Genomic DNA, 246,144 nt, shown 5'->3' on the forward strand with positions numbered 1-246,144 from the left:
TCGACCCCTGGGCCACGTCCTCCCGCGGTCCTAGAACGCCCTCCCTCCTCACCTCCACCAAACTAATTCTCTTCCCCTCTTCAAAACCCTACTTAAAACTCACCTCCTCCAAGAGGCCTTCCCAGACTGAGCTCCCCTTCTCCCTCTACTCCCTCTACCCCCCCCCTTCACCTCTCCGCAGCTTAATCCTCTTTTCCCCCCATTTCCCTCTGCTCCTCCCCCTCTCCCTTCCCATCCCCTCAGCACTGCACTCGTCTGTTCAACTGTATATATTTTCATTACCCTATTTATTTTGTTAATGAAATGTACATCGCCTTGATTCTATTTAGTTGCCATTGTTTTTACGAGATGTTCTTCCCCTTGACTCTATTTATTGCCATTGTTCTTGTCTGTCCGTCTCCCCCAATTAGACTGTAAGCCCCTCAAACAGCAGGGACTGTCTCTATCTGTTGCCGACTTGTTCATTCCAAGCGCTTAGTACAGTGCTCTGCACATAGTAAGCGCTCAATAAATACTATTGAATGAATGCCATTATACTCAAATTAGGAACAGAATGCCCATACACCATTTGATAATTTGCAGGATATATTTTCACATGCTTCTTGAAAATTTGGCTTCAAAATTCTATCCAATCAAGATAAGTTCATTGTCAAATTGCGAGATTTGTTTGGAAACAGATTTACTCAACTACTTTAAAATACTGAGACAAGCATGGGAACAGTTTATGGTAACAGAGTTCCTTTGAAGCTGACGCCATTTCAGACTTCCAATGTGTTATGAAAATCAGTGTCATTCAAAACTTGTAGTGGAACTAACTAGGCCAGGCTGACTGAAACTAGGAAAGGCACACTATGCTGCAAAATCTGTGGTGAGTATACACTCCTGAGCTGGAAAGCATCACTGAGATTGATAAGGTATCCCAGTGTGGTTTACAGACTGCCTTCCCACAGAAAACCTGGAATTCCCTGGCATGTCCTTATCTTCAGTAGTCCACATTTTAGTTTTTTCTGGCACCACTCTGGATATGTGGAATACCCCTCCACATGTCTCTGTAGTGTTTTTCACTTGCCTATTAAGTGTTGAGCTTGTAGTCTTAGATATTCTGATTTATCTCCATGGATGGAGGAAAATAAATGTATATTCTCTCATCCATGGAATGCCCTTTTGCATGTTTATTTTTCAGTGAAACTTGTAGAGGCCTTATTATGTGCCTTTCTTGTATCTCACTGGATTGACTATTAGTTGGGTCAAGTTTCTGGATGGTGAATTCCACTCTACTAAAGCTGCCTCTGGAAAGGAATGATTAATGCCAAGAGACCCCTTAAACAAATTAATGGCACTGGATAACAAATTCCTCAAGTAGCATTTTGCTGACCTGAGGAAGTAGAATTTTAGGGAGTTGGAGAAGTATATTGTCATTATTTCAGCTAGTCTCTATCTAGCAAGTCCAGTAGTGCCTAACTAGACAATGATGCCTTTTGGGACATGCCTCATTGATCAATCAATGGTATTTCTTGAGCACTTACTGGGTGCAGAGCACTGTTCTAAGTGCTTGGGAGAGTACAATACAATACATTAGGTAGAAATTATCCCTGAGTCTTCTAGGAGTCTCTCATTCAGGAATTAGAAGGACCATGAGAAATGCCTCCCACAGCTTCTGAGAAAGAAGGTGAGCCCCCAGGAATGAGAGGATGAAAGCTGTGGTCTTTTCTTGTCCAGTTGGAGAACAGACATCTGGTGTGAGTTGTAACTGAGAGTATAGTAGGGGTCTTGGAGATAGGGGTCTTGGAGATAGTATTTGACCTCAGAGATCTAGGCCCCATGATTGCCTTTGTTTAACCATTGGTTTTGAGTTCTTCCTCTTCCATCTTTCATTTAACTTCTGGTTATTTCCAATGGAAAGGGCCTAGGAACAAAAGACCCACAAAATTGGTGGTGGTGGGGGGGGGGAATGCAACTCTGCCCCAGGAAAGCCAGAAAGAACAGGACACTTTTGCTACCCATTAACAACTCGGACAGAGGTTTGGGGAAGGGAGGTTGAAATTAAGTGTTAAAATAAGCATTTGAGAGAATCTGTGGATTTCTTTTCTATATACTATCCTCCTCCACCATTATAACAGGTACTTTGAAAGCTGTTTAGTATTTTTGTGCTAATCTAAGTATTTTACAATAAACTGCACCAGAAGCAAACCCTCTTTCCTCTTGCATTTGGTGAAACTTGTGCCTTAACCTCTTTGCAACTCTAGAAGAATGCAAACAATTTTATTGCCAGTGAAAATCTTCTAGGTTCAGTTCAAGCAGCTGTAATTTCTAGTGTTGCTTGGCTCATTAGTTCTTCCAGATGGTGCATGTAAACATGGCAGGAGCTGCAAATTGGGTAAAGACCCAAATGTAAATCAAGAAGTAAGGATTCATTATCATTTGTATGACAAATGGATTCTCTGTAATGGTAAGCAGTACATTGTCCTACTGATTTTACTCCAACACTATTAGAATTCTCTGGGGACTGTTTTCAGAAATCAGCTTCCACATTTTTGTCAAGGTTGTGGATAGTTCCAATTTTTAAAGGATTTCTCTGCTTTGTTGAGATATGTTTGTATCACAATAGCTGCAGAATTTCTGCTGCTGATGGTTTATAAGCTTATCTTAGTCCTTCAAGAAGTGGGAAGGAGAGAGCATAATAAATTATATCACTTAAAAATGACAAGAATTGATTTGACAAGGGACATGAGGCTAGGTGACAGGATGATGGTGTTTGTTCCAGAGATTAAATACTATCTCGAGATTTGTTTTCCCCTAACATTCAAATCATCCAATTTACATATCCTTAACCCTTCCCTCTTGCTTTTATTTATTTCACCACTCTGCCAAAAATGTACTGAATTTTCTGAAATTGGAATGACCAATTCAGTGAATTACCACCTATTTTACAGCTAGTAGGCTCAAATTGAAACATACCCACTTTTAATGGATTTAGAATCCAAGTGACAGGCACTGTATAAGTCATGAAATAGGTAGGCCTGGATGCTTACCTATGAATGCAGAGCAAAGTGCTCTGCACACAGTAAGCGCTTAATAAATATGATTGAATGAATGAATATTAAGTCTAAAAATATCTTTGGCTCATTTCATAAATTGTGAATAGATTAAATGAGTAAAATTTTCACTGGACACCACAAATATCACTTCAAATAATTCTTCTAGGACATTTTGGGCCTTAGAAAGTAAGATTACTTATCTGAAGTTCCAAATTGGCTTCTTCCTCTGGTCTCCAATGTCAGTTGACTTTTCAGTGACTAGCTAATTAGGGTCCTGGTCAAGGTGAATTAATGAAAGTTGAGTCAGGGATTTGTGAGAAGTCGTTCAGCAAAAGGAAACATCTGTAGGTTATTTTCAGGTTATGTGCAGCCTATTTTATTGAATATGACTTTTTTGCATATGCAATTTGGAGACATAGCAGACCTTAGATTCTTAAAATCAACAACTGCTTTCTCTGTGTGCATGTGCGTGCACACACACACACACACACACACACCCAAATATTTAAGGAGGCTCATATACTCAGTAATGTAATAAAATTGCATTTTTTCAAAATGTTTCTCCAATTTAGTTTCTTCACTAAATCACATAGGGCTCCCCTTTCCTCCTTTAGTTCATATTACTGAGGCTATTCTATCTTTACTTCTGTTTACATTTTCTTTCTATGTATTTATCTTACCTTGCTTAACTTCTATGGTGTCACTTTAAAGCATTTTTGGAAAAATAATATATTTTAAAGTAGGACAACTATTTGGAAAATTTAAAAAAATCTGAAACCTTTGAATAATGATTGTTACATATCTTAATTTATTATCAATCCAGTCACTGCATGTTTTATTAACCAATAAATGATTTGTTTATGTCTATGATTTAACTATGGACACCTGAGCAACCTATATGTTTAGTTCTTTCATTGCTTTCAGCTGGTGGTGACAATTTTTCCTAATCCACTCTGGGATCTCCCTCTGAAAACTATACTATTTTTAGATCAAATAGACAAATTGGCATTTTTATTGTAAAATGGCCTGGCAAATCTATCAAGGTGACCAGATTTCCTGGGGCACAAGGAAGAACAGGCCAAAAAAAAGAGGACAGGGAGCACAGAAAGAGAGGGAAGATGTCCTTGAACTGGACTGGAGAGGGGGATTGAGAGAGAAACAGGAAGCAGTAAACAGCTTAGATTAGTGGAAGGAGCACAGCATAGAGTCAAGGGACTTGGATTCTAGTCTTACCCTACCACCAACCTGCTTTGTGACCTTGGGCAAATCACTTAATCTCTCTGTACCTCAGTTTTCCTAACCTGTACAATGGGGGTAAGACACCTGCTCTTACTCCCTTCTGAGATTGTGAGCTCCTTGTGTGATCCTTGAGATCATCTTGTATCTAACTGTATCTCCCCCCTTTCAAGGCCTCATTAAACTCACATCTCCTTCAAGAGGCCTTCCCTGACTAAGCCCTCATTTACCCACTCTATCTCCCTCTGTGTCACTTACACACTTGGATTTTGTACCCTTTATTCACCCCACCTTCAGCCCCCAGCACTTATGTACCTAACCATATTTTAATGTCTGTGTCCTCCATATAGAGTGTAAGCTCCTTGTGAGTAGGGATCATGTCTATCAACTCTGTTTTAATGTGCTTCCCCAACTGCTTAGTACAGTGCTCTGCTCTGCTTGATTCATTTCTAAAGGACCTGGCACATAATAGGTGTTTACTAATTACCATTAAAGTGAATGCAGGGAGAAAATGGGGAAAAAGAAAAAAGGAGGTAAAGAAGAGAAAGAGAAAATGGAGATGGGGGTGAATTGGGGTAAGAAGGATGAGTGGAAAGGAAATTCACCAAGTTCCTTTCTAGTACTGTGTTTTATTTTCCTTCTTCTCTACTCATGCAGTCATTTTCCACTACTGTCACCCAGCTTCAATAGAGCCATCCCTTCCTGGATTGAAACAATAATGTCCTCGAAGGGCAAATTTGGCTGGGTTCAGGGAGCTGTTGGTTGCTGTTGCAGACAGCCATCAGCACAATGATGGGCATTTCTCCTGGCCCCCTGGTCAAAAGTAGAGTCCACCCTAGGCTTTTAGAGTGCCAGGACAGATCTTTTGAAAAGGTGACCATCCCACCTGATTGACATGACTTTTACAACGGTGCCTTCCTAGTTCATTTGAACTGTCCCTCAAACTTGTGATAGGCCCTGTGCTACACAATATTCCAAGTTCCCCCCGTGGCGCAGTTGTGCTCCGAAAACTTGTGTTAGTCAAGGCTGAGATGTAGGACCCCTCCCTTCATGGTATGGCCTCAAGTGTTTCTGGACCTCCATGTCCCACAACTGCTTAAGGCATAGATGGCCTCCTCATCAATTCCCCTATTTTTACCTCTTGCACAGGAAGCCATAATCTTCTGAAATGGCTCTTCTTGGAAACTATCTCTCTCAAATTCTATCCTCCTCTTTTCCATTTCCCCATTCCTTTTCCACATTTATTACCCTCATACGACGCATCTAGTTACAATGAAGAATCAGGTGGTCGAAGGAAAGATACTATACTCTGCCATATTTTCAATTATTATTAAAATGATTGCTTACTCAAAGGCTGTCATTTCAGGACTGGCCTATTCTTTTTGATCCTTAGCATTGTCCTTGGCCTAATTTGCCTAGTTGAAGTTGAATTAGCAAAAAAATACCTCCATATAACGCATTTAGAAAATTCTAAAAATACACTTGGTACAAGAAATTTGTGCTATTGCCAGAGATAATCTCATGGCCGAGCATTACAGAAATGCCTTTATTCATTTCCTCTCTTTCTACTCCCTGTAGAGAAGTTCTTACTCTGTGTGCTTTCACTTAACATCATTATTGTGAAGGTGTGTAGTTTAAGCAAACATCAAAGTGGCCAAGACTACTATAGGTTTATTTTGGAATCTAGAATTCTAGACTGCCAGTATTGTGGCTCTTAATGCTAATTTGGAAGATGAAATGTATATCTTTCAACCGCCAGCATTTCCTGTTCTTCTCTCTTAACAGCTTCCTTTGGAGTTGGTTGCTAAGATAGTTCTGTTAGAAGAGTCAACTGGTCTTTATCTAGTTGCTGTGACCCTTGTTTTTACTATAACAGTTGAAATTGTGTGTGAGAATATTTCAGTGACTGAGTTGCTAAAAGTGCTCCATTCAAGAGGGTGTCGTCTCATATTTTTTGCCATTTCCAGATTATTCTAACCCAATTCGCAGAGGTCAGAGACTATGTCTGACTAACTTGCTTTGAATAATCAACCTAGTAGCATATGGAGGAGAGTGCTTAAAGCATATTTTCAGTTAATGATGATATTTCTAAACATCAGGATAAACATGATACTCAGTGATTCATGTCTAGACTTTCATGTTTCAATTTGTTGTGGTGCAGACACTCAGTTTGTTGTATTTATAATTGACTTGTATTAGCCCATTCCAGCTGGAAATCCTTTACTTTAATGTAAATGGTCTTCAAAGGAATTGCCCCCTCTTATCTGCAAGACAATCAGATGAGAGGTTGGTGGATGGGAGAAAGGAGTTTGCTGGAATCTTAAAAAAATCTGTGCTTAGGGATGACAGAAAGATAGACTTAATCCACTTTTAACTCAGGGAAATTTTAATGTTTTCTGAATGCCGAACCCAGGCTCATGCATCTTTGATGTAGTGCAAAGAGATAGTGCAGCTGTATTGCTAGGGGAAGTTACCTCTAATTAATATGGAAACAGAAAATGAAACAAAGTTGAAGGTTTCTTTGTTTTAATTTTTTTTATTAAATCAGTAGGCAGTTGGGAAGAAATTGGGTGGAATTTTTTTAAAAAGTACAACTTTGTACACTGGAAATAAGTTAAATTTGTGTTTAAGTAGTAGTTACAGTTTCAAGCAAATCCAAGAAAACTATGAAACAAATTCCTGAAACACTGCTGAATACTTTTTCCCGAGTCAATGTTATTCAGTAAAAAGTGGCAGAATAAGTATGGTAAAATAAACTCTTGTCTAGTAAAATGGAGTTGGGTTTTCCCAATCAATCAATCAGTGGCATTTATTGAGCAAATACTGTGTGCACTGTGCTAAGCACTTGGGAGAGAACACTACAGCAGAGTTTGTAATCATGATCCTTGCCCTTGGGGACTTTACCCCCAAAAAGAGTGGCCTCAAGTTCTGAACTTTCTCTCTTTCCTTTGTGCATTCTACGGCTGCTTTAGAGTAGATCTCTTTTCTAACCATTGTACTGCAAGTTTTCTCTCAAGGACAACTGAAAGATCATGGGACAAATCCAAATCAAATGATCACCTCAGCAGAAAAATGACCTCAGTGGGAATGTAACCAGGCAGGCCCTGTCCTTTCAATAGAAAGGGTTCCTGGATCTGGGGAATTCTTCCATCTTCCTCTGCTCCCTTAGGAAGAAAACTGCATTCCTTCTCAATGTCACCAAAGTGACCCTGTTCCAAAGCCATGGCCGAGACCATTTGTTGATCACATCCCATGGATCTTGGATGTTATTTTATAGAGGAATCCTTTGTAACTAAGTCCAAATGCAATTTGTGGATGTGAAAATTGAAATCGCAGAGAGACTTTAGTGATTATTTTGTTTTGTGTTTTGAAAAAATGAGAATTACATTGAGATTAGCATCATCAAGTTTTTATTGTCTTAGCATGAAAGCACAGACCGCCCTACTTCCTAGAGGGGTCTGATCCTCCTAGTCTGATCCCCCTACTTCCACATGCATGATATTCCCAATGACTTCCACCAAAACAGGGTGGATGAAACTCTAAATGATCTTAATGGAAACCCAAGACTTCCCTGTTAATATTTTCTATTTCCTTATTGGCTTTTAGAGGGATCCCCGAGAAGCATCAACCCATATTCTATTACCACATGCTTACTGGATTAGTATTAGAGCTAAAATTTTGCTTCTAGTTTTCCTTAGTTTTGGCAAAACTAGGGATTGTGAATAACATCTTTAGAAATCTACTGAAGTTGTGGGTGCCCCTTTTCATTTCCCCATACAGCAACTGCTTGGGTATAATGCTGTTTGTTGTCCATTCTCTTCATATGTACCTTCCGGTGGATATGTGTCGCTTTGAGCATTATTTCAGTGCTGCTTTCACAACCTTGTAGTTGGTACTCTTGTCCTGCCTTTTGATGTTGAGGATGGTTCGGAGGCGGTGCTGGTGAAAAACCGTTCCAGTAGCTGGATGTGTCTACCATGTAGTCATGAAGAAATATCTTTTATGTAGTAGGTGGCTAAGCAAACTTAAATTAGCTAAAATAAATGAGTATGATAAGGGGCTATATAAGAGGAGAATGTTCTTATATATGAGAAAATACAATTTTGCACTAAATATAAAGAGTCTCAATAGATAGTTTACTTTGAATTTGGTGAGTCTGGGAACTTAGATTAAAGTTGTTTAATCTACTTAATGGATGAACTATGTCAAACAATTCTTGACAGAATAGTTTCACTTTGACATTTACACTAGATAGGAGTAATAGTATTTGTTAAGCGTGTACTATGTATAAATCCCTGTACTAAGTAGTAAGAAAAAACTTACTTCAAAGGTGACATAAATATATGGTGAACTAACTTTTCAGACACTTGCATTTTATAACATTTTGAGCCAGAGCAAAAAATGCCTGAAAGTGCTAAAATGAATCTTTTGTTATTTGTGGCATTAGAAGTAAGTCAAATGTATCTTTATTGTTTTGAGAGTTCTTAAAGGTGTCAAATTTTGCTTCCCTTAAGACAAATATCCAATTAAAGGCCACATAGTAGGTTTCATTTGTGAAAGACTCACAGTGTCAAATTGATGAAATACTTCATCTGGGGTTTTTCAAAGTTTAAAACCCAAATGGCTATTCATGTTTCTGGCAAGTCAAAAACACCTTAAAAATGGCAACAGTTTCCTAATGCAAAGCATTGTAGTACAGTAGTACATAATGTTAGAGAAATGAAAAAAGACACTGCATTTTTGTACAATTTAAGACAAGGTTGCTTTGAGATGTTTCCAGTTTCCGTTCCCTCTAAAATTTAAACATTTAAATAATCTTCAACTCATCTCTCCAGTACAAACAAGAATTCTAGAATCCCTGGGAACTTCCCATGGCATTGGACATCTTGCAGCTGTCGATAATCATGTAGAGCAAGAAAGAGCTGACACTAAAGTGCAGGCGACTCACTGCATCAAAGCAAGGGCTTTGCTCCCAAATTTGTTTCCCATGAAGGCATTTTATGAAATTTGATAGCGTGTAAACGTAAATGAAAATAGTTTCTACTAGTATAGGTGGCTAGAAGTCTATTAATCTGTGGTGGAACAGGGACAAAAATGGGTGATGCCACAGGTGGCAGAAGGAAGAGAGGAGGGGACAAAGAATCAAATGACCAGTTAGATATGGCGTTCCACCTCCTTTCTGAAATAGCAACATCTGGTGATTTTGTGGCAATTCAAGAGAAACCAACTACAAATTTGTTTCATATGGCATAATGAAAGAAGTACTTAATTAGTTCTTGTCTTTACTAGTTGTGATTCCCTTCTCAACTCCCTTCTCCCATCCCAATCCAAAGAAATGGTTCTGAATCTGAGCTCCTGTGAGATTCTCTTCCTTTTGCTTCAATTTATTCCTATTTATAAACATATGATACCCTCCACCCAGCCCCAGAGCACTAATGCACACATCCTTACACTCTGCTGCTTCCACTGTCTGCAATTTATTTTAATGTCTGTCTTCCCTTCTAGATTGTAAACTCCTTGAGGGAGTTTACCAATTCTATTGTATTGTACTCTCCTAAGCACTTAGCATAGTGCAGCAACACAGTAAGTGTTCAATAAATACTGCTCAATAAATACTATTGATGGATTGATTAATAAACAAATCTATGGTCAGTAAATACATTTGCTTTGAATGTCTCCCTTATTCAATCTACCATTTTTTCTCTGACCAAAAACTGTCCAATCTGATTATCTTGAACCCACCTCAGTGCTTAGTACAGTGCTTGGCACAAACTAAGCACCTAACAAATACCACAATTATTATTATTGCTGAATTTTATTTTTCAACATTTCTGTGCATACCTACCCAAAAACTGATTTCTAATTTCAGCCCTTCTACATTCCTAAAACAGAGATGAACATGCAGCAGAGGAAGGAGAAGGAAAAGAATTATGTAAGTTGAATGGGAGAGGGAAGATAATAGGCCAATGTTTTTCTTTCAAAATAGCTGCACTTTTGACTAATGTAATTTTTTTCTTCCTCTTTCCTGGACTAGTTCAACCACCCTTAACATTTATTAATAAACTTGGAAGGTTCTTGGCTAGGTTGCAAAATTCTTGGACTACTTAGCTTTGATCTGGGGAGTCAGTGAACTTCCTAAATGTTTCCAGGGCACACATGAAAGATACTGTGGAAACAATTGCCACACATTTAACCATCAAACCCTCAGTCAGGATGTGATGTTCGGAGGTCATCTAGAGAATTCCCCTGACTGAGGGTAGGATCCAATTTAAACTATGGCAATCTTCCTTTCCAAATTCAGTTTCCCTAGCAGAGTCCCTTTTCCTTCTCGGCAGTATCGTGCCAGCCCTGCCCCACTTTGAGTGATGCTCTGTATTTGCTGAAGTTTGATAAGTGAATTTCACTCTACTTCCAAATTCAACAATGATCATCATTATTCTTTCAGATTTTCCAGATATCGTCGTCATCAGTGGTATTGATTGAATGCTTGCTTACTCTGTGCAGAGCACTGTACTAAGCACTTGGGAAAGTACAATGTAACAGAGTTGGTAGATACATTCCCTGCCCACAATGAGCTTACAGTCTAGAGAAGGAGACAGTCATTCATATAAATAAATTTTCAATATATAATTTATAGATATGTACATCAGTGCTGTGGGGTTGAGGGTGGGACAAATATCAAATGCCCAAAGACCACAGGTACTATTGGATTCATTCATTCATTCAATAGTATTTATTGAGAGCTTCCTATGTGCAGAGCACTATACTAAGCACTTGGAATATACAATTCGGCAACAGATAGAGACAATCCCTGCCCATTGACAGGCTTACAGTCTAATCGGGGGAGACAGATAGACGAAAATAATAGCAATAAATAGAATCAAGGGGATGTACATTTCATTAACAAAAGAAATAGGGTAATGAAAATATATACAAATGAGCAGATGAGCACAGTGCTGAGGGGAGGGGAAGGAAGAGGGGGAGGAGCAGAGGGAAACGGGGGGGAAGGGGGCTTAGCTGAGGGGAGGTGAAGAGGGGGGCAGAGAGGCAGCAGAGGGAGCAGAGGGAAAAGGGGAAGCTCAGTCTGGGAAGGCCTCTTGGAGGAGGTGAGCTCTCATTAGGGCTTTGAAGAGGGGAAGAGAGTTAGTTTGGCAGAGGTGAGGAGGGAAGGCATTCCAGGACAGCGGGAGGATGTGGCCCAGGGGTCGACGGCGGGATAGGTGAGAACCAGGGACGGTGAGGAGGTGGGCAGCAGAGGAGCGGAGCCTATGGGGTGGGCAGTAGAAAGAGAGAAGGGAGGAGAGGTAGGAGGGGGCAAGGTGATGGAGAGCCTTGAAGCCTAGAGTGAGAAGTCTTTGTTTCATGTGGAGGTTGATAGGCAACCACTGGAGGTTTTTAAGAAGGGGAGTGACACACCCAGAGCGTTTCTGCAGAAGATGAGCCGGGCAGCAGAATGAAGAAATAGACTGGAGTGGGGAGAGACAGGAGGAAGGGATATCAGAGAGAAGGCTGACATAATAATCCAGTTGGGATATTATGAGAGCCTGTACCAGTAAGATAGCCGTTTGGGTGGAGAGGAAAGGATGTAAAAGTCTGTTTTGTTTTTTCTAAGAGACTGTAAGCTCGTTGTGTGGAGAGACTGTGTCTACCAATTCTGTTGTATTGTTTTCTCCCAAGTGCTTAGTACAGTGCTCTGCACATAGTAAGTGCTCAATAAATACCATTGATTGATTGATACCTTATCACATTTGCCTTCCATTGGTGGCTGGGTCATCAAGTTGTCCCCACAGCTGGTCAATGGTTGCTACCAAAAGAGCCTGCTCCTCCTGGTGTGGCACACGGTGACTCACCATCCTGGGTTGGCTGCAGTCGTGTGGCTGGGGTACAGAAGTTGAGTGCTGGGTGGAAGTGAGGAGCACAGCCTGGGTCCCTACCACTGTGGGGCTGAGTGCAGTTAAGCAGGAAGGAGAAGGAGGAACCTGGGGAGAGTCAGGCTGAGCTTCATTCATCGCTTGACTCCAGAACACATGTGGAGGGGGATAAGTGGGTGAAGAGAACCTAGAACCAGGAGTTTGATCTTGTCTACATCCCAGGACCTTACAGAAAGCAAGCCCTCTCTCTTTCCTCTCCTGACACCCATATTACAGGAAAGCTGGAACTTACTGATCCTCCCCCTTGCCTCCGCCATTGCGGACATGTTCCCAGCTGGGATCCTGGGCTCCACCTGGCAATGCAACACACGGAGCTCATGCAGGTGACCACCACTACCCTCAACACTAGGCAGGGTGTAACCCAGCCAGAAACCAGATACTTGAGTAACAAATAACATTTATCAAATGCCTGTTTTATGCAGAGCCCTCAAATGCCTGTTTTATGCAGAGCACCATATTAATTGCTAGGGGGAGTATATGATCGCTGCCCTCAAGCAATTTACAATCTACTGTACATAACTGTACCTGCTATAGGTACTTGTAAGTACTTAAATGCTTAGGTCGCAGGGCTAAAGTAACAGTTGAGGGGATATAAAGTGGGGAGATTAATTAGGGAAAATCTCTTGAAAGAGATTTGATGGGCTCCCTGAGGGTAGGGATGGTGCCTACTAACTCTATTGTATTCTTCCAGTGGCTTAGTGCAGTGTTCTGCAAATGGTAAACACTCAATAAATACCATTTCAGAAGACCTCTGAAGATGAGAAAAGCAGTAGTTTGTCAAATGTGAAGAGGAAGGGAGTTGCAGAGAGAGGGGAAGGTGTGAATGTGAGATTGGTGGTGAGAGGAATAAGAACTAGGAACAGGATAGGTTGAGAGCACTGAAGAGCTGGGGTGTTGTGAGAAAAGAACAAGGCTAAGAAAGGGGGAGAGAACTGATTATATGCTTTGAAATCAATAGGGAGAAGTTTCTGTTTGATGCGGAGAGGAATGGACAACCATTGGAGCTTTTAAAGAATGTGGAGACGTGAAGAATGACAGTTTAGAAAAATTATGTGGGCAGAAGAGAGAAGCAGAGTGGCCTAGTGGAATGAGCATGAGTTTGGGAGTCAGAGGACCCTGGTTCCAATCCCAGCTCTGCCACTTGCCTGACATGTGACCCTGGGAAAGTCACTTCACTTCTCTGTGATTCCATTTCCTCATCTGTAAAATGGGGATTCAATACCCGCTCTCCCTCTTTCTTAGGCTTTGAACCCCACATGAACCAGGGACTGTGTCCAACCTAATTCACTTGTTTCTACCCCAGTGCTTAGAACAGTGTTTGACAGTGGTAAGCTCTCACCAAATACCACAAAAAGAAACTGAGTCTCCAGGGTCACCCACAGTTGGGGAGTGGGAGGCAGAGAAATAGCTGGCCCAAAAAGATTGAGCAAAATCAGTCAGAGATGAAAGAGAGAGACAGAAAGGAACTGAATCAGAAAAACCAAGGTTAGATAGTGTTTCCAGGAAAAGGGAGAAGTCCACCGAATGGATTCCCAGTGACAGAGCCTGACCTTCACGTCTCAGTGGCTGGGATTCCTGAGGGTAGCTTGAGAAGAATCAAGGTCAAAGAAGTTGTTGAACTTTTCAAACCTTAATTTGTACTGTACACAGAGAAAGTAAGTGCACTCATTCCACACCAAAGGCAGCCACTGCTAGTATTCTTAGTTTAGAGAAGCAGCATGGCTCAGTTGAAAGAGGCCGAGCTTGGGAGGCAGAGGTCATGGGTTCTAATCCCGGCTCCGCCGCTTGCCAGCTGTGTGACTTTGGGCAAGTCACTTCACTTCTCTGTGCCTCAGTGACCTCATCTGGAAAATGGGGATTAAAACTGTGAGCCCCACGTGGGACAACCTGATCACCTTGTATCCCCCCAGCGCTTAGAGCGGTGCTTTGCACATAGTAAGCGCTTAACAAATACCACCATTATTATTATTTGAAGGCGTTGAATGGAAAAATGCAAGTCTTCACATAAGTGAAAGAATGAAAAATCTTTTTCTTTGTGAATTTCCTGTTCCCTCAGGAGGGGAGGGAGCTTTAGCTGACGGTTATGGAACCAGTTGTTTTGAGGGTTCCAGTTATCAGCCATTCAAGATCCTAGTTCATCTGTACATCATTCCCAACTAAACTTTAATGATTTGGAAACAAATGGGGTGCTTGAAGCATTTCAGGGCACAAGGTAAAACCAAAGACTGAGAGGAACATTTAAAGGAGAAGCAGCATGGCCTAGTGGAAAGAGCACAGGCTGGGAGTCAGAGGACCTGGGTTCTAATGAGCACAGGCTGGGAGTCAGAGGACCTGGGTTCTAATCCCAGCTCCACCACTTGCCGGCTGTGTGACCTTGGGCAAACCACTTAACTTTTCTGTGCCTCAGTTTTCTCATCTGTAAAATGGGGATTCAATGTCTGTTTTCCCTTGGACTTAGATTACAAGTCCCAAATGGGTCAGGGACTCTGTCTGACCTGATTATCCTGTCTTTCCCACAGTCGTTGTCACCAATGTCACCTAGTAAGCACTTAACAAATACCACAATTATGATTATTTTTATTAAACGGAAAGGTGGGCTTTAATCTGGAAAGAACACTGGAAGCCAGTGGTTTGATTTGAAACTACCACTTGTTGAGCCTTAAAACAGCATGTTTGGTGGGGTCTGAAATTTTGATAAATATTGATTTGGTGATCTAGCATTTTCTAACCATACCCTATTAAAATCCTGTCCCCTTTGATGTTTGCTGAGTAGCTTATCTGTTCATGAGCCAATGGTTAAACTACCAGAATTAATTTGAATGAATGTTTTTAGTACATATCAGGGTCTCCCTGATTTAGTGCTCCCCCTCAAAGTTTCATAATTAACAACCATTCGTTGAGCGTGTGCAGAGGCATAGCATTGTGTCAGGTACTATTATCTTTATGATCTCCTCTAGCCATCAATCAATCATTTATTGGACACTCTGCGTGTGCAGAATGTTGTCCTATGCACTTGGGAGAGTACAATATAACAGAGTTGGTAGGCGCATTCCCTGCCCACAGCGAGTTTACAGTCTAGAGGGGGAGGCAGACATTAATGTAAATAAATAGATTTTGGATATGCACATAAGTGCTGTGGAGCTGAGGGTGGGATGGATAAAGGATACAAGTATAAGAACAATGCAGAAAGGAGTGGGAGAAGAGGAGATAAGGACTGGGGAAAGGCTTCTTGGAGTGAATGTGCCTTCAATAAGGCTCTGAAGACTCCAAGCAAACTTTGTTGCTACTGATCAACAGAATACTGAATCTAATCCAGGAAGGCCTCTATTTTTAGGTTCTAGTCAACAGTATTAATTCAGACCTTCCAATGTGTAAAGCAATGAACTATGGGATTTAAAGAGTTTTGTTCATGAGTAGATCCTGTTCCAAATGTGAATAAACATGAATTTATCGTATCACAAATATAAACTGATGTGACTGTAAATCCACCCCAACATTTTGGTCCGATTTTGTGGAATGGAAAGCACAATATAATATAGTTATTCTTCTAATCATAGAGAAGGGTGACTTCAACATTTTATCCAGGGTTAAAAAACAGAGTAAAAACTCCAAAATACTAATACTTCTTCAGTCATGCACATAATTTCTCCTTAAACTTCACCGAAACAAGGTTCTCGCTACATTTAGACATTTAGGTTAAGATTGAACAATCATTAGAGAGGAATGTAGCTCTGTGGTTGTGCTGATTTTTTCTTTAGGAGTTGTGCTTTTTCTTTTTCCTGTCTGTGGATGCTTTTATCTTACATTATTCAAGACATCAGAGCCACAAGAATATTACTTTGGGTGAAATATAGCTTTTTTGAGAGTAGAAAGAAAGTTAAAAGGAACGAAAGGTCAGTATATATGAGCACATTTATAATCCACACCCGAAACAGCTAAACCACATGGCAAAACTTGCATGATAAATGAGGGTATTGTCCTGGAATTTATATAGTACTGTATACTGGCAGTCTTTCTTTTGCTTACTAACTAACTTGCCAACTACTAGTTTAAAGATTACAAAGTAGGACTAAGCATACTGTAATTTGCTTAATTATATGTTGTATTTGAAAAGAGCCATGTGCTCTGAGTAGCTTAAGGAGGAACTATAGAAAATCAACATTAAAGTTAATGAAAATGGATCATTTTAGACTGTTATGCTTAAAATCTTATGGAGTCTGGGAAAGTCCATTCCCTTTGACCACATTCTGTTCCATAGTCAGGTCTAATCAAAGCACATGATGAAGCTGAAATACATGCTTTCCAAGTGAGAGACCACGGCACCAAGTAAATAGTCAGGTACAAGTCATTATTTCCCTTCTAACAAATGACAAGAATAATTATGATAGCTGCTACAGTTTTAGGTGTTTTTATGCCAGGGGAGATGGACAGTATTATGGGTTTGGTATTTGAACAATTCTACACTTGAACTGTTTATAAGATTTTTTTCTTAGTAGTTGGGTAAAAGCCTTATTGCCATTGTTCTTGTCTGTCCATCTCCCCCGATTAGACTGTAAGCCCGTCAAACGGCAGGGACTGTCTCTATCTGTTGCCGACTTGTTCATCCCAAGCGCTTAGTACAGTGCTCTGCACATAGTAAGCGCTCAATAAATACTATTGAATGAATGAATGAATGAATGAATATATGCATTTTGGGTAAAATGGTATGCATTTATATGGTCCCTAAAGGGATATTAAAAATAAAAATGATAATAATAATAATAATAGTATTTAAGTGCTTACTCTGTGTCAAGCACTGTTCTAAGTACTGGGGCAGGTATAAGTTAATCAGGTCAGACACAGTCCTTGTCCCACATGGGGCTCAGAGTTTAAGAAGGACAAGAACAAGTACTGAATTCCCATTTCAGAGGAGGAAACTGAGGAAGTTGAATTAAGTGACTTGTCCAAGGTCACACAGCAGGCAAATGACGGAGTCAGAATGAGAACCCAGAACCTCTGACCTCCAGGCCTGTGTTCTTTCCGCTAGGCCACACTGCTTCCCATCGTACATTCAGGCCGTCGCATTACTCTCCTATTTTTCTTCCTATCTCTTTGACTATTCTTTCTCTTTCTCCTCTGCCCTCTCCTCTTCCACCTCTCATCTCCTTACCATGGGTGTGCTTCAGCGAGAGAAGCAGCGTGGCTCAGTGGAAAGAGCACGGGCTAAGGAGTCAGAGATCGTGGGTTCTAATCCCAGTTCCGCCACCTGTCAGCTCTGTGACTTTGGGCAAGTCACTTGACTTCTTGGTGCCTCAGTTACCTCATCTGTAAAATGGGGATTAAGACTGTGAGCCTCATGTGGGACAACCTGATTACCCTGTATCTACCCCAGTGCTTAGAACAGTGCTCGGCACATAGTAAGCGCTTAACAAATACCAACATTATTATTATTATTACTGTCTCTAGGAGGATGACTCACAAATTTACCTTTCAAACCCTGAGCTCTCTCCATCTATCCAATCCCACATCTCCCCTTGCCTTTAAGACATGTCCATTTGGAAGGCCCACTGCTACATGTTCAAAACTAAACTTCTCACTTTCATTCCTTGCCCTCCCATCCTCCCCACTTCCCCTTCTCCGTTGACATCACCGTCCTCCCTTTGACTACAGACTACAACTTTAAAGCACCCTTGACTCCTCACTATCACGTTTCTTTCATATCCAATCTACTGTGCCCACGCTTGGAACAGTGCCTGGCACAAACAGTGCCTGAAACATAGTAAATGCTTAACAAATACCATAATTATTATCATTATTACTGCTGAAACCTGCCATCTTTTCTGGAAAATCATTTTGCTTAACTACCCCTTCCACTCCACCTATACAGCTAATACCCTAGTCCTAGTGCTCATCATATCACAATAGGACTATTATATAGGCTTTCTCTCTGTTCTCCCTATCAATTTATTAATTGTACTTATTTAGTACTGACTGTGTGCAGAGCACTGTATTCATTCACTCAGTCATATTTATTGAGCACTTACTGCGTGCAAAGCACTGTACTAAGTAATTGGGAAAGTACTATACAATAAGAATGGTTATGGTATTTGTTAAGCATTTACTATGTACCAAGCACTATACTAAGCATTGGGATAGATACAAGATAATCAGGCCCCACATAAGACTTACATTTTAAGTGGGTGGGAACACAGGTATTGAATCCCTATTAACTGACTTAAGATAAGTTGAATGTTTTGCTCAAGGTCACAGCAGGTAAGTGGCAGAGCTGGGATTAGAACCTATATTGTCCAACTCCCAGGCTTGTGCTCTTTTCACTAGACTACTCTGCTTCCCTGAGCTACCAATAGTTGGTAGACATGACCCTCTGCCCTGAAAGAGCTTCCAATTTAGTCATGGAGACAGACATTAAAATAAATTACAGGTAGGGGAAGGAACAGAGTATAAGGATATATTCCTTTAGTCTACTATACTAATTCTATTGTATTGTACTCTCCCAAGCACTTAGTAAGTGTTCTGCACATAGTAAGTGCTCAATAAATACGATTGACTGATTGATTGATTCTTCTAGGATTACCTTGCTAAAATATCACTTGCCCAGCACACATCTCTCTTCTCTTCAAAAATCTCCGATGGGTGTTCATCTCCCCCTGCATTAAGCAACACACTTTACTGTTGGCCTAGAGGCTCAGGCTCTCTCTCTCTCTCTCTCTTTATTTCTCTCTCTCTCTCTCTCTCTCACACACACACACACACCCTCTCCCCCACCCCCCACCATACATATGAGATCTCAGCTCACACTCTTCGCTTTTCCCAAGATCACCTCCTTGATATATCTACTCCTGCTTACAGCTGCTCCTCCTACCCTCCTTCACCACCCCCCACAAAAAAATCCACCAACAATCCTCCCTAATTTCAGAGACCCCCCACCCCTAAAACCCCACCTCCTCCAATAAGCCTGCTGCAACTAATGATCAAAGTCATGAATCTATCTCATTATTTAGTATAGTGTCTGGCACACAGTACAGCACTTAACAAATACCACAAGAAGAAAACAGCCCAAGTTGGAGACAGTGGGGCTTGGAAGGGAGTGTGCACATAGATTATAAACTATTTGACGGCAGGAACCTCATCACTTATTTTTATTGTATGTTCTCCAAGGGCATGGTACAGTGCTCTGCCCACCACAGGCACTCAATCAGTATTAATGAGGATAGTGATGATGGGAAGAGGATCCTGGCTGTGATTGGAAGTGGTATTTCTATACTTAACTGCTCATGTTCTGATTCCTGCTGTGTTCCCTTTGAAAGTGAAAAGTCCACAGGAATTGGAAGAGCAGCAGTGAAAGTGAGCATTTCCAGTGAAGGTGAGAACCCTGGGAAGCCTAGAAGGAAGTAGAGCAGAAGTGGCAGGAACAGGTAAGATTAGTTGCTTTGGCATGGCCTCAGCATGATTTCTATTCTTTCCAATTCCTGCCGTAATTCCTTGTCTCCATATTGAGGATATCATCTTAGGTAGGTGTCTGTTGTTTCCATCCCCCGTCCCCACCTCGCCCTGTTCTGTTGCTTCCCCTGGATTTAAGATGTCCCTATTTTTAGGAATTCAAAGTAAAGCAAGAAGAAAAGGAAGAAAAATGGAAAGCTAGAGATCCTGAGAATGACAGAGAAGGAAATGAATAGAAAGACTTAGAATGAAGGAGGGAAGAAAGAGAAGGGGGTTGGGAGGTTAGAGAAGGGAGGATAGAGGTTAGAGAAGGGAGGAGACGGGGGGGGACAATTGAGGAGGAACGGGTAAGGCAAAGAGAAATATGGTCACCTTAGGAGAGATTAAAAAGGCATAGAAAAGGATAAGGTAAAAGGACAAATGGAAGAGAGGAGATCAGGGGCAGAAGGGAGAGAGAAGACCAAGGCTGCCCCCTTCTGAGGGAGACCAGGTGCCCACTCTGGTGGCTGGGAGAGGTATTTGCCTAGCCTCTTGAGGGCCTCTAAATCTTATTCTTCCTGACTGCTTCTCCTGCAGGCTTCCAGACTCCTCCATCGCTGTGGAAAAAAGCACCATGGTAAGTGCCACCTTCCCTCCAGCTACCAAGGTTCCCCCCTCCTGGCATGCTCCTGCATGCTCTCAAACTCCTCAGTTGCCGCCGAAACTCTGAACCTATTTTGTCTGTGGTGAGTTCTAATGTTTCATGACTCCTGATATGTGTGTCTCAAATCCTTTCTCTTGAATTAAAGCTTTAGATTGCGATCCCCACTAGGGACAGGAACCATGTTTAATTCCCACCTATATACTCTCTCCCAGTGCTTAATAATGCTCTGCACACACTAAATGCTTAATAAATACTATTAGTCAGGCAGTCAGTTGTACTTATTGAGTATTTACTGTGTGCAGAGCAGTGTACTAAGTTCTTGGTATATAACAACGAACAGACACATTCCCTGTCCACAACCTGCTTACAGTATAGAGGGGGAGACAGACATTAATATAAATAATAATAATAATAATAATAATAATAATGTTGGTATTTGTTAAGCGCTTACTATGTGCAGAGCACTCTTCTAAGCGCTGGGGTAGATACAGGGTAATCAGGTTGTCCCACATGAGGCTCACAGTTAATCCCCATTTTACAGATGAGGTAACTGAGGCACAGAGAAGTTAAGTGACTTGCCCACAGTCACACAGCTGAGTCATGACCTCTGACTCCGAAGCCCAGTCTCTTTCCACTGAGCCACGCTGCTTCCCCTGCTTAATAATACATTTATTTAATGTATAAATAAATACATTAAAGATATGTACATAAGTGCTGTGGGGCTGGGAGGGGGGGATGAATACAGGGAGCAAGTCGGGGCGCAGCAAAGGAAGTGGAAGAAGAGGAAAGGAGGGTTAGGCCTCTTGGAGATGTGCCTTCACTAAGACTTTGAAGTTCGGGAGAGTAATTGTCAGTTGGCTATGAGGAAGAAGGGTGTACCAAGCCAGAGGCAGGAAGTCCCGCCGTCCCCCTGTTGACCCTTCGCCCATGTCCTATCTCTGGCCTGGAATGCCCTCCCTCCTCACATCCACCAACCAACTCTCTTCCCCTCTTCAAAGCCCTACTGAGAGCTCACCTCCTCCAGGAGGCCTTCCCAGACTGAGCCCCCTTTTCCTCTGCTCCTCCTCCCCTCCCCATTACCCCTACTCCTTCCCTCTGCTCTATCCCCTTCCCTGCCCCACAGCACTTGTGTATATTTGTACATATTTATTACTCTATTTTATTAGTGATGTGTATATATCTATAATTCTATTTATCTATTTTGATGCTATTCATGCCTGTCTACTTGTTTTGTTTTGTTGTCTGTCTCACTCTTCTAGACTGTGAGCCCATTGTTGGGTAGGGATTGTTTCTATCTGTTGCTGAATTGTACTTTCCAAGCGCTTGGTACAGTGCTCTGCACACAGTAAGTGCTCAATAAATAGGATTGAATGAATGAACGAAAGTAGATGAGAGATCGGCAGTGAGTCAGACAAGATAGAGGTACAGTGAGAAGGTTATCATTACAGGAGTGAAGTGTGTTGGCTAGGTTCTCACAATCTCAATCCCCATTTTACACATGAGATAATTGAGCTACAGGGAAGTTAAGTGACTTGCCCAAGGTCATACAGCAGACGAGTGGCAGAGTTGGGACTAGAACCCAGGTCCTTCTGACTCCTAGGCTCATTCTCTATTCATTAGGCCATGCTCCTTCCTTTGAATTCTCTCAGCCTTCTGATGTAGTATTAGAATATAGCTGTGAGATACTTTAAATTTCATATACACACATATTTCCTTTGGAAGCAGTCAATAAATACATAGTGTCTGGCACATAGTACAGCACTTAACAAATACCATAAAAGGAAAATGGCCCGAGTTGCAGACAGTGGGGCTTGGAAGGGAGTGGGCACATAGATTATAAACTATTTGATGGCAGGAACCTCATCATTTATTTTTATTGTATGTTCTCCAAGGGCCTGGTACAGTGCTGTGCCTACCACAGGCACTGGCAGGGTATGGGGGTGGAGTTGATAAGACCAAAAGGCAACTGACAATCCTTTCTCCGTTATACATTTGTAGAATTTGCTCTTTGTTTTTGTACTTCTTCCCACAGTTTCTTTCCTTCCTCTTCTGGAAGGCCCAGTACTAAGACAGTTACTCATTTTGGATAACTACTCATCTGAGACTGCCTCCCCACTGTCCATTTCTAGGCCACATCTTTGAAATTTTGTTCCCCAAATATTTCTTTAAATACTCTGAAATTCACCATACAAAAGACTAGAAATATGAAGCATTGCTGTCATACTAATGTTACTCTTCTTTTCCTTTGCCTTCTTATCATTCTTCTATCTGTTCAGTACTTACTGTGTCATGCATTGTTCTAAGCACTGAGGTAGATACAGTTTAATCCCCGTCCCACTTGGGACTCACAGTCTAAAAAGGAGGGAATAGAATATAATTCCCATTTTCCAGTAGAGGAAACTGAGGCACAGGGAAGTTAAGTGACTTGCCCAAGGTCATACTGCAAGCAATTGGCAGAGCTGGGATTCGAATCTAGGTCCTCTGACTCCCAGCCCATGTTCAGCACTAGGACATGCTACTTCTAATTGTTTTCATTCTTTAATTTATTTTTAATTTTCAGAAAAGAGCATGGAGCCACCAGCAAACGAACTTGCACAAAATTAAATCTCCTGTCATGAGTGGAGTTGGGAACAAACAGATAATATTTCCTGCCTTTTTCATTTCCTTCCCACAGACTTGATTTAGAAGGATCAGACCTGGGGAAGAAGGCAGATGACTTTCTTAAATGATTTTAGCAAAGGGAAGTTGTGATTTGCCTTCCTCAGGCTAGATGTAAAGAAACCAAACACAATAAGATCTGAGGAGAGGGGAAGGCCATACAATTTGTGCAGGGCTATCCTGAAATCAATTATCTAAGAATTTAGGGGTGAATCAGTTATTAACATTTACTGAGGGCCTACTAGGTGCATACCTTTGCTGAGTGCTTGGGAGAGTACAGTAGAATTATTAGACATGATCCATGCAGTCAGAGTTCACAGTATAGTGGGGGAAACATACATTTAAATAAGGTACAAATCTGAGGACACAGTGGAGTATAAAAACATGTGCCTAAGCCCTAGAGAGCCAAGAGAGAAAGGATTGTGAAGATTTAAGTACTTGTGGTGTGAAAGGACTGGAGTGGCAATGTAGGGATATGAGATGGAGATATTAGAGATTAATTAATTAGAGATATGGAGTGGGGAAGATGGCCTATAGGAGATTTGATTTCAGAAGGCTTTTGAAGATGGGGAGAGCAGTGATTTGTGAATCTGAAGGGGAAAAGAGTTCAGGCAGTTTGCTAACTGGGGGATAATGGTAAAAGAGTGAGGATAAGGAGCGGAGAGAGGGCTGATTGAGTGCCTTAAAGCCAATGATCAGAATTCTTACTTTATGTGGAGTGGAATGGACAACGATCAGAGGTTTTTGAGAATTTGGGAGATTCATTCAATAGTATTTATTGAGCGCTTACTATGTGCAGAGCACTGTACTAAGCGCTTGGAATGAACAAGTCGGCAACAGATAGAGACAGTCCCTGCCGTTTGACGGGCTTACAGTCTAATCGGGGGAGACAGACAGACAAGAACAATGGCAATAGATAGAGTCAAGGGGAAGAACATCTCGTAAAAACAATGGCAACTAAATAGAATCAAGGCGATGTACAATTCATTAAGAAAATAAATAGGGTAATGAAAATATATACAGTTGAGCAGACGAGTGCAGTGCTGAGGGGATGGGAAGGGAGAGGGGGAGGAGCAGAGGGAAATGGGGGGAAAAGAGGGTTAAGCTGCGGAGAGGTGGGGGGGGTGGTAGAGGGAGTAGAGGGAGAAGGGGAGCTCAGTCTGGGAAGGCCTCTTGGAGGAGGTGAGTTTTAAGTAGGGTTTTGAAGAGGGGAAGAGATTTAGTTTGGTTGAGGTGAGGAGGGAGGGCGTTCTAGGACCGCGGGAGGACGTGGCCCAGGGGTCGACGGCGGGATAGGCGAGACCGAGGGACGGTGAGGAGGTGGGCGGCAGAGGAGCGGAGCGTGCGGGGTGGGCAGTAGAAAAAGAGAAGGGAGGAGAGGTAGGAAGGGGTAAGGTGATGTAGAGCCTTGATGCCTAGAGTGAGGAGGTTTTGTTTGGAGCGGAGGTTGATAGGCAACCACTGGAGGTGTTTAAGAAGGTGAGTGACATGCCCAGATCGTTTCTGCAGGAAGATGAGCCGGGCAGCGGAGTGAAGAATAGACTGGAATGGGGCGAGAGAGGAGGAAGGGAGATCAGAGAGAAGGCTGACACAGTAGTCTGGCCGGGATATAACGAGAGCCCGTAGCAATAAGGTAGCCGTTTGGGTGGAGAGGAAAGGGCGGATCTTGGCGATATTGTAAAGGTGAAATCGGCAGGTCTTGGTAACAGATAGGATGTGTGGGGTGAACGAGAGAGACGAGTCAAGGATGACACCAAGATTGCGGGCCTGAGAGATGGGAAGGATGGTTGTGCCATCCACGGTGATAGGGAAGTCTGGGAGAGGACCGGGTTTGGGAGGGAAGATGAGGAGCTCAGTCTTGCTCATGTTGAGTTTTAGGTGGCGGGCCGTCATCCAGGTGGAGACATCCTGGAGGTAGGAGGAGATGCGAGCCTGAAGGGAGGGGGAGAGGACAGGGGCGGAGATGAAGATCTGCGTGTCATCTGCGTAGAGATGGTAGTCAAAGCCGTGAGAGCGAATTAGTTCACCAAGGGAGTGAGTGTAAATGGAGAACAGAAGAGGGCCAAGAACTGACCCTTGAGGAACTCCAACAGTTAAAGGATGGGAGGGGGAGGAGGCGCCAGCGAAGGAGACCGAGAATGACCGGCCAGAGAGATAAGAGGAGAACCAGGAGAGGACGGAGTCCGTGAAGCCAAGGTGAGATAAAGTGTGGAGGAGGAGGGGATGGTCAACAGTGTCAAAGGCAGCAGAGAGGTCAAGGAGGATTAGAATGGAGTAGGAGCCATTGGATTTGGCAAGAAAGAGGCCATGGGTGACCTTAGAGAAAGCAGTCTCGGTAGAGTGGAGGGGACAGAAGCCAGATTGGAGGGGGTCCAGGAGAGAATGGGAGTTAAGGAATTCTAAGCAGCGATTGTAGATGACTCGTTCTAGGATTTTGGAAAGGAAGGGTAGTAGGGAGATTGGGCGATAACTGGAGGGGGAAGTGGGCTCAAGAGCGAGTTTTTTTAGGATTGGGGAGACGTGGGCATATTTGAAGGCAGAGGGGAAGGAGCCATTGGAGATTGAGTGGTTAAAAATAGAAGTTAAGGAAGGGAGGAGGGCAGGGGCGATGGTTTTAATAAAGTGAGAGGGAATGGGGTCCGAGGCGCAGGTGGAGGGGGTGGCACTTGCGAGGAGGGAGGAGATCTCCTCTGAGGATACTGCAGGGAAGGATGGAAAAGTAGGGGAGAGGATTGGTGGGGGGGAGGGGAGAGGCGGAGGGGTGACTTTGGGGAGCTCAGACCTGATTGTGTTGATTTTTGTGATGAAGTAGGTGGCCAGATCACTGGGGGTGAGAGATGGGGGAGGGGGAGGAACATGGGGCCTAAGGAGAGAGTTAAAGGTCTGGAACAATTGGCGGGGGTGACGGGCATGGGTGTCGATGAGGGAGGAGAAGAAGTTTTGCCTGGAGGAGGAGAAGGCAGAGTTAAGGCAGGAAAGGATAAATTTGAAGTGTGTGAGGTCGGCTTGGTGCTTGGACTTTCGCCAGCAGCGCTCAGCAGCTCGAGCATACGAGCATAGGAGGCGGACAGAGGAGGTGATCCGGGGCTGTGGGTTAGTGGAGCGAGAGCGGTGGAGGGAAAGGGGGGCGAGAGAGTTGAGATGAGTAGAGAGGGTGGAGTTGAGAGCGGAGACCTGATCATCGAGAGTGGGAAGTGAGGACAGGGCGGCAAGGTGAGGAGAGATGCTTTTGGAAAGACAGATGGGATTGAGAGAGCGGAGGTCTCTGTGGGGCAGTAGCGAAGATTTGCAGGGGGAGGGAGTGTGAGAGATGAGGCAGGTGAGAAGGTTATGGTCAGAGAGAGGGATTTCAGAGTCGGTGAGGGAGGAGATAGTGCAGCGGTAGGAGATGACGAGATCGAGGGTGTGACCGAGTCAGTGAGTGGGCGCGGTATGGTGGAGGAGGAGGTCGGCAGAGTCGAGGAGGGATAGCAGGCGGGCGGCAGAGGAGTCATCGGGTACATCCATATGGATGTTGAAGTCTCCGAGGATCAGAGTGGGCAGAGAGAAGGAGAGAAGGAAGGTGAGAAAGGGGTCTAGGTGGTTGAAGAGGTCGGAGGTGGGACCAGGAGGGTGGTAGATGACAGCGACAAGTCTCTGGAGGGGGTGGTAGAGGCGAATGATATGGGCTTCCAAGGAGGGGAAGGAGAGGGAGGGGGGAGGAGGGATAGTGCGGAAGCGGCAACGGGGTGAGAGGAGGAAGCCGACTCCTCCTCCCTTACCGGTGAGTCTGGGGGAGTGGGAGAAGGAGAAGCCTCCGCTGGAGAGAGCAGTGGCGGAGACCGTGTCTTCGGGAGTGAGCCACGTTTCCGAAAGGGCGAGGAGGAGGAGAGAGCGGGAGAGGAAAAGGTCATGGACGAAAGGTAGCTTACCTGTAATAGAGCGGGGGTTCCAGAGGCCACACTTGAAAGTGGCTGTGGGTGCAAGGAGGGGAGGGAGGAAAGGGCGGGGGGAGGGGAGGGTTTGGATGGGAAGGAGGTGGTGGGGCCCTGGACGGGGAGAGGAGGATGAGGGGTAGCGGTGGGACAGGAGGACTGGGATGGGGCATGGGTGGGGAAGAGAGAAGTGGGGAGGGGGTGAGGAGGTGGTTTGGTGGGGGGGAGAGTAGGGGGAGGGGGAAGAGGGGTAGCGCTGATAAAGTGGGGTTCTAGGGTGAGGGAGGGGAGCGGGGGAGGAGGCAGAGGAGAGAGCGGGAAAGAGCTGGGCGAGAGAGGGGAAGGGGAAGGGGAGGATAGAAAGGGGCGGGAGGGAGGAGCGGGGGAGGAGGGACATGGTGAGGCCAGAGAGGTGGGTGGCAGCACTGACAGCGATAAACAGTAACAAACGAAATCGGTAATATAGCAACATGATACCATGTGTGCCAAATGATATGTGTGCCAAGTGATGTTTTAGAGAAATACTCTATACAGCAGAGTGGGCTGCAGAGGGGAAAGACTGGGCTCTTGAAGATTAGCATGGAGGCTGATGTAGAAGTCAGCTAGGATATCACAAATGGGAAGCACTGTGACCTAGGGGATGCAGCACATGCCTGGAAGTCGGAAGGAGCTGGGTTCTAATCCCGGCTCTGCCACTTGTCTGCTGTGTGAGCTTGGGCAAGTCACTTCACTTCTCTGGGCCTCAGTTATCTCATCTGTAAAACAGGGATTAAGACTCTAAATCCCATGTGGGACATGGACTGTGTCCAACCTGATTAGCTTGTATCTATCTACCCCAGTGCAGTGCCTGGCACATAGTAAGCGCTTAACAAATGCCACAAAAAAAGAAAAAGAAAAAGATGTTCTGAAGGCAGGAAGAAATGTGAGATTGAAGAGAAAGAAAGAGGTCAAGGATAGATCTAGATATAATTAGTAGCCATCCACATAGATGTGGTAGTTGAAGCCTGGGGTGGATGAAGGTAAATTGAGAAATTAAGGAGTTTGGGAATAGAGCTATGAAAGATACCCACGGTTAGTGGGTAGGAGACAGAGGGAGAACTGACAGGCTGGCAAGAAGATTGAGAAGGATCGGTGAGAGAGTTTAAGAGAATTAATTGGAGCTTATGGATGCCCACCCATTCTTTGTGGAAAGGGCTGTCAACATGGTGTGTTCCTGCCAGAGTAAATCGTGCCTGTAGGTCACTTGGAGTTGTTTTGCCGGATTCTCTCTGGTTGCTTAGGAGTAAAAAAAACCCACAAAAGTAACCCCCCTGACTCCTGTTTAAGGAACTTCTAGTTCTTAGAGGACATTTAATCTGAAGCTTCTGATTGGTCTAGAGAAAAATAGTGAAATATAACCTAATTCTTAAAAACTTCAGATAAATGAACAGAGAGCAAAACTTCACAGACTAGGAAAGCCATGATGTTATCTTCATTTTAATTTGATTAATTGATCTGACAGAGGTTCATTTAAACAAAATTGCTCATTCTGACATCTGGAGAGTATTAAACTACCCTCTTAAATGTTAAAATGAGTCCCTTCTGTTTTATCTCCTCCGGTTGCTGGTCAGGTGAAAGTTAAAGATCACACAGTCAGGATGCAAAGATTAGTCCCATTTTCGTTGTAAAATTGGCCAGCAATCTCTTTTTAAGTAAAATAGACTTTAATATATTTTGGAGGGACTTAAGTGAACTATTGCAACATGTGTGCATAATGGCTGCTATATTTCTTGAGATTCTCACCCTTGTCAGTGGTCTGTAAAGCTCTCTGCATTTGGTACTTGGTCATGAAAGGAATTTTAGAAAATCAGTCCCTTAAATTTATATGTATGGAACAGTTGTCATGAGCTGTGAATGCAAAAAAGGCATTTGGCTCATCCTCAACATAAAAGCATAAATAGTGCCATAACTTTCATGGAATTGCAGTCGTGTTTGTCTGAAGAAGAGTTGATTCTTGTATTCCCTTAGCTAAAAGCAACTGAAACCTTCTGAAAGGGGATCTAGCTGGGTATATCGTTTGTTTAAAATGAATTGTTTTCACGTGATCCAGGAGGAGTCATTTGCTATGAGAACACAGAAAAATAAGATTTAAGAGTTTTGAATGTTTGGTGGGTTTTAAAAAAATTTTTATTCTGAACTATGAACAAAACAATCTCTCTTTCTAAGCTTAGAATCCAAGTTTAGTCCTTGACCCCCTTTTCTCCACCTTTGCCCCCAAGTTCTAAATTTCAAACTGAAATCTAACTTTCTGGCATCGATGCCCATTTATCATAGGTAAAAGCCTCTTTGCTGTTGCTCTCATGTAAGTCTTTTGGATATAAACAGCTCAGAAAGCCATATTTTGATTTGAGGAAGAGAGAGAGAGAGAGAGAGAGAGAGGGAGGGAAACATATGGATTAAATTTCCTTTGAAATAAATATGGGATTAAGGAGAAAAAAGTGTTGAGGAAGCGGGAAAATACATTTTAGGCTTTTCCAAGCCTAAAGCATTTGGAAAATAGTTTAAGGCATTCAGTAAGCCAAAATCGCAGATGCATTCACTCATTTCTTGAACAGCCCCTCCATGCAATTCAAGTCCTAAATTGGTCATTTTCCTGCAGATACAGGAACATTGCTCTTTTTCTAAGAAAAGATAAAAAGGCAAAGTTTAGGTTGGGGGCACCCTTAATTTGTCTCTGTTAGTTGTAGCTCTATGTGTTAGAGGAGAGGTATTACCTAGTGGAAAGAGCCAGGATTTGGGAGTCAGAGGACCTGGGTTCTAATCCCTGCTCCGCCTCAGGCCTGCTATGTGACCTTAGGCAAGTCACTTAGCTTATTTGTGCCTCAGTCACCTCATCTGTAAATTGGGGATTCAGTACCTATTCTCCTTCTTACTTAGATTGTGAACCCTGTATATGGGGCAGGGACTGTGTCTGAACTGATTGTTTTCTATCTTCCCCTGTTTTTAGAACAGTGATGATGATGATGATGGTGTTTGTGAAGCTCTTACTATGTGCCAGGCACTGTACTAAGCGCTGAGGTAGATACAAAGTAATTGGGTTGTCTCACGTGGGGCTCATAGTCTTAATCCCCATTTTACAAATGAGATAACTAAGGCACAGAGAAGTGAAGTGACTTGCCCCAAGTCACATAGCTGACAAGTGGTGGAGCCAGGATTAGAACCCATGACCTCTGACTCCCAAGCCAGTGCTCTTTCCACTAAGCCATGCTGCTCCACAATACATAGTAAGCATTTAACAAATACCACAAGTTTTACGTGTTCATCTTTTGACCTTCAACGTGAAAGTATGTTTGCCCATACATAGCTTTTTTCCAATCTTAATTTGTCTTTATTACATTTATATTACATTAAGCTAAAACTCAATTTTACTAAATAGTTTTGCAAAGGATATTAGGCTTACTAGAGCTGGTCCATTCTAATTAACATGTCAATTTTTCTGAACTCAAATAAAATAAGTATTGCCATTATTAAGTAGCAAGAGCTACTAAAAAACCCCAAGTATTGAATATCTTGCTGAAAATCCCTTCAACAACCTTGAATTTAGATGAGATAATTGATGAAGTATAACCTTGCTTTTGAGCTCTCTTTAGAATCTAGATAAGTATGATGACTCAAAAAGGAATGAGAATGCAAACTGAAAAAATTTTAATGTGGAAAAAAATCCAATTCAGTGCATTTCAGTAATTATTTAAATAGTCAGTATGTGCAAACAGGTTTTTTTTTCTCTCCAACTGAGTATACTGGAAGAGGCACCTGGGAAGATATTCAAAGTCATGGAGTCCTGAAAGGATTTTGAAGGATTCAAGCAGGGTATTTGAAGTAAACATGGGTTTGGGGTGGGGAGATTAAATGGGAAAGTTTGGCGTTTGGGAAAATTGGCAAAGAAGCAAAGCCAAAATGTATAAATACATTTATATGTAGTCATTCTGTACATGAAACTTCACCTTTTGAATGAATTCCTCAAGCAGAGTCGAGAGCGACAAATTGTTAAACTTCTAAAAGTAAATTGTCAATAAATTCCAATCATTGATATTTTTAAACTTTTAAATTAATCCATTTACTATCTCAATTGGTGAAAAATTTTGGTTAACGCAAGCCAACAAAGAACTAAGGACAACTAGCTTCACATTCCTTCCGTTGTTCAATTCTGTCTTTTTTTCTTCCACAACATTTCCCAGATCTTCCCTTTCTTTTGCATCCAATTGGCCTCCACCCTAGTCCAGATGCTTAGCATATTCCAGCCAGACTGATGGATCAGCCTCCTCATGGGTCTCCCTGTCCCCTGCCTCTCCCCTCTCCAGCCTCATTTCATTCTGCTGCCCAGTTTCTTTTTAAAAAGCAATGTCATTCTGCACATATCTCCTCATTTCTCATAAAGCTCGAATGTTTACCTATTTTGCTCTGCATCAAACAGAAACTCTTGACCAGGGTCTTTAAAGTCAGCGCTCTCTCTCTCTCTCTCTCTCTCTCCTTCTCTCTCACTTTTTTGTCCCGCTACACCCAGATCACCCTCTTCATTCCTCCCAATCTAACCTTTTCACAGTGCCTTGTTCCTGCCTTTCCCACCTCCGATCCCTGGTTTACATCATTCCTCCTGCCTGGCACTCTTTCCCTCTTCAAATCAATCAATTGTATTTATTTATTTTTAATTCCAGACCATAGCTCTCCCCTGCTTCAAAGCCCTCCTGAATTCCCACCTACTCCAGGAGGCATTCCCCACTTAGTTTTCTTCTCCCCAGGTATCCTCCAACTTCCACCTCAGCACTTAAGCACTCTCAGCCACACGCAGTATTCTGTAGTAGTTGTAATAGTATTTCTCAAACAAGCTACTGTGTGCAAAGCACTATATTAAGTGCTGGGGAAAAAAATACATGAATGAGAATTCAAAATGGTCCCTCCTCCCTGGTCCCCAAGGGGCTCACAATCTAAGAATAGTGTGGGGAAAGATGTTGGTGACAGATACATAAGGAAAGATGAAAACCTAAAATATGAGACAAGGAAGACAGTAAGTATGGCGAAAGCACTAGGACTCTGTGGCTAGTAAAGTAAGGTTTCTGGCTCCTCATGGCTCAGTCCCAAAGTTACAAAAGATACAGTCTCATTCATGGTCTTGACAATTTTCTAAAAGTCAAGAAGGCCAAATGTTGCCAGTATTTGAGCCCTTCCTGGGCTGAAGCAGGGGCCAATGGGAGTCCTGGGGGTGGGGGTGGGGGCTGCCTCTCCTCCATAAGTATGTCTGGACGATCTGGGATAAGGTGATTGTCTTGATTTGACATCTTCTTGTGTCATCAGCAATGGTAACATTAAATAATTGCTATACCCTGACGCATGGTTATTTTAGAATGCTTTTCATGTGGGATTGCTTCAGCAGAGGGCACATAGAGGTTCACCTGGGCACGGGGCTTTGGAAAAATTATATTCCTCCAGATAGACCCTCTGTAAGGAAAGTTTGGTCCTGGGAGACTCTGTGGGAGGTCCACAGCCCAACATCAGTGTCCAATAGCCCCCTCCTAGCTTTGGGGCAAAAACCATGGGAAGAAGGAAGCTCATGCTCCGTACCTCAAACCTATTTGCCACCTCTTCTCCCCTTCCTCCTCTCTGGAATTTGGGCTCGGCAGACCCTCTTCCATCCAACTCAGCTGAGCCCCACATTGCCAAGATCATCTCTCCTGTAAATGTATTCTAAAGCCCCAATGGGGCTGATCCATTATCAGGTTCAATTTTGTTTTTAATACTGCGGCTAAATCAGGATATTATTTTTTCAATCCTTCCAACCTTTCAGTGGTTACAGCACTTTATTTCTGTGCTGCTGGTTTTTACAGACATTTCCATGCTGAGACTTGCCTGGTTTTCATCATGGAGAAGACAGTTACTAAAACATTTGCCAAATATGTGCAATTCAGACTAATTCCCCCCCACCCTCCCCCAACCTCCCCCACCCCCTTTCCCTCTAGAGAAGCATTTTGAGCTGGGGCCCTCAGAAACCCTGTTTGCTCTGTTTCCCTCATTTCTCCATGCTTTACAGCATTTGTTACAGTCAGAAAACTTGGGGAGTTGACTTTGGAATTTGCCAATTAGTCCATAGAAAAGACAGAGCAGAGTAAATACATCATCTTCATTTATCTGTGAATAAATGAAGCCCCATTGTGCTGCTCACTGATATGTTACACGTGCATTCTTACTGAGACATAACAAATGAATTTACTGTTGGTTCAGATAGAGAGTACAGATCACGATCTACCCTCCCACACAGTCCTAGCTTCAGATGTTTTGTGACTCTTGGGGCAAATGTATTCCCCTTCATTGGGAATGGAAAGAAAAGAGCAAAGTTATTTTGGGAAATTTATAGCTATTGGGAAGAGGACAGAATTGGGAGTCAGGGAACTTGGGTTCTAATCCCAGTTCCACCACTTGTTGGCTGTGTGGCCTTGGGCATTTCACTTTATTATGGTATTTGTTAAGTGCTTACTATGTGTCAAATACTGTTCTAAGCGGCGGGGTAGATACACATCGGGTTGTTCACGGTCCCTGTCCCACCCACATTCTCTGTGTCTCTGGGGATTGAATATCTTGCTCTCCCTCCCTCTTAGACTGTGAGCCCCATGTGGGATTAGGAATCTGATTATCTAGCATCTACCTCAGCAACAGTAACAGTGCTTGACCCATAATAAGTGCTTAGCAAATACTACAACTACTATTACCCCAGCGCTTAGAACAGTGCTCGGCACATAGTAAGCGCTTAATAAATACCAACATTATTATTATTATTATTATTATTATAATTATTATTTCTGACTTCACTGCAAAGAAAAGATAACCACCTAGAGTGAAATGAACCCATTCAAGAACTATTTTCCTGAAAGAGAAAGTGCCTATTTAATATAGCAATGTGGGACAGGATTGACAAACATCAGTTGTGTACTGCTTCTCGGGGTTAAGCAAATGGATAGTACAATATCTTGCGGTCACCTCCAGATCTGAGATACTGTAATTTTATGCACATCTTCCCCATTCTCCCTGAAGAGTCAATCCAAGAGTGGTTGTGAATATACTGAAATCCTTGTTTCTCTGAATTGTAGAAATGGAGGACATAAGGCATTCTTGGAATGTACACAGAATTCATGACCTTTTATGAAATTTCCCAGTATTTTCCACAGATGCCAAAAAATATTGTGTGATTTATGGGTTTTCCCCTTTTTCTTTTTGGGCATTGGTAGGTTCTTCTTTCCAGTAGCACTCATCAACACAGTGTCTATGACACTGTTTGCTAGAGCAGCCCCTAGAGTAAATGGATCCAACATGAACCTCACAACAGGCTCTAAAAGAGCAGCCCTTCTCTGTTTTGCTTGAACATCCCTAGAGCTGGACCCTGATTAGTGCTGTTATTGGTTCCAAGAAAATAAAGAGTTAGCCAAAAACTGCTAAATGAAGCATAGCTTCCCATTGGGAATAATGTGGAGTGCATTGATGCATTTCCAAGATCCAAGACATTGACTAAAATTGTGTAAATATATTAAAAACAGTAATGAGAAAACAATAAATCTAGTTACATGATTACATTTCAGTGCAACTATATAACAATAATAAAAGACTTTCTGTATACATATGTAAATGCTTTATTTTCAAAGTACTATCTTTCGCATCCTATTTAACAAAAAGGCACCTTGTGCTAACATGCCTGAAATTTGCCAACATCTATGCCAAATAGGCCTGCCATTCTCCACTAAATTGAAATGAGTGTTTTTTCAATGATATTCATTAAGTACTTGCTATGGGCCAAGCACTGTGCAATGCACTGGGGTAGATATAACATAACCCACACCCACATAACCCTGTCCACACGGAACTTACAATTTAAGAGGGAGGTGGAATAGGTATTTTATCCCTATTTTGCAGATGAGTCCTTCAAAGTACTTCAAATGGGAGAGGCAGGAAATGCCTAAGCCAGGGTAAACTTTGCTGCATTATCTAGACATGTGAGACTTCTGTGCAGAAAACCTGAGAGGAATACTATGTTGTAAGTTTATTGCAGGTAAAGAATGTGAATTTTGCTTCTAATGGATTTTTCCATGTACTTAGTACAGTGCTTTGAACTTTGGAGATGTTCAATAAATACCACTGATTGAATAAGATTTTCCTAAAAGGGTTTTAAAATTGAGGTTTTTCATTTTTCATTTTCACAGGGTTGCATATATGGCTTACTGGTGCTTAGGAAGAGATGCCACAGGGTTTGCATCTTACTGCCACCTACTCAGGCTACATTAGATTAACATCGAGATGTTTAAGTAAGAAGGCACTGGCCAACTCTATTGAAATGATAAAGCAGTTTGTACCTCGGTATGGACAACTTCAATATTTGTATTAGAACCAGGAAATATGGGATCAATTACATTTGCAGTATATTTGAAGAAGATTTAATAAGACTGGAGAAAATATTGAGAACAGTGCTCTGCATGCAGTAAGTGTTCAATAAGTATGATTGATTGATTGATTGGAGAACAACAACCAAGATGATTGGGGGATGATGATGCTTCCATATGATGATGGGAGTGTTCAGAGTAATGTGCCGTTTCTCACAGAGAACAACAGATAAGTCTCAGTCCTGAGACTTCAGAACTGAGAGCCTGAACGACGAATTAGATATAGTGTTAGTGGTTTGAGCAACACAAATCACACACTCGTTCCTGCCAGTCATATTCCCTTTGGGGCACAGAGTACAATTAGCAAATGGATGGGAAGGAGCATAACACAATACAAAGTGCAAAGTTTGTTTAAATGTAGGACCCTTTTATGATCAAATGGAACCCTGGTATAGAGCTGATGTTGTGCCATAGTGCCACATCTCAGCAGGCGGTTTTCTTTGCTGCCCATGTTTGCTAGCTCTTCTCAGGGTTCCTGCTGAACCTCCCCACCACATGAGACCTTTTATTTTTTCTTCAGTGAGAAACTTTCACCCTGAAGGCATAGGTCCAGCAGGCATTCCCCAATTTTTAGGACTAGAACCTAAATCTCCCGATGCCCAGAGCTACATTCTTTCCACTGGACCAACAGCAAATCTTGTTCCTGTGTAAGAATAAACTGAAATGTTTAGATCTCTTCAGTCTGAAAAGGTGCAGGCAAGAGGAGTAGTAGTAGTGGTAATATTTATTAAGTCTTCATAAAGTGCTTACTATGTGCAGAGCACTGTACTAAACGCTGGGAGAAAATGCACAAATGGGAATCAGAAGGCATAGTCCCTGTCCCACAAGGGGCTCAATCCCCCTGGATTGAGAGCAAACCTGACTGACGTTAACAAAATCATAAGGGTATGGACAAAGCAACATTCATTTGTTATACACCAATCCCACAACATCAGGACAGAGGGACACCCACTGAAGCTTGAGGGTGGTAGATTCAAAGCACAATAAAAGGAAATACTCTTCACACAGTGGGTGGTATAAGCATATGGACTTTATTACTGCAGGGTATTGTATGGGCAGAAACATCAACATGTGTTCAAGAAAGCTTTGTTGAATTCATAGATGAAAAGCTTATAACTAGAGGGCAAAATAGAGATGTGGAGGGGAAAAGATAGTGTTGCTAAATGATTCATCCATAGACCTTAGGGTTGACATTGGGGAGGGCAATCATCAAAAGCCTCCTTGCTACTGTTGAAAGCAGTTTACTAGGTTGGGATGAGCCATGTCTGTTCCTCCGATTTTTTTTTTTTATAAATGCTATTTGTTAATCACTTAGCCAAACACTGTACTTAGCACTGAGTTAGATACAAGTTAATCAGGATGGGGACAGTCCATGTCCCACATGCAGCGTGGTGCAGTGGAAAGAGCACGGGCTTTGGAGTCAGGGCTCATGAGTTCGAATCCCAGCTCTGCCACTTGTCAGCTGTGTGACTGTGGGCAAGTCACTTAACTTCTCTGTGCCTCAGTTCCCTCATCTGTAAAATGGGGATTAAGACTGTGAGCCCCACGTGGGACGACCTGATTCCCCTGTGTTTACCCCAGCGCTTAGAACAGTGCTCTGCACATAGTAAGCGCTTAACAAGTACCAACATTATTATTACATGGGGTTCACAGTCTTGATCCCCATTTTATGGATGCAGTAACTGAGGCATAAAAAAGTTAACTGACTTGCCCAAGGTCACTCAGCAGACAAGTAGCGGAGCCGGAGTTATAGCCCAAGCCCTTCTGATTCCCAGGCCCGTGCTCTATTCAGTAGGCCACGCTGCTTCTCTATTAAAAAGGTCTTTACTTGTCTCAGACCCAGCTAAAGCACAGGTCCTTCTGTTTGTCCCAACTGACTGTGGGAATGGCTGGCTATCTTAATGATCCCCTTAATTGGAAAGATTCTAGCCACACCCTTTCTTTATCATTGTTAACCACTCCCTGCAATGTGATTGATACCAAAAATACAGTCCAACAAGCAGGATCTTTATACCAAAACATACTGAAAAACCGGAAAGAGCACCAACACCTATATTTGTGGACCTTACAAACTGGTGGTCTTTGACACCACCAGTACTGCAAGGCTCTTTCAAATGTTCATCAAATTTGGCTGCCTGAGCTGTTCACCAAGATCCATAAACTATATATCATGATTCTTTGACTGGTCTGGTCATAATTGAAGTTGCTGTATCTGACCTTCTTCATATAACCAACATCATCAAGATTTGGGTGAAGCAGGGTTGTGAGGTGGTCCAGACCTTTTCGAAACTTTTTTTTAAATGGTATTTGTTAAGTACTTACTATGTGTCAGGTACTGTTTTACGTACTGGGGTAGATACAAAGTTATCAGGTTGGATACACTCCATGTTCCACATGGGGCTCACAATCTTAATCCTCATTTTACAACTGAGATAACTGAGGCCCAGAGAAGTGAAGTGACTTGCCAAAGGTCACCACCAGACAATGGCAGAGTCAGGATTAGAACCCAGATCCTCCTGACTCCCAGCCTGTGCTCTGTCCACTAGACCATGCTGCTTCTCACTAGGTCAAGCTGCTTTTTTGTACCAAAGCTTGAGGATTCAACAAGGGATCTGGAAGCTGAAGTCAGAGTGTGCTTCTAATTACTGGAAAACTCTTCCAACTCAACAGGCTACAAGTATTATGAAAAATTGTCAAGTTAGTTATCCAGAAACTACTGTATGCTATGACATTATGAAAAGATTATGGATTGCTTAGCTGATTCAACACAGCTCTATGGATTGGGATTAAGACTGAAGAAATAGTATGCATCCATCTGCATCTTGGAATCCCTACACACAATCAAATAACTTTGTTGGCAAAACAGAGTTTAATTTATTGCTGCCATCAGATTCTGTTATCTGGGTGGTACTCTCTCCAATCAATGACAGTTACTGAATGATTATTCTGTGCAGAGCACTGTATTAATTACTTGGGAGAGTGCGATTTAGGCATTCATTCATTCATATTTATTGAACTCTTACTATATGCAAAGCACTGTACTAAGCGCTTGGGAGAGTATAATGCAACCACAAACAGACACATTCCCTGCCCACAGTGAGCTCATAGTCTAGGGGGCATCCCTGCCCTCAAATAGTTTACAGTCTAGCCAGGCAGTTGTATCCTAACATAAATTACAGGTAGCAAGAAACAAGAGAGATTAAAGATATGTAAATGAGGGCTGGGGGGATGGGGGTTGGGGCTGTGTGAATATACACCGGGGTGAGTGACTTGGAAGTACTGAAGTGGTAATTGAGGGATGAGGCAGAGTAGGAATTAATCAGGGAAGGCCTCCTGGAGGAGATGTGATTTCAGAAGCACTTTGAAGCAGAGTCACCTAGTGGATAGAGCATGGCCTGGGAGTCAAAAGGATCTGGGTTCTAATCCCAGCTCTGCCACTTGTTTGCTATGTGATCTTGGCCAACTCATCTGTAAAACGGGGATTAAGACAGTGAGCCCCAGGTGGGACATGAACTGTGCCCAACCTGATTACCTTGCACCTACCCTAGAGCATAGAACAGTGCCTGGCACATAGCGCTTAACGAATATCATTTAAAAAAAAAAAAGATGAGGAGAGCAGTCCTTTGTCAAATGTGACGATGGAAGGAGTTCTGGGCAGGAGGGGAAGACCATAAGCTAGAGGTCCATGACAGGAGAAACAAAAAAAAGCCTCGGTTCAGATCACGATGAACAGATAACTGAAGAAGTAGAAAACTACATCATCAAGGGTATTTATTTAGCGCTTACTGTGTGTCGAGCATTGTACGAAGTGCTTGGGAGAGTGCAGTAAAAAATAGTTGGTAGACACGTTCCCTGCCCACAACGAGTTTACAGCCTAGGGCTTACAGTCAAGAAGACTAGCATGTCGTTATAGGAGACCAGCAGACTGAGCAGGGTGTGTGGTGAAAACAAGGTCTCAAACTTCATGCCAAATGACCACTCAGGAACCACACCAACAGCTTGATGATCTGGAGTCCTGAGCCACTTGCTTCAGGCTAACTACTCCTCTAACCACCACCTAGAGATAAGGCCCTTTTGACCCTCCTTTCCTCAAAAGAACAATGCACCTGCACTAGGTGCTGGGAAAGAACACACCATTCCAACTGACATGACTCACAATCTAAGACTAATGCCAAGAGGAGTGTGGTGACAATCTAAGAATAAAATGGAGAAGGATGTGTCAACAGAATCTAAGAATAAGGAGGGAGTGGGATAGTGACAGACAATGTGTAGTCTTCATATTTCCTTATATATGTTTGCACTCACACATATATTTATCATTAAATGTAAGCTCATTGTTGTCAGGGAACATGTCCACCAACTCTCTCCCAAGTGCTTAGTACAGTGCTCTGCACACAGGAAGCGCTTAATAAATACCATTGACTGATTGATTTGGAATTCAACAAATGAATCTGGTGGTAAAAGGGTCGTGTAGAGGACTCAGGGTGCTGCTGTCCAGGTCATCCAGAGTCCACTCACAACCAAAGATTCCCCATATTCTAACATTTGTAGAGGTCCTACGTTGCCACAGCTGAAATCCTTCATGGCCTCCCAAGCAAAAGGCATGTCGGGACCCAGGGCCCTGGTGACACAGTGGAGGTTGGCAGGGAGTCCCCGAGGTTTAAGTTGGGAGACCAGTGCTCCATTTCACCATCTGACTGCCCAAACCACCACCTGATGTCTTATTCATTGATTTATTTATTCAATCATATTTACTGAGTGCTTACTATGTGTGGAGCACTGTACTAAGCACTTGGAATGTACAATTCAGCAACAGATAGACACAATCCCTGCACAACAACGGGCTCACAGCCTAAATGGGGGAGATAGTGATGGTATTTGTTAAGCGCTTACTATGTGCCAGGCACTGTTCTAAACGCTGGGGTAGATACAAGGTAATCAGGTTGTCCCATGTGGGGCTCACAGTCTTAGTCCCCATTTTACAGGTGAGGTAACTGAGGGCCAGAGAAGTTAAGTGACTTGCCCAAAGTCACACAGCTGACAAGTGGCAGAGCAGTGATTAGAACCCACGACCTCTGGCTCCCAAGCCTGTGCTCTTTCCATTAAGCCACACTGCTTCTACTAGCCACGCTGCCTCACACTTATCCCTTGCATTCCTACTCTGGTTCTCTCCACCTTCTGCCCTTCCTGCCCATACTCCATTCCACTGTGGTCTGTGGAATCCTTGCTGCATCATGGGCAAACTCCCTTTCACTCTTGACAAGTTCAAGCAGCATGGCTCAGTGGAAAGAGCATGGGCTTGGGAATCAGAGGTCAGGGGTTCTAATCCCGGCTCCACTGCCTGTCAACTGTGTGACTTTGGACAAGTCACTTAATTTCTCTGGGCCTCAGTTACCTCATCTGTAAAATGAGGAGGAAGACTGTGAGCCCCACATGGGACAACCTGATCACCCTGCATCCCCCAGCACTTAGAACAGTGCTTTGCACATAGTAAGCGCTTAACAAATATCAGCATTATTATTATTATTATTCCTCCTCACCATCATTGAGACTTGGCTCTCACCTGACACTATCTCTTCTGCTGTTCTCTGTCCAGGAGACTTTATCTTCTTCCACTCTCCCTGTATCATAGAGAAATGAGAAGGAGCTGGCCTATTCCCCCAATGTTACCTTCACTCTACCTTGCCCCCTTCTTCTCTCCCAATCAATTAATCGATCCGTAGTATTTATTGAGCCCCTAGTGTGTGCAGAGCACTGTACTAAATATTCGAAAAGTGAAACAGAATTAGTAGATATGATCCATGCCTTCGGAGAGTTTAGTGTCTATCAGGGGAGACAGTCATTAAAATGAATTAGGAGGAAGCAGTGCAGAATACAGATCTGTATGTTGTTTTTATACTATAGACTGAGCTGCCTTATTTTTCCAGTCCCAATAGATGTGGGAGAGTAGGGGTGAGTACCCAGGTAATTGAGTGACACAGAAGTGCTGAAGTGGCAGATGAAGGGGGATATATGGTTGGGAAATTAGAGATAAATCAAGGAAGACTTCCTGGAGGAGATATGATTTCAGAAGGTCCTTGAAGATGGGGAGAACAGTGGTGTGCTATATATAATTGCCTGCTCATAGTATAGAAAAGATGGGCTTGTTGTGGTAGGTCTTTCCAGCCACACCACACCTATTGACAGACTATCACTGTCAATATTAGTATTAGTAGCATCAGCCTTGATTAAAAAGGCAGTTCTATCATTAGTATAAAAATAAGCAGTATATGTTTTACCATAAAGTCCTTTGTTATTATTATTAATAATAATAATAATAATAATGATGGTATTTGTTAAGCGACTACTATGTGTTAAGCACTGTTCTAAGCACTGGGGTGGAGAAGCAGTAGGGTTGAGAAGCAGCATGGCATAGGGAATAGACCACAGGCCTGGGAATCAGAAGGTCATGGGTTCTATTCACAGCTCTGCCACTTGTCTGCTGTGTGACCTTAGGCAAGTCACTTTACTTCTCTGAGACTCAGTTCCCTCATCTGTAAAATGGGGATTGAGACTGTGAGCCCCATGTGGGACAGGGACTGGGTCCAACCCAATTTGCTTGTATCCACCCCAACGCTTAGTACAGTGCCTGGCACATAGTAAGCACTTAAATACCATCATTATCATTATTAATATTACAAGCTAATTAGGTCGGACACGGTCCCTGTACCACATGGGGTTCACCGTCTTAACCCCCATTTTACAGGTGAGGGAAGTGAAGCACAGAGAAGTTAAATGACTTCTCCTAGGTCACACAGCAACACTAACATAAGATGAAACACTTCATTCAAGCCGCCGTTTTAAAACTGCAGTTGATAGAAAGGTTCACATTCTCTCAGATGCTTTCATTGAAAATCTCAAAGAATTTGACATGTGATGGAAGTTTAATAAGCCTCTGCAAAGCAGGATTAGGTCATTCCAGTTAAGCAACTGGTTTGTCCCTGGCTTCAAAATTATGAATTTCTGAGGTACTCACACTTGGGCAGTAGTTGGCTGGAACAACTGTTATCTCTTGATTCTAACTCCAAGTCTTCAGGCTCCAGTACTCCCAAATCTTCCTTTTTATTCATTCATTCAATAGTATTTATTGAGCGCTTACTATGTGCAGAGCACTGCACTAAGCACTTGGAATGTATAAATCGGTAACAGAGACAGTCCCTGCCCTTTGACGGGCTTACAGTCTAATCGGGGGAGACGACATGAGCACCAGCATTATTTGCAAGTAATAATAGTATAGAGAGTGTAATGATATTCAAGAGAATTGAAGGAGAGAATAAATGTTTAGGACATGGCCTAGTGGAAAGAATCCAGGACTGGGCATCGGGAGACCTGACTTCTAGTCTTACCTCCTCCACATACCTGCTGTGTGACCTCGGGCAAGTCACTTAATTTCTCTGTGTTTCAGTTTCTTAATCCCCAGATGTAAAATGGGGATTAAATACCTGTTTTCTTTCTCTCTTAGACTATGAGCCTCATGTGAGACAGGGGCTGAATCCAATCTAATTATTCTGTATCTAGCACAGTGCTTGGCATAGAGTATACACCTAATAAATCCCATAATTCGTTTTATTAGCCTATTCATATATTACAGATGTATTTACTCATTTTGGAGTTTAAGAGATGGTTATGATAGTTTTTTATTATTATAACTAACCTAAAATCTGGTTCAAAACATATTTTACATCTCAGTGGGAGTTTTCTCAGCTAAAACTCTCCCTCTAGCTGTATTAATTTTGGATTACAGATCAAGCTAATACCCACAATTTATGTCCATTTGGTAGTACAGTATGTATTTTATTAACCACTGTTGGCCTTCAATTAAACTTTATTCTTCTGTTGGAAGCCAAGCATAAATACCAAGGAGATCTCTTTAAAAATATTCCTTATTATTTAAAGCACTTAAATGCCTTCCTTGCCAAAGTGGAGCTTTAATTAAAAATGCAGAGCTCTGGAAATGATGAATATGTTCTGTGGCTTGCTCCCGCAGATTGCCCTTTCTCCAGATGGGGGAGGGGTTATCAGGCAGCAGCAAGAAAAACTAAATGTTAGTTTGTTTTGTTTTTTTTCCCCCAGTCTTCTAATCTTCAAACCCTCAATTAGCCACAGGTGGCCTATGGGGGCAAAAGAGACTTGAGGGATTCTGAAACAAACTGAGCATTTGCAACCTTTGTCTTTGTGGAGGGCAGGACTATGTTGTGTGCAGTATGAAACGGTATACAAAAATGTAAGTCTTGCTCCTTTGACCACAGAAGATACAATTTAAAATATTTATTGTTGTGAAGTCCTCACCCCCCTCATCCCTGCCAACCTCTCTCCCTAACCCCTGATGACCTTGTTAGCTATTTTGTTGTTACAATTGAAGTCATCAGGTGTGAATTTCCCAAAGTCTCCCCATCACCTTTCAAACACTATTGTTGCCTTCTTGTCTTTCTCTTGCTTCCCAATTTTTTCTCAAGAGAAGATAATAATGAAAATTCCAATACTCCTTTAACATTTACTATGTGTCAAGCATTCTACCAAGTGCTGGGGTAGATACAGGGTAATCAGTTTAGTCACAGTCTAACCCATGGCTCTGTCACATGACTGCTGTGTGACCTTGGACAAGTCACTTAACATCGCTGTGCCTCAATTATCTCACATAAAATGGGGATTATGGCTGTGAGCCTCACATGGGACAGGGACTGTACCCAACCTGATTAGCTTGTAACTATCCCAGCTCTTAGTCCGGTGTCTGTCACATAGTAAGCGCTTAACAAATACCATTAAACAAAAAAACACAGTCTGCCCCACGTGGGACTCACGGTCTAAGTAGGAGGGAGTAAGATTTAAACCCCATTTTACAGATATGGAAACCAAAACATAGAGAAATTAAGTGACTTGCTCAAGGTCACGGAGCAAAATGACAGAGCCAAGATTAGAACCCAGGTCCTCTGACTCTCAGGCTGGGGTTATTTCCATAAGGCCATGCTGCTTCCAAAGTCTCCCACCTGCTCTCTAAATCCATCCACTCTACCTGGGCTGACATGATTCCCCCCTCATTTCCTGAAATCACATGCTGTTACTTTCCTCTCATCCCTCACCATCATTTTCAACATCCCACATATCCCTGTTTTGTGTCTCTCATATTTTTTCTCTACACTCACTCTCTTGCAAGGTTCATCCGTGAACAGGGCTTCAGCTACCACCCTTATGTGGATGACTCTCAAATCTATCTCTCTAGAACTGACTTCTCATCTGACCTGAAATCCTACATCTCATCCTGCCTCCAGGACATCTTCACTTTAATGTCCAGCTAACACTTCAAACTCAGTATACCCATAATAGAATTTGCTCATCTTTCCCTCTAAACCTCTAAATTCCTCCTCCTCCTGCTGAGCCCATACCTCTCCTTTCCTCAAAACCCTCCACTGGCTCACTGTCTCCATCTGCAGCCAACAAAAACTCCTCATGCTTGACTTCAAGGCTCTCCACCAACCCTGTGCTACCTTTCTGCTTCTTCATCCACCATTCCCCAACCCAATCCCTTCTCTCTGCCAAGTCAACCTTCTTGCTGTACCTCATTCTCAACTCTCCCTCCTCTGTCCCCTCGGTCACACTGTTCCCTTGGCTTAAATTCCCTCCTTCCCTACACCTGACAAACCACAGCTCTCCCCATGTTCTAAGCTCTCCAAAATCCCATCTCCTCCAATAAGTCTTCCCTAATTAATTCCAGCACCCTAAGTTGCATAAATCCATCAGCCAACTCTAGCACTTATGAATGCAATTATACCCTGCCTCAGACCTTTTGTATATACTTTTAATCAAGTGTACACTCGATTATTTATTGTGACTACTCTATTTGTAAATATTTTCACATCTCTCTTCCCCATCAAATAATAAGTTCCTTGCAGACTGGGAACATCTCACTTCTTTTGGGGCGGCTATTCCAAATGCTTAGTATACTGTGCTGAACCAAGTGGGTACTCAATAAATACACTTACTTCTACTGTTTAGAATGCCTGGATGTTAGAAGGTGTTGAATAAAAATACCAGTTTGAGTCTCCTGAATTTTGATAGTTCATATACGTGAAAGTGTAGTAAACCTGATCATAATTTACAACATCTTTGGTCCATCTGAGCCCATGGGTCTTAAAAAAAAACACTCTCTAAAACTTGGGAGAATCAAGTTCATGTAACTAATTCTATCTATTTATGATTCCATTTTTTTTTCAGTTCTGACAAGGTAGTCCAAGAAAGAAACTCTTTTCTTGGCATCAGTTTTGGAATGGTTGAAATTTCAGAACACTAATTGATGATCCTCTACCATCTCCCTTTCTCCTAGCGGGCCCATTAGCAATCTTCAATCAAAGCACGGTTTTATCAATGCTGTCATCTTAGAGTACCCATAACATTCCTATGAGAGAGATGTCAGATTTACAACTGTATCTAGGCCTTTTTATTGGGTAATGTGTTTAAATCATGCCAACCCAACCTCACCTAGTGTCCCTCATAGACAACTTTCAGTAAAAAAGAGCTCATTTGAAGAATTCCAAGGCTCAAGCTTATTCAGGATAAAAATAAATGTTAGTGGATTGCTAAAAGAAATGCCAGAACATCAGTTTATACTTATTGGTCATAGAAATGTAGGGCTCTAGTGCTGAAGAGATAAATAAGCAGTTCACCAGAAGCCAAGACATTTTAGCAAGCTTGGGGATTACCATGTGCAGTTCTACTGAACTGTAGAAATTATTGTTTAACTCTCTTGAACTATGTAAATCTATAGACATTTAATGCTTCCGACCTTACATGGTTAAGTATAGAGAGGATGAGATTTTCATCTTTGGTTCTGTAAAACATAGTTTGTCCAGGACCTGATCAAGAAAGGTCAGTCAGGACACAGAGACTATTGTTTTGGAATAGCAAGGGCCCCACTGTGTATTCTAATAGAAGGTGCTCAGCTGCATTGAGTTGAGTGAAATAATGTGGTTAATACTGCAGAATTAAATCCAGGGGCCCTTATTAATATGAATATTCAAAATGTTGAAGCCACAGCCCCAGGGAAGGGACTTTGGAACCTTCATAAAGCCTTTGAAAAGCATTTGTTATGTGCAATTTACTTGTGGTTACATCAGATATCATCTAGAGGATGCAAAGAATGTAAACAAGCATGTTCACCCATATCACCCGGCTGTCCTAATCATTGCCATCTGTCTACTATACTGCTTTTCCTGTGACTGAGCTGTACCTCCCAAACCAGCCACCCCTTATCAGGGTCTGGTAAATAATGATTAAATCCTGGAATTTTTTTGATGGCTCACAAAAACCACAAAAAATGGTGTGAATGGTGTGTTCACAAAAAAATTAATTCCTTTTTAAGATTGGGGTGCTGAATTGTTTTCTTCATCTAATATAAAGCTATGAAAGCCTTTGTGCATGGGACTAAGGAGCTCTCGAATAATAATAATAATGGTAGAGGTATTTGTTGAGCACTTATTATGTAAGCTGCATGGCCTAGTGGAAAGAGCACATGTCTGGGAATCAGAGGTCTGGGTTCTAATCCTAGATCTGCCACTTGTCTGCTATGTGACTTTGGGTGAGTCACTTCACTTCTCTATGCCTCAGTTTCTGTAAAATGGGGATTAAATCCTACTCCCTCCTACTTATATTGTGAGTCCCATGTGGGACAGAGGTTGTGTCCAACTTGATTATCTTGCCTTGATCCCAGTGCTTAGTATAGTGCTTGGCACATAGTAAGTACTTAAGAACGACCATAATTATTATTTATGTGCCAATCATTGTACTAAGCCCTGAGGTAGATACAAAATAATCAGATCGGACACAGTCCCTCTCCCATACAAGGTTCACAGTCTCAGAAGGAGGAGAGAAGGTATTAAATCTCCACTTTACTGTTTGAGGAAATGGAGGCTCAGAGAAGTTAAGCAACTTGTCCAAGTTTACCCAGCAGGCAAGTAGATGAGCTAGGATTTGAACCCAGGTCCCCCTAACTTCAATGCCTGTGCTCTTTCTACTAGACCATGCTGCTTCCTCTTTTATGAAACATCTATCTTCTGGAGCTAACTTTTAAGGGTCTTTGATCCTATAAAACTTCCAGGACTTTCATCCTCAGCTTTTTCCTCACTCCTTTCTTATTAAATATATGTGTATGTATGTGTGTGCGTGTGTGTGTGTGTGGGGGGATATGTTTGAGTTCCTGTGTATTTCGTGAGAAGAGTATGTGATGCTTTCAATCAGACTTTTTCAATGAATGTCTATTGAGAGCACAAAGAGGGTGGTAGAGGACCCCTAAAGAATTTTCAGTCTAATACAGAGTGGATCCTAAGTCCCATTTGAGTTCATAAGGACAATTCAATGTACGCCTGGGTGCTACAGAAAGGAGAGCGGCCTCCTCCTTCCTTCTCTTTCTCTCTGGTGGCACCACTTTCCATCTGTTTCCAGTTGAGACTCACTCTTTGAGTTATGGAAAGCTATGCTATTGCCCTCAACACACTTCCTGATTGCACTTCTTTTCAGACACGGGAGAGTGAGATGACAAATGTTTCACTGGCAGAATCAACCTAAGTGATTCTTTTGTCCTGCCCCAAACAGACACCTAGCCAAGGCTGGGAACAAAAGGCCTTGTTGGGGGAGTCTGTGTTTCCAGCACAGACAGCAAGAATATGCTAGAGCATCTGGCCCTTCCTTACCTATCTGCTCACTTCATCCGCTATTCCCTAACCCGCTGCAGTCACTTCTCAACAAGCCAACCTTCCTAAATGTATCTCACTTTTGACTCTTCCACACCCTGAACCATATTATCCTTTCAGCCAACTCTAGCACTTATGGATTTATTTACTTCTTCCTTAGAATTCATGGCTGTATGTCTGCTCAACTGATTTATTTTCGACAGGGTTGTAAATATTTTTATGTTCATACTCCCCTGCTACAGTGTGAGCTCCTTGTGGACAAGGGCATATGTTACTTCATTGTTTTATATTTCCTAAGTGCTTAGTACAAGGCTCCACACCAAATGGGAGCTCAATAAATGCTACCACTTCTAGAGTAGCTTAGGTTTATTTATTTATTCTTAAGAAGACCACAAAGCTTGCTGGACAAAGCTACAGACTAGAATTTAAGAAGCTGTGAGTTTTGCGACTGACACTGGACACTGCTACCAACTTTCTGGGTGGAATTGGACAGTTTAAAGGAAATTTACAGGGGAAGCAGCTTGGCCTAGTGGATAGAGCATGGGCCTGGGAGTCAAAAGGACCAAGGATCTATTCCTGGCTCCACCACTTGTCTGCTAAGTGACCTTGGGCAAGTCACTTAACTTCTCTGCGTCTCAGTTACTTCATCTGTAAAATGGGGATTCAGACTGTGAGCCCCATATGGGACATGGACTGTGTCCAGACTGATTTGCTTGTTCTATTCCAGCACTTAGCACAGTGACTGGCACATAGTAAGCACTTAATGATGATGATAATAATAATAATAATGGTGGTATTTGTTAAGCGCTTACTATATAATAATGTTGGTATTTGTTAAGCGCTTACTATGTGCCGAGCACTGTTCTAAGCGCTGGGGTAGACATAGGGGAATCAGGTTGTCCCACGTGGGGCTCACAATCTTAATCCCCATTTTACAGATGAGGGAACTGAGGCACAGAGAAGTTAAGTGACTTGCCCACAGTCACACAGCCGACAAGTGGCAGAGCTGGGATTCGAACTCATGAGCCCTGACTCCAAAGCCCGTGCTCTTTCCACTGAGCCACGCTGCTTCTCTACTATATGTCATGTACTGTTTTAAACTCTAGAGTAGATACAAGTTAATCAGGCTAGACACTGTCCCTGTGCCACATGGGACCCACACTCTTAATCCCCATTTTAGAGATGAGGTAACCAAAGCACAGAGAAGTTAAGTGACTTGCATAAGGTCACACAGCAGGCAAGTGGCAAAGCTGGGATTAGAACCCCAGGTCCTTCCTACTCCCAGGCCCTTGCTCTTTCCACTAGGCCACTCTGCTTCCCCTAACAAATACCACAATTAGTGTTGTCATTATTAATGGTCTTTTATAATAGTCTTTTCTCTTTTGATACCAGAAATCTACTTATGAACAGGAATTTCATTTTTGATTTTCCCAACTGTGTATTATCTGGTTGAGGAGAAGGGGTGGTTCTTAGAAAAGCAACAAAAGAACTCAGAAAAAGCAACAAGAGGACTTAGAAAAGCAACAAAAGGATGGGTGACTGATTTTTGAGGACCTAGGCATGTATCCCAACCAAGCATTGCTGCATGAAGGTAATTAAATTATTATCTACTAATAACAGCTGGATGAAAATTTCAGTGAGGAAGGAGGAATTACTGAATATATTGTCTGGATTGGGTGAGTTGAAATTGTAAATAATACAACAAAGAAAGTTCTGACCAAATGTTTCATGATCATGTGACCTTTTAAATGGTAGTATGCTTCTGAGAAGTAAGCATTCTGAACAAGACCGCTAGAGACATTGAAAATCAAATTGAATAAGTACGGTACCTAGAAATATATTAAAAGACCCGAAGGGATAGTCTAGATTAAAGCAACCAGATTTTCCTGGAGTTTGAAGTGGGAAAAGAATGGAGTTTCTAGGGAATTTGGTCACTAGTCTAAGTAGTTGTGAGAGAGGAAGAGAGAAGGTAGAAAAGACAGATGGAGTCAGAGAGAAAGAGAGAAAAAAGTGGGGGGAGGAGACAGAGAAAGGCAGTCACATGCAGAGGTGAAAACGAGGCACACACTTGCTCAGAGAGGCAGCCATGTCTTCTCATAGACTCGTTTATCCAGTCACACAAGCATGCATGGCATGTGGACAAGCAGAAGCGATGGGAGAAGGTGAGCAGCAACAGCAACCAGGCCAAGCCCAGATGTGGTTATCACTACCACTGGTTCCCTAGAGCTCCTTTCTTTGGAGCTGGTCTAGTTGGGTTCAATAATCAGAGACAATTATGACTAAGAAAATGCACTAACTTTAATATTAGAAACCCAACTTGCAGGAGCTTCTGTGTTTTGTGGAGACTTGGCCTTCCTTCCAGGATTCTAACATTGCCTCAAACAGGGTCTCTAAATTTTACTTCACTGCACCGTGGAACTTCTGGTGGATGATGGAACCAGTAGGAACAATATGTGACTATCCTGCTCTATGTGGGATGAACGGTCATGTTACTCTAGATATTCTAATAAATCCCTTCGATCTTTAGATTCCACAGTATTGTGATTGACAGCACAGCAAAGAGATCATGTGAGTTTTGATTAGTTATGAGATAGGACACATGTTTTGCTTTATAATCCATCTGAATCCATTTCAAAGACCGAATATTTTGTAGGGTGAGATGGGTGGGGACGGAAGATAGGGGAGCATGTTTTAAATACTTGGAAAGATCACTAGACCTCAAGACTCAGAAGATTCAGGAACACTTTACTAAAACAGTAGTTCCATTTCTTTCTCTAGACCAAAAGAAACATCAGGAGAGATGGAATTTAGGGAACCCAACACATCTTTATCTAATTTGCTATTCATATTTTCCTTGGCAAGGTTCTCTAAGTCTTATTTAGAACCTACTTCTGTAAATGGCAGCTGTTGTATTAGCAGCTTGTGTGCCACTCTCACAGAATCTCCTTGTCAGAAGCCCTAGAGTTCAGGCAGGGTACAGGGAGGTGGGGGGAGAGTGGGGGCAGGGAATATATTTACCCAGCATCCCCTGTCAGCAGCTGATCATTGAGTGAACTCCTGGACCAATGAGAGGCCATGCAGAAGAATGCAATCACACAGCAAACCCCCTATCTGACCAACAGCAACCACCTCCAATTCAGCTGTTCCAGGCTTGATTTGGACAAGAAGTACTTGCCGCAAATCCTCTTATTGCTAACTGGTGAACGAGTCAGATGTTATTAGTGCTCTTTAGGCACAGGACAAACCTGAGAAATTTTCAACCAGCTGGAAAGTTGCACCATGTGGACATGCCAGTGGATATGCTCCAACTTCATGGAGATGAAGGGGGCTAAGGCCCCCGTGGAGTTGGCACTGAGGAGATGAAGTCATTAACTCCATTCCCATGACTCTCAGGGTAAGGTAGGTGGGCAGCTGTAGCTGCCTGCTTGGCCTCTTGGAGTTAGAAAGGGACCAGAGATGGAGCCAAGGTGTTGGCTCCACCTCTTGCCTCCTGCCATCAGAAGAAGAAGAAGGAGGAGGAGGAGTCCTCCACACCTGCTTTTCTCATTCTCAAAGGAGCTTCAGGGCTCAGGGCGAGGGGTTCCTCTCCCCTCCTGGTGCCAAAAACCTCTTAGGGTGAGCTGTCTGGCTGCCGCTCTTCCACTTGGTCTACTTCCTCCCCACCCAGTTCCTCCTCCACTGCTGCTCACATAGAGACAACAACAGACTCTGAATTGGAAAGTGGCCCAGACATGTGGCCTTGTGAGGTTTAAATGGATGCCACCATTCTGAAGCTCTGACATTCACCACATCCGCCCACGATTCCTACCTGCCTGTGAAAACAAGGTGGTGGGGAGAAGTAAGCAAACTGCTCACTCTCCCAGAACTCCAGAGCCCATGAGGGTGAGTAAAACTTCAGCGCCACGGTGAGTACAGTGACCTTCCCCTCCCTTGCCTCCGTCTTTCTCTATATTACTCTTCCCCACTGACTCCCTTTCGTCCCAACCAGCTTCCTTCTCCTGACTCGTTTCCTTTTCCCACCTCTAGTTCCCTTCCCTACTACAGCTCCCTTTCTCTCTTTCATTTCCTCCCCAACTCTTCAGCTCCCTTTTCCCCTTCCCCTCCCTTTCATTTCTCTCCAGGTACCCTCAAAGTCTTGAACCTTCAAAGCTCCACTCCTACAGCCCCACCCCTGTAATGCTTCACCCCTAATGAATTCATTCATTCATTTAATCATATTTATTGAGCGCTTACTGTGGGCAGAGCACTGTACTAAATGCTTGGAAAGTACAATTTGGCAACAGATAGAGGCAATCCCTACCCAACAACGGGCTCACAGTCTAGAATCTATCAATTGTTGGCATTTACTGAGCACTTACTGTGTGCAGAGCACTGTACTGAGCCCTGGAGAAAGTACAATGCAATAGAGTTGATAGACATGATCTCTACACACCGGGAGCTTATAGTCTAGAGGGGTAGATGGACATTAAAATAAATTTCAGATAAGGGAAATGGGAGAGTATAAGGATATGTACATAAGTGCTGTGGGGAGGGGGCTGTGAATACCAAATGCTTAAGCTGAACAGATTGAAGACCATAGGTGACACAGAAGGGAGAGTAGGGGAAATGAGGACTTCATCAGTGAAGATCTCTTGGAAATGTGATTTTAATAAGGCTGGGCTGTAGGATGCGAAGGGGGAGTGAATTCTAGGCCAGAGGGAGAATATGGGCAAGGGGTTGGAAGACAGGATAGATGAGCTCGAGCTCTTGACAAGAGAAGAATGAAATGTGCCAGTTGGGTTGTAATGGGAGATCAGGGAGGTAAGGTAGGAAGGGGAGAGCTGATTGAGTGCCTTAAAACCAGTGGTAAGGAGTTTCTGTTTCTGTCTTGGAGGTCTGTACTAAGCTGGAAGTACTTACTACTCAGTACATAGCACTATACTAAGCATGAAACACTAGTAACAGTGAAGTACGGACTGGAAAAGGGAGAGGCAGGAGACAGGGAGCTCAGCTAGGAGGCTGATCCAGGAGTTGAGGCGGGATAGGATGAGTGCTTGGATTGGTCTAGTAGCAGTTTGGTTAGAGAGGAAAGGGCAGATTTTAGCAATGTTGTGAAGGTAGAACTGACTGACAGGATTTGGTGACAGATCCAATATATGGGTTAAATGAAAGAGATTAGTTGAAGATAACTAACTGGCTTGGGAGACAGGGAGGATGGTAGTCTTCCTCTAGCTCCAGCTTGCTCAATGGGCCTCAATATTGCCCCTGACCCCTTATCCACATCCTGCCTCTGTCCTGGTACTCCCTCCCCCTCCGTATATGCCAGACCACCACTCTCCTACCTTCAAAGCCTTAATAAGGCCACATCTCCAAGAGGCCTTCCTCAGTTAACCCTCTTTTCCCTGACTTCCTCTCCCTTCTGCATTGTCCCTTGTCTATACACTTGGATCTGAACCCTTTAATCATTTGATAACCACCCTCCCCTCAGCCCCACAGCACTTCCGTACATATTCATAATTATTTATATTAATGTCCGTCTCCCCTCTAAACTGTAAGCACATCGTGGGCAGGGAATGTGTTTACCAACTCTACTGTATCATAATCACCAAGCTCTTAGTACAGTGCTCTGCACACGGTAAGCACTCAATAAATAACACTGATTGATTAGTAGTGTTGTTTACAGTGCTAGGAAAGTCAGTGTTTGGGTGGGAAGATGTGGAGTTCTGTTTGGGACATGTTTCATTTGAGGTGTTGGCAGGACATCCAGGGAAAGATGTCCTGAAGCCGGAGGAAATGCAAGATGGCAGAGAAGGGGAGAGATCAGGACCTTCAGATCAATTGGAAAACTTGGCACCTTTGTACCACTGTGCCATTACAATGGCAATAATTTTGTGTCATTCTTTCCTGTGCCTTTTTCACATTTTGTTCTCTGTCACTTTCTTAATTTTGATCTCTTTTTGGGTGAAGTTTTTTTCAGAATTTTATTCCCACAATTTACAGTAAGTGCAATAAAGGCTGCTGTCTTCCCTGATATAGGGCTCAGATGTTATCTTATTTTAAATTGCTGTTTATGTGCCTCCCTTGATTCTGTTGTTTCTCAGCTATCTCCCTTCAGGAGATCTGGCTTTCCCTCAGCTTTCCTAAAATTCCCTCTCTGCTTTTTCCTGTCTTTGGCTCATAGTTTTAGCCCTGTTTTGATCTGTAGGTTTTCTACTACCTACAAGTTCAAGGCTTGCCACTCTCTTGGATATTATGTCCCGTTTGCCACTCCCACCCCCAAATCCAACTCACATTTCACCACTGTGGGGGTAGAGGGATGAAAGAGCCAGAAGTAGGGAAACCCCAGTCATCAGGGCAGAAGATTTCTGTTTGAAGAGCCACCCACGACTTCTCACATGGTGGACAGCCTCAGCTTGGGGGGTATTTAAAAAATCTGAATAATGTGGGTGGCCAAGACCATAGTGACTACTGAGATGGGCATCCTGACAACCCTCTGCTTGTGCCAGGTCTGTGGTACAATAGGACAGCATAGATGTTATGATCACCATGGACACAAATGTACCTAAAATTATTGTGTCTATTTTGCAATGTGCTGCACACTGACTGCCTTATCACAGCAGGCAGGGAAGAGAGACCGTAAGTAGGGCTGTGCAAACCAGTTCCTTTACATAGGTCCTCAATTCCACAGTCTCTATGACTGGACAGAGACTCATCCATTGTTTATGATGGGAGACTCCGTCATCCTCATGTCCATTTTGTTCTTCCTCTCTAAGTGCTTATCAGCAGGGGAAGGCTGAGGTAATTTGGCACTTTGGGTAAATTTTTTTTAAAAGTCATCGCCGTGCAATTTGTCAACACAACAGAGACCGGAACTGGTGCCTTGGTTTGTAGAGGGCCATACTGAGTACCTCTGTGTGTATAGTGCTGTACTGAACACTCAGTAGAGTCTACAGGACCCAGTAGGCCCAGTTGAAAGAGTAAAAAGGCAGAGCAGGCAGTGGGGACCCCCAGGCAGTTGGGGATGGGCTGAGACCCTGACAGCATTAGCGCCTTTCCAGAGAGCTGTCACAGCCTTGCCCCGGCCCAGCCAGGGGTTCCTGATTGTATCTTCCCACCAAACAGGAGGACCCGGTGCCCATCTCCCTCCTAATTAGAAGTCTAATGAGGGAAAGAGAGGGAGAAATGTGGAGCAGAAGAGTGAAAAGGACGAGAAAATGAAATCAGGAGTGATTCAAGAAGGGAACAAGAGGGACACAGGAATAGAGGATCAAAGAAATTATACCTTGAAATACTTGATTAAGTCTATTTTCAGATCCTCCATCTCACACACTGATCTGATATAAAAATCGGTAACCACTATTTCCAGTGTTTTCTATTGAAAGTGTGCTGGCTTTACTTAACCTATTACTGATAGTTTGGTAGGTGAAGCAGTTTGTTAATGATAAAGGGGATGAATTGGAAGCTGTTTCTTTATTCAGCTTCGCAACTATTTTTGTCACTATATTCATGATGCCCCAGGGAGGGAGATGGGCATAGTAAATGTAATAAACCTCACTGTGCAGGTAGGGACAAATCAGCTGAGGAGACATGAAATTATGAATTCTAGTTTCTTGACTCCTCTGAGTATACCTGTCTGACCTCTAGGACTCACTGAATTTTGAAATGTCTGATATTCCATAGAAATCAAATGGTAGTCATAGGCTGGGGAGTGGGATAAATTGGTAAGACCCCGGAGACAGTTCTTCATATACTGAGGTGCCTATTCCAAGTCTGACTAAAGCCAGTTGCAGCTCTAACCTGTCTCCATTAGATGCTAGAAGTACTGAGTAATACAGGAATTACATAGACAACCAACCGGAGGAACGCCCTAGAGGGAAAAGCCAGATCTCTCTCAGGAGTGTGTAGATATAGCTTTTAATTGCAATTACAAAAGAACAAAAGAAACTGACTGATTTTTCTTCCTCCTCCAAAGGTTGAGAGCAATTAGCTGAGCAGCAGGGTCTACAAGCAGTGAAATGTGGTATGTCATAAATAGGGTTGGGAGCCAAGATCACATCCATCATCACAGGTAAGAGGTCTTTGATAGTGTCTGTGTAATTCCCTTCTGTGTAATTACATACATGACTTGAGTCTATGATTTAAAGGGATCAAACTACAGTCTTTGGCTAGACTATTAATAGGGTTTTTGTTGCTGTCTAGATCAGACAGAGTTAATAAAGTCATTGGCTTGAGGACTGAATAGTTCTGTAAATTCCACTGGTGATTCTTTTGCCTTGTTTTGTTTCAAGCTTTGAACATTATTAGAAAGCCTTGGCACTGGGCACACTGATATTTTCCTAGACACCCTCTGAAGTACAATATACAGTGCCTGTAGATGTAAATTGCTTCCTTCCCCAACCCCTCCTCACAGTATGTTGGAGAGTACTAGCTTTATATCAATTCAGTTCACTGCATTCATCTTCTTACGTTGAATGTTGAGGAGTAGTAGAGTCATCTTAGATCTTAATAAATTCTCAGGTCGGACAACCTTTTTTAGTAGTTTCCAGAGTCCAGGTCTACTGAGTATCCTGTGTATTTGTAAGGTTTATTAATTTCACGTAAAAGTCTTGCTACCCCCTTTATTTCTCCTGTATCTGACAAACTACAAAGATCATAGTCAGGGGCCTTGCTGTGATCCAAAGCCACATTGCAATTCTGAAAGTCCCTGGTCAGTGATGTTCTTCAGTAGTCAGTCCTAAAGAATTCTGATTAGAATCTTGCCAGTAATGGAGAGGAGGGAGAACCCACAATAGCTTCCACAGTCTATTTGCTCCCCTTTCTTCTTGAATTCAGCAATAATGTGGGAATTTTTTAAATTCTGGGGCATTTATTCTCACTTCCATATGTTGAGGAAGAACCTGTGCTGGAATAAAAGACAAAACATCTCTTTGCTTTCAAATCTTGAAATTGTCACCAACAAAAGCATCGTGGCGCAGTGGAAAGAGCACGGGCTTTGGAGTCAGGGTTCATGAGTTCGAATCCCAGCTCTGCCACTTGTCGGCTGTGTGACTGTGGGCAAGTCACTTAACTTCTCTGTGCCTCAGTTCCCTCATCTGTAAAATGGGGATTAAGACTGTGAGCCCCACGTGGGACAACCTGATTCCCCTGTGTCTACCCCAGCGCTTAGAACAGTGCTCTGCACATAGTAAGCGCTTAACAAATACCAACATTATTAAAAGCATCCATGGTAACTTCTGCCTTCCCTCCCAACACTGAGGATCCCTGCTCTTGGCATGCTCTGTTGCCTGCCAGGCTGGGGATAAAAGCTACTGCTGTGTGCAGCCACAGCAAGAGAAACCTCCACAGAAAGACTGAACCCCTCAGAAAGACTGATGGCTGTGGGTGTGCCCTGAACCCTGAGCCCCGAGGAGCCTGAAATTCTGCTCCTTTACCCACAGCACCCTTCTGATTTGGGTTTTATTTTGTGTGTTTGTCTCTATTATGTTTTAATGTTTTGTCATTCCTGATGTGTCTATCTCCAATCCCTTCTCCTCACTTATACTTTGAGAGCAGCGTGGCCTAGTGGAAAAAGCACCAGCCTGGGAGTCAGAGGACCTGGGTTCTAATCCCAGCATTCTAATCCCAGCTCTGCCAGGTGCCTGCTGTGTGACCCTGGGCAAGTTACTTAACTTCTCTGTGCTTCAGTTTCTTTAGCTGTAAAATGGGGGTTCAAAACCTGTTCTTCCTCTTACTTCGACTGTGAGGCTCATGTAGGGCAGGGCCTCAGTTGGACCTGATTAGCCTGTGTCTACCCCAGTGCTTAGAATAGTGCTTGACACATAGTAAGCACTTAACAAATGTTACTGTGATTATTATTCCTCCCAAGGGACAGGGACCATGTCTAATTCTCACCTGAGTATTCTCTCCCAGTACAGTGCTCTGCACACAGTAAGTCCTTAATAAATACAAGTTCTACTACTACTGATCCTTTCCCAGTCTTTTCAACCTATTCCAGGCAGCCACATTGAGGGCACAACAAGGAATCTGGAAGGCAGTTACAGAATGTCATCCCAATCATCAATGATTGGGAAGCATCATCAGAATTTCTTGAATCACTCATGCAGAAGCTCCTATAGTCTGATGACTGTGCTCTGGAAGCACAAACACAAGAAGATTACGCAGATGATTATGAACAACTTCTCAGAATCAGCAAAGCACTACAGACTGACCATTAGTCTGAAAAAGACCAAGGTCTTTTTATCAGCCTGCACATATGAAGTCCTATGCATAGCCAAAGATCTCTGTCAGTGACCCTTAGTTAAAAACTGCCTTTGAATTCTACAACTTGGGCAGCACATTGTTCAATTGTTCAAGAACAGGAAAAGAGAGAGAAAACTGAATTGTGAAGATCACTATGTTGTTTGGGAGACTGAGTGTGAGGGTGAGGTGAAGAGATGGGAGGGGCCAATGAGTATATTATAATTACCAGCACATTCTCTTTTTTTGGGTCTTTGTTAAGCGGTTTACTATGTGCCAGGCACTGTTCTAAGTGCTAGCGTAGATACAAGATAATCAGGTTGGACACAGTCCCTGTCTCACAGGGGCTCACAGTCTTAATCCCCATTTTACAGATGAGATAACTGAGTCACAGAGAAGTTAAGTGACATGCCCAGGGTCACACAGCAGACAAGGTGGCAGAGCTGGGATTAGAACCCTAGTCCTTCTGACTCCCAAATCCGTGCTCTATCCACTAGGCCATACTGCTTTTTAAAACCACTTTTTAAGAATATTTTACAAAGAATAATAGAACAAATGATTGAATAATGATGTCTTCTGACCATAGGCCAGGGGTGTCCAGAAGCTACAGAAGTCCCAAGTGGTTCTGCTATTACAATAACAAAAAGTATCTTTGGCTGGACTTTAATGTGAAGATGGATTTCTTTCTCATGTACAATTTCTGGAGTTTCTCTGTGGGAATGATTAATCTTAAAAATAAACTGAAGGGACTAAGGTTTTTTTCAAGTGAGGAAGTTTCACTTCGTATTGGTACAGAACTGTTCTTTAAAACAACCTGTGCATTTACCAGGGCTTATTCAACTAGGCCAAGCCCCACAAGAATTCCAGTCCATTCTTAAGCAATTGGGATAGGGAGGATAATGAAAGGGATGGGGAATGACCACCTTTCTCCGAAGGGAAAAGAAAGCAGTTATTTTAACCATAAGAACAGGGTGGATAGAGTGGTGAGGAGATGCAAGTTGTATCTGTGTATGCAAGAGAAGAATGGGACCTTTCCCCTCTAACTACCTCAACAAGGATTTCGGAGCACACAGAGTGGAGTGGAGTGGAAGTGGAGGCCCATGTAATTGTCAGTGATCCACTTACCTGTTTGCTGCCTGGCACTGAGACTTTCATACACTATTTCAAGACTGCATTCATCATAGATCAGTGTGTAGACATATAAAAGGTATAAAGCAAGTATATAGCATATACAGTTTGTTCATCTATACAGAAACAGAAGTTCTAGTACATGTCAGTGAGAGGTGAAAATTACATAGAGGGCACTCAATAAATGTTGATAAAGGGGGCAAATACCTAGGAAAGGGTAAGCAGATAGAAGAGTTAAACACCTCCCTTCCTGGGCACCCTAAATCAGTTATTCAGAGTTTCTCCCCAGTTCTCTCTCCCAAGCCAAAAGTGAACCAATGAGCCAAGGAACAATAATGACATTCCTCTGCCTCTCTTAGTCAGATTGGGACCAGAGTCAATCCATCAATCAGTGATATTTATTGAGCACTTATACTGTGTGCAGGGCACTGTGCTGAGCTCTTGGGAGAGTACCATACAACAGACTGATACACACATTTCCTGTCCACAAGAACCTTATAGTCTAGGGTGTAAGCTTATCTCCTGTCAATTAATCAATCAGTGGTATTTATTGAGCACTTTCTGTACTAAGCCCTTACTACTACTTAGTACTAAACCCTAGCTCTCACAGCCAGGCTTAGATGCAGAGTTCATAGTTCATGAACTTGTGGCAGAAAAAGCACTATCTATAAGTACGAAACCCTTCAGTGTATACTATTTTTCATCCAGGCCCCTGCAAATACAATCTGGAAACTGGTAGGAGGAGCTGACCTCTGCTGTTAGAAACTTTTGTATGGAGTGAGGGAAAGAGAGAGAGAATAGATTGCAGAAGTTGTCTGAACTTAAACCATGAAGGGCTCTGTCTATTGAAGGGCTTGATTCTATTTATTGCCATTGTTCTTGTCTGTCTGTCTCCCCCGATTAGACTGTAAGCCCGTCAAACGGCAGGGACTGTCTCTATCTGTTGTCGACTTGTTCATCCCAAGCGCTTAGTACAGTGCTCTGCACATAGTAATCGCTCAATAAATACTATTGAATGAATGAATGAATCTGTCAGTTTTTGTCAGCACTGTCAAATGGCCTGATTCTAAGGTAGCCATGACCATGTGAATCTGACCTATTGTCTGTCTTCTCTGACACCTCTACTATCAATCACCACTTCTGGAATTGCCTGTGGTTTTGAGATACGAGGGCAGAAAAACATTCATGATCTTCATGGCGTAGCTACAAGAGAAGCACTGAGAATTCATTCATTCATTCAGTAGTATTTATTGAGCGCTTACTATGTGCCGAGCACTGTACTAAGCACTTGGAATGTACAAATTGGTAACAGGTAGAGACAGTCCCTGTCCTATATAATTTTACAGAGATGTTTGATGCCATCAATAGGTTCATCCTCTTGAAGTTACTAGTTACAAGTGGGTGCTTCTGGTAGAGATTTGTAATGGAGTTGTCTCCATCCCATGCTGAAAACTCATGACGTCAAGATGGATAGCCCAAAGTCATTTTGGAAAATTCAAGAAATCATTCAGGATTGTAAGTTTGTTTCTTTCAGTCAACTTGCTGCCACTGATTCCAGGCAGGTCTGAGGTGCTACAGAATATATCGGCATTTTCAAGGGGTGTCTTGGTTAGTCAACTGAAATGTCGCCTTTGAAGTATTTATTTCTTACTTCCCCTCTGTTGTTACTTTTTCATTTGAACCCCAAATTCCCCAACCTCTAGCAGCTGGCAGCAGGCCTTATTACCTTTGTGGTGCAGATTGTACTAGCAGACTGTTGAAAGTTGTTGTGACTTAAGGAGCAGCTGGTTTTCAGGGAAGGGTCCAAATATTTTTTTTCTATTTCCTTCTCAAGTTTTAAAGATCATTAATACTCAGTTCAGCTAAGGCTATTAGCTTAATTTAGCTGCTTATTTCAAGATAATCTGTGACCTGTTCTGGTAAAATCTCCAAATCCAAGTCGTTGTCAGCTTTCTGCTGCCAGCTGGCAATAACAGATATGAGAAAGATTTAGGTCAAGTGAGACAAGGACGTGCTTACGGTATTTATAGTTTCTTTCTTCCATTTGTTCCATCTACGAAAACCCGATCCAGAAGTAGGAAATTCCTCACAACCCCAGTACACAGAAGAAGGCTGGTTCTGGGTAGCCAGAAATAGAGAGGACACTTCTCTGAAAATCCCCACATCTTCCCTCACTTTAAAAGAATAGGAGGTCCACTGGGGTCAGTTCAAGACATGAGCACATGATTTTCTTCTGTAGCGAATGGACCTTTTCTTTTTCGTTCACTCAGGTGAGTGACAGAACATGGGAGTGGCTCTCATGGCTGTCCTGTAGCAAACTCTGGGAAGCAGCATGGTCTACTGGAAAGAAAAAGGGCTCGGAGTCATAGGACCTGGGTTCCTATCCTGGCTCTGCCACTTGTCTGCTGGGTATCCTTGGGCAATTTGTTTAGCTTCTCTGTGCCTCAGTTTCCCCCAACTTAAACTGTGAGCCCCAAAGGGGACAGGGATTGTGTCTGACTTGATTATCTTTTCTACCCCAAAACATAGTACAGTGCCTGGCACATAGTAAGCACTGAACAAGTGCCATTAATAAAACAAAAATGAAAACAAAAAACAAAACCAAAAAAAGTTTGGCTCTGGTAAGCCATAAGAGGACAAGGACTTGAAAAATTATGCCTGAAGTTCAAAACTATGGATCCTGAACAAACTGTGGCAAGCTTTATTTCTGGTGAACTTATCTGGAGAGAGAGTTGATTGCTATAGTAACCATGTACTGACCAAACTAAGAGTTTGTTGATTAATTTTGGGCATCTGCTCACACCGGAGCCCTGAATCAATCAATCAATGTTTTTTTATTGCACACTTACGGACTGTGTTCAGAGGACTACACTAAGCACTTGGGAGAAAGCAGCTTGACCTAGTGGAAAGAGAGTGGGCCTGGGAGTGAGAGTGTATTAGAAACCAGGTCCTTCCGACACAGAGGTCCATGTTCTATCCTCTAGGCCATGGTGCTTCTCTAACTTAGACATGTGTGATAAGACCTAAATGTTGCCTTTCAAAAATTTATCTTTCTAGCCACTTTTGCCCTTGAAGATAAATGAAAATAATTATATTCCTTCCTTAAAACCTCCTAACAAGAATGAGGACTACTTCAAAGTGCTATAGTGCTATGATGCTAGAATGCTTCTCCATCTCTCGAGTCACATTATAAAACAGGGTAATAAGTTGTAAAAGTGCTGCTAATATGAGGTTAAAAAGAATGTCACGTTGAAAAATGGAGATTCTTTATATCTCTTCTGGAAACCGTTACCATAAAAATCTTCCTTGATCCTTGATAATAACCAGATACAGATATCTGATACAGATACAGATACAGATACAGATACACAGAAAATTCCCATCAATTTCTCTTCCCATCCCCTAGCCTATAGGGCAGAATCTGTCATGAGTGTCTGTGTATGTTTGCTTGACCATGATGGTTTCTACTACACTTGAAATAAATCTCATCTAGTCAACTTAGAAAGAAAAATTTCCTTTAACAAATATTTAGGTATAATTTGAAATTGTTGCAAAATGTGTTTGTCATCTGCAAACCTTGGGATCAAAATCAATGCAAAACAAAAAGGGCAGGGATTAATTAGGCCCCCTAGAAGTGGTAGGGAAAGATTTGTCATTTTGCTGTTCATAGACACTCCAAAGAAAGAAAAGTATTCTCTTCTTCTACACCACTCACTTCTGGACTGCCATGGTCAAATAAAGAACCCAACCACATTGGTTACTGAATTAATAATAATAATAATGTTGGTATTTGCTAAGCGCTTACTAAGTGCCAAGCACTGTTCTAAGCACTGGGGTAGATACAAGGTAGATACAAGGTAATCAGGTTGTCCCACGTAGGGCTCACAGTCTTCATCCCCAGTTACAGACAAGGTAAGTGAGACACAGAGAAGTTAAGCGACTCAGCCAAGGCCACACAGCTGACAAGCGGCGGAGCTGGGATTAGAACCCACGACCTCTGACTCCCAAGGTCGGGCTCTTGTGTTGGGAATGTGCAAACTGTAATTGAAAAAATATGTGATGGTACTGTGTATTCATCACATAACCAATTTTCATTTTTTGCTTTTTTTTCTGAAAAATTGCTACTCTCCCCCATCCCAAATTTGCTGTTCTAGTATACGGCCCATTGGAGAATTAGCCACTGAGTTTAATCTCAAAATATGTTTGGCTACCATGTTCGGAGTGAACTGGGCCCAGGGAAATAAACCGCTCCGCCTGCCGACCCCCGCCCCATCTAATGAGGAAAAAAGACAGCCAAATAAGCTAGTGGATTTTCATTTAAAATTCCTTCTATTATGATTTCCTTTCAATATTGGAAGGAACAGGGTAACTAACAATTCTTTTCATAGTGACTCATTCATTCACATTCCCACCTAGTCCAGGTAAAATAGCAAGTTTGAAAGGGTCAGAGGGGAAAGCCCCCATTGCCAGCACCTGCATTCACAGGAAGTGTTGAAGAATTTCATTGCATTTTTGTTGGAAACAGCCATTCTGCTCCTGTGTATTTTAGGCCAGCAACAGCCTGGAAAGACAGGTGTGCAGTAAGATTCAGGAGCACGCTTCAGTGCATTTTCAATTTTAGATGATCTGCAATAATTGTAGGATCCAGATGTGGCCCCGCAGAAAGTCATACTGGCCCCTTAGCAATTGCATTGATACCTAAGCTTAATGTGCATTTTTGGATTGTATTTTCATACCTTTGTTTCTTTGCACCTTGTATTTCCATTTTGTGCACCGTTTTTGAAGTTGGACATTTTCATTTGTCTGCCCATTAGATTGTAAGCTCCATTTGGGACAAGAATCCTATCTACTACTTCCTTTGTAGCACTCCTAGCACCATGCTCCCGGTCAAGGGTGGTAGCGCAGTAAATATTGTTGGCTAACTGACTGACCTCGTCTGCATGAGATGAAACCCATGCTCATGAAAAAAAAAAAAGCATCCAATCCCAGAAGTGTCATTATACGAATAGCATGACCTAATGGAAAGAGCAGGGGCCAGGGAGTCAGTGGACCTGGGTTCTAATCCCGGCTCCACCATTTGTCTCCTGCATGGCCTTGGGCAAGTCACCTCTCTGAGACTCAGGTTCCTCATCTGTAAAATAGAGATTCAATCCCTGTTCTCTCTCCAACTTAGACTGTGAGCCCCTTGTGGGACAGGGACTGTGTCTAATCTGATTATCTTATATCTACCTCAGTGCTTAGTAGAGTGCTTGGCACAGAGTAAGTACTTAACAAGTATTGTCATTATTATTGTTGTTATTATTATTATTATTATTAGACAATGGACCTTGCTGCCTTTTCAGGTAATGCTATTAATTGAGGATCTACTGAATGTAAACCAGAGTTTGGGAAAGTGATGATGGAGTCATCCCTCTCGTTCACCCCACACATCCTATCCGTTACCAAGACCTGCCGGTTTCACCTCTACAATATCGCCAAGATCCGCCCTTTCCTCTCCACCCAAACGGCTACCTTACTATTACGGGCTCTCGTTATATCCCGGCTAGACTACTGTGTCAGCCTTCTCTCTGACCTCCCTTCCTCCTCTCTCTCCCCGCTCCGGTCTATTCTTCACTCCGCTGCCCGGCTCATCTTCCTGCAGAAACGATCTGGGCATGTCACTCCCCTTCTTAAACAACTCCAGTGGTTGCCTATCGACTTCCGCTCCAAACAAAAACTCCTCACTCTAGGCTTCAAGGCTCTCCATCACCTTGCCCCTTCCTACCTCTCCTCCCTTCTCTCTTTCTACCGCCCACCCCGCACACTCCGCTCCTCTGCCGCCCACCTCCTCGCCGTCCCTCGGTCTCGCCTATCCCGCCGTCGACCCCTGGGTCACGTCCTCCCGCGGTCCTGGAACGCCCTCCCTCCTCACCTCCGCCAAACTGATTCTCTTTCCCTCTTCAAAACCTTACTTAAAAATCACCTCCTCCAAGAGGCCTTCCCAGACTGAGCTCCTCTTCCCCCTCTACTCCCTCTGCCATCCCCCCTTTACCTCTCCGCAGCTAAAGCCTCATTTTCCCCTTTTCCCTCTGCTCCTCCACCTCTCCCTTCCCATCCCCACAGCACTGTACCCGTCCGCTCAACTGTATATATTTTCGTTACCCTATTTATTTTGTTAATGAATTGTACATCGCCTTGATTCTATTTAGTTGCCATTGTTTTTACGAGATGTTCTTCCCCTTGACGCTGTTTAGTGCCATTGTTCTTGTCTGTCCGTCTCCCCCGATTAGACTGTAAGCCCGTCAAACGGCAGGGACTGTCTCTATCTGTTGCCGACTTGTTCATCCCAAGCGCTTAGTACAGTGCTCTGCACATAGTAAGCGCTCAATAAATACTATTGAATGAATGAATGAATGAGTCTTCTATCAGAATGGACAGATGAGCCTCAGTCCTGAGACCGAACACCTACACAGAGCAATAATGCTAGTAGGATTATTGGTTGCCGCAGCAGTACTTAGTAAGTGCCCGTTTGATGCGGTATCCTATACTAGGTTCTTGGGAAGAACAGAATAAAGAAGCGAAACGCTCCCTGCCACAAGGAGTTTACACTCTAATACATGTAATAGTGTTAGTGCTAGTGGTCTGCACATCATCCCTCACACTCTCTCATCCCCGCCAGTCATGTTCCTACTGGGGCACAGAGTGCACCGAGTGAGTAGCTGGCAGGGATGTAGCACATTGGGAAATGCATCTGTGGTCTTCACTCACGTGTGCTACAGACAGAATGGGGATTGGAACGAAGGTCTCTTCATTCCCTGAGCAGTGCTCTTATCGCTAGAACACTGCTCCGGGAATGAAGAGATCTTGGTTTGCACTGGAACCATGCTGAACGTAAGCCAGAATGTGCCAGAACTCAGTTCTGGTGAAAGAAAAAGTGTTGGAATGACCATTCTGGTATGAAACTGTTTTTGTTGTAATGGTGGCGACAAGAATGACGTCCCTTTTGACTGGTGGGAGGGCAGCGCCCCTACCCATGGTTAACCCAGGTTGGGAGGGGCTCCGGCACATGACCCTCCCCCATCCCCTGTCATCTCTTGGTTGACAGTGGCCACAGTCCTGCCTCTCCCATTTATGCTGTCCCAAGGCCCTTGGATTCAGAAGTGGCCAGGTGTTGGCAGTGGAGCCAAGGTATGGTCTCCTTACCTCACCTTCTTCTGGCAGGATGCCACCCTTAACCCAGTCCAGGAATCCGTGGGGGTGAACCAGGTCCTTCCCCTGGAAGTGGGCTGAAACCTGCCCACTTCTCGCCCCTTCCACCTGTGCAATGTCCGCTTGTCACCAACTTCCCCCCATCCCTCACAAATACCCCCTTGCTTCTGTCATCATTAGCTGAGACAGCTGCAGCATTCCGGGAAGAAAATTCTTTTATTTTTACCACTGCATTAGAACAAGAGCAAGACTGCTTGGTATAGCAGAACAGCAGTAAGAAACACAGTCCCTGACTTCACACAATTCATTTCCTTTTCACTCAAGTTAATTTTGCCTTGATGATTATTATGACATCTAGTAATTACTTACTATGTGTCAAACACTGTTCTAAGAACTGGGTTAGATCCAACTTAATCAAGTTGGACACAGTTCCTGTTCCACACGGGGTTCACAGTCTAAGTAGGATGGCGAACAGGCATTTAATATCCATTTTACAGATAAGGAAACTAAGGCCTAGAGCAATGAAGTGACTTGTCCAGGGTAATAGCAGGCACCTGCCAGAGTCAGGATTAAAACCCAGATCCTCTGACTCCCTGGCCTGTGCTCTTTCCACTAGGCCATGCTGCTTCTCGTTTAGTTTGAGAGTGGGCTAATGTCTTGCAGACATAGCTTTTGGCCTTACAGTTGTGTCCCATTGAAGCCTTCTCCAATTGGCTCAGGGATCTACTCGGTGGACAGCTTTGTCTCAGGAGCATGGCTGGGGAAGAGTTGGAACGTGAGACTGATAGTCACTCAGAGAAGGAAGCATTTCATTATGTTGTAAAGAAAGTAGGTGATCTCAGCAGGACAGAGAGATGGAGGAATCCACAGTTTTTTGCTGTTTGTTTCTAAATTTATATTTAAACCCCCAGGTTCCTCCTGGGGATTTTCCCAGGGCAGTGCACCAACCCTTGTATTCTTTCTCCCAACACTTAGTACAGTGCTCTGATCACAGTAAATACTTGATATATTTTACTACTACTACTAACTTCTATGACTCATTTGCCACTACGTGAAATACCTTGCCATATGTGAACATGCAGATCACCACTCACTGATTGGTCAGAGTTGTCATGTAGGGACTTTGTATTCCTCCTTGTGCCTGTTGTCAAGATGTGTGGACTCTGGGAAGTACCCTGAGGGACTCAAAGGTAACACCAGGGTGTAGATGCAGAGCTGGGACATAAAAATACCCTAAATGCTATCTCTCTATCAGATAGATGAGCTGAATTCTGGGGCAAATTTAGTGGTCCCTGGATCCCCAAAGTTCACCCTATCTCCAAGGCCTCTACCTGGACATTGCTTGAAGGATTTAATTTACCCTTGAAGATTCTATCCAGGAAGAATTTCCCACAAGTAAAGTCCTTCACCTCGTCCAAGGAAGATCAAGTCACTGAGTCCATTTTCTCCTTAATCTGACTACACAGTTCTCATTTTTACAATGGAATAATGTTGCATATTTTTAAAATTGAAATTTATGAAGAACTTCAAATGCCTAAGAGAAGCAGCGTGGCTTAGTGGCAAGAGCATGGGCTTGGGAGTCACAGTCAGAGACTGTGGGTTCTAATCCTGGCTCTGCCACTTATCACCTGTGTGACTTTGGGCAAGGCACTTAACTTCTTTGTGCTTCAGTTACCTCATCTGTGAAATGGGGATTAAGACTGTGAGCCCCACGTGGCACAACCTGATTACCTTGTCTCTACCCCAGTGCTTAGAACAGTGCTTGGCACATGGTAAGCTCTTAACAAATACCACCATTTTATTATTATATGACTATCATAAAAAATTCTTGCATTAAGCCAAGGCATAAAAATATATTGAATAATCAGTGTGCATTGAAGTGTTTACATATTCAGAACTAAATGTATACTTTTCCTGCTTAAAGATGTTTCTGACTTTAAGATACCCCGTTTGGTCATTTCAAGCTATTAATAACGAGGAATTGCATTAAAGGTATAGAAGGCCACTCTCCTATATGACCCTGACCCTAACCCTAACCTTTCACATAACCCTAACTATTCACACAACAACCTTGGTTCAAAGCTCTAGACCTTGTATAATTCATTCATTCATTCAATAGTATTTATTGAGCGCTTACTATGTGCAGAGCACTGTACTAAGCGCTTGGAATGAACAAGTCGGCAACAGATAGAGACAGTCCCTGCCATTTGACGGGCTTACAGTCTAATCGGGGGAGACAGACAGACAAGAACAATGGCAATAAAGAGAGTCAAGGGGAAGAACATCTCGTAAAAACAATGGCAACTAAATAGAATCAAGGCGATGTACATTTCATTAACAAAATAAATAGGGTAATGAAAATATATACAGTTGAGCAGACGAGTACAGTGCTGAGGGGAGGGCAGGGGAGAGGGGGAGGAGCAGAGGGAAATGGGGGGAAAAGAGGGTTAAGCTGCGGAGAGGTGAAGGGGGGGCGGTAGAGGGAGTAGAGGGAGGGGGGAGCTCAGTCTGGGAAGGTATCTTGGAGGAGGTGAGTTTTAAGTAGCGTTTTGAAGAGGGGAAGAGAATTAGTTTGGCGGAGGTGAGGAGGGAGGGCATTCCAGGACTGCGGGAGGACGTGGCCCAGGGGTCGACGGCGGGATAGGCAAGACCGAGGGACGGTGAGGAGGTGGGCGGCAGAGGAGCGGAGCGTGCGGGGTGGGCAGTAGAAAGAGAGAAGGGAGGAGAGGTAGGAAGGGGCGAGGTGATGGAGAGCCTTGAAGCCTAGAGTGAGGAGTTTTTGTTTGGAGCGGAGGTTGATAGGAGCGGAGGTTGATACGCAACCACTGGAGGTGTTTAAGAAGGGGAGTGACATGCCCAGATCGTTTCTGCAGGAAGATAAGCCGGGCAGCGGAGTGAAGAATAGACTGGAGTGGGGCGAGAGAGGAGGGAGATCAGAGAGAAGGCTGACACAGTAGTCTAGCCGGGATATAACAAGAGCCTGTAGCAGTAAGGTAGCCGTTTGGGTGGAGAGGAAAGGGCGGATCTTGGTGATATAGTAAAGGTGAAACCGGCAGGTCTTGGTAACGGATAGGATGTGTGGGGTGAACGAGAGAGACAAGTCAAGGATGACACCGAGATTGCGGGCCTGAGAGACAGGAAGGATGGTTGGGCCATCCACGGTGATAGGGAAGTCTGGGAGAGGACCGGGCTTGGGAGGGAAAATGAGGAGCTCAGCCTTGCTCATCTTGAGTTTTAGGTGGCGGGCCAACATCCAGGTGAAGACATCCTGGAGGCAGGAGGAGATGCGAGCCTGAAGGGAGGGGGTGAGGACGGGGCAGAGATGTAGATTAGAGATGTAGATGTATAATTAAGACCAGAGCTGCTTAATCAGTTATCACAATTTACAGCCTTTACATTTTACTGGTCATTTTGGTTGACTGCTTTGTGTTAAAAGTAGCCATGTTATTAATCTGAAGAAAAATAAAAGTGTCGGAACATTGCTAAATCAGCAGCTTAAAAGAATCAGTTTGGGCAAAACCTCAGGCCAAAATGATATAGTTGATATATTTCAAAACCAGTTGATAAAATAAACAGCCCACTTGGAAGCAAGGCTTATTTTTTCAGTTTTTCTGAATCCTAATTAGCCAAAGTAAGATATTTAAAATCATCATTGTCATTATGGTATTTGTTAAACGCCTACTGTATGTCAAGCACCGTTCTAAGTTCTGGGGTAGATACAAGTTAATCAGGCCGGATACAGTCCCTATCCCACCTGGAGCTCACAGTCTAAATAGGAGGAAGAACAGGTATTGAACCCTCATTTTACAGATGAGGAAACTGAGGCACAGAGAATTTAAGTGACTTTCCAGGGTCATACAGCAGGTAAGGGGCAGAGCTAGGATTAGAACCCAGGTTCTCTGATTCCCAGGTCTGTGATTTTTCCACTAGGTCACGCTGCTTCTCATTTGGTTGGCTATAAAAAAGGCAGCTTCTTCCTTTTTCTAGATTAAACAAATTTACCTTTGTAGCCAATGAAGGGAATCATACTCGCATCTTCCTCTCACTGGCCCATAGACGTATCCTTTTCTTTGGGGATGCCACTGTTGCATAGCCTGTAAAGCTCATTTTGGGCAAAGGAGATGTCTACCAACTCTGTTACTTGTTACATTGTAATTAAGTGATTTGCCCAAGGTCACACAGTGGCAGAGCCAGGAGTAGAACCCAGGTCTTTCTTACTCTCAGGCCCGTGCTCATCCCACTAGGCCATGTCTCTAACCTCTCTCCTTTCTAGTTCATACTTCACTCTGCTGACTATATCATTTTTCTAAAAATTAGTCTGTGTACTTCTCCCCACTCCTCAAGTACCACCAAAGGTTGTCCATCCATCTTCTCATCAGGCAGACATGCCTCACCATTAGATTCAAGGCACTCCATCAGCTCTCTTCCCCTTACTTATCCTCACTCCTCTCCCACTAAAACCCAAGCCCACATGCTTCGCTCCTCTAATACCAACCTTTGATATATGCACCAAATTCAAAAGTCAGGCCACACAATAGGCCATCCAGCAAGGCTACTAGATAATTGATCAGAAAGGCAGAAAAGAAAAGTTTCCCTTTCTGAATTTAAATGACCCAGCTTTCTAATTCATTCACACCCGGAGGATTCTGGGAAATCTAGTTACCAGATTTTCAGAGGTCAGTGTCTAAAAGGAATTGGCTCATTCCGCCCTCCAGAAACACTTCTACTATGTTGCAAGGCAACTCTTGGTGGCTCCTCCCAGAGGTTCATTTTCAACCTCTCTTTTTCACCCTTGCCCCAGAGTATTTCACTGACACCAGAAAGGTAATTCTATCTGTCAGTAGGTAAGTAAATTGTTTTTGTTTCTTCCTTTGTGTTTTTTTCTCAGTCAACCATTAACATTTAGGTGTATCTCTATAAATCTTACATTCATATGCTTCTTTTATGTGTTTTCATGCTTCTGTCTCTGTTGTTCATATTATTTTGTATGTTTATGTATAGACGTTTGTGTTTATATGTTTACGCATTTGTCTTGCCTCATGGGAGAGTGTAGTTTACATGAGTGCAAGTACCATACCATTTCCTTCTTTTGAATTTCCTCAGAGCGCTTAGGTCCAGGGTTCTGCCTGCAGTGGAGGCTCAGCGGATGCTCTCGATTAATCAGCCGTTCAGTCACATTCATTGGATGTTCTAGTGTGAGCAGAGTGCTACAGTAAGTGCTCTCAGCTAATAGAGTCACAAATTCATATCTGGTTTTAAAACATGAGCTTGTAGAGTAGACAAAATATGGTCTTACTCTCCTTTTTCTCTCCCTGTGCATCATGTCCACCAATTGATTCTGTCAATCAACTAGAGAAGCAGCGTGGCTCAGTGGAAAGAGCCCGGGCTTGGGAGTCAGAGGTCATGGGTTTGAATCCTGGCTTTGCCACCTGTCAGCTGTGTGACTGTGGGCAAGTCACTTAACTTCTCCGTGCCTCAGTTACCTCATCTGTAAAATGGGAATTAACTGTGAGCCTCACATGGGACAACCTGATTACACTGTATCTACCCCAGCGCTTAGAACAGTGCTCTGCACATAGTAAGAGTTTAACAAATACCAACATTATTATTATTAATCAGTGAATAATCCTTATTGAGCACTTACTGTTTGCAGAGCACCTCTATTAAGTACTTGAGAGAGTACAGTTTAACAGAGGTGGTAGACATGATCCCTGCCCACATGAAGCTATCTGGCTCCCTGCTATATCCAGCTCAAGGAGAGCTTTCATATCATTCAAATACTGCCAGGTTCTTAATGCTTGCAGTGTTTGTGAGATTTTCTGCCCTCCTTGATAATCACTGGTGATAAAGGGTGGTCGATTGGTTTATTGCTTTTTAATCTTGCAGAGGCATTTGATTTCCTTTCTGGACCACCCAGTGGTTTCTACTTAGGTGGGCTGGTCCCTGGATCCCACCATGGAAGGCACCATAGAACTATGTCAGTAGATCAGCACCAAGCACAGGAGGGAAAGGTATGCTGGTTCAAGACTATCATACAGTCAGTGCACAGGATTGGATATCTCTGGGCTAGATAAGAAGCTAAAGCTTATGTCTCTGATAGCACTGGTTCTCTGTGTTTCTCTCAGATGGCTGGGAAAATCTAAACAGAGTAATGAAACCAAACTGTGCTGTTTCTACTGTGAATTTGGCTGAGTTGCTCTCTCTGAAGGAAGAGTTTCCAGATCTTCCCAGCTTATAGTTGAGGCCATGCTTGACCAATAAGGAGAAACAGCTTGCCTAGTTGGAAAGAGCATCGGTCTGGGAGTCAGAAGACCTGGGTCCTAATCTCTGCTGTGCTACTTGTCTGCTGTGTAACATTGGGGGTCACTTCACTTTTCTGTGCCTCAGTTATCTCATCTATAAAATGGTGAGTATAGCTGTGAACCTCATGTAGGATATGGACTGTGTCCAGTCTGATTGTCTTGTATCTACCCTAGCACAGTGTCTGGCACATAGTAAGTGCTTCACAAATACTATAAAAATACCGTTAAAAAATGAATACATTGTGTAGGGTCATATTTGTATTTCTGGTGAAAGCCACTGGACAAGTATTTTAATTATTAGCAAGCTTGAGGCTCATCAACACAAATGCAATTTAGTTAATGCTTATGCTAGATGATGTGGAGTGCAACAGGTAATATGAAAAATCACTTAAGAATATGCCACAGATGGTGGCATAGCTCCTTAATCCAAATGGATTTAAATACTAGTATGGTGTCCAATGCACTAAGAATTGCTATCGGTCAAATGCATCCACACATTTAACAGAATGCCAGTCACCTAGTATGCATTTAATAAATACCATTATTATTATTATTGTTCCATATGTTGAGGAAGTGCTGGAATAAGTGTTTAAACATGATATTCCCTTCATGCTAGTAGAAGCCAGCAAATATACTATGAGGTACAGTTGCTTTGCCATTTTTCATGGCTCTGCCTGCTGTGATAACGTCCTCAGTAGCTGGGACAAGTGCGTATTGCACATTGGAAGGTTTTCTATATTTTGAAGGGCCTCCTCTTCAAGGTGCGATGAGGAAAATGTTGACTTGTTAACATATTTTTTGGACTCTCTTCTCTTCTGTGATGAAGCTGGAGACATCTTCACTCTTCAGAGTTGCTACGATGACATATACACGGCCATGTGTTTTTAACAATGTGTTGAAGTTTTTTGTTTTTCCGGAAATCTGCATAACACACGACCGTGTAATAGGGAACTGTGCAGGGGTGGTCTCGTCAGGATTGTCAGTCCTGTATTGACCTTTTCAGCCATCATTTTCCCGTAGGGAAAAACTTCACCCTTCGTGACATCCTTGTCGAATATGAAGGGCAAATTAATGCATGCACACAGCCTCTTCTTTGTAAATGCAGCCCTCAATGCCCTTTATTAACTGATGTTAATATTAACTAGTGTTAATATTATCTAATGTTAACTATTCACCATCGTTAACTATTACCCAATGTTAATTAACACTGCCGGTTAAGATCCCATTTTACTGAGACCCAGAGAACTAAGGTTGCATGACCTTCAGGGACACACTCAGTGAGTCTCTGGGGCTTAATACTATGTTCTCATGGACAGGCCATCCTGCTCCCCATGCACCATTTTATTTAATTTGAGAGTTGAAACTGAGAGCACTTCTTTTGTTATGATTGTGCCTCAGGTGCATTTTTCCCTTCCCTTTAAAAGATGAGGATAAAAAAGACTCCTAATTGATTTGTCATGTTTAAAGAAAACATCTGGAAATTCTGCTAGCTGTTTATATTAATGCCAGAATTCTAAGTCATGTTGTAGCTAATTATTAATGAAAAAAATACATTGCATGTTTGATTTTCAGGCTGAGATCTGGGCAGAATGGAATGAGTCAGCCTACTTCCATTTCCTGCCTTGCCTTCTCAGGCAAATGTGGAAATGATAAGGATAACATAGTGTATTTCTTCTCAGGGGGAGCATTTTTAGTCTGCCGTTTCAGCGTCTGTGGGTAAGTGAAAGCATCTCTGTCAGCTGCCAAAACTGCCAAGGGAACTTAAACAGGAGACTGAAAAAACTTCACAAGTCAGTATGTGTCTTTGTTCACATGATTTCCTGCGCATAAGCTAACAAACATTAGGATTGTAAACGAATGCTTTGGTCACTACATTATTTTGGCCAAGGTAGTAGAACCACACCCCCTTAGGCTGAACTGGCATTTAGGTTTTGCAGATGGGATATTTTTTCCCTAGGAGATTGTGTCTTTGTTTGGGTGCCCTGATGGGTCTGACCAGTAGTCCACCTGGAGATGTTAGCAGCTCTGCACTGGGCTTCCTTGCCCTGGCCCAGCCAGCCAGACAGTCCTGAAATATGCCAGAATAGTTGGAGGAAAAGGGACAGGGCTGGGGAGATATGCCATTGGTCACCCAGTGGGATTGCCTTGATCTCAGGGCTGGCTAAGAATGTGGCTAGTGGTCCGGGCCCTGAAAATATTGGCCCTATCGGCATGGCGCAGCCTCACTATTTTGAGATCAGAATACATATGTTGGGAAAAATCATAGTCTAAATGGAAAAAAATCATAATTTTTGTCAAAGGAAATGGGCCTGTCCTGGGCTAACATAGGCAGCTACTCAGACTCTTGGCCGCAGGAAGTTTCAAAAAAAAAAAGATATTTGAAATTGAAATCTTCGAATCTTAAAATTTAGTAAGGATGATAGAAAGATTGAAAAATCACAACTATATCTTCTGGAAACAGACAGATGCATATATCCACAACTATTAGTACATTCAATTATTTATTTTGGCTACTCCTGTAAATATTTTTACGCTTGTCTTTCCATTAGAATGTCAGCTCCTTGTGGGCAGAGAATGTGTCACTTCACTATTTTGTACTTCCCAAGTACCCAGTACAATGTATTATTCCAAGTGGGTGCTTAATAAATACTAATACTTAGATAGGGAGCCCCATGTGGGACAGGGACTGTGGCTGAACTGATTATCTTGTATCTACGCTGATGCTTAGTGCCATGCGTGGCACATAGTAAGTGCTTAACAAATACTATAATTATTATTATTACTGATGAGTAATCGGGGGGATTGTAAGCATCTAGAGGGCAGGGACTATGCCTGCTGATCTTTCTGGCTTTCCTCTGTCTGGTGCAGTGCTCTGCACACAGTAGGTTCAATAAATATGGCTAGAAGACATATGTGTGGTTCAGTGAATGAAAGAGAGGTGGAAAGGTTGGATACTTCAGGATTGACAGAAGCTGTAACTTGAATTAAGCATTTACCTGGGTGTTGGCTAAAGTGCTGGACATGCAAAATGTATTGCCATCTGTAGCTCTTATTACACTAGATCTCTATCTGGACTCTGGCTTCCAGACCAGGACAAAATAAGGAGGGAGCATGGATGATGACTTTTCCTCAATGAAATGGACAGAACCTGCTGAATTTGGGAAGAAATTGTCACTGGGGCTACATCAACTCTGTCAAGAGTTTTAGAGTCCATTTGCTGAAGGGGGAATGAAGGATCCCTGAATGTAAAACGTAATGTCCTGAACCACACTGACCAAATTGAATGATAACTGCCAGTTAAACCCATGTAGCCCAAGATATTGTGAGTTCAGACTCTCTTCCTTCATAAAATCTCAGAAATGAAATGAAATACAACATCCAGCCAAGTCCTTCAAAGAATATGAGAGTTAATGATGGATTTGAGTGGCATGGGCAGGGATGATGAGAGAGAGAAAAGGAAGTGAGGGCAGCAGAATTTGATTTATCACCTCAAGGGATTCTATCCTTTACTTTATCATTAACTGTCCTTCAATCAGTCTTCTGGATGCCTAAGACAGTTTTTGTCTCTGTCCTTTTCATCTTGAGTTTCCTCTATCTCCTTTAGGAGCTGGGACCACGTTATATGACCGTTACTAATGACTGGAGAATTTTCCTTGAGCCTGCATTTGGATCTCGAAAGATTCAGAGTCCACCACACCCCAACCTCAGCTAGACACCCTCTGCTGATATATATTTAGCCCTCATGTTTGGAATCGATGGACATAGCATAGCCTGGGTCTTTCTAAAAGACTGGTAATGACTGAGCTATTGTTTGGCTCTTCTAGTATGGCGATCCATGAGGACAGAGGTTCCACCACAATCTCTTTTGGTAGCCTGTTGTTCCTCGTACCCACCCAAATTCTCTATTGCTGCAGTTTAAACCCATTTAAGCCCATTTCTCTTTTCCATTGATGACAATGGACAATAACTAGTTATATGATGAAAGACAGCTAGTAATTCATCATTTACTGTCTCTTCTTCAAGCTAAACAATCCACTCCTCCCTGCTCCCCTCTCCTCCCCCAGGGAAGGTTCGTTAATCAATCAATCATATTTACTGAGCACTTATGTGCAGAGCACTGAACTAAGCTCTCGGGAGAGTGCAAAACAGTAGAGTTGGTACCCCCGATCCCTGCTCTCGCACAGCTTGGCACACACACTTCCTTCCCTTGCCTTGCTGGGGTACGTTTTTAGCCCAGAAGTGACCTTGGTGGAGTGGAGGTGGGGGTGAGTAGAAGTTATTGTTGGAATGGCAGGGAAAGGGTCCTGGTGGGGAGTCCCCCTGACAGCCATTGATGACCTCCATTGCAATCCCCTAAGAGAACCCACCCTTTAGTATTTATATTCTTTTAGCCATTCTTAGCGTGTGTGTGCTGTACATTTAATCTATGCCCATCTTTTATTTATTCACTTAATTACTTGTCTTCCATCTTCCATTCTCTAGTCGTCTCCTTGCTCTCCTACCTGCTCCCATTGTTTGTAAATACTTTATTTCTCTGCCTGCCTCTCTCCCTCATTATAGTACTTCAAGTCAGTGCTCTGTACATAGTAGGTACTCAGTGAATGCTGCCAGTGGTGATGGGTGAGAGAGAGAGAGAGAGAGAGATTGAGAGTCTGAGGGAGGAACAAAGAGAAAGAAGAAAAGAGACCCTGTAGAGAAGGGAGGGAGAGAGAGGGTGGATGGAGGTGAGCTGGCCAACATATACCCACACATGCAAACACTCACTCAACCATGGTCCTTCTCTTGCTTCCACTTTTGCTGCTGTTTGGCTGCAACAGCAGGCACTCCAATCGGTGATCTCGCTACTGAAAGTTTCCAGCATGTCTAAATGAAAATGGCCCTATCAGAAGCCATCAGAAAATGTCCTGGATGTTCATTTGTGGCGAAAGTGGTGGCAGCTGAAGAGGAGAAGACTGGTAATAATAATAATGATGATGATGATAACTCTGGTATTTTTTAAGCACTATGTGCCAGGCACTGTACTAAGCACTGGGGTAAATACAAGATAATCAGATTGGGTACAGTCCCTGTCCCCCATGGGGCCCACAGTCTTAATCCCCATTTTACAGATGAGGAAACTGAAGCACAGAGAAGTTTGGTGACTTGTCCAAGGTCATACTGCAGACAAGTGGTAGAGCCGGTATTAAAATCCAGATGCTCTGACTCCCAGACTTGTGCTCTGTCCACTAGTCTACACTGTATAAGTCTCTCTTGTTAGATTGCAAATGCAAAACATATGGTCAGTTGACTTAATATCAGTGATAAAGCCATTTCCTGTGCTTCGACAATTAAAACCAATATGTCTATCACTTTAGCCACCTTGACTACCCTAAATTGTCCTAATAGTTGCTTTGTAACATTACTTACTCCCCTGCCCCCACTCACAAATCACAACTCCTCCAAGAGGCCTACCCAGGCTAAGCTCCCCCTCCCCCTGCATTTTTTTAATGGTTTTTGTTAAGCATTTACTATGAGCCAAGCACTATACTAAGTACTGGGATAGATACAAGATAATCAGGTTGGACACAGTCCTTGTCCCATAAGGGACTCACAGTCTTAGTAGAAGGGAGTAGTGTTTAGTCCCTATTTTACCGGTGAGGAAACTGAGGCACAGAAAGTTAAGTGCCTTGCCCAAAGTTATGCAGCAGAGAAGTGAAAGATCTGGTATTAGAATGCAGATCCTCTCTCAGGCCTGGAATCTTTCCATTAGGCCATGCTGCTTCCTCTTTATTTCCCAATCCATCCTCCCCTTCGTATCAACTATGCATCCCTTAAGCACTTTGATACTCAACCCGGGCCCATGTATGCAAATATGTAAATATTATTTTACTCTACTATTTTCCTTGTCCCTAATCTACTCTGATGTGTGTGCCCCCTGTAGATGGCAAGCTCCTTGTGGGTAGGGATCACGCCTACCAACTTTCTTGTATCGTCCTATCCTAAGAGCTTAGTACAGTGCTCTGCACATGGTAAGCACTCAATAAATAGCATTGATTGATTGATACTGTCTTGATAGACAAAGTTATTGTTTGCACTGTTCAGGATCCACTGCATTTCAGTAAAGGGCCAACTTCAAGAAGAAGCTTTGTCTTTCATCACCCCTTGAATTGGATGGAATCATTTTTCTGGTTTTGGGGCTCTGACACTGACAATTCCAGTCACCGTTCATCTGTCAGGAATTAACACTGTTCATCAGCATAGTGTTATACTCACACAATCAATCACATAAAGTGGGTGAGTGCGATTTCCTGTTGCAGAAAAACTAGAGCACAAAGAAGTCAAATGGGATGGGAATCTCAGAGAGACTGAGGCAGAACTGGAAGGTAGAAACAAGGTTTCACATTACAACTTGTGGTTTCACACTTCCAGTTTTGCTGCATCTCTAAATTTAAATATTTCTACCTTCACAGTTCCTGTAGGTCAGTGAAGTTCTTTGAGGAGTGTTTCCTGGTGGAAATAATATTAATGCCACCCAATGTCTGGAAAAGAAAAAACAGAGGTGGTGAAGCCCAGCCACCTGATCTGGTTTTTCCTGGCTGCCGAGACAAAAAGTTAAGATCTGCTCAGTTTCTCTTTTATGCAGGCTGTGAATCTTGTCCGCATCTGAATACAGCCCCTTTCAGGAGGAAATGGTGGGGAAGAGGGGAGGTTGAGGAAGGGGATGTTGCTGAAGAGAGTAAGCCTACAACTGAGAGAGGGGAAGGAGGACTGGAAAGAGAAACAGCAGACCTTATTTCCTAGAGCTCGGTTTTGTCCCTGCAGACCCAGCAAGCAGAAGGGGATGGGAGGAACAGTGGCTCACTGCCAGAGAAACAGGGCTCATTGTAAACAGTTGAAGGCATCTTTATAAATGCCCTTCTCATGGGGAGCTCTGAGGCTTATGCTCTGGAAGTTTTCAAAGCAGCAGCACTCTTGAGGAAGACCAGAAAGAGAGGTGTGTGTACACGTGTACTTTTTATGTATGTATGAATATATGTATGCATTTATTTGGGTTCATGGATTTTTAGTACAAAGAAAACTAAAACTAAGCTGACCAGAAAGACTGGAATTTCAGCTCTCTTCTCTCCCCTTCCCTAGCTTCTCCCCCCCGCCTCCCCAGTCCTTTTAAATCAGAGATTACTGGGTCACTGAGTCTCATTATCCCTCCTGGACTGGGATCTTCTTGCCTTTTAGCTCTGAAAGGAATATCACGACCTGTAAGTATCTTCTTTATGTCCTTCATCTTGTATTGACTATGAATGTTATGTTAACTGATACCTAAGAGCTTATCTTCGGGGTGTAATTAACTCTGGACTACAATGCATGAAACATGCAGTCTTTTAGGCTGAAAGTTTAAATCTTTGGTAAACTCTTGTGCTGGTAGTGAATTTAACAAAAATACATTGCAAAATTGAGTTTTTAGTTTGCCTAGTAATTCATATTTCTCCAGTGTATCTCAAATGCTACTTTAAATTTCTTAACTGAGATTTCTAACACTTCAGATTCTGTCCCTTGGCACATCAAGAAAATGTTAATTTTTAGATTCAGTTTAAGAGGTTTTAAAGCATGGGCAATTTTCTTCTCAATTAAACAACCCAAAGAGGACAATTTGTAAGTAGAACAGAAAGATAAAAATAACACTTTTGCTGTCACCAGGAAAAAAATGTAAATTTTGCCATTTGTAAATCCATTTGTATCGGTGATACATTTGTAGGCAGTGCTTTTTCCAAACATGATTGTGTCTGTGCATTTGTGCTTATGTAGCTCAGAGTTTGGGACCTTTGTGGACTGTCGAAAGATGACTCGTCTTCGTTCAAACATCACGCAAAAATGTGGATGGCATAGTTAAATACTTTTCCATTTAATTTGAACACAGAAGTAATTTTTTCTGTTTAATTTTGTGTTCCTCTCAGCAATACTACCATAAGGAATCCAAATGAGGCCCCACTGAGTTAATTATACAACTTGAAATGGCACTATTTAAAAAGTCCTTTTTGGTATTTATGGTCTCAGTAATCATTGGTGGCAAGATTAACCTATTCACGACTGCTTGACATTCCAAATGTATTGGTCTACATGCACTGTGGGTCCAGCTGCCCTAAAAATCCAGCATGTCCTAGCTGAAGTAGCATGGCTTCCATGAATGCTGCTGGCAAACTATTGTGCAGCAGTTTTCCATGCTCAGGTGTTTAGCCCTTGACAATAGTGGTTGTCCCCACTCAGTAAAAATACCATTAAAGGCAACAGTAGGCTCATGCCCATTGGCATTCTATCTCTCTCTGTCTCCTATGATTTCTGCTCTCTCCTCTGTCTCTTTTCTTTTTTGTTCCTCCCTTCTCTATAATAATAATAATAATAATGTTGGTATTTGTTAAGCGCTTACTATGTGCCGAGCACTGTTCTAAGCGCTGGGGTAGACATAGGGGAATCAGGTTGTCCCACGTGGGGCTCACAGTCTTAATCCCCATTTTACAGATGAGGGAACTGAGGCCCAGAGAAGTTAAGTGACTTGCCCACAGTCACACAGCCGACAAGTGGCAGAGCTGGGATTCGAACTCATGAGCCCTGACTCCAAAGCCCGTGCTCTTTCCACTGAGCCACGCTGCTTCTCCTGAGCCACGCTGCTTCTTCTGCTGCTCTATCCCTCGCTGCCTTGCTCTCATTTTCTCTCTTTCATCAGCCGCAGAGTCCAAGTGCTAATTTTGGCCCAGATATAAGCAATTTAGTTGCAAAACCATTTGCCAACTTTCCCATTCTTGTCCCTGTCCTTATCATACTGCTTTTCCTCCTTGGATGTGAAAATGGAAGTCGCATGTGAAAATGGAAGTCACATGTGAGGAAAACCATCTGGGCCAATTATCAAAGTGAATGCTAACTCACTCCTCCCCTGGTGGAGGCCAGTCGTGCTTAGGGCAGGACCAGGGATTCCAAATGAGATTCATGGGCCTGGCCTAGCCGATCTTGGAGCTGACCTGAATCTCCAGGTTGGCCTTTGGGGAATCCTTCAGAACAAATCAAATCCTGGGGCTGCTCCAAATGTAGTGGACTGGGTGAAAATATCTGGGGGCTGGGCCACGGAGACATTCATTTTGGTGGGGGTGAAGTTTGAGGTGAATCCCCAAGGTATTCACTTCGGCATGCTAAGCATTTGGGTGGACTGCATGAGAAGTTGGAACTCAGTCCCTTCAGGATGCTTCGGATAATGGCTTTGAGTTATTCAACTTGGACATTTGAAGGGTTGTTCTCAAGCAAAATTACAGCAGCACATCCTCTGAATTGGGCCCAGTATTTCTCTCCTGTTAGATGGTAAAGTCCTCAAAGGCAGGGATCATGTCTACTAACACTATTACACACTCCCAGGTGCTTAGTTTAATGCTCTGCATGATGCTTGGTAGATATTACTCTTTCATTGAGTCTCCTGATATTTACCTTAACTTAGTTTTGAATATGTTGCTTATAAGCTCTTACTACATGCCAAAGCATTGTGCTAAATTGAGGTTGATTTAATAATTAATAATAATAATTTGTGATATTTGTTAAGTGTCAAGCACTGTTCTAAGTGCTGAGGCAGATAGACATTAATCAGGTCAGATTTGCCCCACAGAGTGCTCCCAGCCTAAGAGGTGATCTGGTTATAGTGAAGAGTTACCATAGTTCCACTCTTCACAAATCATTAGCACCACCAACTGAAGGAGCAGTTAGATAAATGTTGACTACCTAATGGGCCACACCAGTATTCATGGCCAAGTCCTGTCTGCACAGTCAATAAATCTATCAGTCAGTGGTATTATTGAGCACTTACTATGTGCAGAGTTCCTGGCTGACCCTGGGTGGAATTGCCACTTGTGAGAGTTGGGTGGTCTGCAGCACATTTGAAGGCATCTGTGCTTTCATGGCTTGCAACCTTGCAGCTGCTCTTCTGCAGCTAAGCAAAACATTTTGAGGGTCAGTAACGCCCTCCCTAATGAAATCTCTTATTTTGTCTGAAGCTGAAGTTATTGCCCTGCCTGTTGCAGCATTTTCAAAGGTCTCTAAAAGCTGGCCATGAAGATGATAAATTAGAGCTGCGATCTGCAGATTTGCAGATAAACATGGGCTCCAGCTGTCCAAAGGTACTGTGGGTGGACAAGAAGGTAATAAGGTTGAAGGGCAGTGTGCAGACTTCCAAAAATGGGAGCTTGTTTTAAAAACATCATTTTCTTCTTTAACTGTTAAGTATACAACAGTATACACCTGCAGGTTTGATTTCCACTGAATCCCTTTCTAGTAATACATTTGGCAGGAGTTGGGTAAAATAATGATATTCACATTGAAAATAGAAGTTATGACAAACCTTATCCTTGGTTCTATTCAGTATTTTGGAGTTGGTAGCATCCATCTGGAAGGGATAAGCAGTGAGTGAGGGGAAGGAGGCACAAATCACACTGGGTCTGTCCCCTGTCACCATTACTGCCACTGTATGTGTGTGGGTGTACACCTATGCAGTCGATCCAGCGGCAATAGAATGGCTCCGGGAATCAGGAGAACTAGGTTCCAGTCTAGACTCTGCATATAGGGGATTGCCCGTTGGGGCTACACCGTCAGCAGTGATGCCTTCTAACCAAAGAAGCAGGTAAGGTGTCCCTCTAGGTGGACAGACAAAGAAGGAATCCTGAAAAATATCTGGATGATATAATTGTGGTATTTGTTAAGCAGTTTACTATGTAACAGGCACTGTACTAAGCACTGGAGTGGATACAAGCAAATCAGGGTGGACACAGTTCGCTGTCTCACATGGGGCTAACAGTCTTAATTCCCATTTTCCAGATGAGGTAACTGAGGCACAGAGAAGTTAAGTCACTTGCCCAAGGTCACACAGCAGACAAGGGTTGGAGCCGGGATTAGAACCTTTTGACTCCCAGGCCCGTGCTGTATCCAAGTGGTGATGATCACAGTGGTTTCCAAGGCAACTGCCTGCTGGGTTATAGTACTACAACCCAGCTTCAGCTGCTGACAGTTTACCATAGATGGACGCTGCTCAAAAAAAAACCCAACCCTTTGGATGCATTTTGCAACGTGCTGCACCCCTGCAAACTTACTTACTAGTTGCACTCCATACCCCAGCAGGAATACATGTGGTAGGAATGAGGGTGTGCTAGTGACACTCTGCCAACCATGTCTTAAGTAGAGTAAAAGTTCTCAGATCATTTGTAACCAGAGCAGCCTGGCTTAGTGGATACAGCACGGGTCTGAGAGTCAGAAGGTCATGGTTTCTAATCCTGGCTCTGCCACATGCTGTGTGACCTTGGGCAAGTCACTTCAGTTCTCTGGGCCTCAGTGACCTCATCTGTAAAATGGGGATTGAAACTGTGAGCCCCATGTGGGACAGGGACTGTGTCCAACCTAACTAACTTTTAGCTATCTCAGCATTTAGAAAAGTGCTTGGCAATAGTAAGTACTTAACAAGTACCATAATTATTAATAATTATCATAATTATTATGGGAGAATGATTCCGGTTAAACCCTCCCTTTTTCCCCATGTGGGATACCTGATTACCTTGTATCTATGCCAGCACTTAGAACAGTGCTTGGCACATAGTAAGCGCTTAACAAGTACCAGAATTATTATTATTATTATGATTATTTTCCTCTCCACGGGTTTATCCAAGATGGGAGAATTAGTGTTCCCTCACTCCATGTGCAGGACATCTCCTTGGGCAAGAGGCTGGGACAGGTTGCGAGCTCTCAAAACCAGAAACTCACCTGTTTAGACTGGTTCTCTCTGGTATACCTGCTTCCCTGGGCAAGCTCATCAAAGCTTCCGATTCCCTCACAGACTTGGGAGAGAAATGCTAAGGCTCTGGAGCAAGGGCATATTCAGGGTTTCCCACATAAAATGTCTTAGAAACATTCAAAATGACACTTGTAATGTCATCAGGTTTTGCTGTATGCCCGGTGTAATGAATATTTTGTCATGTGAGTCTCCTTATCCAGTATCCAGAAAGGCTGTCAGAGGACACTCTTCTTTAGAGGACTGGGAGTAGGGATAATAAGAACGTGCTCCCTGTGATTCTGTTGAGCCTAACTCCCCAGTCCTGGCACCACTTCCTTCCCTAATCCTCTATAACTCTCCAACTGCTTAATTGGTAAAATCAAAGCCATCAGGCATGAACAGAGGAGCCTGGGAGTCAGAGAACCCGAGTTCTAATCCTAGCTCCACGACTTGTCTGCTGTGTGACTTTTGGCAAGTCACTTTGCTTCTCTAGGCCTCAGTTCCCTCATCTGCAAAATGGGGAATCAATATTCATTCATTCATTCAATCATATTTATTGAGCACTTACTGTGTGCAGAGCACTGTACTAAGCGCTTGGAAAGTGCAATTCGGCAACAGATAGAGACAATCCCTACCCAACAAGGGCTCGATACCCTCGTTCCTTTTCAACCAAATATCTAGCGGTCAGATAAATGCTTTGATCGTATTGAGAATAGATGGAATCGATAGCCTAGGTGCTGCATTGTTACCTTGTCTTTGTCTACTCCCAGTGGGACAGGGGTTGGATCAGATGTGTCATGATTACATCTATCCCAGCACTTGGTACACTGCTTGTCTCCCTGCCTCCAACCTCTCTCCCTCTCCACTCTATAGTATGAGTTACTGCTTAGATCATCTTCCTGAAGCATGCTGAAGAATGGAGAATGCTTTGAGAAATGAGTTTGGGGAAAAGAGTTATGGGCAACTTGAAATTGTTAATTACAATTACAATTAAAGGCTAAATTCTGTGACAAACTTAACTATAATTCACTGCTAACAATGTACAGTTGAATGTTTCAGATTGAGCCATTTATTGTTCCATAGCGCCTGATTGTTTAGATAAAGCAGAAAAACTCTGTTTCAAATTACAGGAATAATTACCCTTTCTTTTCCTCTTTTCTTCCTTTCTCCTCTTCTGTCTTTCTTTTCTATCCTTCCTTTTTTGCCTTCTTTTCTTGTTCCTTTTCTTCTTTTTACTTTATTTTTTTAATGGTATCTGTTAAGTGCTTTCCTTGTCCTAGGCACTGTACTTAGTGCTGGGGTAGATTCAGTACAAACTAATCAGGTTGGACAAACTCCCTGTCCCACATGGGGCTCACAATCTTAATCCCTATTTTATAGATGATATAACTGAGGCACAGAGAAGTTGAGACCAAGGTCACACAGCAGACAAATGTCTGAGCCAGCATTAGAACCCATGTCCTTCTGATTCCCAGGCCTGTGCTCCATCCACTAGGCAAAGCTGCTTCTCCTTACTAGTATAAAACAGTTATCCGAACTAATCGGACAGTTTGTTCAGATGATCAAAAGTTTGAAGATCCAAACTTAATTGAGTCTGGCTATTTTGAACAGGTAGTGACCAATTTTATTTGGTGATCTGGTCCTCTTAAAAAATTCTCCAAAGTAGCCTTAGCTCAGATAACTGGTTGTTAGGATAATGGAGGTTTAGATAATTGCCTTTCCAGTCTGCTTCTCCTTTAATAAAAAACAAAAAGCAAAACAACAACAACAAAAAAATGCTTTCAAGTACATTTTATGATTGCAAAACCAAGAGGCAAAATCAAAAACAGCACTCCCAACTGCAAATTGCAAATGTAATAGAACACCAAAGGCCTGCCTCTTTACATGCACATAATGTGGAGTGGATAGCCAAAGCATCCGGAGGCAGGAGACCTGGTTTCTAATCTCAGCTCTGCCATTATCTTGCTATAGGACTATGACTAAGTATTTTAACCTTTCTGTGCTTCAATTCTCATCTGTAAAGTAGGAAGAATAATCCTTGCCTCTCCTATATCACTGGGATGTTATGAGGATGAAATGAAATAATTGATTAAAAAAACCCATCAATCATATTCATTAAGCCCTTACTTTGTGCCGAACACTAAGTGCTGGAAGAGCATAATAGAGTTAATACAGACAAACCCTTTCCTTGAGGAGCTTACAGTGTAGTGAGGGAGGAGATAGGCACTGAAGTAAATTACAGATGGGGGAAGTAAATTTAAAAATATATACATAAGAGCTGTGGGGGGAGAAGGTGGAGAGAGTACTTAAATGATTAGGGGTGAGGACTGAAGTGCATAAACAATGTGTGTGTGGGAAGAATAGGATAGGGAGATGACAGATTAGTCATGGAAAGCTTCCTGGAGGAGATGTGTTTTTAACTGGGCTTTGAAGATGGAGAAAGTAGAGGTTTCTTGGGTATGAAGAGGTAGGGAGATTGAAAACAATAAACCAGAAATTACAATTTCCAGCTGCAATTTAAAACACCTCAGGACATTTTAAAAAGATGGGTCTTTTAGAATGCCCTAGAGGTGAATTCATTGTGGTTCTGTTGGACTGGTAGAAATGAAGCAAAAATAGGGATTGTGCCATAAGAGGGAAGCAGGAGGGAGGATGTGAGCAAGAGGTCTACTGCGAGAGACAGGAACTCAAGGTATAGTGAGTAGGTTGGCATTAGAGTGAAATCTGTAAACTGGGTTGAAGTGGGAGGGAAGTGAGAATGAGTAGTGGGGAGAAAACTGACTAAGTGCCTTAAAGCTATTGGTTAGGAATTCCTGCTTGTTGCAGAGAGGGATAGATAACCACTGGAGGTTTTTTAAGAGTGTGGGATATGTACACAGGATGATGTTTATGGAAAACGATCTGAGCAGCAGAGCAAAGATAGATCAGAGAAAGGAGAGGCTGGAGGCAGGGAGGTCAGCAAGGAGGTTGATGTGATAGTCAAAATGGGATATGAAAAGTGTTTGGACGAGTGTGGTAGCAGTTGGGAGAAGAGAAGCAGCATGACCTAGTGGATAGAACACAGGCCTGGAAGTCAGAAAGACCTGGGTTCTAATTCAAGCTCTGCCACTTGTCTGCTGTGCGACCTTGGGTAAGTCACTTAACTTCTCTGTGCCTCAGTTATCTCAGCTGTAAAATGGGGATCAGAACTGTGTCTCATATAGAATATGGACTGTGTCCAACCTGATTAACTTGTATCTACCCCACAGCTTAGTATAGTGCCTGGCACATTGTAAGTGCTTCATAGATACCATAAAAGAGCATGATTCTAGAGATGTTGTGAAAGTAGAATAAGATGGGGTGATGACTGACTGACAGTGTCACACAGCAGGCACATGGCAGAGCCAGGATACTAATAATAATAATAATGATGGTATTTGAGAAGTTAAGTGAATTGCCCAAGGTCATACTGCAGACAAGCGGTGGTGCTGGGATTAGAACCCAGGTCCTCTCACTCCCAGGCCTGTGCTCTGTCCACTAGGCCATGCTGCTTCTCTAGCCTCATTTTGTATTATCCATCAATGAATGAAGCAACATGGCCTTAGTGGAAAGATCATAAAATAGGGAGTCAGGAGACTGGGGTTCTAATCCCAGCTCCACCAGTTGCCTGCTGCGTGACCTAAGGCAAGTTGATTTCTCTATGCCTCAGTTTCCTTGCCTGTAAAATAGGGATTAAATTCCAGTTCTCCCTCTCCTTAGATTGTAAAGCCCTTGGGGGACAGGGACTGTGTCTGATTTGATTATATTGTATCTACCTTAGCCTTAGCACAGTAATAATAATAATAATAATGTTGGTATTTGTTAAGCGCTTACTATGTGCAGAGCACTGTTCTAAGCACTGGGGTAAACACAGGGGAATCAGGTTGTCCCACGTGGGGCTCTCAGTCTTAATCCCCATTTTACAGATGAGGGAACTGAGGCACAGAGAAGTTAAGTGACTTGCCCACAGTCACACAGCTGACAAGTGGCAGAGCTGGGATTCGAACTCATGAGCTCTGGCTCCAAAGCCCATGCTCTTTCCACTGCGCCACGCTGCTTCCCCAAGTAGCAGGGAATATGATTGTTTATTGTTGTATTGTACTCTCCCAAGCCCTTAGTACAGTGCTCTGCACACAGTAAGCTCTCAATAAATGACTGAATGAATAAGAGCTTGATTAACAAGTACCACAGTGATGATGATGATGATGATTTGAGGCAAGAGCCACTGTCTTTTACCACATTCTAAAATCTCATTGCAATTCACTCTGACAATTAAGTTTGTTCCCTAGAAAGAAATCCACTGAGCTACTCTGAAAAATAGGATATTTTCATTTGTTGAAATGATATCTCCTATTAGTTAACACTAATGCACTTGGAGAATATAGTTTCCTCATTGAGAAAAACTGCAATGACAGGCAATGGGCCAGTGGAATTTACACAAAGCTGGTTTACAGGTATGGCATGAGGCCTGTGGGGTGCTGGGGAACAGCTGCAATAAGGAGCCATGTAGATAAATGATCATTTATGTTGCAAAATCAGTTTAGGACAGAGGTTGCTAAGTAGTAGTTCACAATCCTTCTTGGTAGCTTTCCGGTGGCTCTTTGCCCTGCTCTCACTTCCAGCTGTCTCTGTTACCTCCTCTTCCTCTAGGTGGGGCCAGTTCAGAGGTCAGAGACAAGCTGGCAGGAAGGCTGTGGCTGATGGCTTGACCCCTTTCCAAGACCCACCCACCTGTATATGAATTTTCAAGTCCCGAATATGTGCTGGGTGCTGGTTTAATAATTTTTCTGTGGTGCTGACAATTAACAAAACCCTGCATGATGTGGGTTCAGATAACTTTTGTCATCCATTCGCTCCCTCTTTCCCTCTCTCCATACATATACTTCAAAAAGTAGAGGTTAGCTCCTTCTACTAGTTTCCAGATTCAATTTTCAAGGGGCTTATATGAAAAATAGTATCCATTGAAGGAGAACAGTGCTTGTCACATAGTAAGTGCTTGACAAATACCATTATTATTATTATTTTGATACATATAGATAGTGCTTTTTCGACCAAAAGTCCCCAGAACTATCAACTTCTGCATCTAAGCCTGGCTGTGAAACTGGGTTATGGAGATAAGATCCCCCAATTAGGTTTGTCCTGGAAACTGGAGCTTGGAGACTCAGCACAGTGTTTGGTGTCACCTTGGGTGATTGTGCTCTTTAAAAAAACAAAATGGAACTTTACAAACAATCCCTCCTTCCTCCACTTATCTTTCTCTAGCCTAAGTGCTTGCTCTACTATTGTGACTGAATCCTTGTTTTCTGTTTATCAGAGGTGGGGACTCCCATTTACAGAAAAAAACCTCAAAAAACCCCAAATCCCTATTTGTGTTTCGCTTCAACCAATCCAACAGAACCAGATTGAATTGGCCTCTAGGGAATTCTAAAAGACTCATCCTTTTAAAGTGTCCTAAAGTGTTTTCAGTTGCAGCTGGAAATTGTCATTTCTGGCTTATTGTTTTCAATACTGCTACAGTTCCCTTTCTGAATGTTTAAACTGAGTCCACATTTGAAGGAGGGCATAATTTGAAAAACCTAAACAGTAAATAGAATCCTTGACTTTGTATTGCTGTGAGCCTGACACTGTATCCTTCATAGCAGAAAAATTGTTGCTGACTTCACCTTTGCCCAGGATCATTATAGTTTAGTGTAGAGCTTCCATGCTAGAAAAGACCTAGAAAAGTTGACCTTGAAAAGACAAACATCAGGATCTGCTTAGTACAGAGGCCCAGAATGATTCCCACACTCTTGGTTCTGACTCTTCTTGAGCTTTGATTTATGTATAGCTGTGCAAGCTACATGTAACTGGAAAAATCAGCTGCTGTTTAGGTATCATGCTGGGATGTACTCTAAGTCTTGACCTCCTTAATGATTGAAAGAAAACCTCAATTGAATACAGAACAAAATTTAGACACTGAGACAGTCTGACTGATGAACATCAGAAAAGAGGCGTCAGCTGACAGTAAAGCAAAGTAAAACCACAGCTGTTTTTTTTGATTCTATTGAACTTACAAATCTCTAATAAGAAAAAATGTGTATACAGAACAATTAGATTTACTTGTATGTTTTTGGTCTGATGTTTTCTTGGTTTCAAGAAATGTTAATATGCAAATATCCTGCTGGCAGAAATCCGGATATCCGGCCAACCTCGTCCCTCTCAACTTCATCCTCCAATTCTCTGCCCTCTTCTCTATTCAGAAACATTATTACTCCATCCTTATTGACTCCCATGCCTATTACCCTCAGCAGTTGTTTCAAATGTTTAACTCCCTCCTCAAAACCCCTGTTCCCTCTGCCCCCCACTATCTCTTGCCCCTAATGACCTGGCTGCATACTTTATTGAGATAATTGAAACCAACAGGCCTGATCTCTCTGAAATTTCCCCTGCTCCTCTCCAGTCCCTCCTTGCTCCTACCCTTTCTTTTACTCTCCCATCTTTCCGAGCAGTATCTCAAGAGATCTCCCATCTCCTCTCAAAATCAACCCCCTCCACCTGCGCCTCCAACCCCATCCCTTGTCAACTTATCAAAATGCTAGCCTCTTCCTTCTTCCCTCTCTGACTGTTTTCAACTGTTTTCAACTGTTTACTTTCCACTGCTTTCCAAACATGCTCGCGTATCCCCTATCCTAAAAAAACCCTCTCTTGACCCTCATGGCTCCCTCCAGTTATCATCCCATCTTCCTCCTACCAAACACCCTCTCCAAGCTCCTTGAGTGAGTTGTCTACCCCCACTGGCTCCATTTTCTCTCCTCCAACACTCTCCTTGACCCGTTCCACTGACTGACCCGTTGACCAGCTTCCTCCCCCTTTACTCTATAGAAATTGCCATCTCCAAGATCACCAATTATCTTTTTCCAGCCAAATCCAACGGTCTTTACTTCATCCTAATCCTCCTCAACCTCAAAGCTGCCTTTGACACTGTGGGACCGCCCTCTTCTCCTGGAAGCAATATCTAACCATGGTTTCACTGATACTGTCCTCTCCTGGCTGTCCTCCTCTCTCTCTGGCCTTTCCTTCTCAGTTTCTTTTGCAGGCTCCTCCTCTGCCTCCCACCTTCTGACAGTGGGGATCCCTCAAGGCTCAGTTCTCGGTCCCCTTCTATTCTCCATCTGCACCCACTCTCTTGGAGAACTCATTCGCTCCCATGACTTCAACTACCATCTAAATGTGTATGATGCACAAATCTACATCACCAGCCCCGATCTTTTTCCATCTCTGCAATATCATATTTCCTCCTGCTTTCAGAAAATCTCTATTTGCATGTCCAGCCGACAACTTAGACTTCACATATCCATAATAGAACTTCTCATCTCCGCACCAAAACCCTGTCCTCCTCCTGTCTTTCAATCACTGTAGACAGCACCACCACCCTCCCTGTCTCACAAGCCCATATCCTTGTCACTGTCCTCCACTCATCTCTCTCATTCAATCCACTCATTCATTCAATCTTTCATTAAATCCTTTTGGTTCAACTTTGACAACATTGCTAAATCCGCCCTTTCCTCTCCATCCACACTGCTACCACAGTGATTCAAGCACTTATCCTATTCTACCCTTAGTACAGTATCAGCCTCCTTGCTTATCATCCTGCCTCCTCTTTTTTCCCACTCCAGTCTTTACTTCACTCTATTTGGTTTATTGAGAAGCAGTGTGGCCTGGTGGATAGAGCATGGGCCTGTGAAGCAGAAGGACCTGAGTTCTAATCCCAGATCTGCCACTTGTCTGATGTGTGACCTTGTGCAAGTCACTAAACTTCAGTGCCTCAATTACCTCAACTGTAAAATGGGGATTAAGACTGTGAGCCCCACGTGACCCATTTTACAGTCCAATCCAATTTGCTTGTATCAACCAATTTGCTTGTATTGAAGCAGCGTGGCTTAGCGGAAAGAGCCCGGGCTTAGGAGTCAGAGGTCTTGGGTTCTAATCCCCGCTCCGCCACTTGTCTGCTGTGTGACCTTGGACAACTCATTTCACTTCTCTGTGCCTCAGTTACCTCATCTGCAAAAATGGGGATTCAAAAATGTGAGCCTCACGTGGGACAATCTGATTACCCTGTATCTACCCCAGCGCTTAGAACAGTGCTTTGCACATAGTAAGCGCTTAACAAATACCATAATTAACAAATAAATTAACATAATTAACCCCAGTGCTTCCTACAATTCCTGGCACATAGTAGTTGCTTAACAGATACCATTATCATTATTGTTATTATTTTTCTAAAACAACAGGGCAGGGATCATCCCCCAAATATTTAGTACAGTGCTCTGCACACAGATAAGCACTCAGTAAATACCATTAGTTGATTGATAATGCTCCAAAGTTTACTTTAGCTTAAATAACTCAGTTCCTCTGTTCCTCCGTCTTTGAAGTGCTTTAAATAGAATGATTAGCGCCTATTGTAATGGAAGATTAGGTAGTGGAAAGTCTACTTAGCATGGATGAGAGATCTCAAGTGCCTTAGCACAAGGTGACATTTTGCTGAATAGGATGTGAAAGGTAAAGCTTTGAAAAAGTTATTTACCTATCCACCGGTAAAATTGAATTAAAAATATTTTTATCATTGGTTCATAGTTGCATTGCTATTTGATCATGTAACTGTTTTAATCTCTTTGAAATATACTTCTATTGCTCGCGTCACATTTTTAAATTTTGAGAATGTATTAATGGAATGTGGGAAAGAAAACTTCACTTAGTGCTCTTTTGCCTAAAGCTCTGTTTTCATGGTACCAATTAAGAGCGCTAACCAGGATATAGCAGTAATTACATCACATTTACCTGGCTGTTGATGACCCTGGCATCCATATTGTATGTTTCCATTTACATTGACTGCCCTGCTGCCTTGGAAGCACAATTACAACCCAAAGGGTATATTGTAGTGTAGGCTTATACAAATGCTAACTAATTTCTCCTGCCTCTGTGGAGCAATTGAGTAGTAATTCGAATTTTAAATGAGGACAGTGAAGCTAACAGTGCAGTTTCTTGCCTCAGGCCACAGAGGGAATCAATATATATCTATTCATCTTAAAACCAGCAATAGAAACTCCTTTGGGACCACGCAATCCTGCTAAAGAGTGTTACTGAGGAAGGCAGTAAGCCATAGATACAGGCCACATAATTAATTGGCTTCACCAGCTTTCAGCTCTGTCCCCGGGTCAAGTTAGTTTATTTGTTTTTAATTTACCTGAAATTATAGGCTGGTTGAAAGATTCCTTTGTCTTTACCAATCTTTGTTTCTAGCCACTCAATACTTTTGAATCTCTCTCCCTTTCCCTCCTACCCCTTCTCCCATTTGCAGGATTAGAAAACTGAAAGCATTCTGAAGGCACATTAATCTTTCTGGCGTTGTCAGAATTGATCAGCGAGTTTTATTAAAAGCCCCAGGATTTCTTGAAAGACTTCCTTGTCCAAATTTCAATAAAAGGAGCACCTCTTATTATCAACGCACCCCAAGTCATGACCCTGGACTATGTGTTGACACTTCTGAAGGAAGAAGAGAAGACCGCTATTGTTTAGGGAGTTTTATTAGTGGAAAGGAGCTATTTTCCCTGATAGCATGACTCCTCTTGGAAGAGGTGAGCTGTTTCCTTTGCTGCTGCTGACCTGGAGCTGCCTCATCGATTCTTCCTTTATCAGCATCAACCGTGGGATGAGTGTGATGAAGGGCCAGTCTGCTTTCCTGTCAGTAGAAGACCTGCAGTTTTCCATTCCCAAAGAGAAAGATGCCTGCAAAGTGGAAGTGGTGATGGATGAGCCAATAACCCAGAGAGTTGGAAAACTCACTCCACAGGTAGGTCCCACTGGAAATTTTCTATATTGTATTATCCTTCTTCCATCCTCCACCTTCCTCCATCCCTGAGAGAGAGAGAGTGTTATGTGTGTGACATATATGTATCAATCAATCAATCAATCGGTGTATGCTGTTTTAGAATCATATCGAGGGTCAGAACTGGAAAGATAAGGGAAACTTAAATTAGCTCACCTAGTCTTAAACAGTTTTTCTGTTTGAAGCACAACTTTTCTTCTCAAATGCTTGGCTGGCAAATCTTAACTTTGGAACCAGCAGTGTTTACTCCCGACTAAAATAACACATGTAGAAGAAGATGGAGTAGAGCGGTATCTAGGTTTCCAGGCTGATGTACTGCACCAAACCAGAAAACCTTAGAAAATGCTGCCCTGTTTTTTCTAGGGAGAAAAATTCCTCCAGCTGTTTGTGGACATAGAAGAAGGGTAACAAATAACCCAAGGATAAGATATTCTGAAGCTGGGTGAAGCATTCATTTGTTAGTCATGCCATCACTATGTGGGAAACTTTTTCCTTTTCAATTACCCAAAGTAGCCCCATGCACACAGTGTTGTTGGTGCAGTGTAGTAAATGCAAACAGATGGTCATGCTATAAAAAGCCTGTTTAACATTTCTACTAAGGAGTCTCAAAATCTATTTCCCACGTTTGTTTTCTGCTACTCATTGTTCTGGTGAATACTGTCCTTTACAGAACTTCCCACCAGAGCTTCAAGGATGCATTCAGATCTATAGAAAACAATATAATTTCACTCTCAAATGGGGACAGTGTATTTGATTTGTAAAACAAGGCCCATAGCTGCACTTTGCCCTGTCATGAAATGTTCCTCCTTGCTGTTTTTGTGAGCATTATTTCTGCCTCACAGCCTGGCTAGAGTAGACGTGTGCCATAAGGGAGTTAGGTGGTGGGAATTAATGGAATGTTTGTTCAGAAAGAATAAGAATCAGTTCAGATTTTCTTCTCAAATTTAGTCGCCCCCTTCTTCACTTTTTTAATTCTATCTTCATCCTGAAACCCTCAAAATCACCACAGGAGAGAATATCCCTGTGTGTATTTCCATCCTGACTGTATTCAAGTAGTCCAAATTGCTTGAGCTCTAGATCACGATATTTTCAATCCAATTTCGTAGAATGAGTCATAGGCCAGATGTTTATAGTCCAAATGAAATGGATGATTGAGTATTATTCATTTGAACACATCTTTTCCAAGAAGCCTTCCCTAATTAAACCCTCTTTTCACCTATTCCCTCTCCCTTCTGCAGTGCCTTTGCATTTGGATCTCTACTCTTTAACCACTTGATATTCACCCCGACCTCAGCCCCACAGCATTTATGTACATATCAGTAATTTACACAGGACAGTGTACTGCCCACATTAGGGCTCAAGAACTGCTACTTACTGATAGATCGATTGATTTCATCCACATTGACAGGCCAACCAAATATAATTTAATATACACCCATCCTCAGATTGGGCATATATGTTTATTCAATTTTACATTGAATTATTTATTTGTTTGCTCTAGTTGTAACTATTTTTTGCTGTCTCCCCTGCTAGAGTATAAGTGTTAGTGCTAGTGTAAGAACTTCCAGGTTGGAGAAGTGGAGGTCTGAAGTGGAGGGAGGAGGCGTATTTTGGTGCAGGAGATGAGGCATGGGTGGAGTTCAAGGAAGTGTCACTCTAGCTCCTTTCAGAAAGTACCTCTTCTCCCCCCGCACTTGCTATGGGCTGCCCCATCTGCACTACTCCACTTAAACTACTGCTCCCTAACCAACTATCTTGCTAAAATTTCAATCTATCTGCACTACTCCACTTATACTACTACTCTTTCACCAACTCTCTTGCTAAAATTTCAATCTCTTCCCATGGAGAACAAATGGTTAATATTCAAATTAAAAACTCTTCATATTCCTGAAGACAATATTGCCACCCTTAGCCTTCTTTTCCCTGGATTAAACAATACCAATTGGTTTAATTTTCCTCATAGGATCTTTTTTCCATTCCTGCAGAATTGCTTTTTTTCTGGAATTATTCACTTTCTGGTGGCTCCATGTTAAACTGGGCACTGTTTTCTAATAAATAACTTGATTAATGCAAAATATATTACCTAGCTCTCACATGCTCTTTTGTCAGTAATGTTTTAGTACCAGACTGGCATTTAAAATATTTTTCCCAAACAAAAAACCCTAGGAGAATATCTGACATTTTGAATGAAATCAGCCTGATCTGATAAATCTGGTCCATCATCATCATCATCATCATCAATGGTATGTACTGTGTGCAGAGTACTGTACTAAGTGCTTGGGAGGGTACATTATAGCAGAGTTGGTAGACATGTTCCCTTTCCAGAAAGAGCTTACAATCTGGGGGGAAGACAGACATTAATATAAATATGGTATTGATGCCTGACTACTTGTTTTGTTATCTGTCTCTCCCTTCTAGACTGTGAGTCCGTTGCTGGGCAGGGATTGTTTCTATCTGTTGTGGAATTGTACATTCTAAGCACTTAGTACAGTGCTGTGCACACAGCAAGCACTCAACAAATACAATTGAATGAATGAACAAAACAGTTGGGAAAATGCCCCATCTGTACCTCTGTCCTGTTGGCTCTGCTTGGTTGTGGATGCCTTCAATTTGCTTGGCTTTGATTGTATTAATCAGAGAAAGAACTGCTGATCTCAATATTTACTGGAATCAGAATAAGGCTCCTTCCCCTCTGCCTTCAAACATGCCCACGTCTCCCCCATCCTAAAAAAACCCACTCTCGACCCCACTTCCCCTTCCAGTTATCGCCCTATCTCCCTACTACCCTTCCTTTCCAAAATCCTAGAACGAGTCGTCTACAATCGCTGCTTAGAATTCCTTAACTCCCATTCTCTCCTGGACCCCCTCCAATCTGGCTTCCGTCCCCTCCACTCTACCAAGACTGCTCTCTCTAAGGTCACCCATGACCTCCTTCTTGCCAAACCCAATGGCTCCTACTCCATTCTAATCCTCCTTGACCTCTCTGCTGCCTTTGACACTGTCGACCATCCCCTCCTCCTCCATACCTTATCTCACCTTGGCTTCACAGACTCCATCCTCTCCCGGTTCTCCTCTTATCTCTCTGGCCAGTCATTCTCAGTCTCCTTCGCAGGCGCCTCCTCCCCCTCCCATCCTTTGACTTTTGAAGTTCCTCAAGGGTCAGTTCTTGGCCCTCTTCTGTTCTCCATTTACACTCACTCCCTTGGTGAACTCATTCGCTCTCACGGCTTTGACTACCATCTCTACACAGATGACACGCAGATCTACATCTCTGCCCCGTCCTCTCCCCGTCCCTTCAGGCTCGCATCTCCTCCTGCCTCCGGGATGTCTCCACCTGGATGTCAACCCGCCACCTAAAACTCAACATGAGCAAGACTGAGCTCCTCATCTTCCCTCCCAAGCCCGGTCCTCTCCCAGACTTCCCTATCACCGTGGATGGCATGACCATCCTTCCTGTCTCTCAGGCCCGCAATCTCGGTGTCATCCTTGACTCGTCTCTCTCGTTCACCCCACACATCCTATCCATTACCAAGACCTGCCGGTGTCACCTTTACAATATTGCCAAGATCCGCCCTTTCCTCTCCACCCAAACGGCTACCTTACTGCTACAGGCTCTTGTTATATCCCGGCTAGACTACTGTGTCAGCCTTCTCTCTGATCTCCCTTTCTCCTCTCTCGCCCCGCTCCAGTCTATTCTTCACTCCGCTGCCCGGCTCATCTTCCTGCAGAAATGATCTGGGCATGTCACTCCCCTTCTTAAACACCTCCAGTGGTTGCCTATCAACCTCCGCTCCAAACAAAAACTCCTCACTCTAGGCTTCAAGGCTCTACATCACCTTGCCCCTTCCTACCTCTCCTCCCTTCTCTCTTTCTACTGCCCACCCCGCACGCTCCGCTCCTCTGCCGCCCACCTCCTCACCGTCCCTCGGTCTCGCCTATCCCGCCGTCGACCCCTGGGCCACGTCCTCCTGCGGTCCTGGAATGCCCTCCCTCTTCACCTCCGCCAAACTAATTCTCTTCCCCTCTTCAAAACCCAACTTAAAACTCACCTCCTCCAAGAGGCCTTCCCAGACTGAGCTCCCCTTCTCCCTCTACTCCCTCTACCGCCCCCCTTCACCTCTCCGCAGCTTAACCCTCTTTTCCCCCCATTTCCCTCTGCTCCTCCCCCTCTCCCTTCCCATCCCTTCAGCACTGTACTCGTCTGCTCAACTGTATATATTTTCATTACCCTATTTATTTTGTTAATGAAATGTACATCGCCTTGATTCTATTTAGTTGCCATTGTTTTTACGAGATGTTCTTCCCCTTGACTCTATTTATTGCCATTGTTCTTGTCTGTCTGTCTCCCCCGATTAGACTGTAAGCCCGTCAAATGGCAGGGATTGTCTTTATCTGTTGCCAACTTGTTCATTCCAAGCGCTTAGTACAGTGCTCTGCACATAGTAAGTGCTCAATAAATACTATTGAATGAATGAATGAATAAGATCAAAAGAAACAAGTAACTGATGACAGAACAAGTCGAAGCAAGGAGGCATTGCAGAAGGAAGGAAGGGTGAATTTAAACTAGTTTAAAGGATGAGTTGGGGAATGTGCAGAACAGTGATTCTGGAAAATGATTTGAGCAGCAGAGTCAAGTATGGACTGGAGAGGGCAGAGGCTGGAGGCAAGGAGGTCAGCAAGGAGGCAAATGCAGTAGTCTATGTGAGGTATATGGCGATTGCTTGAACCAGTGTAGTGACAGTTTAGTTGAGAAAGAAGGGGCAAATTCTGGAGATGTTGTGAAGATAGAACAAACAAAATTTGGTGACTAAATATGCAGCCTAGACTCACTAAGCTTGTTGAGGAGAGAATGTGTCTACTGACTCAGTGGCAATGTACTCTCCCAAGAGCTTAGTACAGTGCCCTGCGCACAGTAAGCTTCAAGAATACCACGGATTGACTGACTGATTATGCAGGTTGAAGGAGAGAGAGGAGTCAAGGATAATGCTAAGGTTGACTGCTTGTGAGGCAGGGAGGATGGTGGTGGTGTCAATAGTGAATGGAAAATCGGAGGAAGAAGATTTTGGGAGGGAACTTAACATGTCCAAATCAGAACTCCTCATCTTGGTGCCCAAACCCTCTCTTCTTCCCAATTTTCCCATCACTATTGACACCACCACCATACTTAGTTAAGGTTGTAATTCTTAAGGCCCACTTATTATTATTATTATTGTTATTATTATTAAGGCCCACCTCTGCTCCATGATTCTATGTCCTTAATACAGACATGGAAAATTTTTGCTGCCATCATAAGTAGTTTTATAATGGCAGACTATCCAAAGATTTGCAATCCTTGAGACCAAGCAATATTTGGAGTTAGATTTTGGTCATTTTTAGATCTTTTGAGATATAAATAATGATCTGACTGAACCTCTCTATGTCCATATCCTCAACAGATATCTATCTATATCAATATATATGTTATAATAATAATGTTGGTATTTGTTAAGCACTTACTATGTGCAGAGCACTGTTCTAAGCGCTGGGGTAGATATAGAGCAATCTGGTTGTCCCACATGAGGCTCATAATCTTCATCCCCATTTTACAGATGAGGTAACTGAGGCACAGAGAAGTTAAGTGACTTGCCCACAGTCACACAGCTAAGTGGCAGAGCCAGGATTCAAACCCGTGACCTCTGACTCCCAAGCCCGGGTTCTTTCCATTGAGCCACGCTGCTTCCCTGTTATGTTATGTAGGTTCTAAATGCTATCTACAAATATTAAAGGCTATATAAAATAATGATTGGGATTTTTGTTAAAATGAAGTCAGAACCTTCAGGTGGAAAAGTATATACTGGATTTTGGATTTTGTATGCTTGTGGATTTTAGATTAACTGTATTGCAAATTGTTCTGCATTTCCTTGGATGGGGTTTTGGCCCTAGGTATGCCTTACTTTGTATTTGCTCCTCTGGAATTCTGTTTGTGTTTATTCAGCCTTCCCAGAGTCTCTTTCACAGCTGTTTGGTTGTCATGCTCTCATTTTTTTATTAAATTCTTGCATTCTCATGGTTGTTCCAGGGGGAATCAAAAATTCCCCACTCAAATTTTAGACAGTGCTACCTCACACATGTCTTAGAATTCTAGGATCAATAAGCACCCTTCTGGGAGGGAATAGAGTCATCTAGACTATAAGCTCACTGTGAGCAGGGAACAAGTCTATTGACTCTGTTATATTGTACTCTCCCAAGTGCTTAGAACAGTGCTCTACACACATTAAGTGCTCAATAAATACCATTGATTGAATATATTTTTTCCTTCCATTCTGGCCCCTAATGTCTTCCCAACATAACCAGTCAAACCTGTCAAATTCCAGAAGCCCACCCTCTTCCTCACTGACATCTGTATTTTGAATTTGAAGTTTTGGTTTGTTTTCTTGGAAAGAAATGAGAATTTTTTTTCTGAAACCTCTGAAAGAAAAATAGATGAAGGTTAGTGATTAGGAACCTGTAAAATCCTGTTAAATCATGTGTAAAACCTTTGGATTTAGGATGCCTGTGAAGGTCTGGAATTGGCAGAACTGGACAATCCTTTTTTTTATTCATTCATTCATTCATTCATTCATTCATTCCATCATATTTTTTGCAAACAAACCTTTAACACTCTTTCCAAAACTACCAAGAGACTTTTCTTGCTATTTGGTTCTGCTGCTTCTGATTCTGGTCACAGCCACCTAAAGTAATAGTAGTAGTAGTAATAATGATAATAATAATAATAGTTGTTAAATGCTTACTATGTGCTAAAACACTGTACTAAGCACTGAGGTAGGTAATCATGTCAGCTACAGTCCTTGTCCCACATGGGGCTCATAATCTAAGTAGTAGGGAGAAGAGGAATTTAAAGTCCAATTTACAGATGAGACGGTTGAGGCACAGAGAAGTTAAGTGGCTTCCCCAAGGTCATACAGCATGCAGGAGGCAGATCTGGATTAGAACCCAGGTCGTCTGATTCCCAGGCCTGTGTTCTTTCCACTAGAAAACATTTTTGAACCACAGGAAAAGTATAAATTGGAATTAGTACTGGCTAATTAAAATTGCCTCATCTACCACACGGGTTGGATTATTTCCCAAATCTTGAGGCTGAGTGAGAAAGAGATGGGTTATTCTTTAATATAATATTATAATAAATTCATCTTGAAGCTTGTGTAAACCAGCTTTCTAGAAAAATAAAATTGTATAAGTAATACCCTGCAGTTTAATGAACTATTTAAAGTGGCTTGAACAGAAAATGTTTTAGCAGCTGTCCAATTTTTTGGTTTTGTTTAAATATCAAAGTTGATCTGAGGACCAACAAGTGCATTCTCTGGACAGATATTTGAAAATGGATTTAGGCTCATTCCCACCAAGTATGTGTTCTATTAAGATTACCTCTCTTGATACATTAATTTGAGTGAATTCTGTGTCTTTCCATGGGATCAGTCCTCTTTTAAAAGGAATCTTTACTGAAAAATTCATTTTTTGACCTGAATCTGAATGGAGCAGGTCTAACAGAGTCCTGCTAATTTATTCCCAGACCCACATACTTTTAGTTACTCCTCAGAGTTGTACCTCAAAAACCCTGATGATTGCATGTTCACCTGATTGACAGATGGCACTTGAGGGCTTTTCCAGCTATGGGCCCTTTCCCCACCCTGTGCCACTATGGCAGTTCTCAGAGTGGGGCCATTTCAAGCTTCTGCCAAACCTGGGCAAAAATAATCTGTGAGAGACCCTCTTGGAAGAATATTGTTTCATAGCCCAAGACCACAGAATGGCCTCAGGGTCTACACCATTTGGGAAGGGGAGGAAAGAGAGCCAGGTCTGTGCCACGTAGGATGAAGAACCTGGCTGAGATCCTGGTCTGTGGGTGTCTGAGGTAGACCACGACTCCTCACCACTAGGCTCTGATTCCAGAGTAGCACCAAGGCATAGCTCTGACCCTCTCACAACTCAGTGACTGTTCTGGGCCCGGTTCCTTTCCCTGGAACCCCAAGGCCCTTAGTCCTTACACTGGCTCCAGCTCACGGCTCCAGGTTGGCTTGGTGAGGATAAAGTATGCGGATTTTCTGGAGCTCCAAGTGGGAGAGAGGCAGGGATCTCAAGGGTTAGACTCAGTGGTCCAATCATGGGTAAGATTGGCAGAGGGAGAAGGTAAGGGATGAAGACATCGGGGTTGGGCATTGGAAGGGGGAGATAAAGGCAGGAGGGGAGGAAGCCAGAAGCAGTATGGCTTAGTGGAAATGGAACAGGCTTGGGAGTCAGAGGACATGGGTTCTAATCCCTGTTCTGCCACCTGTCTGCTGTGTGACCTTGGGCAAATCACTTAACTTCTCTGTGCTTCAGTAATCTCATCTGTAAAATGGGGATTAAGACTGTGAGCCCCAAGTGGGACAACCTGATTACCTTGTAAGTACTGCAGTGCTTAGAACAGTGCTTGGCACACAGTAAGCGCTTAACAAATACTATCATTATTATCATTATTATTATCATTACCTGCTGTGTGACCTTGGACAACTTACTTAACTTCTCTGAGTTTCAGTTCCCTCAGCTGCAAAATGGGGATTCAATACCTGCTCTCCCTCCTACTCTGGGGGACCTGATTGGCGTGTGTCTACCCCAGTGTTGCATCTACCCCAGTGCTTATTATAGTGCTTGGCATATTGTAAATGTTTAACAAATACCAGATACATATATGTATAAGCAGCATGGCTCAGTGGAAAGAGCATGGGCTTTGGAGTCAGAGGTCATGGGTTTGAATCCCTGTCCGCCACTTGTCAGCTGTGTGACTGTGGGAAAGTCACTTAACTTCTCTGTGTCTCAGTTACCTCATCTGTAAAATGGGGATTAAGATTGTGAGCCCCATGTGGGACAACCTGATTCCCTTGTGTCTACCCCAGCGTTTAGAACAGTGCTCTGCACATAGTAAGTGCTTAACAAATACCAACATTATTATTTTATATATATATAGAATCGCAGAGGCAGAAACACAAGCAGGAACAACTGAAAGTAAATCTCCCTGTTGTCGGCAACTAACAGGACAGATTTTGCTAGGGCAATGAAGAAAAATAGATATTGTGTAACATTTTATCAACCTAATGTTAGGTTTGTCCCATGTAGATTCAGATTGTCACTCCCCATTTCTTTTCATAATGAAAAAATTGCTTTTTGTCCATCAAGCATGGTCAAAAGTGAAAAATTTCCTAGATGGGCAGCACACTTGATTTATTGCTGAGGGTTCTCTTTTGAACAGGAAGTATAGCAGTGAGAAGTCTCTAGTTTGAACTGGTTTACTGTCATTAAAGTGAGTAATGTGTTAAGAATGTGTGACAATTTAATTATAAATTGTAATTGAAAAGCAGTTGAAGTGGAAAAAAACAAACCTAGCTGGTAATTAGAAAATGATTTAGCTCTCCTTTGTTTTAGTTAGTAAATTTATAGACAATTACGGTTGTCGCCTCTTATAAAAGGAAAACATATTAGGAAACATAAAACAGATGTTTCATTGAACAAAGCAGATTGAGTTTATGTTACAATCACTATCTTTAGGTGATATGGAGAAAGGTCTTTTGCTTATTTCTCTTCTTGTCAATTAAAAAGAGGAACCAATGATGTCTTTGAGAAAAGAAAATCATTGTCTTAGTAATGAATTCATTCCCTGGGTGGATTATGGTGACCACGAAAGTTTGAGACTCGAAATCTTGGCTTTCAAACTCAAAATCTTACCTCTGATTACAGCAAATCAGAAGCCAAAATTTTGATTATCCTGAGAGCTTTACCAAAGCAGCATGGCCTAGTGGAAAGAGCATTGACTTGTTAGTCAGAGGACCTGTGTTCTAATAACGGCTCTGCCACTTGCCTGCTGTTTGACCCTGAGCAAGTCACTTAACTTCTGTGAGCCTCAGTTGCCTCATCTGTAAAAAGGGGACAAAATATGCATTCTTCCTCCCTCTTACACTGTGAGCCCCATGTGTCTGATCTGCTTATATTGTATCAACCCCGGTGCTTAGTACAGTGCATGACACATAAGGAACACTTATTATTATCATTATTGCTATTATCATCATTAATAAACCAGGCTGGAATAGTAATTAAACAACCCTTTAATTACTAAATGAACTGAAATCTCAGGCTAGGTTTTCTCCATCAAATTTCATATCTGGTCCCAAAACCTCCCAGGAAGGCCTCCTGAGGGAATTTGGTATCTCAGTTTATTTGAAATTTTTAAAAATTCTTTTATGGTATTTGTTAAGTGCTTACTATGTACCAGGCACTGTTCTAAGTGCTGGACTAGATACAAGATAATCAGGTTGGACACAGTCTATGTCCCATATGGGACTCACGGTCTTAATCCCAATTTTACGGATGAGGTAACTGAGGCACAGATAAATTAAGTGACTTGCCCAAGGTCAGATAGTAGACAAGCCGTGGAGCTGGGATTAGAACCCAGGTCTGATTCCCAGGCCTGTGCTCTATCCACTAGGCAACATTGCTTCTCTTACCACACTGCTTCTCTAACCATTGACTAACCATTTCTCATTAAGAGGGAAATGGTTAGCGGGCAGGCAGCAGCAGCCTAAAGGGCAATGAAAAATTGGCCATGGCAGTGGAGTTAGCAGTGGTGGTTCAGTGTGTATATGGATAGGTGCTTCCTACCTTTGTCTTCTCTTTCTGTCCCTCTCTATGCATGTCTTTTCTTTCTGTGTCTCTGTACCTCTTTATTTTTCTGTCTTCCTTTCCTACCATTTTCATCACATTCCATGATAGCTCCATTTTGAGTTTCTGAGTTCGTTGTTATCATTATTATATTTGCTAAGCTTTTACTCTGTCAAGCACTGTTCTAAGCACTGGGGTAGATACAGGTTAATCAGGTTGGACACAGTCCTTGTCCCACATGGGGCTCAAAGTTACCTTAGATGTCCCCAGCCTGGGACTTGGTGAAAACACTGAACCAGTAAGGTCCAAACAACCTCCCCCACTAAAATGCAAGGTCCTTGAGGGCAGAAGCATGTCCAACAAGTCAATTGTATTGCACTCTCCCAAGTGCTTAGTACTGAGCTCTGCACACAGTAAGTCCTCAATAAATACCATTGATTGATTGATTGATTGATCATTAGCTCATTGAATCAGCTATAACCTATGTCACTTTTAAAGGCTTGGGAAATAGGGTGGCTATTTGTCCTGCTTTCTACTGGACTGTCCAAGTAGTGGCAGGCCTGGTCCCTACCTAGTGCTGATACAACACCAGATGTCTTTATTCTCTGTATTTTCATTCTAAATGCCCAACCCCCCTCCGCTTTGGCTCTTGCCACTCAGTACAAGGATCAGAATTAGCATACTTGTTTATAGGGGCTTGGAAGGGGAACCCAAAGGTTTTGGAGTTAGAGTTGGGGATCAGGTATCCCCCCCCCCCCCCCCCACACACCGAGAAGTGCTGTAGATTCTACAGACTTCCACAAATAGATCCATATGCTCTCACCACATTACATTATGTGACTGGCATAACATACTTATTGGAGCATATGTCTGGAACTTTTGGGTCAGCGAAGGGGCATCTGGTGTCTGTGAAACCAAAATGTACCTCCTTATCCCCCCGCATGAAAGCCCCAGCTCATTCCAGGAAGCAGAGGAGATGTTCGTGTTCAAGAGAATGGGTCAATTTGGGGGTAAGGGTATGACTCTCTCCCAGCACTTCCTCCCTTTTCCCTTCACCTTTTTCCCTGAATATGAGCATTTTTTATAGCATTTCAGGTGCCATTTTTGAACTGGGCACAGAAAACAATTAATCGATCAGTGGTATTGACTGAGCAATTACTGTGTGCAGAGTAGTGTACTAAGCACTTGGGAGAGTATGATACAGTAGAGTTGGCAGACATGGAGCTTATAGTCTAATGGGGAAGACAGACATTAAAATGAATTACAGATAGGGGAAATAGCAGAGTAAATGGATATGTACATAGGTGCTGTGGGACTGGGGGTGGGATGTGTATCAGAGTAATTAAGGGGTACACATATAAATGCATAGGTGATGCAGAAGGGAGGGGAAATGAGAGTTTAGTCAGAGAAGGTCTCTTGGAGGAGATAAAGATTTTAGTAGGGCTGAAACACTAACTCTGGGTAGAGGCCATTAGTAGTTGGGGAATCTGGAGCTGATCTGAGATTTTCCAGGTGTACAGCAACTGAAAAAGGGGCTGAGAAGCTGACAGTAACACCTTACTTCTCTTTTCCCTCTCCCCAGTTCGGGTTACAATAGTTCACAATAGTGTGGCATTCTGACTCCATAAGTTGAACTTTCCTAATATCCTGATATCCTGCCCATCCACAACACTTATGCACTTATCCTTCTTCTCTACTATTTCTCCTATCTGTAATTTATCTTAATGTCTGTTTACCCCTGTAGACCATAAGCTCCTTATGGGCACTACCAACTAATTCTATTGCATTGTATTTTCTCAATCCCTCTGCACACAGCTAGCTCTCAGTAAATACCATTGATTCATTAGACAAATGGGACCAAAACCTTTCAGTGTCAAACTTCAATTCATTTTGGCCCTAGTGTTGGAGGAGTTTACAAGGAGGTTGTGCTTGGTTATTGTAACAAGTTGTAGGATGGAAAATTGGAATGAGGGAAACAGATGAGAATTGTTATTAACAGGTATGAGTTCGTTTAGTTGATGAAGAGACAAAAGATCCAAGAGAACGAGTCAAAGAGAAAGGCAGTAACAAAGTGGCAGGCAGCCCGTTCACCCCAGTGGGGTACGAGTGACTGCTGCCCCGACCCGAGGCTGCCCTGCCAGTTTTATTGGTACAGCAGAACTCAACACTCGCGCAGGGTGCCCAATCGGAGCTACACACATGTAGGAACAGTAGCCAATCAGTAAGCACTTGCGTGGTCGCATGACACTTGACCGGTTCCTGTAACGGTTCCTGTCACACCCTACCACCCCACAAAAGTGGCGCGTGCGCGAAGTTTGAATGGGTCATGTGACAAAGGCAGCCATCTTGGAATAGTTCACGTGACACGAAGGCAGCCATCTGGAGGTTGGCTTCACCATCGCCATCTTGGGGTTGGCCTCACCATCGTTCTCAAGCGTCGGCAACAGAATGCAGCTCTGGCATCCTTAAGACTTACCTTTACGTACAGTCCCCTGAGTACTGAACGGTAACAGAATGAATCATTCACACAACCAATTGTGAGTGCCTTCATGGAATGACTGTTGCTAGGTAAAATCGATTCAATTCCATTTTTTCTTCCAGGTCTCACCATCAGTACTGTCTGTTATGGACTGATAAAACAGGGTGTAACAAAGTGTAACAAAGGCAATGTGCACAGAGGGTAACATTATGTAGACGTTCTTTTAAGATTTAGTAGCAGCAGTTTGAATATATATTTCTCTAGGTCTAGTAGTAGTAATAGTATTTGTAGTAGCAGTAGTAGTAGTAATGGTATTTATTGAGCTCCTACTATGAACAATGTACTGTACTAGATGCTTAGGAAGAACAATGGAAGCACAGGAGACATCCCTTCCCAAAAGGAATACATGCCCTAATGTAAAAGACAGAAATGTTCACAAGCAGTGGAATCAGAATAAATAGCATTGCTTACTCAGGCGAATATGCATATATACACAAGTGCAGAGGTTGCGTGGCTCAGTGGAAAGAGCCTGGGCTTCGGAGTCAGAGGTTATGGGTTCGACTCCTGGCTCTGTCACTTGTCAGCTGTGTGACTGTGGGCAAGTCACTTAACTTCTCTGTGCCTCAGTTACCTCATATGTAAAATGGGGATTAACTGTGAGCCTCACGTGGGACAACCTGATTACCCTGTATCTACCCTAGCGCTTAGAACAGTGCTCTGCACATAGTAAGCACTTAACAAATACCACCATTATTATTATTATTATTAAATAAATTCATAAATGCAAGAGGCTAAGATCATCATAACATAGCAGATAGAGTACAGGCCTGGGAGTCAGAAGGTCACGGGTTATAATCCCAACTCCACCACCTGTGTGACCTTAGGCAAGTCACTTCACTTCTTTTGGCCTCATTTACCTCATCTATAAAATGGGGATTGAGACTGTGAGCCCCATGTGGGAGAGGGACTCTGTCCAACCTGATTTGCTTGTATCCACCCCAGCGCTTAGTACAGGGTCTGGCACAAAGTAAGCATTTAACAAGTACCATGATTATTATTGTAATTACCAAGAAGTGGTTCCTGAACCACTGGGGGTGCTCTGAAAATCCCACCTCCTCCAACAAGCCTTCACTGATTATTCCTACCACTGTAAACCCAGTCATATAATCCCATCCATCATCTGAATGTATTTATTCCCATCATCAGGCATGTGTACATTGATTTATTCACTGTTTTATGCCGTCGAGTCATGTCCTACCTGTTGCGACACCATGGACACATCTCTCCCAGAACGCCCCGCTTTCCATCTGCAATCATTCTGGTGGTGTATTCATAGAGTTTTCTTGGTAAAAATACGGAAATGGTTTACCATTGCCTTCCGCGCAGTAAACTAGAGTCTCCGCCCTTGACTCTCTCCCATGCCGCTGCTGCCCAGCATGGGAGAGTTTTGACTTGTAGCAGATTGCCTTCCACTCGCTAGTCCACTGCCCAAGCTAGGAATGGAATGGGTATACTGCTGCTTGACTGTCCCTCCCATAGCCGAGACTGGTAGAGACTGGAAACTCTCCAGGTGCGACCCTGAAAGAGGGGTTTACTCACATAGATATAATTGTCTGGATATGTCAACTATTGCTGCTAAAAAAAGATCTTTTATTTCCTCCTCAAAAAATGGTTGGGGGGGTATTTGTGCGGTCAAGTCAATTATGCAAATAAATAGGTATATTTTTGTGCTAATATTCCAATGCTCTTTCTTTTTAGGTATTTGACTGCCACTTCCTCCCTAATGAAGTGAAGTACACTCATAATGGATGCCCCATCTTAGATGAAGATACAGTTAAAATTAGGCTATATAGGTAAGAAACCTGGAGTCTTGGCCATCCTTATAGGTGTTTTCACAGAGCACTTGCCTTATTTAGAAAGGTCTGAATATATGAGTGAGGAGGCAGGAAGTGATATTGAAAGCAGGCAAAGCCCTCAGGGAAGACCATTCTTTGAGACTCTAAAGATCAGCAAGGGTTTTCAAAATTATTATTGGGTTTTGTGCCTGTGTGGAGTTCAGAAATGTAAAGGAAAGAAATATGTTTTCCCCCACATATGTGAGGCAGTTGAATATTCAATCCTGAGAAAACATCAATGATACATTTAAAAAAATTGGTGAACTGAAGAGAGAATGGAAAACTTTATGATTAAATCTCAGATTTTGCAGTCCCTCTCATATAGTAGGGAACTGGAGTGCATGACTTTCCATCCAGCATGAATCAGGAGCTAAATTTTGCCACCCTGAATTTCCCTTACCCACAGGGTAAATGAGAGCTCCCCAGGTGTCCAGAGTGTCAGCAAGGGAAGGATCCCATTCAGCACACAGTAGTGGTGCTCTGCCAAGCGATTCTGTTAAGAACTGCAGCTGGAAGAACTTGGATGTACAGCTCATCAAAACCATTACAAAGTCTCTCAGCCCAAAGGGCTGCCAACGTAATCTGATCCTTCCTAACACTTACTTTTGAGCTCTTCCTGGGCTTTGCGAGGGAAGACTCAGTGATAATGGAGTAAAAAGATCTTAGCATTATTGTGGTTTCAACTCTCAAAACATTGGTCCAGTGTACCTAGTCAGCCAACCAGACTTGAAAAATGCTGGGTATCATCAGACAGGATATAGAGAACAAAGCAATAAGCATCCAACTGCCACCTTTTAAAATCACAGTACCACACATCTGGAATGCTAGTGGGAATTCTGGTGATTACATATTAACTAAGCCATAGAATGGGAGAAGTTAAAGAGTAAAGCAACTAACATTATCAGGGAAATAGGTAAGCTTCCATAAGAGAATAGATTGCAAAGATTGGGACTTTTGAGATAGGAAAGATGAAGGCTGGGAAGAGTCATAAAAGAAGTTTACAAAATCTTCAGGAGTGTAAACAAGGTGAACCCAGATTTTCACTCACCAAATTCCACAATCCCAGCACCGTGGTGCACCACTGACGATTTAAGGGAGTAGATTGAAAAAAATCTAAAAGAAAACTTTTTTCATACATATGAAATTCATTACCCAGGAAGTTGTGCAAAGAGAAAACCTCAAACGGTTCAAGAAAGCTTTGGAAAAATTAATGAGTGAGAAGTCCAGAATAGGTTACTAGAGGGAAAGTTTAAGGATGGTAAATGGGGTATTCCTAACCATGTGGTAGGATGTCAAAAAGGGCAGCTATCACTCTGACTCCTCCAAACATCTGCTAGTGCGATTGTTAAAGACTACTGACACATTATTATCATAATGGTATTATCTGAGTGCTTGGGAGAGGACAATTCAATAGAGTTGGTTGACACGTTCCCTGTCTGCAACGAGCTTACGGTCTAATGTGGAGAGTTCTGACTCAGTAATGTCACTCCATGTTTTCGTGTCAAGAAGGTGTGAGGTAGGAAGGGTGGGATGATTACTGCCTTCTCAATGTGGCATATGGAGCTGGGTTGGGCTATGGATAATTTATTATTATTTGTGGTATTAGGCACTTACTAAGTGCCAAGCACTATACTAAGCACTGGGGTAGATATAAGATCATCAGGTCAGACCCAGTCCCTGTCTCACAGTCTAAAAGGAAGGGAGATCAGGTAGAGAAGCAGCTTGTCTTAGTGGAAAGAGCACGGGCTTGGGAGTCAGAGGTCATGAGTTCTAATCCCGACTCCACCACTTATCAGCTGTGTGACTTTGGGCAAGTCACTTAACTTCTCTGTGCCTCAGTTACCTCATCTGTAAAATGGGGATTATGACTGTGAGCCCCATGTGGGACACCCTGATTACCTTGTATCTACCACAGCGCTTAAAATAGTGCTTGGCAAATAGTAAGCACTTAACAAATACCACCATTATTATTATTATTGAATTCCCATTTTACAGGTGAGAAAAGTGAGGTAGAGAGAATTTAAAGAACTTGCCCCAAATCACCCAGTAGAAACATGGTGTAGCTGGGATCAAAACCAAAGTCCTCTGACACCCAGACCCATGTTCTTTCCACTAGGCCACACAGATTCCCTGATTGTCCCTCAGCACCTCATTTATTACCTCATTATAGGTCAACTGAATAACTCCTGTTGTTTATTCTTCTTCTAGCCCTGACAGCAGCCTGACAGCCGAGGTGGTTATTTGGCCGAGGGGTTTTAGTTAGCCATGGCTTGATGTTATTCTAACCACCCCTGTCCTATCCTTTTCCATTTCATCCTTCCTCATAGATTTACAGAAACAGAAACTTTCATAGAAACCTTCATACTTCGGATTCAACTTCTGGAACCTGACTGCCACATCATTCGGATGACCTCCAGGACTCTGGAGGTCTCTAAGTTCAATGGCCTGTCTGGAGTGATCGATAAGAACGTACTTAGTTTTGAGTATGAAAGGAAAATCGGTCTGGAGTGCACCATCAGACTAGAGCCTCTTGAAACTCACCTACCAGCTCACGGGCACGTTGTCATCATGGAGCCCCAAGAGGAACCTTGGGGTGATCAGCCCCATAGTTTTTTCCCTGGATTCCGTAAGCCCTGTTTTAATTACCTTAATCCATCCCCACACACCATCTAGGACACATTTACAAAGAAACCTACAAAGATTGTTGGCACTCATCCTCCACCATGGCAGTTAACTTGGGACACAAGCGAACCTCAGAATTAAAGGCGGTGTTTGATGTGGAGATTGATGTGGATTAGCCAGGGTTCAAGTGGGATTCTCACAGGATCTTAAATGGGTCTACCAGTACAGATTCCCCTAGCCTCCTTGGCAACCCCTTTATTTTCTTGAAAAAATATATGTGTGTGGGGGGGGAGTTGGAGTGTGCCTTTGGGGGTCAAATTTGTGTTCAAAAGAATATTTTGAGTATCTTTGCATTTCAGAATACAGAATTGATCCCAAATGCTCAAGTGGGAGCTGTACTATAGGGTTGAAGAAAATTGAAAACCTCAAAGTGAGTTGTGAAGAGTTCCTGATCATGGAGTTGAGATATCAGCACCTGGTTCCTCCTTCACCCAATGTTGATTACATCTCTATCAGACTGGACCTCATTGATAGCAGGAGTAAAACCATATACAAGGTAAGATTCAGGGGTCCTTGGTTTTCATATATTTTCCAATCAATTCATAGTTGTATTTACTACCAAAATCAGCCCTCTTAGCAGCCCTCCTTGAGCATCTCATTGAAGCAGCCAGGAAACTGTTCATGGCACCTGATCATGGAGGTGGGCATTGGAGGTCTAATGAAATGGATTTCTTCACCTCATAAAAGTCATATTTGCTTTAATAATAATAATAATGTTGGCATTTGTTAAGCGCTTACTATGTGCAGAGCACTGTTCTAAGCGCTGGGGTATACAAGGTAATCAGGTTGTCCCACATGAGGCTCACAATCTTCATCCCCATTTTACAGATGAGGTAACTGAGGCACAGAGAAGTTAAGTGACTTGCCCGCAGCCACACAGCTGACAAGTGGCAGAGCTGAGATTCGAACCCATGACCTCTGGCTCCCAAGCCCATGCTCTTTCCACTGAGCCACGCTGCTTGGAGCAAGTTGCCCACTTCCTCCCAGGGAACCCCAACAAATTTGAAAAGCATCGTGGTCTGGTGGATAGAGCACTGGCCTAGGAGTAAGAAGGATATGAGTTCTAATCCCAGCTCCACCACTTGTCTGCTGTATGACTTTGGGGGCAAGTCACTTCACTTCTCTGTGCCTCAGTTATCTCATCTGTAAAATGGGAATTAAGAGTGTGAGCCCCATATGGGACATGTCCAAACTGATTAGCTTTATGTACCCTGGTGCTTAGTACAGTGCCTGGCACATAGTAAGCACTTAATGAATACTATAAAAAATTCCTGGTTGAATGGATAAATGTATCAAGGAAAAACTCAAAGATAGAGTTAGTAACTTTGTAAACTTTAAAACTGTCATGTGTTCAGAATTATTCCTCTTCAGTTCATTTTCCTCCAGACATGATCATTTCTGCCTCTTTAGCATCAATCTGTCAGCACCCTCTTTTACATTTACCCTATTTTGCAATTTGAGCCAGGGACCAAATTAAGACTAGAATTTAGATCTCCAAACTCCTCATTTTTAATCTGCAACTTGCCTTTTTTGTTATCTTGGACAGTCTTTTAACTTCTCTGTAAAATGGGGGATTCAATATCTGATCTCCCTCCTGCTTAGACTTTGAGCCCCATGTGGGATAGGGACTGTGTCCGGTACAGTTAACTTGTCTCTATCCCAGCATTTAGCACATAGTAAGCACTAAAGAAGTACTTGCTTTTATTCCTCTCACACTTTGCCTCTCTTTTTCCAGTCCGAAAATGCATGGTTGCCTATTCACATCAAGGGTGCCATTCCGAACCAGATCCCCAGAGCTGCATTCATGCCTTTGTATATTCTGGAGGTGGATCAGTTCATCTTGAGCCCCTTGTCAACCTCGACTGTGGACTGTGACGATGACGAGACACCCAAATCCTTGTTGGTGTTCAACATAACTGCACCCCCTCTCCAGGGCTATATAACTCATCTGTCTGACCACACTAAACCCATCTCCTCCTTCACTTGGGAAGATCTAAACGAGATGCAGATTGCTTATCAGCCCCCAAACAGCAGCCATACGGAGAGGAGGCATTTTGAGGTAATAAAGGGAAGGAATAAATCTTGTGTCTGTTTAGCATTTTAAAATTCTGGAGCTGTACAGGCCTTAAGAGGTTATCTAGTTCATCCCTCTGCTCTCAGGCAGTCCAACGCTTAAATTGTTTCCAGATGTTGAGCAATACCTTTACTGCTTTGGAATTTATCACTTTTATATGTTGCCTTCGTTGCTTAATAGCATCTGAGTTCATAGAATGATCATAAGAATTCTGGTGTACAGATAGACAACACTGTAATGTCTTGTTTACTTACACACATAGACACACAGACACACAGTCACACACACACACACATATATTCCCTTAATTACCCTCCAACCTAGAGACCCAAGTCTAGCACAAACTAAGAAGAAGAGTGGTGTATTTGGAAATTATCCATATTTAATTGTTCCCAGCAGAGAGTGTGCCCTTCCTGTCTGTATCTTGCCAACACATGTCTGTTTATTTAACAGGTGGAGTTTGAGGTTCATGACTTCTTTTTTGAAAGGAGTTCACCAATTACTGTCCATATCTCCATCAGAACAGCAGATACAAATGCCCCAAGAGTCTCTTGGAATATGGGTGAGACATTGGGTTCAATTTTGGTCCATGGACAAACTAAACTACTGACATTGAACTAAATAGAAATCTTGAATGGTTGTAGCACCTTATATGTTTTAGAGTTAACCTGCAAATAAAACATCACTGGGAGAGGCTCTGCTTGAGACCACTGGGGTTCCTGAGTTCCTAGGGCTGAAAAAGACCCGATGAAGTCATTAAATCCCTCCCTCTGTCCTCTTGTGGGACCACGCCTAAACCAGCCCAGATGGCTGAGAACCTAGATGGCTTTGAAAGATCGTAAGGAGCTCATTCCAACCTTCACTTCAAGAATGTTTTCCTTATGTCAAACCTAAAGCCTAATGTCACACATTAAGTCCATTATCTTTTATTCTATTCTTAGAGGAGATGGAAAACAGATGGTCACCTGCCTCTGAATGCTAAGCCTTTGTAATTTGATGACGATTATTTCAGTGGCAAGAAAATACTCTGGGTTGGTAGCTTTTAAAAGGTAGTAATAGCAAAGCTGAGATGAAGCTGTGGCAAAGGAGACTATGTAACAAAAGTAAATGTGCACAATTGGAAAATGACATGATCCTGTGAAATTGTAATTCTTAATAGAACAGGAAAACATGGACTTCAGTTATGTAAACTGTCACGATTGAATGCATTTTTGATAGTTTAGGAATGTAAGATGTGAGTGTCCCAGAAACTCAACTATGCATCTTTAGATGAGTTAAAATCCTTCTTTGGGGATAGTTTACTGTAGTTCAAAGAAAGGGGAATTTTATTTGGACTACATTAAACATAGCAAGGGAGCATAACAAGGGTCTGGGAGCAGAAAATACTATAGGTTCTCACCAGTTCCCTAAACTTTCTTCATGAATTGCCCTATTCTCATAGAGTAGGATCTCAGTCGCAGTTGCAGAAAAAGAACACAGAATGAAAAATACAAGAAATGACTATCTCAGCAGAAGCAACTGTTTTTCCTACTATAACCCAGCCCGCACACTTTGCTCCTTTAATGCCAACCTACTCAGTGTACTTTGATCTTGTCTATCTCACCTCCAACCTGTTGCCCACATTCTGCCTCTGGCCTGGAACACTTGCCCTCTTCATATCCAACAGATGATCATTCTCCCCATCTTCAAAGCCTTATTGAAGTCATATCTTCCCCAAGAGGCCTTCCCTGACTAAGGCCTCATTTTCTCTTCTCTCACTCCCTTCTGCACCACACTAGCACTTGGATTTGAATCCTTTATTCACCCCTCCCTTAGCACCACAGCATTTATATATATATAAATATGTATATTTTATATATATATTTATTTTATATTTAAAGAAATATAATTTATTTATATCAATGTCTATTTATCCCTCTAGACTGCAAGCTCTACACACAGTAAGCGCTCAGTAAATATGATTGATCAATTGATTGAGCAAGTCCTTCCAAGAGCAATTGCATAAGCAAAACAAAAGAGGAGGAGGGTTGCTAAATGGATCTGTCATCATGGAAACAAAATGAGAGAGAGGGAGAGAGAGAGAGAGAGAGAGAGAGAGAGAGAGAAAGAAAGAAAGAAAGAAAGAAAGAAAGAAAGAAAGAAAGCAAGCAAGCAAGCAAGCAAGCAAGCAAGCAAGCAAGAAAGAAAGAAAGAAAGAAAGAAAGATAGCACCAGTGAGGATCCTTGGAGCCACAGAAACCCGAGGAGCTTCTGTTTCTTAAATCCCCTTTTCCCCCTGCCCTCTCACTTTTTAACAATCCAGTCAGCCGGTGACTGACCATCCATGAGAGAGGTATTGGTTTTCAGCTCTCAGTCAATTCAGCAATCAATCGTATTTATTGAGTGCTTACTGTGTGCAGAGCACTGCACTAAGCATTTGGGAGAGTACAGTATAACAATATAACAGACACATTCCCTGTTCACAATGAGCTTACAGTCTAGAGGGGGAGAGAGACATTAATATAAATAAATTACAGCCTTTCTGCCAAATTAAGTGATCGTGAGGAAATGATTTGTTGGTGGCTCATTAGTATTTTCAGCTGCACTTGCCAAATTAGTTCTCATTGCCATCATCTTCAAAAATGAAGGGTGGCTCTACCTATAATCCTTATGTAGGAAGGGCAGTCTCATGTCATTCCTGTGAAGGAAAGATTTTAGTAATTTTATTGGACTAGTGGCTAAATCAATCAGTGGTATTTATGGACTGCTTCCTTTGTGGAGAGTAGAGTTAATATTCCTGGAATTAACATTTGGTGGATATTAAATGCTTTTAAAGAACTATTTAGATAGTTCTTTGGGTGTCATTTTATTTATATTTTCTTGTAACTTTCTCTTAAAATGGATGGAACAATCAGTTCTTCTAGAATGCAAGGATTACAGTCCTGGTGAACTTCTCATTAAGAAAAACGTGTTCCAGGGAGACTGACTTTTCTTTTTTGTCTTTGGCAGGTCTGAATCTTCTGGAAGGACAGTCTCGGCCCGTCACTTGGGAGCAGCTTCAGATAGTAGATAATGATGACATCAGCACTGTCCGTTTGGTTACAGTAGATGGCTTACAGCATGGACGACTCACTGTCAGAGGTAAGCAGTCATTCTCTGCTTGCTAAATGGAAGCATACTCTCTCAAGAGCTTAGTACAGTGTTCTGCACACTATAAGCTACTCCGTAAATATGAATGATTGATTGATGAAGCATTTGTTCTGAATTAGAATGCTTTATGAATCACTGAAGATTTTTTGCTATTTTGTGGTGTTGGCAGAGCTTCACTGTGCATTAATAATACTTTTGGTGGTGTCTGTTAAGCATTTACTATGTGCCAAGCATGTCCTAAGCCCCGGGCTAGATAGAGGGTAACTAGGTCACCCCTGTCCTACATGGGGCTCACAGTTTAAGCGGGAGGGAGAATCCCCATTTTGCAGAAGAGGAAATTGAGGCACACAGAAGTTGAGTGACTTGTCCAAGATCACACTGGTAAGTGGTTGAGATTAGAACCCAGGTCCCCTGATGTCTTTCTCAAAGCATCTCTCCTCACCTTGCCGCCCTGTCCCCACTTCCCACTCTCGATGATCAGGTCTCCGCTCTCAACTCCACCCTCTCTACTCATCTCAACTCTCTCGCCCCTCTTTCCCTCCGCCGCTCGCGCTCCACTAACCCACAGCCCTGGATCACCTCCTCTGTCCGCCTCCTACACTCCTATGCTTGAGCAGCTGAGCGCTGCTGCTGAAAGTCCAAGCACCGAGCCGACCTCACACACTTCAAATTTATCCTTTCCTGCCTTAACTCTGCCCTCTCCTCCGCCAGGCAAAACTTCTTCTCCTCCCTCATCGACACCCATGCCCGTCATCCCCGCCAATTGTTCTGGACCTTTAACTCTCTCCTTAGGCCCCCTGTTCCTCCCCCTCCCCCATCTCTCACCCCCAATGATCTGGCCACCTACTTCATCACAAAAATCAACACAATCAGGTCTGAGCACCACAAAGTCAGCCCTCTCCCTCTCCCCTCCCCCCCCACCAACCCCCTCCCCTACTTTCCCATCCTTCCCTGCAGTATTCTCAGAGGAGATTCTCCCTCCTCGCAAGTGCCACCCCCTCCACCTGCACCTCGGACCCCATTCCCGCTCACCTTATGAAAAACATCGCCCCTGCCCTCCTCCCTTCCTTAACTTTTATTTTTAACCACTCAGTCTCCAATGGCTCCTTCTCCTCTGCCTTTAAACATGCCCACGTCTCCCCCATCCTAAAAAAACCCACTCTCGACCCCACTTCCCCTTCCAGTTATCACCCTATCTCCCTACTACCCTTCCTTTCCAAAATCCTAGAACGGGTCATCTACAATCGCGGCTTAGAATTCCTTAACTCCCATTCTCTGCTGGACCCCCTCCAATCTGGCTTCCGTCCCCTCCACTCTACCGAGACTGCTCTCTCTAAGGTCACCCATGACCTCCTTCTTGCCAAATCCACTGGCTCCTACTCCATTCTAATCCTCCTTGACCTCTCTGCTGCCTTTGACACTGTTGACCATCCCCTCCTCCTTCATACCTTATCTCACCTTGGCTTCACGGACTCCATCCTCTCCTGGTTCTCCTCTTATCTCTCTGGCCGGTCATTCTCGGTCTCCTTCGCAGGCGCCTCCTCCCTCTCCCATCCTTTAACTGTTGGAGTTCCTCAAGGGTCAGTTCTTGGCCCTCTTCTGTTCTCCATTTACACTCACTCCCTCGGTGAACTCATTCGCTCTCACGGCTTTGACTACCATCTCTATGCAGATGCCACGCAGATCTACATCTCTGCCCCTGTCCTCTCCCCGTCCCTTCAGGCTCACATCTCCTCCTGCCTCCAGGATGTCTCCACCTGGATGTCTGCCCACCACCTCAAACTCAACAGGAGCAAGACTGAGCTCCTCATCTTCCCTCCCAAGCCTGGTCGTCTCCCAGACTTCCCTATCACCGTGGATGGCACGACCATCCTTCCCGTCTCTCAGGCCCGCAATCTCGGTGTCATCTTTGACTCATCTCTCTCGTTCACCCCACACATCCTATCCATTACCAAGACCTGCCGGTTTCACTTTTACAATATCGCCAAGATCCGCCCTTTCCTCTCCACCCAAATGGCTACCTTACTGCTACAGGCTCTTGTTATATCCCAGCTAGACTACTGTGTCAGCCTTCTCTCTGATCTCCCTTCCTCCTCTCTTGCCCCGCTGCGGTCTATTCTTCACTCCGCTGCCCGGCTCATCTTCCTGCAGAAACGATCTGGGCATGTCACTCCCCTTCTTAAACACCTCCAGTGGTTGCCTATCAACCTCCGTTCCAAACAAAAACTCCTCACTCTAGGCTTCAAGGCTCTCCATCACCTCGCCCCTTCCTACCTCTCCTCCCTTCTCTCTTTCTACTGCCCACCCTGCACGCTCCACTCCTCTGCCGCCCACCTCCTCACCGTCCCTCGGTCTCACCTATCCTGCCGTCAACTCCTGGGCCACTTCCTCCTGCGGTCCTGGAATGCCCTCCCTCCTCACCTCAGACAATCTAATTCTCTTCCCCTCTTCAAATCCCTACTTAAAACTCACCTCCTCCAAGAGGCCTTCCCAGACTGAGCTCCCCCCTTTTCCCCTCTGCTCCCTCTACCCCCCCTTCACCTCTCCGCAGCTAAACCCTCTTCTCCCTGCTTCTCTCTCCTCCTCCCCCTCTCCCATCCCACCCCCTCAGCACTGTACTCGTCCGCTCGACTGTATATATCTTTACCACCCTATTTATTTTGTTTATTTTGTTTAATGAGATGTACATCACCCTGATTCTATCTAGTTGCCATTGTTTTTACGAGATGTTCTTCCCCTTGACTCTATTTATTGCCATTGTTCTTGTCTGCCTGTCTCCCCGATTAGACTGTAAACCCATCAAAGGGCAGGGACTGTATCTGTTGCCGACTTGTTCAATTCCAAGCGCTTAGTACAGTGCTCTGCACATAGTAAGTGCTCAATAAATACTATTGAATGAATAAGGCTATGCTGCTTACGTGCTGTACCCTACCGATCTTTGTTTCATGTTACCGATTTTTGTTTCAATGTTTCGTCTCTCCATCTGTGTATGTCGCCAGTCTCCTTTCAACCCTTTTATTCTTAGATAAATTAGATTCTTAGATAAAGGAGAAGCAGCATGGCATAGTGGATTGAGCGTGAGCCAGGGAGTCAAAAGTTCATGGGTTCTAATGCTGACTCTGCCACTTCTCTGATGTGTGACCTTGGGCAAGTCGCCTCACTTCTCTGTCCCTCAGTTACCTCATCTGGAAAATGGGGATTGTGACTATGAGTCCCCTTGTGAGACAGGGACTGTGTCCAACTCGATTTTTGTGTATCCACCCCACCGCTTAGTACAATTAATCTTATTAATTATTATTAGATTGCAGGTTCCCAGAGAGACAGGACCATGGCTAAATTCCCACCTGCATTTTCTTTCTCAGTGCTTAGAACAGTTCTCTGCACACAGTAAGCATTTATTAAATACTATTATTACTACTAAATATTCAAGCCTTTATAGGAGGTGGAACATGAACACAGGGGATTAAAGGAATGCGAAGTCTATTCCAGTAACCTTCAACTTTCTTAGAACTCCATTTCCTTCCATATTGAGGGCCTACATTTCCCAATATTCTTTAGACACTGGAAGAGTTGGGTCTGGCCAGTAGGAGCGTAGGAGGAACTGGGAGATACAGGCAGAGTGTCTGCACCTCAAGAGAGGAGGTTGAAGCTCCACTCCCCCCTTCCCATCTCCACCAGTGTTGGGCACACTGCAGAAATCATTTGGTGTCTCTTAGTCTTCTCTGGTTTGTTTGAAGTGGGCAGAGGACCTGTATTTCTGCCAGTCACAGGATCCTCTAACTCCACAGCAGCAATTCATTTCCAAAGCTTGGTGCCAGCCTGGCTCAAGAGGGAAGCATTTAGTTCAATGTCAGTAATACTTTAAGATTATGGAGTGCCTTCTTTTGAGGAGCCCCAAGATTCCTAATAATATGCTCTCTAGATAGGGACTGATTATAATTATTCCCAGAAAAAGACACTGACAGAGAAAAAAATAGATTCACAACATACTCATCCTGAGCCTACACTGCCTCCTCTGAGTGGCTGTGAGATGCAAAGTTGTTAGGCAGTTTCCTGTCCTGTACCCTGTAGTATAATTGCAGGTGGTAAAGGGAGCCAGGCTCAAGAAAGGAAAAATTTTTGAGATTTCAAACACAGGGAAATGAGTTGTTAAGTTACAACTTCCTTAGTTTCCAGGGGTGAGAGCAGCTTTATTTGGCTGATTCTCTTTCATGACCCTCCAAGTGCAGTTCTGTAGGGGTTGCTGGTTGACTCTCTATGCCCATCTTTGACAGAGCCCATCTCTACTGTTTTTGTCAGGAGGGAAAGGCTTCATTTTCACTGTGGCAGACATTCAGGCAGGGGTGGTTCGCTATCATCATGATGACAGTGACTCCACAAAGGATTTCATGGTCTTCAGGATTTCTGATGGTCGCCACAGCATTCGCCATAAGTTTCCCATCAACATCCTGCCAAAGGATGACAGCCCCCCCTTCCTCATCACCAACATGGTCATTGAACTGCACGAGGGACAGACCATCCTAATCCAAGAATCCATGCTGCAGGCTTCTGACATGGACTCCAGTGATGACTATATTTTCTTTAACATCACCAAGCCTTCCCAAGCAGGAGAGATCATGAAGAAGCCAGGACCAGGCCTTATTGGTAAGTTTGGGGGCCTCTAAAGCGAACTGGAAATTTCCCCCTTTCTATAGTTTTCTTGAGATACATCTTCCCGCATCTGAATGTAAGCTTCCAGGAATAGGCTTCACAGTCAATCAGCCCTCAAGTCACCTAAATCTTCAAAGGGTATTACTGACCTTATACCTTCCTTCACTTTAGGAAATAATGCCACTTTCAGTTAGATCCTAACTACTCATGTGACAAGACCGATGTATAACCTGCACACCCTGCCACATTGTTTGAATGTAAAGAGAGATCTTGCGCTGATGGGTTTGTTCTGTTTCTCTTTTTGAGCCTTCTTGGCAACCCCATCTTGTGAAATCTCTGCTTGAAGCTGGTCTGTCTGCTGCAGTGGTTTTCCAGTTCCAAGACCTTATTGTTGATAATCTCATCCTGCCATTTGGTATTTGGTTTAGTTAGCAGATAATGTTGGTAAAACTGCTCAGGAAGCTGGATTAGTCTTCTGGGCTAGATCCAGGGCTCATGGACATATGGAAAGAAGGTTCGCTACCCTAATAAGCTTTATAGACCTTCCACTTGGTATGGACCATGATGCCCTGTTGTTTCCATACTCTAACTGCAGTCAGGCTATGCTGGGCCTTTGAAATTTTCTTTACTAGCTCCCTATCTATTTGTGCATTGTTAGCTAATTTACTGCCTAGGTAGAAGACCTCAGTGACACTTTAAAAATCTTTAGTTGTGTGTATGAATTTATAGATGCAGATTGGTACAAAGGTCTATGTAACTATTACCAATCTAAATACATCCAACATGCAAGATGAGAAAAAGGGTTCTATAAAGTTCTACCAGGAATTCCCAAAGTGCAGATCATGGGTAAAATGTGGCCAAGGAGGTCACTTTTTGATAGTCTATAAACATTTGTAAAAATATAATTACATATGCTAATGTAATAATAATGTGGTTCTAGACTGTGAGCCCGTTGTTGAGTAGGGATTGTCTCTGTTGCCAAATTGTACATTCCAAGCGCTTAGTACAGTGCTCTGCACACAGTAAGTGCTCAATAAATACAATTGAATGAATAATGTGCTTAAAAATGTGAAAAAGTCCTACATATATTATAAGTATGTGCACTAAGCTCACAAAAATGTGTCAGCCTTTAATGTAGAAAAATACCACATACTGCCTGATACTATAAAAGAGCACAATACATAATGAGAACATAGGCGTTTGTATCAGAAAATGTCATTCATGGTGGTATCTTTGAACCATCTATATTATAACCCATTCTATTGAATCAGTGGTTTCTGTAACCCATTTTTTTTTCACAAAGTAAAGTCCTCTAGGAACACAACTGTAGGATTTTTATAGGACTGGGTGTGCTTTCAGAAGATCAGAGAAGCAGCGTGGCTCAGTGGAAAGAGCCTGGGCTTGGGAGTCAGATGTCATGGGTTTGAATCCCAGCTCTGCCACTTGTCAGCTGTGTGACTGTGGGCAAGTCACTTAAATTCTCTGTGCCTCAGTTACCTCATCTGTAAAATGGGGGTTAAGACTGTGAGCCTCACGTGGGACAACCTGATTACCCTGTAAAACTAACCCAGCGCTTAGAACAGTGCTCTGCACATAGTAAGCGCTTAACAAATACCAACATTATTATTATTATTAAGATCGGGTCATGAAAGAAGAGGAAATGAAAGTAGAGCCAGGCAGTGTGAGTAGGAAATAAAAGGAGACTCTGCCACTTGCCTGCTGTGAGACCTTGGGCAAGATGCTTCACTTTTTTGTACCTCTATTTCCTCAACTATAAAATGGGGATCCATTACCTGTTCTCCCTCTCACTTGGTGAGCCCTATGTGGGACAGGGACTGTGTTTAACTTGTTCATTTTGTATCTAATACAGTATTTTCACATAAGTGCTTAAAATACTATTATTAGCATGACTATTATTATTGCAAGAGATACATGATGTTGAAGGGATTGTCTGTCATGCATCAATCATATCTCTCACACCGACACTCACCATCAGTACAATTAGAGTCAGTCTTGAGTCAGGAGGGCAGCACTATACAGTAGTTTTTAAAGTCATCACAAGTGCTATGGTATATTTTATTTAGTTTATGTTTAGTTAGTAAACTCTGGGTGCAGGCATTTTTCTAGGAGCCCCAGTAGGTATATCGGACAGAGCTCATTGTGGGCAGGGAATGTGTCTGTTTGTTGTTGTATTGTACTTTCCCAAGTGCTTAGTATAGTGCTATGCACACAGTAAGTGCTCAATAAATATGATTGAAAGAATGAATTTATTGGTAAAGATGGACCTGATATAATAGACCTAGATGTCATGGACAGTGTTGTAAAATACATGGCATCTGTGTCCTGGCAGGTTATCCAGTCTCTGGCTTCCTTCAGAGGGATCTCTTCCATGGTATTATTTACTATCATCACCTTGGTGGGGAAATCTTTGAGGATTCCTTTGAGTTTGTCCTGTATGACAGCCATGATCCTCCTAACTTCTCAAAGCCACAGGTAAGAGGACATTTTGGGGGCCTTTTAATAATAATAATGTTGGTATTTGTTAAGCGCTTACTATGTGCCGAGCACTGTTCTAAGCGCTGGGGTAGACACAGGGGAATCAGGCTGTCTCACGTGGGGCTCACAGTCTTAATCCCCATTTTACAGATGAGGTAACTGAGGCACCGAGAAGTTAAGTGACTTGCCCAAAGTCACACAGCTGACAAGTGGCCGAGCCGGGATTCGAACCCATGACCTCTGACTCCAAAGCCCGTGCTTTTTCCACTGAGCCACGCTGCTTCTTTTCAGATATGCAGACTCACTTCTGGCTCAGCTTCAGTCCTTTGGCATTCCATGGTTGCCTGCCAGGTTCTACCTACTGCCAGCGTGTCAAGCTGCATGCACAGCACAATGTACTCACAATCATCATGTCACACCACATGCACAGCGTAAAACCACAGTCATGCACAGCATTTTGTGGAAGAGCATTTCCCTGCCGTTGGCTCTTAAACATTCTTCCTCTGATATTGCTGCTGCCTGAGTGACCGCCCCTCATCTGAGCACCCTTGGGTAGAAGGCAACGAATGACTGCTCCACTGACAGACCACTTTAGTCCTGGCATCATCTTTGAGGAAAGACATGTAGCAGTCATCTTATTACTTCAGCGTCTCTGAACCCACAAACCAACATGAAAGTGCTTTTTGAATTCTCTCATGGCAGTGAGGAATTCATGGGTCTTATTTCTTTACTACCTCAGCGATCTAAGGCAGAAATGTTAAAGGGCCTGGGTTCTAATCCTGGCTCCGCCACTTGTCTGCTGTGTGACCTTGGCAAGTCACTTAACTTTTCTGTGCCATGGTTACCTTATCTGTAAAATGGGGATTAATCAATCAATCAATTTACTGAACGCTGTGTGCTAATTGTACTAAATGCTTAGGAGAGTACAGTATAACAAAGTTAGTAGATACGTTCCTTGCCCACAGTGAGTTAGAGGGGGATAGAGGCATTAATACAATACATTATGGGTATGTAAAAAAGTGATGTGGGGCTGAGGGAGGGTGCAAATCTAAGTGCAAGGGCGATGCAGAAGGGAGTGGGAACAGGAAATGAGGGCTTATCTGGGGAAGGCCTCTTGGAGGGAATGTACTTTTCATAATGTTTTGAAGATGGGAATAGTGATGATCTGTCGGATATGAAGAGGGAGGACTTTCCAGCCATAGTAGGGATGTGAGCGAGAGTTCAACGGTGAGATAGGTGAGATCAACGTACTACAGGGAGTAGGTTGGCATAAAAGGAGCAAAGTGTACAGGCTGGGTTGTAGTAGAAAATCAGGGAAGTAAGGTAGGAGGCAAGGTGAATAAGTGCTTAAAGTCTATGGTAAGGAGTTTCTGTTTGATGCAGAGGTGGATGGGCAACCACTGGAGGTTTTTGAGGAGTGGGAAAACATAGACTGAATGACTTTGAAGAAAAATGATCTGGACAGCCGAGTGAAGTGTGGACTGGAGTGGGAAGAGACAGGAAGCAGGAAGGTCAGCAAGGAAGCTGATGCAGTAATTAAGATTGGATAGGATAAATGCTTAGATTAACATAGTAGCAGTTTGGATGGAGAGGAAAGGGTGGATTAAGACTGTGAGCCCCATGTGGGACATGGACTGTGTCCAACCTGATAATCTTGATCCACCCCAGCACTTAGTGCAGTGCCTGGCACATAGTAGGTGCTTTACAAACACCATTAAAAAGATAGTAGTAGTATTCATATTAATTTATGAGTCTAAGAAAGAGTCTGAATGGTAGGAAGTCACAAAGCAGTTTCTTAAAACAAATATAGCATATTTTTAATGATGAGTTTAAGTTAAAGCGTCTTTTTTCCTAGGTTGGTATCATTGTCAATCGATCAATCAATGATATTGAGTGCTTATTTGGTACAGAGCACTGTACTAAGCACTTGGGAGAGTACAAAACAATAGACTTGTTAGTTACAATCCCTTCCCACAAGCAGCTTACAGTCTAGTTAAGGAGACAGACATTAAAAAAATAAGTACCTTTCCTCCCTCCCACTTAGACTGCGAATCCCATGAGAGACAGGAGTGGATCCAACTTGTTTATCTGGTCTCTACCCTAATGTTTGGTATAGTGCTTGGCACATAGTGAGTGATTAGCAAATGCTAAATTATTATTATTATAAATTAAAGATAGGGGAAATGAGAGAGTACAAAGATATAAACACAATTACTTTGGAGCTGGGGATGGGGTATCAAAGTGCTTATGTGGTACAGACCCAAGTGCCTAGGAGACACAGGACGGAGGGAGTATATGATTTAAATAGGATTTTGAAGATGGGGAAGGTGGTGATCTGTTTGATGATGGTCAGCATTGTCATCATTATCATTGACATCATCATTGCAGGCATCATCAAACCCATATAAAGGCTAAAAAACTTTACCAAACTTTCTTGACTTGGATCTTTAACCTTTAAGCACTCAATATTCACCCCACCCTCAGCCCCACAGCACTTAGGTACATTCCTGCAATTCATTTAATGTCTGTCTCCCCCTCTAGACTGTAAACTCCTTGTGGGCAGGGGACATGTCCACCAACTGTTATATTGTAGTCTCCCAAGTGCTTAGTACGGTGTTCTGCTCACAGTAAGCCCTGAATATATATGATTGATTGATTGACTAATTCCTAAAGTCTTACTCCTCCACTTCTTTCTGATGTTCGATGTAGCCTTTGCCATTCGGTTAGGAGGAAGACTCCAGTGAAAGGGCCAGAGTAGGAGGGTGAGTGGCGGAGAATCCAGAATCTAGGGAAGTGACTGCCGGGAGGAACTGAGACAGCTAGGGATGTGTGTACCCTACCAACTCTACTGACTCTGTTGTATTGTACTCTTCGTGGCTCACTGGAAAGAGCACGGGCTTTGGAGTCAGAGGTCATGGGTTCGAACCCCGGCTCTACCACTTGTCAGCTGTGTGACTTTGGGCAAGTCACTTAACTTCTCGGTGCCTCAGTTACCTCATCTGTAAAATGGGGATTAAGACTGTGAGCCCCACGTGGGACAACCTGATTCCCCTGTGTCTACCCCAGCGCTTAGAACAGTGCTCGGCACATAGTAAGCGCTTAACAAATACCAACATTATTATTATTATTATTACTCTTTAAGAACTTAGTAGAGTGTTTGGCACACAGTAAGCACTCAATAAATATCACTGATTGATGTGTGGTATAAGAACCAAAGTGGAAGACATTTGCTTGAGGAACTACTGCCGAATCCCTTCCCTCATCCTTCATTTGACCTCCTGTTGTATATCTGTCAAAATCCAGTGTGAGGATCCTGGTTTAAATTAGTGCTGAAGACCCGTCTGTACATAAGCTGGTTTGATAGATCAGATAGGTAAATATTTATAAAAGGACGACAGAGATTAGTAAGACTCACTGATACTTGCGCTGCATCTGTGCAGAGCTTTGACTTTGAGGAATACATGCTAAGCTCCTATTTCTATATAGAACATGATCATCATTTTTAAGAACATAAGAATATAAGGAAGCCATTTTTGGTTGGCCAGTGGTACTTCTAGGTCAGTACTAGGTCAGTAGAGAAGCAGCATGGCTCACTGGAAAGAGCACGGGCTTTGGAGTCAGAGGTCATGGGTTCGAACCCCGGATCTACCACTTGTCAGCTGTGTGACTTTGGGCAAGTCACTTAACTTCTTGGTGCCTCAGTTACCTCATCTGTAAAATGGGGATTAAGACTGTGAGCCCCACGTGGGACAACCTGATTCCCCTGTGTCTACCCCAGCGCTTAGAACAGTGCTCGGCACATAGTAAGCGCTTAACAAATACCAACATTACATTATTATTACTCAAACTCCAACAGTGAATCAAAGTGCACTGGCAGAATATTGTCATTGTTTAAAATAGAAAAATCTGAGCCTTGTATTCCTCTCCCATGTGGAATGTTCATTAAGTGTTAAAGAATCTCATTTTAGATCTCAAAATATGTGTTTACTGAAACCCTAATTTCCAGTGCATCACTGAAATGAGAATGAGTAGATTTTTCAGATGCCATTTCATTTCTTGAAAGAATGAAAAAGAAAACTTCAAGGAGAAATGACATGCCTTTAGGTAGAGGGAAGCTAAATTTTAAACATTCTGAAAGGAAACTCAGAAATTGTTCAATAAATACTTTTGATAATGATGATGATAAAGGACATCTGGTGGCTGAGGCATTTTAAAATATCCTCAGGTATATCTTTCCTCAAATACTATAAATGGATAATGGAAAATTGAAAAGGTTCTAGCTATGAATTTGGTGCTTCTGCTTCCATAGATATTAACTATATAAAGCATGATTGTCAGCTACACTTGGAAAAAAACACAGTCTCCCAAAAGCTGGTCCAGGTAATTAAATACAGGAAAGTTTACAAGCAACAGTTTCATTTAAAAGAGTGGGTGGTCTGACCAGGCCTTATGCTCAGCATGTAGGTTTGACATTTGTTTGTTTATTTTGGAAAATTTTCTAATTTGCTTCTGGACAGTTTCCACGTAGAGGGTCCCAGAATGGGCATGCATTCTTGAAACCCAGCATTTAAGGTCTAGCTGTTTGCTGGCAGTATTACTTGGACCTGACTCATTTATTCATTGCAAAGGGGCAAGACCTTTCTAACTCAGACAGAAAATAGCACTCTTTCTTTCCCATGATGCTTCAAGGGAAGTGGTACTTAAAACAGGTAAGAGATTGGATTCGGTACACTCTATTTGAGTATCGGCAACCCCAACTAACCTGAATGACCTATGGTAGATTGCTAAGATTTCCCCTGTCATGAACCTGCCTCCTTTCATACTTCTCCCGAAGCACAGTAATCATGGCCTGCAATGATGACATTCTCTGGGCTCCACTGATGCTGGGCCTCTTCTCCATCACTCAGATACCAGGGCTATTTTTTCCCTTGGCCCAGTTAAATTCCAAACTGTCTTTCTGGCTTTGTCTTATTTGCTGTGCATTTTCCTCTCTGTCTTCTCATTTCCATGATTCCAGACAATAGTTCCTTAGGTATGAAAGACTGGAGCTGGAAACAGTACTTGTCTTTCACAATGGAGAATGGAATCTGGTACTTCTTTATTACCTTAATGTTTGAGTAGTTTGAATTCTACCTGCAACCAAGTAGAAAGATCAGTTAGGCATATATTGATACTTTTGGCCTCATATATACTCGAGAATGATCTTTCTGTCACTGTCAACAGCATCTTGGAGTAGGAAGGGACCTCGTTATATTTATTTGTTATATGAGTATGGCTAGATATGTGTGAACATGTAAAAACACAAAAACACATCATTCAAGATAGTGATAAAGAAATGTACACTATGATTGAAAAACCTCATGCTTGAAAATTAGCTTTTGCTGCCACAAAGCAAAAAATAAAGAATAAATACAAAAATTGGAAAAGGGCTTCCTCCAAGCCACAATAACTATTGTTTTCTTATTAAATATATTTTAAACAATGGACTAAACACCAACTCATTCACACAGTGTTTACCAAGTCCTTGGAATCTGTGAACTTTTCAGGTTAGCAAGTCATTGAAGAAACCAGTCAGTAAATTTCAGGATAACATGTCACTGAAGGTAGCAATGCATTTTTTTTGGAAGGGATCACTTTATTTTTCAGCACTGTAATACTTTATAAAATGAGTAAAAATGCCATAAGTTTTTGTGGCTTTAATGAAGTCTCAGTAATGTAGGGCCATACTACAGTTTTTGCATTAAAACCTCCTCACAAATGTGAATTTATTTTCAAATTTAGGGAGGTTATAATAATGATGGTACTAGAAAGATGCTGCTCTGAATTATTGGTTTAATATAGAATGACAAGACTCAGAGACACCAATGCAAGGGTATCAATTATGTACCATATGGTGCAAAATAACCTAACCCTGAATTGGATTTGAAACAATAAACCATTGTTTGAGGAAGTGTGAGTGTTAACATAAAAAAAAATTGAGGAAACAAACTTTGATTCCCAGATTCTGGTACATCCATAGTCTTTGCAAATGTACAGCAAGGACTGATGCAGTCACTAAGAGCTTAGCAGCAGGTATGGATCTAGGGGGTGAAGGTCATCCTTATGTTAGATGAGGAGGCAGGTGGCTACCTGCCTCAGTCTTTGCCATGGAGAGAATCTCGGGTCTGAATGCCAGTGTGAGAGTGTGAGAAGCCTCTTCCACTCCTGAGCAGCCCTGCCTATTGCCTCTGGGCTGCCCTTACTCCACAAATCACTGCAGTTTGGGCTGGGATTCCTGCTGCTGCTGCCGCCGCCAGCCATTTCTTTCAGCCTCGGAGTAGCTATATGTGCTGGGGAGAAACCTCAAGTCCAGTCCAGAGTAAATAGGAGTGCAGTAGCAGCCCATCAATCAACCAATCGATCGATCAGTGGTATTTATTGAGCACTTACTGTGGGCAGAGAACTGTAATAAGTGCTTGAGAGAGTACAGTGTAACAGAGTTGGTAGGCATGTTTCCTGCCCATGACCCATGCTTTGAAGTAGCCAAAGGAGGCTCCGGGCAGTAGCACATCTAAGTGGAAAGGTGATCAAAAAGGTCTATTCTCTAGTTGGACACTCCATTAGTCAATCAGTGGAATTTATTGAGTGTTTACTGTGTGCGAAGCACTGTACAAAGGGCTTGGATTCATGTCTTTGTCCAGTGGTCTCACTCCCTTTTAGAAAATGTACATGTACGACACTGCTGTGCCATGACATTTCTATGTAATGAGGAGAATCACGGCCTAGTGGAAAGAGCATGGACCTGGGAGTCAGAGGACCTGGGTTCTAATCCCAACTTTGCCACTTGCCTGGTGTGTGACCTTGGGCAAATCACTTAACTTCTCTGTGCCTCAGTTTCCGCATCTGTAAAATGGGGAATCAATGAATGCTCTCCTTCTGACTTAGACTGTGAGTCCCAAGTGAGGAAGGGACTTTGTCCAACCTGATTATCTTCATTCAGTCATTCAGTCGTGTTTATTGAGTGCTTACTATGTGCAGTGCACTATACTAAGCACTTGGAAAGTACAATACAGCAATAAAGAGAGACAATCCCTGCCCAACAATGGGCTCACAGTCTAAAAGGGGGAGACAGACAACAAAACAAAACAAGTAGACACCAGAGGAGCGGAGTTTGCAAGCTTGAATGTAGAAGGAGAGAAGGGAGGTGAGGTAGGAGGGGGCAAGGTGATGGAGAGCTTTAAAGCCAATAGTGAGGAGTTTTTGTTTGATACAGAGGTGGATAGGCAACCACTGGAGATTTTTGAGGAGGGGGGGTGACATACCCTGAACGATTCTGTAGAAAGGATAATCTGGACAGCGGAGTGAAGTATGGACTGAAGTGGAGAGAGCCAGGAGGTTGGAAGGTCAGAAAGGAGGCTGATGCAGTAATCTAGGCGGGATAGGAGGAGTGATTGTACTGACACGGTAGCAGTTTGGATGGAGAGGAAAGGGCAGATCTTGACGATATTGTGAAGGTGAGACTGCCAGAATTTAGTGACAGATTGGATATGTGGGTTGAATGAGAGAGCGGAGTCAAGGATGACACCAAGGTTACGGGCTTGTGAGATGGGAAGGGTGGTTGTGTTGTCTACAGTGATGGGAAAGTTACCTTGTATCTATCTCAGTGCTTAGAACAGTGCTTGACACTTAGTAAGAATTTAACAACTACCATAATACTAATACTATTAATAACTCAGTAAGGCTATCTCCCCCAGCTTCCACTTAAAATGATGTTCTTTTTGCCTGATACCAAATAAAAGGCAAAAAAGGATATTTCTGCTTTGATTCACACTCATGGTAGTTTTAAGACTAAACTTATAGGAGTATACTAGGCAATTAATTTCTTAAAAATGGTTTTAGAGAAACATCTCTTGGGAATATTTTTTGTATTAATCTTGACCTTGCTTTCATTATGTTCAGTTCACATTCTTGACTTTTCACTTTAGGCGGTAATAATGCATATCATGCCAGTGGATGACCAACTTCCTAAAGAAGTTGCAGGAGTGACTCGGCATCTGGTTGTCAAGGAAACCGAGGTGGTTCATCTCACTAAGAAACATCTGCATTTTGTAGATGTGGAATCTCGTGAAAGGGAACTTCTCTACACAGTAACAACACCTCCATTTTTCTCCTTTAGTTACAGGTATGTCAGATGGTACTGGACAGAGGCAGATATCAATCACACTGCGAGTAATAATAATAATGATGACATTTGTTAAGCGCTTACTGTATGCCAAACACTGTAGAAGAGTGCTTAAAATCTGAGTGTCTACCCTAGGTAGCCAGATATTTAGCTTAGGTTGGGCCAAGCTGTAACTCTTGAACTATTTTCCAGCAGAACACACCCTTTACGATTGTCCACCTACAAGCTGATGGCTCCCACATCAATCAGTGGTATTTACTGAACACTTACTATGTGCAGAGCACTGCACTAAGCTTTGGGGAGAGCACAATAGAGTTGGTAGACTTGATCCCCACCCAAAAGGTGCTTAAATTGTGGAGGGTTTGTGTCTTCAGGCACCCAGCTATCAAAAGCTGTGAGTTTAGGTATGCTAGCATGTAGCCTGCTGACAGTACTCCCAAAAGGAGTCAGCTAAGCAAATCGCTGCCTCCGGGAAAATTATCTCCCTCTTTGCTTATGCTTTGCTTTTTAAGGTATTTGTTGAGCACTTACCATGTATCAAGCATTGTTCTAAGCACTGGAGGAGATTCAAGTCAATCAGGTGAGACATAGTCCCTCTCCCCCGTGGGGCTCACAATCCAGCCTGAGGAGGGAGGACAGATATTCAATCGCTATTTTACAGATGAGGCAACTGAAGCACTGAAAAGTTAAGTGACTTGCCCAAGGTCACCCAGCAGGTAATTGGCAAAGCTGGGATTAGAACCCAGGTCTTCTGACTCCAGGCCCATATTCTTTCCACTAAGCCGTGCTGGTTCTCTATGTTTAGTAGCCCTCAAACTACCAGAGACTTTATGTGCTACACAGGGTCTGCAGTTGAACCATTCCTAATTTAGACACGACATTTTAAAATGAGATGACATGCATTTAATAGTAATTTGTATTTCAAACAGGTCCCAAATCATCTCATCGTTTCCAGTGACTGGGGTGCTGAAAGTATTCAGATTTTTTATATGTTGTGCTCAGTATCTGCCTTTGTTCTTGGTGCACTCACTACCTAAAATCATGGAAGGGTTGGGCAGTGATGAAAGTAGGTTTAAAAATAAAATTATCAACCATGACATTTAGTAGCTATCATGAACATTACAAATAGGAATTGATGGATTTTGAAAATTTGTGTTCAATATGATTTGCTATTTCTGCCAATTTTGCAATCAGTGCTGTTATATTTCTTGTTTAGACATTCAGATGCTGGGAAATTGTTCATGGTGGATAGTGTGACAAAGCTGATGAAAGACCCTGCAGCTCCAAGCCTGAAATCATTCACTCAGGTGTGTTAGTCTGCATCAAATTAGAAGGGCATCAATTCCTAAAACCTCTATCATTCTCGGAAGGTGAGAAGAGTAGCTGGAACTCTAGAAGAGCTTGATAACTTTGCTGGCAACCTTCCTTATTTTTTAGAGAGACTAAGAAACAGTGCCTTGCACACAGTGCCCATGAAAAGATGACTGGGCACATTTTCTGAGCTTTTATCATTAGGAGAGAACATTGCAACCATAAATAGGGCTGCTCAGACATCAAGGGTACTGTCAAGTGGCACTGAGCTCTCTCCCTCAGTATGAGAGAGAATGGGGTTACCTATGTTTCATAGAACTTTAGTTTAGGATTGAGTGAAGGGGAACCAATCAATGGTATTTTTTGAGTGCTTTCTGTGTACAGAGAACTGCACTCAGCACTTGGTACAATATACCAGGATTGGTAGACATGTTCCCTGCCCACAAAGAGATTACAGTCTTGAGTGTTTATTACTCTATAGGGATGTTAATATGAGGAACAAGGTTTGGACGGTTAAAGATGCCAACAAGCAAAAAAATTTGGTTTTCAGGGATCTATATTCATTAGCTTGCACAAAGCTTTGGATGTTGTAGAACATAATTAAGCTATAGGTTGATCACTCTAAGCTACCTCTTAGAAATTATGCACATCCTAAACATGTTATTTGGGAGAATAATTTGGAAGAAAGAGCAATCAGAACTCAAAAGCAGTTGAAGTACAATCCAAAAGCTCTATAATTTTTAATTTACTAATTACACACAATCTAATTTAGTCTCCAATCTGCCAGAATACTGGCAAAATGTATCCACTGGCAGGAGAAAATGCCTGGGATTTGGTTTTGAAGTGCTGGTGATAGTTTACATTCCATGCAACCATAGGGAGACCTACACTCTTATGGTTTAGAAAATACACAGGAGGGAAGATAGATCATAAGGGAATGCTGCTCTTGTGCATCTGCTGTTGTGTCAAGAGGGGACAAATTTGTCGATTTCAGTGGAAATATGGTTATGAAATCCTGGGAGCTCTCAAAAGACACTCAACAGATAAAATGTTATCAATATCCAGAGACAAACAGCAATTACTTGTTTAGGTGATTCCTGTTCTTAACCTCCAGGGTCCATTTGGGAGAGACGAGAGAGCATCCGTGAACTGCCATAATGGTAGCAGTCGAGAATATGCTGTGTGTGCTTTCATCTTGGAATTTCAGTGTGCAAACAATTCTTAGATCTCACCTTCCCTGTATGCATCCCTCTTGCCCAATGTGTGAAAAATGCGGGTTTTTCCTGCAGATACATGAGCCCTCAGATGAAAAGAGCCCTTCCCAGTCAAAGGAGGACAATAATAATATCGACCCTTGTTAATATCTCCAAGAAGGTTATCATGAAAATAGAACCCTGAACATTTGTGACTGCCAGAACCCTAAATCTGATCCATTCTCTCAATTTTCTTTGCAGCATGCAGTCAATTTCATGAAAGTAGCCTATATGCCACCAATGCAGGACATTGGCCCTGTTCCTCAGCATGTCCAGTTTGTTTTTTCCATCAGTAATCAACATGGTGGCACACTACATGGGATCTGCTTTAACATTACTATTCTCCCAGTAGACAATCAAGCTCCAGAGGTATGTATAATGCTACAAATGGAAGAGGGGAGGAAAGTGTAGCCTAAGTAAGACCGAGACCTCATTGGAAGTAGAGATTCTCTGGCCCTCACTCTCTCTCCCCTTCCTTTTGCCCCCACTCCTTCTTCTGAGCCTTGGACTGTTGGTAGCAATGTTCTAAAGAGCCTGTTAGACTTGGGAGTACACACTTGGTGAGCTTGGTGGTATCACCTGGTTGATTTCCACAGAACAAAGATTAAAAGCTCCATGAGGATTGCTGTTCTGTCCACCTAGTCTCTTGAACTACAGTGCTCTACACAGTGTCAGCACTCAATAAATGCATTGATTTATTTATTGATTAAACATCATAATATCAAACTTCCTCTTGGAGAAGCAGCGTGGAGTAGTGGATAGAGCAGGGGCCTGGGAGTCAGAAGGTCATGGGTTATAATTCCTACTCTGCCACCTGTCTGCTGTGTGACCTTGGGCAAGTTACTTAACTTCTCTGTGCCTCAGTTCCCTCATCCGTAAAATGGGGATTAAGACTGTGAGCCCTATGTGGGACAGGGACTGTGTCCAAATCGATTAGCTTGTATCTACCCTAGTGCTTAGAACAGTGTCTGGCACATAGTAAGCACTTAAAAAATACCATCATCATTATTAACGTTATTATTGTAACATGGAGGCAGGGAAGTTATCCAATATCTTTTTTCTAGCTCTACAAAAGCCTCAGTCACCATGGCTGAACTAATTTCCCAAATGGAATAATGGCAAAGGTCAGTGTTTAATAATTCTTATACTTGGTAAGAATACAGACAGAAGAATTCAAATGGTCAGTCACAAATGCAATTGAAAACCCATGGGTTTCAAAGTTACAAAAGGAAAGCTTTATTGCCAGATTGGAAAAGCCACTTACCATGTACTTAGAATAACAAGGCTGTCCCGAGCCCAAGGCTTTTGCTTGGCAGAAGGGATGGATAAGGTTTAAATTGAAATATCCTCAAATTAGATTACCCTAGCCCCTTTTAACCAGAGGTATTGTTTAAACAGAGAGGAAATACCTCACCACATAGAAACCTTTTTCTAGCAGAGTCCCAGATGGGAACTGATCGGGCAGCCAGCCACAGGGAAGCAACCATCAGCAGGGACAGAACAGCATGTACATCAGTCATCTTTATTGAGTACTTTCTATGTGCAGACCACTGTACTAAGAGCTTGGGAAAGTACAATATAACAGCAGTACGTATATACACACATGTCCCGCTTACAGCCTAGAGAGAGAGAGACAGATATTAAACAGCACAAACTCAGCCCTCCTGCCTGGAAATACCTTGGGTAAATTAAGCTCCACCTAGAGCGGGTAGAGCTCTCACCCGTAATAGGGGACACCAGCTCCTTCCAGAATGTCTTAATAGCTTCTGGGAAGTATAGGCAAACCAACCCCTCTGCACTTTGGGTCATGTAGTTTGGGCCATTTCCTTCCTTGCAATTCCCATGATAACTTTCAGCCAGCCCTCATAGGAGAGTATTAAAATCACACTGCTTTGGTTATCACCCATCTATCCAACACCTGTGGACTGATAAGGATGAAGGTCTGCAACCTGAAAGGTGAGACTATCCAGTTGCCAAACCAGAGTTTGGCCTGACAGAGGCCCCTTCGATTTAATTTTGTATCAATTTGTTGATCTGGGGATATGAAGATTACATGGTCCTAGCAACCAGAAAGGAATTTTTTGTTTTAAATACAGGCCATTAGTATGACTGTGTAATTCAGGTAGTGTGAATAATCTCCTCCTCCTCCTCCTCTTCCTCCTTCTTCTCCACCATCATTGCTATTTTGGCCCTTTATGGGTTTAAATAGGAGTTTGTGACATGGTGGGACTGGGAGTATCTGACAGAGCCAGATCTTTCTATTTTTGAGGAGTCAGTCAGGAGGACATTTCTGCTTATGCCTGAGTCACAACAGTGGTGTAGCCCTGGATTCACTGACCTGTCCTGTGCTCTGTTGCCATCAGCACGATTTTCCTTGCTAATTCAAACCAGCAGCCCTGGCAGTGATATGGGCAGGGGGCATAATTTCATCTGGGGCCAGTGTTACTACTGCCATGACTTGGGAAGGGTGCAGGCTAATTCTCAGCCAAATTGGCCTGTTTTGGGTCAGGCTGATAATAATAATAATAATACTTGTTAAGCGTGGCTTAATGGAAACAGCATGGGCTTGGGAGTCAGAAATCATGGGTTCTAATCCCAGCTCTGCTACTTATCAGCTGTGTGACTTTGGGCAAGTCACAACTTCTCTGTGCCTCAGTGACCTCATCTGTAAAATGGGGATTAAGACTGTGAGTCCCATGTGGGACAAACTGATTACCCTGTATCAACCCCAGCACTTAGAACAGTGCTTGGCATATAGTAAGTGCTCAACAAATACCATAATTATTACTCTTATTATTAAGCACTTACTATGTGCCAAGCACTGTACTAAGCATTGCGGTAGATGCAAAATAATCAGGCCAGACACAGTTCTCATCCCAAACGTGACTCACAGCCTAAGTGGAGGGAGAACAGGTATTGAATCCCCATTTTACAGAGGAGGAAACTGTGGCACAGAGGAATGATATGGTTTTCCCAAAGTCACACAGCAAGCAACTGGCAGAGCTGCAATTCAGGGGCCTAGGAGCCCGTGCTCTTTCTACTGGGCCACTGAACTTGCTGGGTGGAAGCCATGCCATCAGATAAGGCATGTGAGTTTTGCCCCTTTGCATCTCCCCCTTTACCTTTACTTCTTATCTTGAGGACCTTTCCATTTTGGTGCTCTGTATCTAACAATTTGAATTTTTTTCTTGTTTTTAGGTATTTGTGAAACCCTTGAAAGTGGAGGAAGGAGGTCTGTGCACCATCACAACCGAGCATATTCTGATTTCAGATGTGGATACTAAGCGAGGCGACCTCCACATTCGCCTACAGCGACGCCCACTGTATGGAGAAGTGGAGCTAGATGAGTTTCCCCTGAGTCTAGGGGACACATTTTCCTGGGAAGATCTCCACACATTAAAAGTTAGGTTAGAAACAGTTTATACATTCTTCTTTATATATGTTTATTCTCCCAAGTAAAGGAAAGCTAACATGGCTCACTAAAACATCTTCGTTTAATTCATCTAACATACCAAGGCATGCTTAAGTGCTTGGAAAAAAATGATTTTAATAGTAGCTTATGCTGTGGCACAGGACTGCTGTATAGTAGCTTTGTGCTTCAGCATATTGGAAAGGTTCTCATTGTTCCCTGAGTACCTTTAACAATAGTAATATAATAGTAAGTTGACCAGAGTTTGTCTCACCTAAGGTGGAACAGGGGTGAAATCGTACTTTTTGCTGGTATGAGCATATATGATAATTGTGGTATTTATTAAGTGCTTACCATGTGCCAAGCACTGGGGTAGATGCAAGATACATATATGTATATCTATATAATATGTATATAGGTAATGATATAGCTAATATGCATCCATATATTCAAAGTTGTTTCAAATTTAAAATGTAAAATTACATAATTGTTTTATCTCCTATACATCTTTCAGTTCACACTGAGCACAGTTTTCATAATAATTAAATTATCCCACAGCCAAAAAATAAACTAAAATAAACAGCAAACCATGTTATTGCTGTACAAAATATCATAATAAACTAGTTCTTAATTTTTATTTCCCACAGGTATCATCATGATGGGTCTGACGTTCTACACGATGTCGTCCTTTTTGTGGCCACAGACGGCACTAATTCTGCAGCATTTGACCTACACGTCAAGGTTGGTGTATTGCTACCTCACAAGGTCAGATAGAGATTCAGCTCTGGATTTGCAGGTTTTCAGGGCTGCGAGGGAAATTTGGAGCACTAGGACTCTCATGTGAAGGGATGGTACGTTCCTTGAGAATATGACTTGGAAAGCATATTTGGCAGATGGTTTTCAGGAAACTAAGTCTGTTTTGTCAACCCAACTAGGAAATGTTGCCCCAGAGGAATTAAAACTGGAACTTGTTTGGCTTCCAAACTTCAGGGTTTCAGTTCTAAGTATTTCTTTTAAATTTCATGTGTTACAATTATAAATTGTTCTTAATTCCCTCTGTTTTCAAATTCAAGGATGTAAGACTCTTGACTTGCACTCAGAAAGGTACCATCTCGTGGGTTTAATAACAGCCAAGTTATATGGCTGATTTATAAACTGTAATAGCTGCTCCCAGAGCTATGCTAGAAGGGCAGTGAGTAATCAATCAATCCTTTGTTGAGTTGTTGAGCATTTACTGTGTAAAGAGCACTGTACTAAGCACCTGGGAGAATACACTATAACAGAATCAGTAGAAATGTTCCCTGCCCACAATGAGCTTAGTCTAGAGGGGATTTGTGTGCTATGTGTACTATTTTTATTATTGTTCCAGAAGCTCCTTGTGAGCAGGCATTGTATTTTGTTCTTCCTTTGTAACCTCACCTCAGGGCTTTACACATGGTGGATTAGCAAAAAGTCCTATGGATTGAGTGACTCAGTTTTCAATTAAGGAAACCAAGATGCAGAAAGTTAAATACAATAGCTCAGAACAAGTTAGCTGCACTTGAATGTGGTCATTTTCCACAGATCCATAAAATAGGCTCTGATTTGGATAGTGAAAAGGATGAGTAAATAGATGTAATATACTTTAAGAAAATCACTAGTTATTTTAATTGTGTTTGGTTCTACTGATTTCTGTGGAACTTGTGGAGGGATCTCAGTGAAACTTAGTTCTAAGTATAAAAACACGGTTTCCGAATTTGGTGGCATCCTGGCAGCAGAAATGAAAATTGATTACAATGATTATGAATGATATCCTGCATTGTGCATCCCTGTGATAGGGAAATTTCAAGAAATAAATGCCTACTTTCCATGGAAAATATCCACATCCCTTCTTGTTAGTAACAATTTTCAGTGCATCTTGGGAGGCAATCTGTTTATTGTTACTCTTTAAACAGAAACGTATGCTCTTTGAAAACCAGAACCCAAGCTGCATAAAGAAAAAGAATTTATGATTTTCTAAACAGGGGGAATGTTCTTAATCTTATTGCCTCTGTACTTTGTTATCCTTTCAAAAGCTGAAACCCTTTTTTTGGAGTACCACAAGATAGTCAAGAGTGATTTACTTGTGAGATTCCTGAATTCACAGCAGAAATAGGTGAGGACATGGTCAAAAGCCACCTAAAGTTGGATCACTTTAAATGTGAACCCTCTAAAAAAGATAGAAATCAGAGCAAAGAAACTATTCACCCTTAATGATTCAGCATCTGTGCTTCATTTAAGGAAAACTTGTGATTTACGAATGTGTATATATCAGTCTGCCTTGCAGTTTGTTAGCTTGACTCACAAAGTGTTCCCTAGAATAAGTTCCCACCACGTGTGGTGGGTAGCCACACTACAACTCTTGAACAACTCAATGACAGTCCCTATCTTAGTTGTCCTACAGCTAAAGAGCTGTGTATTTTGAGAGAGGACAGGATTGGATTTAACCATGATGCAATGGAGGAACTGTATCTCTTGAACCTGCATCTGTAGATGCAGCCAGCACCAGGAAAATTCCAGTGGGCCAGTGTGAGCCATGATGATGATGATGATGATGATAACAAGTGCTTACTATGTGCCAAGCCCTTGTTAAGTTCTGGGGTAGATACAGTGCAATCGGTTCAGACCGTCTCCATCCCCTATGGGGCTCATAGTCCAAGGGGAAGGGAGAACAGGTATTTAATTCCCAATTCACAGATAAGGAAACTGTGTCCCAGAGAAGTTAAGTGACTTGCCCAAGGTCCTACAGAAGGTAAGTGGTGGAGCCGGGATTGGAACTAGGGTCTCCTGACTCCCAGGCCATTACCCTTTCCACTAGGCCTGAAAATCCCTACTATCAGTCAGTAGTAATTATTGAGTACTTACTGTGTGCAGAACACACAGTACTAAGCACTTGGGGGAGTACAGCAGTCTTTCATTCAATCGTATTTATTGAGCACTTACTGTGTGCAGAGCACTGTAGCCGCCCACAGTGAACTTACAGTCTACAGCTTCACTCTAATTGGCTCAGAGCCAGGAAGGAGAGTGGTATGGTAGGGGTAAAGGAACTTCTGCTTTTTTAAACCTGGAGCCTTCTCATCCACCTCACTCACAACAATGTGGCCTTTGAGGGGCTTCCAAACAAAAATTGCTCTGGCTTGCCAACATCCTTAATTTGACCTTGGGGAGGAAGCTAGGGAAATTTCTCTAGGAAAATCCCATCACTTCAATTGTATCTAGGCATTTAAAACTTCTATATTACCATAGAATCACAGGACTTGAATGGGTAACTTAGACAATTCAGGCAAAATTACACCTGCAGACAAAACTACACCTAAATTAGATTTGATAGATGAGAATATCTCTGGATCCTATAGAACTCTACCATCATTGCTGACTGAACTTCCTTGAAGTGCAGTATACTGAACCAGACATTCTGTGTGTCAAGGTAATTTAGAAATGCATTGCTTAACTTCCATATGGAGAGAACTATTATCATCAGCATTATTATTAATAATGATAGCAATTAATGATAATGGTATTTATTAAGGGCTACTGTTTGCCAAAGTCTCAGATTGGACACACTCTCTGTCCCACACAGTGCTCACAATCTAAGAGCTAGGGAGAGTAGGTACCTGATACGTAGGTACCTGATCCCCATTTAACATATGAGAAAACTGAGGCTCAGAAATGTTTAGTGAGTTGCTCAAGGTCATATAGCAGGCCAGTGGCAGAGCTGGGATAAAAATCTGGGTCTATGGACACCCAGTCCCATGCTCTTTCCACTAGGCCATGCTTCCTCAACCCTTCACTGATAGTGTACACAACCCCTGTTACCCCATAAAAGCTTATCACTTCACCTGTGGAATTACCTTTTCTCTAAACAGTCAGTATAGAGTATGGTTAGTTTTCCTTTTAAAAAATAAGCATGCATGCATGCACATACATAAACACACTATGCTTATGTATACATACAGCTCATATACATACAGCTCACACACACAGTTATGCTCACACTGTGACATTCAGATATGGACACATGTTCAAACATACATTCCCATAAACTCACATCCCTTGCATCCCTTGATGCAATTGGATTCAGGATAGATGGAATTCAGGGGAAGAGGGAATCTAGGGCACAAGAGAGTCTGGGGACCATGAAAAAACATATGAACCTCCACTACCCTGAGACCTGGGCAGGGATGAAAGGGGGTTACCTGCCAAACACTCTGTGTTCACCCCACAACTGCTTCTCATTCATTCAGTCGTATTTATTGAGTGCTTACTGTGTGCAGAGCACTGTACTAAGCACTTGGAAAGTACAATTCGGCAACAGAGACAATTCCTACCCAACAATGGCAATGGGCTCACAGTCTGTAGTTGGGGAGAAGCCTGGTACAACTGAATACAATTCCTTCTCCCAAGGCTTCAGTTGTACCAGGGAAGGAATTCTTGGGAGAAGGAATTGTATTCAGTTGTACCAGGGCCTTAAACCTTCAGGGAGCTTAGCTTTCCCCATTCTCTCATTTAACTTACTTTCTTTGCATGTCACTGTATGGAAATGGAGGTATCTCTCTGTTATGCTCAATAGTTGAATTCTGCCACAATCAAGTTCACAGACTTCAAAAGATCACTAGAATTTATCTATCCATCCATCCAGATGGATAGTCACTCACACACATGTACACACCTATGCATTTGGACCCAGTTTTGAAACCAGATGATAACCTTAAATAACTCCATTAAAATGGATAATGATTTTTATGTTCTTTCTTAAAACCATTATTTCCTAAATGAAGAACCATGTATATGGGCACCTGCAATAAGAATGTAGTGATTGTACCCATAACAGGCAAATTCCCATTGACCCCACCACTATTTCCCAGATACTGGGACTCACCTTTCCTTAAGAGTCCTTCTAACTCTTGGGAGCCGATAATTCATCCAAGTCTTTGGGCTAGACAGACTTTAAGAAATTACCCATCCATAATTTTTCAATTTCTCTTTGAGATTTGTGTTTGTTTTTCATCATAGTGATGTCATAATATTTTGTGACCCATTCAAAACATGTGGGTTCTGCATTTTTCACTTATCCTATACATTTTGAGTCTCAGGTACTGCTTATTCCCAGACCAGGGTGATTTCCTGCATGGTGACTTGTTGGGGGTGAAGGAAAGCACTGAGGCTTAATGGTGACCAATTTGTACCAAATCTGATTCAGATGAGTTAACTGTGAATTAGTAAGAAACATATGGGTTAGATTTCCCTTTGAATGCAAATGAGTTCAACAATGAAGGACAAAGGGAAGTTGGCAAAATGTGCTTTGAATTTTGCCAGGCCTGAAATAATTGAAATATAGTGGGAGAGTTTTGGCTGGGCCCAAATGATAACTGTACCCACCCATCCCCACTTCAATGTTCCCTGCCTGGGTCATATGGTGCAAGATGATACATATGGGGAACTTTAAAGATGCAGGCAGCTTGGCCACTTTCCATGCTTATTGTTTCATGTTTCTGAAAAGTATTTTTTCTCTGTTTGAAAATCTTCATCTCTTGCCCTGTGATCTATAAATTGCTAGTGGGGCACTTTGTCTTTTTTTTTTCTTTTCCCTTGAAGTTTGGTGTTTTTTCTGTTTAGGTGCTGCCTGTAAATGATGAACCGCCTGTCCTGAAGGCAGACCTGATTCCGGTTATGAACTGTCCCGAGGGAGGAGAAGTGATCATCACTTCAGAGTATATTAGTGCTACTGATCTGGACAGTGATGACCTGAAACTGATGTTTGTGATCACTCGACAACCTCGTCGTGGGATTGTGAGTAAAGCTGGGATCATTGTGGATCATTTCTCTCAGGCAGATATCGTTTCAAAAGCCGTGACATACAAGCACACAAGTAAGTGACACTAAGGAGAAGATGAAATTGATTTTGGGTATAATCAAAACAATGTTTTAAGCCATATTTGAAGGTTATCCAGATATCAATCAATCAGTGGTATTTATTGAGTGCTTACTGTGTGCTGAGAACTTGGGAGAGTACAATAGCATAAGTAGACACAATCCAAGCCTTTGAGGCATTTACAGTCACTGAATCACAGGTACAGATAGTGTGGAGAAAGCCTTCTGACCCACTGGTTTCCTGTTGCCTTCTAAAAAATATTTGTTCAATGGTGTTGAGGTTGTCAAATAACTCTAGCAGCCCATGGCATCTTTTCCCCTCAGCAAAACAGACTAAGTATTTGCTTTAGGGATGATATGCATAAAAGAGAAAGGTAATATTGAGCAGGAAATAATACACATCAAATACATTGTTGCAGAGCTATGACCTATTGTGAATATCAGTGAATGTAGTTAAAAGGCTATTGGTCATATAACGAGATCACTTCAGCCTAAAGTGTATCTTTTTATGGCTTTTAACTTGTGAATTGGTAAATCTTTGCTTCACTGCCATTTTCTGAGCAGGTAATAAATTTTAAAGTCATCTTCTTGTCCTTCACGAGAAAATAAATAGTCCTAATTCTGATTCCCAAATTCAAAGACATTGGACTTTGCTCTATTTGAGTGGGAGAAAAGGCTATCAGTAACTGACAACTAGTTTTAATAGTGCTTTTTCATGTTTCAGCTACTACAGAGAAATATAGGTCTTTCTGTATTTTTGAATATCATAAAATAGTGGAGGACCCAGGTTCTAATCCCAGCTCTGCCACTTGACTGCTGTGTGATCTTGGGCAAGTCACTTAACTTCTCTGTGCCTCAGTTAACTCATCTGTGAAATGTGGGACATGGGCTGTGTCCAACCTGATTTGCTTGTACCTACCCCAGTGTTTAGTACAGTGCCTCACAAATATGAAGCGCTTAACAAATACCACAAAAACATTCAGGCATGCTCCATATTGTTCAACTCAGAGATAAATTTTGGTATGCATTAATTTTTTTAAAATGTTTGTGGGGTGGGCTTGTTGGAGATTTGTAATTTATTGATACTCCTAAAAGTTCTCCGGCAGAATTCACAGAAGGTAATGTTTCTGTGAAAAATGGCCAATGTGAGCTTCATGCTAACTGTCCAGAAATGATCTCCTTATTATTCAGTCATGCAATCAGTCTGCAGTTACATGACATTTTCTAACCCTGAAAAACGCAGAGTGTATTCTCCTCTCAATGAATTGAGAAGTAACTCCTATTGTTTTTAATTCTGTATATTCACACCACTCTCATCAAGGGGAATAAAAAACCTAAAATGAAATCTCTTCTCCTGTTACACTCCAGCCTTACTCTTGATTCCTCCCAAACAAACCTTCTAACTGCCTTTTCCAGGATTCTCCTCTCCTTATGACCCATTGCTCATGCTTTATCTCCTGCTTAGTTGCTCAGCTTTGCCAAACTATGTATCTCTTTTCCTTCAGAGCTGTCCTAAAATGGCTTCTCTTCCAAGAGACATTCTCTGAAGAGTTCCTCCTCTCATTATTCTGCGTCATCAGTCATTTCAGTATTCGTGTGTAGATCTATTTGTTTACTTGGCATTCACTTAATCAGTTATTTGCTTCCTTTTGTTTTTTATCACCGGGGTCTACTCTCTTACTCTTTTAACTACTGTTTTATATAGTTCCCAATTTGGGTCCGCCTGCTTCATCAGCCGGGTGAAAATTCCTCAAGGGCGGGAGCTACTGCTTTTATTTCTACTGTATGTTGCTTAGTGCTACCGAACCAGTCGGGCAAGAACTACCTACCCCACAGGAGGGTTTTAGTTCTGGGCTTCATCTGGATTCAACCTCTGCACTTAATGCAAAACCCTGCCCCACACTGCTCGGCAGGATCGAAGAGCACCATACTACTCATCAAGTCTTTTGCTCTCCCAAGCGCTTAGTACAGTGCTCTGCACACAGTAAGTGCTCAATAGATACAATTGGTTAATTGATTCTGTCTAGAAGTCCCGTGATTTTGCCACTGGGGCACGCTGCTTCATTGCTGGTACTGGTCCTTGGGCAGATATGCTAGTGGGTGCTCTTGGGGAGCCTGAGTGAGCTTAGAGGGCTCTAAAGACTTCCTGTGTGGTATTGTGTTCTTCGGTCCCATGCAAGAAGTGTGGGATTAGGACCTGGCTTTGTGGATTTAAGGAACTGGCATTAGAGACTCTACTTTTCTCTTGGTGATGATGACAGTGATGGTCTTGACACCACCTTACATGGTATATTAGTTTGGCATCTTTTATCTTCTGAGATCAGGTATTTCCAGTGGACAGTAATTTAGAGGAGTGAGTAATGGATACAGTGATTAGGGCCCAGCATCCTATGGGAGCAATGGACCTCTTGTCTTCATCCTGCTTCCATTCCTAACTGCCTGGATGAGGTTCGGCTTCCAGACTGTAAGCTCACTGTGAGCAGGGAATGTGTCTGTTTATTGTTGTTTTGATCCCTCCCAATCGCTTAATACAGTTCTCTGCACACAGTAAGTGCTCAATAAATAAGATTGAGTGGCTGATTGCCACTGCACAGCCACTATGACTCTCCCATTCCCTCCAGGCTTCTGCTCTTTTATTACCCCCAATTTCCACCCTTAGATTGGAAGGTTGTTGAGAGAGTAAAATCCAGAAGGAGCAGGTAACCAAGCACCTTGTTTATTTTATTTTAAATTTCATTTTAAATATTGTAGCCATGAATACAGCTTTTATATTTTTTAAAAAAATCCACCAGCCCCCATTCTAGACTAGGAGAATAGGCTGGATGTGAGTGCTGCATGTCAAAGAAGCAGTAGTCTTGGATAGGAAATGGGATCCATGGCTTCTTCTACTTTAACAGCCTGAAATAGCTGTGAGTAACCAGAAGCCTGAACACTACAACCAGAGGAGGTAACTGGAAAGGATGTACAGTATTTATCTTATTCACTCAATATAGATACTTTTTCTTGGAGCATGTGTGACTGCAACATCCTTGTTAATAACACTTCACAGCCAAATCCAGAATAAAGGGCAGATATCCAAATAATATATGAAATGAGTGACATCTGGATACTTGTTAGAATGCAAGCTCTTCGTGGGTGGGGAATATGTTACTTATTTTTTTTGGACTTAGAACATTGTGTTGCACCCAGTGGCTGCTCAGTAAATACTATTACTACTACTGGTATAACAAAGAGACAATTTTGACCTGGTATATATACTTACATGAAGAGTTTATGAGAAGGAGCGTTGGCCTGGGAGTCAGAGGACCTGGGTTCTAATCCCAGCTCTATCACTTTCCTGCTGAGCGATCTTGAGCAGGTCACTTCTGTGTGCCTCAGCTCCCTCTTCAGTGAAATGAGGATTAAATACCTGTTTTCCCTCCTTAGACTGAGAGTCTCATGAGGGACAGGGCCTGTGTTCATCCCGATTATCTTATATTTACCCCAGCACTTGTTCTTTGGTTCCAAGCACATAATAAGTGCTTAACAAATACCACATTTAAGAAGCAGCATGGCATAGTGGATAGAACATGGGCCTGGGAGTCAGAAGGTCATGGGTTCTAATCAAGGCTCCGCCACTTGTCTGTTGTGTGACCTTGGGCAAATCACTTCACTTCTCTGTGCCTCAATTACCTAATCTGTAGAATGGGGATTGAGACTGTGAGCCCCACTTGGGACAGGAACACTGTGTTCAACATTCCTGACATGTAGTAAGCACTCAACAAATACTATTATTATTATTATTATTATTGTTATAAACTCCTGACCCTTGGATTCACGGCACATAATCAGTTCTCTTTCTTCATTCTTATTCATACTCTTCTCCAACTACACCCCGACTCACCCTCTTGTTCTGCTCAAGCTAAGCTAATCGCTTTTGTTTCTGCTGCCTCTGACCCCTTGTTCACAGCCTTCTTCATGTCTGGAAGCTCCTACTGCTTCATATCTACCAGACCACAGCTCTCCCCATATTCAAAGCCCTTCTGAAATTTCTTCCTTTCAAGAGTCCTTTCCTGATTAATTTTTAATCTTCTCCACTTTATATCCCCCAACTACTACCACAGCACTGCCAAGTATGCATTTAAGTGGTCATAGCCTGTAACACTTCCATATGTGACCATTACTTAAACATTCACTCTCCTATATATTCACTTTATTCTTCCTCTAATGGTGAATTATTGTAGTGTCTGTTTCCCCCGCTTCATTATAAGCTCCTTGAAGGCAGGATCATGATTACTAATTTTGCTGAACCCTAGGATGTGCTTACTACAGTGATCTGCACAAAATGGGCTGCAGAGTACGATGAAACAGCATGGCCTAATGAAAAGAGCACGGGCCTGGGAGTCAGAGGACCAGGGTTCTAATCCTGGCTCTGCCAATTACTTGCGGGGTGACCTTGGGCATATCACTTCTGTTTACCTCATTTGTAAAATGAGATTTAATTCCCCTCCCTTTAATTTAGGCTGTGAGCCCCATGTGGGACAGGGACTGTGTCCAACCTGATAAATTTTAAAGCACTCAATCACCTTTCCCTTTCCTACCTCACCTCACTACTCTTCTACTACAACCCAGGCTGCACACTTCACTCCTCTAATGCCATATACACACTGAACCTTTATCTTGTCTATCTCGGTGACAACCTCTTGCTCACATCCTTCCTCTGGCCTGGAACACTTTCCCTCTTTGTATGACAGACCATTACTCTCCCCACCTTCAAAGTCTTCTTGAAGGCCCATTTCTTCCAAGAGGCCTTCCCCAACTAAGCCCTTTTTCCCTTTTCTCCCACTCCCTCTACCTCTTCCTGATTTGCTCCCTTTATTCACCCCCACCCCTCAGCCCAACACCACTTATATACATATCTGTAATTTATTCTTTTATATCAATCTCTGTCTCCCCTTCTAGACTGTAAGCTTCTTGTGGGCAGAGAATATGTCTGTTATGTTGTTATATTGTACTCTCCCAAGATCTTAGTACAGTGCTCTGCACACAGTAAATGCTCAGAAAATATGATTGATCGATTGATTGTGTGACCTACCCCAGGACTTAGTGCAGTCCTTGACACATATTAAGTTCTTAGCAAATACCATTATTGTTTGTTTCCAATACTTTTATTTTGGATGCATGACATCTACAGCTTGTGTTTTCTAGGTGGAGAGATTGGTTTGGTCCCTTACTTCGACACGATTACCTTTGTGGTTTCTGATGATGAAGCTGGACCATATGTAAATGAATGTTGTTACAATGGACCTCTTCCTCCTCCTGTTCCACTTCATGATTCATTTCCAGTGTATGATCTCAATATCACTATCTACCCAGTGGACAACCAGCCTCCATCTATTGCAGTCGGTGAAAACCTTTCTCCTATTATAGCCATTAAGCTACTAATTCTTGTATATGGCTAGTTTATGAAGCCACCAGATATATTTGTTATTGACTAAAAATTTTAGGCCAGGAAGGATTTAATAAAAAATATCACTTCAGGAAATGTTTTTAAGTAACAAAAAAATACTGGTGAGACACTTTAATGACACATTCTTTTCAGTTTAGAAATAAATAATCCAAGTGCCTTCTTGTTTAGTGTTCTCTCTTTTACTCATATTCTGTTAGAACAGAATAATTACATGGGAGATACCTAGCTAAATATCTTATAATAAGGACAAAATTCAAGTATGGTTATGTTTCCCTGGATCACCCTGATATTCAGGGTGCAGACTTTGGGGATTCTGAAATGGAAAAAAGAGAGTGATCTCCAGGAAAGAGCCTGAGGGTCAAGCTTCACTCTCACTTCACCCACTGACATCACCGTAACAGCTGTGCCCTAGAAAGAAGATCTAACCCTTCTCACCACCAACTCAGCCTGAATCAATTTCTCCTGTCACCACAGCGACACATGGTTCTGCACATGAGCTAGTGGAGAGCTAATGGACCAGTCTACTCTTTTTTTACTCCCTAAAAATAAAATAAAATGGTGGTATTTGTTAAGCGCTTACTATGTGCAAAGCACTGTTCTAAGCCCTGGGGGATACAAAGTGATCAGGTTGTCCCACATGGGGCTCACAGTCTTAATCCCCATTTTACAGATGAGGGAACTGAGGCCCAGAGAAATTAAGTGAATTGCCCAAAGTCACACAGCTGGCTTCTCCTGGGATTATTACTCCCACCATTGCCACTGTCAGCCCTGTCCCCAGGGAGACCAGCCTGGTAGCTCTTCCTAAACCATTGCTGTATCCCTCTTCCTGTGACATCTCCTTCCTGCAACCACTGCTGTGTCAGCTCTTCTCCTTGGGAAGAGAGGTCTGATGACTCGGTCTTCTCCCTCCTATGGCAGCTGCTATTACAGGAAAATAAGCCCCACTTCTAGAGACCAGACAAACCCTTCCCTCTTTTCCCTCTGGCCATCTCCTAATTTCTTGCTCCCTCATGGGGAATACTTGTTCATTCATTCAATAGTATTTATTGAGCGCTTACTATGTGCAGAGCACTGTACTAAGCACTTGGGATGAACAAGTCGGCAACAGATAGAGACAGTCCCTGCCGTTTGACGGGCTTACAGTCTAATCGGGGGAGACGGACAGACAAGAACAATGGCAATAAACAGCGTCAAGGGGAAGAACATCTCGTAAAAACAATGGCAACTAAATAGAATCGAGGCGATGTACAATTCATTAACAAAATAAATAGGGTAACGAAAATATATACAGTTGAGCGGATGAGTACAGTGCTGTGGGGATGGGAAGGGAGAGGTGGAGGAGCAGAGGGAAAAGGGGAAAATGAGGCTTTAGCTGCGGAGAGGTAAAGGGGGGATGGCAGAGGGAGTAGAGGGGGAAGAGGAGCTCAGTCTGGGAACGCCTCTTGGAGGAGGTGATTTTTAAGTAGGGTTTTGAAGAGGGAAAGAGAATCAGTTTGGCGGAGGTGAGGAGGGAGGGCGTTCCAGGACCGCGGGAGGACGTGACCCAGGGGTCAACGGCGGGATAGGCGAGACCGAGGGACGGTGAGGAGGTGGGTGGCAGAGGAGCGGAGCGTGCGGGGTGGGCGGTAGAAAGAGAGAAGGGAGGAGAGGTAGGAAGGGGCAAGGTGATGGAGAGCCTTGAAGCCTAGAGTGAGGAGTTTTTGTTTGGAGCGGAGGTCGATAGGCAACCACTGGAGTTGTTTAAGAAGGGGAGTGACATGCCCAGATCGTTTCTGCAGGACTTGTGTGCGTGTCTGTGTTTGTGTGCTGTGTAGGCCTGAGAAACTGGTTTCTGGTTCCCCCCAGCACTTGTGTGTATATATATTTATATTAATTATGTGTATAAATCTATAATTTTATTTATATTGATGCTATTGATGCCTCTTTACTTGTTTTGATGCCTGTTTCCCCCTTCTAGACTGTGAGCCCTGTGGGCAGGGATTGTCTCTACCTGTTGCACTGAATTATACTTTCCAAGTGCTTAGTACAGTGCTCTGTACACAGTAAGTGCTCAAGAAATATGACTGAATGAAATGAATGACTGAACTGGTATGCTTGGGCTGTGCAGGAGGAGCTGCCCTTGTTCCCATTGCCTTGGCCCAGGTGAAACCAAACAATTCTCCTAGTTGGTGTGCACAGACATATAGATTGCTTTATTTCATTTTTAACAGGCTATCTCTCCAAAGGCATTTTGTATATGTTCCGTTTCTCAGAAATATATTTAAGCATGTGTATGCATGTTATTATAACTTGCAGCCTACTGCCCAAGCAGTGTTCTAAAAAAGGAAGCACTGTCCCAGCAAAATAATTAAGCACCAACACATGAACAAATGTTCATTATGAGCCATTATATAATAGCTCTCCTACAATTAACACTCCAAAAACTTGAGGTAATGGCTGATCTTGAGGAATACATCAACTAAAGGTTTTGGGGATTTATTTTTCTCCATTATATCACTTAGGTAAACAAGTGGAACTCCAAGCGAGGCGTGAGAATAACTCGAAAATAAATAAGAACACTTTACATTATAGATGCTTTTAAGATGTTGACTCATTTACAAGAAATCATACAACTCCTGCTAAATTGAATTAAATTCTAGGCATTATTTTTTCCTTAGACTTTCATTGTGAAGGGTGATTTCTTGTAATCTAAATGATCATTCCAATGCAATATGGGGGATTTGTAATTGAAATTTCAAATTCTGCCCTTCATCATTAGAAGATGGTGTCTCCAAGTTCCTAACCATTTTATTATCTGTGTGCAGGTACTGTGTTTGCTGTGGATGAAAGCTTCTCAGCTGCCATTACCATTAATCATTTACTTGTCACTGACCTTGACACTGAAGAGGATGACTTAGAGTTTGTTCTGGTTTCACCTCCTCAGTTTGGGTACATTGAAAATACACTACCGACCCCAGGTTTTGAGAAGAGCAATATAGGCATAAGCATAGGTAAGTACAGTTCTAGGTACAAAACCAACAATTATTATTCTTCATTTGTCATTTTGGATCTTGATTGCCAACACATGCTTACTTGTGACATCTGGTTGTAATTTGAGCTTTATTTATGGCCCTGTTTTCATCATATTTCCTTAACCTGTGCACATCCCGTACTTTTAAGTTTTCTCTGGGAACCAAAAGGTGTTTCATTCAAGGAAAAAATATTGTACAATATAAATGTAAGAATTCACTGTCCTTGGGTGGATCAGAGTTTAAATGACTTGAGATACCACATGTTCTCAATTTCAAACCTCTTTTTTAAAAAAACTGAACGTGTATGAGGAGAATCGACCAAAAAATGTGACCTTGAGTATCACAAGAAAGAAAGGGTTTCAAAACTTTAAAACCAAAAGGTAGTTTGATAGAGCCATAAGTTGATTTGATGTTTTTTTGAGCAACAATGTCCTTCTTTCATATGAACTTCATCCCCTGGTACAATGTAACAAACAGCAATCAAACCTAGCTGGGGTAAGTAGTCTTTGATTTTAGGAGTTGGATTTGGGGGCATGTATAGCCAAGACCTTAAAAACACTGGACCTAAGATGAGTTTAGGGTTATAAAAATTCACCAGGTACATATTTTGCAAATTATTAAGATTTCATCTCTAGGACTCAGGGTTTATATATTTTGAACTTAATAAAAGGTGCTCATACAGATGTATGATGCATTTCTTCGAAGAAGCAGACTTGATCGTGGCTCAGTGGAAAGAGCCTGGGTTTCGGAGTCAGAGGTCATGGGTTCGACTCCCGGCTCTGCCACTTGTCAGCCGTGTGACTGTGGGCAAGTCACTTAACTTCTCTGTGCCTCAGTTACCTCATCTGTAAAATGGGGATTGACTGTGAGCCTCACGTGGGACGACCTGATTACCCTTTATCTCCCCCAGCGCTTAGAACAGTGCTCTGCACATAGTAAGCGCTTAACAAATACCAACATTATTAAGGAGGTGGGCATTTCCTATTTATAATGCTGTTTGTTCTGTAAAATGGATTATTGACTCAAATGTTGAGAATCTAGAGATGCTTTTTTTGTAAGTAGTTCTCATCCTGTCTGTCATCTCTTGGAATGCTATAGCATCATTTCAGTGGAAACACATGAAGGCTTTGCACATAAACTATGTGCAGTCCAGGCATCTGAGGATAGAACCAACGTCAGACCAGTTTATGGTGTACGTCACGGATGGGAAACATCGTTCTTTGGAGACACCATTTTACGTTAAAATCAACCCGACAAATGATGAAGTTCCTGGCTTTGTAGCACGGAACATCACTGTAAGGAAGAAAGAAATATCTTGAGCTTCTATCTTTGATGTCTCATGTTCTGTCTCTTACTCTGTCCTTTGAGATCCATGCTCCACCCTTTTCGATTGCACATTCTTATGTTCATCGAACGCTTCAGACCTACTGGAAAAGTTAATCGTATACTGTACCCACATGGGAAGCACAGTGACTCCACGTTTGATGAAACCTATTTAAGAAATCATGTATGTAGAATACATGTGAACAGTGGCCATATGCATCCCTCTTTTCATATTTAGGGATCCATAGCAGTGATTGCATTTGCAATGGGCACAGTGGCCTTGGGTGTAAAAGAGCATTTTTCACCCACAGGTGAGGCACCTGAGGCAGGGAGGAGGGCAAGAGTTGGCCAGGTTCAGAGGTGGAAATGTCTGGGAGTAGAGGTGTATCCTCTCCCCTTCCCTTTCCTGCTCTTCCAACGCATCTGGAGGTGAAAGTTTCCGTAACCACAGGGGAAGGAAGCAACAGAAACAGGGTTATACAAAAGGCACCAAATGGCCTAGACATGGCCCTCACATCTTTGCTTGTACATCTGATTAACAAACATCTTTTTACAGAATTATTTTTTAAAAATCAGTTCTATTTTAGTTGCACTTAATGTCTAGCCATGGCTGTCTCGTGTCGCCTTATTTCTGACCATTCTCTTTTTGGAGTAATGTCTACTTATTTTATTGACCAAAGCAAGTTAGGACTACAGTTCGTACCACGGGACCAACATCTTTAAGGTAAAGCCAGAGGGACTCAAGACTTTATCCTGTTTCAAGATCTATAGCAAAATTCCAATGCTAAGCTCTTTATTGCTGGAAACAATGCAAGAAACACTTTTGACTTTTCAACCTGCCCCATCCTCTCTGGACTTTTACAGCCAAGGCTTATAGAGAGTCACTCTGGGAATCTGTGCGATTCACTTTCCTTTTCTCATTTGGGTGGGTTGCCGGCTTTTTTGAAGAGCCTAACGGGGGGTTGGAAGGATTCTGTGGGAATCAGGACAAGAGACTCAACTGGTTTCTCATTCCACTCCTACCCCTTCTGCCTGGCACAGTGGCTCCTAATAGCACACTTACATCAGACCTGAGCCCTGCTGAAGTGCTGGGCCCCCTTTCCAGGCTTTGGTTGAAACCCCTCTTTCTACCTCTGCATGTTGACAATGAAAGCTCTGGAGAGTTAATCTGTATGGAAAACTGCAGTCACTTTTAAGTCGGTCACTTATCCCACAGGCCTGCCTTTAGGTTTCATATAAAAAAACTAACTTTTTATCTTTGAAAAATTAACTTCTCTTTGCCTATGAAGTTGTTCTGGCCAAGACATTTTATAAAGTTAGTTTATCTTGAGTTTTGTTTTTTATGGTTTGGTGATGAGCATGGTCACCCAAGAGGCAGGAGTATTGACTGTCTTCCAAAATTCTGAAATGACTTGCCTTATAATGAATGACATCCAAACATAAGTGCTAATTCCATGGGAGCAGTGGGGACCAATGCCCCTCCGGGTTTGAGACTGTGGAGGTGAGGCTATCCTACCATTGATTGATAGCTGTGCACCTTCCAGGTCTCTGAGAAGGTTGAAAGCTTCTGTCCAGGGCTGAAGAGACCCCACATCAGTCTTTTTGAAGCTTATTTGCCACTCCCTAGCTCCATCCTTCTTGCAACCCCCCTAAAAACCCTGCTCCTTTTTCTACCTAGAAATCCAAATCAAAACTGGACACCTATGATGGCTAGTCACATATGTTCTCTGAAAGCTGGATTCCCATCCAAAAAATCACATTGTCTTGCATTTATGTCACATTTTTCTTTCAAAGAGACCAGTGAATATTTACTCTGCACATATGAATCCCAGAGTAATTGTACTAACCAACAGAGCCTCCCTTTAAACAATTATGATTACTTCTATTTTGCAAACAGAGAAATTCTTGTTAAATTCACTTGTGCCTTATTGTGCCTTATTTGTGGAAGAACTAGTGAGAGATATGGGAATTTGTCTAGGTCTCTAAAATAGTTTAAGTTTTGGGTATTTTAAGATCCTTGAGGAAAAATGCCAGTTCTCAATTTATACACTTTAACAACTGTAATTGGTACATTGTGATGAAGTGGAATACTACTCCAAAATAGTTTTCTTGAAGTAGATGGCAGGAAAGTAATAGACACAGTTTTCTCTTCAGTGTTTCATGTGTGAATTCACCAGCCGAATTAAAGGCAGGACCTGTAAAGGGGATCAGTTCTCAATCCAAGACCACTACTAACATTTTAAAAGGATCTAAGTTTTTGCCTTTGATCTTGTTACACAAAAAGATGTGATTTGTGACATTTCAGGCTAGGCAGGACTGTATTTTAGTTGGAGTCCACCCTGCAAAATATGAGGCTAATTTGTGTTATCAAATTGTGTAGCTCATACTGTAAGTATAATAGAACAGCAAACAACATACATATACGCCATCCCTCATTTATACAGCAGCCTTTCATGTCCACCATATCAAATCCACTTAGTAAATTCAGGGCCTTGGAAGCAAGTGAGGGTATAGATTATGGCACACTTACTATATGTGGAGGACTGCGGTTGATAGAGTACAATTAGATCAGATGAATAGGAAGTAGTTCCTGTCCCACATGTGGCTCTGTCTAAAAAAAGTGGCTCAGTAAATTAAACTGTAGATTGGATGTCTGACCTTTGATCTGCTTTGTAACTACAGGCAAACCAAAAATCCTCTTAGTTCTTTAGTTTCTTCATCTATCAAATTGCAATGGTATTACCCATCCATTTTGAGCACCTTGGGAATGTTAGGTAAGTTATTGAAATAAATCTAGGGCCCTCTGGTGAGAGAGAGCCTGCCTCAGGGAAGTCTGTGGGAGGAAACACAACTGTGAGGAGCCTGGATCCGACAGCTTTCTCTTGGTCCTCATGCTGACCCTCTGCTCCTACTCCCTAAAACTTCCCTGGACTGTCCTCTCACCAACCCTTTTAGAGCTCTTTGGGAGAGGCTGCAGGTCAGATGCTCATTGGTCATAGGCTCATGATGCTTGGCAGGAGTTTCAAACAAATAACATTACTGTATTCATAGAGCGGAGTATGGGTATTGAGCTTTGTTAACCTCAAAATAAAGCTGCAGAAAAATATTTTAATTGTTTCACCCCCAAATCACAAAGATTTCTGTATGAGGATCTACGCAAGCAAAACTGATTCCTAAAAGAGAAGCAGCATGACCTAATGGAACGATCACGGGACTGAGAGTCTGAGAAATTGGGTTCTATGCTGACTCTGCCAATTGATGGGTGTGACCTCGAGCAAACCACTTCTCTGTGCCTCAGTTTCATCATCTGAAAAATGGGATTCTGTACACATTCTCCCTTCTATTTGGACTGCGAGCCCCATGTGGGACAGAGACTCTGTCTGACTTGATTATCTTGTATCTACTCCAGGGTTTAGTACAGGGCTTGGTATAGTAAAATGCTTAACAAATACCACTATTATTATTATTATTACTAAAAGATGAGATCCTGTTTTATGGTGGTTTTTTTTCTCTGTTGAAAGCCACCTTTTCTCCCAGGACAACTGACATTTTCTGGCAATTTTCTTTTTGTTCACTGTGCTGATGTAGGTGGTTGAGGGCCAGATGAAGGAACTCGATCCTTCCATCATCAATGCAGTTGATCTCGATATTCCCCAGGACCGCTTAATGTTCACAATCACCCAACAGCCACAGCATGGAATTCTTGTTGATGGGGTGTTTGGCAACGATGTCACCTTCTATAAACAATTAATTAATATGCACCAGAATCCCAAATTTCCTCTGCATGACTTCTCCATGGATCTTCTCAAGAGTGGTATGTAGCATTCCTCTTGCATTTAATAATTAATATCAGGAGTGGGGAAAAGTAAGCAACATTAATTTCCTACCTTAATTTATTCTGAAGATCTAGCTGGATTATCCTAGAAAATACTGAAAATAACCTAACAAATTCAATAGAGGAGCATTTAGATCTTGGGGTCAGTTTGCATTTTTCTAACTGTATGAGAATCTCTCCAGGAGTATGTTCTTTGAACTAATCTGATTCCAACAAACATTCCAAGCTTCCTCTGAGTTCTCTCTGAATACAGAACAGAAACCTTCACCCTGTAGAGGGATAAAAAGAAAAGTCGGAAGATTCTTTGAAAATCTAATATAGCTCTTTAAAATCTATTTTGATGATCATATTATAAATCTTGGGCATTTTAGTGCTTTTTTCATTCACGTCACCTTTTTTTCCTTTTTGGTGCTCTGGGAAATGGTGAGAAGCAGCGTGGCTTAGTGGAAAGAGTGCGGGCTTGGGAGTAAGAGGTCACGGGTTTGAATCCCGGCTCTGCCACTTGTCAGCTGACTGTGGGCAAGTCACTTAACTTCTCTGGGCCTCAGTTCCCTCATCTGTAAAATGGGGACTAAGACTGTGAGCCCCATGTGGGACAACCTGATTATCCTGTATCTACCCCAGCGCTTAGAACAGTGCTCTGAACATAGTAAGCGTTTAACAAATACCAACATTATTAAATGTAGAGTAAATTTAGGAAAGATGTCGAAGTTACTTAAATGACTTGAGTAACCATATCTCTCCACAGCATACAATTAATTGTTAATTAGCTCTTTGGTTAAGTGAGAAAACAAGAAAGTAGTTCCAAATGTTTAAAAAAATACTTGCCGTTTTTCCCATTTTCTACTCTGTCTTCTCCCCCCACATCCGGCCCCCAGAACCCAAACCCAAACCCAAACAATACTTGTGGAAAATGTTCAAGAAAATAGCATGTGTTTTAATGATCAACTTCTACAATTAGAGTTGCCTCAGCGATTTGGGTATCTTGATTTGTTTAGTCTTTATCCTTTCCTTTTTCAAGAAACTACATTTTCCCCACAGAGTTTCTTCAGCCAGGAAGAGTGACAAATCACTGCACACATGCCAATCCAAACAGGAATTGATGTTTCTGCTGGTTTGGAGGCTTTTCTCTAAGACCAGCGGTGTCTCCATATATTATGGTTCCATTTCCTCCTCAGGGCTCTACAAGGGCAACCTTTGCAGAGAGATGGAATTTGGGATTTCACCTGTAATGCCTATGATGACAGAGCTAAGTCCATGATAATGTTTTGCAAGTTGGACCCTATATGTTTCATTTGATAATTTTCCTTTCAATGTGATGACATGGAAAAGGGAAATATGATAGTCCCAAATTGAGCTCTATAGCTTGCCTCAGTTTTAAGTGACAAAACAAGTTTTGTTTCATTTAATGCCACTGAACAAAGCTTTGCTATGGAAATCCACATAATTAAAGTCTCATGAGCTGTCATCATGATGACGTCTTGGAGACTCTAGAGCTGGATTAATGAACTGCCACTGATATGTAGACATGTCCTAAACTAGCAGAGACAAGCTGCCTGGGACATGTAGTAGAGACAAAGGGTAGGTTTTCCCAGTTAAAAGATGGTGGAGAATTGGGTAATTATTTGGGAATTTAATCTAGGTAGACTGAATAATTCTATCTAAAACACACCACCCTACTTTAGGCCTTAATTACTCAGATTGGCTGTGTACCTGAGTAAAATTAACAAGGTAACTGAAAAATCTCCACTTCACTTGTACAGTGAAAGTCCAGTGAAAGAGAAATGCAGTGAAGAGAGTTTTGAAGAAGACATTTCCTTTCTTTCTTTCTCTCCCAGGAATGAAGTTGATGTACATACATGATGACTCTGAAAATCTCGAGGATAGTTTCACAATTCAGTTGTCAGATGGGAAACATAAAATCCTGAAAAGCATTTCGGTAAAGGTCATGCCAGTTAATGATGAGAAACCAGTGTTGAACAAGTAAGCCACCTATTCTTTGTCTGTATATTCAGATTATAAGATACCAGGACAATCATTAGGACTCTGAGTGCCCTTTATACACAGTGGTACAGTACTTGATAGTGGTTGATTATGTTAACCAGTAGCCGCCAAGAATCAATGATGATCAGGGTTATTCTGAAATAAATAGAGATCAGATTGTGCTGGCCAGGAAAGTCCTTACTGAGCCTACCCTTTGGTCAGGATGGATAGATTGAACAAACACATCAGAAGTAAGAGCCTGTTAGATTAAGTTCTGAAGCTCTTGCTTATGATTGTTCATTCGAACAATTTTCACAATGTATAGGTCACATACCTATTAATTGTAAATCCTAGACCCCCTAGCTCATTATTTCAAAACAAATCTGGTTTTAGTGCACCCTCTGCTGGTAAATGCACGGACAGCTCACTTAGACCTTTTTATTTTTCTCATTTCTTTTCCCCCCTCATACACCACTTTATTCATTCAATAGTATTTATTGAGCGCTTACTATGTGCAGAGCACTGTACTAAGTGCTTGGGATGAACAAGTCGGCAACAGATAGAGACAGTCCCTGCCGTTTGACGGGCTTACAGTCTAATCGGGGGAGATGGACAGACAAGAACAATGGCAATAAATAGAGTCAAGGGGAAGAACATCTCGTAAAAACAATGGCAACTAAATAGAATCAAGGCGATGTACAATTCATTAACAAAATAAATAGGGTAATGGAAATATATACAGTTGAGCGGACGAGTACAGTGCTGTGGGGATGGGAAGGGAGAGGTGGAGGAGCAGAGGGAAAAGGGGAAAAAGAGGGTTTAGCTGCGGAGAGGTAAAGGGGGGTGGCAGAGGGAGTAGAGGGAGAAGAGGAGCTCAGTCTGGGAAGGCCTCTTGGAGGAGGTGAGTTTTAAGTAGGGTTTTGAAGAGGGGAAGAGAATCAGTTTGGCGGAGGTGAGGAGGGAGGGCGTTCCAGGACCGCGGGAGGACGTGGCCCAGGGGTCGACGGTGGATAGGCGAGACCGAGGGACGGTGAGGAGGTGGGTGGCAGAGGAGCGGAGTGTGCGGGGTGGGTGGTAGAAAGAGAGAAGGGAGGAGAGGTAGGGAGGGGCAAGGTGATGGAGAGCCTTGAAGCCTAGAGTGAGGAGTTTTTGTTTGGAGCGGAGGTTGATAGGCAACCACTGGAGGTGTTTAAGAAGGGGAGTGACATGCCCAGATCGTTTCTGCAGGAAGATGAGCCGGGCAGCGGAGTGAAGAATAGACTGGAGCGGGGCGAGAGAGGAGGAAGGGAGGTCAGAGAGAAGGCTGACACAGTAGTCTAGCCGGGATATAACGAGAGCCCGTAGCAGTGAGGTAGCCGTTTGGGTGGAGAGGAAAGGGCGGATCTTGGCGCTATTGTAGAGGTGAAACCGGCAGGTCTTGGTAACAGATAGGATGTGTGGGGTAAACGAGAGAGACGAGTCAAGGATGACACGGAGATTGCGGGCCCTAGAGACGGGAAGGATGGTCGTGCCATCCACGGTGATAGAGAAGTCTGGGAGAGGACCGGGTTTGGGAGGGAAGATGAGGAGCTCAGTCTTGCTCATGTTGAGTTTTAGGTGGCGGGCCGACATCCAGGTGGAGACGTCCTGGAGGCAGGAGGAGATGCGAGCCTGAAGGGAGGGGGAGAGGACAGGGGCGGAGATGTAGATCTGCGTGTCATCTGCGTAGAGATGGTAGTCAAAGCCGTGAGAGCGAATGAGTTCACCGAGGGAGTGAGTGTAAATGGAGAACAGAAGAGGGCCAAGAACTGACCCTTGAGGAACTCCAACAGTTAAAGGATGGGAGAGGGAGGAGGCGCCAGCGAAGGAGACTGAGAATGACCGGCCAGAGAGGTAAGAGGAGAACCAGGAGAGGACGGAGTCCGTGAAGCCAAGGTGAGATAAGGTATGGAGGAGGAGGGGATGGTCGACAGTGTCAAAGGCAGCAGAGAGGTCAAGGAGGATTAGAATAGAGAGAAAAACTACCTCTCCCATGGTACCACGTTGGTTTTGGCAAATGTCTTACTCTATCACTGGAATGGCATTGTGTAACAACAGCAAGGTCCTCCAGTACCATTCCGAGACTTAAAGAACGTAGACTGAAAACCATGGGAGAGGAAAAGACTTCATTCTCTCCCCTGGCTAGAAGTTGTGATTTTGATGCCAGATCACTTCCATGGAAATGGAAAGGAATTCATATGATGAAATAAACTTATCACCTCCTCAAAGAGGTCATTACCACAATCAGATTGTATATTTTCTTTTGATTTTTTTTGAAGTTTAACGTTTTTCATACGTACTGATTCCAAAGCAAATTAATCAATCAATACCAGAAAATACTGGCTATGTATTGTCTGAGATTAACCTTTCATCATCAGTCAATCAGAAGTTATTATGGAGCACTTACTGGATGCAAGGCACTGTACTAAGCACCTGGGAGGGTACAGTATAAAAGACTTGGAAGGCATAATCCCTGCCCACAAGGAGCTAACAGGCTAAAGGGGGAGATGGACATTAAAATAAACTATGGATTCATGATGTTTTACTCCATAATTGCCACTAATGAGCAAGTAACAAATATATTTTCATATTTTAACAAGGGTAAGGGAAATTATTTCTCTGCATTGAATCATATTCCTATTGTGGAAAATTCATACGCTTTATGATAACTCTTTCCAGTTTAGAAGATGCTACTGATGGAAGGTTTTATTCATGGGTGTGATTGTGGATGATGTGAGTGATGTATGACTGACAATCCTTCCCACATTGTATGCATCCAAATATTGTTCCTGTTGCACAGGCTGAGTCTGGTAAGGAAGGGAATTGGTGTGAGTGAGTTCTATTCACATGCCCTCCTTTTTACCCCTTCAGATGCCCCAGTGTGGCTGCCTTTCCTTAGCTATCCTTTCTTTTTTTACCACCTTGCAGGTTGGAATGATGCGGAAGCCTTTGGTGTGGCACACCCTAGAACGAACAGCTTCTATTTTGATGACAATACTGAATTTTTTTCTCTTGCAGGAAGGGTGAAATAACAGTGAATATGGGTGAAACTCGCTTTATTTCTAGTGCCGTTCTCTCTGCTGTAGATAAAGACACCCCCAGGGAAAGGATTTACTATTTATTTGAAAGACTTCCAGAAAATGGGCAGCTTCAGCTCCAGGTTTGTGGCCTTTTTATTTAGCCAACAATAATAATCTATCTTAAATCCAGTATGTTAGGCAATGAATCCCTTTTTTTCCTGAATATCATTTTTTTTTGGTGGAAAGATCATGTGAACCAGGAGGATGTGTGATTCAGTGGTTAGTATACAGAATATGCCCAATGCAAACTTTGATGGGTAGAAATATCATGGAACTAGTGATAGTTTGAAAATAAGTGTTATAGATAGAAATGAACCAGAAGAGAACAAAAGGGTCAAATATTAAAAAATAGACAGCCTTTTTGGGGGTTGAGGAACAGTGAATTAAGAGAACTAAAATGTGAAGATAAGACAGGGAGATCCATTAACTGAATTATTTAAACCGTACTGGATAAAACAGTAAGGAATGTTACTGGCGGTAGCTTGTTGAATTCAGAAAATGATGCAATGCCATATATTTCTGTATCTAGAGAAGGTGCTCAATCAGTGGTATTTATTGAGGGTTTACTATGCGCCGAACGCTGTACCAAGCACTTGGGAGAGTACGGCAGAATTAGCAGACACGTTCCCTGGCAATAATGAGCTTGAAATCTAGAGGATTTTGTAGTGTTTTTTTCTCCGCCTCCTGTTCATTTTAGAGGAACTATAGAGGAAGAAAGAGTCATAATCTTTGCTCACAAGGAGGTTACAATCTACTTGGTGTTCCAGGACAAAAGTTCACAATGGAGTGTAAGAGAAACTTAAGAACACAAATAACAGAATAGAGTTTACACTGAGGTAATAATTTCTGGCAAAGACCTGAAGTGAGCAGTGTTATGTGGTTTGGATGGGGAGAATCTGATTTCATGAAGCTGGGTAGGGTTTAGGAAGCACTTAGGTACTCCAGCCCATCCTCACAGCCCTTATGAAAATAACCTGGTATTCGGTTGTCTCCCCTCCTGTAACTTATTTTTAATGTCTGTCTCCCCAACTAGGTTGTAAACTCCTTGAAGTCAGGGATCATATCTACTTATGCTATTGTACTCTCCCAAGCACCTAGTACAGTATTCTGTACCCAGTAAACCCTCAGTAAGTACCACGATAAAGAGGTGGGAACACTTTCTTATTATCCGATATATCTGCCCTCTACCACTGAGGTTGTGTGCCACTGAGGTAGGTCAGAAAACAGCTTGACTAAGTGGATAGATCATGGTCCTGGGAGTAAGAAGGACCTGGGTTCTAATCCTGGCTCTGCCACACATCTGCTGGGTGACTTTGGGTAAGTCACTTAACTTCTCTGGGCCTCAGTTACCTCCTCTGTAAAATAGGGATTAAAAGTTTCAGCCCTATGTGGGACAGGGACTGTATCCAACCTGATTAACTTGTATCTACCCCCGTGCTGAAAACAGTGTTTGGCACATTTGTCTTGTCTTAGACGGCACAACAACCCTTCCCATCTCACAAGCCCGCAACCTTGGGGCTTTGGAGTCAGAGGTCATGAGTTCAAATCCCAGCTCCGCCACTTGTCAGCTGTGTGACTGTGGGCAAGTCACTTAACTTCTCTGTGCCTCAGTTACCTCATCTGTAAAATGGGGATTAAGACTGTGAGGCCCATGTGGGACAACCTGATTCCCTTGTGTCTACCCCAGCGCTTAGAACAGTGCTCGGCACATAGTAAGCGCTTAACAAATATCAACATTATTATTATCCTTGACTCCACTCTCTCATTCACCCCACATATCCAATCTGTCACTAAATCATGCCGTCTCACCTTCTCAACATCGCCGAGATCCGCCCTTTCCTCTCCATTCAAACCGTTACCACATTAGTACAATTACTCACGCTATCCTGAGTGGATTACTGCATCAGCCTCCTTTCTGACCTCCCTGCCTCCTGCCTTTCCCCACTTCAGTCCATACTTCACTCCGCTGCCCAGATTATCCTTCTTCAGAAACATTCAGGGCATGTCACCCCCGTCCTCAAAAATCTCCAGTGGTTGCCTATCCACCTCTGTATCAAACAAAAACTCCTCGCTATTGGCTTCAGTGCTTTCCATCACCTTGCCCCCTCTTTCCTCACCGCCATTCTCTCCTTCTACATTCCAGCCTGCACATTCTGCTCCTCTAGTGCTAACCTTCTCACTGTGCCTCGATCTCTCCTATCTCGCTGCCGACCCCTGGCCCACGTCTACCCCTGGCCTGGAACGCCCTCCCTCGTCAAGCCTGCCAATCACTCTTCCCCCTGGCCTTCAAAGCCCTACTGAAGTCACACCTCCTCCAAGAGGCCTTCCCAGACTAAGCCCCCTTTTCCTCAGCTCTCCCCCTTCCGCGTCACCTCGACTCACTCCCTTTGCTCTTCCTCACCCCTGCTCCACAGCACTTATGTATATATGTATATATCTATAATTCTATTTATTTATATTGATGCCCGTTTACTTGTATTGTTGTCTGTCTCCCCCTTCTAGTCTGTAAGTCCACTGTGGTCAGGGATTGTCTCTCTCTCTATTGCTTTATTGTACTTTCCAATTGCTTAGTCAAGTGCTCTGCACACAGTAAGCACTCAATAAATGTGATTGAATGATTGAATGAATGAATGAATGAATGAATGAATGAATGAACAAGTCATCTCCTACCCATAGCGATGCCATGGACACATCTCTCCCAGAATGCCCCACCTCCACCTGTAAGTACTAAGCACTTGTGAGGGTAAAATAGAATTAGTAGACATAATCTTTATCAACAAGGAGTTTACAGTCTATCAGGGGAGACATTAAAATAAATTTATAGATGAGAAGGAAGAAAAAGGGGTAATGTACATGAAGTAGTGCTTAAGTAATAGAGTATGAAAGATATATAAAATGCTACAGAAGGTTGAGGGAACTTGAGTGCTTAAGTGAGTACTTAAGATTTGGGAAAATTGGAAAAAAATTCCAAAAGACCTCTTTCCACCTTTAGTATGAATTTCTACAATCACTTTTCAAGGGATTGGTTAATTTCATTTTTCATAGCTCTTTTTGGCTAGGCAGCATCTCTGCAGAGCGCAGAAAAGTTTGCAGTGATTGAGGATAAAGCAGACCTTGGGATTCCTCTGTCACACCCACTTATCTTGAGGGGAAAAAAAAATCTATCCATTCTTGGGTAACTGACCGCATTCTCTTTCTCACAGGTAGGGGTGGACTGGGTTCCTCTCCAGGCTGGCATGAAGTGCTCTCAGGAAGAGGTAGATCTGAATCTCTTGAAGTATACACACACTGGAGCGATGGGGTCCCCAAACCAAGACAGCTTTACATTCCACCTCTGGGATGGAGACAATAGGTCCCCGACACTGGACTGTCAGATCATCATCAAAGACATGGAAAAGGGTAAAGATATAGCTTATCTCTGTCTTCCTAGTTCATTCCAGTAGCCATGAAAGCTACGTTCAAAACAAGGATAAAGGAACACTTTTCCACAGTTAGTAGTAAGCATATGCAATTCGTTACCCCAGGAGGTTGTGCAGACATGAGATAGCCAAAGATTCAAAAATGGTTTCGCTTAATTCATGGACAGTAGGTTGACAATGCAATGCTTGGTTAGAAGTTACCTCTCTACTGATGGGGATACCAAAGAGTATTCTTTGCTGCCACTATCCAAGGCAAAACAGTGGGCTGAATAGATCACTGGACTGCTCAGTGTGGCTCAGCTCGTGTTCTTTTATTCTGCTAGTGAATATTACATCATGTATTAACTTCACAAATATGTCTTTCTTAAAGAGAAAAGAAGGAGACATGTTGAGGAGCCGCATGGCCTAGTGAACAGAGCACGGGTGTGAAAGTCAGAGGACCTGGGTTCTAATCCCAGCTCTGCCACTTGTCTGCTGTGTCACCTAGGGCAAATCACTTCAATGCTTAATCAATACAACAATAATGATAATACTAATGATGATGATAAAAGGCAGAGAAAGAATAAATTGGTAACGTGCAGGGTGTATCACTGCATGGGAAATACACTTTGTGTTTGGTTTTGTGGGCCTCAATTCTGGCAATGATCATTCCTATCTTTCCCAGGAGTTCAGACATTTGCACAGGACAGGCTTGGTTTGAAGTGTCAACCCTGATATTTTATTATTTTATGAAGAAGGCAGTCATTTTTCTGAAGTATAATGCTCAGTGTTGTAATACTAAGTGTTGTAATCTTTTGAAGACATGTTATTTAACCAGCATCTCTCACGTCTCGCAGGAGATATTGTAATTTTTGCCAAACCCCTTGTCGTGTCGACTGAGGACAGGGGTTTCTTGACAACTGTTACCCTTCTTGCTGTTGATGGAACAGACAAACCAGAAGAGCTTCTCTATGTAATCACTTCTCCACCTCAGTATGGCCAGATGGAGTACGTCAACTATCCTGGAGTCCCCATTACAAGCTTCAGTCAAATGGATGTAGCAAGTCAGACAGTCTGCTACGTCCACAAAAGCAAGGCAGCTGTTCCCAGAGATACATTCAGGTGAGTTCTGATGCAACCTTACATGGGTTTGTGCCATTTAGACATTTGATAGTCACCCCACAGCACTGATGTGCATATCGTCTCTAGAATGTAAGCTCGTTATAGGCAGAGGGAAGTCTGCTAACTGTTGTGTTGTACTCTCCCAAATACTTAGAGCTCTACACACAGTATAAATATGATTGATCGGTATTTCCTCAGTCAGTTGTATTTACTGAGGGCTTACTGTGTTCAGAGCACCATACTAAGAGCTTGGGATTGTACAATACAACAGAGTTGGCAGACACATTCCTTGCCCATTTGGCTTTTTAAACTTCTTCCATCCTTTCCAGCCGCTTAGACCATGAAGCCTCACTGCTGCTTTCACTTCTGTTGGCTGCTCGCTACTTGCCAGTTCAATCTAAAAGAATAATGATTGTGGAATTTCTTATATGCTTACTCTGTGCCAAGCACTGTACTAAATTCTGGGGCAGATACAAGATGATAAGGTTGGGCACAGCCCCTGTCCCACCTGGGGTTCACACAAAAGAGTCTATGGCACACCCATGGTGAATACAACACTCTATTAAGCTCTTAGGAGACTACAGCAGAATTAATCACCATGATCTGCCCCCTCAAGGAGCTTACAATCAAAGCAGAGGTGACAGACACAAATACATTTCAGATAGAACTCTAATGATTTTACTCTAGACTGTAAGCTTGCTGTGGACAGGAAACATGTCTACCAACTCTGTTCTGTGCTCTCCCAAGTACTTAGTTCAGTGCTCTGCACAAGTTAAGTGCTTAATGAGTAGAGTAATGGTAAGTCCAATAATAATAATAAATACCATTGATTTATTGGAGCAAATAATACTGTATAAAGATAAGATTCCCAAGTGTTTTGGTGGTGCCGAAAAGCTGACAAGGGATTTGGCTGATAGAAGGTGCCCAAATTATATAGAAATTAATTGAGGAAGTCCTCCTAGCAGAGTTATGATTTCAAAAGGACTTTGAAGCTGTGGGGAGATACAGTCTGTTGGATATGAAGGGGGAAGAGTTCCATGCAGGGGAGAGAGCATGAGGAAGAGGTTGGTGGACGGAGAGATGAAGATGAGGCCTAGAAAATAAAGTAACTTAAGAGGAATGAAGAGAATGAGTTGGGGTGAAGTGGGAGAAGAGAGTGGATACAAAGGAGAGAGAGAGATGATGGAGTCCCTAAAATTCAAAACGGTCAAGAATTTCTGTGTGATGTGGCAAAGAATGGACAACCAATGGAAATTTTTGAAGAATGGGGGGTTGTGTCCTGAAGGATGTTTTAGAAAAATGATCTAGGTAACAATGCACCATATGGATTGGAGGAGGGAGAGACTGGAGGCAGAAAGACCTGCGCGGGGGTTGCTACGATAGATAAGCTGGGATTTGACAGATGCCTGGACCAGTGTGATGGCCATTTGGGAAAAGAGGAAGGGGTGGACTATGGAAATGTTTCCTTACCCAGATTAGGGTATGGAAACCTGAACAATCTAAAAGCAAATATTGGACCTTTCAGTGGCATGCCAGATACAAGACAAAGGGCTTTATGGTGTGGGAAGGGGGAAAAGGGAAGGAGTCTTGGCTTAGGTTCAGAATTCTCCATGCACACTCTGGAGGCTTCCAGGCACTGGAGGTCAAAAATACCTCATGCTATTTTCTGGTTGCCTCTCTAATTTTTATCTCCTCTTTTCATCTACCTCTGATCTTGTTCAGAGTCAGAAATATTCAGTTCTGGGATAGAGCCGCTTGAAAAGAGAGAGGCAGAGAGAGACAGACACCCCAGGATTTTTAAAGCTGGGGTTGTTTGGTGTCTGGCCAGTGACCTTGTATTTTTAAAATGGAAGAGACTAGCATCTGTCTAAGATCTATATTTCAATTTTGTCATCTTACTAACTCAATGTCTGTCAAGTGTTCAGAAACCAAAGCTGAAAGCCTGATTTAATGAAAGCATGATCATGGTGCTGTAAGAAAATGAAAGTTGCAGCCACACTAATCACTTAAACTTATGTTGCTTGCTGTTAGATTCTGGCAAAATATTTGGCTGGGTAGAGAAGATAAATTCTGTGGCAGAGGTTTTTTTTTCTCCTTTCTAAATGTAAGAAATGGCAACATTAATTAAATGGGGGAGTTTTAATGGTCAGATTTTAACTTCTGCAAAAATATTTTTTTGAATCGTAAATTTTTCCTGCATTGTTTGGTGTTGCTAGCCTGGAAGAAAGATTTGGCAGCATGTTATGGGACAGATGACATCAAGTGATTAGCAACCTGACTTCAGATGCTGGCAGCCGGGTGCTAAAAGAACATGCTAATGTCCTCCATTTTGACATGCCGGCTCGACTTTTTTTGCATTGAGCTGGCACTATTTATGATTCCATTTTTATCTTCTAAATGCCATGACAGATGGTGGCTTCGTTAGCCAGCTCTATTGCCATGGAACTGAAGAAAGCATGAAAACCCTGGTAATGGTGAAATCAAACCATGCAGTGTGTCCTAACTAAATCTGAAAGTCATGTCCAAATTTCATCTAAATGATGGCAATCTTGGCTGTCTCCCCTTCCCAGAGGAAAGTGAAAGGCTAGTAATTGGAAATAATAAAATTGCCATATAGAAGGAGATGTTTCTTTGACATGACTAACTTCATTATCTGAGAGTTGAGATAACCCGTACCAACTGCATTATTGTTTTTAAGCCTTCCTGACCGGTTTGGAGGTTTCTTTCTGGAGAAAATGGACAGAATGTTCTTGGCCTACATTTTCACACACATGAACTGACCTAATTTTATCTAACTTGAATTGCAAGATTCAATTTCCCAAGGTGACATTCTCAGGGGGTTTAAAAAGATGGGAAGTTTTGTGATTGATGAGACACATCCTTATTCAGCACTCTCCCAGTGTCTCACTGGCCAACTGAAATAGTATTATCAGTCCAGAGCAAATTTTCACTGGGATTTTTATTATGCAAATACTCTGTTTGATCTAGCGATGTTAGTAATTGCGTCCCTTTGACCATTGGCTCATGAATTTTAGGTCAGCATGGACAGCTGTCTTGATGCTCCCAGCTGGGAATACTGTCCTCAGTAAACATATTTCATACTCATATATGGTCTCTGGCCTGCCTTTACTCATTCCCATCTGTCTGATGGCAAGGTGCCTGTTTACAAGTTGGTCAGACCCTGCTTATCAAGCAGGGATGGCAAGCCGTGAGGAGTTTGAAATGCACAGCCTTGTGATACAAAAATGAACTTTAGTGACCTACTGAAGGTCATGCACACCCTGTGTAAATACAGGCTTCCTGTTGTTGCAGTCAAGTGTAGCAGCGTAGTCTAGTGGATAGAGCACAGACCTGGGAGTCAGAAGGACCTGGGTTTTAATCCTAGATCCTCCACTTGTCTGCTGTGTGACCTTGGTCAAGTGACTTCACTTCTCTGTGTTTCAGTTACCTTATCTGTAAAATGGAAATTAAGACTGAGCCCTATGTGGGACATGGTATGTGTCCAACCTGATTAGCTTGTGTCCACCCCAGTGCTTAGAACAGTGCCTGGTACATGGTAAGCGCTTAACTAATACCATAAATTAAAACAAGCAAGGCTTTCTTCATCCTCCTGAACAAAGAGCATGAGCCAATGAACCAAATGGGGAAGCAAAATAGCAAGTCTTAAATGGGTGCCTAGGATGTATTATTCTTGTCAACAGAAATTCCGCTCCTGAAATGTATCACGTTGGGTTGAACTTGTTAATATTGTGTTGGTTTGAACTTGTTAATATTATCAAGATGAAATTGAAAATGAGTGATGGATACTGAATAGGAATATGAATATTTGCCTAAGAAAAGGGGTACATTAAGGAGAAAGTTAATTACAGGCACCGTTCTCTACCTACCATTCAGAGCAAAAATACTTTCCTTTAAATAACTCATAATGTAGTCTTTTTTACTACTGGGGTCATCAAAAATAATCACATTAATGAAGTGAAGGTTTGGCAAGCGAGAGAACCCATTTTCTGCATTTTATTACAAATGATTTCTCACATAGGCAGAAATAGATTTAGTTCCACAAATGCCTCATCATGAGGTAATGTTTAATAGAGTAAAAAGACCTGATTGTCCAGGAAGGATTTAGCTGCAACATTTAGCTGGATCAGGAAATCCTACTTTTTTAAAATTTTAAAACATTCTCTGAAATTATTCTGATAACTGAATTCAATATTTGAAGAATTAAATAAAACAGCTGAGCACCAGCTTCATTTCTTTAGGCTCAGCTAAGTGAAAGAGTACTTTACTTTGACAGAAGTTAGCAAAGAGAGCTCCCTCCTGACCCTCATATCTCAGTCCTGAATGGAAGGCACTGATGCAGCTGCTGATTAATATGGAGGGTGGATGAAAGATGGAGAGAAGACACTTTATTAACAAAGGCGCCACTGAACCTGCCACAGGAGCAGTATTGAGTAGGTTTGGCTGCCAGGAAAGGCAGGCTCTAGAGGATGAGAGCTGGTAAATTTAAGCGGGGCGAGTAGTAGATTCAGAAAGTCCAGGATATTTCAAATGATGTGTGTGTTGTGGGTGGGAAGGGGTGGAGGGGAAAAGGGCATATATTGCAGAAATGATATTCTGGTCTCGATTAAAAAAAAAGAAAAAAGGTTGTACTTGAAAATTCATTGCCTCAATCCTCAGAGGTCTACAGCCACTCCTAAAATGTAATTATAGACTTAAAAATACAATCCAAATGGGCAACCAGCACCCATTTCACTGACCTTCCTTTTATTCTGGACTTTATCTTATTTTTGGTTTGGTTGAGTTTCAGAGTCCATTTTCTGGAAGTTCTGAATCAAAAAACCATTTGTAAAAATGAAGACAGCATTTGAGTAAAGAAACACTGAGAGACAGGGAGAAGCATGAAGATTAGTAATTCCCAACCTGGGGAGCCTGAGCAAGGGGCCTAATAACCTCTCTACTGCTGGAACCAGGTCAGATTCTTGCTCCTTCTACATTAGATGCAGCCTGTAGACTGCAGGTTAAAAAATAGTGTTATGAAGGGGTCTCCACCCAGACTGGAAAGGAGGGATTTGTGTTATTGGCTAAAGTCTGTGGTGGGATGAGAGTGAATGATCAGGGGATAGGGTAACACAAAGTACTTCTTTCAGGACAACATGGAGAGCAAATCTGAGCCTTTCATCATCAGGAAAGCAGGATAAAGAAAATGGAGCACTAATCGGTGATACAGCACCTTCTGTTGGTATTCCTGCAGCGCTCAAGCTGTCTTTTTTTTGTGTTGCCAGCATGGCAGTAATGGGACTTGGAAGATACAACTAAAGCATAGTGCCCAACCCTTGCCCACAAGGAGCTTTCATTCTCATGGGGGAGACAGACATAGACATTTCAAATAGTCAAAAATACACAAGTCCTTGCACTTGGATCTGTACCTTTTGGACATTAGGTGTTCACCCCACCCTCAACTCCACAGAACTTGTGCATATATTCATAAATTATTAATATTAGTGTGTCTCCCCCTCTAGACTGTAAGCTCCTTGTGGGTAGGAAACATGTCTACCAACTGTTGTATTGTACTCTCCTAAGCACATAGTACAGTGCTCTGCACACAGTAAGCCCTCAATAAATACCAGTGATGGGTAAATATCTTCGTCTGAAGTACTGAAGATAGCCATAACTCAATCAATCAATAAATACATATGGGCAAGAGAAGGCTGAAAGATTGATGAGAATCAAAGAAGGCTTGTTGGAGGAGGTGGAATTTCAAATTGGGAAGGGCTTAGGGCAAATGCGATGGGTGAAAGGGAGCAGAAACTTTATCCATAGATGGATATATAGATTTATTTGTCTTTCATTTTGATCTACTGACAGTGAAATCCTATCCATAAATGCAGGTTGCTGAAAAGACCAACACACAACTGATAGTACATTCCAATCAATCAGTCAGTCAGTGACATTATTGAGCACTTACTGTAGGCAGAGCATTATACTAAGCACTTGGGAAAGTACAATACAACAGAGTTCATTGATGCAATCACTGCCCAAGGTGGGCAGAGTATAGCTCCTATGTAGTGCTGAGGAAACAGCTCACGATGCTAGAGGTGCCTTTTGTGCTAAGTCCAGGGTCTTATGGTCATTTAGAAGGTAAAACACCACCACAGTTATATGAACTTTCAGTTTAGTGTAACGCTCAAGTCTCATTCTCCGTGTTACACAGGAACATCTCACCATTGGCTTGAAGGCACTCAATCAGCTCTATCCCTCCTACCTAACCTCGCTGATTTTCTATTACAACCCACCAGCGTGGCTCAGTGGAAAGAGCATGGGCTTTGGAGTCAGGGCTCATGAGTTCGAATCCCAGCTCTGCCACTTGTCGGCTGTGTGACTGTGGGCAAGTCACTTAACTTCTCTGTGCCTCAGTTCCCTCATCTGTAAAATGGGGATTAAGACTGTGAGCCCCACGTGGGACAACCTAATTCCCCTGTGTCTACCCCAGCGCTTAGAACAGTGCTCGGCACATAGTAAGCGCTTAACAAATACCAAATACAATACAATACACCCCACTCCTCTAACAGCAACCTCCTCTCTGTACCTCTATCTTGTCTCTCCTGCCACCGACCCCTTGCCCCCTTGTTCTCCCTTGGGCCTGGACCTTCCTTCCCATTCATATATAACAGACCACTACTCTCCTTACCTTCAAAACCCGATGAAAATCAGATGTCTTCCAAGAAGCCTTTCTAGGCTGAGCCCCTTATTTCACCTGCCCTCCCCTCTGTGTAGGCTATGCACTTGACCGTGTAGCTCAAAACCCCTTGATTATTCATCCCAGGCCCACAAAATACTTATGTAAGCGTTCTTATACTCTATTTCCCCTATCCCCATCTATTTTATTCATCCATCCATTCATTCATTCAATAGTATTTATTGAGCGCTTACTATGTGCAGAGCACTGTACTAAGTGCTTGGAATGTACAAATCGGCAACAGATAGAGACAGTCACTGCCCACTGCCCATTGAAGGGCTTACAGTCTAATCGGGGGAGAGATTAGAGATTTTAATGCCTGTCTCCCCCCAAAGCAGGTTTTGCATCTACCAAATCTATTGTATTGAATTTCCCCAAGTTCTTAGTACAGTGCTCTGCACATGGTAATTGTTCAATTAATACTGTTGATTGATTGATTGATTGTTGCTTAATTCTTTCTGTCAGTCTCCCAAAGGCCATGCTGGCTTTGATTTGGTTTTCTACTTCTTGGCCTTTCCTTGCGTCATTTGCTAGTGTAATGCCTGGATAGCAGGATAGCTCTTTGTTGCTGATGATGATCTTTAGTTGTTTATAGGCTTTCTTAATTGCAGGTTAGTCAGTTTTTTCAGGCTTCTAAGTTGGCCATGACTGTGGAGAATTGGGCACGCATTTGGAGCTCCATAAATACCATTGATTGATTGATTGACCTTTTCAGCTATACATGCAGTCACAGCTGAACTTCACCATCAGTGGCACCTGAAGCAGCATAGCCTAGTGGATAGAGCATAGGCCTGGAAGTCAGAAGGACCTGGGTTCTAATCCCAGATCTGCCACTTGTCTGCTCTATGACCTTGGAAAGTCACTTCACTTCTCTGGGCCTCAGTTCTCTCATCTGTAAAATGGGCAATAAGACGGAGATCCCTATGTGCGACAGGGACTATGTCCAACCCGATTAGCTTGTATCTACCCCAGTGCTGAGAACAGTGCCTGGCACACAATAATAATAATAATAATTGTGGTATTTGTTAAGTGCTTACTATGTGCCAAGCACTGTTCTAAGCATTGGAGTAGGTACAAGGTAATCAGGTTGCCCCCTGTGGGGCTCACAGTCTTAATCCCCATTTTACAATTGAGGTAATTGAGGCACAGAGAAGTTAAGTGACTTGCCCAAGGTCACACAGCAGACAAGTGGTAGAACTGAGATTAGAACTCATGTCCTCTGACTGCCAAACCCAGGCTTTTTCCACTAAGCCACACTACTTCTCTAAGCATAGTAACAGTAAATACTTAACAAATACCACAAGTATTATTATTATTCTTCTTTGACTACAACAAAGGACAAATATGTGCTGCACAGACTGAGGATGGGTATGCCTGGGGAAAGCAGACTGCCCTTTGTGTTGAGGTTCAGTAAAGAAGTGGTGAGCCATAGATTTTACAATTGCCAGTTAAAGCCCCTGAAACTTCACAGGGTACCCAACACAGGTGTTGTCACTTGGATAAACAGCCATACTCAGAGGTGGCCAACCCATTGTTCAGGGGAAAGATTGCCTGGAGCCATGAGAAAGCAGAGCAGGAGATTAGGGGGCTGTGGGGTTGAAACAACATCAAGAAGCTGGTGGCCAAACCATCCTCTGAAGATGCTGATAGAGGATCTAAAGTGCCTACCATCAGTTAATCAATCAATGCTATTTATTGAGCACTATGTGCAGAACATTGTACTAAGCACTTGGGAGAGTATAACACAGTACAGAGTACAGAGTTGGTAGACACATTCCTTGGCCACGATGAGCTTACAGTCTAGAGGAGGAGGCAGCCTAGTCCTCAGGATGAAGATCCACTCAATAGCCCAGGACCATTTTTACCAGATGAAGACCCCAGGAAATGAATGCCAGAGCCCTTATGCTGGGGCCCCTGGGCTTTTCAGCCTGCAGGACACTTCCCTCAGGACTTCTTTTGTTGAAGAGCAAATAGAGCTGCAGTTAGGTTATTAAACTCACTTATTCATGGAAAAATGCATTCTTACAGTGCCCAGCTGTAAGCTAAGTCTACCATTTCATCAAAGTAAAGAATTTAAGTCAAATGCTTATTAAAATCAATTGTTCTTCTCCCTGTGGCAATAAAGCACAAAAGACAAATCACATCACCAGTCCCCTGGGACTTTTAAAAAGCATACTGTGGAATAGATATAGGGTAAGTTGAACCCCATTTAATTTGGACATCTAGATTCTGAGTAATCAGCTTTTCAATTTCAGGAATTGATTTTTTAAGAAAACTATTTAAAAGCTAATTCCAAACAGCAATTTTCATACTTTTCAAATATGAGTTACTGTAAAAGAATATACATCTATAAGATGATGAGTGTCTCTGGACTGTTTGAGAATAGTTCCCATTTGTTTTTTCAGCTTTTTTTAAAAAAATAAAAAATAAAAGACACTGAGGTTATCTGGTTTAGAGGTGGAAGGACTCAAAGCGGCTTTGACTAGTGGCCAGAACAGAGTGACTTTCGTGTGTCGTTTTGTTTTTTAGCAGGGTTTGCTGAATCTCAAATAACAAGTCTCAAATAACTATGTATTTTTAGAAATTCTGATGCTTGAAAGTAAATATCCCAGGCATGGAGATAGAATACAACTCTGTTTTCTCTCTTTGATCTCTGGTTTATTTGGTGATTGTGCATCAGCATCCCTTAATGTGAATTTCTCTTCCCAGTTCTGCCAGAGTATCTCAGTGTGAACCACAGGATGAATGTGAGGGAATGTGCTTGTAGCTTTTAGCTGGCTCAGTGATGGGGACCTGGATAGATACAAGGAGGCTACTGTATTCATTCTTAATTTTTCACTTTTTCAGGATTTGAATCTAATTCTCAGGTCTGTGGACTAGCTGGAAATGATAATGATTATGATACTTGGAAGTTGTGTGACACTTTTGTTTTCTCCAAAGTGCTTTCCTATCAGTTTCTCATTTTGACCTCCTTCCTTGGGAGGTAGACAGAAAATATGCTATTTTCATTTTCAGATAACAGGAAAATCAAGGCAAAGGGAGGTTAATTGACTCCCCTTCCTCCCCTGCCTCACCTGCCTCCCAGGACTATGTATTTTCCCAGGACTGTACAGAGAAGCAGTGTGGCTCAGTGGAAAGAGCCCGGGCTTCGGAGTCAGAGGTCATGGGTTCGACTCCCGGCTCTGCCACTTGTCAGCTGTGTGACTGTGGGCAAGTCACTTCACTTTTCTGTGCCTCAGTTACCTCATCTGTAAAATGGGGATTAACTGTGAGCCTCACGTGGGACAACCTGATTACCCTGTATCTCCCCCAGCGCTTAGAACAGTGCTCGGCACATAGTAAGCACTTAACAAATACCAACATTATTATTATTATTTTCCATTAGACTATGCTGCCTCCCCTACTAATAACTCCCTAGGGGGAATATGGGTGGTTGAACACATTCATTTTCCTGAATGGTCTGAACAGTGGCCCTGGAAAGGTGAACCCACTCTTTCACAAAAGTCTTGGGTAAAGTGCTCTTGAACTAAGTGCTCAATAAATACCATTGATCAATTGATTGCACTGTAAATATCTAAACAGCTGCTCTATGGTTAGTCCAAGTGAAGTAACCAGAAACAGAGTGGGTAGGAAAAGACACAATCAATCAGTAAATCAATAATATTTATTGAGCACTGTGAAGCAAAACCCCAAACAATGGGGCAGAGTGGTGGACAGTTGGGAGATAGCAGTAGAGGACAGATCAGCCTGGCATGCAGCCACTAGAGATGGATTGACTGTTTAAGAGAAGCTTAGAGGAGATCAAAATGCGAAGAAAGAGAAATGAAAGTATCACCAAGTCTAAATGATTTCAACAGTGCAGCAAGGAACAGTCTTTACGTGCAAAAGGTTTGGAGGGGATTGGTGATGCATTGGTCTTGTCAACTGCACTCTGACACACCAATAAAAAAGACAACACAATCTCATCATCAAAAGCGTCATCCCCAAACCTGAAGGGAAACTATATGGCAGGTTTTTTGTAACATATATACACATATACATATATATATACACATATGTATATGTATACATATATATATACACATATGTGTGTGTATATATAGAGAGATAAATATCTATCTAGATAGGTAGATATCTACATAGATATATTTACATGTGTAAACTTATGTGAGTTTAGGCCAGTCAGTTTCACCCTTAGCTCAGGATTTTTGTCCAAACACCTAAAAGCCTCCTCTGAGAACAGCTTTTAATTTGCATTTCAGAGTTGTTGAGAGGCAGATTCTTTAGTAAAGGTGTGTATTATCATTTCATTTCAGTAGATGGTGAAACAAGAACCCATGCTGAAGGCTGCCTTGCCTCTCTTTGCCAGATTCATCGTTAGCAATGGCCTGAAGACCAAGCACGGGATTTTCGAGATTATACTGGAGACTGTGGATCACGCCTTGCCTGTGGTTTCCAGGAACAAGGGAATCAGATTATTTGAGGGTGCCATGATGCTCCTTTCTCCTGACTTCCTCCAGCTGTCAGATCCAGATACTCCAGCCCATAATCTAACCTTCCTCTTGGTCCAGCTTCCTCAATATGGTCAGCTCTATCTTAGGGGAGCTGTGCTACTACAGCGCAATTTCACCCAACAGGATGTGGACAACATGAATGTAGCCTACAGGCATATAGAAGGGGGCTCCCAGATCGATCTATTCACTTTTGTGGCTTCTGACGGGACAAACCAAGGCTTTCTTGTAGATGGAAAGCTATCTCAAGAACCTGTGTCTTTCATTATCCAGGCAAGTATGGAAAACACACCATTCACTTTCCAATCCATCAATGAATTCTTTCATGCAAGTCAAATATGCTCTCTCGTCATGGTAGCCAAGGTCTTTTTTTCTACTTTACAGATATCTCATTTTACTAACTTGTGGTTTTCTGCTTTCAAAGGAAACTTTGTATTTAACAGGCAACTATTTTGGCAAAAGCTGTGTAGTGTGTGAGTCAAGCTAATTACTGCAAGAGTCATTTTGCATTTTGAAAACAGTTTCTATTTTAGAAGCCTCAAACACAACACAACTAAGCATAGGAAAATGTTGTTACACCCCAAATGATTTCCTCATCTCTGAACATATTAAAAAAAGGAAAGGTCACTGTTTAGGATGCTCTTATTAGCTCACAAGTTGCTTCCAGATGGTCATTGCCCTAAGGTTCCACTTTTATGAAATTAGAAAATATTTCTTACCAGAATGTTCATGACATCACACACTTTATGTATGCAGTATCATTTGATAATGCCAGGAGTAGGGCTGAAGCCTTGGTCCCCAAACTCTTCTCAGCTCACTCTAGCCTCGACCTTTTGAGCATGGAACATAAACCCTTAGAAAGAGGTGACTTTTCTCCTGCCTCTTCCACCCCTCACTCAAGCAGTTCTCCCCACAACTCAATGGGAATACGCACCCACAGTTTGGCTCTTATAGGGCTGTAAGGCTATGTAAGGCTAGATCAGTCCCTCCCACTTGGTCCCCAGCTCTTACTCCTCTTCCCTGAGAAACCTCAGTGGTGGAGTTGGTGGATGTGGGAGGGTGGCATGAATTACACTGTCTGCTCCCTGACTTTCCCATAACTGTAGACAGGGCCACCATCCTCCCTGTCTCACAAGCCCATAATGTTAGTGATATCCTTGACTCATCGCTCACATTCAACCCACATATTCAATCGGTCACCAAATCCTTCTGTTTTACCTTCACAACACTGCTAAAATCCGCCCTTTCTTCTCCATCCAAACGACTACCATGTTAATCCAAGTACTCACCCTATCCCCCCGTTGATTATGCATAAACCTCTTTGCTGACCTCCCTGCCTCCTGTCTCTCCCGCCACTGTAGTCCCTACTTCACTCTGCTGCCTGAATCACTTTTCTACAAAACCTTTCAGTTCATGTTTCCCTCCTCTTCAAGAACCTCCAGTGGTTGCCCATCCACCTATGCATCAAGCAGAAACTCCTCACCTTACCTGGCCATTTTCCTACTACAACCCAGCCTGCCCACTTTGCTCCTTCTAATGTCAACCTACACACTGTACCTTGATCTCCTCTGTCTTACCGCCAACCTCTCGCCCACATCCTTCCTCTGGCCTGAAACACCTTCCCTTTTCAAATCCGACAGACCGTCACTTGCCCCACCTTCAAAACCTGATTAAAAGCACATCTCCTCCAAGAGGCCTTCCCTGACTAAAACCTCATTTTCTGTTCTCCCATTCCCTTCTGTGTCACCCTTGCACTTGGATTTGCACCCTATATTCACCCCTTCCTCAGCCTCACAGCACTTATGTACATATCTGTAATTTTATATTTATATTAATGTCTGTCTCCCCCTCTAAACTGTAAGCTTGATGTGGGTAGGGAACTTATCAACCAGCTCTGTTCTATTGTACTCGCTGAAGCACTTAGTACACTGTTCTGTTCACAGTAAGTGCTCCATAAATGCGATTGGTTGATTGATAGGAATGAAAGAGGATAGCAAGGAGGGAAGAGAGAGTATGAATGAGCAGGTCATGAGGAGGTTTTTTGCTCTGGCAACCTGGCTCAGGGCACAGCTGGGGTCGGAGGGCAGCGACAGGTACCTAGGTGGATGGGGAGACAGCATCTAATTGGCTGTGATGGCCAGACTGGGCCGTCCTGGTCAGACTGGGCTTTGGATTGCAGAGACACCATATGCTGTGACCCTTCACTCAATCAATCTATCAACATATTTATTGATTGCTTACGGTGTGCAGCGGACTGTCGTAACCACTTGAACAAGTACAATATAACAGAGTTGGTAGACCAGTTCCCTGTCCATAGGGTGCTTATAGTACTAGTAAAATTACCTCATGACACCTCCCCGATAATGCTTGGTCCCCATAGGTCTCTGAGGGGGTCTAAAGCCCCTCTAAACCATTACCACCTCCCATTATCCCAGTTCAGAGAAGCAGCATGGCTCAGTGGAAAGAGCCTGGGCTTGGGAGTCAGAGGTCATCGGTTCTAATTTCAGCTCTGCTGCTTGTCAGCTGTGTGACTTTGGGCAAGTCACTTCACTTCTCTGGGCCTCAGTTACCTCATCTGTAAAATAGGAATTAAAACTGTGAGCCCCACGTGGGACAACCTGATCACCTTGTATCCCCCAGCGCTTAGAACAGTGCTTTGCACATAGTAAGTGCTTAACAAATGCCAACATTATTATTATTATTGTTATTCTTGGACACTACAGCCCCACTCTAGCCCAGGATATTGCTCTCCACCAGCTGAAGAGGCTGCTGCCCTCTACCACCATCCCCTCTGAACTATTTTCAAAACCAGAATTGGGTTCCAGCCTTACTGATGTGTCTGCTGTGTGACATTGGACAAGTCACTTTACTTCTCAAGGCCTCAGTTTTGTCATTTGTAAAATAGGGATTAAATCTCCGTTCTCCCTTCTCTTTTGACTGTGAGCCCCAGATGGGACAGGGACTGTGTGTGACCTTCTTCTCTTATATCTATCTGCCCCGTTGCTTAGCACCGTGTTTGGCACATAGTAAACAATTAACGAATACTATGCTTGCTATTGTTACTCTTGTTAAGTTCCTTTTAATGAAAGCAGCCTATATTGTAGAAGGCAGCAGAAGGTAGTCTGTAGATTTATGACAAAACTGGTTCCTGCAAACTGCATTATTAGTTGAAACCTTGTAAATCAGAACCAAGTTTGTCAGAGAAATAGTGCTGAATAGTTCCTGAACCAAAGTCAGATACCCTGTTTTTGCCAAAAATTACCCAGGATTGTGTACTCAGGTTACATAGCTCCATTAATAATAATTGTGGTACTTCTTAAGCACTTGCTGTGTGCCAAACCCTGTATTTGTCAAGTGCCTATTATGTGTCAGGCACTGTACGAATCACTGGAGTACATTCAAGATAATCAGTTTGGATACAGTCAGTATGCCACATGGGGCCCAGAGCTTTAATCCCCATTTTACAACTGAGGCACAGATAGTTAAGTGACTTGCCCAAGGTCACCAAGCAGAAAAGTGTCAGAGCAGAGATTAGAACCCAGGTCCTCTGACTCCCAGGCCCGTGGTCTTTTCACTAGGCCACGCTGCTTCTTGTGGTCCTGTTCATCTTAAGGAGAAGCATCTTAAGTCGGGGGACTTCCTGTACTCGTCCATCTATTCTTCCCAGCCTCTGGAGGGAGAAGTGAGAAGTTAGGTGTGGGTGGGTGATCTAATGCTTGGTTCCTTTAGAAAGAAATGTGCTCCAAACTTCTCTTTATAATAATCTTTTTTTAAAACTTTAGAACCCTCAGTAGATAGAGCTTAATATTCATAAGTGCCTGTGTCATTGGTACTGATTCAGGTGGACCAACTAGACAAAACAGCTCCACGCATTGTCCGTCTACATTGTCCTTCCAAAGTGGAGTTCCTGAAAAACGGCTGTTACGGAATTTACATCACTTCACATGTTTTGAAGGCATTCGACCCTGACACGGAGGCTGACCAAATTATCTTCAATATTTTACAAGGCCCCCGTTATGGGCATCTGGAAAATATAACAACAGGTATTGGGTTCCTTAATCCTTATAATTGCTTGTTTTAAAACACCCAGTGGCTCACATCAAGGATTGGAGTGCTGGAGAGTAATTAAATTAAGTTGATGGCCATTTGGTAAACACTCCCAGAGGCTTTGTGATAGATGCATTTGATAAATCAATACTGCCATTAAAGAGGATTTAAAGGCTAAAACCCCTACATTCATCTTGGGTAGGGAAACTCAATTCAGATACCCAGCTGTTTATTGTTTATAACTTTCTTTCGTTGCCAGATTGTAATATCTACTGAGAAAGGAAGAGTGTTAGTCCCAAATTAATCTTTGTAACTGATTTTCAGTTCTAAAATAAATCCTCATACCATGTCAATTTTGTAATCCACTTTTACTTGCCTGGTGCTTTGCTTGGGTTATATGTCACTTCTGCCTTGTAACAACAGTGAAGATTGATAGAACTAAACAGGATGGAGCTATGGGGAAGCTGCTTTTGCTAGCATATCCCACTATTCCTTTTCCTTTCCTTTGTTGCTAAACATGATTTTCCCGAACTAAACGTAAAATGATTTTAAAGGGTTGGAAGCTTCCTTATGATCCCCATCTGAGCTTAAAGCAGTTGGAATGGTTCTCATTTCTGAAAAACTAAAGCTGAGCTGTCCTGATTGTATTGGAAAGTATTTTAAAAGAAATCACATAACCATGCCCTCTCTTCTGTAACTGCCCTTTTTAGCGATCCTTTATTCTTTTTCACAGGTGAATTTATCCATGAGAGATTCAGCCAGAAGGATTTGAACAGTAAAACCATTCTTTATATCATCAATCCATCCTTGGAACTGAATTCAGATAGCTTGGAGTTTCAAGTCACAGACCCAACCGGGAACTCTGCCACTCCTCAAATGTAACTGAGAGTTTGCATATTAAATGATCTGGCATGCCGGGTTCCGTGCCTATTAGACCACTGGGTGGTATATAGTGTGTTTTCGGAACCCAGGTTGACTGGTTATTAAGCTGAGAGAAAATTTTTACAAATTCATCTCATAAATTTGATTCAAGAAACATAGAGGAGAGTGGGAAAGAAGGATTTCCTCTTAAGTAGTGTTCAGTAAAGGGAAAGCCAGTCACTTTCTCGATGTGAGGAAACATATGTCCTCACTGTGCATGAGAGCACACCCACCCAGCAACCACAAAGAGTCTTCTGTTTTGACAGGTCTATGTGGGCTAAAATTGTGAATTTAACAGCAGAGGACCTTCTGAGGTTTAGGTCGTTAAATGGGGCAGGTTTCAGAAGGTGAGTGAGGCAACTGCCTCAGAATGTAAGTCAGAGGGGGCAGCTGCATGGTGCGGGGGGTGGCCCAGCTTGAGTTAGGGTATCAGTGCAGTGCGGGAGCCATGAGTGTTTTTGAAAACCCTTAATCCGAGTCAGAAGCAGCAACTCTCTAAACTGGGACGTGGAAGGGGAATGCTATGAAACAAAGGTTGAGGGTTCAGGGGTCTCCCCAGGGAACCTCTCTAGGTTTGGGGGCTTTGAAGGCTGTCCATAGGATGTCACTGTGCCACTCTGTTCCCATTGTACAAAACGTTGCATGCTCTTGCGGTGTATTGTGCTGGCGTCATATGAAACAGGGGTGCAAGATTCATTTTTCCTTGCCTAGGGGTGGCCAAATATCTGGAACCAATTCTTCTTTTAGGTATGGCCTTCCTAAAAATCTGGCTCAGAAAGGAAGAAGGGCCTTCATTAAAGTAATCAGACATCTTGAATTAGACAGGACTCATTCGGATGCTGCCTTTGGCCGTGGCAAGAAGGGACCCGACAGCCCCAGCTGGGAGGAAGGAAAAGGAGGAGCAAAGAAGCTGTGTGGCCTCCTTCCTCTTTTCTTTCACTGGTGCCTTGGCTGAACCAGCTCTTTCTGGGAGATTCCTAGGGGTTTCTGGATAGCCAGAATGCTTTGTTTCAGCTGTGCCAGAAACTCCCCAGGAATGGCCCCAGAAAAGGCCTCTTGAATTGCAGTGGTAGCTGGGTGGTGACGGCAGAGGAAGTGGTTAGTGGTGCTGGCAGTAATTCACTCATTCATTCATTCAGTTGTATTTGTTGAGAGCTTACTGTGTGCAAAGCACTGTAAAGAGTGCTTGGGAAAGTACGATACAACAATGAACAGTGAAATTCCCTGCCCACAACAAGCTTACAGCCTAGATGCGTGGGAGACAGACATCAATACAAATAAATAAAATTACAGTATGTACATAGATGCTGTGGGGCCGGGAGAGGGCAAGAGCAAAGGGAGCAAGTCAGGGCGAAGCAGAAGGGAGTGGGAGATGAGGAAAAGTGGGGCTTAGTCTGGGATGGCCTCTTGGAGGACATGAGTCTTCAATCAGGCTTTAAAGAGGGGGGAAGTAATTGTCTGTCGGATTTGAGGAGGAAGGCCTTTCCAGGCCAGAAGCAGGACATGGGCTAGGGGTCTGCGGCAAGACAGGCGAGATCAAGGCACAGTGAGAAGGTTAGCACTAGAGGAACAAAGTGTGGGCATCCATGGCAGTAGAAGACCATACCAGCGATTTGGTGAGTTCCCCCCCATACCCCACTTTCCCCTTTTCCTTCCTGCTGTCTTCTCTACTTTTCAAGGCTTCTCCCCCTCTCCTTCTCTCTCTTTCTTCCTCTCTCTCTCTCGCTGTCCCTTTCTCCACCCATGTCCTCTTCTCTCTTTAAGGCCCTTCCTCCATTCTGCTTGGGTGGCCAGAAATTTAAAATGTGGGTTTCATAGTTTCATATTTTTAACCAAAGAGTATTTTGCCTCCACTGGACCCTCCCCATTCTTTAAAGAAAGTGAAGGAAAAGTTAAAAGCTGGTGATTGTTTCTGTTTGCTAGTGAAATGGACATTTCCTCTAGACTGTAAGCTCCTTGTGAGCAGAGAACAGTCTACCAGCTCTATTATATTGTATTCTCCCAAGCACTTAGTACAATGCTCTGCAAACAGTAAGCACTCAATAAATGTGATCAATTCTTTTCAGAAGGGGATGGGAAAAATATAGTAAAAGGACTTAAGGAATCAAGCAATATTTAAATTTAAGAGATTATCAAAATTCTCAGAATTAACACGAGTAATCAGCCATTTGCTGCAGGGTCCCATTTCTAGAGCATGGAATAACTTACTAACTGACTCAAGGTCAAAGAAACTAAAGTCACTGAAGGTTTATCAGATTCCTTCCTGCCTGCCTGCCTTTGTGTCTGCTATCAACTTTTTGTTTACTCATTCCCATAATGCCATACCCCTCCCTTGAATTTTTCCATTTATCTTGGGTTTTTCACTTGAGCATGAGAGAGTATGGTGTTCTTATCACCTTACCCTTACACTTGGACATCAGCAGGGCTTAAATTGGACAGGAGAATGGGATGAGGAAATACTTTGGTTGTCAGGACAATTTTGTTTTCCTTCCAAGTACACTACCATTAGTCCTTTGCAGTCCTGGGTCAGCTGATCCAGGCCTTAAGTAAAGAACATAATCTTATCAAAATTTATAACAAATTGAATTAATGAAAGTTATAAATGTTTTAAATTTTTTTTTCATTTTGTGCATTACTAATTTTTTTCTTTAACTTGAACAAAATGAATAGGACTTGGAAGAGCTCACTGCATGCAGGGAACAGGTCTACCAACTCTGTTATATTGTACTCTCCCAAGCGCTTAGTATAGTCATCTGCACGCAGTAGGCACTCAATAAATACTACTGACCGATCGATTGAGTCAAAACGGCGGGAAAGAAGGACCGCAAAAGGTTAACATGCTAAACTGCAATCTCTGGGCTTACCAGGAGATGTCTCTAGAGTATCCCAGATAAATTCAGCTAAAACACTCTAGTGATCCTGGCTGCTTATGCTTTTAAATGCCTAATAATTACCCTGTGGCTATCTGCAGTTTGAGGACTGGAAATGCTCTCAGCACAGTCGTTAGGCCGGACATTAGGAGTGAAATGCCTCGTGAAACCTTTTGCAATTAAAACGCTTGTTTCCAGGATTTAAAGGAGAACTAAGGTACAAGGAAAAGAAAGAAACCTGAGCCACCTAAGGATTCGAAGTGGCCAATTTTGATTATGTTGTCCCCAGAACCCAGTTCACTCCTCAGCTGCAATATAGGATTCTTATTAAATAATGTTGATCACTCAATCCATCAGTCAGTGGTATTTATTGAGCATTTACTGGTGCAGAGCACTGTACTAAGTGCTCAGGAGAGTACAATAGACAGAGTTGGTAGACATGATCCCTGTGATAATGATGAGGGTGGGCAATTCTGGTTTTCTTGTGGGGTCATGAGCTCCTCCCTTGGGAGTGCAAATGCAAAAACAGAGAGGCTGTTATTTATGGCTTGATTACTGAATTACTGTTACCTGAAGGACTCTAAAAAGACTAATAATTGTGGTATTCGTTAAACTCTTATTCTGTGCCAAGCACTGTACTGAGTGCAGTGGTAGATACAATACGAGCAGATCAGACAAAATCCCTGTCCCACCTGGGGCACACGGTCTAAGGGCAAGGGAGAATTGCTATCGTATCCCCATTTTAATAAATGAGGAAATTGAGACCCAGAGAAGTTGAAGTATTTGCTCAAGGTCACATAGGCAAGTGGCAGAGGCAGGATTAGAGCCCAAGTCTCCTGACTCATCCCAACATCCCAGCAAAGTGATGTAGTAATGCTCTTTACAGCCAGTAAGATAATTTCTCAGCAATTGACAAAGATTCCCTCTCTTTTTGTGGAAATTATTAAAATAAATGTTTGTTTTCTCCCAAAGGTTCTCCTAATCCACTGCTTTTCAATGGTAACTCTCATCTCCACAAATTTCTGCTTTAACTCAATCAATCAATCATATTTATTGAGCACTTATTGTGTGCAGAGCACTGTACTAAGCGCTTGGGAGAATACAGTATAAATGTTGGCAGATGTGTTCTCTGCCCACAGTGAGATTACAGTCTAGGGCTAGTAAAACACAGATTGCGTCTTTGAATTTCTTTTTCTACCTCTATGTAGATGTCCTTCATTCTCAAAGATGACTCTACTGATGGTGAGATCCTATCCATGTTTGCAAATATACCTGAAAAGATCAATGTTTGATTAATCTTCCCTTTTGAATTGTTTGCTCATAAAAATAGCTCTTTGCTGCATTGATATTTTTGTCTGATCATGGTCTGTCTCTGTTTTCAAAGCTACCTCCTGGTATCACGATATTTGAGAAGTTGTTCCTCAGTAAGAGCAGCCCCTCACTAATTTCTTGTAATAATTTCTTGCCAGGCTTGTAATAATTGTGGTATTTTTTAAGCACCTACTATGTGCCAGCCACTGTACTAAGCTCTGTACTAAGCAGATAGGGTTGGACACAGTTCCTGTCCCATGTAGGGCTCACAGTCTTAATTCCCATTTTACAGATGAAGTAATTTAGGCATAGAGAAATGAAGTGACTTGCCCAAGGTCACACAGCAGACAAGTGGCAGAGCCGAGATTAGAACCCATGACCTTCTGACTCCCAGGCCCGTGCTCTAGCTACTACACCATTGTCTGTTTGCTGCAGTGGTCACCCAACATTTTGCTGCTATGTCATGTTATCTAGTACTGTGCTTCCCAGGGTCTTCAAATTGCTTTTCTTCCTTCCTGGCTTCTGTGTACCCCCTTTCCGTTGGTTCTCGGTCCCAAAGTTTCAGGACCAAGACTCACCTGTCATCACAGAAAACTACTCATGTGTCACACAACCACCTAGTCTCCTCACGTACCTTGCCCAGCAGAGCTGTTTTGCTCTGAGCATTACTTCAATGCTGGGAAGCTGACTGCATTCCAGGATACCTTGTCCTGCTCTTTGATGTTGAGATGATGGTAAAGCTGCTCCAGGAGCTGGCTGTGTCTTCTGTAGTTAGCCATATTGAAGGTTGAACACTGCAAGAGTCTACAGACCTTCAACTTGTTATGGAACCTGATGCTCCACTGTCACCACCCTCTGTTTTCCAGTCTGCCAAAACGCAAGTTGTCTTTGTTGATTCAGTTTCCTACATTTTTGTCTGTTGTTGCAACTTCAGATAGTGGTGTCTAGGTAGCAGAATTCAGTTCTGGGTTGCCAAAGAAAGTCACTGGTAGTATTTAGGGTTTCCCTATAGATTAGATTCATTCAGTCTTATAGTCAGTCCATAGCACTGTGACTCAGAATCATTAGTATGTCTTTTTTTTTGGTATGTGCCTACAAATCACACAATCATCAGCATATAGCAATTTCCAAACTGCAATCTCAAGGAGTATCGATGATGCTTACAGTTTATTGAGCTGGAAAAGTGTTTTGGTGGCTCATAGTCATGCTCTGGCTCTAGCTTTGAAATTCTTCAATGCATCTTAAGCATAATGGCAAGGAATACATTGAATAGGACTGGGACCTACCACACAGCCCTGCTTCACTCCAGTGGTGTTGGAAAGAGGGTCAGAATGCGCATCTTCAAATCCTACTCAATTCATCGTGGTGAAGCTAAAAAATCTTGGTGAATCTCTCACCATATTTACTTATCATTTGTCAGATCCAAGATCTGCTGATGGATTGTGATGGGGCAGAGGTGAGAGATTGTGAATGGTGCCGCATAAGCCACTAGAACTGAAGTCATTTCATTTGTGAGGGTTCTCTGTCCTGGAAGATTTGCTAGCCATTCAGAAGACAGTAAGATGGTGACCCAAATGGTGAACTGAAGTCTGCTTCATTTAGTCTGCTATATATATAAAGAGAGATATATACATAATGGATGAATAGCATTCAGCCACTACTGAACTTTAGTCTCCTTTGGGTTTGGAACATAGCAACAGACTCTCTAGTCTCTGTGGAAGATAAATAACTTCTTCGGTTGAGGCTAAACTAATATTTGACCGACTGAATTGCCCCTTCAAAAGGAGCCTGATTTTCTAGTGTCAATGAGTTACAGTATTTGTAAAGAGGGAGCAGAGTAATAAGAGCATTTTATTACTCTAAATTCTAAGAAAATCAGAGGCGGCTTAGGTCCAAATAAATCCTCGAGACCTCACCAGTTAATGGTTTAACTCTGAGCCAGTGATTTCCTTCACCGAGAAGACCATATCTTTTTCATCCTTCAGCATCATGACAGGGAACTGGTTGAAATGAACATTTGGGGTTCTGACACTGTTGGGTTCCCTGCAGTTCTAGGGAAGATCAGTTTCCACCTATATCCACATGGTTCCAATTAGGACTCCCCTCTGCTTTAAGTGTTTCACTCTTTAATTGTTTTCAAAACCTTGGAGACACCATACCAATTCAGAGTCTTCCCCTGGTCCTAAGAACCCCATAAAGACTGAGACCAATCTAGAGGTCCATTTGACCAGCCCCCATCAAGTTCTGGTCTTTGTTCTGAGAGACCAGACTGCCCTGGAGGAGGGGCATTCTTGGTCAAACAATAACCCAGACTCACTATAGGGAGCTGCTGACTTCCTCAATCTTGATCTTCTTGGGATTCAGGGTCTCCCAGATTAAGAGTCTGGCCCAACAGATCTTGACTTGAACCCAGAAAGTTTAAGAAGAATCAAATCAACTTCCAGATGTAGGGTGCCAGGCAGTGAGTGAGTATTTGTTTGGCTCACAATATTCAGCTTGTAATCAAGCAAACTTCTATTCTAATATGGCTCTCCAAGTATATTTAGAAAGACAAGGTCTTGGTTGACTGAGCCATAGACCCTAACCCATCAAATGTTTCCAGAAAAAAATACCATCACTGACTATGTTGCTAAAGTTTACATGTTGCATTTCTGGCAAGAGCTTTTTTAAATTTATTTTCCAAAATTGGCTAGTTTCCTTTTGCTTCTGAGAAGAGTGTTTGTCAGACGAAATGCTGGTCTGTTTTCAGTGTGGAATCAGTATCCCAGCTCTGGGTGACACTGCATAGCTCAATGAAGGATTTAGGTGCACTTGTTTCAGAGTGGTCTTTCCTCATCAGAGCCTTTGCTAATTGGGGTTGGTGGGGGGTGGTGGGCAATCACAGTCAGTAGCAGGGATCAGGCCTTCCAAATCTGTTCACAGATAGAAGGGGTCCAGGTAAGAGAGTGTGGATGGCTCAGACTACTGCAAAAACAACTCAAGATCATATCTTGATAGTGGTAGGACATATATTTCCCTGTCTTATTCACTGACACCTGAGCAGTCCTCACCCAAAATGGCAAAGGGCCCAAATGGTACACTACTGAACTTTCATGGACTAAGTGTGCAATAAATTTTCTTTCTGTGACACTAATATTCATAGCTACGGTCTCACCTTCGGCAGCATCTTCAAATCAAAGGACAATGCTACATTCATCTTCACTAACATAATAATGTTGCTATTTGTTAAGTGCTTACTACATGCAGAGCACTGTTCTAGGTGCTGAGGTAGATACAGGATAATCAGATTATCCCACATGAGGCTCACAGTCTTAATCCCCATTTTGCCGATGAGGTAACAGAGGCACAGAGAAGTTAAGTGACTTGCCCACAATCACACAGCTGCCAAGTGGCAGAGCTGGGATTCAAACCCATGACCTCTGACTCCCAAGCCCGTGCTCTTTCCACTGAGCCACGCTGCTTCCCATACACACCATCATCGACAGTTTTTAACTTGCATGTCCTTTGTGCAAGACCAAGTGCCGGATGCTATGGTCAAATTTCAAGAGAAAAAGGCAAAATCCCTGCCTTCGAGTTGCCTAATAGAAAGGCAAACAAACATGAAAATGGAAGCAGTCAGTAAAAGTACAAGCAATCAAACAGTTGTATTTATTGAGTGCTTACTATGCACAGAGCACTGTACTAAGTGCTTGAGAGAGTACAATATAACAGAGTTGGTAGACTCCCTGCCCACAAGGAGCTACGAGGGCTTAAAATAATAATAATAATAATAATAATGTTAGTATTCGTTAAGCGCTTACTATGTGCCAAGCATTGTTCTAAGCAATGGGGTAGATAAAAGGTAATCAGGTTGTCCCACGTGGGGCTCACAGTCTTCATCCACATTTTACAGATGAGGTAACTCAGGCACAGAGAAGTGAAGTGACTTGCCCAAGGCCATACAGCTGACACGTGGCAGAGCCGGGATTAGAACCCATGACCTCTGACTCCCAAGCCCATGCTCTTTCCACTAAGCCATGCTGCTTCTCATAAATGTAGAAGGATGTAGATAAGTGCTGTGTGGATGGTGATCAGGCCAGTAAGAGCTAGAGGGGATGAAAAGGGAAGATTTCAAGTTGGAGGCAGGGTTTTAGGGTTTAGAAGGGAAAGAGAAGCAGCATGGCCTAGTCGAAAGAGCATGCACCTGGGAGTCCGAGGACCTGGGTTCTAATATTGGTTCTGCCAGTTGCTCTGCCAATTGATTGCTGTGTGACTTTGGGCAAATCACTTAATTTCTTTGGCCCTCAGTTTGCTCAACAGTAAAATGGGGGTTAAATTCAATCAAATTTAAAGCAAATTAAACCAAAGTGGTCTTTGGAAAGGCAAATAACTTGACTTAGATTAGCATATTTTGGACACATAATCAGAAGGACTAATTCCCTGGAGAAGACACTAATGCTAGGAAAATGTGGAAGAGGCAGACCAGCAGCTAGATGGATAGAGACCAAAATAAAGATAGCGGAAGAACTGTTAGAAAGGTTGTGGATTATGGCAGAGGACAGGGCATTCTGGAGAAAGTAAATCCATGGAGTTGCTATGAATCGGAAAGAACAACTTAATAATAATATTTACAGTGTGAGCCCCATGCTTGACAAGGACCGGTCTGACCTAACTTGTAACTACCCCAGAGTTTAGAACAATTTTTGATATATAGTAGGTGCTTAAGTACCGTTAAAACAGAGATGAAGTAGAGTGGAAGAACATCTTCAGGAAATTGGCATTAGAAATGGCTCAGAGACAATGAAGAAGTGTGCTTGAGTGGAGAGGAGAGCACAGGCTGAAGTAATTGGGATAGACAGATATGAGGGAGCCAGCTGGTAGAAAGTCTTGAAGCTGATAGTCAAGAGCTTGAGATGGAATCGAGCAGCAATAAGGAGCCCCCATTAGGCTTTTGAGGAAGGGAGTGATGTGATCATATCAAAGTATGAGAAAGATGATTCCTGCAGCTATGCATGACTGGACTGGACTGTGCATGACTGGATAGGCTGGAGGCAGGGAGAACAGCATAGAATGTGTTGCAGTAATCTAGACAAGATGGTGAAGCTGTGGTTGTACCACTGGAGAGCAAGGGGAATTACTAAGAATGGGCAGATGTGAGTGACAGATGGTCTGTGGAAGGGTGAGTGCAAAACACTAGGTCTTGCGCAGTGCCAGAATTCTAATTTACTCCTGTTATTTGTTGACACTCCGCTGGAATGGCTGTTAAAACTTTTCCTTCATTCCAGGTTCTTTTGGAGAAATTGTCTACAGGTTTCCCTTGAGAACTCCCAAATATTGAATAGAATTTGTTCATTTTCAAACTGCCCTTTTCTATTTATTGATGGGTTGGTTTGAGTATCCAGGAGTCAAAGATGACTCTAAGATAGGAGGCAGTTTGAGGGTCAAGGAGGAGAGTGATCCTTTCAACATTGAAGAGAAATTTAGGAATAGAAAATTTAGAAGGTACCGTATGGAATTCAGTTTTCACTATATTAAGTTTGAGGTGTTAAGCCATCCAAATGGAGGCATCCTAGAATGGAGATATTGGAGGATAGTTCTAGATGGAGATATAAATTTGGAAACTCTCCTGCTAAATGTGTTAGTTGAAACCTTGTGAGCCAATGAACTCCCCAAAGGAGTGGGTACGAATAGCAAAAAGAGCAAAGGATCCAAAGTGAGCCTTGAGGGATAAACTAGAATTAAAAGATTAGAAGAAAAGGAAACTGAAGACAAGAATCAGGAAAGTGCTGTGTCTTTGAAACCAAAGTCAGAAAGACTTTCAGGAATGAAGTGTGAGCAACAATATCAAGGGCAGCAGAAAGGTCAGGAAGAGGGTAGACTGATGATCTGAGACTGATGTTTATCTAGAACAGGGGTGGCCACATCTGGCTTTTATGGAACCAAATATGGCTTGGCAATTCCCAGCCCAGTCTAGAGGAAGAGCCACCATCCCAGGCCTGCTGCACAAACCCAAGCCCTGAGAGCAGCTGGAGAACTGTGGGGCTCTCCAAGGTCTCCGGCTCTCCCTCCAGCAGCTCAGAGGCACTGATTGGGACCCTCATTCTTCCTACCTCTGCCTTCAAAACTGGCAACAAAGTGCTCTCCCACAGCAAAACTTCCCTCAGGCCCTTGGCTCCCCTCCTCCCCAAATTCTCCCTGTGGTAATAGCTGCAAAGGTTGTTGGAGTCACGCTGGCCCTTGGAGAAGCAGTGTGGCCTTGTGGAAAAGCACAGGCTTGGGCCTCAGAGGACCAGGGTTTTAATCTCAGCTCCTCCACTTGTCAGTCAGTCGTATTTATTGAGCATTTACCATTTGCAGAGCACTATACTAAGAGCTTGGAAGAGTACAATAAAGCAATATAGCAGACATATTCCCTGCCCACAATGAGCTTACTGTCTAGAGGGTGAATTTACAGTCTAGAGGGTGACTTGTCTGCTGTGTGACCTCGGGCAAGTCACTTAACTTCTCTATGCCTCAGTTAGTTCATCCCTAAAACGAGGATTAAGACTGTGAGCCCTATGTGGGACAGTGACTGTGTCCGACCTGATTATCTTCTACCTATCCCAGTGCTTAGTCCCTGGTACATAGTAAGTGCTTAACAAATACCATTAAAAAGCACCTGCTGCTTGTTGGCAGACTTGCAGTGCCTCCCTTCCTCCCAATGCCTCCCCCTGCCTCTTGTGTACCCTTCTTTTCCTTTCTCCTTCGTTCTGCTCTCCCCCTGCCAGTATGACTAGCTCTGCCAACAGCTATTGCTGTGAAGTGGCTTTGGAGGGCTTTGGAGAATGGCATGATGACATTCTTACATTTTGTTGTTTGGCACAAAAAAGTTGCTGACCCCTGGCCTAATATGTTTTCTTCTCTATTCTCTGGTTTTATGTCTTTTGGCTGTTTCACTGACATCTGCCTCTTACCCAAAGGAAGACAGGGAAACGAAAGAAGATGGACTCAGATCAGTCAATATTGTTGTTGGTACCTATGATGAACAGTCTGATGGCAGCAGGAGTCAAAACTATGCCCAAAATGAGGTTTTGGGATTTAATTATCCACGCTATCCCAGTCTCTATCTTCCAGGACAATTGAGTACTGGTTATATTTAAATAAGGAATTTTAATAGTCACACCTGCCAATAAATACACTCTCTCATTGGGACCCTTAAATGCACTGAATGTTGTTTTTTTAAAAAAAATTTCTATCCTGCTCCTTAAGGCATACACTCCTTTAGTATAAATGCAGGAGCATTTATAAGAATAATAGTACTTCATACTTTTATAATGCCTTTCATCAGAGAACTCAAAGTACTTAGCAAACATTAATTAAGCTTCATATAACCCTTTGAAGTAGAAATCTATTATTACCATCCCTTGAAAATTGGGGGAACAGGTACTGAGAGGTTAAGCAACTTCCCATAAACATTGTAATGCAATAATGGTTAGCTTTCCTGAACCCCAAATTTGTATTTAAACTGCTTTCACTTAATTTTCACATTCCCTAACTATGTATCAAATAAACTAACCAGAGAAATGAATATCGGGGAATGGTATTTTTTTAAAGTGGAATCCCAAAAAGGACATTTTCCCATGATATATGTATGAGTTGGTCAGTGCTCAAGCACTTAGCACAGTGCTCTGTACTCAGTAAGCGCTCAATAAATACTATTGAATAAATGAAATAAGTTCACTCCTTGAACATGTCTACCAGGTCTGTTGTATTGTACTCTGCCAAGTGCTTAGTACAGTGCTCTGCACAAAATAAGTGCTTCATAAATACCATGGATTGATTTATATTCCCTTTCATCATGTTCCTTCTGCAAATTTAAGGAGCACATGTTCCCCACGTTAATTGATAGCACCAAGTTTGAGCTTTCATATCATTACTACTCTGTTACCTAAATCAATCCATCAATCAGTCATATTTATTGAGCACTTACTCTTTGCAGAACACTGAACTAAGCACTCAGGAGTGTACAATACAATAGAGTTGGTAGACACGTTCACCGTCCACAAGGAGCTTGAAACTTAGATTTTCAGCCCCTCAGGACTATATCTAATTTCCACTTGTGGGAATTATTCCCTTCCAGCATTTAGGACAATGTTCTGCACACAATAAGTGCTGTGCTTAGTACATTGCTTGGCACATAGTAAGCACTTAACAAATACCATAATTTTTAAAAATACCATAACTACTACTCTTATTGCTGGATTCTCTATTAAGAATACTTTTTTTCTTGCTAGATTATGATATAACAGCCAGTGTTTTTTTCACCAAACTTTTTTGAAATGCAGTATGTCTGCCAAGGCCTCAGGTAGGTTTCAGTCATCACCTCCCTTATCTGCCCTATAAAATGATGGAGCTGGGAGCATACTTTCTCTGAGTAGGGAGTCAAAGCAACATAGCCCATCTGCTACCAGTGATACTTTAGAAATACTCACAGAGGTGAAGGAGCTTGGTTGAGATAGTGGTTGTGCCACTGATCCTAGTTAAAAGGCTGGAAGACACCAAGAATCCAGGCTTTGGTACTGGAATGCAGCCACCTTACCCCAAGAAATCTCTGATGGGATAACTCTTGTAGCCATCTTAGGGATGATTCCAATGGCAGTTCAGAGGTTGGGCTACTTTGTTAAAAGGGGCGTCTAGAGAAAAGGCTGAGGGAGAAGGATAAGGTAGTGAAAAGTGCATACTGGATCACTCGATTGATCAACCAGTCAGTCCTATCTATTGAGCATTTACTGTGTGCAGAGCACTGTACTAAGTGCTTAAGAGAGTACAATACAACAATATAACAGACACATTCCCTGCCCACAATGAGCTTACAGTCTAGAGGGGGAGACAGACTTAATATAAATAAATGACTTACTGATATGGACATAAGTGCTGTGGGGCTTGGGGGCTGGGGTGTGAAGGGCATGAATAAAGGAAGCAAGTCAGAAGGGAGTGGGAAAAGAGGAAATGAGTGCTTAGTTGGGGAAGGCCTCTCGGAGGAGATTTGCCTTCAGTAAAGCTTTGAAGGTGGGGAGGGTAATTGCCTGATATGAAAAGGGAGGGCAGTCCAGGCCAGAGGCATGGCATGGGCGAGAAGTCGAGGTGAGATAGATGAGATTGAGGTATAGTGACTAGGTTGGCATTAGAGGATCAAAGTGTGTGGACTGGATTGTAGTAAGAAGGTAGTGAGGTGAAGTAGGGGAGTGCAAGGTGATTGAGTGCTTTAAAGCCAATGGTAAGGTGGTCCTCTTTGGTGCAGGGGTGAATGGGCAATCTCTGGAGGTTCTTGAGGATTGGGGAAAGATGGACTGAACATTTTTGTAGAAAGGTTATCCAGACAGCAGAGTGAAATATGGGCTGGAGTGGGAAGAAACAGGGAGGTCAGCAAGGAGGATGATACAGTAATCAAAGCAGTGTGATGCCATAAATTTGTTGTGTGCATTTGTTGTGTCCTTCCTCCCCCTTAGACTGCAAGACTCATTGGGATAATGACTTTGGTCTGATTGCATTGTATCTGCCCCAGTGCTTAATACTCAGTAAGCACATAAGACCACACAATTATTATTACATCTAGTAGGATCCAGTACTTGGATGTTTAAAGATCCTGCAGATTAAAACATTCTCTGACAAATATTATGACCTCAAATATATTTTAGGTCTTTAATCAATTGGTATTGAGTGCTTACAGTGTGCAGAGCACTGAACTAAGCACTTGAGAGGGCACAATACAAAAGAGATGGTGGAAAAGATCCTTGCTCAAAGGAGCTTACAACCTAGAGGAAGAGACAGATATTAAATTAAAATTTCAGTTAGGGGAAATGGCAGAGTGTAAGAATATGTACCGAAGTGCTGTGAGGCTGAGGGTAGGGTGAATATCAAGTACTTAAGGGACATAGAGCGGATTTTTTTTTTTACTCACATAGTTTGACACCAAAAAGTGATATAAACAGCGTGTAATATTTTTAATGAAGCATAGCAAATTTTCCCACAGTTATACAAATATATTGACACTAAACAGTTTGCAAAACCGCACTCTTCTGAATTCACTTCGGTAATCAGGCTGCACCTAACGATAGACGATTACATGATTATAATACATCTGCATACTGTCTGTTTTTCTTTTTTGTATGTAGTTACTGCAAGGATCTAGTAGTACCTACAGTGGATGTTTTCCCATAGGGACTAAAAAAGTCATTTGAAACTTATTCCTTTCAGAGTGATGGGGAGAGGTGAATGGAGAGAGAATGTGAATAAGATTGAAAATGAGTAGTATTACTAAAGGTTGTGGTGTAGGAAGAGTCTTTGCTATTGTTTAAGGACTATCAGAATACAAGAAAAGAAGGCATATTTGGAACTTAGAAAAGAAAGAATAAGAAGAATTACATTTCCGAAACTGAAATGAAGTTTAGGATGTTTGAACTAAGCTATTCTTTTTAATGGATTATTTTGCTTATACAGAAACAACAAGAATCTAATTTAATTTATGAATGATATCAGAAGCCATGAAGTGAAAATAACCAATCACAAGATTTTAGTTAGCAATGAATCCCTTTGGGCCTCCCAAAGAAAATGTTGTTTTGATAGTTTCTTTTCCTTCCTATGTACAGCTTAGAACTCAAGTGGTCTCGCATTGAACTGCTGCATAGTGAGTATGAAGTGTGTGAAACGCTGGATACACTACCCTTGAAAATCACCAGGATAGGGTACTCCATGGATTCTGCTTTTGTTGGAGTAAAGGTAATTTACAAACTATTTAAGGTTCTGAGGCTGGACTGAAACATCTGCTAGCATTGCCCCTGATCTTGTGGTGGGAAACATTTAACATGGTTAAGACATTTGGGCTCTTACAATGACTAGCTCTCTTGGCCTTATCTATCCCTGGAAGACTTAAGAGACGGGAAGTTTAACTTCAAATGCTTCTAAAGTATCTCCTCCCCCTCCCCTCCCTCCCCTGCTCTGAGTCCCAGCTGATATTCATCAATTCCTTATTAAAACTAGAGTTTGTTATTCTCATTTGGTCAGTTTCTGTTTAGACTTTGACTTTACCTTTGCTTTCACAAGCAAATGGTCAGACCTAGTGAAGATGAAGGATTGTTTCACTCAGAACTGAAAAAAAAAAGATGTAGCGAAGGCTGCATAACTCATTCCTTCTTCACACTGTAATATCTCTCTGATGGGCAACTAAAACTAGAACTTCTCTTAGGGCCCTTTATGGGAGAAAATGCTGGGTTTTACTGATTCAGAAAAAAAAACAAAACACAAAGATTTGCTCTCACCCCAGTATCAAATAACAAGGCATTTCCAACCCATTCCCCCAGGACCCAACAAAAAAAAAAAGCTCCTGACTGAGATTCTGATTTAAATCCTATTCTTTATAAGGCAAACTACAGATCACTTTCCAAAATGCACAGGTCCCATTAATGTTCATAGAAGAATATATGATACAGTATAATTTTTCACAAGCACCATATTTTCTGCAAATGATATACTCCACTTTGCAGTCACAGTAGCAAAAAACTGTGTTGATTCTCAACTCTCACTGAGGCTATTGGTGATCTCTATTTCCTGTAAAACATGAGCTTTGTTTTACATCAGAGTGCTTGAGCTTGCAATCTTTCCTTGTAAATCCCCCATGACCTTTTCAAGTGCTTTCTACCCATTGAAGAGCTGCTGTTTAAGTGTCAATAGGAATAAAGAGAGGACAGTAGAAATATATTATGACAGCCTTCCACTGTCTGTTTGAAAACAGTTTCCCCCTTACTTAAGCTTTGAGACCCACAAGTGGTAAATATCTAAGTAACTGCTTCTTCATTACGGAGGGTAAAAGAACTTTAGAGCATATGGTAAATCCAGAGGTACATCGGCTTGCTGCTTCACAATTGTACCTTGTGAGAAACTTCAGCATGGTGGATTCAAGTGCTTCCTTTCAGTGAAGGAATGTTAACAGTTGCTAGCCCCCTTTATCCCTTTGTTCTTCAGCCTAAATGATGTTACTGTTGCCTGAGGTTTTATGGAAGGTAGTTCAGCTGCCTAAATCATTCTTGGAGAAAACTTGTGGGAAATACATTAAGCCTTTTCCCCTCAGAGATAGATGTGTGTAATCTGATGTATTCCCTTACTACTGTACTGGACAGATGAACCAAGTAGTTGTTATAATAGTAAAGCAAAGGACCCTGGATTTCCCTCCCCACATGCCACCAAAATTAAATTTCACAAGTCTTTTTCCTTCTGTTCCCTAAAGATCTCGGCCAACCTCTCTGATTTTAGTCACTTGCCAGTGGCTTCTTGAGATCAGGGCGATGTTTTACCAAATTATCCCCAAGGAAAATTAACAGTGTATTCATGTAGAGTGTGGGCTGCACTTCCATGCCAGTAAACCTTAGCAACCTAATTCACTCCACAAAGCTTTCATTCAAGTCAGTGAGAGTTATGGTTACATCCATGGACATGGTTGGGTTTTTAATTAATCCTGCCAGTGTCTTTAAGTTCTGTAGGGATAACAAATTTTCATATAGGGCATGTTGATGGATCATTCCGATGTCAGTGGAAACCTACTTCTTTACTACATCTCTCTCTCTACCTCCCTCCCCCTCTCCCCCACTTTTTTTTTTAACCCCTGTGGCCAAGCTATTTTTTTAAAAAAGGTTCTGATATTAGATTTTACACTTAATCAAGAGAAACTATTTTTTAAAGCTCTGGGAATTTTTGCACTAATTTCAAGAAGAGAAGGAAAACCTTGTTTTCCATTGTGATTACTTTGGCAGTAAACTTCCAAGAAGATTATTGCAGCCTAAATGTTTAATGGTTTGATTAAGAAAAAGCTTTTATATTGAAAACAGATTCAAGTGTATATGTTTGTTTGGACAGGACAAGTAGGTAGAGAAACATTCAGGATATTGTATTGGCTTTGTAAAACAAAAAAGAATAAAAAATCTTCCTTTAAGGTCAACCAACTGTCAGCCACAATTGGAAAAGATTTCACTGTTAATCCTTCCAAGCTGATTCAATTTGATCCAGGTATGTTTTGCTTTGACCATTTAACTTTACATTTTTGGGAAGGAATGTGGGTTTCTAGAGAGTCAGGGTTGTTAAACTACGAAGCAGCGAGAGGCTTGCAATGGTTCCCCAGCTGTGGGTTTCCTCTGTGACTTTCGGAGACACCCGCAAGCTATTTTCTCTAGTTTGACTCGGTCAGTCAGGTGAGTTAGGTCACTGTGCCTTTTCGACTCATTGTCCGTGCCACTGGTTTCTAGATGGCAATACCTGTCAGCCATGTGCTCTGAGTGGAGATGTGACATGGTTGGCCCTGCCTTCCCTAAATGCTTGAAGATCAGGGATAGTTCTCTTTGCTACATTCTGTTCCTGTCAGCCCAAGTTCTGAGATCAGTCACAACCCCTTGTGCTGGAAGGACGGGAGAAGAGGAGCAGGACAAAAGACAGTGTGACCTAGTGGAAAAGAACATGGGCCTGGGAGTCAGAGGACCTGGGTTCTAATCTCGTCTATGCCAAATGTCTGGTTTGTGACATTGGGCAAGTTGCTTACTTTTCTGGGCCTCTGTTACCTATCTGTACAGTAGGGATTAAGACTGTGAAGTCCATATGGGACATGGACTGTGTCCAACGTGATTAGGTTGTATCTATCCCAGTGCTTAGTACAGTGCCTGGAACGTAGTCAGCCCTTAACAAATATCACAAAAAATAATGAGGAAAAGATCTCCTTTAGCTCTCAGTCCTATTTAAAATGTGGCCATTGCAACTTTGCTCTCCCCTACAGAAGGAAAGTTTACAGGAGCAAAGGATCACATCTGAGATGAATCATGTCTCAAATCCTGCTTTAGAAATCAGATAATGTGATGTTTCAGAAAAAAGGTGAAAAGAAAAAAGCTCAACATGTCCCAGAATATTGAGCAAGTCTGTTCATGGGAGAGAGAGGAAATTCCTGACCACTTCAGCAATCATTTTACCACATGAAGCATGAGATTTAATTACCCTTATTTTGGCGTGCATAACTCTAAATGTTGTTATTATTGGTCATAAAATAATTCCCCCCTCCTACAGTATTTAACTTTCTGACCTGCATCAGTAAATTCCTCAGCCTGAGTACATGCTGTGTGAAGTATTTCCTTTTATTTGTTTTAAGTTTACCTTGCGTAAATTTCATCAGGTCCTTATGCCAAGGGCAGTGGAAAATGAAAGAAACTGGTTTTCCTGGTGGCCTTTATTCTATTTCGAGTGAAGGCAGCTCCTCCTTTCTTGCTTTTCCAAATGCAATATGCTTTTGTTGAGCTTGCTTTCCATTTCAAATTTGTTTGACAAATTTTTCTCAGATTCAAATTTTATGCTTGGAGTGGCATACCAGATACTGTACCTGTATGGGTTTGTAGGGAGCAGGATGGATTTCCAAGGGAGGCTGGGAATTTTCTTTTCCTGGTGATTTCTAAGAATGGGGTAGACACCCATCAGTCTGAGACTTCGAGCTTTTTCTGGTTTCGCCTGACCCAGATCTCTTCCAAAGGACCCGACAGTTCTTTGATCCCTGTGATTTTCCTGACATTTTGAAAGATAGCAAATTATGTCCATAAATGGATAACAACCTATTTATTTCCATGCTTCTCTCCATCTCCTATCCGAACAGTTTAGAGATACGACAGACATATTGGGCTCCAGCTGAGGGGCGGGAATAGGAAATGGACAATCCCTACATTCACTGGAATTCTTTCCTTCAACCAGATCTGACAACTAGCAGCAGGACAAAGAAAAAACTAGGCTTCTTTCAAAGGGAAAGCAGCTTTTCTCACAGTAGAATTACTTTACACTGTGATGTGATGGCTTGAGGGCAAAATTGCAACTGCTGAATGCCAGTAGCTCTGCTTGGACATGTCCTCACCATGCTTCAGACCTCACCTTCTTTTCAGGTTGTGCTGGCCTGGTATGCATCAAACAATGCACTGAACTCAGTAGTCACCCAATACATCCATCAGTCGATTGAATTTATTGAGCACTTACTGTTTTTAGAGCACTGTACTAAGCACTTGGGAGAGTACAATATAACAGAGGTGGCGGACAAGTTCCCTGCCCATAAGGAGCTTACAATCCAGAGGGGGAGGCAAACATTACAATAAAATTATGGATATGTACATAAATGCTTTGGGGCTCTGGGTGGGGTGAATAAAGGGTGCAAATCTAAGTATAAGGGTGTCTCAGAAGGGATAGGGAGTACTGGATATGAGGCCTCAGTCGGGAAAGGCTTCTAGAAGGAGATATGATTTTACTAAGGCTTTGAAGGTGGAGGGAGCGATTGTCAGATGTGAAGGGGGAGGGTGTTTCAGGTCAGAAGCAGGACATGGGCAAGGAATCAGTGGTGAGATAGACAAACTCCAGGTATGGGGTGGTAGGTTGGTGTTAGAGGAGCGAAGAGAATGTAGTGGGTTGCAGTAGGAAGCAGCATGGCTCAGTGGAAAGAGCAGGGGCTTTGGAGTCAGAGGTCATGAGTTCGAATCCCAGCTCTGCCACTTGTCAGCTGTGTGACTGTGGGCAAGTCACTTAACTTCTCTGTGCCTCAGTTCCCTCATCTGTAAAATGGGGATGAAGACTGTGAGCCCCACGTGGGACAACCTGATTTCCCTGTGTCTACCCCAGCGCTTAGAACAGTGCGCTGCACATAGTAAGCGCTTAACAAATACTAACATTAATTAATTAGGAAATCAGTGAGGTAAGATAGGAGGGGGCAAGGTGATTGAGTACTTTAAAGCTGATGGTAAGGAGTTTCTAATGGATGCAGTGGTGGATGGGCAACCACTAGAGGTTCTGGAGAAGTAGAGAAACATGGACTGAACAGTTTTTAGAAAAATGATCTGGGCTACAGAGGGAACTGTGGACTGGAGTGGGGAGAGACAGGGGGCATGGAGATCAGCAAACAGGATGATGCAGTATTCATTGTAGAATATGATAAGTGCTTGGATCATTGTGTCACTTCGATGGAGAGGAAAGGACAGATTTTAGCAATGTTATGAAGATGGAACTGGCAGGATTGGGTGACAGATTGAATATATGGGTTGAATGAGAGAGATGAATCAAGTATAGTGCCAAGGGCTTGTGAGACCAGAAGGATGGTGGTGCTGTCCTCAGTGATGGGGACAGTCAGTGGTGGGGACAGGGTTTGGGTGGGAAGATGAGTTCTGTTTTAGTGACTGTTTTCCTCACTAGATTGTATGTTCCTTGAGAGCTGAGATCATGTATGTTAATTATGTTGTACTCTCCCAGGTATTTAGTACAGTGCTCTGCACACAGTAAGTGCTCAGTAATTACTGAGAAATCTCTTTTAGTTAGCAAATGACAAAATACATTTCAGACAGTGTAAGCTGGCAGAAGACTTTGATTTTACTGGAAATAAAATGGGTGCATCTATCCTTCCCGATGATGCCACTTAAATGATCAGGGAACTGCCCCTTTCCCCATTTTACGGCCTCTCCCTATCTAACCTCTTGCTCTTCTTAAACCTTACTCCACTTCCCTGCTGCATCACAGCTTTGAAAATGGTTTGCCCATTTCCTCACAGTTCCCTTCCACTCTCCTCCCTCCCACTGCCCATGTTTCTGGAGCTAGTGGCATAAAGAAGGTTAGTGTTATATTGTCAAATTTGAAGCGTTCTAAGTTGAAACTCGGTGTAAAATTTAAAACAGATATTGTTGATCATAACTTGAAATGTCTTTAATTGAAGATTGCCTGTAGCAGGCCTTAGAATGCCCTCTATCTTCCTATACAATAATAACTTGAATTCATTGAATTCCATTCCAAAGACTTCAAAACAGGTTGTATACATCATCATGTTTATGCAGTAAACAGCCCTTTAAAGATAGGTAAAAGGAGACTGGTATTATTCTTGTTTTAACTGAGGGGGTTAATGTGTTTCACAATTTTTTCTAGTAGATGGTCTAAGCAGGAATAAGAATAATCCATATCTCCAAGCAGTGCTTTTTCCCATGATCCATACTGCCTCTACCACCTTTTAGTGGACTTCAGTCTGGGCAGCACAATAAACCACACCACTGCACATTGCATAATAATAGCAGTAAAAGGATCTGGTGGAGTGTTAGCAGTTTGAAGCTTTTTTTCATTATTAAATAGAAATGAAGATTAGGAATTAAACTTAATTGTGTCACCTTTTAGCTCGTAAGCTCCTCGAGGGCAGGGACTGTGTCTTACTTTTATTGAATGCTCGTAAACACCTAGTGCAGCGTTCTGCCCACCAAAGGCATTGATGAATGAATGAATGAATCAGTCAATCATTGGTATTTATTGAGGGCTTATGAACAAAGATAAAACAAGAAAGGGAACAAATGGTTCAGGCAATTTCAAGAAATTCCAACCCCTAAATTCCCCCAGGAGGATACTAAAATACAGAGTATTACATCAGCAGAGGCAACATTCACTGACTAGAAACAGTGAAAGATAGTTCATATAAGCAGCTGCCTTTAGAAAGCAACCATTTCCCAGGTCCCGTGTATACCACATAATATCATTTTTAATTGACCGCACAAGCATTTTAAGTAATTTTAGCTACTTTAGAATTAAAATTTCAAAATGTAAATACTTGGTCTATTCTCCTTATGAAAAAAGGGAGCAGGTGGGAGAGAAAGAAGTCTTAAATCTCATGTACTAACCGTTGCTTCTACTGAATAATGCAGCCCTTTTTATTACAGTGTTTGCATTTAAACCAAATCATCATTGTCCAGAAACAAATGTGGTCTTTTAATGTTATTTGGGAGAACAGCAGGAGTGCAGCCAGTTGGTGGGAGCACAATAGATCACCCAGGCTACTCTAGTCTAGCTGTAGACATGTTAATTAATATATTTCTTTGACACCTAGGTTGATTGAAATAGCAATTAAAGAGTAATTAAAATGTTTACTTCTTGTAGGAATGTCAACTAAGATGTGGAATATAGCAATTACCTATGACGGATTAGAGGAAGATGATGAGGTCTTTGAAGTAATTCTGAACTCCCCTGTGAATGCAGTTCTTGGCACAAAGACAAAAGCTCTAGTGAAAATTTTGGACTCAAAAGGAGGTATTCTTTTGATCCTCATCTTGAAATCAGGAGCAGTCTTGGCTCAGTGCTGCTGGCTTTCAACAGCCAATGTGGTTGATAACGCCTTCAAATCAAAATGCTTAATTTCTTGTCAAGAAAGCAATCTCAAACCCAGTAGACCCTTTATTGTGGTCCCTGCTGCATGCTGTTTTTCTCCTGTTAGGAACGATCACTTGAGAAAAGCAACAAGTCAGAAAGGTGGTTGTTTTTTCCCACCCTCTTTGCTGTTTTCGCAGGAAAAAAAGGTATTGAAAATCGATTGATAATTACTTTCCCCCAGTGAATGCAGCACTGTAATTTTCCTTCTCTGTCAAAGAAGTCTCTGAAAACCTAAAACCCAAGCCCACGTTACAACATGACCAGAAAACTTCTAAGAGATAGAACAGTTGAAGAAAAACAGAAATGAAAGATGCAGCTGGCTTGAGAATTGAGGGTCATTAGAGAATATTCATGAATTGCCCCAGACAGCAGGGAAAAAGAGTTCTTGTTTGCTGTATCCTGAGGAACACCTGCAGGACTCAACAATCTGGAGGATAGTCTAAGCTTCCATTTCCCAAACTTCTTCTCCTAGTGACCTTTATGGCCATCTGACTTCATTCCAAAGACCTTATTGCAACACTGGGTTTATGTTTTCAGGTCTTCCAATTTTTTTCTTCCAGGTTTTTGCTTTCTTCATGGACATTTCCTATTGTCTTCAGTGTTTTCCCCTTTCTCCTTGGGGAAATGGAGTTACTGCTCATTTCCCCTCAGAATATTCTTTTTCTTTTTTCCCTTCAACCATCGCCAATCAGTCAGTGAATCAATGTCTTTATCGAGTGCTTACTGTGTGCATTGCATTGTACTCTCTACTAAATGCTTAGGAGAGTACAATATAACAGTGTTGGTAGATACATTCCCTCCCCGTCCACTACCATCATCCTATTGCCAGACCAACCCTTTTCCAGCAGAGTCTGCTGGTCTTGATTAGCCCTCCATGAGACACAGCAAATCATCCTTAGGCATTTAAAGCACCTCCCCATGATGTCTGTAAGTTGCATTCTGAAGGCACAGACTACTTCACTGAGACTTGGCCTCCTGATGTTGTTATTGTGATTTTTTTGGAAGCTCTTTTTGATAAAATCAATTCATCTAGTTTTTCAAATGCCCTTAAAAAATTGAGAATTCTGGTGCAGTGGAGCAAAGGAGGCCAGGGAGTGCTGTATTCTGCACAAGTGACCACAGTAAGACATATTTCTATTACATTTCATTAATGAAGAGTTGCAGAATAAAATGTGGGCCAGAGGAATAGAAGACACCCCAGGGAGTGGTTTACCATAAAGGAAGCTGCAAGTATTCACAATTTCTGTATTGAATGTAGAACAGCCCAACTTTCCCATAGGCAAACTGATGGAGAAGGAAAAAGTAGCAGGAAAATAGCAAATAGAATATCATCTGGTGGAAAACCATCCATCCAGCTTTAATTACAACCTGTTCCAGCCTCCAAGTCAGTGTAATCAGTTATCTCCTTCTGTAAAATGAACTGACTGACCATTTGCCATCTTGCCTGTTTTCAGGTCAGTGCAGCCCTGCACGTTCCTCTGACCCAAATGGGTACAACTCATGGGGGAAAGACATGTGGCTTCCAGTGTCTCCAGGCTCATTATCACCCTCCACTCATGGTGCAGTTCACTTAGAAGGAAGCTCTCTTTCACCTTTCAAAGGCACGGCATTAAACCCCAGAAGGGACAAGCTACGGGGATTTGAGTCTACAGAAATGTCCAGGACCAGGCTTAGCGCAATCACCAATGGCAAAACAGTAAGGATTAAATGTAACTTAAATAAGAGATGAAAGATTCTTCAGCAGTTGTTGCGTAGGATCTATTTCTATAACAATCCAAAGAGATGAATCTGTTCCCAGGGGACATACTTAGTGCATACAAGGAGGGGCGGCTGGGGGCGGGGGCGGGTGGTGTCTTTGTATATTTTTGTAAAAACCCACTTTGAGAATTTTTTTTTCCTTTTCCTATTAGCATGATGAGGATTGCTACACAACTGGTTTACAGGCTCTGGTTCAATCTGAATATGTTTGGAAAAGTTAAAATAAGTCAGATGTGTAGGTAGATAACTTTTCCTTCTGAGTACAAGGGTGAGCTTGGGTCGGAACTTGCAGAGACATAGCTTCAAGAGGATGGGTCTTCGAAGAAACAAGGCTTCCACTGGATGGGAGGCAGAGGAACAGAGAACTAGAGGGACAAAGAAGAAGATAAAAGAACAGAATGATGGACTCAATCAGCCCCTGTCCGGATACCAGTGATTGTGTAGTGGGGGCTAAACTCTTCCAGCCAACTGGGACAGGAGGGGTACAAAGAGTCCCTGGCCTGCCTCAGAGTTCCTGGCCTAGCCCTGGAGCCTGGTCTGGGTGACTCAAGCCTACAGCCTAGTTCAAAAGCTGAGTTGGGGTCCTAGAGCAGGGGAGAGCCTAACCCAAGTGTTTCCACCACAGTCAGGTGAGAGCCCACTGCCAGAACCATCCAGAACCCTCTTCCTGACACCATCCAGGTAGTTTAATTCCATCCAACCCCCTTCTGGCTTTGTTTGAGAGGTGGAGCAGGGAGCTAAAACTACCCACCCTGGCTTGGGTGTCGATTCTGTGAGTGTAGCAGGGAGGGAGAGGAGTTGGCACCTTTGAATGGGTGAGATCTCTAGAAATCAATTGCCTTATTTTCTTTTTTCTAACCCAAATCCCCAGTTTAACCATGCACACTGTTCAATTGAAAAGCTTCAATTCCTCATTAGATACTGTGCAAATCAATTTGCTTTCATGCTGCTCGAGAGCCAAGTTCAATTTTATTTTGCTGTCTGGTCCTTTTAGGTTCATCCATCATCTGTTTATAAAAATGGAACGGATATCATTTTTAAAGTAAGAATTTTCTAAAGGGCACTCCATATTCAGATATGCTTTTCATTATTCTCTGTCTTGCTTTAGTAATGGTGCATAAGCATAAGGATGCAGAATGAGCAAAGTGATTTTCCTTTCATTCTTCTTATTCCTTTCTTTTTTTTTTCTATCCCTTCTTTTTAATCACTTTTTTGTTGATTTTATGGTTTGGAAAGTTAGAATTCAAAATATATACCCTGTCTTTTGACTTTATTCCAAATTTAGAGTTGTTCATTTTCAACAACCTCCTCTTCCTCATGTTTCTTTGGCCTGTGTTGTTTTTATGCCTATTTTAAAATCAAGTATCATGGGATTGTATCACTACGAGTGGAAGAGGCCAGCTCCCCAGCTAACCCCCCAAAGAAGGTCAAAGTGGCTACTATTAATCACCATCATCTTCAACGGAAGAAAACTTCCGGAACGATAGAATTGCCTCAGGCTGATAAGGTGGAACAAACACCAAATTCACACTTCCAGAGTCAGGTATGGAAATCCTTTTGACTTCCTAATGGGTTTTCCACTGTTGTTTGCTCAGACATTTACATCTCTGAGGCTCTGTATCCCATTTCCAAGTCTTTTGACCAAGTTATTCAGAATGGGATTTTATAAATTGAAAGAATGTATATATGACAAACTTCCTAATAAACTTCAGTTTAGTTCAGCTGTTGCATTCCTGATTCAACCCCTTTTTATAGGACCCTTCACCATCCTTTCCAAAGAAATGCAGCCTGGAATTAAAGGGTTTCTTGCATTTTGAAGAAAGCCTCCAAAAGTTATTTCAGTGTGATGGGATTTCCTGGAAGCTGTGGAGCTCTACAAACAAGGTGAGAGAAATGCAATGAGTGCTCTGCATATTCCCCCCAAAGAATAATATCGGGACAAAGGGAATTTCTGTTGGGAAATCATGTTTATTTTTCCGTTTAAAAGTCAAAAAAAAGTTGCTCATATTCCATCTTTATAGTGAGGGGAAAAAATTGACTCCATGCAGAGCTTTTAAAAAGAAAATAAAAGTGACTGGCTTGGCTTCCAAAATTACTGAAAGATAAGTGTGGGAGAAAAAAAGGAAACTGCAACATTGATGAACATTTTGTCAAAAACTATTCGGTTGCTGAAGGTCACAAAATAGGAATATGATTTATTTTTCTCATATTTGTTAGTCCTTACTTTGTACAGAGGGCTATCATAAATGTTGAAGAAAGATACAAGGATAATAATTCAGAGAGTACCACAGAGGACTCCTAGTCTAAAAGTGAGGGGTGAGAGGAATGGCAATATAGCAATCAACTGATAACCCAAGAAAAGAAATAAAATAGAAAAGGAAAAAAGCAATGTATTCATAAACAGAAATAGTAATGACAAGAGTAGCTGCAGTACGTTACCATTATGCAAGTTTTCTGGCTCCTCAGCTCTCCAGTAGGAGGGTCCCTAGTCCAACAGTCACAATCTTCCCAAAGTTCCAACCGTTGTTTTGGGTGTGCTGTGCCTTCAGCTTCCACCTGTCCTGCTTTCGCCAGCTAGACTTTTCCCCAGTGATGGTGGGTGGGGAGAACAGAATTACTTGGTGGACCCCCTGGATCCAATGGAAGAGCAGTTTTGGACCCCATCAATTAATCTTCAATTAATGATATTTATTGAGAGCTTACTGTGTGCAGAGCACTCTACTAAGCACTTGGAAGAGTATGGTACAACAGAGTTAGTAGATAAGTTCCCTGCCCACAATAAGCTGACAGTCTAGAGGGGGAGACAGACATTACTATAAACAATTTACAATATATAATTTATAGTTAGTGAATGTACACATTTCAGAACATTTTGGCATGGTGAACACAAATGATGTATTTTCAGGGAACGATTGAGAGGACTTGTCCTCCTGAATGGAGCTACCACTCTGGTTACTGCTATTCCTTGATTACTGAGAAGAAAATCACCTGGAATGCAGCTGCTCAAGCTTGCCGGGAACAGTAAGACTTCAGTTCATCTTTTTCATCTGTGTTTGCTTTTATAGTACTAGGATTTTCCCTCTGTCATTTGTATGTTTTCTTCTCTACACTTTCTGGTCTCTTCACTTCTCCCATTCATTATGGTTTAAGCCAACCATATAACTCATTTTGGCTTAAGGTTCATATATGTTTTTCACAGGTCATTTGGATGAAATTAAAAATATTATTGGGGGAGCTCAGTGGAAGATTCTAAAACCTAGTTGGGGCCAGACCCACACTGCTTGGACTGTTCACCCTGCATCTTTTGGACTGGGGAATCCAAAATTATATTTGTTTGTTATTTGTTGTATAGTCTTTGTTTTAGGAGAAAAAGACATGAGCACAAAACAAGTCCTATTTGCATAAAGTCACTATGCTACACCATGAGCCCTGGGAGTTGCTTCTGGTAGGAGCTTCTCCAATCTTGTCCATCATTGTGGAAGTCCAGCTCAACAACCTGGAGTCAGGAACCAGAAACAGCTGTCACCTCAGGAATCCAATCCCTCTCTTCCCCGTGTAGCGACTAAGAAGATATCATTCTGAAAAACTCAACATATGTGTTCCCATACATAGGTAGTGAGAGGGAGAAACTGCTCCACCCCAACAGCCCTGGGACTCCCACTGACCCTTGGTCCCACATGGGAAGGATACAAAACAGTGGAATCATGAGGATTTCTCAGCGTTTAAAACACTGGGATGGCCACCACCATAGCTGGAGATGTGAATTCTATGCCTAAAATGTCAGGAACCTTAAATCCTGCTGCTTCTGCTGTATTTATTGTCATTCGTGTCTTTTATATTTGTGTTTCATCTTCCTTTCGTGTCTCTTTGTCAACCCCCTCTACTCTTGACGCTTAGGTTGTGATCCCCTTGGGCGCCAGGGACTGTGTAGTAGTGGTAATTAAGTGCTTCCTGTGTGCAGAGGATCACACTGAAAGGTGGAAGAGAATACCAGGTCTATATTTAACCTGAGTACTTCTTCCCCAGCACTGAGTACAGTGCTTTGCCCAGAGTAGACACTTAACAAATATTATTATTACTATATACGGAAGAAATAAGTTCTAATGGAAAGAGTATGGGCCTGGGACTCAGGGGACTATGCCACTTGCCTGCTGTGCAATGTTGAGCTAGTCACTTAACTTTTCTGTGCCTCAGTTTCCTCATTTTAAAAATGTGGTTGAATACCTTTTCTCCTACTTAGGCTGTGAGGCCCCTGTGGGATGGGGACTGTGTCTGACTTGATTATCATGTATCTACCCCAGTGCTTAGTACAGTTCTTGGTACATAGTAAGCATTTAACAAATACCACAAGTAACATTATTGACAGCATTTTTAGAGATACTTTAATTGGTCAAACTCTGATTCCTCCATTTTCTTTTATTTGAGTGTAGACACCTGGGCAGCTTAGTAAGTGTGCTTACTAAACAACACATGAAATGGCTTTGGGACTTCAGTGGAAGAAAACCTTTTTGGATAGGCAAGTATCCTGGATGTTTTATTTATTCTGCAAGCAAGATGGATGGGAGTACTATTGCAATCTCATAATCCCCAATTAAGGACAATGACGATTTACAGGCCTGTTCCTAAGAATAAAAGAAATGCCATGATTAAATCCAACCAGAGGTCCACAGTCTAGCTCAAAGTTTTGTCTTAGAGGAGGTGCAGAATGCATGGAGGAACAACGTAATGGTTTCTCTCTGACATTCATTCTCATAGTTAAGGATGTATGTTATGTTATAAGGTCAAATTTACAGTAAGGAGAAGAGAGATTGTAATTCAACTGTCTGAAATTCAAAAATAGATATAAACACTCTTGGAATATCAGTTTGGTGTTAGTATAAAAACACATGGCTTTTGCACATTCGTGTTGATTCCTAATTTTCGTTTCTTGAACTATTAGTTTACTAGTTGAGTCAGGTTCATCTGGAAGCATTTCAATAGTAAACAAACATTCTTGTAAAAATATACCCCAGAAACCTAACTGCATTCCAAGGGAACATAAATGTGAACATTCTCATGCCTATGTAAAGATTCCCTAGCAGGGCCAGGACTTTTGAAACAGAGCTGTGTTTCTTCTGTTCAGGAAATATATAAATTCAGTAACATCCAATAGACCTCCAACCTTGTTTTTAGGTTTCAGTCAAATGTTCCATTACTCAGATGAAAAGAGAAAGATGACATTACAAAGGGAAGCTGAAGAGGCTGGATAAGATATGCTGAGACAGTTTTTAGGGAGAGTCCTTGGGCCCTATCTCAAATCTGGGTTCTCAAAGACATTGAATTATTTAGCCATGAAAATGCAATCAATAATTCTAGAAAAGTTTCACCTTGGTTCCAAATAGAATGAATAGATTTAACAGGTTGTTTTGGTTTCTGCTAGGTTTGAATGATCAAGTGAATGCCGGCCACTGGAAGTGGAATGGAGGAGAAACCGTGACCTTCACAAACTGGAAAAGAGGGCCTCCCCGTCACTCAAAAAAGGGAAAAAACTGTGTTTTGGTACAAAGGCGAGGAAAGTGGCAAACCAAGAACTGCAGGAAGGGCAAAGGTTACAATTATATATGCTCCAGGAAATTGTAAACATAATTGACATTGAAAAGGCCTAATGGACTTTCTTCATGGAGCAATGCTTTTCAACATATTTATTTTCAGTATTGTGAAGGTATATGTTTAGGAATGTAACTTCATTATTGTTATAGGTTGTTTTATGGATTTGTCATTGAGTATAAAAGGCTTTATTAAAATCAATCACAAATCAGAAATTCCCACATCTGGTAATATGTTTCATACCCTTCCCCCCTCAACCACCACCCAAAAAAACCCCTCAGTTCTTCTAAGCAAAACTCAATATTTAAGTGCAGTATTTGTGTATTTAAAGGAAAACCCTCAGGACCTCAGCCAGACTAACTCCTTGCTTCCACTCCTCTAGCTGATGCTTCCCTTCCCTCTCAAAGATAGTCCATCACCTGAAAGTTGTGCAGCATGATTTCTTTATTAACCTATTGTATCTTATATTTAGTCTAATATAATTACTATGAGATAAGTTTTGGAAAGAAAACATATTGGAAGCAGAATCTCTTTATGCACCTCTGAAGGAGAGATTAGGAATGAGGGAATCACTACTGGGAGCTGGAATTATTTGGCAACATCAGTCAGAAGAGCCAAATTTTGTGTGTGCCTACAAGGAAAGTTACAGGATATTATTCTAGTGTTCAGCTGAGAATCTAATTTTCTCTTCATTTCTTCAGTACTAATCATGCAGCAGATCAGTTTTCCAAGATGAGTAGGCAGTCATCATTACAAGATAGCTGGGTTTTCCATGCAGTTTAAGAAATATAAACCTGTCCAAGTGTACGTTCATGTCTCTGTGTCTCTTCCTCTTTTCCTTTCTTCCATCCCCTTTCTTCCTCCTCTCCTTTCCTCTCTCCCCTCCTTCATCTCCCCATCTCCCATTCCCTCCCCATTACAAGCACTTCTTTACAAATTGGTATTTTATATGGACATTCAGAATAAACCATAAGCTTGAACGTTTCAATAAATCACAATGATAATCAGTGAAGAATAATGTTGTCTTGCCCTCGAAAGTCACCACACAGCTAAGGAAGAAAATTCAAGTAATGCTATGAACCTTGAATTAAGATGCAATCATTATTGACGTGGAAGTTTTTCTAATCAATCAGTGGTATTTACTGAGCACTTACTGTGTTCAGGAGCACTGTGTTAAGCACTTCTAGCTGGTTCCAGAAATATATATCATGTTGTGATGAAATCACATAAAGAAGCATGTGTGCATGCATCCATATGTGAAATCCGTATCATGTGAAGTGTGAAGTAAGCCTTAGGAAGCCATGTGTGACTTTGATTTCAAAGATTTCAAATGAGTTTTTAAAATTAAGATTTCTTCTCAATTTTTTTCTAATGAAAAATATGTTTTAATTATATGCATAGCAATATGGTTTTAATAATTATGGCATTCATGTTAAGAGTTGATATAGATTATAAAATAATCAGATCAGATAGGGTAACAATCCATGAGGTAGAGTGAGCCTGTATCCTATCCTCAGTTTACAGATGAGAAAATTGAGACACAGAGAGGTTAAGTGATTTACTAAAGGCTTCTTTAGTACTTTAGAAGTACTAGCTACAGCCGGCTAGGAGAAGAGCTGCAACTAGAGCTTAGGTCCTCTGATTCCCAGTCCCCTTCTCTGTCCTCTAGCCTAGGCTGCCTACTCATCTTCAAAATATGATAATCTCAAATGTATCTACTTAATCACAGTCTAAAAACATTAGACATCCTGGTTTTATAACACAAATTTTATAAAAATAATATTTCAAGTAAATCAATAAGCACTAGAGAAATTCAGCCCAACGTTTGTTCCATTACCTAAATATGATTGTTCCAGTTCTGGTTTTGTTGTTTTTTAATGGCATTTGTTAAGCACTTATTACATGCAAGGCACTGTACTAAGCACTGGGGTTGATATAATCTAATCAGGTTGGACACAGTCCAAATCCCACATAGCACTCACAGTATTAATCCCCTTTTACAGATGAGGTAACTGAGGCACAGAGAAGTTAAATGACTTGCTCAAGGTCATACAGCAGACAAGTAGAGGAATCATGATTAGAACCCAGGTCCTCTGACTTTCAGGACCTTTCTCTTTTGCTTCTCAGCTCTTAATCCAGACTATATTGCTATACATCTTTATTTTTTTTCAGAAAGGGATAATGATTGAGCTGTGAGGCCCAAATCATAGATTTTTCATTTAAAGGACTAACTACCTCTCTTGCAGTCCTATTCTTTTCAACTCTAGCTCCTTGAAATAAAATGGTACTGAATTTTCTATCCTAATAAATGTAAATCTTGAGAAGAATTCTTTCTAACGCTGATATACGTCACTCCCCTGGTGTATCCACTTCTATAATATGATGAAGGGCATGGATCAGAAAAGTGTACTGAATGGTTATGTGAAGTGGAATGGGGCAGAAAATGTGAATATGGAAAGGAATGGCGGTACAGAGGGTGGGGAGTAGGTGTTGTGGGACATTGGGAAAGAATCAAATACCAGTCATGAGCTGCTTCTAATTACTGGAATCCTAGAACATTTGAAAACTGCCAAAGAATATAAATGAGATGGTGAAATACAAAGTATTCAAAATTTTGTCTGCACTGTTGCCTCACAGGTTCTCATTAGTCAGAAGTACTTTAAAAATGACCGATTGTGATTGTTGCCCTAATGAGGGGACATAAAAGAACAAGGGCAACATTTTTAATCATCTACTGCATAGGCCCATTGGCTTTTCTGGTCACAGAATCATTCATCTGCAGAACATTTCCTATAGAGCAATTTTAACACGTTGTGACTCCAAAACGAATGAATGAGGAGGTAAGTTGAAGGCTGTGTGGAGCTGTTGCAAAGTGGAAGTGAGGTGATGGTGCAGGATTTGGCAAAAACCTAGCTTTAGGAGAATAGTAGGACAACCAATGTGGAGATTGTGCTTTCTCTCAGAGGCCTTTAAACCCAGTTACAATTCCATAGTATGCATGTGTTGAAAACAGTAATCACTCCATTTCCTTCAAAAGGAAATTAAAATTAAAGGGAATGTATTTATGTTTTTGTTTGCTCCCTTTAAAACAGCAAAAAAGTATATATTTATGCATATGTATAATTATTATTAACAACACATTTCTGCATAATTTAAGGGACATTCTATTCATTTCTATTCAAGTTGCATGCAGTACACCCTGCACTGTTTTGCCAAAGCAAATACAATTAAAGGGTTGATCATCTTGATCCTTTGTTTCCTAAAAAACCATCCGTGATAGCTTTCCTTGTCCTGTGATGTGTGAAGTGGAGTATGTCAGGAAGCATTCATTCATTCAATAGTATTTATTGAGCGCTTACTATGTGCAGACCACTGTACTAAGCGCTTGGAATGTACAATACAGCAACAGATAGAGACAATCCCTGCCCATTGATGGGCTTACAGTCTAATTGGGGGAGACAGAAGGACATAAACAAGACAACTTAATCGCAATAAATAGAATCAAGGGGATGTACACCTCATTAACAAAATAAATAGGGTAATAAAAATATATACAAACAGTGTGAAGTAAGAATATTATAAAACTGATTTCTTCTACTCCTATCCACTCTTCTTTGTGAATAGGGGCAGTAAAAAAAAGTTACCAATCATTCAGATCAATGGTATCTGTTGAATGCTTACTGTACTAAGCTATTGGGAGAATATCGTACAGTAGAATAGAGTTATACAAACTAGAGGGGAAGATAGTCATTAAAATACATTTCAGGTGGGTAGTTTCATAAGTGCTATAGGGCTGGGGGAAGGGTGAATATAAAAGTGCTTAAGGGATAGGGACCCCAACAACTTTCTAGTGGTTTTAAATGAATCAAACTAGCTTCTTTTCTACCTGTTAGCATAAAACTGTCCTCTCCTCAAAGGGACTAATTTGAAATGCTGATTTAAAGAATGGTCCTAATGCAGTTTTCAAACTGATCAATTATTGGCAGCTAAAAAGAAAACTAAAACCTTTAGTTATTTCACCAGCATACCACACTGCTTTCCTCCTTATTTGCCAAAGAACACTAATTGCTTCCAAAATAAAAGAAGGAATTCATCATCAAAGTTATACAAGTGTAAAAGTTCACACTAAATCTGTGCGATAAGGTTTGTTTCCTCAACTTGTCCTCATTCAAATCTTTGGTTTCTTTGAGTGGTGCTTTTTGCAAAGCCTCTAGGTTCTATGTACAACAATAATGAAACAATAAAAAGATCCAGGATAGATAGTCCAATCCCAGAACAAAGTCAGACAAAAATGCAAATCTGGCAAAAGGAAAATGTTTGAACTCCTCCAATTTCTAAGAGAATAAATAGCAGGGATATAGAACAGGAATTTAAAAAGTTGGTGTAGAGACAAACCTCAATGCCACGTTGCCTGAAAGGGTCTCTAATATCACAAGTCTGTTATATAAAATCTACCCAAATTTGAAATGATATATTTCCTTTGTGAATTCTGAAAAGTTACCATACTGAGTACTGTAGAAGCAGGATGGCCTAATGGAAAGAACATGGGCTTGGGAATCAGAGAACCTGGGTCTTAATCCTGACTTCACCACTTATCTGCTGTGAATTTGGGCAAGTCACTTAACTTCTCTCTGCCTCAGTTCCCTCATCTGCAAAATGGGGATTCAATACCTGTTTTCCCTCCTAATTAAACAGTGAGTCCCATGTGGGACCTGGTTAGCATGTACCTCCCCAGAGCTTAGTATATAGTGCTGGACACATAGTAAGTGCTTATATATACCACAGTTATCATTATTAGTGTATCAGATTCACTTGTTCATATGCTATAATTTTGTGGCTAGCTCAACAAAAACCATCTCTGCTATCTCAAAAAAACCCCAAACAAGTCAAGCATATCTCCTACAGGTAGGAGATATTTTTAACCACTTTTAACCACTGGTGTCTTAGCAATGCCCACCCAATGGTGACCCAAATTATTAGGGCTTTTATTAAGCACATATTATGTGTGAAGCACTGGGGTAGAATCAAAATACAAGATAATCAGATCAGACCCAATAGTGAACTCCATCACAATGCTCCAGAAAAGGTGCACTACGAGTGTGCATTGGATTCTCTCTCAAAGACTTAGCCATAGATGAAGTCTCACTGTTGACAGCCTTGTATTCAAACTTAAGGAAAGCTCAACATGCTATAGTCCACCAGTTGTATTTATTGAGCACTTACTCCTGTACTGATAATGGTAGTATTTGTTAAGTGCTTACTATGTGCAAAGCACTGTTCTAAGCACTGGGGGGATACAAGGTGATCAGGTTGTCCCACTTGGGGCTCACAGTGGTTTTACACTTTTCCCCATTTTACAGATGAGGTTACTGAGGCACAGAGAAGTTAAGTGACTTGCCCAAAGTCACACAGCTGGCAAGCGGCGGAGCCGGGATTAGAACCCATTACCTCTGACTCCCAAGCCCGTGCTCTTTCCATTCAATAGTATTTATTGAGCACTTACTATGTGCAGAGCACTGTACTAAGCGCTTGGGATGAACAAGTCGGCAACAGATAGAGACAGTCCCTGCCGTTTGACGGGCTTACAGTCATGCTGCTTCTCTGAGCACTTGGGAGAGTACTGAGTACTGAATACTGAGTACTCTGAGTACTAAGCACTTGGGAGAGTACATACAATATAATAGAGTTAGTAGAAACGATCTCCGCCTCCAATGAGATTGCAGTCTATAATGTTCATTCAGTAGTATTTATTGAGCGCTTACTATGTGCAGAGCACTGTACTAAGCACTTGGAATGTGACGTGCATTCATTTATTGAGCACCTACTGATAGGCACTGTACTAAGAGCTTGGGTGAGTGAAACAATAACAATCAGTGACATTTCTTTATTAGTACTTAGTGCTTGGGAAACAACAATAGTTAGACATGGTCTCTGTCCTCAAGAAGCATACAATATAACAGGGGATGCAAACAAAATGTATTTAGAACTAGATGTGCAAAGTTAGTTCAGTGCTCTTTCTGCACACAGTAGATGCTAAATAAATAATAATAATGGCAATTGTTAAGCACTTCTATGTGCCAAAACTTTACTAAGCACTGGGGTAGATAGAAGATAATCAGGTCCCCCATGGGACTCACAGTCTAAATGGAAGGGAGAGTGGATTTGAATCCCATTTTGCAGATGAGGGATCTGAGGCATAGAGAAGGTAAGTGATTTGCCCAAGGTCACACAGCAGTTTTCCTGTTTGATTTTGTCAATGCTATACACATGGTCTCATGAGATGATATTATTTAAATTCTATGATTTGGAAAAAACCCCTCCTAATAAGTTAATTGTGTTGTTAGACATTTTATTAAAACTCCATTTATGAATCTCTATGAGTTCAGCTTTCATATACAGTAGAAAATAGAGCTGCTTCAAATGTGTCATTAAAAATGGATATATTGGTATTTCTTTTCTTTCTCAAATTCAGCATTATGGGGACCAATAAGATAGTTTTCTGTATGCCCTTTGAGGGCCTTTGTAAAGTCCTTCCATAACAAAAAGGTATAATTGTTTCAAGTGACTTTCTCAGTACAATTTTTTTCCTGTCTGCCCTCTATTTTGGCATCTTTTCCTAACATTCTGTCCCACATTTGGCCCTGAAACAGTTGAAAGCTGTGCAAGTTACTATTTCATTCCCATCTGAATTTTAGCTTCACCACGGATCAGTTTTCCATGTGCTCTTAATAATTTGCCCATGTGTTACTGGAAAATGCTTTTAGTTTTTGCTAGCATCATCTGGAATACAGAATCCACTGAGCTTTGCGGGATTTGAAGCCAAACTCTCTTTCCCTAGTTTCGTCTAGGATAATACTATCTCTACCTTACAGTTTGATTCTAAGACATATGAAATTATTATTAGGGCATTTATTAAGCACATATTATGTGTGAAGCACTGGGGTAGAATTAAAACACAAGATAATCAGATCAGACACATTCCCCATTCCCCTCATGGCTCCGAGTTTAAGGGGAAAGGAAATCATTGAATCCCCATTTTACAGATGAAGAAACTGAGGCACAGAGAGGTTAAGCCACTTGTCCCAGGCCACACAGCAGTCCAGTGGCAGAGCTGGGACCTAACCCTGGTCCTCTGACTTCTAGGCTTGTGGTCTTTCCCGAGCCCATGCTGTTTTCCTAATGCTACTAGAGAGGGGTGCAAGTTTACAATTCAATAGAAAGGGATCCTTTGGGTCACAAGGTGTGATTTCTGAGGCAATAGACTTCACTGGTGGAGCTAAACAAAGTAGGTGAACTTTGTTGCTGGAAATGGCAGGAAGTGGGATTAATCTGCTTCAGGAACTTTTTTTGTGATTAAGAACACAAATATTAATAATAGGTACTAAGTATTAGAGTATTGATTGCAGTGCCCTGTATTGAGTGCTTGGGAAAGTACAATGAAAGCACAGGAAGTTTACCCTCTAACAGGGGAGATCGGCATAAAAATACTTATGAAGGGTAGAATCAGAATAAATAGTTAAAAATGCATATGGACACAAGCACTGAAGTTGGGTATCAGTGAATACATAAATACTAGAGGTGGCTGTTGAGTTGATATGACTCAAGGTGTGGGAAATCAAACAGGTAAGGCTTGTTGAAGAAGGTAAAATTTGGTGATGTCTGTGGTCTGGTAGATTTGGTGGGGAAAGGGTTTCTAGGTTGGGGGAACAATGTGAACAAAGTATGGGGTGAGGGTGAGACAACCATAAGGAACTGTTCAAAGGTGAATTGTGGGAAGAATGAAAAGTGCTAGTGATGGAAGAACAGGTGAAGAGAACTGGTGGGTAAAATAGAGAGAGCTGGTGGAGAGTCCTGAAGCACTTGTTTGACTTTTTGTTTGATGCAGAGTAAGATGGGCAGCCAATGTGATGACCAGAAGAAACAAATCTTTATCTTTAGGATTCAGTGCTGACAAAATTATTGAGAATTCCAAAGGGGCAGAAGGCTAATGTTTCTAGACTCTATTCAGCTGATTTATGATGCAACAAAACCCTGACAAATATACCCCACATAGAATCTTGGTTTAACTATTGACATCTGTCCAGCAATATAGGTTCTCTATATAGTAAACCATACAATTTCAATTGTCCAAGAATAAAGACCAGCATCCAACATAAAGTGGGAACATGAAGGATCCTCTTGTGGGACAATAAGAAAACAGAGAAAAACAATATGTTATTACTCTTAGAGGCACATTTAGATCTGGGCAAGGTACTATCTTTTGTGAGAGAAACCATTTAACTAAGTATAACTAATGAAGGTGAGGATACGAAATTATTAATCATAATAATAACAACAACTTGTATTCATTAAATGCTTACTACATGCCAAGCACTGTACTAAGCGCTGGGGTAGATACAAGATAATCAGGTACCACAGGAGACTCACAGTCTAAGTAGGAGGGAAAACAGATCTTGAATCCCCATTTTGCAGATGAGGGAACCAAAGCACAGAAAAGCTAAATGACTTGCCTGAAGTCATACAGCAGGTAAATGGTGGAATCAGGATTAGAACTCAAATCCTCTACTCCCGGGCCCATGCTCTTTCCACTAGACCACACTGTTTCTCATTAATACTTTCTGCCACTCAGAAAATTCCACTGTTGTTATGGGAATTAGGATTTGAATCTCTCTTTGTGCTTATTCTTATTGGTACATATTCTTTGAGTAGTTTGAATTTTCATTTTCACATAGGGCATCAAAGCATCAAAAAAACCTCTTTCTGCCTGACACCTATTTGGCATCACCTAATTGCTAGAAATCTTAATGCTGATATTGGATATTGTCCCAATTATTTCCTAAATTTCAAAGGAGCAGTGTGTTTTTGTTAGGAACTCAAAATGTTTGTCCAAATTGTGTGTGTTTTTAGTACCCATGAAAAGGTTTGTGAATTTAGTACTCATGAAAGGTGCTCACAGCCTTGAAGAATGCAGTCTTTTTGGCAAATAAAACCCGGGCTGGAGGCTGAGATTGTTGTGTTCTGCAAGTTCTACACTAAAGAAACACTGCCCCTAGGAACCTTGTTCTCCCATCCTGTGATGTGAACATTTGTCAAACAGGTCTGACAGAACAGCAGGAGGGCTTTGGAAACAAAATATTTGGATGGTAGTGTGCCAAACAACCAGCAAAATGGGGCATTCATTCATTCCCAGGAAGAGTGGTAAAAATAAGGTTTTCCTACAGATGAAATGATGGAGTTGTGCGAAGCATTAGCATGGACATTCAATGCCATTTTAAATCCATAGCAGCAGTTTTTTGAGACCCAAAAATCAAGCTTAAAGAAGGCTTCAATGTTGAAAAACACTGGTTGACAAGATTCCAAAGCAAATGGAATTCCTATTAAACATTTCACATGTTAAAAACAACTTTTAGAGTGAAAATAAATTAGAGAAATGTCTTCAGGGACATAAATTTTGGTACTATTATTTTTCAGTGAAAATGAAGGCTACAAAGCAAGAAGGCAACTCATTTTCATGCTGCTTACAGAATAGTACACATGTGGGGTAATTCTGCAGGACTGGCAATCCATGTCCTTAAAGATCCTTGAAGGGAAGTCAGGAAGTCAAATTAACAGTCAATTAAAAAATAATTACTTTAAAAAAAGACTGCATATACTGACACACACTTTGAGTAGATCAACTAGACACTAATTAACATGAACATAGATTAAATAGGCATTTAGCTCAGTAAAAACAATCATTTTAGTGCAATTCAGTATAGCAGGGTCCTAAATGCTCATATTTTGACTGTAGGTTATGGAAACAACTTCAGAAATGGAGACTCTAGTTTAGGGGATGAGTAATAAGAATGACTGGTAAAATGGAAATAAGCTTCTGAAAAAATAGTTACAAAACCCATTTCCTGGAAAGCAAGCTGAATTGGCATGAACAGATGAACACCCATCTTATTGGATAATATCAGGATATCAACCTAAAGGATGAGTTGCACAAACAAGTAACATGATTATACAATCCAATTTTGTATCTTATCATGATGCTGTGATTTTGAATCAATTTGAAAGCAGTTTTATCATTTAATAAGTCACTGCGTAGTAACAGGAAGAATAGGAGGAGGAGGAGGAGGAGGAGGAGGAGGAGGAGGAGAATGGTACTGAAGTGCTTCCTGTGTGCAGACTAATGTACTAAATGCTGGGGAAAAACACACACAGATGTGAGTTAGACATAGTCTCTGACCCTTCAGGGGCCCAAAATCTAAAAATAAAGTGGATAGAGTTGATAATGATAATAATGGTATTTCTTAAATGCTTACTATATGCCAAGCACTGTACTAAGCAGTGGGGTGTATACAAGCAAATCAGGTCGGACACAGTCTCTGTCCCTTATGGGGCTCACAGTCTCAATCCCCATTTAACAGATGAGGTAACTGAGAAACAGAGAAGTGAAGTGACTTCCCCAAGGTCACACAACAGATAAGTCATGGAGCCCATGACCATCTGACTCCCAGGCCCATGCTCTATCCACTATGCCATGCTGTAAGAGAAACAGTAGGAATGATGAGATACTATAAATTCAAAACATCATAGAATTCCAGAGACTCATATGTGTGATGATGATGATGATTATTAATAATAATAATATTTATGGAGCATTTACTGTGTGCAAAGCACTGTACTAAGTTCTTGGGAGAGTACAATATAACACCAAACACATTCCCTGCCCACAACGAGCTCACAGTCTAGAGGGGGAGATGGACATAGCGTGGCTCAGTGGAAAGAGCACGGGCTCTGGAGTCAGAGGTCATGGGTTCGAACCCCGGCTTGGCCACTTGTCAGCTGTGTGACTTTGGGCAAGTCACTTAACTTCTCGGTGCCTCAGTTACCTCATCTGTAAAATGAGGATTAAGACTGTGAGCCCCACGTGGGACAACCTGATTCCCCTGTGTCTACCCCAGCGCTTAGAACAGTGCTTGGCACATAGTAAGCACTTAACAAATACCAACATTATTATAAATAAATAAATAGACAAATAAATGAATTACAGATATATACATACATGCAATGGGGAAGGGAGAGAGGATGAATGAAGGAGCGGATATGAGCAGTGCACAAGGGAATGGGAGAAGAGGAGAGGAGGGCTCAGTCAGGGAAGGCTTCCTGGAGGAGATGTGTCTTCAATAAGGCTTTGAAGTGGGGGAGAGCAATTATCTGTCTGATATGAGGAGGGAGGGTGTTCCCGGCCAGAGGTAGGATGTGGGTGAGAGGTCGGCTGTGAGATAAGTGTTTTCGAGGTACAGTGAGAAGCTGAGCACCAGAGGAACGAAGTGTGCAGGCTGGGTTGTAGTAGGAGAGCAGTGAGGTGATGTAGGAAGGGGTAAGTTGCTTAAGTGCTTTAAAGCCAATGGTGAGGAGTTTTTGCTTGATGCGGAAGTGGATGGGTAACCACTGGAGTTTCTTGAGAAGTGGGGAAACATGGTCTGAAGTTTTTGAAGGAAAATTATTCGGGCAGCTGAGTAGAGTAGGGACTGGAGTGGAAAGAGACAGGAGATAGGGAGGTCAGCAAGGAGGCAGATACAATAATCAAGACAGCATAAGATAATTGATGGTAAAAGGGCCATCTGAAACTTGTGGAGTCTGAGTACTGTCACTGTTTCAATCCCCTGCAGCCCCACACGCACAGGGCATGTCAAGAGCAGGGGCCCTGGATGTCGCGACAGGGAGGTGGCTGGAATTACTGGTAGCTTTGCTTGGCAATCCAGTAGAGAGAGAGGCTGAGAGATGCACTGCTCCAGCATAAATCCCCACAGCCTCTCCTGCACTTGGTATGTCAGGAATGGGGACTCTCCTCATCCTCTAGACTGTAAGCTTGTTATGGGCAGGGAAAGTTTCCCCTAATTCTGTTGTATTGCACTCTTCCAAGTGCTTAGTTCAGTGGTCTGCACAAAGTAAACGCTCAATAAGTACCACTGATTGATTGGATATTAGGCTGTCTAGTAGAGAGAGAAGCCAATGTTCTGCTGTAGCCTAAATGGTATTTGTTAAGCACTTATTATGTAGCAGGCACTGTACTAAGCACTGGGATGCATACAAGCAAATCAGGTTGGACACAGTCCCTGTGTCCCACGTGGGGGCCACAGCCTCAATCTCCAATTTACAGATGAGGGAGCTGAGCCACAGAGAATTGAAATGACTTACCCAGGGTCATACACAGAAAAGGTGCAGAGCATGGATTAGAACCCATGACCTTTTGATTCCCAGGGCCGAGCTCTACCCACTACACCATGCTGTTTCTCTACGTCCTGGACAGGGCATGTTGGGAATAGGGACCCTAAATGCCACAATGATTTTGCTCAGCCATCTAATGGAGACAGAGGAGCAAGCCTCAGCCTTCATATTTTACAGTATTTTACAGTACATATTTTGACCTGTGTTCTCGTGTTCTTAGTTGCTCTTTAAGATGCTTTCTGAATATGTCTTTCATTTCCCACCTTTACTAAAATATCAGAAAACTTTGGGTTGGATCTTTCAATACTTAGGTTCTTCAGGATATGTTTTCATCGGCCCTCCAACCATCTACTATAATCTTTCTTCTTTTAGGTAAGTTAGAGTCATCTGGAAGGAAACTTGGACTAGTGTGTGTTCCCCACAGAAAACAACAGAGAAGAAAATTAAATTAGACACTCAGAAAGCCATTAGTGCTTAAGCTTGCCATTCCTCCTTTGCAATTCCCAGGCATCTGGGAATACTCCCAGTATACCCTTTGCAACCCCAACCATATGGACTTAAGCAATTGCAGATTGCACCCTGGGCCTGTCACTCCACCAGACAGCCACAGAAATCCAGGGCCCTCAGTGTCCCCCTTTAGCTGACCACTGTGCTGCCCCCCTGATTCTACACTGGCTCTCCACATCACCGAGGAGCCTCCATCCTGACCTGCCTTGCCTCACACTGGCACGACAGAGAGAAACAGCTGCAGCCTGTTGCCGCCTCCACAGAATCTCAGAAAGACTGTGGAGGCTGTTGCCAGAGCACTCATTGTCACTGCAGCCAAATTTTGGAGCACTGACCACACATTGGAGTAGGGCTGATATGTAGGAAACTTCTCCAGCTCTATAGTCATAGAAGAATCTTCACTTCCCCGCCTGTACAAAAGGAAGTTCTGCCATTTGAACAGCCAAATTGATTTAAGATGATTAATCATGGAGGCAGCAGATTTAGTAGTAGTGAAACACCATTTATAGAAAAGAACAAGTAATTTGTTGCTTCTTCATTAGGAAATTGAAATCCAGTTCTGTTGGACCTTCACTTAAAGTGAAAGGGTTCCTTGAAAGAAAAATTTCAAAGGTGCACTTGCAAAAACAAAATGTACTTACCAATTTCCCTGTCTTGCTTTCCCACCATAATGGCTTCCTTTTTGTACTTTAAGGTGTCTTTTAGGACTTTGCAAAATATATATTGAAAAATTATATATATTTACTGCATTCTTCAGTGTTTCTAGAGCTAAGTGGACACTCCACATTGTATAATGCTTGATCTCTCCCCAGACTGGTGATGGAAATTCAGGCAAAGAATGTATTGATTAAGCTAATACACATCCTGGAACTCTACTTAATTCCTAGACCTTAGGTAAATAATTGATCCAAACTCTTCTTCCATCTCATTGGATGCCTCTGGGCACCCAGGCTCTCAATAGAGCCTTCTAAAATACACAAAGCAACAGGGAAGGCTGGATAGAATTAGTGCAGGATAATTAAAAGCTACACAAATGTGTTTGCTTTTCTAGAGACCCCCTTCCTCCCCCCAGAGACCATAAAACATACATATATGCATACATGTATGTAACACACACACATACACATACACACAAACTCTTTCCATGGCAAACCAGAAAGCACCAGAACTTTCCTTTCAGGGAAAGAAACTGGAAGCAGAAGTATGCTTCTCCAGCTATTTCAGCTACTACTGCTCTCTTGTCCAGGAGAGGCAGGGAGAGAATGAAAAAAGAGAAGTGAGGACTTTTCCCACTGAAAGCACGGTATCCTCGAAAGCACGTTAGAAAGTGATGCCAGCAGTTAATGATGAAAAAACAAGGAAAAGCAGACTCGTTTGTAGCCCCATTCCTAGCCAGTACTTTGTACTCAGTATGATCCACTCTACTAAGCATGAAGAATGACTTTCCCATCACCGACTTTCCCATCACCGTAGATGACGCCACCATTCTTCCGTCTCACAAGCCCATAACCTTAGAGTTATCCTCTACTCTTCTCTCTCAATCAACCCAAGTATTCAATTTATCACTAAATCCTGTCATGGCTAAATTCTGCCCTTGCCACTCCATCCAAACTGCCACCACCTTAATGGAATTGCTCATCCTATCCCACCTGGATTACTGCATCAGCCTTCTGGCTGACCTCCCAGGCTCCTGTCTCTCCCCACTCCAGTCCATACTTCACTCTGCTGCCTGGATGATTTTTCTACAAGAACGTTCAGGACATGTTTCCCCAACCCTCAAGAAATTCCAGTGGTTGCCCATCCACCTCCGAATCAAACAAAACCTCCTCACCATTGGCTTTAAAGCACTCAATCACCTTGCCCCCTCCTACCTCACCTTGCTACTCTCCTACTACAACCCAGCCTGCACACTTCACTCCTCTAATGCTAACCTTCTCACCGTGCCTCGATCTCATCTATCTTGCCACTGAACCCTTGCACACATCCTATCTCTAGCCTGGAATGCCCTCCCTCCTCAAATCAGACAGACAATTACTCCCCCCTCCTTCAAAGCCACATTGAAGGCATATCACCTCGGAGATACCTTCCCTCTTTTCCCTCTTTCCTCTTCTCCCACACCCTTCTGCTTTGCTATGACTTGCTTTCTGTATTTTTCCCCCTCCCAGCCCCACAGCACTTAAGTACATATCTGTAATTTATTTATTCATATTAATGTCTGTCTCCCTGCCTCTATACTGTAAACTTGTTGTGGGCAGGGAATGTGTCTGTTCATTGCTGTACTGTACTCTCCCAAGTGCTTAGTACAGTGGGTTGCACACAGTAAGGGCTCAAAAGATATGATTGAATGAATGAAGGAGAAGCTAAGGGCAGGGCTGTCAAAATATGAGGGCGAGCACGACAGTTGGGAATGCAGAATCGTGTGCCTGTAATAATTATTAAGGTATTTGTTAAGGACTTACTATGTGCTAAGCACTGTTCTAAGATTTGGGAGGTGCATGCTCCCTGGAAATTGCAGCCCATGTTATTTTTATTATTATTATTGTTATATTTGTTAAGTGCTTACTATGTGTCAAGTACTGTACTGAGCACTAGGGCAGATACAAGATAATCAGGCTGGACAAAGTCCCTGTCCCATATTAGGGCTCAAAGTCTAAGTAAGAGAGAGTAGGGTTTAATCTCCATTTTACTATTGAGGAAACTGAGGCACAGAGAAGTTGAGTGACTTGCCCATGATCACACAGCAGATACGTCATGGCTTAGTGGAAAGTGACTGGCTTGGGAGTCAGAGGATTTGGGTTCTAATCCCAGCTCTGCCATTTATCTGTTGTGTGGCCTTGGGAAAGTCGCTTCACTTCTCTGTGCTTCAATTCCCTCATCTGTAAAATGGGGATTAAAATTGTGAGCCCTGTGTGGGACAACCTGATTATCCTGTATCTATCTCAGCACTTAGAACAGTGCTTGGCACATAGTAAGCTCTTAACACATAGTAAGCTCTGCACATAGTAAGCGCTCAATAAATACTATTGAATGAATGAATGAACACATCCCATCATTATTATTATACGTGGCAGATCAGGGATTAGAATCCAGGTCTTCTGACTCCCCTGCCCCTGCTCTTCCCACTAGGCCATGCTGCTCCCCATGTACGAATAAACCTTTGATATTCAATGCTGTGTGCTGAGCCGTGAGTTAAGAGCAAGGTTGGTTGGAGACTGGCTAACCTCCAGAGGTCCTGGTCTCTGGTGATTCACAGGTAAGTTGAGGGCAGAGCAATTTCCGGGCAAACAGTCAATCCATAGAATCATTGTGGTAAAAGACACCTCTAAAAGTCATCTGGTCCAGATTTTTGCCTCTAGGCAGAAAAATGAGTAAACCGGTTGTCTACTTTATCCTTAGGGTCTTCAGGGATGGAAACTACCCAATGTCACTTTGTAGTCTATTCCAGGGTTCCATCACCTAGAGAGTAAAGACTATCTTCCGCATGTTCAATTAATATAGAGAACATGGTCGTTGTCGTTCCCGTGAAGAACCATCGTGCACTTATTGCCACCTATAGACAATTATCTCTTCCTGTAGCATTCTCTCTTCTAGGATAAACAATATTACTAGGAGGTATAGTCTCCCTGCCTTCCTGCTGTTTCTGTTCCCTCTTAGCTGCACAGGTGGTTGTGAGACATTTCCTGAAGTGGCTCTGGCTTGTATGTAGAGAATGACAGGGATCCTTGAAGCACTGGACTGAGGGCACATACCCCACGTGGAGTAGTGGAAAGAGCACAGGCCCGGCTGTCAGAGGACCTGGATTCTATTCCTGGCTCTGCCACTTCTCTGTTGTGTGACCTCGGGCAAGTCACTTAACTTCTCTGTGCCTCAGTTACCTCATCTGTAAAATGGGGATTAAATCCTACTCTCACCTACTTAGACTGTGGGACAGGTACTGTGTCCAACCTGATTAAATCATATCTATCTCAGTGCTAAGAGCAGTGCTTGTCACATAGTAAGTGCTTCACAAGTATCACAATTTGTATTGCCATTGATTCACCATATCCAAGATATGACCTTGTAACACCACTAGGGAAGAGCACAGTTTCCTAATGTACTCATCACCTAGAGTATCATCTAGGGAGGACTCAAAAGTTTAAATAAAGTCTAGAGAATTTAGAGGCGTTTTTTCCTGGATGTTCTAAACTCTCTATCTACCAACATTTGGACAGCAAATTCCTAGTTTAGGAAAAGATAAATGTAGAGAGAAGGTTTTTGAAGAAGTACCCTATATCTGCCACCATCAAATAGTGTTGCAGTTCCAGTACCCGGAGCTAATGTTATTCAGGAATCTTAACTGACCTATGCCTCCCTCCACCCACCCACAAAGACTATTACAGATCATAATTAAGAGAGACCCCAATGTTAACAGGTCCAATACTATTTTTTGTTGATAAAATTTCTGCATTCTTTTATCTCCAAGAATCACTTGCAATATAGGTTATTCCATATGAAAGCAACCCATTGCTGTGTAAAATTTTATAGTCTAGTAATGTCACCCAATTAGTAAGGCAGTATTATAATGTAATTGAGTAAGCAATGCAGTGAAATAACCTGCTTGAAAAGTCAAGACTATGTAACAATGACAAGTCAATTATCTAATAATAATGACTGCTTTGTTGACTTGGGTGCAATTAGAAAATTGACAGGAAATCAGACAATCAAGTTTCCTTTTAAATCCCTTTTTTTCAAGTCTATCCTTAATTAAAAGTTAAATATGTTATGCTCCCAAATGATATATGTATGGATAAGAATGCTTTGAAAGGTATCACTAAATAAAATAAGCTTTTTAAAGGTCTTGAATTTGGGGTACTTTTAAATAATAATAATGGCATTTGTTAAGCACTTACTATGTGCCAGGCACTGTTCTAAGCACTTGGGTAATGCTCACAGTCCCTGTCCCTCATGGGGCTCACAGTCTTAATCCCTGCTTTACAGATGAGTTAACTGAGGCACAGAGAAGTGAAGTAACTCACCCAAAGTCACCCAATAGACAAGTGGCAGAGGTGGGGTTAGAATCCAGGTCCTTCCGACACCCAGGCCCATGCTAATATAAATAGAGAAGACTGTCCATGTTAGTACTGCAACTCATTTGTCATTTCATCTTGTGATGCATGAGAACTGTGAAAAGCTGATGGTGCAGAACAACCTGTTCTTTGGGAGGTGTAGTTGCTTTCCTGGGCTGGAAGATTGTGGACATACCTATTGTTCCTACTGCTTGCCTACTAAATTCATCATGAATCATTTGGACCTGAACTGCACTAGATCCTCTTCTGAAGATAGGTGGAGTTGATTGTGGATGAAGGCCACTGTGGATCCAGGCCAGTGAGCCTTCATTATCTTGATTATCTTCATTATCTATGGGAAGCAGCGTGGCTCAGTGGAAAGAGCCTGGGCTTCGGAGTCAGAGGTCATGGGTTCGACTCCCTGCTCTGCCACTTGTCAGCTGTGTGACTGTAGGCAAGTCAGTTCACTTCTCTGTGCCTCAGTTACCTCATCTATAAAATGGGGATTAACTGTGAGCCTCATGTGGGGCAACCTGATAACCCTGTATCTACCCCAGCGCTTAGAACAGTGCTCTGCATATAGTAATCGCTTAACAAATACCAACATTATTATTATTATCTTGAGCCTTCATAGAGCTCAAGATAATGACCAACTCCTACTTTCAGCTTTACATGTAGAGATAAGTATGTGACTGGAGTTAATGTCAAAGACCCAACTGAAAATCCACTTCTTCTCTCTCAATGAAAATAACCCCCAAGAATTACAAATCCAAAGAAACCCATAAGCTTTTAATTTAAGGACTATCAATCAATCATTGTTCTAAGCACTGGAATAGATACAAGATCATCAAGTTGGACACAGTCCCTGTCCAACATAGGGCTCACAGTCTTAATCCCCATTTTACAGTTAAGGTAACTGAGGCCCAGAGAAGTCAAGTGTCTTGCCCAAGGTCACAGAGCAGACAAGTGGTGGAGCCGGAATTAGAACCCAGGTCCTTCTGACTCCCAGACCCATGCTCTATCCACTAGGCTACGCTGAACTGAGGAGTTCCCAGTCAGGGGAAGTTTCAGAGAGTAAGCTAGTGAGGGAATGACCTCAGGGAGCACCATTAGAGGGTGGCCTTAGGTGACAACAGTTGGAAAGCACTTGTCTGAGTTGGGATGAGCGCTTCCATGAACTGGACTGTCATGGCTGTAGATCAGAGAAATGAGCTGGGTTTGGGCCGACATTTACCTGACATATCAAGAGCAGGTTTATGTCATAAGGAATGGAGGTGGGGGAAGCAAATCTTTTCCCACTCAGAGTGGTCAAATGTCCAAAGCAGATCCTAGTCCCAGTTCAGTATGTTCCGGTGGATGCTCTATGCTATCATGCCTCAGGGACAATCTTCCTTAGGGTCTTTGATGCCATCCTGAATCTAATTTCCTTTCCCTGCTCTTGAGTGGCACCAGTTATCAGTAGTCTAGGTGGTCTGCAAAGGCAGGAACACAACCAGGGTGAGGAAGAGATCCTAGTCCACCCTTGCTTTTGGATCAAAGAGGAGACAAGCCCTCAGAAAAGCAGCCTGACCTAGTGGATAGATAATGATCCTGGGAGTCAGAGGGATCTGGGTTCTAATCCAGCCTCAACCACTTGTCTGCTGTGTGACCTTAGGCAAGTCACTTCACTTCTTTGTGCCTGAGTTACCTCATCTGTAAAACGAGGATGAAAACTGTGAGCTCCATGTGGGACATGGGCCGTGTCCAACCTATCTTGTACCTACCCCAGCACTTACTACTGTGCCTAGCACATTGTAAGTGCTTAACAAATACCATAAAAAAGTGGGATTCTGAGTCCTCAGCCTGCACAGTACTCAAAGCAGGTGTCTACATGCTCCCTCTTTCCTCTGACCGTGGATGGAAATAACATTTCTAAGTTTATTTTCTTATCATTTGTAATTTTTTTTTAAAAAATGCTTAAATAATAATAAAGTATAATTTTGACCCTGAACCAAAGTATTGTTAGTGAAACTATTTTTGGATTCCAATTCTGTCTCTCCAATTCCTGTGCTTTTTCTGAGATAGTCCCCTTTCATGCTGAGGAGCCATGTCTAATTCTCATCTGTGTATTTCTTTTCCCAGTGCTTAGTACAATGCTTGGATTATTACTGCTGATTCTCTCATCTGATTTCACCCCCAGGACTTAGTTTTCTCTTTAATATGCATTTATTTGGGTTTCTGTAACCATAGGGTGCAAATGACTTCTGCAGTAGTGAACTAATTTCATTGTATTTAACAGGGATTTTTCAGGAAAGATATATGTTCCCCAAAAGAAGTAATGTTGCCTAATGGAAAGAGCACAGATCTGGGAGTCAGATGACCTGGGTTCTAATCCCAGCTCTGCCACTTGTCTGCTGTGTGACCTTGAGCAAGTAACTGTGCTTCAGTTACCTCATCTGTAAAATGGGGATTAAAGCTGTGAGCCCCATGTGGGACATGGACTGTGTCCAACCTGATTATCTTGTAACTATCTTAGTATAGTGCTTGACACAGTAAATGCTTAACCAATACCATTAAAAGAGAAAGGATGGGTACAGTTGCTTTATTAGTTGTTAGAATTGAGCAAAACTAAAATGGGAGGGATTTTAGAGTCAGAAAATTGTACTAAATTGAATAGTTGGAAAATTTGGCCTCAAGTGACTGGTAAATGTATTTGTTAAACACTTGCTATGTGTCAAGTACTGTAATAGTTACAGTCTTTTAGACTGTAAGTTCGTTATGTCCACTAATGCTGGCCTACTGTACTCTCCCAAGTGCTCAGTACAATACTTTGCACATAATAAGAGCTGAATAAATACCATCGATTGATACAAGATAATCAGGTTCCATATGGCGCTCATAGTCTAAGAAAGAAGGAGAACAGGTATTGAATACCCATTGTGCTGATGAAGGAACTGAGGAACAGAGAAGTTAAGTGACTTGCCCCAGGTCACAGAGCAGGTATTTAACAAAGCAGGATTAGAACCCATGCCCTCTGACTTCCAGGCCCATGCTCTTTTCACTAGGCCACACTGCTTCTTTAATAACAATAATAATAATGATAATTATGGCATTTTGTTAAGCCCTTACTGTGTGGCAGGCACTGTACTAAGCGACGCTAGTAACCGGTTTTTAAAGGCCCACCTTACAACTTTTATTCTATCCACTTCCAAATTTGAAATTTTGAAATACACTATTTACAAAGATAATGTAATCTATTTGCATCTGAATATATTACACCCTTTAACAGCCAAAGTAACTTAATTACCTAATACGTGGTCACATGAATAAAATTCTTAGAAATTAATGACATCCCAGCTGGTCAATATATTTAGATGCCAAATACTACTGACCAGCTGTTCAGCTAAAAAACAGCTAGTAATTGCTTAAACCTGATTATGTCACCTTGTTCCAGCTAGCAGCATCATAATTTTGCTTTCCAAAATTTTGTTCTCATTCTTGAAAAATTCTCTCTCAGCCTTTGCAGATTTGCTCAAGATATTCAACTGAAAATAATTTGTAATTATTTTTTTTCTGGATGACAAAAGTTTCACCATTCATTCATTCAATCAATCATATTTATTGAGTGCTTACTATGTGCAGAGCACTGTACTAAGTGCTTGGAAAATACAATTCGGCAATAGATAGAGACGATCCCTACCCAACAACGGGCTCATAGTCTCTTACCCATACTTCTGATCGTAAAATAATGCACCTAATGGCAGTAAGTAGTAGTAACCTAAACAAGTATGACAGTCGTGCTGAGAGGTCAATTTTCTATTTTTATAAAGAGTGTATACCTGCTTGCTTCCTAGCTTTTTAGGTCCTCTTGATTTATTCCAGGCCCCAGACTTATGGATCCATAATTATTCGTGCTCCCTGGTCTGTCTATGATTTTTTAAGGATGCTGATACAACTCCTCTTTACCCATTTTATCTGTCCCTTAATAATAATTATAATAATAATAATAATAATGATACTATTTGTTAAGCATTTACTATGTGTCAACCACTGTTCTAAACATTGCATAAATACAAGCTAATCAGGTTGGACACAGTCCCTATGTATTTAGCATCATATTGTACTCTCCCAAATGTATAGTACAGTGCTTTGCACACAGTAAGTGCTCAATATATATGATTGAATGAATGAATGAGTGAATGATTTCCTCATGGGGCTCATAGAATTCACCTTCTTGTTTCTATTTTCATGCAAGTAAAGAAACTAGATATGGCTGTACAGGGCAAAGGTAATACCAGACTGAAAACTTTCATGAAATCCATTTGACTCAGCTAGAGAGAATTGCTACACTCCTTGTCATGTTTCCTCACTGTAAGCCTAAATGAGGATAGGTTAGAGAAAGAGATTTTGGCTTTTGATTGCCCAAATGTCTAACTGATGCCCAGTACTATTACTAAGCTAGTTTTGATACATTTTTCTTATTCAAAGTCTTTTTCTGTTAAGTTGTCCCTACCACCTTTATTCTTTTCAAAAATTGTTACAGGAGGAATGTTTTTTCTGTTCGTTTTCTGTAGGTTAATGTTCACTCATGGGAGTTTTATTAGAGTTCACCTCTCATGAGTAATAAAAATTTGTAAATGACTTACCAGTAATTCTTGTTTTTGAAAGGTGTGCATCATCTAATGAAGACCCACTCATCCACCCACATTGCCTAAGGTGTGACAGATACTTATTTTTACTTCCTCATCCTTTACTGTGAAAGGATCAGTCTCTGATGGCACACTATAGAATGTAAAATCTATTCAGGCAGGGGCTGGGTTAATCTCCTTGGAAATTTTAGGTAAAGTGCTTCTATTTAGGAAAAGAAATGTATATGATCCACTTTCAGAACATAAGAATTTCAGGTAGGCCAATTTTTTTATTATAATCACAATCCTGAAAGGGCTTTCCTAACTTTCAAAAGCTGCTTTAAGAAATTGCTGATCTAGTTGAACGAGCATGGACCTGGGAGCCAGGAGACCTGGGTTCTAATCCGAGCTCTGCCACTTGCCTGTTGTGTGATCTTGGGCAAGTCACTTAAATTATTTGTGCCTTAGTTTCATCTGTGAATTGGGGATTAAATATCTGTTCTTCCCATTTAGACTGTGGGCCACATCTGGAACTACCACAGTGCTATTACAATGCTTGGCACATAGTAAGTGCTTAACAAAAAATACAATTATTATGGTGATTTCAGGTACAGTGGTTAAAAACTCATGCTAACATGCATATCATGCCATCAAAAATCACTTCACTGAGAGTACCACATCTCAGATAAGATCACCCAGAATGATTCCCTTGAGATGGATTAAATCAATAAAATCAATGATATTGTGTTCAGAAATATAGCACAGTATTTACTATAGTTATATTGGTGGAGAATAGGAATGGTAAGACTCTGATTTTCAAATTTTCCACTAACTGTGATAAATTGCTTTGTACTGGAACAGCAACACCACAGAAGATGCTAAGACCCAAATGTAAATTTAATGGAACTCTGCTTTCCTAGTAATTAGTGTTTATCTAAATGTCAAGGTGGTTTTCACAAAAAGTAATGAAACAGTTTCCATGTAGAAAAGAGTAAATCCATTCACTTTTGGATAGCTTTTCAGTCCTCTCCAAATGCATGTTTTCACTACACATTTTGGACAGCTTGAGGTTGGGGACTAAGGGACTAGTCTTCTTAGAGTAATATTACTTGTGGTACTTGTTAAGCGCTTACCATTTGCAAGAGATCAAGCAAGGCTATTTGCTGAGCACTTACTCTGTGCAGTGCACTGTACTAAGCACTTGGGAGAGTACAGTATGATAGAGTTGGCAGGTACTAGGGTAGAGCACTTATCCTATTCCACCTTGATTACCGTATCAACCTCCTTGCTGAACTCCCTGCCTCCTGTCTCTCCTCGCTCCAGCCCGTACTTCACTCTGCTGTGCAAATCATTTTTCTAAAAAAAATTCAGTCCATATTTCCCCACTCCTCAAGAACCTCCAGTGTTTGCCTATCCACCTCCACATCAAACAGAAAATCCTTACGGTTGGTTTTAAAGCACTCAATCACCTTGCCCCCTCCTAGAAGCATCATGGTTTAGTGGAAAGAGCACGGGTTTGTGAGTCAGAGTCCGTGGATTCCAATCCCAGCTCAGTCACTTGTCAGCTGTGTGACTTTGGGCAAATCACTTAACTTCTCTGTGCCTCAGTTACCTCAAGGGTAAAATGGGGATTAAGACTGTGAGCCTCACATGGGACAACCTGATAATCTTGTATCAACCCCAGTGCTTAGAACAGAGCTTAACAAATACCATTATTATTATTATTATCTTACTTCCCTGATTTCCTACTATAACCCATCCTGTACACTTTGCTCCTCAATGCCAACCTACTCACTGTACCTCAATCTCATCTATCTCACCACCAACCTATCTCTCACATCCTGCTTCGGGCCTGAATACTCTCCTTCTTCATGTCTGACAGAGGATTGTTCTCCCCACCTTCAAAGCCTTATTAAACACATATCTCCTCCAAGAGGCCTTCCCTGACTTTCCTCTTCTCCTACTCCCTTCTGCATCACCCTTGAACTAGTATTTGTACCCTTTATTCATCCCTCCCTCAGCCCCATAACACTGATGTAATCCATTTATTATAATTTAATTTAATCCATTTATTTATATTATGTGTGTCTCCCTCCCTAGACTGTAAGCTCGCTGTGGGCAGGAAACGTGTCTAACCAACTTGGTTATATTGTACTCTCCCAAGCCCTTTTTAAAAAAAATAGTAATTGATAAGTGCTTACTATGTGCCAGGCACTGTACTAAGCATTGGGGTGGATACAAACAAATTGGGTTGGACACAGTGGGGCTCACAGTTTAAATCCTCATTTTACAGATGAGGACACTGAGGCATAGAGAAGTGAAGTGACTTGCCCAAGGTCGCACAGCAGACAAGTGGTGGAATAGGGATTAGAACCCATTACTAAACATGGTTGATTAATTGATTGATACAAGATAATGGCAGACATGATTCCTGTCCCAGTTGGGACCTTGTCTTCTGACATTGTACAGTATGGATAGAATACATGTAGTGTCAGAAGAAATGGTTATGCATATTCACCTGGGGTCAACTCAGAGTGAGGTACGACAACCCGAGTTTTCTTCTACACAGTATTCTTCAGGAATATAACCCTCGTGTTATCAGAGAACTGACTGTACTGAGGCAAACCATTTAGGTAATAAAGAGCTTCAACTGGGACCTCCCACATGTTCTTTACCTGCAGAATTAAGAGATTTTTATCTCCCCACTGGAAACTTCAAAGGAAACCAACCTACTCTTATTCTTTCCTCCAAAGGTCCAATGATTCATATGTATGAAGGACAATCATATCATTATCAACAGCAAGAGATCAATAAAACTCAATTCTACTATGATTAAAGAGTTCAAATTGTAGCTTCATGCTTCAGGGAAGTTGTAAGAAATAGGAATCATGGGAATTGTAGTGCAACACACTTGCGTGCTTTCTAATATTGCCTCCATAAAACAGCATCAACCGCTGCTACCCAGGATGTGATTTTAACCTGTTGTTTGAATATTTACAGGGTGCCAATAAAAGTTTTCATGATGACAGTGCCTGTTACAATTATCAAACAACAACACAAGATGATGATCAGGATGCTTCAGTAAGTAATCTACCAAATATTTTCCCAAAACCTTCAATTAAGGTCTTTGTACAGTGCGCTGCACATGGTAAGTGCTCAAGCAATACGATTGATTGATAAGTTGGGTTTGTTCTGTATACTTTTGTTCCAAAATCTGAATAATTATAAATGTTGAACAGAATGCACAGTACGTATAGACAGCATTGTCCTGTGGAAAGAGCATGGGATTGGGAATTGGGAACTGCTACCAGGCTAATCCAATCACTTTTCCTATCCCACGTTCATTACTATATAAGCCTCCTTGCTGATCTCCCAGCCTCCTATGTCTCCCAATGCCAGTCCATACTCTGCTGCCTGGATCATTTACCCTCCAGTTGTTGCCCATCCACCTCCACATCAAACAGAAACTCCTCACCACAGGCTTTAAAACACTCAATCACCTTGCACTCTCCAAACCTCACCTCACTACTCTCCTACTACAACTCAGCCTGCACATTTCATTCCTCTGATATTAACCTTCTCACTGTACCTAGATCTCATGTATCTTTTTGCTGACCTCTTGCCCATCACCTGCCTCTGGCCTGGAGCACCTCCGTCCTCATATCTTGGCAGACAATTACTCTCCTCTGCTTCAAAAACCTTATTGAAGGACTGTCTCCTCCAAGAGGCCTTCACTGAATAAGCCCTCTTTCCTTTATCTTCCACTCCCTTTTGCGTCTCCCTGACTTGCTCCCTTTATTCATCCTTCCTCTTCCAGCCCCACAGTATTTACATACAGATCTGTAATTTATTGATTTATTTATATTCATGTCTGTCTCCCACTCTAGACTGTTAGCCCATTGTAGGCAGGGAATGTGTCTGTTATATTGTTATATTCTACTCTCCCAAGCGTTTAGTACCGTGGCATACACACAGTAAGCGCTCAATAAATACAACACACTGACTGAATTAGGAGATCTGAATTCTAGTTTGGCTTTGTCACTTGCTCACTGCGTGACCTTGGTAAAATCATTTAACCTCTCGGGAAAATAGAGATGACACTTAGAGTCTTTTCACCCCATGTGGGTCAGGGATTTTGTCCAATCTGATTATCTTGTATCTTTCCCAGTGCTTAGCAACGTGCTTGGCAACTAGTTGAGTGCTTAATGAATATCATTATTATCATTGCTGTTATTATAACCTGCCCTTCAGGTTGGAAAATGACGCTAGTGAGAGTGAGATTTTGTCAATTTGTGCAGGTTTGGCTGATAATATCAATGTATGATCAACAATCGCCTCTATCGTTTGCCTATAAAGATCATCCTTCATTGCACTGAGGCACAGAGAAGTTAAGTGACTTCCCCAAAGTCATACAGCTGACAAGTGGCTGATCTGGGATTAGAACCTACGGCCTCTGACTCCCAAGTCTGTGCTCTTTCCACTAAGCCACGCTGCTTCTCATGTGCAATATAAGAATATGAGAACATGCAAAGTGATGAAATATTTGCATAATTTCTTGTGCAGGGGCTTAGAGATGAAGTCTTCTATGTACGGTAATTCCTGAACCACTGTCTCCAAAGTATTTAGTGATGTTTTTGAGGCTGTTGAACAGGCTGCATCCCCAAGCATAGCTGCATAAAATAGATTTGATCGATTGATCAATCAGTGGTATTTATTGAGAGCTTACTGTATACAGAGCACTGTACTAAGCGCTTGGAAGAGTACAGTGTAATAGAATAGGTAGACAATATTAATGCCCACAAGGAGCTTACAGACTCGAGGGCTGAAGAAGACTGCACCTAACCCTATGGCTTTGCTTCATTCCGATGGTGATGAGGAAAATGTCAGAGTACTATCAGATCAAACCTCAGCACACCAGATATAATCTTTGCAAGGGGACAGATAAAGGAAAGATGTAAAAAACTTTCTAAGGCCCCAACAAGTAGCATTTGGGGGAGATATCATCATCATCAGTCATCATCAATGGTATTTACTGAGTCCTTTCTGCGAGCAGAGCACACTGTACTGAACACTTGGGAGAGTACAGGAAAATGGAATTGGTAGACATGTTCACTGTCCGCAATTTGCTTACAGTCTAGAGATAAAAATCAATATAATAATTTATAATACAGAATTTTAAAATATGTACATAAATGCGGTGGTGCTAGAGGTGGGGCTAGAGGTCCCAGATGTCCAGAGGTCACAGATCCAAGTGCTTAGATAACGCAGAAGGGAGAGAGGGAGCCAGGGAAAAGAGGGATTAATAGGGGAAGGCCTCTTGGAAGAAGTGTGACCTTAATAGGACTTTGTAGGTGGGGTGAGTGGTAGTTTGGCATATATGCAGGGGGAGGGAGTTGCAGGCCAGAAGAAGGATGTGGGAAAGGGATTGGTGGCAAGATAGACAAGATTGGGGCACAGTGAGCAAGCTGATGAGTGAAGTGACAGTGACAAGTGAAGTGGGCAAGCTAGGCTGTAGCAGGAGATCAGGGTGGTGAGATAGGAGAGGCAGAGGTGAGAGATTAATCAGGGTTGGCCTCCAGGAGACAATGTGATTTCAGAGGGCCTTGAAGAAGGGAGTGCTGCATTCTGCCAGACAGATTTGAAGGGGAAGAGAATTCCAGGAATGAGGAAGTGTGTAAACTGGAGATTGAGACAAGAGAGATGAGAATGAGGCAGAGTGAGTAGGCTGGCTAGAGAGGAACAAAGCGTGTGAGCCGGGGTTTAGTGGGGGAGGAGTGAGGATAAGAAGAGGCAAGATGACTGATAGAGTATCAACAGTCCACACTTTCTTCTTCTTTTTAACTTTCACATTCAGCCAGTTGTTAAACCCAGGGATTTTGCACTACATTTCTGGTATCTTTCTCTTCCATTCCATTAAAACAGCTACCACCCTGGACCAGGCTCTCATCATATCCCAGCTACATTAAGCACAACAACCTATCAAGGGATAGACTTGCGGGTGTCCATTGGCCTTTTCAGCCACACACACACACACACACACACACACACACACACACACACAGAGATTAATTTAACCATCAGTGGTGTCTTTGAAGAACTATATAGATACCCCAGCAAAACCACTGTATCGGCTTGCTCACTTGTTTCTCTGTCTCCAGGCTCTCCCCTCTCTAGTCCATATTTCACTCAGCTGCATTATCATCATCATCATCATCAGGGGTATTTGAGATCTTTCTGTGTGGAGAGCACTGCATTAAGTGATTGGGAGAGTACAGTACAATAGAGTTGGTAGGCATGTTCCCTGCCCACAATGACTTCACAGTCTAGAGGGGGAGATGGACTGTACATATCATTTTTCTAAAATCTCACTGCACACATTTGTCCACTCCTCAGAAACTTCCAAAGCCTACTCATTATTCTCTGCCCCAAGATGAAACATCTGCCCCTTGGTTTTAAAGCAATCCATTATCTTTGTCCCTCATACTTAGCAGCTTTCCTCTCCCCCAACACCTCACCACCACCTCTTTCTCTCTTTATTCCTCCCAAGCTAACCTTCTCACTGTACTTCATTCTCAACTCTCCCATAACCACCCCCTCATTCACATATTTACCCCTGTCTGAAGCTTTTTTCCCCTCTTCCTATCCACCAGACAGTAACTTTCCCCATCTTCAAAGCCTCCTGTAGCATTTGTCTACATAGTGGTTTACATATTCTACTAATTGAACACGTATTTATTCACCTACCCATTTTTCCGTTCTCTTTCTTACTACATATAAATTATTTTGTGTGGGTCTCTCCCATTAGATTGTTAACTCCTTGAGGGCAGGGATTGTGTCTTTTGCCTCTAGCATACTCTACCAAGCACATAGTAGCTCGGCTCGGCCACTTGTCAGCTGTGTGACTGTGGGCAAGTCACTTAACTTCTCTGGGCCTCAGTTACCTCATCTGTAAAATGGGGATTAAGACTGTGAGCCCCCATGTGGGACAACCTGATTCCCCTATGTCTACCCCAGTGCTTAGAACAGTGCTCGGCACATAGTAAGCGCTTAACAAATACCAACATTATTATTACATTATTACATAGGATAGTGCTCTTCAGTTGTTCAATAAATATTATAGATTGAGAACAACATCAAGAGCTCTAAACTCTTTCCTGAGACCTAAACAGACCAGGGGCTCTGAAAATTACTAAGCAGATTCTGCTATTATGATAAATTCACCAAGATGCTTATACTACTCCATAACAGCCTATTGCTTGAGCCAGAGTTGCAGGTCAGGTCTTGCTGTTGTATACTGGGATAATTCCTTAATACCATAAGTTTCTAGGTTCTTCATATATAAGGAAGCGGGGAGTGAGAGTAAGAATAGAAGACAACAGAACTATCTTCTAGGAGAGTGGTAGACGTGGGAATGGCTTTTAAGTGATTGAATTCATCCATTCTGCTCTACTTGGCTAGTAGGAAAGTAGTGACAGTGGAGAAATGTTGTGAAGTAAAATTATAGTGTATGATTTTATATATTGAGAGATGATGAGTATTTAGTCAAAGCAAAATGATAACTTTTTGCCACAAGCCTAAATGGTTCCTAAACTACCTTTTCATGGCATTTATTAATCATTGACTATGTGCCAGCTACTGTACTAAGAACTGCTGTAGATGCAAGCTAATTGGGATGGACACAGGCCATGCCCCACATGGGCCTCACAATAGTAATTCTCATTTTTAGATGAGGTAACTGAGTTACAGAGAAGTGACTTGCCCAGGGTCACAGAGCAGACAAATGGCAGAGCCGAGATTAGAATCCAGGTCCTTCTGCGTTTAGACTGTAAACCCGTCATTGGGCAGGGACTGGCTCTATCTGTTGCTGAATTGTGCATTCCAAGTGCTTAATATAGTGCTCTGCACATAGGAAGTGCTCAGTTAATACTATTGAATGAATGATTCTCAGGCCTGTGATCTATCCACTAGGCCATGCTGCTGCTTTATTCCCTTTTGCTCATTCTTTGTGGCTATAGCCTGCCACGGAACATATCCCACTGGTTTTGCTGTTGCAAACCCTGCATGATATTTACAAACCTCCTCAGTGACTGCTGTTGCTATTACATTGACCAAGTTTTGACTAGCTGAAAGCACCTTCTTGCCTCTACCTGCTCTTCCACAGAGAATGCAGATGGTATGATGCAGAGTCTTCTGATTTCTCTGTCATACGGGAATAATGTTACTTAGGTCTATGGGGCTGGGAAGATTTGTACACATGTAAACAAAAATTAACTTGCTAAAGAGCTTTGTAATCATAGAGCTCTGCATCAGTGTCATTATTATTTCCTATACACCTGGGTTTTTCTTGAAGTGTAAGTGTACTCTGTGGTTGTTTTATTCCCTCAGTGAACAGTTTGAAACCATGAAAGATGTAGGTTGTCTGAAGCAGCTGTTCATCCTCCACATTTTTTCCTGGCTCTGATCGTGTTCCTTTTCTCTCTCCCATTGTGATTACTCTGTCTGTAATGCTCTTGACTGCACTCTGTGGGACTGCTTGCTCATCTTTTTTTAACAATCAATTTTCAGGTCGCAGTGAATACCACATTGTTTTGTTCCTGGTTCATGAAACCCAGCAGAAAGAATTTCCCCTGCCTGCCACAGTTTGCACATTTGCATTCAGGACAATGTCAGATCAATCTGCTGCACTGCCTATCTTTCCCCTCATGTTGGTGTTTCCCATCTAATGCTCATAATTGCTTTTTAGATCTAAATTCTTCTTCATCCTCCTCTTCCACAGCTCTGATTTCCAAAGTATGCATTTTGAGTGCCTGTCAATCAATAAAACAATCAATTGATGACATTTATTCAGTAATGCACTTACATTCATTCCCCCAACCACTTTGATATTCACTCCACCTCCACCCCAGAGCACTTCCTCTAGTTGTAATTTATTTTATTTTATATCTCTCCGGCTGGATTGCCAGCTCCTTGTGGTATAAGAATTCTTGACTACCAACTGTATTGTACTTTCCCAAGTACTTTTGACAGTGCTCTGCACACAATAAGCACTCATTGATTGTCTGTAGGGCATAGTGCTAAACTTTTGGGTAAGTACAATACAGTTCTAGGACAAGAACCCTACCCTCGAGGGTCTTCCAGCCTAGTGGGGGAGGCAGACATTAAAATAAAGTACAGATTAGGGGAAACAGCAGAGTATAAGGATATGAACATAAGGACTGTGGGCCTGGGGGTGGGTTGAACATCAGAGTGCCTAAGGGGTACGGACTTAAGCTTGGAAGTAGAAGTGTATGGAGTTAAGTGTAGAAGGGAGGTCAAATAGGGTGGGAAGATGAGAGGTTAATCAGGGAGGCCTCCTGGAGGAGATGAGAATCTAGAAAGGCTTTGAACAAGGGGAGAGCGGGTGTCTGTTGGATACGAAGTGGAAGGGAGTTCCAAGCAGGAGTTCCAGGGGGTGAATGACGGATCAATGACAAAAGCGACAGGATCGAGACCCGATGAGTAGGTTGGCGTTAGAGGAGCTGAGTGTACGGGCTTGAGGGCAGGGTCATAGGGGACAGGGACTCTGACCAACCCAATTTGCCCGCTTCATATCTGGCAGATTCCCCCCCCCCCCCCGCCCCTGACTCTCCCCTTCTTCAAACCTTTCTAAATTCTCATCAGGCCTCCCTGATTAACCTCTCATTTCCCACCCTATTTCCCCTCCCTTCTACACTTCCACACTAAAGTCCGTACCCCTTAGACACTTTGATAATCAACCCACCACCAGGCCTGCAGCACGTATGTTCATAACCTTATAGTCTGCTGTTTCCCCTATCTGTAATTTATTTTAATGTCTGTGTCCCCGCCTCATGCCCACCCCTAAGCAGCATAGCCTAGCGGATAGAGTACGGACCTGGGAGTCATAAAAATAATAATAATAATGGTATTTGTTAACCGTTTACTATGTGCCAAGCACTGTTCTAAGAGCTGGGGTAGATACAAGGTTAACTAGGTTG

The 246,144-nt window shown here is 42.3% G+C and overlaps 1 protein-coding gene across 10 annotated transcripts; it reads left to right on the plus strand.

Annotated features, from left to right (window-relative positions):
* Window positions 1-56,014: 56,014 nt before the first annotated feature.
* Window positions 56,015-213,986, plus strand: FREM1 (FRAS1 related extracellular matrix 1). 10 transcript variants are annotated; one of them, XM_029055735.2, is made up of 37 exons: window positions 56,015-56,088; window positions 94,000-94,491; window positions 109,433-109,527; window positions 111,897-112,195; window positions 112,551-112,747; window positions 113,987-114,310; window positions 114,779-114,887; window positions 117,314-117,445; window positions 121,754-122,098; window positions 124,455-124,597; window positions 132,565-132,761; window positions 133,978-134,068; window positions 135,527-135,694; window positions 138,524-138,732; window positions 139,382-139,475; window positions 144,369-144,621; window positions 149,811-150,008; window positions 152,877-153,062; window positions 154,182-154,378; window positions 157,995-158,220; window positions 160,080-160,224; window positions 163,261-163,402; window positions 166,526-166,721; window positions 167,578-167,842; window positions 178,948-179,362; window positions 182,931-183,132; window positions 183,870-184,014; window positions 198,846-198,975; window positions 201,183-201,255; window positions 206,158-206,307; window positions 207,882-208,123; window positions 209,180-209,227; window positions 209,549-209,728; window positions 209,941-210,069; window positions 211,091-211,206; window positions 212,616-212,701; window positions 213,605-213,986. In XM_029055735.2, exons 2-37 carry the CDS (start codon window positions 94,258-94,260, stop codon window positions 213,802-213,804), a joined length of 6,561 nt encoding a protein of 2,186 aa, XP_028911568.1. In that variant the 5' UTR covers window positions 56,015-56,088; window positions 94,000-94,257; the 3' UTR covers window positions 213,805-213,986. The 10 variants fall into 10 exon arrangements, 9 of the variants coding, with proteins under 9 accessions (XP_028911568.1, XP_028911566.1, XP_039766745.1 ...); XM_029055733.2 differs by lacking the exon at window positions 56,015-56,088 and adding an exon at window positions 71,343-71,416; XR_003756015.2 differs by lacking the exon at window positions 56,015-56,088 and adding an exon at window positions 79,617-79,847 and having other exon boundaries at window positions 212,611-212,701.
* Window positions 213,987-246,144: the final 32,158 nt, after the last annotated feature.

Source organism: Ornithorhynchus anatinus, chromosome X5, assembly GCF_004115215.2.
Source record: "Ornithorhynchus anatinus isolate Pmale09 chromosome X5, mOrnAna1.pri.v4, whole genome shotgun sequence".
Taxonomy (NCBI): domain Eukaryota; kingdom Metazoa; phylum Chordata; class Mammalia; order Monotremata; family Ornithorhynchidae; genus Ornithorhynchus; species Ornithorhynchus anatinus.

Bases quoted from the DNA above. Each gene is read 5' to 3' on its own strand.
- FREM1 (XM_029055735.2), top strand. From the start codon at position 94,258: ATGACTCCTCTTGGAAGAGGTGAGCTGTTTCCTTTGCTGCTGCTGACC. The intron at 122,099-124,454 runs GTAAGTTTGGGG...GTGTCCTGGCAG, and splicing joins GCCAGGACCAGGCCTTATTG to GTTATCCAGTCTCTGGCTTC. The intron at 198,976-201,182 runs GTAATTTACAAA...TCTTCCTTTAAG, and splicing joins CTGCTTTTGTTGGAGTAAAG to GTCAACCAACTGTCAGCCAC.